Source organism: Lotus japonicus, chromosome 3 (genome assembly GCF_012489685.1).
Source record: "Lotus japonicus ecotype B-129 chromosome 3, LjGifu_v1.2".
Taxonomy (NCBI): domain Eukaryota; kingdom Viridiplantae; phylum Streptophyta; class Magnoliopsida; order Fabales; family Fabaceae; genus Lotus; species Lotus japonicus.
Genome location: NC_080043.1, coordinates 2772060 through 2987027, shown reverse-complemented (window position 1 = coordinate 2987027; position 214968 = coordinate 2772060). Strand labels below are relative to the sequence as shown.

At 36.7% G+C, this 214968-nt stretch overlaps 28 protein-coding genes and 2 pseudogenes across 38 annotated transcripts; 14 read left to right on the top strand and 16 right to left on the bottom strand.

Annotated features, from left to right (window-relative positions):
* Window positions 1–957: 957 nt before the first annotated feature.
* LOC130742352 (MYB-like transcription factor EOBII) lies at window positions 958–3179 on the bottom strand. Its single transcript, XM_057594458.1, has 3 exons — window positions 2819–3179; window positions 2565–2694; window positions 958–2289 (listed from the first exon to the last, which is right to left on the bottom strand). Exons 1-3 carry the CDS (start codon window positions 2949–2951, stop codon window positions 1497–1499), a joined length of 1056 nt encoding a protein of 351 aa, XP_057450441.1. The 5' UTR covers window positions 2952–3179; the 3' UTR covers window positions 958–1496.
* An 11787-nt stretch (window positions 3180–14966) lies between these two features.
* Window positions 14967–18134, bottom strand: LOC130749630 (protein IQ-DOMAIN 6-like). The gene is made up of 5 exons (XM_057603004.1): window positions 17749–18134; window positions 17419–17646; window positions 16571–16798; window positions 16375–16488; window positions 14967–16013 (listed from the first exon to the last, which is right to left on the bottom strand). Exons 1-5 carry the CDS (start codon window positions 17812–17814, stop codon window positions 15414–15416), a joined length of 1236 nt encoding a protein of 411 aa, XP_057458987.1. The 5' UTR covers window positions 17815–18134; the 3' UTR covers window positions 14967–15413.
* A 3732-nt stretch (window positions 18135–21866) lies between these two features.
* On the bottom strand, window positions 21867–27446 carry LOC130742522 (IQ domain-containing protein IQM5-like). 3 transcript variants are annotated; one of them, XM_057594619.1, is made up of 10 exons: window positions 27052–27146; window positions 25290–25374; window positions 24619–24979; window positions 24452–24530; window positions 24007–24090; window positions 23781–23869; window positions 23579–23666; window positions 23121–23357; window positions 22854–22955; window positions 21867–22741 (listed from the first exon to the last, which is right to left on the bottom strand). In XM_057594619.1, the coding sequence occupies exons 3-10, from the start codon at window positions 24975–24977 to the stop codon at window positions 22325–22327; spliced, it is 1455 nt and encodes a 484-aa protein (XP_057450602.1). In that variant the 5' UTR covers window positions 24978–24979; window positions 25290–25374; window positions 27052–27146; the 3' UTR covers window positions 21867–22324. The 3 variants fall into 3 exon arrangements, with proteins under 3 accessions (XP_057450602.1, XP_057450601.1, XP_057450603.1); XM_057594618.1 differs by lacking the exon at window positions 25290–25374 and having other exon boundaries at window positions 27052–27446; XM_057594620.1 differs by lacking the exon at window positions 25290–25374 and having other exon boundaries at window positions 24619–24873; window positions 27052–27149.
* Window positions 27447–30320: 2874 nt separating this feature from the next.
* LOC130748170 (EPIDERMAL PATTERNING FACTOR-like protein 6) lies at window positions 30321–32345 on the top strand. The gene is made up of 3 exons (XM_057601334.1): window positions 30321–31221; window positions 31440–31498; window positions 31926–32345. Exons 1-3 carry the CDS (start codon window positions 31110–31112, stop codon window positions 32172–32174), a joined length of 420 nt encoding a protein of 139 aa, XP_057457317.1. The 5' UTR covers window positions 30321–31109; the 3' UTR covers window positions 32175–32345.
* Window positions 32346–35023: 2678 nt separating this feature from the next.
* On the top strand, window positions 35024–44829 carry LOC130745212 (disease resistance protein RUN1-like; annotated as a pseudogene).
* Window positions 44830–45242: 413 nt separating this feature from the next.
* LOC130749854 (double-strand break repair protein mus-23) lies at window positions 45243–47057 on the bottom strand. The gene is made up of 2 exons (XM_057603218.1): window positions 46594–47057; window positions 45243–45997 (listed from the first exon to the last, which is right to left on the bottom strand). The coding sequence occupies exons 1-2, from the start codon at window positions 46991–46993 to the stop codon at window positions 45504–45506; spliced, it is 894 nt and encodes a 297-aa protein (XP_057459201.1). The 5' UTR covers window positions 46994–47057; the 3' UTR covers window positions 45243–45503.
* A 2218-nt stretch (window positions 47058–49275) lies between these two features.
* Window positions 49276–53734, top strand: LOC130749143 (glyoxylate/succinic semialdehyde reductase 2, chloroplastic). The gene is made up of 12 exons (XM_057602439.1): window positions 49276–49531; window positions 49997–50078; window positions 50357–50422; window positions 50644–50719; window positions 50798–50853; window positions 50957–51041; window positions 51196–51256; window positions 51729–51781; window positions 51881–51951; window positions 52053–52125; window positions 53008–53112; window positions 53192–53734. Exons 1-12 carry the CDS (start codon window positions 49402–49404, stop codon window positions 53360–53362), a joined length of 1029 nt encoding a protein of 342 aa, XP_057458422.1. The 5' UTR covers window positions 49276–49401; the 3' UTR covers window positions 53363–53734.
* Window positions 53735–55109: 1375 nt separating this feature from the next.
* Window positions 55110–62151, bottom strand: LOC130745869 (disease resistance-like protein DSC1). Its single transcript, XM_057598275.1, has 5 exons — window positions 61185–62151; window positions 59085–60192; window positions 58553–58849; window positions 56371–57958; window positions 55110–55641 (listed from the first exon to the last, which is right to left on the bottom strand). Exons 1-4 carry the CDS (start codon window positions 61664–61666, stop codon window positions 56381–56383), a joined length of 3465 nt encoding a protein of 1154 aa, XP_057454258.1. The 5' UTR covers window positions 61667–62151; the 3' UTR covers window positions 55110–55641; window positions 56371–56380.
* A 1549-nt stretch (window positions 62152–63700) lies between these two features.
* LOC130745870 (nucleosome assembly protein 1;4-like) lies at window positions 63701–67025 on the top strand. The gene is made up of 11 exons (XM_057598276.1): window positions 63701–63824; window positions 64029–64072; window positions 64227–64322; window positions 64780–64872; window positions 65086–65167; window positions 65251–65312; window positions 65401–65585; window positions 65665–65842; window positions 65926–65969; window positions 66362–66566; window positions 66718–67025. The coding sequence occupies exons 1-11, from the start codon at window positions 63782–63784 to the stop codon at window positions 66784–66786; spliced, it is 1101 nt and encodes a 366-aa protein (XP_057454259.1). The 5' UTR covers window positions 63701–63781; the 3' UTR covers window positions 66787–67025.
* A 793-nt stretch (window positions 67026–67818) lies between these two features.
* On the bottom strand, window positions 67819–72713 carry LOC130749665 (beta-fructofuranosidase, cell wall isozyme-like). Its single transcript, XM_057603038.1, has 7 exons — window positions 72515–72713; window positions 72353–72361; window positions 70945–71813; window positions 70192–70350; window positions 69461–69696; window positions 69254–69344; window positions 67819–68183 (listed from the first exon to the last, which is right to left on the bottom strand). Exons 1-7 carry the CDS (start codon window positions 72687–72689, stop codon window positions 68004–68006), a joined length of 1719 nt encoding a protein of 572 aa, XP_057459021.1. The 5' UTR covers window positions 72690–72713; the 3' UTR covers window positions 67819–68003.
* An 8070-nt stretch (window positions 72714–80783) lies between these two features.
* LOC130748886 (F-box/FBD/LRR-repeat protein At1g51370-like) lies at window positions 80784–83822 on the top strand. 3 transcript variants are annotated; one of them, XM_057602137.1, is made up of 5 exons: window positions 80784–81059; window positions 81494–81557; window positions 81656–82808; window positions 82943–83125; window positions 83542–83822. In XM_057602137.1, exons 3-4 carry the CDS (start codon window positions 81660–81662, stop codon window positions 83120–83122), a joined length of 1329 nt encoding a protein of 442 aa, XP_057458120.1. In that variant the 5' UTR covers window positions 80784–81059; window positions 81494–81557; window positions 81656–81659; the 3' UTR covers window positions 83123–83125; window positions 83542–83822. The 3 variants fall into 3 exon arrangements, with proteins under 3 accessions (XP_057458120.1, XP_057458119.1, XP_057458118.1); XM_057602136.1 differs by lacking the exon at window positions 81494–81557 and having other exon boundaries at window positions 81660–82808; XM_057602135.1 differs by lacking the exon at window positions 81494–81557.
* A 2754-nt stretch (window positions 83823–86576) lies between these two features.
* On the bottom strand, window positions 86577–87014 carry LOC130742570 (uncharacterized). The gene has a single exon (XM_057594661.1). The coding sequence runs from the start codon at window positions 87012–87014 to the stop codon at window positions 86577–86579; it is 438 nt and encodes a 145-aa protein (XP_057450644.1).
* Window positions 87015–95263: 8249 nt separating this feature from the next.
* Window positions 95264–96019, top strand: LOC130742564 (glutathione S-transferase T3-like). Its single transcript, XM_057594656.1, has one exon. It carries the CDS (start codon window positions 95264–95266, stop codon window positions 96017–96019), a length of 756 nt encoding a protein of 251 aa, XP_057450639.1.
* Window positions 96020–96931: 912 nt separating this feature from the next.
* On the top strand, window positions 96932–98248 carry LOC130742552 (uncharacterized). The gene is made up of 3 exons (XM_057594647.1): window positions 96932–97514; window positions 97677–97948; window positions 98078–98248. Exons 1-3 carry the CDS (start codon window positions 96932–96934, stop codon window positions 98246–98248), a joined length of 1026 nt encoding a protein of 341 aa, XP_057450630.1.
* A 1156-nt stretch (window positions 98249–99404) lies between these two features.
* Window positions 99405–102305, top strand: LOC130743203 (protein indeterminate-domain 11-like). 2 transcript variants are annotated; one of them, XM_057595339.1, is made up of 3 exons: window positions 99408–100057; window positions 100157–100553; window positions 101212–102305. In XM_057595339.1, exons 1-3 carry the CDS (start codon window positions 99898–99900, stop codon window positions 102104–102106), a joined length of 1452 nt encoding a protein of 483 aa, XP_057451322.1. In that variant the 5' UTR covers window positions 99408–99897; the 3' UTR covers window positions 102107–102305. The 2 variants fall into 2 exon arrangements, with proteins under 2 accessions (XP_057451321.1, XP_057451322.1); XM_057595338.1 differs by having other exon boundaries at window positions 99405–100553.
* Window positions 102306–104780: 2475 nt separating this feature from the next.
* LOC130748614 (beta-galactosidase 17) lies at window positions 104781–115427 on the top strand. 2 transcript variants are annotated; one of them, XM_057601846.1, is made up of 20 exons: window positions 104781–104834; window positions 106841–107050; window positions 107160–107261; window positions 108211–108406; window positions 109442–109530; window positions 110062–110142; window positions 111025–111119; window positions 111359–111429; window positions 111865–111955; window positions 112027–112144; window positions 112229–112327; window positions 112418–112466; window positions 113441–113628; window positions 113703–113774; window positions 113932–114087; window positions 114312–114362; window positions 114440–114611; window positions 114733–114878; window positions 115011–115076; window positions 115234–115427. In XM_057601846.1, the coding sequence occupies exons 1-20, from the start codon at window positions 104796–104798 to the stop codon at window positions 115330–115332; spliced, it is 2190 nt and encodes a 729-aa protein (XP_057457829.1). In that variant the 5' UTR covers window positions 104781–104795; the 3' UTR covers window positions 115333–115427. The 2 variants fall into 2 exon arrangements, with proteins under 2 accessions (XP_057457829.1, XP_057457830.1); XM_057601847.1 differs by lacking the exon at window positions 104781–104834 and having other exon boundaries at window positions 106911–107050; window positions 108204–108406.
* A 1458-nt stretch (window positions 115428–116885) lies between these two features.
* Window positions 116886–119387, top strand: LOC130748204 (LOB domain-containing protein 7-like). Its single transcript, XM_057601371.1, has 2 exons — window positions 116886–118169; window positions 119037–119387. The coding sequence occupies exon 1, from the start codon at window positions 117316–117318 to the stop codon at window positions 118156–118158; it is 843 nt and encodes a 280-aa protein (XP_057457354.1). The 5' UTR covers window positions 116886–117315; the 3' UTR covers window positions 118159–118169; window positions 119037–119387.
* Window positions 119388–119784: 397 nt separating this feature from the next.
* Window positions 119785–122938, bottom strand: LOC130742546 (serine/threonine-protein kinase BLUS1-like; annotated as a pseudogene).
* A 951-nt stretch (window positions 122939–123889) lies between these two features.
* On the top strand, window positions 123890–125804 carry LOC130748960 (LOB domain-containing protein 7-like). Its single transcript, XM_057602215.1, has 2 exons — window positions 123890–124830; window positions 125475–125804. Exon 1 carries the CDS (start codon window positions 124110–124112, stop codon window positions 124812–124814), a length of 705 nt encoding a protein of 234 aa, XP_057458198.1. The 5' UTR covers window positions 123890–124109; the 3' UTR covers window positions 124815–124830; window positions 125475–125804.
* A 203-nt stretch (window positions 125805–126007) lies between these two features.
* Window positions 126008–129116, bottom strand: LOC130748313 (serine/threonine-protein kinase BLUS1). Its single transcript, XM_057601492.1, has 2 exons — window positions 128388–129116; window positions 126008–127365 (listed from the first exon to the last, which is right to left on the bottom strand). Exons 1-2 carry the CDS (start codon window positions 128833–128835, stop codon window positions 126287–126289), a joined length of 1527 nt encoding a protein of 508 aa, XP_057457475.1. The 5' UTR covers window positions 128836–129116; the 3' UTR covers window positions 126008–126286.
* A 156-nt stretch (window positions 129117–129272) lies between these two features.
* Window positions 129273–133695, bottom strand: LOC130748312 (putative pentatricopeptide repeat-containing protein At1g17630). 2 transcript variants are annotated; one of them, XM_057601490.1, is made up of 5 exons: window positions 131424–133695; window positions 131151–131346; window positions 130963–131024; window positions 130432–130517; window positions 129273–129986 (listed from the first exon to the last, which is right to left on the bottom strand). In XM_057601490.1, exon 1 carries the CDS (start codon window positions 133602–133604, stop codon window positions 131427–131429), a length of 2178 nt encoding a protein of 725 aa, XP_057457473.1. In that variant the 5' UTR covers window positions 133605–133695; the 3' UTR covers window positions 129273–129986; window positions 130432–130517; window positions 130963–131024; window positions 131151–131346; window positions 131424–131426. The 2 variants fall into 2 exon arrangements, with proteins under 2 accessions (XP_057457473.1, XP_057457474.1); XM_057601491.1 differs by lacking the exon at window positions 130432–130517.
* A 17064-nt stretch (window positions 133696–150759) lies between these two features.
* Window positions 150760–151888, bottom strand: LOC130748773 (NDR1/HIN1-like protein 6). Its single transcript, XM_057602018.1, has one exon. The coding sequence runs from the start codon at window positions 151768–151770 to the stop codon at window positions 151000–151002; it is 771 nt and encodes a 256-aa protein (XP_057458001.1). The 5' UTR covers window positions 151771–151888; the 3' UTR covers window positions 150760–150999.
* Window positions 151889–159560: 7672 nt separating this feature from the next.
* Window positions 159561–165310, top strand: LOC130749744 (receptor-like serine/threonine-protein kinase ALE2). Of its 2 annotated transcripts, XM_057603117.1 has the most exons (10): window positions 159561–159775; window positions 159914–160108; window positions 161372–161662; window positions 161770–161877; window positions 161997–162110; window positions 162284–162655; window positions 162764–163063; window positions 163407–163802; window positions 163903–164146; window positions 164608–165310. In XM_057603117.1, exons 2-10 carry the CDS (start codon window positions 160030–160032, stop codon window positions 165053–165055), a joined length of 2352 nt encoding a protein of 783 aa, XP_057459100.1. In that variant the 5' UTR covers window positions 159561–159775; window positions 159914–160029; the 3' UTR covers window positions 165056–165310. The 2 variants fall into 2 exon arrangements, with proteins under 2 accessions (XP_057459100.1, XP_057459099.1); XM_057603116.1 differs by having other exon boundaries at window positions 159561–160108.
* Window positions 165311–167787: 2477 nt separating this feature from the next.
* On the top strand, window positions 167788–170223 carry LOC130749745 (EID1-like F-box protein 2). 2 transcript variants are annotated; one of them, XM_057603119.1, is made up of 3 exons: window positions 167788–168011; window positions 168120–168181; window positions 169357–170223. In XM_057603119.1, exon 3 carries the CDS (start codon window positions 169375–169377, stop codon window positions 170128–170130), a length of 756 nt encoding a protein of 251 aa, XP_057459102.1. In that variant the 5' UTR covers window positions 167788–168011; window positions 168120–168181; window positions 169357–169374; the 3' UTR covers window positions 170131–170223. The 2 variants fall into 2 exon arrangements, with proteins under 2 accessions (XP_057459102.1, XP_057459101.1); XM_057603118.1 differs by having other exon boundaries at window positions 167790–168011; window positions 168110–168181.
* Window positions 170224–170333: 110 nt separating this feature from the next.
* Window positions 170334–178919, bottom strand: LOC130749743 (protein ROOT HAIR DEFECTIVE 3-like). The gene is made up of 23 exons (XM_057603115.1): window positions 178785–178919; window positions 178229–178378; window positions 177615–177681; window positions 177429–177531; window positions 176902–176972; window positions 176693–176756; window positions 176537–176602; window positions 176377–176424; window positions 176236–176298; window positions 176067–176123; window positions 175656–175814; window positions 175496–175564; window positions 175315–175406; window positions 174575–174653; window positions 174182–174347; window positions 173807–173931; window positions 173042–173304; window positions 172869–172965; window positions 172619–172786; window positions 171954–172058; window positions 171430–171524; window positions 171080–171176; window positions 170334–170819 (listed from the first exon to the last, which is right to left on the bottom strand). Exons 1-23 carry the CDS (start codon window positions 178786–178788, stop codon window positions 170586–170588), a joined length of 2442 nt encoding a protein of 813 aa, XP_057459098.1. The 5' UTR covers window positions 178789–178919; the 3' UTR covers window positions 170334–170585.
* Window positions 178920–179389: 470 nt separating this feature from the next.
* On the top strand, window positions 179390–185609 carry LOC130742536 (WD-40 repeat-containing protein MSI4-like; the record flags this gene model as incomplete). Its single annotated transcript, XM_057594632.1, has 13 exons — window positions 179390–179776; window positions 179874–179936; window positions 181195–181260; window positions 181406–181480; window positions 181779–181854; window positions 182195–182402; window positions 183191–183272; window positions 183709–183782; window positions 183990–184101; window positions 184211–184285; window positions 184910–184989; window positions 185113–185212; window positions 185340–185609. Coding segments are annotated over 13 exons (1491 nt in total), but the record flags the coding sequence as incomplete, so codon positions are not given.
* Window positions 185610–187493: 1884 nt separating this feature from the next.
* LOC130749337 (uncharacterized) lies at window positions 187494–190560 on the bottom strand. 2 transcript variants are annotated; one of them, XM_057602675.1, is made up of 6 exons: window positions 189974–190557; window positions 188833–188885; window positions 188358–188445; window positions 188166–188264; window positions 187848–187972; window positions 187494–187704 (listed from the first exon to the last, which is right to left on the bottom strand). In XM_057602675.1, the coding sequence occupies exons 1-6, from the start codon at window positions 190478–190480 to the stop codon at window positions 187668–187670; spliced, it is 909 nt and encodes a 302-aa protein (XP_057458658.1). In that variant the 5' UTR covers window positions 190481–190557; the 3' UTR covers window positions 187494–187667. The 2 variants fall into 2 exon arrangements, with proteins under 2 accessions (XP_057458658.1, XP_057458656.1); XM_057602673.1 differs by having other exon boundaries at window positions 187494–187972; window positions 189974–190560.
* A 2352-nt stretch (window positions 190561–192912) lies between these two features.
* Window positions 192913–199577, bottom strand: LOC130745740 (beta-galactosidase 1-like). The gene is made up of 19 exons (XM_057598108.1): window positions 199149–199577; window positions 198844–198939; window positions 198629–198741; window positions 198464–198530; window positions 198252–198344; window positions 197995–198138; window positions 197546–197634; window positions 197335–197440; window positions 197155–197242; window positions 196683–196801; window positions 196424–196588; window positions 195953–196131; window positions 195749–195858; window positions 195369–195478; window positions 195094–195204; window positions 194903–195013; window positions 194425–194630; window positions 194001–194337; window positions 192913–193463 (listed from the first exon to the last, which is right to left on the bottom strand). The coding sequence occupies exons 1-19, from the start codon at window positions 199335–199337 to the stop codon at window positions 193353–193355; spliced, it is 2544 nt and encodes an 847-aa protein (XP_057454091.1). The 5' UTR covers window positions 199338–199577; the 3' UTR covers window positions 192913–193352.
* A 5102-nt stretch (window positions 199578–204679) lies between these two features.
* On the bottom strand, window positions 204680–207031 carry LOC130742528 (uncharacterized). The gene has a single exon (XM_057594625.1). It carries the CDS (start codon window positions 207029–207031, stop codon window positions 204680–204682), a length of 2352 nt encoding a protein of 783 aa, XP_057450608.1.
* Window positions 207032–209003: 1972 nt separating this feature from the next.
* LOC130742519 (uncharacterized) lies at window positions 209004–209735 on the bottom strand. The gene has a single exon (XM_057594616.1). It carries the CDS (start codon window positions 209733–209735, stop codon window positions 209004–209006), a length of 732 nt encoding a protein of 243 aa, XP_057450599.1.
* Window positions 209736–214968: the final 5233 nt, after the last annotated feature.

Genomic DNA, 214968 nt, shown 5'->3' with positions numbered 1-214968 from the left:
TACGGAAAGGGAGTTGAGAGGAAAAGAGTACCTGAGAGGAGACTCTAAAGTTATGGATCGAAAAAGGCTAAGTAGATAAGTATTTTCATGAAAAGAAGAGAGTACGATTGCAGGAATTTAAGTATAAATTTTCTTATTTAAAGTATGTCTAATACGTACTATTGATTATAATTTTTTATTATTTAGTTTCAGTCCCTCCACAAAATAATATTGGATACGCATCTACTCATTTGTTGTTGTATAGATGAGGATTAATGAATTGGTCGTAAATAGGAAAAGTTTCATATATCCAAGCCTTTGATGCAAATCCTTTGTGTGTGTATTCCCACTGTAAATTAATTTAATCTCATATTTTTCTTGCCTCTCTTTTCCCATCAATAAAAAGCTTGAAACCGACATTTTGTTCCTCATTCTTTTTCTTAATTAAAAGTTTAACCATTTTATAAGCCAGATGATCCCCGCTAAAGCAAATGTCAAGACTCATGGACCCTTAAATATGCTGCCAAACTGGAGAAATAAACAGTATGATATATATATGTCTTGGACTTTGTTTCTATTTGAGAAAAGCAAATTTGGAGCAATTGAAGATGCCAAATAAGTATCACGATGGTGCAATATTTAATCAGTTTAATCTAAAGTCAAAATTAATTTTGTAACATAATTATGTGAATAGTTTGTGATTGTTTTATCTAATTTTATTTTTCAAGTCCATGATTGTTTAATTCTTATGAATCAAATGAAGTGTAAGAAGTAAGAACATCCCTAGCTAGCTAGCCTCCAAGCTAGTTCAAATTTAAGGGCAATTTGGCGGTTTAATTTGGCCTCTCATGTACCCACATGGTTGACCATGGTGTGTCTGTAAGGCCATTTGTCTCTTTGTTTGACGTAGTCATCCACAAATGATAAATGGTAAATGTCAGAGAGAGATCAAAGATAGCAACAAAACAATGTGTCAACGTAAAGTACAGAAACTAGGTATATAATTGTTATACAATATACGGTGCTTCACAAAAGATCAAAGAAATCATACACAAACTGATACTTTTAGTCAACAAACATGTGAAAGAACCAAACCATATTAATGGAACTGCAGCAAGCATGGATTAATGAAACAGCCTGAACTAGCAAGGCTCAGGTTTGCCAATAGGAATCTACACACCCTCTTATTGGAAAAGTTCAAGAGATAATTAAATGCAAGGAATCAATATTGATCTCATCAGATATATAGGTACTCCCCCCACTGCTCAATTATATACACATAGAATATTAATTAACCTACTATAAATGCAGTACTAATGTTCAAGACTCGGTACATGTTTGATTGATTTCCCTCAGATGAGGTTTCAAATATGAGTTTTGTGTATGAATTTCAGATTTGAGTCTTGTGTTTGAAAAATAACTGCATTTGGAGAACTAGTCTCACCAAAATATAGATACTTCAGCTTGAACAGAATTGACTCTGAGGAGGATGCCTGTATTAAACAAAAAGAAAAAGTTCAAGACTCCCAAGTTGAAGGAATGGTAGGTTTTGTGAGTACTTTGTCTGCTTGATAGAATGATGCTGCTGGTGATGAAGATGTTGTTGAGGATGGCAACGATGGCATAAGGGCACCAATGTCCTCCACTTGATTGACTGCTACAATTTGATCTTGTGCACAATTGGCAGGTGTAAAACACTGAACTTTTGCAAGAGCCTCATATTCTTGTGAAGCAGAAGAAAATGATTGGCTAAAAACTTTATCCTTAATTTCCTCACAGATGTTTGGCAGAATTGGTTCCACCAACTGACTTTCATAGTGCTGCCATGTACTTGGATTGATGTAGTTCTCAATAATGTAATGTGGGGTGGTGTCACTTTTGGCAATTTGGTTTTCTTGAGTTGGGTTAAGATGAACCAATGACCATGTATCTTCAAAAGAAGATGGAATATTGGATATTGGTACTGATTGTGGCATTGGATTCTGAATATGTAGGAAATTGGCATTGTAATTGTTAATGTCTATCTTGATATTCTCATTCTGATCAAAACTTGGTAGGATTGGCGGTGGAAAGGGAAGGTATAGCTGGTCAAGGTGATTATGGTGGGGGTTTAGGATCATAGGGTTGTGATCAGTTAAAGGGAAGAAACTTTCCAAGGAGCCATTGCCTGGTCCATGAAAATCAGAAAATGTGGAGGATATAGAAGGAACAACATCATGAGAAAGTAGCTTCTTCTTTATGCTGGAATTCCAAAAGTTCTTCACCTCATTATCTGTTCTTCCTGGTAGGTGCTTGGCAATTTGAGCCCACCTGTCCAATCAAACTCTCTTGTTCAGAAAAGTAAATAAAGAAAAGAAAAACCTTTTGATGTATAATGTTGAGATGTTGATCATGTATAGCATATGTTTTGATGAAGTTCTCTTTTCTCAGAAAATAATTTTGGAATTCGTAAGTGACTTAGATGCATTTTTCCCAAAATTGATTTTGTTTTCAGATTGTAGGAGAATTTTCAAACATTCATGTAAACATCAAGGAAGAAAATTAAGAAGGAAAAAAAACACTTAGCTACCACTACCAATATGTACCTGTTGCCTAGAATACTATGAAGTTCTATGATGAGGGCTGCTTCTTGAGGAGAGAAGCTTCCACGTTTCAAATCAGGTCTTAGATAATTTATCCATCTTAATCTGCAACTCTTTCCACACCTTTGAAGTCCTGCACTTACATTACATAGGAAGAAGCTCATGAGAATAAGGCTTAATTTGAGAAGAACCAAAGAATGAAGAAATTAAATGAAAACAAAGAGAGAATATATAAAGGGTTATAATGTAATGATTGCCTGCAAGTTTTGGGACAGAACTCCAACAACCATGTCCATAGGTAGTGATGTAGTTGATGAGCTTTTCATCTTCTTCAGGTGACCAAAGCCCTCTTTTGACCTTCTGCTTGTTGCAGCAAGAGTGATGCCCCATGATTGTGTCAAGGCACTAGCTAGTACAAACCAATGGGAAAACACAAAGAACAGTTTTGGTATTATATCAAAAATCAAAAAAGAAACAAAGATGAAAGGGATCACAAAGCTATAGGCTCTAGCTAGCTATAGCCCTAGGTTTGAAGAGGTTATATAAAAGTGTGAAAAGAATGGTGTGTGTGAGCAGAAAATGGTGAAGTAGGACTACACTGAGGTGGTGAATTTAATGTGGGAGATGCAGTGATGTACCCTCTGTGGTGTGGTGGCCCAGTTGTTAGGGTTTGTGGAAAAGGGCTAAAAGCTGTAGTGGGACTGCAAGAGTTGTAGGCCTTATAATGGATCCTCCTTTGCTCATTCTGGGGTGGGCTAGCTTGTACACGTGTCATGCATGCAGAGTGGTGGGACCTGCATTTGTGTTAAGAGATGTGCATGTTGGAGGACATGAGCAGATGAAGAAAGTTTTTTCAACAAGTTGGTGAAACTTGAACATGATTTGTTGCTGGCTTGCCAAATTTACCACGGTTTTGTCTTTTGAGAGTGGTAAGTAATTACATGTGTATTTAATTTGGAGATGAATTAGTGTTTGTTTAGATAACATTTGATTGCAAAGTAAATGGAATTTTATCTGGATTTATAAAAAAATTACTCACTTTTAATCTAAGTATCAACATTCGTTTATATCGTTAAGAATATGTATCTAAACATGATGTGGATCATGTTTTCAATGAGTCAAAAATGACAAAATGGGTTACACCTGCCAAGTCAACGGGCTAGGTCAGATTGAATTTCCAAACACACCAACTTGCTTTGACTCGTGCTACCTAACCTACCAAGAAGCACATTGATGGCTGAGCGGGTTGTTCTGACACACTTTTAAGCCCAAAGGCCCAATAACATCGCATCCGATGCAAAGGACCGACTCTTAAGCATGTGCCATAAGGATGGACTAGATGATTTAGTGAAGGAACATCTCGTTCAAGCTGGTGTTCGAGCGACCGTGAAAAGGCTGATCATATACAATGAGCAAATTAAAGCAAGGTGGTAAGAGGCCAACCATGCGCTTGGAAGCTCCCTCAACAGGACTTCCCTTAAACTTACAATCGTAATGACGAAGTGCATTGAGCCTATAAATACAGGTGTGATGTTTTTTTTTTGATAGACAAATGTTAGTTGTCTGTAATGTTAGTAAATTAGTCCCTCCTCATGGTTCGAACCCTTCACCCTTCCCCTTCATTCACCCCAACCTTTATGTCACATAGCTCTTATCACTTGAGCTAACCCTCATGGAGTTACTTAACAAGCTACTACTCATTCCATCATATCTTTGAGTTCCACTTAGATTCATGGATTCTCTCCCTACTCTCACACTAACTTGAGCGTCAAAGAGTGTCTTTAGGGTATCTCATGTTATGGTACAAGAAGCTCTACCATGCACTCACCACCAACCCAGGTCGTGCTCTACCGCTAATACTAGGAGAACCTCCTAGTCTGATTCCAACTAGAAGAACATGCACGAGGCTGGTTAGCCCGTCGGGTTGGTTAATTTATTTACTTTTTGAAGTTTAATATTTTTACATTATTTTTTGTAATATTTTCCTATTGTTAAGCTATTTTAGATGGGTCTTTGTCAATCTGTCGGCTTTAAGTGGATCAACCCACCACTTTTAAATGTAATTACTCACAATTCATATTTTTATTTTTGGCGGGCTAATTTTCCAGCCCGTTTCAAAACGAAGCCGAGTATATTATCAAACCCACTTCTTAAATGCGAGCCGGAGCAGATTGACCTATTTTAGACGAGTTGTTAGTGGGTCTAGCCCGTTTGGCCACCCTTGTTTCAGTTGTAATATAAAATTAATTTTATATTAATTTAGTATGGAATAATGTTTAATTGACAAACCAATTCCACCTCCACCTTATGAGATAAGGTAGAAATGAGAGAAAAATGAGTGATATGATTTGTGGTGTGACAGGAAATGCAGAGAAGAATAGAAAGAAAAATATGTGAAAATAAGATGGAAGACAAAGTGAGGTGTACATTCATATATAATACTAGAATCGTTTGAAATGTGTGATTTAGGGTGCTAGCCTTTTTTATTTGATGAGCTCTAACAACTAGGAAATGTGTCTGTTTTATTGGATATGTTTCATGCATCAATAAAGTTAAATCTTGAATCAAAAGTATCTTATTAAAGGTACGTAGACTTAAGGGGAAGACAAGGGTGGCCATGGCGGGAAGACAAGGATGGCCATGATATTGTGACATATGATCACATCATTATTGTAAATATTATTATCTTCAATGCAAAGGTGTGTGTTCTTCCAGCAACTTGGCACTCAACAATAACATCGTTTAATTTAATTACAGACTGTACATTCCTTAAACTATGCATAATTAATTTGCTCTTGTTCATGTGAGGTTTAATTTTCCGGCCCCATGCACCCACTCTTGGTAAAGAATTTTATACCCCCCGTAATAAAAGTACAAGCTGCAGCTAGCTAACAGATAGCATGTTTGTATCACCATTTTTTATTTTCAAAATCAATTATCATACTCAAAAACTGTTTTAGGAGCTTCACATCAAACGTGATTTATACTCTTAAAAGAAATTATGGGACCACAAACATACACTAGGTAATTTATTAACTAGTTGTCTTATAAAATTTTCGATCATTCAAAGTTTGTAAGTTGTCTTTTAGATCCTTAATGCATTGTTCTTAGAATGTTTCTAGTACTAAGTTTAATTTAATTAGGAATCAAAATATAAATTTAATAGTATTAATTCATTCGGCTGCATTATGCATGCATTTCGTTGTAGGAACATTGCGGATATTAATTAAGCGCTTATGACAATAAGCCTTTATCATATATGCATTTATTCAAAAGTTAATTTGAGATACTTATGTGCTTTGAAGCATGAGAACTTTGGAGCATATGTTTTTGGTTGCATTCATGCGAGGCAACTGTGGTTTGTGTCACTATTGTTCATGATCTTCTGGAGGCTTTGGATAGGGTGAGTGTCCAACATTAATTTGCCATTATTTTGTTCCTTATATGGGAGTCTTGAAATCGAGTGTTGTTTCAGCTTGATGGGTGGTCAATCCTGTGAGTGTTGAACATGGTGGATTCTCTGAGACATTTGCCTTGTGTTTTATAGCGAGTCATCGTCACCCTCTTCATGGGAGTTGGTCGCGCACTCCAGAAGGCGTTATCAAGTGATCTTTGATGCTTCAATTTTGGGTTCTGGCTTGGCTATTTTTGGTTGTGTTAGAGATCATGATGGTGTTGGTTTAGCTGCGGTTACTTGTGCTCCTACCTATGTGCTCTCTCAGACGGTAGCATAGGCGCTGACTTGTCATTGGGCGATGTTGCTCTCTTGGACTTTTGTTTTTGTCATGTCTATTTTGAGATTGATTGCTTATAGCTAGGTTATTGAGTTATGACCTTGTCTTTCTTGGTCTCACATATTTAGGATCATTTGTTAGAGATTGTGTGAAGCTTTCCATGTGTTTTGAGTTTATTGATTTTTCTTTTGTTTGCAGCCATAATAATTTCATTTTTCCTCTAGCTCTGTTTGGGTTGAGGAGATTTGTCCTAACTTTGGTTTATTGATCGATCGTAATGTAATGATTGCCTTCAAAATTTTCCTTTAATAAAAAAAGTTATCAAAATAAGCTAGTACTGATTTAAAAGCAGTTTTTTCCTTAATATTATTTATGATGTGTCCAAAAGAGAGGTACATATGAACTTTAGAAAATTGCCACCAGACGCGGTCAAAGGTAGTGATTAATGGCTGGATTACTTAATTATCACGTGTTCCCCTTTTTAGGGGAATATCAACTTCTGGACACAGATTCCACAAATCTTATAGATCAGAGTTGGAAGCTCTTGTTTTTAATTTGTGCAGTATACATGGAAAGGGAAATATTATTATTGTTAAAACATTATTATTATTATTGTTATTTATTATCTTTAAAATATATTGTGGATATATAACCACATCTCATATATAGTACAAACGAAAATCATGCTCTCATTTTTTTTATGCGCAAGAGTCAGGGGATCGGAAGAGGGATAGTGAAAAAAATAGGAAAAGTGAGACACAATATTCAAATATAACATATGACAAGTTATTTGGTGGGAAAGGAGATAAAAAGAAAGAGGAAATTGAAGTAAACGTGGTTGTAAGGGAAAAAAATCATGAAAAAAATGCAATAACTCTTAGTACAAATTAAGGAATAATACATTCCTCATGTACCAAAAAAAATTAAGGAATAATATTGTGTTAACATCACATTTCCACTTCCACATTAGGCAAATAGGAAGAGAAATGAGAAAAATATGTGATACGATTTGTGATTTGACGTAAAATGCATAGAATTATGAAGAAAAATATGTGGAAATGAGATAAGAAAGAAAGTAAGATGTGAATGTATCATTACTCATTTGAAGTGGTCATATTCTGATGTACCCTTCAAGGCTCAAGCTAAAAAAAGAAGCAGACAAGTTAAAGTGGATTTTGTTATGAGAACCTTTTTATTTGCTACATGGGAAAATTTTCGAGAACCTTTTAAGCATGCTAAATATTAAATAGTTCATGAACTATAATCAATATATTATGGAAAAAGTAAAAACAATTAATGATACTTCAAAGGAGTTGTATAAATGCATTGGTTTCTAATTGAGAACTTCAGAATCAATTTTCATAGAGTAAAATTAAATTTTGAATGATACTCCCTCCGTTTCACAAAGTTTGTTGTTTTGGACTTCTTTCAATATCTCAAAATGTTTGTTGTTTTAGAAAACCAATGCATTTTTTTACTAATTTTTTCCAACTATACCCTCATTTAATAAATTTTCTCTCACTTATCACCTCTCATATATCAACCAACTACACATCTTCTCTATTAACTACATTCTTCTCTATTCAAGTAAAATTTAAGGGCCCGTTTGGTGACCAGGACAGGATAGGATAAGACAGGATAATAATCATATCCTGTTGTTATCTGTTGTTTGTTGCGCCAGCAGAATATGATAACACTATCCTGTCTCCTATCCTATCATGTCAGTCATGTGTAAAAGTTATCCTGAGGGGGAGCTAGGATAGAGCAGGATAGGATACCAGTTATATATTTTCTTTCAGTATCCTAACTCCAAATTAATTTATTTTATTATTATATAATTTATAACTTATAATAATATTAATTAATAAATATAAAAATATTAATTTAACTAAAATAAAAAATAAATAAAATTATTATTCATAAATAGTAAAATAGACTACTCACTTACAAATATTGATTTATTAATAATAATAGACTAATTTAATATTTTCATCTCCTATTATTTAAAAATTATTTATCTACTTATATAAAAATTTAAATATAAAGTTTTTTTAAAATAATAATATTTTTAATTTAGTTAATTTTTATTGTTTATCACGTGTCACAACTAAGTGAAAAACATTGATTATAAATATTGATTTTTTTAATAGTAAAAGATTAATTTTTTATTTTCATCTCCTATTATTTAAAGCTACTTATCTACTTATATAATAATTTATAATTCAAATATAAAGTACTTTTGAAATAATAATATTCTTAATTAAGTTAACTTTTATTGTTAATTATCACGTCTCACAACTAAGTGAAAACCAATCGGTTAACTGCATAATTTTATTTGAAATATAGGGTATCTTCAAAACAATAAAATAGGCTAATTATTAAAATTTAAATTAATTTAATTTATAATAAAATATACTCATTCATGAAAATGTAAAGAAATTAAATTTAATAGAATGATCAATTTTAAATGTATTTTTTATTCAAATATAAATCTGATACATTTTTCCTTATCATATCCTGTCCTTATCATGTGCACCTCAAACACAGGATATGATAAGAGTCTATCCTGCTCTTATCCTATCCTGTTGATATCATGTTCACATATCATATCCTATCCTGACCACCAAACGGGCCCTAATTGTTGTACATAGTACTAGTAAAATTAAATAAGGGTACTATTGTAATATTATATTATTAATAATTATCATCTTAGTCTTTGTGTCACAACCTTAAACAATAAATTATGTGGAACAGAGTGAGTATATAATATGATGAATGTTAGACGGTGAAAACTATTTTCAGTCTAAAATTAAATTCTGCATAGGAAGTAGAGAGAATGAATGAATCAATTTGAGATTTTTCAACATTGACTTAAAAAATTCACTTTTACATAAACATATCAAATATAAACCATCACGATGGGAGGATACCTTAAGAAAAGAAAGAAAAAAAAAAGTTTACATTTTTTTTTTGATAAAAACAAGAAAAGTTTACATATACTGCATAATACAATCTCTACTTCGTTTTTTTATAGACAAATGTTAGTTGTTAATAATGTTAGTTAATTAGTCATCCTCAGGATTCGAATCTTGGACCCTTCATCCTTCATCCAACCCAACCCTCATATCCCTACTTCGTGTTTTCTTGATGGCTTGGGCCTTGGTGTACGCGCCTGTTTGAAGCCATATAAAACATGCTTGTTCACTTAGGTGAATAAATGCTTAAGTAATGATGATTAATCATTCTTGTTCTTATAGAAACTAACCAATTTTGTTTGACTAGTGACATGATAATGTACTATCGTTCTAAGTTTATGATAAAACTTAGAGTGTCATATCTTTGAAAAGAAGAAACAATGTAGTATATAGTTTTACTCAATTTTGAAAGTAGTTAATCAAGATATTAATTAGTATCAGAAAGAGGAACAACAATGAAGTGATTTTAATTAAGAGAACTCATCACAAGTATATGAAAAAAAAAACGGTTAGTCAATGACTTGAACAATATGCAACTACAGAAAGCAAAGGATCAATGTTTATAAGTTTTTGTTAGTGAAAATTCCTAAAACTCGGTTCAACCATTAATCATGTTTTTACATGTTATAAAGGGTAATATTTAGTGTTTTTTTAAAAGCCAAATAACATATAAGGAAATGGAAGAGGTGCTTCAACACATAAATACATTAGTAATATTTAGTATATATTAATTTCAAAATACGTTTTAGATGTTAAAATAATTTTACAAGAAAAATATTTTAATTTATGAACCAAATTTTTTTTAATCCAAGTTTGGGGAAATAGGTTGGGATTGACTTTTCATCAATAAGTTTTGCCAACATAAAAATTTTAAGGTCTGAGCCTGACTTGTTACTTATCGTTAAATTTTTCTAAGTGTAGTTTGATCTTCAGTAGCAATTGATGCACACCAAAAATCCAAGACATATACAACACCTACGGTTTGCAATGGTTTCTCACCACACCACAACAAATTGCAAAGTTTGTCAGCTCTGCAGTTTGTGGTGATTTTTAACGATCACAAACTGCAGGTGTTGCAAATGTCACTAAATTTCTTATTCAAATAAGTAATTTTTCTTTGATTTTCTTAAAAGTCCAATCTGGCTTGCTGGTCAATCAGAAGACATATTTTTCATAATAAGAAAACTAAATAGAACAATAGACTTGTGTAAATAGGCCAACAAACTTATATGTTAATGAAGTAAAATGCATTAAAACAAAACTATTTAAAAATAGGCCAACATGATTATGTGTGTTAAAACTTAAAAGATAGCGCAATAATAAGCGAGGTTGTGTTTTACTTCTTAGCCTATAAAAACTTATTTGAAATAATTTGTTTAAGAACAAAAGACTCAATTATTAATCAAAGTGTTGAATACAACCAGTACACCTCATGAGGGATCAATGAGAGCCCATAAATCACCCACTTCATCCTGTTTAGGGATTCCATCTAAAGTAGTACTAAAAATAATTGAGTTATATAACCTTTTCTGGTTGGATGATGTGAAATTGTGAATTTTCAAATTGAGCTGCTGATCTTGATTTTTCACCCACCCCTTTCTCCTTCTTTCCTTTCCTTTTAAAATTTTTGTTCTCTGGCATATGAAATGTGGGTAATGTTGTGTAAAGCAGGTCTCATTTAACAATTGGAATCATGTCGGAGACCATGTTCATATGACTGTTTGGCTACTATTGTTGTATATCATCCTGTTTGACCATTCAATGTCCTTCACGAGTTTTATTATTCTTACCTGCATATAAAATTCACATGAGTAATTCTTCTGCATAATTTCTAACTAGGTATTGTACTATGGTTGGATATTAGTTAATTTTAAGTACAAACATTACTCAACAAAAAGTGAGCATAAAGATAATCAAACCGGAATCAAACACCAAAACGACTAAAGAGAAGATATTAAAGTGGGGAATTTGGAGAGCAAATATTTCATGTGACAAAAATACCTCTCTTCTTATGTTTTAAAACTCAAGACTGTAAGAACAATTAAGGTAAATTTTGATTTAAAATCTCTCATCTCCCCTTGTAAATCAAACATAAAAGGAGTTATTTCTCCTCATATTCCAACTTCTTAACCAAACATGATAAAAATTACAATCTTTCCCCTCTCCTCCCATGCATCCATTAAAATCCCTCATTTCCCCTCTTCTCTGTTGAACTAAACACACCGTCAAGTGATTTCATGAGCTTCAAAAATAGATTAAAAAATGTTAATCACACTGGGCATGTAGCCATTTGGGGAGTGCCATATCTAGCTATTAAAATAAGATAAAAACAAAGTTCTATCTTGGAACGAAACAGGATACCAAGAAACATGGAGTTTTTGTTGCTTCTGAGAGAAAAAGTGGTAGCTTGGCAAGCTTATGATAGAAGAAACAGCAAGTAAGAATAAGATTCCTAATTAATTGTTGCACATGTAACATTTAATACTACTGGCCTCTTTTGCTTTATTTGTTGAGCTATCAAGGACTCTCGCTGTCAGAGTAGTTTGTTTTTTCCTCACTATATAGAGATATCAAAACAAGTACATGAAAGAATGCTATGTAATTCTTTGTCCTCTCCTGGTTCCACATTGGTTTTGGTATGGATCATTTTCAATCAAATGCTAGTTTTCTCCCCTTTTTTTTCTTTATTTCCCCCCCTCTTGAGAGAGTGTGGGGAATTTAATTCCTGATTGAAGGAAAGAAATCAAGAGGCATCATCCCTTGAGATACAACAAGAACATAAATAAAGAAAAAAGGTAGCATCTCGCTCACCTAAAACTTATATTCAAATGTCATGTATGCTACCGTATAGATTTTAATAATTCAGATGACTAAACTATGATTTGTGTTAATTATAAATGATTATGAGCTAAAACCGATATTGACCTCTTAAATGAGCTCATATATCATTTCTTAATAGGCTTGAAAGAAATTAAAGACTTGAGGTTTTGTAACAATGCTTAATAGACATCACATATGATATTTCACGAAATCTTTTTTACATACTATTTAGCCGAGTTTTAGGCCTCCACAATATTTAGCATGAGTCGGAAAGCCCTGCTAGATAATAGTTAATTTCATAAGTAAATAAGCATAATTAATTAAGATTATAAAAGATAGATTTAAATTAAATTCTAAATGAAGCCAAATGTTCAACAAGAGATATTACAAACTACACGATAAATGACAATTTTCTCTTTATTTCATTCTTTTCCCTCACAATTTTTGTTTCCCCGGCCCTCTTCTCACATGTATTTTCTCCCTTAACTCATTGGTACCATTCCTACATCTCCTATCAAATAGCAAAAGTGAATTTGAAGTTTTCAAATTGCCTCCACTTGTGTCTAATTTAAGGACCACATTGGTCTTTATATCATTAAGGCGGTATGACCAGTGCAAATAATTAATGGAAAGTAAAGGAAAATGAAAACAGAGCTTATATTCTTTATAAAGCAAGGAAACAAGCCTACAATTGCCCCACAGAAAAAGGGATATCCAAGAAATTAGTAGCCTTCCTATGAGGCCCACTTTTTCTTCCTTGAGATTCTTGGCAATCCTCCATGAAAGGAAGTTTGCACACTTACTCCAATTTGAAGAAATCTCCCCACACATTTTTTCCCTTCACTTCAGAATCTCATCAAGGGGTTCTGTAACTTATCGAATCCGAGTATAACTTATAATTTCATTCTAGATGAACTAATAGCATTTTTTTTTATAAAAAATCAAATGAAATATGAGTGTTTTGGTAGTCAAAAAGACTGCCTAATAGGTCGATTACCAACTCCCTCTAACGAAGGAGTGAGCATGGCAGTCAAAGCCCTTGCTATAATACGCTAATCCCCTCATCCGTCCAATTGAGCGGTGTGCCAGAAGATCTAACGGCTCCTCTCGCGAGCATACCTAGTACTTATTTTGACGCTCCATATACTTGTAGCCCTCAAAACCCATCCTTATAAAAGATGAACCACAAATAAATTTAAGACACACTTTTCGTTCCCTCATTCTCCTACCTGTCTCTCTACTACTCTGACTTGGGCATTAGTGTTTGTTCGCAAGTGGCCCATTTGAGCGGACTCGTCCGATCAATGGGTTAAATTACTACCTCACTTATCTCAAATACTATTAATTTATTAATTTGACCACTTCAAAATATGATTGTTAAATTTTATGGAATAAGTTAACAAATCATCAAGCAACATTCAATTTTGTTTTTGCAACTTTTGGCCGTATCCTGATTTCTTACCTTTGTTAGCGCATAATCTGACGTGAGAAGCTTGTGAACAGAGTAACAGAATCCTCTTGAGCACAAATAGGCCATGCAGTATACAGAAGTCAAACTTTGATGCATTAGAGATACTGTCTATATATGTCATGGTTCTGAAATTGACATATGAACCATTATCCTTTGGAACTGAAAATGTTTTATTTGTATTATTACATGTGTCTATCAAATAATCAATCTTCTTTGTTTGATATTTGCCAGTTAATGTCTTAATGATCCACAAATACTTCAAAGGTGCTGGTCCTGGTCCTCTCAGCAAAAGCACGAGTGACTGCAATTGGACCATACTACATGTTGCATCATTACATAATATCATTAAACTGGACCACTTTGAATTTTATTTTCCTTTTAAAATTATTGTTGTTGCTTAAATGGGGATAAGACATGTCTTTTTTCATCATGCAAAATAAGAGTTAAGGTTATGAGGAACCTCCTCATTTCAAATCAGATAATTGGCAACATCATTACCACTCTTATGGATAAAAGTAAAATCAAAATAATCAAAGGCTAATACAAAGTCCCTACCTCTAGGAAGACATGTCTTTTTTTTATTCAATGTAGTGTAATAAAATTATAAAAGGCAAAGACATGTCGTCTAGTAAAGCTTACACGTTTCTATTCTAATCTTGAATTGAATTTTCCTTTTCATCCTTCTCTTGTTTTTTGGTCAATTTTTTTTCATGTTTTCTTTTCTTCATCCTTCTCGTTGTTGTGATGCAGTTATGGGCTGTACTTTACATAATGGACAAACAAGTTGGGCATAGAGGCTTCAGGGTCAATGAGATTATCATTATTTATCTAGATCAATGGTGCATAAACACATGCTTTCATGTGACCAAAAAAAAGAAACACATACTTTCACTACGCTCAAAAGCAAATCTCTCTCTTTGAAACTACTTTTAAAATGTGTTTGGATTCATATTTGTAAATACTATAATTGATTCTTAATTGTCAAAATACTTTTTTTTTAACTCCGAAATCAATTTAGAGACGAAATTACAAATCTTAGCTTTTGTCGTGGACATTTAGATATCCGTTAACGTAAGTGTTAACTGATGTTAGCACCCACTTTAAGGTAAAAAGTGAAGGAGACCATTCTTATGAATTGAGATGAAAGTGTTTTCACATTAACTTAACTGATATTCAAATACACACAATGAATGTAGAGGCAGATTGAATGGTGAAACTACAAAGGAAAACTTCTAAACTAAGTGATTCAGGTCTCAGACCTGAGATTTTAAGTTTGCAACATATTTCAAAAAAAAAGAGTTTACAACATATAGTCCAATCAATATTTACTTGAACAAAAACACTCAAAATTATGAAACGAAGAATACTCTATTTTATCACCACTATGTGAACAAAAGCTTCAATGTTAATGTTTAACAATAAGTTACTCAGTAATGCAATTTTCTGCCCAATAGAGTCAATATTTCCTAGGTGAATAATTTGCTAATCAAGCACAAGTTTGAGCTAAGCTTTTCCAATTGGATTCTCAGCTAATTTTTCCAATTATGACCGAATGCCACTAGAAATGTCTATTTTTAAAAGACTGGCTTATCCCAAAAGACTCATTCTTACATTGAGATTCTATTAGATAGTTCAAACATAGATCTACCATGTGTATATATAATATACTAATGTATAAAACACCATCCAAATTGAACTACTGTACTAGTTTGCTATTTCATTCTTCACACAAAACAACTAGCTTGAAGTTTGAACTACTGTACTAGTTTGGTATTTCATTCTTCACACAAAACAACTATGTCAAGGTGACAATGGACAACAAGCTGTTGAACTCATTGAAAGTTGAAGCTCTTCATCTTCCTGGCCCAGCATATCGCTTTTGATACCTTGCCCTTAGAGGTGTAGAACAAAGATCCTTCCACAAATTCACTGAAGGATCAGAACCAGAACTGCTTCTGTTATCTCCATTTGTTACTGTTGTTGTACTATGAGACAGACAATCCTCCATTCCAAGCTTCTTTGAATTCTGTGAAGAACACTTCAATTTAGCCTTAGTTGATTGAGTCCAATTCATGTAGCTAGGTTGATGAACATCTCTTTCCTCTGTTGCTTCCACCATAGCAGTGTTGGTGGATGGCAAAGATGCAGATGTGCATGTAGTTGATACAGCAGGGCTATCATCATACTCAGAGCTTATGGTTGATGATGATGAAGTTGGTTGACATGTTGCAAGGGGTTTAACTGAAATCCTAGTCGTCACACCATTCCTTCTTGATTGAAAGTGAGGAACAAGGTCTTCACTCTTCCTTGAGATTGGACTCTCCCAGGGCTTGGTCACCATCCATTTTTCTAACAAGCTGCTTCCTAAGCTCTTGTTGTCTATGCTGTGATGCTTGAGAAGAGTCACTGATTTTGTGGCTTTGGAGTTTGGACTAGCACTCAGTCTTGAATGCTACAAGCAAACACAGTCATTGGAATCAAATGAATTTGCCAATAATTCTAACTTATCTAATAACATGTCTGGTTACACAGTGAAACGCTCTAAAATCACTTCTGGTTAGAGGCTATAAGTCTGAGGTTTAAAGTAAATTTGACTTAGATTCTTTGAAAATTGTGCAACCAAACAACTATTAAGGGCATGCTTGGATATTATTCCACAGTTGAATATGAAGCCAAAATCAATTATAGGAAGAAACTACAATAGCTTCTGAGTGCCGAAATTGATTTTGTGAAAAGAGAAGTGGATCCAAACATGCTATAAATCTTACCGAAGGAACAGAATTATATACATTAGATCTTCTCTACAACATTACCTGTGCAGAGAGAGAGTATGCCATAGCTCTATCCCTCTTGATGGCTCCTTCTTGCCTCATCTTTAGCTTTGTTTTAACTTCATCCACAGTTCCAGGAATTTCACACCATCCATGCTGATAATAACATGTCAAAATATGCAATATGTTAGCATCTCCTTAAAACTGAGAAACATTAGAGAATTTAACATTATGATACCTCAGCCAGCTTAACAGGATCAGCTTGGTTGCGATACTCATCGAGTAATTTCTGCACCGCTTTCCCTTCCTCAGACTTCCTCACATTCCTAGCCCTTACATGTGCCTGAACTCGAACAAGAGCTTGCATGCACCTTAGAGTAACAGCTGCTTGCTTTCTCACTTGCCGGCCGCGAAATATAGCTTGCAGCCTCACCACTCCCCTCAAGGCCCTCAAAGCTCGTCTAGCCTGCAATGTGTATAAATACAAGTAAGATCAATTTGAAAGAAAGAAAGAAAAATTGAAAGCAAAAACATCAGCAATTAAGCCTAGAATAAGCAATGAAGTGATGAACAGATATTTTCTGTCATAAACAAAGTGCTAGATTTGGAAAATCAAAAGAAACCAAAATCAGTTCTGAATAATGTTCCCAATTTCCCATAGTCCAGTAGCACCAAAACCATCCAAATCAAACCTGAGACATTTATCTTTCCATAAAACAAAGAAGAGGTCATAATACTCTAGAAAGTTGAAAACATAGGCATCATATTGTAATTTCAATCTATTAGTGGATTTTGCACAAAATTTATGGGGGCCTTGGGGGGGGGGGGGGGATTCTAATTTTGGAGGTAATGTTCATGCTAATGTTCCTAACTCCTGATCCTAAATTGGAATTGGAATTGGAATTGGAATTTCATGCCCAATTATGTATTTGCTGGACAGGAAACATAGATCTAGTGCAATGAAAATACAATTGAAGAAATTAGAAAGCAAAAACTCATACATAGCATACAACAAGCTCAAAGCTAACAATGTTATGCAACTGCAAAGGCTTGAAGTTAGAGGAGAAGGGGAGGAGAGGAAGTTACCAAGAAGGCTCGAAACACAGACTGAATCCGAATTGCAGCCCATTCCTGCTTGATAAGCATGAAATCCTTGGGTGGAGCTCGAACCACCACAGCCACCGCAGCAGTAAGTGGAGAGGAATGAGAAACACCAGCACCACCACAACCCTTCTTCATGGAGGACCCTTCTGAAGAGGTCCTCCATAGCTTCTTCCACTTGTTCTTACTCTTGGTATCACCACCGCACTTTTCCTGAACAACAACACATCATACAATTCTAAGTAGAGAGTAAATAACACCATAATTGAGGATCATAGCTTAAAAATCAAAGCAAAACAAAAAAAAAGTTATTACTTGATCAGTGGTTGAGGGTTTTCTAAGAGAAAGAAGAGATTTAAACCATCTTCCTGAGGCACCCATTGGAGAAAAGATTCCGTTTTTGCAGAGGTGAATGAGTAGAGTGCAGATCAGAGGTAGCTTCTGCTGTGTTGCAGCAAGTAGTTGATAATAGAAACAGAGAGAGAGAGAGAGTGAGTTTTGATGATTTTGTCTTGTGTGTACGAGATTTTGTGGTCACTGTTGTTTGGGTTAATTAAGGAAGAGTGAGAGTGAGAGGGAGACAGAATGAAAATTTGAAATTTGAAAATGAATGGTGGGGTGAAAGAGAAAGAGAAAGAGAAAGAGGAATGGTGATAACGGTAACCAAACTGGATGCTCAAATTTCAAAATCTCGCGCCCCACAGGCTCTGAGTTGACTTTACTCCAAAGCCTGCTCCAGAAAACAGGGCACTTTATTGGTGAATGGTTTTGTTTTCTGTGGATGATCCTTCCATATATATCAAAGCCAACAGATACAAAGCCCATTATGGCAGAGCCCAAACACTCCACATGTATATTCACATCACAACTTCATTACTATTTTGTGTGGTTTAGGAGCCGGCCCAAATGATTGTTATGCTCAGTGTCATCATGGAGGGCCTAGAGGACTCACAGCTAAGTAAGTGAGAAGTCGTGTTGGCCGGGTGGAATAACCAAAGCGAGATTTATCTCATTCAACAGATGCTTTAGCTAAATTAACCTGACACGATCATTGAGTGATTTAAGGCTGCCCAAGTGTAGCCAACTATCCCAGTAGTCTTCCATAAAGGCTTCACTAAGGTTCAGTGTGACACAACTCAAGTGGTAAGAGTTAGGGACATAAGGGTTGGGTGAGATGAAGGGTGAATAGTTCATGATTCGAACCCTGAGGAGGACTAATTTACTAACATTACTAACAACTAACATTTACCAATAAATAAATAAAAACCCGAGGCCGGGGAGTGATCGCTAGTGCAGTGAGAATACACAAACATGGTGCGGTTCGTGGCAGGCTTTTAAAGGAAAACATGAATGAATCGATCTCACACCCAAATGAGAGGTATTACAAGGTTGTATAGGTATGAGACTATATAACTGATGATAGCATGAAAGATTTAATTGGTACTACTCATGATAACAAGATACACCTTTTTTTAGAATCCCTACTCATAAAATTTGCAAGGTTAATGAGGATTTCCTTAGAGCAATACTTGGATGAGTGGCCTCATGAGAAGTTTTCTCAAGAGGCACATGAAGCAATATTGGGCGTAGACCTCACTTTCGTCGATATGGTCGGTTTAATTGGACTCGACCATTACATGGATGGTGGTGGCATGCTTGATGTCCTTTGATGATGTTGTGTGTAGCATGAAGGCATCAATTTAGCTAGCAGTTGAGGCCACAAAAAAATCAGAGGCGATTGTTGAGCAACTCGTTGGCGCGATCGATGTTGTTTCATCGAGCCAATAATAACCTTTGATTTGAGTTTTATCATTGTTATTGACACTCATGTTCATTTGGGTGATGAAGTCGTCCACGATTGGATGGTGATGACAAGCACATGTTGATCTATGAATATATATATATATATATATATATATATATATATGGGGAATGCTAACTTACTCCCACTTGATTTTGTGAAGGAGTAAGTTAGCACTTAACACCTTTTCATTTTGGACAAAAAACTCTAACTCTCTTTCTTCTTTAAGACAATAAAGTGGGGCTACCAATGTAATTTTGGTTACCAAACTTATTTAATTTTAAATCTCAATTTTTCTCTCTCCTCATTTATCACCTTCTTCCACCTTTCTTTGTCTTCAATCGGTTCCCATTTCTCTGCAACTGCTACCTCCAAGAACCAAAAGGCTCCTTCCAGTACTCATTCTTGTTTCTACAATTCAATTTTGGGTTTTAGGAGCCCCTTTGCCATTCACGTCATTTAGGAGCCCCTCCCAATTCTCTCTCTTCAAGCCATATCTGCAGTTCCATTCGGTCTTCTCCATCATTTCATTTAAAAAGAAATCCAGCTTATTTTCCTTCTTCAAAATGAATCTAATTGAAAAAGAGGACCAAGAAAGAGAAAGGAAAAGAAGCAGGAGAACGAGAGGAAAAGGAAAAAGAAAGAGAAGGGTATTAAATGATGAGAGAGAATTTTAAGTTTTAAAATTAAATAAAAAAATTTGGATAATCAAAATTACCAAAAACCCAGAACTTAAGTTTTTTTAAATGTGAGAAGAGGAGGGTAGTTTTTGTCCAAAATGAAAAGGTGTTAAGTGCTAACTTACTTCTTCACAAAATCAAGTGGGAGTAAGTTAGCATTCCCCTATATATATATATATGTGTGTGTGTGTGTTTACTTAGGTTATTAGCATAGTGAAGTCAATAATGTGTACTCCCCTGTTCCTATTTAACTATCCATTTTCAAGAATTTTTTTTGTTCCTACTTAACTGTCTACTAGCCATTTCAAGAGAGCATTAAATGATGTTTTTACAACAAATGTCTTTGTCAGTACAATAAATGAAGAGAGATAACACATACTTTAAAGGGTAAAATAGAAAAATAATCCTCACTTTTTCTAAAAATCAACAAAATTAATAACACTCTTCTTAATATGTGTGGCTCCACTCAAAGTGGACAGTTAAATAGGAACGGAGATAGTATCATTTTAGCATTTTTAATTGTATTATAAAGATAATTAAATTTGCATCTTAAAGGAAAGAACTTCTCCTTAGGCTCATGTTACAAAACTTACCAAGACACCCTTAACCAACTTTCGCAATGTGGGAAACTCTGTTTTCCTCTTTTCATCGCTAATCAGTTATGCCAATTCTAAATTACAATTCGTCAACACCTCGATTTTCTCTTATGCAAATTCTGAATTTCAGTTCGTCACATCGATGACTCTGTTCAGTATTCACCTATTTGATTATTGTTACAATTATGTAGATATTTTTCTAGTGATTAGATTTCAGTTAGAGTAGCTATTAGTTTTACCCTAATGCTGCATGCTTGTCATAAGGTATGAGTGTGCGATTCCGAACTTCTGCGAACGAAAAAAATTCCTTGGTCGGCTGCTACTTAGTGCGCTAATAGTGGGGCAAGAGATTAAACTCATGGCTATATATAGGCGGTGGATACCTTGGTTAACACCCGAAAAATGTATGTCTCGTTGTCGGAGTGCTGGTGGGTAATTTGTGATGGCACGTGCCTTGACTCAGTGCTCCTTGTTTGAATTTTGATGTCATGTTTTTATGGTTTGGTTTTTGGGCTATCTCAATGTCAAAATTGAGACTCTGTCTCTATGCTCTAATTAGTAGATAGTTAGAGTTAGTTCATTTAGTGTTGAGAGTTTGTTTTACCTCTTTCTACACAAGGCTGTTAGTTAGTTAGTTAGAGCCATTGTAACTAACCAAACACTTCTCTTTCTCTCAAAATTGCTCTTAGGGTCTTTTCACACTCAAAGTCAACAAATTTGAAAGTTCTCTGAATTTATATAATTCATGTTAAAAATAAATTCATGTGTGTTATTGTTTGAGTGGAGAACATGATGAAAAGTCTACAAGAAACTTGTTCTAAGTTTTTCCCTTTATTTTTTAGCAGTTGGATTCTAACAGGTTTGATTAAGGGCCTTCAACATTTTCTCTGCTTTTTTTACTGTGTAATTTTTTACTTGTGCCGTGAAGGCATTCCCCAAGGGTGATCCTTCCAAGTCACCTAAGCTTACTGCGTTATTCGGTTGCAAGGCTGGTATGACTCACATTGTTAGAGAGGTCGAGATACCAGGATCAAGTGAGTCACATTCTTATCAAACTTTATTTATTTACTGATTGTTCTCAGTTCTCACTTAAATATTTCCTGTGGAAGTCACATTCCTGTGGATTATGAAATCTGTTTTCACAACTACTCAATATGAAATGATATATAGATAGTTGAAATTTTCATTATAAATCTATACTTTAACCAGTTTAACGTATAAAATGCACCAAGAAGCACATTCAAAAGCGTGAGTTCTGTCATGATATCCATGTTATATGTATGTGCAATAAAATATTACTTAGCATGGGCGCAAATGCATACTATCTAAACCACTCCAATAAGAACTAGTGAGGAAGAAGGGGGTAAAAGAATATTTGTATTTATAAATATTATTTAACTTACATGACAAATTGATAACACAAGAATGGATGATTGCCCCAACCCCCTCTGAAAAACTATTGGACAAGCAACTAACCATCTGAGGGGACAGGGAAAAAAGGCCTCAGCAGAAACTAACTGATGCAAAGAATTGGCCATGAAAAACCCAAATGAAAAAATAACTGTTGGGTTAACTGACCTTTATGTTCCTATATATTTTACTAGTGGCTCAACTGTAAGTAATTTGTAAAGCTAAACCAGTGCATAAGCACATACTATCCAAAGGGGTGAGGATCTTCTCCGGTGATATGATTACTAGAGAGATGTCAACCATCTAAAATATATTTTATTTTTTACCCAACCTATTTTGAATGGTTGTGATTTCTCTCCGGTGGTCATGTCAGCGGAGAGAATCCAAACCCAATTCCAGAGGTCCTAAAAAGGAAAAGCATATATTCTTGGGCTAGGAAGTCCCAAGTTGGCAAGCCTAGGTGACAAGTAGAATTTTGGACTAGGCCTTGGAGAGGGAATGGGTGTTTTTCCTGCAAATGATGTTTCATGATTGTCCATTGGTGGTAGATTGAGTTGTTCAAGTGCTTGAAGCTGGATTTCTTTTGGATACTCTCCCACATAACCAATCCTAGGACCAACACCAGTAGTCCATTTGCATGTCAATGGCTTGTTCTGTTGAAGTGAAGCTTCCACATTGGTAGCAACCTGACCCACATTTTCTTGACCGTGATTATTGGGAGTGTCTGAGTCACTTGAAACCCCATTACCTTCTATGTTTTCAAATGGCAGCTCTTCATCAACTGGTCTAGGAGGTGGGACATCATCATCAACAGGATGCTTCTGCATGAGGCAACAGTAAAATCACAAAAATGTTCAAGAAAAGTCCAACAAGTTTATGCTTGGTGATTTTAAATTGGGGGCTGAAATTTGGTATATCATTAAAAAGATTCACCTTTACATCTGTCATATCAACATTGTGCTCCTCCAAGAAGCAGATGAACTCCCTGAAATTCTTCACTGTTGGACGGTAATGACCACTATAGGGCCATATAACCTGAATAAGATGCAAATGAATATCAACTTACTAATAGAGTAAATGAAATGTATTTCAGTCTATTTCCATCCTTGCTCTCCTATAGCTGAGAAATTCCTACAAATTTCTAATAGAATGGAATTCCACTGAGAACTCCATTGGCATATGTATAAACATTTAACATACATTAAGTACTCCATTGTTGACCACCATTCTTCCAGATGCAATTGTAGAACCCCCAGCCAGAAAGCTAGAGTGCTGAAATTGGCCTTTTTCCTTCTCCGCAACATACAGAATTCGGGATGGGCTGAGAACAAAAATCCATTTAGATCCCTCAGAAGTGTTGGTGTGTACAGGGTTCTTGCTTTGTCTGTAAACAAGCCTACCTCCCTTTACAATCACTTCATATGGTTGCCTCTCCTCCTGCACATTGCAAGCAACATAATTGAAACTCTAAATACAAAGAAACTTTTGGTGATTTGTTGGAGAAAGAAAAAACAGAGAGATAAGTAATTGTGTGATATATGATGGAATATGATAAGAGATCGTGCTACTTTTGGTGATATATGTGGCAATGCCATAAGATATGCTATATTATTGATGCATCAATTGCATTCTCAATGCAATGTGGTGAAACAACTTACAGGGCCAAGGTACTTTATGCGCTGCTTCTGCAATTGCTCTCTTTCGCATATCTCGAGATTTACTTTTTTGCCATCCCCAAGATCCAGCCTTCAAGTCAGAGAAATACAATTAAGAGGACAATATAGAAAGAAAAAGTCTCTTAGGCTCAAGCATTAGCATCTACATGAACACATGCTAGTATTTTTCCTATTATTAGTTTACCAGTAGAAAAAAGGCTGAGAACTCTGGCTACCAAACCAGACTTCATAGTAGAAATGCAGGTTGTGCCCATATCGATGGCGGGGATCAATCTGCAAAATATAAGGAAATGATAGCCTCGATCAGTTGAATTACTTGGATTCTAAGAAAACATGTGACCAAACAAAAATTGGTGTCTCTAAAAAAATGAAGTTAAAACACAAAAACTTGTCAATATGTAAACACTTACAGCTTCAAGCCAGTGTCTCAGAGCTAATTTCTGCCTCAGGGCTAGTTTCTGTGTCTTATCATCTTTGGACACACCTCTAGCCACCTACCAACAGTGAAGAAAGAAAAGTAACATTCAACAAAATCCCCACAGATAATTGTTGGAAAAAGAGATTGAAAACTTTGAATTCCTCTCTATGGTCCTAGTCAAAGTATGTTAAGTCATTGTCTTTTAGTCAACAAATATGGTTCAAAGGAAGACTCACATGGGCCCAAACATTGAACCAAAAGTATTCCTTAATCAAATTCAAATAGTGCATAATTGATAATCCTTCTATAATTGATTTTAAATTCAAAACCATTTCTGGGGAAAAACTTATTAGTGGCTTCTGATGTAAGAATTGATTTTGAGAAAAGAGAAGCTGATCCAAACATGTTATTATCTAACTTCTAATATTAAAGGGTACCTCAGTTGATTTTGATTTATCAGAGTCAACATGTGTTGTAAGGCACTCATTAGAAGCAGTGAAGTCTTTAGCCTTCCACCTGAACCATAGAAGAAACTTAAGACCACTCATAAACTTTCACAGCCATTAAAAGAAAAACAACTCATAAACTTGGATATTGAACAAACCATAGCTCCTCGCAAATAACTGCACAATCTGCCAGCTTTCTTCTAATCCTGTAACTCCTGTAAACTTTTTGCATCTTTATTGCAGCAGCAACAACCCTCTTATGGGAAAACATTTGTCTGTCAATCAAGTCTTTCACCTCCTCTTTTGATATAGAATCTTCTGAAATCAGATATTTGAAAGAGAAAGTGGTTTGAAGCTTCAGATTTCTCACTTTCCTTTTCTTCAAGCTGGTAGGTTCTTCAGCAGCTACATGACTAACATAACGAAACTGATCAGGCTTGTAGAAATCACTAAAATTTATTTCTTTCTTGAAGCTCACTTTGATGTCTCCTTCGTTGCTTATGGCTAGCATTTTCATTCCTATGCAAAAATTAGAAACACTGCTTTAAATTTTCCAGCAATGATGGTAACTTAAGGGGATATTGATCCTAATTATTTTTCATTCCTCTGCCTTAGAGAACCACTAGACTAATTGATATGTATGAAAACCTTGAAATCAATTTTTTTTTTTAATTCTTAAGTTGAAGCCAATATTCGTGAACCAGAAGGGACATATTGAACATTTCAAGACTGAAAAATGAGATACCTACAAATAGCCATGGCTAAAAACATACAAAAACAAACTAATAGAAAAATTGAAGAGAATTTAGATGGGTGAGACAGAGCTCACCTGGAGTACAAAATTAGCTTGTTTATGTTTCATGTAGACACCTCAGTTTAGTGCTTTAGGGTGACACATTCTCATCTCTTTTATACTGCACAAGTTTGGAAGAGAAGAGGCATTATTAAGTTATTTTGAATGGTGAGAAAAATTGAAAACCACTTTGCGACTTGGAGAAGCCACACGAGGGGTTTGAATTCAAGGTTTCAAATAGTTGACACATGATTATTTGCATGGCTTTGTAACTTTTCTGGAAGCAAAAAGTGTAAGGAGGATGTGAAAGCTGAAAAGCTAGATTAGGCTGCACGAGCACGAGGACATTAGAAAGATAGTGATTCAGTCCAAAGTTATAAAGTGCAAACTTTAGACCATTATTAATGTCATTGATGCATGCATGCATGCATGATTTTAACAAATTAGGATTTGAATATAGATAGAAGGATCTAAAGGAACAGGGGAAGGCCAATCCACTACCAATTAGATTTTATTTTGTTCTGCTTTTTTGTTAGTTGGATGGCAAATGGTTTTTAGTAGGATATCGATATATTTGACCCCCAAATGTGGAATTTTCTTTTAAAATGTTCTTTTTATTCTTTCCACTACGTGCAAAGATTGTGTTACCGTACAAATAGCAACTAAAATTTAGTATCATGTTAATATATTAGTTACAATATGGAGCTTCTTTACTAACATGCATGCTTTGGAGCGTCAGTTGATATTTGGAATTGGAAAACCAAACATTGCCTGCCGAACAATAATTAATTAAAAGTTTAGCATAATATTAACACTTAATTTTTTTATACACCCTTATTTTGAAAATAATATGGAGGGATAAGTTTCTGCTGTTACCTTTACCTAGCAGACACTGACATGACATATTTTACAGGGAGTTAAACCAAGGAACCATGATTTTAGAGGACCTAAACCAAAGAGCCATGATTTTAGAGACTTAAAACTCAATTTATCATGTCTTAGGTCCCTCTGAAACCATGGTTCGCTGGTTTAAGTTCCTCTAAACGACATAAGGTGACGACAGGGGCTAAAACCTCAGTACTATTTTGCATTTAGGGGTTTATATAAAAAAAATTTGGAAGGGCCTAAACCAAGAGACCCTAATTTTAGAGGGACCATAAACATATTTAAGCCTAATATTAAAATAGTTTAACATAAATTTTAATATCATTTAATTTATTAATATTAATCTACATTCTAAACTTTTGATTGGTTATATATAATAAACCCCTTTGCATAATCTTATTTTAGATTTTTAATCATCCAAAGTCAATTCCCACCGTATTATAGTTGCCCTAATATAAGGGTTCATTTTGTTCGGATTTTTTTTTTAATTTTCTCTAATAATTACACAAGTCTTAAGTTTCAGACAACTATTCAAAATAAAAGTTTCAAGAAAAAGAGTTTATCTTATATAACATAAATGTTTATGTAAATAGCTTATGACCTACCCTTAAGCTATTTTGAGCTTATTCTTATAAGCGGTTGAGATTAAGTTATGAATAAGTATCTACACCTACCTATAACCTATTGTGAGGTTATTTCAATGAGCTTATCAAATTAAATTGACCTATTGTCATAAGTGCTTAATTAAATTGTTTACTCCAACACACCTATAATATTTTTGAAAAATAGAAAACAATCTAAAAATGATTTTAGTATTTTATCTAATTCAGAATAAATAATTTTATAATATTTATCCAAATTAAGGCACAGTAAAATATGGAAACAGGAGGCAAATGTGAGAGTTTCGATTTACCTCTAATAACCCTGAAATGACGTGGAGGAGAAAACCTCAGAAGCACGAATGTAGTCCATACATGGGATCTGGCAGCACTCATGAATGACATGGGGAATTCACCAACCAATCAATTATTGGATTGCTAACTAATTCTTGATTTTCCTTCTATCAGTAGAAGATTAAAACTGCATGTTTGGTTTCACAATTTGTATAAAATTCAAGACACTTTTATACAGAAGAAGCTAAGAATTCTAGAGCGTGAAACCAAACATGCTATATGAAAAACCAAACTAAAATCTGTGCAGTGCTAAAGGAGTCTAATATAATGGGTTGTGTTTAAGGATGAATGGTGAGAACTGAGAAGTACTACTGTGACAGCAGAGGACTGGTTCTATGAATGTCACTAAATCAGGCACTCTGGCTGTGGCTGATTCTGCAGAAATACAGGTATATTTAAAAGCAAATTTGGAAGGTGTCTTTTTTCATTGATTCGATATCTGAGTCTTACTAATTAAGCTAATGTTAACAAGGAATTAATTAACACATCATTATCATTTGATAAGTTGACCAAAATGGCTCTTTAATTTATCTACTGGCCAAATAATATGACATGAAAAAGGTGACCCCCTGCATGCTGGAATATTTGTGATTGTGATTAAGATTAAGCAAAATGACTTTTGATTTCTAGAAATGGCCAACAGTGACTCCTCCATGCTTACATGTTGGAATATTTGTGATTTAACTAATATTCTAACACGCAATGCACAAATGTAATTGGATTATTAGCTCAAGTTATCTGTCACAATGGTTGATGCAGAGAAGGTTAGCGTGCTCTGCCTTGAGATCTGATCTGACATGTATGCATACATACATGATACATGGGGTAGCGTTTATAGTACTCATAAAAACATTGGGAGCATTCATGCTCTGTAAAACCTGAGCCACTGATTTGGGGGAGTTTAACATCAATGGCTTAAAACATTTAAGTCATTAATGGAAATGGAAAGAGAGAATATGAATGTAACCTGATTTCTTGGCTAGGTAATTTTGGTAAAGTTCATATGAATCACATTATCTATGTGTGTTCTTGATAATGTTACTTAACCCTTTTTCTGTTGAGTGCTTTGGGGAGCAGCAAAAGTTTATTTACAAAGTTGACATTTGTCAATAGACGTGTGATCAACTCAATATTTTAACAAAACCTGTAGAATTAAAAACACATTCAATCATGCTAATTGTTATTTTCTGAAACAAATAAAAACTACAAAGCTTTGCATTATATATTTCGAAATATCTTAATAAAATACTTACCTATCCACTATTTTAATAATGTGATTATTTTCTTAATTTTCCCTTTACAGCCCACGTCTCATGATATAACATAGATTAATTTCTTTTAAATTCCTTTTAGATGTTAATGTGTTTCAATTCCTTATTTGATTATAATAAAAGAAATCTCGCTTTGATTAATATTAGTATCAATGAGAATCAGTATTTTATCCTTTGAAACATCATGATCAATAAAATTTAACTATTTTCTCATTCTCTTTGCTTTTAATACCTTTACAATTAAACCTACCTTAAATTTATTGTAGTATCATGGCGGTTTCATTCTCCATCGCTTGTCCATTGTTCCATCAATATGATGTTGAGGTCTATAAGCTCTAGAACTCTATTTTAATAATAATTTCTTTAAGATTAAACTTTTTAACTTAGGGTGTATTTTTCATTTGATTTCATTTTAATTATGAAAATATAAATTTCTAATTACACAATGAAATTTTCTCATTTGATTACATATAGTATTTACTAGTATATTTTTCCTAACAAAAAAAAATAGTATCTATTATACATTTCAATTGAATTATCAATTATGTTCCGATGGTTGGTATCGTCCTACTGAAATTGATCACGCGCACTGAAGCAAAAGATCACGGTACACCTCTAGACCATTGCACTGATCAGAGGCTCTTGTTCTGATGGTCGATATCGTTCTACTAACGTTTATCAGGCACCTAGGGGAAAAGACCACGACATGCCAATCGCCCATCACTCTTCTAATACTGCATTGAGCTAAGAGTGACTCATGTTCCGGTGGTTGAACCTCACCTCTCTCCCTTGACTATACTTAGCGACTGGAATGTTATGGTGAAGCCTTTTTGAGCATATTATTTGATCGATCATGGAGTCTCCGAACATATAAAATTTTCGTTTGTGTCAAACATGTACAAGCCAACAACCTCAACCGACCATAGCCAATAGTCGTCCATAAACCTACCATTGACCATAAGTGGGCACGGGCGTCCACAAAACCACCACTAACGACGCTCAGAGTTGACGTCAAACGCAAAGCTCATGCATTTCGTTCGATCAACAACACTAAGTTTCCTATGCCAAAACATTGTGTAAGAGGAAACATTAGCAAGATATGGTATCATTTGAGCTAAATAAGATGCCTTTTTATTGAAATTTTCATGATTTTATCATGTTAAATTTTGTAATGTATCTTACCAAATTAGAATTTTCTTATCGCATTAGTGTCACATGAAATCTTGTATTTATCTCACTTCTTAAAAATACATGATTTATTTTCCAACAAGTTCTTTACAATTTTTTTTTTATACATCGGAAAATAAGTTCTTTACAAAGTAGGGGAATTGTTAAATGAAAATTTAATGCATATATTATCTTAAAATTAAATAGCATTTATTCTTTCTTCATTTAATATATAATTAAAGTAATAGATGCATAAATATTCAGAGCATCTCCAATGGTAGTATCTAATGTTAAATACATACTCATATGAGTATTTATTACCATTGGAGTACATATTCAATTCCAACATGACAAAGATGAGTATGTAGGAATAGATACTCATCACTTCATCACTAGACTTTAAAGGTGAGCTTGTATTTATTACAAGCACTTACAATTAATTAAAATGGAGATAAATAATAAAATATACAAATGTGATGTTGATGATGAGATCCAAACAACTTTTAAGAGTTGTTGGGTTGGAGTAAAAAGTTAATAAAATAGGGTAGATGATGTGGCATTATTGAAAATTAAAAAAATGATGTGTAGATATTTTAGTGAGTATGATAGATGTAGATGGGTCCAACCTAACCAAAGTTTACACACTAGAGGATCCTCATCTAAATCAATCTGCATTAAATACTCACAACTTGGACCAATAATAAATAAAATAACTAGAATCTGGCAGTCATTGATTGTGAAGAAATATGCAGCAGAAGATGAAGGACACCCAAATTCAATGCCATCCAAATGAATGGCTAAGATTGGACATGACTCATCTGTTCCCCAACAACCAAATTGCATAAAGTTGAGCCTAGTACCTCATTTAATCCCTTAACAAACTCATTAAATTTTCAGTTTTCTTTATCGTACAAAGAGAGAGAGAGAGCTGCATGTATCAGAAGCTGATGCTCTTTTTTTTCTCCACTTCATATAACTGGCACTGTGCCATATCGATCAATGAAAGAAAGCAGCATCAGTAAAAGACAACAAAGGCTGGCTCTGCAGTCTAGGTGTCAAAGCTATCAGATAATTATAGGCTTTGAAGGTGTTTTCAGACCCAAAATGGGTGCTGTTATTCTGCACTTTACACCACCATATATAGTACTACCCTTTTATATTAATTATATTGATGAGTGTGTATGTGTGTGTGTGTGTGTGTGAGAGAGAGAGAGAGAGAGGGGTTTGGCTTGTATTGAAAGGTAAGCAATCTGCAATCCAAGGTTAGAGGCAGAAGGACAGTGGAAAATAGGCTATAGTCTTAGGAGGAAGGTGAACCTTGTTGGATCACTTGTTTACTGTTCACAAGAAACCAGAATCACTTGCTTGCAAAGCAAAATCTCTTTGGGAATTGCAAGCTCCTGTGGTAGTAGTAGTTGTAGCCTTTTCTCTCCTCCCCTTTTTATATGCCAGAATGAATTCAAATTCAACCATCATCATCATGTCTTGCTTCTTCTTGTGAATTAGGGAAGATTGTTCATATCATTCTCATAATCATTACATTCATCATTTTGTGCTTGCTTTTGAAGAAGGAAAAAAAAATGAAAGGAGGAAGATTGTTCTGTTTTATGGTTGCTCTGCAAATAATGAGTTGTTGTGTCTCTGTAACAAGCAGACCCTTTTCTCCAACTGATGATCTGTCCCATCCTGCAGGTTAGTTAGTTAACCATTTTGAAGACATGACTTGTTTCTATAACTGTTAAACTCCTTACACTTTAATTATCTTTGTAATTATGACTTTATCATATTCAATTATTCATATTCAAACATCTTATCCTTTAAAATTGCATGACTTTTTGAAAGATTTTCATCACATTGCTCTGAGGCTATTTTAACCATTTTCCCCTTATTTTATCTCTGCTTCTCATCAGGCCCAAAACAGGTACCAGCTCCAGAGTCTTCACCACCTTATACTATAGAGTCAGAAAAGGTGTGTGTGTACTCTCCAATCCTGTTAATTTTGTAGCTGGGTGGGTTGTTCTGATCGAATTTTCACATATTCACACAAAGTTTCTTTTCTATTAGGATATTTGAAAATCTCTCTACTATTAGAATTGATTCATTTAAAATTAATTTTAAGGAAAAAATTGTGTGAGTAGCTTCATAGTATAAGAATTGAGAAACTCAGAAAGTTACTCTAAAAAACTTCTTTCTAGAATTGATTCCGACTTTAAAATCAATTATAGAAAAAATTTCAAATATGCACTATCTTTCACTTCACTTCTTATCTCTCTCATGGTTGAGGTGAATTTTGGGTGTCAATCAATGTTTTCCCTTTCTGCTATCATAGTTAATTAACAAATTAAATTAACTGAGTATTGACTACTACCTTGTCTATTATTTTCTTTTTGTTAAAGGGGTTAATGGTTAGAGAGAAGATGACAGAGAGAATGAAAGAAGAAGCATATTATGATAGAAGAATAGGGTCTAGTCCACCAAGCTGTGAGCACAAGTGTTATGGTTGCACTCCTTGTGAAGCCATTCAAGTACCAAGCACAAGCAGAAGCAGCAGTAGAAGGAGGCACAGTCATTTGGGGATCCAGTATGCAAACTATGAGCCTGAGAGCTGGAAATGCAAGTGTGGTCCTTCCTTTTACAGCCCCTGAATGTTAATTGTCCATACCCATTTAATACATTATATATTATATAAGTCCAATCTATCTTCTATCTGATTAATTCTCAGGTTCGATCATATATATTAATATTATTGTATTGTATCTGTCCCCTTGTCGTACAAAACCTCAAAATTCAAAGGAATTTAATTATTTACTAGATAATGATCAAGTGATATAGTTGGATAGGAATGACTTAGTTGTGTTTATTACTAATGGAACTTCGATGGTGCCTACAAAAGTTGATGATGATGAAGAAGAAAGTGATCATGAGAATTTTGATTTAATTCGAAGACAAATAAAGTAATGATATAGTGAGAAAAATACTAATAATGACAATTAACTAATATTGTAATTTTAAAAAAATGATAAACTTTGATATGTGTACTATTTCTGGTATTTCTAAATCACATGTTATTAGTAATTTGTTTTGTCATTAGTACGTATTTGTTTGGGATGTCGTGGTCGTCATTGTGAACTCTCGCAGCTTTTGCTTCCGTTCCAGTCTTCGCCTCCTTCCGATCGGCTTTTGCAATAACTTGGCCACTTCCAACCCTCTGCTAGCCGAGCTTCATGGTATCCTGAAGAGTATCTAGATTATCCTTGAGAGGAGCTTCCCTCAAGTAATAATAAAGAGTGACTCTTTAGAAGCAAATTTGGATTCTTCTCGGCAGAGTCATGATTACCCATAGTTTGATAATTACTACACTAGTATTCAATTAAAATATATTGAAGCCTAGCTTTATATTTTTTTAGTATTATCTTAAAATAATAGTGATAAATTGTGGTTTTATTAAAGAATTACTTTATAGTAGTTATTTTTAATTATAGACTTACCTTTATAATATAATATAATATAATCTAATCTTATTTGGTCTTATCTATAATTCATTCTCATCTTATTCAATTAAGATCTCATTCAATTAACAAATTGACAGAATTAACAAATATTATTATTAATGAAGTTAATAATAAAATAATACGTTCATTCATAGCAGAAGCATCTGCCCTTCACGATGGACTCCTAATGGCATGGAACCATGGCACGCATAACCTTGTATGTGAAACTGATTGTAAAGCCCTAGTGGAGATTTTATTAAAGCGAGATGGGATCAGCTCTCATGGACAAGCTACTCTCCTCCAAGAGATCTGCAATATTCTAGACCGAGGGTGGCGAGTGGAGCTTTGTTGGATCCCCCGGGAAGTTAACTTCATTGTTGATTGGCTGGCAAAGCAAGGATACAGAGATAGAATGCTAAAATTTCAGCAGTTGATCAATCCTTCTCAAGAGCTTCAAGTGATGTTGCTCCAAGATTCCTTAGGAGCCCCTTAGTTTTGTTTTTTGGTTTTTCACTTTTCCGATGTAACAAAAAAAAATAATAAAATAATAAAAATAATAAATAATAAATTTATTTTTTTGACAGAAAATAAACATTTAAATTGGATACAAAATTGGTTATTTATTTTTAAATTGTAAATTTTAATAAATTGAATTTATTTGAGAGTATAACATATTTATATAATTATATTTATCCTGAAATTTGAATTTGAATAAATATCTCTTAAATATGTTAATATAGTGTAGTATTAGAAGTAAATTTGATTTATTTTTCAACTGAAGTAAATTTGAATTCGGATCAGAGAAAATAGGTATTAAATTTTTTAACATAAGTGGATAAATATTTTTTATTTTAAATGATTTAAATATCAAATTTGAATGATTTATGACATCATCTTTCTAATTGGGGTAAGAGAGAGAGAGAGAAATAGTGTGAAAGTAAGGTGATTTTGCAGCCTAACTCATGAGATGGAGCAGTGGTAGCCGCCTTGAGTGATGATTTTGCTCTTGGTGTGGTCTTTGGTTCTTGGGTTTAACTTCCGTTGGTTCTTTCTCTTTTGTTCATGGAGTTCTTTGGATCTATACTTTTTAGGGTGGTTAAGTGATTGTGTATCTCTGTGGATGTTTGGAGATTTTTTGTTTTTGTTATCCTCATTATCTTATTCTCGAGCTTAACCTCTTTCTTTCTTTTATATATATATATATATATATATTACTAATTTTTTATTTATATTAGGGAAATCCTAACTTACGGGTGGAAGAAATTCAGAAGGAGTATTTTATCACCTTGCACCTTTTCATATGGACTACAAAGCCAGCTAAATAACTTTTCCCATAACTCCAATGTTACTTTTCATATGGGTAAAAATGTCAATTACAGTTTATTATTTTAATTAAAAAATTCAAATTTCTCTCCTCCCACGTTGCTTTCTCCCACACAATGTCTGATGGTCTATGAATGCTTTCTTACTACTGTGTTCTATCTTCTATGTTGAAAAACCAGTCACAAAAACTAAGAATGCAATAGGAATTCAAACTCTTTCACAGAAATTAATTTCTTCTTCAAAGATCTCCCACACGAGCTGCTCTGGTGTTGTCGCCATCATCATCTTCTTCTTAGAATGCAATAGGATTTGGTTGTGTAAAGAAAGAACGGAAAAAGACAAAAGGAAAAGTTGTCAGAGGAGAGAGATAATGAATTTCTTAGATTAAAATACTAAAGCCAATTGACAGTTTTGCCCAATGCGTGGAGTTATGTGAAAAATTATTTAGTTGGCTTTTTGGTCCATATGAAAAGGTGTAAGGTGATAAAATACTCCTTCTGAATTTCTTCCACCCGTAAGATAGGATTACCCTTTATATTATATTCTTGTTTGAAATATTAGTTAACTATATCAATTATTGTTGAATTGACAATTATTATTAACATATTTCAAACTTTTGACCACATTCAATATGGCATAACATATAAGTTAATGATGGTTTGACTGAAAACATAGTAGGAATCAAATAATGGCATCTTCATCTTCATCTTCTTCTTCCCATGTTCCTAGAATCAAATATGATGTCTTTGTTAGCTTCAGAGGCACAGACATACGCTATGGTTTTCTCAGCCATTTGAAGAAGGAGCTTCGCCAGAAGCAAGTGGATGCCTTTGTAGATGACAGGCTTGAAGGGGGAGATGAAATATCACATGCACTTGTCAGAGCAATTGAAGGGTCACTCATGTCTTTGGTCATATTCTCCAAGGACTATGCTTCTTCTAAATGGTGCTTGGAGGAGCTTGTGAAAATAGTTGAGTGCATGGACACAAGTAAACAGGTTGTGATTCCTGTTTTCTATAATGTTGATCCATCTCATGTGCGGCACCAGATAGGGTCTTATGGAGAAGCCTTAGATAAACATGAAAAGAGTAAAAGAAACTTAGCCAAGGTGCAAAATTGGAGATCTGCTTTGAGTGTGGCTGCTAATCTTTCTGGATTTCATTCATCAAAATTTGGGTAAATCATGTTGTTTGTTTCTCCCCATGCATGTTTAGTTATTTGTTGATTTTATAATATTGCATACTTTGGCAGGCTATGCAACTTCCAATGAGGACCTTAACAACTTGACTATTTTATCCTGGTTGATTTTCATTGTAGCATTTGTTATTTCCTTAAACCATGTGGCACCAATGATTTGTCATTACTAGTTGCTATTAGAATTTGGGTTAAACTTAACTGTACCACAAAAGTTAGCTCTATAGTGAGAAGTGTCTATTAAGGTAATTGAGACAAGACTAAAATAATGCCTATAAAAGGTAGAGCAACTCATTTTTGAACTTTAAATATCTACTGGTGGCCTAATAAATGGATTGAGGATAGGCTCTCATACCATGCTAAAATTTAGATTTTGTTTAGGCTTAAATCTACTTAAAACTAGCTTGACGGTGATGGTTGTTCTACCCTTCATAAGAATTATTTTGATCATATCTCTAATTGATATGATGCGAGACATTAGCAGTTATTTCATTTAAGTGGCATCATATAACTTATGCGATGGTGATTAATAGTGGTTCCATTATAATTTGTTGTATTATGTTTGACTAAAGTTTTGAGTAAACCCTCATTTTCATCTTCAACCATGGAAAAGTTTTTCAATTCATACTAGCAATTAGCAAATATAAGTCCCTCACGTATGCTTAGTTTATATTTCGATATATGTTGGCACCTGTGCAAATGAACGTTAACACTCACTTCAAGACATTAAGTCAATGGAACACTTCTCGTGCGCTCAATTGGTATCCAAACACATAATATGTTGGTTACATTAGTCCATCTATACTTTCATCGGGTGATCACATTTCATGCTTAGTTTGGACTAATATGAAAAACCTTCCATCCTAAGTTTTACTTATTGTGCTTTCACCTGTTAAAATTAACAATAGTGGCACTAAACTTGATATACTTTTTCTTTCTCTTGTTTTATAGGGATGAAGTTGAGCTTATAGAAGCAATTGTCAAGTCTTTGTCATCCAAGTTGAATCTTATGTACCAAAGTGAGTTAACAGACCTTGTTGGAATTGAAGAACGGATTGCAGAGTTGGAGTCACAATTGCGCCTAGGGTCGACAATGGATGTTCTTGCCATTGGAATTTGGGGCATGGGAGGAATTGGTAAGACAACTATTGCAGCTGCAGTATATAACCGTCTTTGTTTTGAATTTGAAGGGTGTTGCTTTATGGCAAACATAAGGGAAGAATCAGAGAAACAAGGAATGATTTATCTGAAGAATAAAATTCTCTCTATATTACTAAAGGAAAATGATCTACATATTGGCACACCTAATGGAGTTCCCCCTTATGTTAAGAGAAGGCTCGTTCGTAAAAAGGTTCTTCTTGTTCTTGATGATATCAGTGATTCAGAGCACCTAGAAAATTTAGTTGGAGCACTTGATTGGTTTGGATCTGGTAGCAGAATTATTGTAACAACTAGAGATAAGCAAGTGCTTGGTAAAATAGTTGACAGTATATATGAGGCAAAGGCATTAAACTCTGATGAAGCTATTAAGCTTTTCATTATGAATGCCTTCGAGCAACAAAGTTGTGTTGATATGGAGTGGAATGAGTTATCAAGAAGGGTGATTCAGTATGCTAATGGAAACCCATTAGCTTTGAAAGTTTTGGGCTCTTTTCTTTATGGTAAAAGCAAGATAGAATGGTTAAGCCAATTGCAGAAACTTAAGAAAATGCCTCACTCCAAAATCCAAAATGTGTTGAGATTGACTTATGATAGACTTGATCGAGAAGAGAAAAACATCTTTCTATACATTGCATGTTTTTTGAAAGGATATGAATTGCACCGAGTAATAGTTCTGCTTGATGCCTGTGGTTTCTCGACAATTATTGGGTTAAGAGTCCTTAAAGACAAAGCTCTCATCATTGAAGCCAAGGGCTCTGGAAGACCAATTGTATTGATGCATGACTTGATACAAGAAATGGGTTGGGAGATTGTTCGAGAAGAATGTATTGAAGACCCTGGGAAACGCAGTAGGTTATGGGATCCTAACGACATTCATCAAGTATTGGAAAATAACACAGTAAGAGCCATAATTGTGTGAAATGTCTTTATAAAATAATTTTGTGCAAACTTCTGGTTTTGAATAATATTTACATTGTATGTTACTTTATCTTGCTAGGGAACTAAAGCCATTGAAAGCATAACTCTGGATGTCTCAAAAATTGATGAGCTGTGCTTAAGTCCTCGAGTCTTGAAGAAAATTGACCTGAGTGATTCCAAGCATTTGCTAGAGCTCCCAGATTTTTCAAAGGCTTCAAATCTTGAAGAAGTAGAACTCTATGCTTGCAGAAATTTGCTGAGTGTTCATCCGTCTATTTTGTCTCTCCACAAGCTTGTGCGTTTAAACCTATTTTACTGTGAAGCGCTTACCAGTCTTCAAAGTGAAACCCATTTAAGATCCCTTCGTGAACTTCTCCTCACTGGCTGCTCAAGACTTGTAGTGTTTTCAGTGACTTCAGAGAGTATGAAAGACCTAGCCTTAACTTCAACTGCTATCAATGAATTGCCCTCATCAATTGGGAGTCTCAGAAATCTGGAAACATTGACTCTTGATTACTGCGAAAGTCTAAGCAATCTTCCTGACAAGGTTGCGGACCTGAGATCACTCCGGGAACTTTATGTTCATGGTTGCATACAACTTGATGCATCAAATCTTCATGTCCTTTTTAATGGCTTGAGGTCTTTGGAAATTTTAAAGCTGCAACAATGTCTGAACTTGTCTGCAATTCCAGACAATATTAGCCTCCTATCTTCATTGCGCGAGTTGTTACTAGCAGGAACAGATATTGAGAGATTTCCTGCAAGCATCAAGCATCTTTGTAAGCTGGAAAAGATTGATTTGAGGGATTGCAAGAGGCTTTGCTATCTTCCAAAGCTTCCACCATCATTAAAAGAGTTATTTTGATAAGATAGGGGAATAGAATAATGGATAATTATTATTGATACTGCAGAGATGAAGAATCTCTACTGGAAATAATACAATACAGCAGGAGTTCGAGAGCATGTTCTCTCCATACTACCACACACTTATAATTTCCTGGACAACCATCTAATAGGCTACATCTATTATTTATACAACTGCATAGTGCAGTTTCTATTTTGAATTCAAACTGACATACACACATAATAACTGCTAACTCCTAATAACTACAGACTGGTAACTGCCCCTATCCATCTGTCAAATTCGTATTTCCCCTCTCTCCTTGCTGTTTTGGCTGTCAGCAGTCTCCATGGCCACAGTAGAGGCTGCGCCACCCCCCATGGTGGTTCCAGACCTGAAATTCTTCTTTTTCGGGCGATAAACTTGGATCAAAGGAGGTTTAATCTTATCAATACCCCCCCTTGAAGATTCACCTTGTCCTCAAGGTGAAAGTCTGGAAAGGCTTCATGAATGCGGGCCACCGATTCCCAACTATTCTCACAAGAAGGAAGATTCTGCCAGGAAATCAGAACCTCAACATTACCAGGAGAATCTTCACGAACATTGAGAACCGATTCGGGATAAACTTGCAACTCGTGATCTTCAGATAGCATTGGAGGCAAGGGCTGAGATTGAAACGAATCACCAATGGCTTTCTTAAGAAGAGAGACATGGAACACCGGATGAATTCTGCTATGGGAAGGAAGGTCTAATTTATAAGCTACAGCTCCAACTTTGGTTAACACTTGGAATGGCCCATAGAATCGTGGACTGAGTTTCTGATTAACTCGTTGAGCCAAAGATCGCCTTCTATAAGGCTGCAACTTCAAGAAGACCCAATCGCCAGCTTCAAATTCCACTTGTCTTCTATGTTTGTTGGCATATGTACGCATGATATCCTGAGACTTAAGCAAGTTGTCCCGCAAATCTGCCAACAATTCGTCCCGGTCCTTAGAAAGTTTATTAACCTCATCTAACTTGGAAGGAATGGTCGAACCTTTGAAAAGAAGAGGAGGATCCTGCCCATACAAGGCTTGAAAAGGTGACATTTTGCTGGAAGCATTATAATTAGTATTAAACCAGAATTCAGCCCATGGAAGACAAGAAACCCATTTTTTGGGTTTGGAACCGGTAAGACAGCGCAAGTACACCTCCAAGCACCGATTGACAACTTCGGTTTGGCCATCAGTTTGGGGATGATAAGCAGAACTAAATTTCAATTGAGTACCTGCTGCTCGGAAAAGTGCCTTCCAAAAATTGCTCAAGAAAAGGGGATCTCGATCAGATACAATGGAGGAAGGAAAACCATGTAGCCTGACAATTTCTTGAAGGAATACAGCAGCAACCTCAGTAGCTGTATAGGGATGACCCAAGGCCAAGAAATGTGCATATTTTGTAAGACGATCAACTACTACCAGAATGGTGTCTTTCCCCATGGATTTAGGTAAACCAGTGACAAAATCCATGGAAATATCTGTCCAAACTTGAGTAGGAACGGGTAAAGGTTGCAATAAGCCTGCCGGAGTTAAATTATCACTTTTGTTCCTTTGGCAAACATCGCAAGCAGCCACATAGTTCTTGATGTCAGATTTCATGCCGTCCCAATAAACCAAGTTGGCTACCCTTTTGTATGTTCTGAAGATTCCGGAATGCCCTCCCATCAATGAAGAATGAAACTCTTTCAAGATGACTGGTATACGGGAGGAAGTCTTGGATAAAACCAATCTACCTTTAAAGAATAGTTTCTGATCACGCAAGACATAACCGGAATGAGAAGTAGGGTCCAGAATCAAGTCTTGAATAATTTTCTGCAACTTGTCATCTTTATTGACTTCTTCCACCCATTCTTCAAAATCATGAATTTGTAAGATAGAAATGGCGCAATAAGAACTCCGCCGGGATAAGGCATCAGCAGCAGAATTGTCTTTACCCGGTTTGTACTGAATATCAAAGTCAAACCCAGCCAACTTAGAAACCCACTTGAATTGTTCTTCACCTAACATGCGTTGATCTGCCAAAAACTTCAAACTTTTCTGATCAGTTCGGATTATAAAATGATGACCCAACAAGTAATGGCGCCATTTCTGGACAGCTTTGACAACCGCCATCAGTTCGCGATCATAGACTGATTTCCTTTGATTCCGATCAGATAAAGTTGTACTCCAAAAAGCCAAAGGGCGACCTTCCTGCAGTAAAACAGCACCCAAACCTGTACCTGAAGCGTCAGTCTCTAAAACAAAAGGCTTGGTAAAATCAGGAACAGCCAGCATAGGAAGAGTAGTCATGGCATTCTTTAATTGTTCAAAAGCAGCATGAGCATCAGAACTCCATTGAAAAGCATCTTTCTTCAATAAATTAGTCAAAGGTTTCGCAATCTTCCCATAATTCTGTACAAAACGGCGGTAATAACCTGTTAGTCCAAGAAAACCCCTTAAACTTTTGATGTCCTTGGGAGTAGGCCACAACCACATAGCCTCTAATTTCTTTGGATCAGCAGAAACTCCACCTGCAGAAATGATGTGACCTAAATACTCCAAAGTCTCTTGGCCAAAAGTGCATTTCTTCCCATTGACTTTCAAATCATGTTGTTGTAATAGAGATAAAACAGTGTGCAAATGTTGGATATGATCTTCCATGGAGAGGCTATAGATCAAAATATCATTGAAGAAAACTAATACAAACTTGCGGAGAAGGGGCCTCAAAACTTCATTCATTAAAGATTGAAAAGAAGAGGGTGCATTAGTGAGACCAAAAGGAAGTACCAGAAATTCGTAATGACCTTCATGAGTTCTGAATGCAGTTTTTTCAATGTCACCTTCCTTCATTCTGATTTGGTGATAACCGGAACGCAAATCCAGCTTTGAAAAGATCCGTGCCCCTCCTATTTCATCCAACAATTCATCAATGACTGGAATTGGAAATTTGTCTGGCACGGTGATCTTGTTTAAAGCCCGATAATCAACACAAAACCGCCAACTACCATCTTTCTTTTGAACCAGAATTATGGGGCTGGAGAAGGGACTTGTAGATGGACGAATAATGCCGGCATCTAACATTTCAGCAACCAATTTCTCAATTTCGTTTTTCTGGTAATGAGGATATCTATAAGGTCTTAAGTTAGGAATTTGCGCCCCTTCCTTGAGATGAATCGCATGATCTTGCCGACGGTGAGGTGGTAATCCTTCCGGCGGTTCAAAGATGGAAGGAAATTGGTGGAGAATGGAAACTAAATCTGCTGGAACATTAGCCCTCCAATCTGTTTCTGCTTGAATTTGTTGAAAATCAATGAGAAATCCCTCACCATGTTGCAAAGCCTTGAGTAAGGAATTTAAAGAAGCATCCTTCTTGCATAATTCAGGATCCCCTTGGAGTGACAACTTCTGGCCATTCATAGTAAACCGCAAAGTCAACTGTTCAAAGTTAGCTCTAATGTCACCAAGACTTGCTAACCATTCTAGGCCCAATACAATGTCCACTCCGCCAAGGCCAAACAAATAAAATTGTTGATTGACCGGCACATTATGTAACAGCAAAGACACGTCCTTACAAACACCCTTGCATGGTATCTTATGACCATCCCCTACTTCAACTACATAAGATGGAGTATCCTCAACCTTCAAGTGCAATTCCTGTACTAACGCCTTGGAAATGAAATTATGAGTTGCTCCACAATCAACTAACACCACAACTTTGTGATCTTCAATAGTTCCCCAAACCTTGAAAGACCTTCTAGAACTGAATCCAACAATACTATTCAGGGATAAATGTGGGACAGGTTCCGTTTCGGGGTGACAATCTGGATCATCTTCTGGTTCAGAATCGCCAGTCTCTTCCATCAGCATAACTCGAAATTGTTTGTTCTTGCACACATGGTTAGGCCCAAATTTTTCATCACAGCGAAAACATTCTCCTTTCCGGATCTTCTCCTGGTAATCAGCATCAGAAAGTCTACGGTAATTACCCGGTCGATTTCTTTGAAATGGTTTTTCCACAGAGACACTACCAGAATAAGATGAAGATGGTGTGTAACTTTTGCCTCCACTCTTCTGTGTAGTATCAACTGTGACAGTTCGAGAAATTGATGGTGACTTATAAGAATTACTGAACCTTGAACCAGAAGTTGAATTTGGATGAACCTTACTAACTGCAAGATTTTTCTGCTCAATCATTAAAACCTTTTGGACCATGATGGATAAGGTTGTTGGTTCATAAAGTTTAATTTCTGCACCTATGTCCTCCTTCAAACCATTCACAAAGATATCCATTAAGTGTGTTTCATCAATGTCTTTCAACATGCCGGCAAATTTCTCAAATTGTTCCACAAATTCCGCCACCGAATCTTCTTGCTTAAGGGCTAGTAAAGCAGCAAAGGGATTGAGAGTACTTGAAACTTGGAACCTCTTCAGAATTGCCAACTTAAAAGTGTCCCAGTCTGCGTGAGGATGACAACCTTCCCACCATTGAAACCATGACAGAGCTTTTCCATCCAGTGCCACCAGAACCGCCTGCAATCTCCCCTCCTCTGGAACTCCACGAATTTGGAAGAACCTTTCCAACTTATGAACCCAACCATAGGCATCAGCAACACCATCAAAAACTGGAACCTCCAACTTCCGCCAACGTGCAGAAGTGTTATCACAGTTAGACTCTTCTTCCTGTCCTGGGCGCTTAATGCTCTGTTCATGATTGTCTCTTTGAGAGCCAAGGTCGTCCCGATGCATGAACGTCTCCATCATATTTTCCAAACGTTGAATTCGTTGATCAGTTTGTTGACGGTCAATCTGTGCTTGTTGACGATCAGCCTGTGCTTGTTGACGATCAATCTGCAACATTTCCATAATTTCTTGCATCCGCTCCATTGGATCTTGACTGGCTTCAGAACGAGTTTTTCCCATTTATAAAGTGAACCACTTAAGTACCACAGCACCTGGATGGTGCTCTGATACCAAAATGATAAGATAGGGGAATAGAATAATGGATAATTATTATTGATACTGCAGAGATAAAGAATCTCTACTGGAAATAATACAATACAGCAGGAGTTTGAGAGCCTGTTCTCTCCATACTACCACACACTTATAATTTCCTGGACAACCATCTAATAGGCTACATCTATTATTTATACAACTGCATAGTGCAGTTTCTATTTTGAATTCAAACTGACATACACACATAATAACTGCTAACTCCTAATAACTACAGACTGGTAACTGCCCCTATCCATCTGTCAAATTCGTATTTCCCCTCTCTCCTTGCTGTTTTGGCTGCTCAGCAGTCTCCATGGCCACAGTAGAGGCTGCGCCACCCCCCATGGTGGTTCCAGACCTGAAATTCTTCTTTTTCCGGCGATAAACTTGGATCAAAGGAGGTTTAATCTTATCATATTTGCAGCTAACTGTTCATCCTTGGAGACAGTAATGCTCACTCCGGCAGCTGCTGAACTACTACAAGCAAACATGATGAAATAGAATTCCAGAATTGTGTAAAGTTGGATGAACTTTCTCTCAGTGCTATTGAAGTAAATTCTCATGTGAGCATGAAGAAATTGGCACATCGTAGTCTCTTATCAATAAGAAGCAAGTTTCTTGATGATCCAGTTGATTTTATCTACCCTGAAGGTAAAGTTCCAGAGTGGTTCGTGTACAGATCAACACAGGCTTCAGTAACGATTGATCTGCATAGACTGTATGATGCTCCACGTTTCAAGCGTATAGGCTTCATATTATGTGTCATTGTTGGTCCGTTCCCATCTGATGGCAACACTTTGATCAGTTGTGACTATTACCTGGAAACTGGTAATGGCGAAAGGGACAAAATGAACAGATGGACTAGTATACTTGCTATTGAATTTGTTTCTGATCATGTGTGTCTGTGGTACGATAAAAATTGTTGTCTGCAAAGCAGTGAATATGAAAATGATATCATGGAAGAATATGTGTCTGGTTGCACTCCAAAGGTTTCATTTGAATTCTTTGCTCAAAATGGAGTTACATGGAAAAGAAGGGAGGATATTATGATAAAAGGATGTGGAGTGTGTCCGATACACGACACTTCATATGACAATTTCATAAAGCGAATGGGAACTCACCTTCGAATTGGAACATGGAAGAGTGCAGCACAGGGCTTGAAAGATATATTGTTTCTCTGATATTTTTGGAAGGTTGCTCGCCTTTCACTATTTTCAGACATCCTTTTTAAGCACATCTTCGTATTTGTAAAACAAATGAAGAGTATTGGATTGACTTTGAATTTTTGACAGTGACAACGATGCATTTCGATAGCTATATATATATTTGCAAGTGCGATCAGAATGATAAAGCAAGAAGAGATATATTTATATAAAAAGTTAAGGAACAAGGATATGCTTTGGTTTCTATAGATGTAAGAGATTTTAAGACTTCATGTAAAAGAATTACCAATCAATGTAAAACAATAATTTAAATCGAAAGAAAAACCATCAAATATAAGTATATAACACAAATTGTTGTACCCTTGTGTGCTACATTGTCTAGAATCATATTTAGGCTTAAATATGTTTTTACACCCTCTAATTAGGTTTTGTCTGCCATTTTGAAACGTCCCTCTTTTTACAACTTTTTGGATGGATTTTTTTGAAGATCAAGTAGTTATTTGCTGACCCTTCCATTGTAGATCAAAGTTCTAATCCACTTTAGATATATCGAACGTACCATCCCGCCATAATCCTCAATTAGTCAAGCCCTACAACCTCCATCAGTAAATAGAAAAAACATAAAAATTAAACAACTTCATGAAGCAACTCGTATCTACAAAACTCGTCATCCCATTAGCTGATTTTTCACTAAGCTAAAACATTGCCAATTTCTCGCATTGAGCAGAAACTATACTACTAGACATACAACAATTCAATAAAAAAAAACAAATGAAAATGATATCATTATGATGAAAAGTAAAAACTATGTACTAACATTAAAAACATCCAGAACCCGTATCCAGGAGCACAAGTTTGTTGTTTCCCTTGACATTAGTTACTCCTCCACTACATCATCATCATCATCTTCTTCAAACTCTTCCTCCTCTTCATCTCCATCATTTTCCTCTTCTTCATCTTCTTCTTCATCAGTAACAATGAAGCCTCCTAGTGTTTCATCATCATCTTCTTCATCCTTTTCAACAGTTTCATTGACACTAACTGCTTTTTTTCTTTTAGAATTGCTACTACCTATGGCCTCTTTGTTAGGTCCTTTCCTATCTTTAGATCTTGTTGTGTACTTGGGTATCTTACCTTTCCCTGTCTTAGCAACAACTACCCTGTCATCTTCACTGTCACCAGTCCACTTGTCATCTTCATTATCTTTAAATGATTTTCGCTTTCTCCTCATTTTCCTCCTCTCCTCAAAATCCTCGTCATCCTCACTATCTTTGCTAGGTTCCTCCAGGAACCACTCCCAATCCTTCGCATTCCGGATCACGCCCTTGGGATACTGATCAAACTCGTGTCCGATCACTAGAAAACCAAACTCTGCATTTTCAAAACCACAATGTGAGAATATCTTCAAAAGGATTAGCTATCACTCTGAATTCAAAGAACCAACTCATGTTCAATATTGGACACAAGAAATAAGTACAAGATAATGTTTTATGTGTGTTACAAAATCTTGCTCTGTTAGAGTACCATCCTTGATGTAAAATAAACAAAGTTGAACATTTATCAATGCAAATTCATAATAATGCAATTTCATGCTCCTTAACTCTAAGTGTAACTGCATGCAACCAAATTTACATTAGAAATTGAAAGACAGCCAAATTTGGTTCCACCCACAATACTGGTAATCAATGAAAGAGGATATTAATATTAGTATTATAGAGAAAGGCAACACCTTAAATTGAATTGAATCATACTAGACTTACAATTTGAAAGGCTATGATGCTATCAAATTGACAGTTGCTAGAATTGATTCTCCAGTGTGTTATACAGTCAATTTTAAGGTGTTTGAATTTTTCATTTGACAATTGATCTAGCTCCAAAATCAATTCTATGATGAAATTAGTTCCAAATCCTAAATTCAGCTATGGACACAATCAATTATTGAAAATTGAAAGGAAGGCAATAAATACCTTTAACAGGATCAATTCCTGAAACATCAACAACTTGGTCAGAGTTAAGCTCAGGTTCAGCAATTGGACCCTTTTCCTTGAAATGGAACCAGAAGGGTGCTTTCCCGGACAAGGAGAAACGGTCCCCGAGTTCCAAGTGGCCTTCATCGAACTTCCTGAAGAGCTTAAGCGTTGCTCCGCCGTGGTTGGTGGTGGTGGACACCCAAATGGGGTTGTTTCCGATGACTTGGAATGAAACCCTAGGAGGAGAAGTCTCTGGGTTGTTGAGTTGGAATGAAACGTGACGGCGAGAAACGGTGCGGTCGTGGGTGTTGAAACCGGAGTCTCTTCCGAACAAAGCTGTAGCGGCGGTTGTCAGTGTGAAATTCGAACCATCTTCAGCTTGCAGTTCAAACTCCATTGATTTTCCAGGACACAACTACCCATTGTTTGATTTCGGTAGAGGCAGTAAAAAGTAAAACACCTATTTCCGGCACTCATTCTAAAGTTACCTTTTCTTTTCTTTGTTGCTTTGTTGGGATTTTTAACTATATTATACATATTTTCTTTTTTAAGTTATTGTATTTTAGTAAACTTCTTTAATCATAAAGTAATCAAAATAACGAGTCAATAAAAGTGTAATGTAACATTTACCGAAAAAAAATTAAGAGCATCTCTAACTCTGGTTCTTAGAGAAAAGTTCTTAAGTTAAGAACTAAGAATCATGTTCTTAAGCATCGGAGATAACTAACATGAAGTGCTTACTTCTTAAAAATAAGAACCAGTACCTTGTTCAAGAGGCGTTAGTGTTGTAGTCTTTTTTCTTTTTCTTTTAAGTAGTATTTACAAAAAAAAAAAAATAAGAACTAGTTCTTATACAAACAACTTTGTTTTATAAATTCTTAGCATAAAAAAACATTTATGAATTTTGTTTTATTCTTTTATAAAAATAAAAAGTATAAATAATATGGTGTGGCGGGACCAAATGAGTAGTGCTAAGAACTCAAAGTAAAAAATTTGGAATTGAAGTAAAATATGCAAAAGTTATTTGAGAGTTGCTTAGAGCACATGTGGCAATACCCATGTAAATAGTTCTAAGAACTAAAAAGGCTTAATAGCACTTTTGGTCCCCCACGTTTCAAAAATGTGCAATATTAATCCCCCACGTTTGAAAATAGCATAATGGTACCTCAACGTTTATCTCCGTTAGCAGTTTTGGTCCCTCAGCTATTTTGCCGTTAGAAACTTAACGTTTTTGTGTGATATGGCATTTTTTTTTTCTGAGGGTACCACCCACCCACCCCAGTGAACCCCCCCCCCCCCACACCCACCCACCCCATGAAGGTGAAAATGGTGGGTACTCCACTACGCCATCTACCCACAATCAGATCCGCCGTAATCTTTCCCTGTCGTCGATCCACCACCGTCGCGTGATGGATCAGCTTGATCTGTCGTCCTCTTGTGCTGGTCAAGTGTATCAACACCACTTCTAAGAGAGAATGGAAGAGAGGGAACTGAGTGAGTGAGAGAGAGAAAGTCTTGTGGTTTGAAATTGGGCGGTGAAAGGTGATGGTGGTGGGTGGGATCGCCATTATCAGAGAGAAGAGGGGTGGGTTGAAATTGGGGTTGGGAAGGTCGACGAAGAAGAGCTGCAAGATCCATCGAAACCCGAACCCCACGTAGCACATCTGGGTTTTCAACCTGAACTTGTTCTTCAACTTAATTTCTCCAATTCCTATATGTTCTTTTCTTTTTTGTTAACAGAGATGGGTGTGGGTTAATTTGTTTTGGTTTGGGTCGGGGTAAGGAGAAGGAGATTGGGATGAATTTCTGGGTTGCAACAGGGGAGGAGGGAAAATGGATCAACGAAGAAGAAGTCAAGGATGAATTGGGGATTTGGAGGAGAAGAACACGATGGGGAGAAGAAAATCAGAGGGTTAATATTGTGATAAGGCTCACGTGATTCTCACGTGTTTAGTCTTAATGCCACATCAGAAAAAAAATGCCATGTCACACAAAAACGTTAAGTTTCTAACGGCAAAATAGCTGAGGGACCAAAACTGCTAACAGAGATAAACGTTGAGGTACCATTATGCTATTTTCAAACGTGGGGGATTAATATTGCACATTTTTGAAACGTGGGGGACCAAAAGTGCTATTAAGCCAACTAAAAATTAAGAACCTAGGGATAGAGATGCTCAAATATAACAATGATGAATTGATGATGGTTAATGTGCACTTCATTCTCTATGCTTATGTAAGTGGTTGAGTGTTAGATTCTAAAAACAAAAATTTGGGAATCAGTCAAAGTCTCAAAGACCTTCTCAACCTACTCAAATGTAACACTAAATAAGTTGAAAATAAATCTATAAAATTTTAGTATCCCACGTCCGGCCGCTATGAAAATAATCTTCTAAAACTTCAAGATCACATTAAATAGGTAAACATCTCACAACAAATACTTCTTCATACATTGAACTAAATAGATGCTTACAGAACACAATTATCTTTCAATTGTCCTACACCTTCTTAGTTTTAATCACTCTTTATAGAATGCTTAATTTTTGTTGAGAACTAATTTTACATGTAAAGTAAATTCTAAAAACAAAGGTGAAAACCAATTTGACTCACTAAAAGGATTAATTTTACCACCCATGTTTGTAGAGTGAAGTTTGTGGACTCGCTATGGATGTTGTATTTATCTACTTATCAATCTTAGTTTATCCAACACAAGCAGGAACACGCACCTCACCTAGGAGAATCCAATAAGGAAGAAAAGCAATCTTCCTGGTTCTGGTGTTGAGACGAAACAGTAGGAAGGAAGTGACGATGAGAAGCATGGTGAATTGCCATCCCTTTGTCCTTCACCGTCTTCCCCATCACCACTTGTTCAACCACTTTCGACCATTTCGCTTCTCTATGTCTGCTCAGCTTTCCAATGTTTCGCCTCAGTCTCAAGGTACCTTATCTTCATTCACTGTTTTATGGTGTGGCACTCATGGATTATATTATAACATTGACTATTTATTGTGTTTGAGAGTAGCTAGAAATTGGCATAAATATTTGCTCACCTTATGTTAAGGAAATTCATCAGAAGAAACATTTAGTTAGTTAGTTAGTTAGTTGGAATTTGGACATTTAGAGACACTGTTAGTTAGTTAGTTAGCTAGTTAGTTAAGTAGTTGGAATTGGGAAATGAGAACTCTACTACCTGCAATGCAAGAAAGCAAAAAAACTTTATAACATGTTTGGATCCGTTTCTCTTTTCTCAGAATCAATTCTGACACTCAGATGCTACTCACGGAAACTGCTCCCCATAATGATTGATTTTGGCTTTAGAATCAAATATAGAAGGATTTCTAAACATGCACATACTTGTTCTCTATCCCACTCAACTGCCTTGTTCTTTTTTCTCTGCTTTCAGTGATTGAGGCACCCGCACGGGTTGGTTTTTTGGGCATTGGAATCATGGGCTCCCCCATGGCACAAAATCTCTTAAAAGCTGGGTATGTATGTATCTATGCCTTCCTCATCATATCGCCCTTACCTTGATTTGTATCTATTTGTAAGGAGATAACTTAAAATGTTACTGAATTGAGAGAGCAATGTTAATTCATGTCACACATTTTTCATGCTTGTCTTAGTAGTAAGCGCTTTAAATTCAAGTTTTTTTGTCCATAGATTCCACTCTTGTTTCGGCTGAGTTGTAATTAATTACTATGCCTTTACCTGTAACTGTAGTTCTCCATGTCCTGATTGATTCTCCTAACTTTTCTTGTTGTAGAATTGATCTGACTGTTTGGAATAGGACCAAGAGCAAGTGTGATCCTTTAATCAGCTTGGGAGCAAAGTAAGTTTTTGATATTCAGGTTTCCATATTTTTGTGTTTTGAGGACCATGATGGATCTTCACAGGGCGCAGCATTATTATTAAGTAGTTGTGCTTGTGCATCTGCGCACGATGCATACACTTGAAAACATGGAAGTGTGATACCTACATTTTATAAGACACATCAAGAGAAGAAATAATCTGTAAGTTTTGAAGTGTGTTTGAAATTCTATGATTCTGCAGATATAAATCATCTCCTGAGGAAGTAGCAGCATCTTGTGATGTCACATTTTCCATGCTTGCAGATCCTCAAAGTGCAGTGAGTATATTTCAGTATAGGTTGAAAAGCTAATAAATTAGTTCTGACTCTGAGCTAGTTATGCTTGTACTGTATCAGATGGATGTTGCTTGTGGGAAGCATGGAGCGGCAAATGGAATGGGTCCAGGAAAAGGGTTCTATATTCAAATTCAAATTTTCAAATTGCTTCCAGGATATTGCTGCAATTTTGACAAGTAACACTATTTGAAATGGATATTTGACACTTTTGTATGTCAGATATGTGGATGTTTCAACTGTTGATGGGGACACTTCTAAATTGATTAGTGAGCACATAAAATCCACTGGAGCATTATTTTTGGAGGTGAAGTTCTTTATAACTTCCCTATCTATTCTATGTGGCATGTACAGAGTGCTCTGTAGTTAGGATATGCATCAATCATTGCTTGCTTTAGTCAGATGATTAGATGAATATTGTAAGTTGTGACACCTATGAAGCCATTTCTGTTTACCCACAGGCTCCAGTTTCAGGTTCCAAAAAACCAGCTGAAGATGGCACGTTGATATTTCTTACAGCAGGTGAATATTATTCTTCCAAGTACTTATTCACATTAGCAATGGAAAAGAGTTGGTGAAGGATTATTTTCCTTTTTTTACAAGAAGGAAATTTAGCTGGGATGTATCAGAATTGGAATTCCCTTCAATCAGATAAATCTTAAATTCACACACAGGGAATTTGAGCCGTTCGAAGGTCGGACGACTCAGATTTTAAGCTTATCTCTTCCGTCCGTTCTTGATGAAACATGAGATCGGACGGCTCAGATTTCTTAACTGTGTTAGTTTAGGAAGCCCTGGTCCCAATAGTTGCTGAAGATTGTAATTATGAACTGATGAAGACTTTTATACATGTTATACTGTAAAGAATTTTTTTCTATATATCCTCCATTTGTATAATTGGCAGCACATAGCATTGTGAATATATTCAGACTTTTCTGTGACAAAAGAGTATTGGGCACTAACAGAAACTGAGACAATGTATATGATTTTTCAGGAGACAGAAATCTTTATGAAACAGTTGCTCCTCACTTGGACATCATGGGAAAGGTATATATGTAATGTAGTATTTCATTAAAAAAATCTGATATTTCTTGCAAAGCAAATAATTAGTTCAGACTTCATACCATGTGTTTTGCTTCTATGCAGTCTAAATTTTTCTTGGGTGATGTTGGAAATGGAGCTGCAATGAAACTCGTTGTCAATATGATTATGGGCAGGTCTTTTAAAATTTGCTTCCTGCTTTTTTGCTGTTATTTGTCATTGTGTGCCGATGATTAAGGTGATATTATTTCTTTCTATATTTCCCGTTCGTTCATAGTATGATGGCATCCTTTTCCGAAGGCTTACTTCTCAGCGAAAAAGTTGGGCTGGATCCAAAAGTACTTGTGGAGGTATTCAGTTATCATCTAGTTCATCAGTTATCATCTAGTACTTGTCTTATGAAACATTTCCCTGGATTGCTCATTGATTTCATGGATTATTAAACATTCCATATTTCATTTGTTTCTAATTGAGATCTAGGTGATCATCCACGATTGAAAAAAATTCAACATAATTTGTGACTTTTGTAGGTGAAATTTGCTACACAAATTTACATGGATTTTCTGGCTGTTCCATAATTAAAGCCCTATAGGCCTTTTATCTTTCACTTTGGGCTGCTGTAGATTTGGTAGTTGAGAAACATCATTGACTTTTTTCGCTAATGTGATTCATTAGTCTGCAGAAAATTATTAACTGCATGAGAATGGTGTTAAGTGATACCTTGTCAAAGAGAAATCATAATGCAAATAAATTTGCAAGAATGCTGGATAGTATGAAGGATATTCACTCAAATTCTTATATTGTTACTTCGGCCTCATTAGTTAAAATAAATTCCTTACAATTTCGCCCAAAATTTTGGCACAATATAAGGGTACTGACTGCACTTCTGTTTGTTTCCACCCCCACCCTTGTGTGATATCATCTAGTAGAATGTCAACCTTGGATCCCAGGGCTAAGTAGAAGCAACCTCATTTAAAAACACTTGCTTCTGGTAACATACAAGATATTGTGACTTTCTTGAATTTTTTCTTCTTACAAGTTCAAAATGTTTCTAATTTGCTTATAGCTGTCATTATTCACTTTATTTCTATTCCTGGGAGAACTAATTTCCCATAACATGTCTTTCTTTGATATTAGGATTCATATTGTGTTGCTTATAAGGAAGAATGTGTCATGGCTGATGGCTCTCATGAGAAATGAATTAAATATTCTGCAAAATTGAAATTTTGCAGGTAATTTCACAGGGTGCCATTAGTGCTCCAATGTACTCAATGAAAGGCCCATCCATGATACAGTCACTTTACCCAACTGCATTTCCCTTAAAGCATCAGCAGAAGGTTTGTAAATGAATGAAAATTCCTCTTTGGTAACTCTCATAAGTCAGAATTAATTCTCACAAAGAATTAATGTTGACAGGATCTAAGACTTGCCCTGGGGTTAGCAGAATCTGTTTCCCAACCTATTCCAATTGCAGCAGCAGCTAATGAGCTATATAAAGTTGCAAAATCCCATGGCCTTAGTGATCAGGACTTCTCAGCTGTCATTGAAGCATTGAAGTCCAAGTTTCAGCACTCAGAAAACCAGTGACCTTCTTATGAGAGGCAGGTTCACTTGGAAAATAGTAGTGAGCTAGTTTTGAATGCATTTCAGAAATGCAGAACATGCTCCCATGGGTGCAAAAATTTTTGTGAAAATTTATTTTCAACTCATATTTCGTTGAGATGGTCCATCTTTTAGTACATGTTTGATTTCACTATTTGCAGAGATCAAGACACGTTGATTCAGAAACTAAGACTTGTAGCTTCTAACTAGAAGTGATTCTAAAACATTTCACCGTTAAACCAAACACGTTACCTAAGATCTTCTTGAATAGGATACCTACTTCAAGCAACCTCATATAGACACTCCAAGATTGATTTTCCAAGATTTCTTGTTTTATATACCTATTTTCATTTGTTAGATTTATCTCTTCATTTTCAGCCTTCTCTTGTCTTTGACAATTTATGGTCTTAATTCTCAGATTCTCAGTAGGATTACGTTCAACCCAAATTCCTTCTGGGTGTGTTGCTTATAAACCAAATGTCATGGTCATAAACTAATGTTAGATGAGCTTAAGCACGAGCTGCTTAGCTAAGTTATCTACCTTGGTATCTATATTCTTGTGCATGATCTTTCATTTTGATAGCCAAAATCTATCAGATGAAACAAATCTACGTCATTGGACTAGATGTTAACTCTCGATATTATTTTATTAACACTAAACAATGTCAATATAATATTAGTATTAAGCTCTAGATAACAAAAAAAATATATTTTAGTTTAATTGGTATGTGCACTCATGAACATTACCTTCCCACCTTTATCATTGCACGTGAATCATATTGAAATTACAAACATCTATTGTCTTTTGACCTCTATGAAATTCATTTCTTAGTAGAAACCTATGCACTTGTGTACCATCGATTCGATTGTACTTGACAATGCTATAACAAAATTCGAATAAAATGAATTGAATTAGTTTTTAAAAAAGATATAAATATATCATAAATTTCAATTTTGCTTGCCTTGATCAACAATGATATTTAAGTTTTGTTGGGCAATTTTATCAATTCTCGTTATATCAACTCTTTTCCTAATCCATTTCAAAAAAAAAAACTATTTTCCTAATCACTTTCACAAAAAAACTCTTTTCCTAATCGACGTACTACTCTTATTATTTGAAATATTTTTTTGAGGGTCATTATTATTTGAAATAACTAGAAATTGTTTCTGTAAAATACTGACAGCAATTTGAAATAATTTTATGGTGAAGATTATGGCCAATTATGAAGAATAACAAATTAACAACTCATTTCCCTTGACTCACTTAAATAGTTCTTCCCCCTCATTTCATTACAAAAATTAGCAAGGATGCCTGCTTTATTCAAAGTAAATCAAAGGTTCTAAATCCATTTAATACTTCAATAACAAAGTTACGACCAGTTCAAACTTCAAACCATATATTTGAACCTTTGTTTTATTCCAGACACTTCTGGTGACTATGATAAACCATATCGATTATCAATAACTTAACTAATTCATCCTCACACCAATTTGAAGATTCACCAAAGCTTTAAGCACCATCTCCTGGTGTACTGTTATAACATTCACTGTAGCTCTTACCTTCATACAATTCCACAACAATACGTTGAGAAAGAGCAATTTTCAAACAAAATTACATGATAACAATTAACATACCCAACCATAAAGTTCAATATATATGTTCATAAAGAGCACACACATAAATGTCTCCCAGAAGCTCAAAAGAACATAAAAATACGTGTATATATAACAATCTGCAAATATACATAGCTACATCGTTTACATAGCACCAAAGAAGTTTACAATATCTGATGATTCGTGTATATATAACAATTTGCAAATATACATATAGCTACAGACATATATCATTGTCAAAGCTCCAAATTCAATTAAATGCTAGCTCTTCATTTGTTTAAGAAAATACAAAGATGTGCTTAAAATGTATGTCCGGAATAGTGCAGTTCATTGATAATGTTTGAAGTCAAGGTTAAGTCTTTCACACTTTCTGAAGTCATTGAAAACTCCAGAAGTCTTAATGAGTACCCACCAAGAAAGTGGTCACGGAGGGATCTTAAGTGGGTTTCGCTTCGAAGACTGGTAATCGCTTTGCAGTAATACAGGTTCAATCGAGAGATAAGAAAGGCAGATGAACACTCAGCGCATTTCTGCAAGCATAGAGTTCTATTTCTTCAAGTTCTGAGGCCTTTGAAAATCTGGGAGCTCAACAGATACTTGAAATAGCTCAGGTCAATTTTCTTTAAATGCAACAGTAATGTTGTTTGATTCTGTGACAATCCAAAGAGAGACATCACATGAGCTAAAGTAGTACAACAGTAAATGTTGTTTGATAAGATGTTGTAAGAAAGTCATAACAAAAGTGGGAATGCATACCAATAAATGCCGCGCAGTGTATATGTAAATCAGTAATTATATGTAAAAGTTTTTTTAAAAAAATAACAGTACCTATACTTCACTTTTATTCTCTCAACCAGCCATTTTCATTAGTGAAAATTGCATAAAAGAATCTCACTAATAAAGAGCATTTTAAAACGATAAATATATAATCTCATAACTCTAGAATTTAATAAACAAGCTCTAATAAGTCCATTTTGGTTTGCATCCAAATAATGGGTTGAAAAAAAATCTTCATCCTCAAGGTTCGTGAAAAATGCAAAATCATATGGTGACGCCGGTGCGAGCGCGGCCCTATTTTATAATCCATATCATATGTATAGCAATTGCAAAATCTCCTTTTGTATACACATCACCCCAATTTTTAACTCAGATATGGACAAAGTATATATGAAGTACAAAAGAAGCTTAATTTAAAAATTGAGTCACACATGCTACATCGTTGTCATATAGCACCAAGTTCACAATATTTTATGATACTTAAGTTATATATATAACAATTTGCAAATAAAGTATGCATGGCTACAAACATATATCATTGTCAAAGTTCAAAAGCCATTAAATGCTCTTCATTTGTTTAAAATAATAAAAGGTGAGTTTACCTTCCAAAAATCAGAAGAACAATATGTCTTTCAATCCCTGTGTTGCACTCTTCCATGTCCCAATCTGAAGGGGGGGAAAGAATTTCTTACATTGTGTTTCTTTCTTAACAGAGCATGCAACTGAAATTTTTGCTATAGACTGCAAAGTGGTTTCCAACTCCAATTCCATTTGCTTTATGAAATTGTCATATTCTGTGTCGTATAAAGGACACACTCCACACCCTTTTACAATGATATCATCATGCTTTTTCCAAGTGCTTCCACTTTGAGCAAAGAATTCAAATGAAACCTTTGGAATATTGCAACCAGCCACATGTTCTTCCATTTCCATACTATCATTTTCACATTCACTGCTTTGCAGACAGCATCGTTGATCATACCACATACAGACATGATCAGAAACAAATTTACCGGCGTGGATACTAGTCCATGCATCCATTTTGACCCTTTCGCTGTTACCGGTTTCCAGGTAACAGTCACACCCTATGAAGTTGTTGTCATCTGATGGGAACTTACCGACAATGACGCAGAATATGAAACCCATAAATTTGGAACGCGGAGCAGAACACAGATCAAGAGTTACTGAAGCCTGTGTTGACCTGTACATGAACCACTCTGGAACTTTTTTTCCAGGGTACATAAAATCAACTGGACCATCAAGAAACTTGCTTCCTAATGATGAGAGATTATCATATGCCAATTTCTTCATGCTTACATGAGCATTAACTCCAATAGCACTGAGTGAATACTTATCCAAATTTACACAATTTTGGAATTGTGTGTGCATCTTATTTGCTTGTTGATGTAGTAGTTCAATAGCTCTTGAAGTAAGCATTACAGTCTCCAAGGATGAACAGTTATTGGCATGTAACTCTTTCAAGGATAGTGGAAGTTCTGGCAGATAACAAAGCCTCTTGCAATCCCTTAAGTCAATCTTTTCAAGGTTAGAAAGTTGCTTTATTGTTGCAGGAAATCTCTCAATATCTGTTCCGGTTAGTAACAATTGGCGCAATGAAGATAGGAGGCTGATGTTGTCTGGAATCTCGAACAAGTTTCGACATTCTTGCAGCTTTAATGTTTCCAAAGACCTCAAACCATTAACCAGGACATGCAGATTTGATGCATCAAGCTGTGTGCAACCATGAACATGAAGCTCCCGAAGTGATCTTAGCTCAGCAACCTTGTTTGAAAGATTGCTTAGACTTTTGCAGTTATCAAGAGTCAGCATTTCCAGGTTTCTGAGACTCCCAATTGATGAGGGCAATTCATTGATAGCAGTTGAAGTTAAAGTCAAGTCTTTCATGCTCTCTGAAGTCACTGAAAACTCTTGGAGTTTTGAGCAGCCACCGAGGAAGAGGTCACGGAGGGATCTTAAATGGGTTTCGCTTCGAAGACTGGTAAGCGCTTTGCAGTAAAAAAGGTTCAACCGCACAAGCTTGTTAAGAGATAAGATAGAGGGATGAACACTCAGCAAATTTCTGCAAGCGTAGAGTTCTACTTCTTCAAGATTTGAGGCCTTTGAAAAATCTGGGAGCTCTATCAGATACTTGGAATAACTCAGGTCAATTTTCTTTAAATGTTCAAGATTCTGTGACAATCAAAAGGGAGACATCACATGAGCTAGGTAGTACAAAAGTAATGTTGTTTATTAAGATATTGTAAGAAAGTCATAACAAAAAGTGGGAATGCATAACAAGTTAACAACAAATGGCAGTGTATATGTAGAAGTTGTTTTGAAAATAACAGTACCTATACTTACTTTTATTCTCTTAACCTATCATATTCATTCATGGAATTTGGGTGTTTGAGTAAGCAACTTAATTAGGCGCTTATTGCCAAAATTTGAGAAGCTTATTAAAATAACCTCAATATATGCTATAGGTGGATATGGATGCTTATTAATAAGCTAATCTGAACACCTTAAAAGTAAGATCAAAACAGCTTATATTTAAGTCATAAACTATTTACCACAGTTTACCTGAACACTTTCATGAACGTATTATACTATAAAATAAGCTCAAGTAAGCTCTTCTAAATGCAGCCTTTGTATAAAAGATTCTTTACACTAGAGCAGTTTGCAGTTTATGACCTTATGTAGTATAAAACTATAAATACATAATCTCATAACTCTAGAATTTTAATCAAAACAAAAACTATATCATACATATGTATACATCCATACCTGAATCCCATCCCAGAGTTTTTCCGCTCGGCTCCAAGTCATTTTGAGCTCAACAAGATTTTCTGCACAAAAAAACTGAGGCAAGGATTTCAAAGGATAACTAACCCAATTTAGAAGTCGTAGCTTAGTTGGAAAAGATTCAAGGCCCTGAGGAAAATACAGGATTTGATCATCAGCATAAGGTTGGGTAAAATTAAGAAACTTCAATCTTGGCATCCCAGCAAAGACTTGAGGACTTAAGCACAGCTCATCAATTTTTGAGACGTTCAGAGTTATGCTTTTAATGGCTTTAGTTCCCTGCCAAGATAAAGTAACATACAATGTAAACATTAATCAAAACCAGAAGTTTCTGCAAAATTTATTGATAAAATATGTTTTAGACAATTATGTGCATGTTTAGAAATCTTTTTACAATTCATTCTACAGCCGAAATCAATTCTATGGAGAAGCTTTTATATAAAAGTAGCTTCTGGGTTTCAAAATTGATTATAGAAAAAGAGAAACTGATCTAAACATGCTATATGAATCTCACCGTGTTATTTTCCAACACTTGATGAATATCATTAGGATCCCATAACCTACTGCGTTTCCCAGGGTCTTCAATACATTCTTCTCGAACAATCTCCCAACCCATTTCTTGTATCAAGTCATGCATCCACACAATTGATCTTCCAGAGCCCTTGGCTTCAATGATAAGGGCTTTATCTTTAAGGACTCTTAACCCAATAATTGTTGACAAACCACAAGCATCAAGCAGAACTATTACTCGGTGTAATTCATATCCTTTCAAAAAACATGCAATGTATAGAAAGATGTTTTTCTCCTCTCGATCAAGTCTATCATAAGTCAATCTCAACACATTTTGGATTTTGGAGTGAGGCATTTTCTTAAGTTTCTGCAATTGGCTTAACCATTCTATCTTGCTTTTACCATAAAGAAAAGAGCCCAAAACTTTCAAAGCTAATGGGTTTCCATTAGCATACTGAATCACCCTTCTTGATAACTCATTCCACTCCATATCAACACAACTTTGTTGCTCGAAGGCATTCATAATGAAAAGCTTAATAGCTTCATCAGAGTTTAATGCCTTTGCCTCATATATACTGTCAACTATTTTACCAAGCACTTGCTTATCTCTAGTTGTTACAATAATTCTGCTACCAGATCCAAACCAATCAAGTGCTCCAACTAAAATTTCTAGGTGCTCTGAATCACTGATATCATCAAGAACAAGAAGAACCTTTTTACGAACGAGCCTTCTCTTAACATAAGGGGGAACTCCATTAGGTGTGCCAATATGTAGATCATTTTCCTTTAGTAATATAGAGAGAATTTTATTCTTCAGATAAATCATTCCATGTTTCTCTGATTCTTCCCTTATGTTTGCCATAAAGCAACACCCTTCAAATTCAAAACAAAGACGGTTATATACTGCAGCTGCAATAGTTGTCTTACCAATTCCCCCCATGCCCCAAATTCCAAGGGCAAGAACATCCATTGTCGACCCTAGGCGCAATTGTGACTCCAACTCTGCAATCCGTTCTTCAATTCCAACAAGGTCTGTTAACTCACTTTGGTACATAAGATTCAACTTGGATGACAAAGATTTGACAATTGCTTCTATAAGCTCAACTTCATCCCTATAAAACAAGAGAAAGAAAAAGTATAACAAGTTTAGTGCCACTATTGTTAATTTTAACAGGTGAATGCACAATAAGTAAAACTTAGGATGGAAGGTTTTTCATATTAGTCCACACTAAGCATGAAATGTGATCGCCCAATGAAAGTATAGATGGACTAATGTAACCACAGATTATGTGTTTGGATACCAGTTGAGTGCAACATGAATTAACTTCTATTTAAATCCGTAACAAGTGTTTCATTCAGTGTATGTCTTGAAGTGGGTGTTAACGTCCATTTGCACAAGAGCCAACGGATATCCAAATTTAGCCTAAGCATAAGTGACGGACTTATATTTGCTAATTGCTAGTATGAAAAACTTTTCCACGGTTGAAGATGAAAATGAGGGTTTACTCAAAACTTTAGTCAAACATAATAAAACAAATTATAATGGAACCATTATTAACCATCATTCGTACAAGTTATACGATGCCACTTAAATGAAATAACTGCTAAGGTCTCACATCAATTAGAGATATGACCAAAATGATTCTTATGAAGGGTAGAACAACCATCACTGTCAAGCTAGTTTTAAGTAGGTTTAAGCCTAAACATAATCCAAATTTTAGCATGGTATGAGAGTCTATCCTCAATCCATTTATTAGGCCACCAGTAGATATTTGAAATTCAAAAATGAGTTGCTCTACTTTTTATAGGCATTATTTTAGTCTTGTCTCCATTACCTTAATAGAAACCTCTCACTATAGAGCTAGCTTTTGTGGTACAGTTAAGTTTAACCCAAATTCTAATAGCAACTAGTAATAACAAATCATTGGTGCCACATGGTTTAAGGAAATAACAAATGCTACAATGAAAATCAACCAGGATAAAATAGTCTAGTTGTTAAGGTCCTCATTGGAAGTTGCATAACCTGCCAAAGTATGCAATATTATAAAATCAACAAATAAAAAATACTAAACATGCATGGGGAGAAACAAACAACATGATTTACCCAAATTTTGATGAATGAAATCCAGAAAGATTAGCAGCTACACTCAAAGCAGATCTCCAATTTTGCACCTTGGCTAAGTTTCTTTTACTCTTTTCATGTTTATCCAAGGCATCTCCATAAGCTCCTTTCTGGTGCCGCACATGAGATGGATCAACATTGTAGAAAACAGGAATCACAACCTGTTTACTTGTGTCCATGCACTCAACTATTTTCACAAGCTCCTCCAAGCACCATTTAGAAGAAGCATAGTCCTTGGAGAATATGACCAAAGACATGAGTGACCCTTCAATTGCTCTGACAAGTGCATGTGATATTTCATCTCCCCCTTCAAGCCTGTCATCTACAAAGGCATCCACTTGCTTCTGGCGAAGCTCCTTCTTCAAATGGCTGAGAAAACCATAGCGTATGTCTGTGCCTCTGAAGCTAACAAAGACATCATATTTGATTCTAGGAACATGGGAAGAAGAAGATGAAGATGCCATTATTTAATTATACAGCAACAAAAACAAAAGTTTCTATCCACAAATCTCTGAAATATGATAGTATGTTCTGCACTACAAAACAAGTTAGGAGATATGCTAGACAAGACAAAAAGAAGATAAAGGGTGAAATTAAATAATATAGCTTCGATTAAACCATATAATAAAGATGTTACTCATTCCATTTTCAATATTCTTTGAACCTGCAACCAGTTTACGAAATTAATAATAATGCAACAACATCAAGTTTTTCTGCACTGTAATGGTGTGATGCTTTGATGTAACTACTAGTTTAAGAGCTACAAAAATGAAGTATAGAGAAGAAAACCAGAAAACTGAACAAGTCTAGTAGGTTTGTGATGATTGAAACGCAACTTCTGGGAAGTTTCAATCTGTGGAGGTCTGTGAGGATTGGACTACTTTTGGTTTGCAGGGTTGAGGACTTGAGGCTAGTGAGTCTTCTCTGCTGTCACTTCAAGTCTTCAACCGACACGTAAGCCTTTGTACGCGTAAATATTATATTGGCAAGAAAGTATAATTATATAGCAACAGAGAGATTGCAAGAAACGGTAGAGAAAATAAAGATGTGATAGTGATGGTAGTTGAATCGCGTATCGTATCGTGTATTGGAAGACCTATTTTTTGTCTCGTGTATCGTATCGTATTATGTGTCGTACGATACAAACACACAAAAATAAGTTATAAATGAAAAATATATGATATATATAATATAATCAATCAAAGGATGACAAAATGCAAGTCTTCATCTCCTTCAAAGTCATCAATAACATGACAAATGCAAAGCACTTTCATACTTATTAAACTATGCTTTGATCATACAACTTAATAACAGAGGTGAACGGCCTTGAAGACTTGAAGCTGAACTTGTTGGTTTTGATTCTGATAGAAGATGCGTTAAAATTGAGGGTTTTAGGGTGATTTCAATCTCTAACTTGATTGGGTCAGTTGGGTTAACCCACTTTAGCCCACATTTAAAAAAATGACGCAAAAAAAGGCTTAATATAACAAATATGTGAATCGGTGCGATACATCTTCGTATCGCGATACAACGATACCTGATACGATACAGCTGATACATGTGCGATACAGGGACAGTTCGATACACAGGTACGATACGTATCATTAGGCTAAAAAAACGTATCGTATCGCATATCGTATCGGCGTATCGTACGATACTTACTATCATGGTGATAGGTGATTTGATTGATAGAGAAAAAAGAAATACATAGAAATGAAGGTGGAAAAGAAGTTGAGAGATGTGTATATATCATAATCAGGCAAGAAACAAGCTCTACCCTACCCTGCTGAATGAAGAAATATTAAAGAGATTGCTACTTAGTAGTTAGTAAGTTTGGTGACGAAATAGAATATGATAAAATAGAATGAAAAGGGTTAGACAATAACATTTGGTAACTTCAAGTTACTATAGTATAACTATAACTATGTATGTTTAATATTTGATTGGGTATAAAAAAATATAACTCGATTAAGAGGTTGAGCAACTAGTTTAAATTTAGAGGTTGAGCAACTTGATGTGAATACCGCTTTTCTTCATGGTAATTTGGAGGAAGAAATTTATATGAAGTAGCCTGAGCAGATATTACTCATGCAGTTGGCGTGGTTAGTCGTTTCCTCTCGAATCTTGGTAAAGAGCATTGAGAAGTTGATACTCAAGTATGTTAGAGTGACTTTCGAAGTTTGTTTGTTCTTTGGATGTAGTAAGTCTATGTTAGATGGTTTCACAGATGCATACATGGTTGATAATGTGGATTCAAGGAAGACTACCTATGGAGAAGTTCTCTACTTACATAAAGAAAGCAGGTTTAATTGCTTATGGCCTCACTTGATTGGTGGGGAGAGAATTATTTTATAGATCACAAAAAAGTGAGCCCACATATTAACAAAAAAAAGAGAGTTAAAGAATACATTTAAAAAAAAGGCCCAAGCCCAAGCCCACCTCATAACCTCGTATTTCCCACTCTCTACTCGAACTATAAATTGAGAGAAAGAGAAAGAAGGTTTACTTTGCTTTTCGTGCTGTGCTGTGCTGTGCTGTGCTGTACCTATCTCTTCATTGAGTTTCCCTCCTCCGTCAACATGTCCGATCATCTTTCCGACGATCTCCCCGCCGCCGCCGCCGGTAATTTCAAAACCCTAATTCACGCTTTTCCGATTCCTCAACAACGTTAACCTATTCCCACTCCTCCCAATAGATAGATAAATTCACCCTAGCAGTAACTCTCTGAACTCCTAGTACATACACATAGTGACGATAATCCAAAAATTATTGTTATTCTCCATTGATTGAACTCTGAATTTGTGTGTTTTGTTTTGCTCTGTGTAGCTCTTAGTGCTGAGGATCGTGCTGGTCTGGTCAATGCACTCAAGGTAATTTCTGTTTGCCCTAATTACAAGAATTTAACGAAATTGTGATTTAGGGCTTTTTCACTCTCGTGATCATATTGCAAAAAGGAATCAATTATTGAGAGTTAGCACTTTAATTTTTGTTAAATTTTCCTGGGGTTGTTTAATATTTATGCAGGATAAGCTTCAGCTCTTGGCTGGGAAGCATGTGGATGTTTTGGAGACACTGTCGCCTGAAGTCAGGAAACGCGTTGAGGTTCTCAGAGATATTCAGGTTTGTTCTCATTTTTTCATGTTTGTGGCTGCTTGCTTCTGGGTGCTAATTGTAATTATGTGTTTTCATTGATGTGGATTGTAACTAGTTTCGACTTTTGTGTTCTGCCTACATAGTTTTTATCTTTGTGTTGGAATGGTGTGGTTGTGTCTGCTGGAACTCCACTTGAAATAGTTCGCAATCATTTCATGTATGTTGTAGTTTTATCTTGAAGAAGAAGAAGCAGGGGATATTGCTTTGGTGTAGCGAGTATTTGTTTAGATAATAGAACATGTCTTTGAACTGCTCATACAAAATATAGTATATTTGCTTGCTCGTGTTCAATAATAGTCTGTAGAACTTATGTTTATTTTCAATTTGAAGTAGAAAGACTACTCCCAGTAGCTACAAACAAGAAGTTTTGATTTATATTTGTGAGTGGAAAAAATGAAACTATGATTTGATTTTAACCTTGCAGGGTGAGCATGATGAGTTGGAGGCTAAGTTTTTAGAGGAGCGAGCGCAATTGGAAGCTAAGTACCAAAAGCTTTACGAACCACTTTACAAAAAGGTGTGTATGTTATTCCTTGGTAATTGGTAATGAGCTTTGGACCTTCTTTATTAGTGTGATAGCACTTTTGATTTCTGAAATTACTTGCTCAAAAAGTATTAGTGATTACATTATTATGATCTAGTATCTTGCTTTGCTAGAATCACTTGCTGCTACACAACGCTGACAAATCATTTTTATCCTTCAAATTGTTTTCTTTTTATGGTTATATAGAGGTATGAGATTGTCAATGGAATTGTTGAGGTTGAAGGAGTTACAAATGAAGCAGCATCGGAAGAAGACAAAGCTGCAGAAGGTAGGTCATTTTACTTTTGTTCACCAATGTAGCCATGCACATTCTCTTTTGATACTACTCTGAATTTTTTCCTTTCAATTCAGAGAAAGGTGTGCCTAACTTCTGGCTAAATGCAATGAAGACAAATGAAACCCTGGCTGAAGAGGTAGTGGGGTTTATGTAATATATATTGTATAGTTTCCATATGTTAAAATGATTTTAGAATAATTATGTTTTTTCGTTTTCCTTACTAGATCACTGAACGTGATGAGGGGGCCCTCAAGTATCTTCAAGATATCAAGTGGTGTAAAGTTGACGAACCTAAGGGCTTCAAGCTGGATTTTTACTTTGATTCTAATCCTTATTTCAAAAATTCTGTGCTAACAAAAACATATCACATGATTGACGAGGAAGACCCTATATTAGAGAAAGCAATAGGGTAAGTAATATATTTGTCAGGGGTTACATATGTGTTTTCATTTGCTATGTATGTTCATTTCTTTTTTGAAACATTGTAGAACGGAAATTGAGTGGCATCCAGGAAAGTGCTTGACACAAAAGATTCTTAAGAAGAAGCCGAAGAAAGGATCAAAGAATACCAAACCCATCACAAAAACAGAAAAGTGTGAAAGTTTCTTCAACTTTTTCAACCCTCCCCAGGTCCCTGAGGATGATGATGATATTGATGATGACGCTGTAAGTCCCTAATTTATATCTATCTATTAGAAACTTGTAAAGTGATTGTTATTAATCGTTGCCTTTAATCCTTGCATGGATAGGTTGAAGAGCTCCAGAATCTGATGGAACATGATTATGACATTGGGTAAGTCACTAGTGAGTGAATACTTGAGTAGAATATCTTATTCCTTTTGTGTGAGTGGTGAAGCCTCTTGGTCTACCTGTTGGTCTTGATGGCATTAAATTTTAGTGAATTTATATCTGGTATATTCAGAAGAAGCTTTTGTCAGTGTATTATTTGTTTGTTGGTTTTGCACCTTGTTTTTAAAAACATAGTTTCCACTCAAAACCAGTTGTTGAAAGGTGGTTTGACTTGTTGAGAGGAAGGCTGTTTATACTGCATGGCATCATGAATAAGTCATTAAAACTATAACTGCTTTGCTAGCTATTCATGGGATCTGCTAATGAAGAAAAAGAAGGAATGAACATATATTAACCTGTGGAATAAAATTTCGGAATTTGTGGTTGCATGTGCAGTTCTACAATCCGGGACAAAATTATTCCTCATGCTGTGTCATGGTTCACGGGGGAGGCTGAGCAGAGTGATTTTGAGGATATTGAAGAAGATGATGAAGATGGTGATGAAGATGAAGATGAAGATGATGATGATGATGAAGAGGAAGAGGATGACGATGACGATGATGAGGATGACGAGGAAGGGGAAGGGAAGAGCAAGAGTAAGGTATGGATATAAACTTTATACATTGCATTATTTTGTTCCATTTTCCAATCAGATTGCTGCTTGTTGATACTGTATCTGTAACTATTTCCTGAAATATATTTGGTGACTAGTATTCTTACTGTAAACAATGTGTTGTTGGTCTAAATTACAGAGCGGTAGCAAGGCCCGACCTGGTAAAGATCAGCCAACGGAACGCCCTCCTGAATGCAAGCAGCAGTAGTGTTTAGTTGCATGCTACATACCTGCATATATTTAGTGTTAGCGGAGCAAGTACTATATAGGGTCTGTGTGTTATTTCAGTCATAACTGCAATTCAAAATCATCGTTGTCTGGTATTTTTCTTTTGTGGGTTAATTTTTGGGTCTCTGCATGGGTTTTCTTGGGGTTTGCCTTGTGATGTGGATTTCATCCCTCTCTATGGTTTTTTTCATTTCTTTTTTATTGAAAGTTACTTCTCCATGCTTATTCTACCAAATTTTGTGAAGTAACCTGTTTGGCGAAAACTTGGATGATGGAGAAATCATGCAATTTGTCGAAATTGATTAGAGTTTAGCTAGATAAACAAGTTCGTGCAAGCAACTTTATGGAACTGTTACTTGTGATACGTGCATCATGATATTTGAATGAATGCTTTAGAGATATCAGGCACATGATCATCATTTCGCACACACGAAGCAACTATGTATACTAATTCAATATACTAATTCATATATATGAACATGGAATATTTAAATTAAAATATATTTCCTTGAAACCATGCACACACGAGGCAACTATGTATACTAATTCAATATACTAATTCATATATATGAACATGGATTATCCATTCTCTGTTCATGGACCTCCAATGAGTCCTGCAACTATGTATTGCGTCAAGATCCTTCGCTTCTTTTATAGTGATGACCACATGATCAAATCTTGATGATAAAGACGTATCTCATTAATGATTGTCAGCAATTTGGTGAAGTAGGTTGAAGCAGAATCAAAACTTTGCATTTGAAGTAACTCACATTTTTAGCTTGTTTGGACATCAAACATAAGCATCTTAGCTTTGATAGGGGAAGCATGTGTGAAACCCTCAAATTGCACTTATTAGAAATTAGTCATAAATTATCATATCATAAGCTTCTACTATAAAACTTCTAAAAAGAAATATATCTTAATTTATATTTTAAAATATTATTTTGGCTCTCTTAAATTTCTCCATACTCTGCCATTTTTATAGCTAAAAGTTGATACTACTATATACGAATTGTGGACAAAAATAATTTTCTTCTATTTCTTATCATACATTACATTGTATGAGATGAATAACACACAAAACCTGTTTTAATAGTACAATAATGAAATATGAGGCACCAATAAAAGAACATAAACATTTATTATCATGAACACTAAATCAATTTCTTCTTCTGGTCTTTATTGTTTTGATTCGTTTCAGTTGTCTTTTGCTTTCTTCATGCTCCAAGCACTCAATCTTGTGATCTTCACAGCGGTAGTTCCATAATTGAATGCATATAGCTTTGCCTTATCATTGATTGCTAATGTGGGGTAAACTCTGGCTGTGATGCATGCCTTTCCTTCTCCACCAAAACTCTCTACTACTGAGTGATCAATCTATGAATAGGAGAAACTCAGAATTAGCAGGTCAAAATATTAAATGATTGAACAATGTAAACGAATTTTCATATTAATTTATATAATAAAATTATCTACATATTTTATTTTGAAGTGAGTGTTTACTATAGTTTAGCATCACATAACCAAAATGGTTAAATGGATTAGGGAAAGAGAAGCCAATCACTGTTGACCTGTTCATGTTTTGTCACTATTACCGTATTCCGTATCCAAAAAGTTTAGAATATCCGTGGAAGTTTTATTAATAAAATTTATAAGAAATTTATTCAATTATAGGATATATATTAACATTTCTACAGAAAACTTCATGTAAAGAAACAAAAGTGTTGGCTGGGTAGGACTTGAGGAGAATAATCGACAGTGTATATGATGTCATTTGATCACAAATTATACGCATATGTTTTACAATTAAAAAAAAACACGTGAATGTAGATAAAAAAAATTGAAAGAGAATGTAGATAATTTAAACAAATGGCTATATATTATTATTGATAGTTTGGTAGTATACCATAATACAAATTTAAACAAAATACTAGAAGTATAATAATGACAAACACCTTTTAAAAAAAAATAATGACAAACACACATGTATCATGTATGTGAATGTGAGTAATAGTGATTACTATTTTTTCTTAAAAAAGTTTAATTAGTAGTGCACGTCTCCTTTATAAATTCCGAATTTGAAATGATCAATTTGTTTTTCATAATTTTTTTACATAAACTAAATGACAATAATGTGTGCATATATATATATATATATATATATATATATATATATATATATATATATATATATATATATATATATATATATATATAAACTTGTCACATCATTATTTAAACTTGTACAATAATTTACTAAAATTATGTTAGCAAAACTTGCTCTTAAATTTTTAAAACTGATTGGTGAACCATGTACGTATATATATGTAAACTAAATAATTTTTTCTGTCGTATACATCTAATACCTTTAACATTAGCAACTTTTGGTGGATCACTAAATTGATCCAATGAAATGGAATTTTCATTTTCCTTGTTATATAACTTACCAAAGTTCTTAGTGACAACTTCTCATGAAGCGGGTCAACATCTAGAAAAGTTCCATAAGTGGTCATATCGTTATCTTTATTCAAAGAAGACCTGTCATTACATTTGCATCCATATCAGAGAAAGAATAGTCCAAACCAAACATCATCTATCTCAAATTTTGGTGAAAATTGGCACAAATTAAATGGATATAGTTAAAGAGGACAAACCTGCTTTGGTCACTACACATGAGAACCAAATTTTGATGTTGGTATTTGAATATTCTGAAAAACACTGCTGTGTATTCTTTCAAGCCTTGTGAAGCAAACACCAGCAGACCAAATGGTCCCACAGCTCCTTTTACGGCTGCACCCTTTCTACTACACAGAATTTGGGGATCAATCCAATGGTCCAATACTTCGGCCTTCCCAATCTCATTTACTTCAAATGAAATTTCAACATCAGACTGCCAAAATAATAAATTAAATAATTCATTAATATGAAAAGAGGAAGAAAAAAAAAGCATATACCAACCCTATTTTATATATATAAGGGACATTTTGTGGATGATTGAAAATCTTTTTGAATTCATTCTAAAATTAAAATCAATTTTTGAGAGAAGCTAGAAGCTAAAACTAGCTTCTGCGCTTAAGAATTAATTCGGATTAAAACAGGAGTCGAATGCAAAGGCAGAGTATGGATAAAAAAATTTGGAGAAGGTAAGAAAAGCGCATTTAAAGTGATGTGAGAAATGTCGATATTGTGAGAAATGCTCAAATCAATTTCTTGGTTTTGTTTTTACTCTGACTTCAATGTGATTTTGCATTTTAAAGTAAGAATTGAATTTCACCTAAACATGAGCTAAACTCTGATGATGAAAACATGCTTCTGTGGATTAGCATTTAGCAATGTGAACCAAAAGATTCAAACAATCTATTAATAATAATATTACTACTCTTACCTGTACTGCATTAACACCAGCAACTTGAAGCAGTTCACCTCCCTTGACCTTTTTGGCTGGCCAATAGACTGGGTTCATACGTAGTTTCTCAATTTCCACAACCGGCCATTGCACCAACTGTTTTCCTGATTTATGAAGCCAGATAGCCCTTGGAATAGTCTGAAAAATACAGGTGAATTATTCAAGAAAGTTACCCCACTTTTTTATATTAAAAAAATTGGGTCAACATGAATTTATGTGGAGCCTAACCTAGCTCCTGCATGTCTCACTTCATGGCTTTATGTTATGCCGACTTATGTAAATATTAAACCATACATATCACAAGTCATGCTCAATAAACTAACTTTCTTGAATTATTGAGTGCCTTAGCATTTATAGTATGTGTGGAGTTACTCACAATTCAAAACACAGTAAGTACGGAAGCTATAGCTATACTTTGTAGCTTCTCTCTAGAATTGATTATAGAGGGTTTCTCACCACAAAATGAAACGTGCTATATATAAATGTGACTTTTCTATAGTCAGATTTTTCTAATTTCACTGCTATTAACCATACAATTAAAACTAGATTTTAAAGTCTAGTTTCAAGTGTATAAACATCTCTTTTAATCTGAACAATTATGAAAGACTACAGTGGAAGTTAGGAAATTCAATTGCAAGAAATCTAAATCCGATATCTATCAAATATTATGTTGCATTTGAAAAATGAACAAATAGATATATCAAATATAACATATGTATAGGTCCAACTTACGTGGATTCCAGACCATCCTTTCTTGATATCATCTGCAACACTTGAGGATTCATTAACCCAACCCAACAAGATCCTTCTGTTCTTTCCATCATCAAAAAAAGTTTTTGAGGCATAGTATTTCCCATAATCATATCTCAAGACAGATTTGTTATCCTCAAACCCCTTATCAGGAATGAAGTTATCCTTGGCAGTGTCATAACTCCCAATCAAATAGTGATCATGTTTTGTATCATCCAAACTAACCTTGAGCACATGTCTAACATCATTACCATTCACAGAAGTATCAAGACCAAAGGCAAATGGGATCTTATTCAGCACTGGATAGAAATCAGGGCACTCCCACATTCCAGTGCCTTCAGCTGAATGAAGAGGGTATTTGGCTTGAACCCAATTAACAAAGTTTTTGCTCTTGTACATAATTGCCTCACCCCTTGTGTTAGTTTTGCTTCCAATCAGCACCCTCCAGTACCCATCTTTTCCTAGCCAAGCAGTGGTAGGGTCTCTAAATGAGCTTGAATTTATCTTGTTAGCAATGGTAGGTGCCATTAAGGGATTTTTTGGTGACTTAACCCATTCCCTAAGTAATGGGTCAGACATGTTTTTGGGGATGGCTAAGTTTTGAACTTGGTGTTTGTTGGGGTCAATTCCTGTGTATAACATGGCTGGTTTGCCTCCAGGAAGAATTGTTGCTGAACCTGACCAACATCCATTGATATCTGCTGGCTGAGAAGGGGAGATGGCATGATCTAATGGCCTCCAATTCACAAGATCCTCTGATACAGAGTGGGCCCAGACAATATTTCCCCAAACTGCTCCTTTAGGATTGTATTGATAAAACATATGGTATAGTCCTCCATACCACAATGGTCCTGCAGAAAAAGACACATATACGATCATTTTTAGCCAATAAAAAGTCTGACTTTAGATTTTAGTAAAATTTGTTAAAGTAAAAGTGAGTTTAAAGTGAAGTGGTTTATGTTTGGATAAGCTTATAAAAACATTAATTTCTATTAGGTAATGTTCTTAAATCTAGTCATGAAATTTCATAATGGATTATATCCACTGCATAACTACCCTCTCTAGCTTCTTTGCAAAATTGATTTTGGGACTAAGATCAACTCTTTAACTCGATTGCCAAATATCTAAATATGATTCTGGTGAATGAAAATTGATTCTAAAACTCACAAACGTGGAATCAAACATACATTCATGTATGGAAAAGTACAAAACACAACGGTATAAACTTCTAAATAGTACCATGCATGCTTTATCCCTGCTAAAAAGAATTTGGACCTTTTTTACTACACTCAAGGTAAAAGAAGTGATGGGATGCAAAATAGGGAGTGTTTGAAGGAAACTTAAAAGAAATATAGAGCATAATTGGAGTGCAACAGAGAATTTAACTCACCATTTGGGTCTGTAAGTTGTCCATTTCAGCATAACATGTCAAGTGACAAGAACAAGCAAAGTAGAAAATAGTTAGAGGTATAAAACATTTCCCAACTGTTGTTGAAAGTAAGGAAAAGAAGGGTAAGAAAGAAGATTTAAGACAAGTTTGTAGAAAACATACCATTTATCCAATTCTTGAGAGGTTGAAAGTGATAAGCAGTTCTATAAGGTTGTTTAGAGGAATAAGTAGATAAACTCTGAAGATTATAAACATGGTGGGTAGCTTCAATAGGAAGAACAGCATTGCCATAAATGAGAGAGAATAGAGCTACCAAGAAAATTGAAGAGATAGTCATGGTGGAGTTTAAGAGAATGAGGTGAGGTGTGTGAAACTTATGCTCTCCCATACTGTATTTATAGATTCGGATCATATACCATTTGGTTAAAATTTAATTCAATTTCAACCTTTGACTTTATTTTCAGTAACAAAAATTATAAACGCAACTAGAAAATTGTAAATCACTTCATTTTCATGCAGCTTTTGTGAACAAGACTTTCCCAGTTTGGAAATTTGTTGATGGGAAAGGACAAGAATGATTTGTCAATTGGTTAAAAAAATTAATTTCAAAGAAAACTTAAACACCACGTGAAAGAAGCATCAAGGAAAATAAATACTCCATGGCTCTTGCATGTCAAATTAATAGTTCCATAAGTCAAATATTGAAGAGAGTTATTTCTCTGCCTTCTGATGCAGAGTCAATAAAATACAGCAATGCTTATTTTTCATTTTTTCTTTCATCCTGGTTCCCGTGGTGGTTTGCAAATGGCTCACGTGTATTTGAATATTACATAAATGATAAATCCACTTTATATATATATATATATATATATAACTTGACCAGTGATTAATTGAGTCTTTCTTTTAAGATATACACCTTGTCACGGAATCAAAAGATTCAAATACTAGATATTGTAGCACATCATGCCAGAGGGGTAACAAGAGATTGACAAATCAAATATCCAACAGTTTTGTGATATTTGACTTAGCAACTAGCTAGTGCGGTTGAAATCGTGTGCGGTTAGTGTCCAAGAAACACAAAAGAATGAATTTGGACTTATCCAGAAAATGTGGTAGCTCAAAAGTTTAAAAGTTTGGTGAATTGGTGTCGGTCAATACCACGAGTTAAGACATTCATTCGAGATCATAAGTTGTTTATCAAAGTACTTACATATTTCTCACCAACACAACGTGACATTTATTATAGGATCGAACACATAATTTTCTAAGAGAAAGTAGTCTGTCATCAATTACCAACTGAACCAATATGTACTTGTAGGTTCATATTTAATTTACTTTAATATTGTATCGAGTTCAAATTTTGCGTATGGAAAAATAAACTTCCGCCTAGGAATGGCAATGGATACGGTAGGCATGAATATTATATATTCACCACCCCTCCCGTGGAAAAAAATATGTATTACTCAATTGGAGTATATATCTCTATAGTTAGTAACCATGAGACTTAAGTCTTTTTATACTCTCAAATAAATGAAGTCCAACTACTAGACACATCATGCATGAATCAATCCACTGTCTATACGTTGAATAATGTTTGTTGTTTTAGCATTTTTAAAATGCTTATTTTAAAATTTCAAGACATTTTATCTCACAATTTTTATTTGTATACCTTCATTTATAATAAATTTTGTCCCGTGCTTCACCTTTTATATTGAAGAACTATTATTCTTCTATCTATTTACTAATGAGTGGGTTTTAATATATATGGATTAAATGATGGTATTTCAGTTAAATTTTACACCAATAAATGACTTCATACTCTGTGTACATAACTTTAAAACAAAAAGTATGGAACCGAGTCAACCGACATATTGCATTTATCATTTATGTATCATCATAGGATTAAGGGAGTATGAACACATATAGCCGCGTAGAAATCTTCTTTTTGAATAAGGCCCAGTTTGGAAGAGCTTATTTGAGCTTATCTGACAGCATAAGCTCTTATGTCAGTGTTTGGGAGAGCTTATGGAAACAGCTTATGGTCTGCCATAAGCTATTTTCAGCTTATTTTCATAAGCTACTCAGGATAGCTTATGAAAAACAGCTTATGCTTATACACAGCTTATTTTTAATTTATTTCAATAAATTTTTAAAAATAGCTTATGAATAAGTGCTTATGTCATAAGCGCTTATGACTATAAGCGCTTAATTAAGCTGTTTATCCAAACGGGGCCTAAATGCTTGTGCCTAATCACTTGTTAGACATTTCCCAAAACTATGGTGATGAATCTGACAAGTAGCCAACGCAGAAGTCAGAACATATGTTGAGCTTATCTACAATTAATATGCCCCTACAAATGTGGACTTTTTTACCTTGGTAGTGTAAATTTGGAGTTTATTTACCAATCTGTTGCAACTTTTAAAATATTTACAGAACTAGTGTAAATCGCCACTAGCATTGGCGATATATATTTTTTTTTATTTTACGTTCTAGAGAAATCGCCAGGGCCGTTGGCGACATATATATTTTTCTAGTATCGCCATTACGATTGACGTTAACGAAATATTATATATATTTTCTTTTAGTGTCGCCATTAGGATTGGCGACACCATATTTTTTTTTTTTGTGACTCTACTCATTAGTGACGGAAATACGTCCGTCACAAAATCCTAGTATATATAATATGAAAGGTATTAGTGACGGAAAGTGAAGAGAGAAGATATCCGTCGCAAAATATTTAGCGACGAAGATATTCGTCACAAAATCCAAGTGAATAATAAAAACAAAATTAGCGACGGATAGTAGAGTAGAAATTATTCCGTCGCAAAAGTATTAGCGACGGAATATTGTATGTGACTTCTTTACATATTATATACAAGGATTTTGTGACGGACGTTTTTCCGTCACTAACGAACAGAGTCAAAAAAAAAATTATGGTATCGCCACAGCAAGTGGCGATTTTATTAAAAAAGAAATGAGGTATCTCCAATGTCAATGACGATTTCATAAGAACAAAAAAAATATTAATGAAATCATTAATGCTAGTGACGATATATACTAAATCCGTAAATAATTTAAAACTTACACTAAATTGGTAAATAAGTTTGAAAATTACACTACTAATGCATTTTTTCCACAAATGTGCTGGTTTTGTGACTCAAGTTCTTGGTTCTTCCATTAGGTAAGCGATGAATATCCCATTTAATTAAAAGCAGGGATGAAGTTTGAGATTTTCTCGTAAGTGTGTAGTGTAGTATGTTAGAAGTCCCACATTGGCTAGAGATAAGGCCAATCAAGTGTTTATAAGGGTTGTGCAAACCTCAACTCTTGAGCTAGCTTTTGTGGTTAAGTTAGGCCTACCTAATTCTAATATGGTATCAGAGCCTATCCTAGATCCATTTGTTGTTTGTTGTGGAGACCTCTCATGTTTGGGGCACCCGTTGTTGTTGTTCTCACGTTCCAGGTTGTTCGGTCCTGGACGTGAGGGGGTGTGTTAGTAGTCCCACATTGGCTAGAGATAGAGCATAGATAGCCTTTATAAGGATAGTGCAAACCTCAACTCTTGAGCTAGCTTTTGTGGTTGAGTATAGGCCTCCCAATTTCTAATATGGTATCAGAGCCTATCCTAGATCCATTTGTTGTGTGGAGACCTCCCATATTTGCGCCACCCGTTATTGTTCCCACGTTCCAGTCTGTTCAATCCTGGACGTGAGGGGGTGTGTTAGAAGTCCCACATTGGCTAGAGATAAGGCCAATCAAGTGTTTATAAGGGTTGTGCAAACCTCAACTCTTGAGCTAGCTTTTGTGGTTGAGTATAGGCCTCCCAATTTCTAATATAGTATTCGTGAGTGGAACTTTAAATTAAAGAGTTCTTTCCAAGATTAAAAAGTTGTTTGATAGCATATATAAGACTCATTTTGTCATGATGGAAAATAATGGTTTTTTTCTAAATAATGCTAAAAAAATAAAAATAAAATTACTAAAAAGGGGAAAAAATTATTTACCTCAATGGGGTGATTTTTAACCGCATGATGGAGGTGATGTTTTGTGCTGACTTGATGGAGGGCGGGGACAGAAACTGAATTCATGTTGGCCGAAGCGAACCAAACATAATTCAACTCAAATGAGACGAATTCTATAGAATTCAAGTCAAATGAAGTGAATCCAGCAAAATTCAAGTCAGGTGAGGTGAATTCGCCTCCATGCAAAAATTACCCCATTGGGGAAAATGAATTTTTTTTGCCCCCCTTTTTGCCTTTTTTTTCACATTATTCAAAAAATAATAGGAAAATGCAATTTTGAGTTATTTGGCATAGGCATAAATACGAAAGGGGCTGTATGTGACGAGAAATTGAAAGAAGCAATGCAACTTGTGATGATAAAAAGACATCTAAATTCTAAGGCCTTCCCAAATTATTTTGCACTTGTTTTTTTTTTTTTTTTGCTTTTGAATGATAAAAAGACATGTAAGGCCCCGTGTTCGTATTTCTGAAAAATAGAATTGGGCTTTATCTATGAAGTAAGAATAAAAGTAATGGATCTGACCAAACAAATAATTTGTACAGGTCTGGCCCTATCTTTGTTTATTTGAGCCTCATGGCACTATGCCATCTCTTCAAAAAAGAATTACATTTCTTTATTTGATGTTGTATGAAAGGAAGCTTCCGCCATGGGAGCAAAGCTTCATTGGCTTTTAAAATTCGATAGTTTGAGGGTAGTGTGATAGTGGTTGAAGATAATCATGTACAGGATTTTAGATGCAATTCATTTGAGGTAATACTAGGTTATAATCCTCGGTAGCAGGGGTGGTTGAAGCTTTACCCGTGTTCATAATCTGGCATGTATTATAATATTATCGGGGTGAATGGTCACTTTCGTCTCTAAAGTTACAGACGTCGGGCATTTTAGTCCCTATTCTATGAAAATGTCATCTGTAGTCCCTGATGTTGCAAAACGTCAGTCACATTAGTCTCTGGGTTCAATTCCGTCCGTGAACGTTAACGGGAAGGCTGATTTGGCACGTTAAGTGCTCCTTTAGAATTTCCACGTGGATTTAAATATTGAGATTTTTTTTTTGAAAAAGTTATAAAACTTCAATTCAGTCCCTAGCGAAAATCCCCAAAATAAAACTTAATTTACTTAACTTTAATCTTAATTCTAAAAAAAAAGCTTTAATCCAAATTGAACTAGTAATCTCTAATCTGCCTTCACCTTCATCTTCACATCTTCATCATTAAGAACCCAGAAGAAACTATCCATACCCACAAAAATCAACCACCCACGACCCAGATTAACATCAGATCCATAATAAAAAACCCGAAAACCCAGAAATCCACCAAATCCAACCACCCTCATCTGCTTGTTTCCCAAAATTAAAGCTTCTCAATATTCCATCGGCAATTATGTGTGTATTTGTTCCCCTTCTTCATGACCCAGAAACATTAAACAAGAATACACTTAGCAAGAATCTGCAGCATGATGATTGTTCTCCTTCTTCATACATAAAACCCATACCAAAAACATACACTTACCAGTTCTTGTCTGCAGCATGGTGATTGTTCCCCTTCTTCATCAGACCAACCCATAATCGCAAGCACCACACCCAGAGCAAGAAACCCATAATCGCAAGCACCAAACCCATAGCAAGAAACCCAGAATCACATCTTCCCAAACCCAGAATCTGAATGTTCAAAGACCGAAACCTAGAATCTCATGTTCCCAATTTAATCATGGTAGAACCAGAAGACAACCTTCAAGCCTCACGGATCGGAGAAGCCGAGAACCATGCGAGAGAAACCCAGATCGAGAGAGAAAGCCAAATTTCGAGCCCTTCTTCGCCTCTGAAGCAACCACCGCCAGCTATCTTCAACCCAGATCGAGAGTGGACGAAGGAATCGAGAGCGAGAACCAGCCATCGAAAAGGTGTCAGCGATCCAGATGAGAAGTGTGGTGGCACGACCTGTTGTGATGAAGAGAAAGAAGAAGAAGAATAATGGTTTGGATTCTTGAAGAAGAAGGGTTGAAGAACAAGAGGAACATAAAGATGAAGAAGAAGGGCTGGGTGGTACGATGTTTTATGTTTTTTGTTTTTTCAGTAATTTGTTTAGATTAATTAGGGTTATTTTGTTATTTTGTTTTTTTTTATTATTTTACTTTTTAATGATTTGTTTTTAATTATTTTGCTTTTTGTTTAAGTATTTGTTTTAAATTATTTTGGGGATTTTCGCTAGGGATTGAATTGAAGTTTTATAACTTTTTCAAAAATAATTCCCAATATTTAAATCCACATGGAAATTCCATAGGAGCACTAACGTGCCAAATCAGCCTTCCCGTTAACTTTCACTGACGGAATTGAACCCAGAGACTAACGTGACCGACGTTTTGCAACATCAGGGACTACGAGCGACATTTCCATAGAATAGGGACTAAAATGCCCGACGTTTGTAACTTTAGGGACGAACGTGACCATTCACCCAATATTATCGTATTCTAAATCATGGTAGCTTAAAAGTATCTATGTTTGGTAAATTACCGATATCTAAAATTCGGTAGTGTTATAATACATACCTAGTTCTAAAATTTGGTAGCTATGTGAGTTTTGTTTGGTTATATATTGTTCACAATTGTCCTTTAACTACATCCTATTTATTTTGTTGCAGTTATATTTTGGCTAGAACTAGAGGAGCCTCATCGTCCGCAAGGGGTTGTGAAACATGTGGGTGTAGAGAACTCATGCCACCGAATGCATCTACGTGCAAAGCGCAGATCACTACGTAGCTTGAGGATTCAACACCAGAAGAGCAGTGGCCAATACCAATGTATAAGAGGGTGCTCAAACAGTTTGAGCATAGACATCGAACCCCCATGCCCATAAGTACTAGCACACCACTTATGATCGAAGAGACTGGTGAGGGTTGGGAAAGATTCGCCACTTGATTCATTGACCAAGGGGTTTAGGTTGCGATTACGGGAGAGTGCCTAGCCGAGTACATGGCATGATATTGTCGGATCTCACATTCCTTGCGCTACCTTTAAGTTTATGAAGCTTTTAACTATAAATATTTTCAAGTTTAAACATGGCAAATTATGAGTTCTAATTGAATGATTTTTTTGACCTTCAACCGGAGAAATACATTAAGTAGTTCTCGACATAATTTTCGAAAGAACCAATATTTAGAAAATAGGACCGATCACTTAACTGGTTGAGATACCGGTTCGACGTGCAACAACCCGGGTCGAACCGTTGTTGAACTAATAGTAATTAAATATTATTATTTATTATTATAATATGAAATATATTTGCATAAGATATTAAGAATATTAGATTAATTTAATTTAATTTATTATAGATTGTTCATCTTATATAATTTATATGATAAAAATAAATAATAAATGGTTGAATTTTTTTTAATTAAAAAGTGAAAAAAATGGTGGCTAGTTCAACCCGTTTTCAACACATCTTGATTATCGGTTTTGGACCGGTTCAATCCAGTGTTAGAATCATCTGATTTTTTCACATAAGTAAATAGTTCACCTTAATGGTTGGACTAGTCAAACCGGTCAGTCCTATCCGATTTTCAAAACGCTGGAAAGAAGAAAAGACTGAATACAAGGAGGAGTATCATCAAGCCACGTCAGAATGAGTTGATGAATGCTTAGCCATAAAATGTGCTACCTTATCAGCTTCGCTAAAAAGTAAAAAACGAGAATGACTCTACAAAAATAATTTAAAATTAAACTCATTTATTTATACCTAAAATTACATTACAAAAATGAGGCAAAGACAAAAATAATTTTACAAAAAAAGAAGAACAATGAAATAAATGTTGTACCAAACATTATTATATATATTGACAATATTATCCTCATTAATATAATTTTTGCTTTTGATTAAAAAGATTAATTAAAATTTAATAAATAGCAATTTTCAATAAAAACCAAATTATTGGTTATTCATTGCATTCCCAATAGTAAATATTGTATAAAAAATAATATTAAATATTATAGTTTAATTACTATGTAGTATGTACTGACAATGAAAAACATTTTACATAGTTATCAAATTGAAATTCTTCAATTTTACATGTCATAATTAAATTTAAATTTTTTAATATACAAAATTGAAAATTAAGAGATATGATTGAATGTATATGTAAAACTCTTTACACCGTAAATATGTAGATAAATTCAATAATAAATATTAACAATATTAAATACTAGATTTCAATAAAAAAGTAAATAAATAAAAATAATATTAAATACTAAAATATATGTATTAAATGCTATCCTTCTTTATAAAAAGTTTTTCCTTTTATTCCAAAGTGTAAAAAAATAAAAATCCCACCTTTATTTTTGTAACCATTTGCCTAAATAATAATTCAAGTTTTTGTTGTTTGTGAAAAGGGGAAAATAAAAGACAAGCAATAGGTGAATGATGCCAATGCTTGGAAACATTTTTCTTTCCCCTCCTGGTTGAATCAAGCATGGAGGAGAGAAGAAGAAAAAAGCTTTAAAAACCAGAGAGAGAGAGAGAAAACCCAATTTCAAAGAAACACTTTAATCGCCGCCATTGCTTGCTTCCAACCACTGAGCAATTGGACTCTTGGAAGCTGAAAAGAGAGTCTCTCCACTCTCTTCCCACAATTCCCACCACAGGGAATCTGAAAAGGGTGTCTCAAAGCTGCTGAAACCTTTCAATTTTCCCAGGTGTGTTTTCTAGCTTTCAATTTTGTTTTTCAACTACCCATTTTTGTTTTCATTGTTATTTCATCGTTTTGATTGCGTTTGGGTATACCCTTTTGTGGATTTTGATTATTGGATAGGGAAAGTTGTCAACTTGATTGTTTGATATTGGTTTGGGGGTGAAATTTTGGGGACAAGGTTTAGTTTTTTATGTGAATTTGGAGTCAAGTTTGGGGCTTTGTGTGTTTTGATTTCTGGGGTTCTGTTTGTTCATCTAGAATTCCAGTATCAACATAGGGTGAGGAAAATTGGGATTGAGCTGAAATTTTCAATCCTAAAGTTTAGAGGTGGATTGGAACCTGTGTAGGGAGATGCTTGATGAGCTTTTCTACGAGTAGGACGATAATCAATGAATAGTGGTGATTGGAGTTACAGTTTTCATGTTTTTGATATCACAGGCTGTTTTCAAAGAGATACATTAGAGCTTATATTGATTTCCAGTTCCTCTATTTGAGTGTTCTGGTATGAAATTTCAATTGTTTCTTACATGGATAAGTATAGCATTTTTTACCTTTGCATACTGATTTGTTTGTTAATGTATTTTGTGTTTTCATATTTAGTCAGATGGTGGGAATGAGTGACACCTTCAACTCCACCGATTCAATTGAATGCGGTGAAACTGGGATGCTGAAAACTGGTTTTGAGGGATCTGGTCCTCCGATGAAGAAGTCTAAGTTACAAGCTTCGACACCTCAAAATATAGAGAATAGTGAAGCAGCAGAAAGCCAGGACAGATTTGATAATCTACCTGAGAGTGTTGTCCTTCATATTTTGTCGCTTATGGAGACAAAGGATGCAATTCGAACATGTGTTTTATCCAAACGGTGGAGGTATCTTTGGATGTCAGTTCCATGTCTAAACTTCAACAGCAAGTCTTTCCCCCGGTTGGTTGAATTCAAGAGATTTGTGTTGTGGGTACTATCCCACCGAGATTCTTCGTGCGTCAAAGTTCTTATTTACTACCGCTTTGGGGTAGATTATGCTACAGATCAATATCTATTGGATAAGGTTATTGAATATGTAGCATTACATGGTGTTGAAGAAATCAGAATCAACCTTAAGGCAAAAACCTCTGGCAGCCCACCTGTTAAACTCCCATTGTCTTTATTTAATTGCAAATCCTTGAACAAGCTTGAGTTAAAAGGTTGTCATCCTACAAATGTCTCATCACCTCATGGTTGCAGATCAGTGGAAATGCCGCATTCGGAACAACTCTCGATGCATCCTGCAACTGCAGATAATGCAAATTCACTTGCCAGTTTACCAGAGCTTTTTGGTTTTACAACATTGACAACTTTGCATCTCAACAGCTTGACTCTTTGTTATACAGGAAATGAAGTTCTGGACCCATTTGTTAACTGTGTCAATTTAAAGGATCTACACTTGAGTGAAATGAGCTTTAAGTCGCAGCTGATCCCTAGGGATTTTGTGATATCCGCACCCCGACTCAGCAACTTGACCCTAATGTGCAACCGTTTTAAATGCAAACTAGTAGTTAATGCACCACAGCTGATCAATTTCAGCTACTTATATTCTACTCCTCGTGCCTTCTTTGAGTTTAGTATTCCTTCTCTGGATGGCTTGATCATTGATATCTATGAACTACAAGATCGATGGGGAAATTCTCTCCAGAATATAGTGAAGACTTCACATGGTTTGATCAATATGTGCCGGGGACATCATGATATTGGACTATCCTTCCGTACAATTGAGGTATAAAGAAATTCTTTGTCGTTGTGTGTGTTTATCTATATGCGCATTGTCTGTGTGTGTATCGGAGAGACCGTGTCTGTGTGTGTAGTTTGGTTGGCTTAATGCTAAAAGGTTTCTAATGTCTTTGTTTACAGGATACCTGTGTACATGCTGCCATTCTAAAGCAAGAACGTTTGTCTCTTAGTAAGTTGAAGTCACTGAACTTAGGAGTGGGTTTAACATATAAAATCTTCATTAACAACCTTGAACATATAACTGCATACTTCCGTCGTTGCTCTCAGCATGCTGCAGACTTTGAGATTGTCACAGTTTAGAAGGTATTGATAGATCCATGTCATCTGTTTACCTTTTATTGCAATAATGATAAGTTTGTGGTGCTTATTTTTTATAATTATTTTATTTACTTCGTAGTAGTTAATCATATATCACTCTGAAATAAAAATTGGTTGAATGATTGATCGAGTCTGGAATCAGTTGCTAATTCTCAGCTTAATGATACGATAGTACATACACTTTGAAGCATTGTGACAGATGATAACTAAAAGGATTTAAACCTGTGCAAATCAGTTAAACCTTTATTTATTATTGCTTTTAGGGTGTAGGCCAATATCATTATTGAATGTCTATGTTCTATTTCTGTTCTGGTTGTTTTGAATGAGCATCTATGGTATTATATTTTCTTCTGCATTATCAGTAATCATTAAACCTAATATAGTTTTCCCCTTTTGTTTAGATGTTGAAGAATACTACTCTACACAGGAGGAGGTTTTGGCTTATGCTTGCTTGGAAGTTTAATCCAACACTGAGTCCTTTCATGCTGAACAAGGATGAGTACTTTGTTATTTTGAACAGGAAACTATAGGGATATACACCAATCTTTGGCCAGTTATAGAAATTAGGCCACAATGAAATAGAGATTTTATTACTTTTTGAGGAAAAAATCCTGTTTATCTTGGTGCAAATTTTCAGTAAAATTAATTTGAAGTTATAGATGTTTAAGTATTTCTTTTTGAATTTTTTTTTGTGGTCTAAGTTTTTCTTAAATTGAATGGTGGCAAGAAGATGGCTACCATTTACTTGGACTGTTAGCTACATACCAGGAAGTAGAAGGATGAACAACCGTTCCAAGTGGTTTAACTGATTTCTTCCATGGGGTGTTTTCTGTTTGCACCTCCGTTTTACTCATTGCACCACCAAAGATAATTTTCTGAAATTAATTTCCAGAAATGATTGGCTTTTAGAAAATAATTTGGAAGCATGTGATTGGTGCAGTGAGAGAAAACAGTGGTACGAATAGTAATACCCTGAGACGATTATGTTGGCCCATGCTATGGCTTGAATGACTTTTATTATGTTTCCATATGGCCACCGATCATCACCTCCATTGACATCCTACTAGCAATTTGTTTCATAACATCTCATCTCTTTAGCCACTTGATTTTTTTTATAGGTAAATGTTAGTTGTTAGTCATGTTTGACTAGCTCTTTCTCCAGGATTTGAACTCTGACTCATTCACCCTTCATTCTTCCAAGTCGTATATCTCATAATTCTTACAATTTGAGCTAACTCTCGGAACTCTGAACCTAATAAGGTCACAAGGATTTCTTTGAAGAAGGTTTGGCATACATAGATACATTTTAAGGTATCAAAAACCAAACTTGCACATTACCTATGCCTCGTTCTGTCTAGTTCCATTATGCCTCTTTCTGTCTAGTTCCAACCATGGAACAAAGCCCTTATGTCTTGTTCTATCTCGTTTCAATCTGTTTACCAAACAGGCAAACATTGCATTTAAGAATCACCCGTGTTTTGATAATTTTCTACTTAACTTTCAAACTAATGGATACTAAATTATTTTCTCAAAATATTTCCTTAGAATTAATTAATTTCATTAAACTTAAAAAAAAATCATTGCAATGTATAACTCAATTGGTAAATAATTGAACTTCTTAAACATCTAGTTTAGAGTTTGATCTCTAGGTTGTGCGGATGGAGAATATATGTCGTGAGCGGTCTACCCACTCAAAGTAATATCAGAGTATCGAAAGATTAATCTCTTAACTGCCGGTCGCGGGATATCTTAAAAAAATACCGACACTTTTGAAATAAAGGAAGTAAGGAACCCTTATTTCTGGTTTCTTAACATAAATATATTGCAACTTTTCAAAAAAAAAATTAATTAATTCATAAAAGTTTTTGAGCTGGTTGTGTGGGATAACGAGTCATCTTTTGCCACGTCGACACGTCGCTTTCGTTTGTATGGGATCCAGCGTGTGAAAGCCTGTAATCATGTCTACAAGTGTGCGACGGAGGGATTGTTATTGTGGTCGTGAGCGTATTGAGGTGGCGGAACAGTAACATCGTGTCCGTACACGTGGTCATCATCGTGTGCACTGTGTTTATCTTCACGGTAGAGTGGGTACCACCTCAGTCATTCATAACACGGTTGGGTCAGGGTGTCACTCGTAGTACACTACAGATTTGCTTGTCTCCCTTGACTGCAATGTTACACTAACACACACACGATTTGACAATAACATGTGTACAAGCCATGTGATAAATAACTATCTAAGAAATTATTTCAGGATTAATACATTTTTTTATAAGCAAGACTTATATATTGAAAAGAAGTATAAGAGTACTTCAACCCAATAAAGACGAAGAAAAGAAGGAAGAAGTAGAAATTACAATACATTACATCATTTGAGGGATCATTCTTGGTGGAGAGATAATAGAATTTTGCGTATACATGCACTGTGGAAAGATTATTTCAAAAAAATTCTAAACATAAAAGTATAAGTTGATTTATCACGAAATTAATTATATGATAAAATTCAAGTTTTAATTTTTCTTTAAACAACAAGAATGATAGATAATGGTTTAGACAATATGAGGACATAGATTTTGGTATCATAATATTTTATTTTTGTACATAAAAAAATAAATTACAATATATGCAGATTGATCCATGGACTAACTCTCCTTAACCAATAATGTTAGTTATACACCTCTTTTTGAGGTGGAATGAGGAGAGATATGAAGAAAATAAAAAGTAAGAGAGAGAAAGTATGAGATGTGATAGATGATAAATGGAAAGATATATAAACAAAAATAGGTGGACATGAAGTGTTTAAAAAATAAGGTGTATATATCATTGTTGTATCTTTCAAAAGTTAATTTTTTTTTTCAAAGTCATACCATATCTCTTTCATATTAAGCATAAAAGAAAGAAATAAACAAGACTAATAACAAATATTTATTATTTTTTTTTCCTATTTTATGTATTTTTTATTTTTTTTATAGGTAGATGTTAGTTGTTAGTAAATTAGTCATTCTCAGGGTTCGAACCTTGAACTCTTTACCATTCATCTCACCCAACTCTTATGTCCCTAACTTTTACCACTTAAGTTATCCTTCGGGGACATGTATTTTTTTATGATGTAGTCAAAAGATTATTTTCTTACTTCAATTTTTTTGGAAACGAGCACTTTTTAAAAGGCAATGGCCTATGTATAGCTCAATGGGTTAGCAGTCTATAAAGGCCTAACCCAGTAAATTAGTAGTCCGAAACAATTTTGACCAAGCCCAACTGACCAGAAAATGTGGTGTATGTTGACCCTAAACTATATATTGTATTCACTCTATTGACCAAAAAAAAAATAGTACCAAAAAAAGGTTCATTTTTCAGTAAATACTAGTATTTTTTTTTTGATAATGCAGTAAATACTATTTTTTTTTGTTGGTACATTCCATAAAGAAAAAGACAGCTAAGGCCTCACAGAGGAGACTCTCAAGGCATCAGCCAAAACCAAAAACCTCAAACCCTCCAAGGGTTGCTCTATAACCACTAAAGGCATATCCTGCTCCGCTCCATGCTTCGCTAAGAAGTCTGCACAAGCATTTCCTTTCCTCAGCGTATGATACACCACCACCTGCCAAGAGCGACTAAGAAGATCCTTAATATCCCATATAAGGGATGCATAGGAATGTCTTAAAGGAGGAACAGAGGAGACCAATTTGACAGCATCAAGGGAGTCAGATTGGCACTCCACAGCACGCACACCACGGTTCCAGGCCAAGGATAAACCATGAAAGATGGCTAACAGCTTAAGGTGCAGGATATTGGGGTCATTACAGTGCCCATAGAACCCCAATACTATTAATGACACAGATGAGCTGGAGACTTGGGTTGGGCAGGATCCCATTGTCAGAACCTTAATTATTGAAGAATAAAACAAGACAATGACAAAAGAAAATTGTTTTTCTATTGACCATTTTTTTAAAGGAAAAACAGGTGCAGACAGTCCAACCTAATTGAAAGCTGAACACAGAAAAAAGAAATTGTGTTCTGCTATCCACATTATATACTGCAATGGTAGAAATTAAAATATTCATATAAATCAAATTGTGATATATTTAAAAACATTCATATATTTTACATACAATATAATCAAGCATAATAACCTGACCCGACATATGTCAAATGCAGTCTGAAGCCTGATGACATGCATTTGAAACTTAATTTTTCAATTCTATAAGCTTTCACCAGATCTATTTGTGATTTCCAGTAAAAACAGGCTACTACAAACTAACTTTGCTTAATCATGAGACACCAAGCAGAAAAAGCCTATATTTATATTTAGTGATAACAAATTCTCATCTCAGGCTCACTTGGTTCTGCTTGTGTTTTCACTTGAACATCTTCAATGTGCATTAACACGAATTACAAGACAAAAACCCACGGAATTAAATAGATAAATTGAGTGAAAATGCTTTCAATTTTTTACAATTTTTAAATTAAACAAATACACTTTTGGTCTAATACTACTCTTAACTATTAGCCTTTATATATGTTTTACTTAAAACTTTTAATTTGATATTATTGAAATCGATAAAATTAGTAGTTTTTCGAAATTGATAATGACCTTTAAGAAATGAAAATGACAAGGTCGACAATATTTGTGCTCGTTTAAAATAAGGTGGTAATACTAGTAAGAAAGATGGGCGGGGTGAGAGATAGAGACTTTTTATTATTTTATTTCTCTAACACGTTTTTTACCCGCGCGTTGCACGGGGAATACATCTATTATATTTGATAGGTCAATTAATACCTTGATCATTAAAAATATAATAAACAACTGATGAAATAGAAGAGTATGAAATGATGAGCAAAGTGGACAAAAAGTCTTAAATTAAAACCCTTGTTGCATAGATTGAACTTCGTACAATTGAATAACTAATAAAAAAATTGGTTAACCAAATCTCAAATTATGCAAAACATATTAGGGGATGTGGTTTAATGATGACTAATAAACAATAGCTGATTTAATCTACAATGAAAAAAAGAGAAAAGATTCTTTATGTACGTGATTATGCGAGTTCATTTTTTACACAATAAAATAAACTAAGTTTGACCCACATCAACATGAAGTCATTTCACATTCTTCATGAGCCTAAAGACAATAACACAAATTATAGATATGAAGAATCACCAATAAAGCATTCAGAACACATTTTAATCTTAGAAAAAAAAGAATGTACCGCGAAATTTGTTATTGTATTTGATACATTAATTAATACTTAATGAAGGTACTTTCTTTTTAAAATATATTTCTTCCCGTAGGAGAATTTAACTCCTATAATAATTTGTACAAAAAAATTAAAGTGGACTATATTATTATGTAGTAAAAAATTAACATCAAACTATATTATATTATGTTTTTCTTATAACAAAAAAAAATTCCGATGAAATCTTATTAACATTTATTTTTATGTAGAAGTATTTTCATGTAAAATATTCTTCCTATATATAAAAGCTTTTAGGCTCTTTCTAATACATTTAGATCCAGCTTCTCCTTACTCTCAGGATGCCTGAAAGTCTTTTCTCAAGTCTATCTGGTGGGTAATATCGATGAATATGATGACACCCACCATACCTTGCTTGCTTCAAGATCGATCTCTTGTATCCTTCTCCTGCCGAAGACTTTAAGAGTAAACCTTGCCATTCCAACTTTCATCGATCGAGTTTTAGTTGCTTTTTCTGTTGATCCAGGTGAGAAAGCTTACTAAGGCAACCTCTGCTTTTGTCTATCTCCCAATATAAGAAGCATGTTGCTTTGCTCTTATAGTAGTACTAATGGGCGTACTTTAGAACAAATTTCTAGCGAAGGTCTTGACAGTTTGGAACTGAAAGGTTTGGTTCATTAATAATATCTAGTAGTTTCATCATGCTATTCTGCTTTTGAGTTTGTTGTACTTACCGGAGCATTTCTGCGATAAAAAAATTCAGAATAGTAAAGCAGTCGTAGTATGCTCCCTTTACTTGCTCTAGTACTCAAGTGATAGCTGAGTGCATACTGTTTGCATCTGAATTATATATAAAAGACTCTTAAAAACAACTACTTAATTCTCCATTACAAAGAATATACATTACATCATAACCTAATTATTATTTGTCAGTGACATAAGTGTCAAAAATAATAGTAATGGAAATTTCGAATGGTGTGGATAAGGGTTAAAAGTTGAATCTCATAAGAAAGAAAAATCTCCATTTACATCAAAATCTCTCTCAGATTTCTCTACCTCACCATCACCACCGTTTTTCTTATAAATTATCCACAAACACACTCACAAATTCCACACAGTACCTAACATCATATGCAAATTTTGTTTTCACTGCAACCAGAGTCTGTTCTCTGGCATAAAAAAGCACTTCATAAAGTAAGAAGGCATCACATTTTGAATTTAAATCATTAAAATATTTATTTCTAATTAAAAAATCAAATGAAACTTGCTTCCAAATCAGCAACAATCCTAGGTGCTATTCCTGATTGTTGTCCAACTTTAACATGAATTAATATGAACTCATGCTAATTCAAATGAAACTTGCTTCCAAATCAGCAGCTTTCAGCCGTATCTGCATTCTAAGTAACAGAAAATCAAGAACTCATGAAGTGAGATTGATAGACATGTTAGAGTAGGATAGACTAAAGACCACCAAACATAATAGCAATATGTGCAACATCAATCTAGCTATGATAGTGCAAAGTTAGCAATCAAATTTGCAGACAGATATGAAAGCCAAAGAATGAATTGAAGCCACTTTTTGGCTATGACCTTCCAGTGGTTTCCATAACCAATCAGATCTATTTGTAAGGGGAAACTAATCACATGCTACTAAAGAAGATGAATGGAAGAAAACCCCTCTAAAAATTTTAGACCCATTATATTTGTTGAACGGCTAAAACAACTATTTGCTTTATGTAGCACTGTTGTTGAAAGTACAATAACCAAATCAAAAACATATGCTGATACTAAATCGTAATGTGATAATTACACACTCATGCAAGCAAGACTTCCAATCACACTAAAGTTTGATTAATTGAACCATAGTAGAACAATGATTAATTATAAAATCTAATATTGCCTTCAAAAATTGACTTTTAATATATGTAATGATGATAGATAAATGTAGAATTGATGAACTAAGTCAGTAAAACTATATATGCATTACAGTAGTGCAACACCAAATACACATCTCTATCTCTTATCTGGTGAATATATACATATGCATCACAGTAGTACAACACCAAACACACATCTCTATCTCTTATCTGGTGAATATATACATATAATGGACTGAGAAAAACCTTCATGAGTACTGGTCTCACATGTTTCGTGGCTTACTTGAAATGAGAGCAAGATAAGATCTTGAGTCATCAATCATGTTTCATCTTCAGCTAGCAGAGAATCAGAGAGTGTAGTCAGAAAGAGGTATGCACCTCATTGTCGTTCTGTACCTACGGATAAATTCATGTCAAATGTTTCCAGGGAAGCCAAGGAAATCAATTTATTGTTAGAACATTGGTTTAGGCGTTTAGCATATTAGAAAGGATAGCACCAGTTTTAAAAGTCTAACCTCAATAGTATAGCTTGAGCGAACAAAGATAAGCAGTAAAATCTCATCCATGATATGTAGTTCTGTAGTTGTAACGGCAAGCACCAACAATAATAATTAATTTCCTCGGTGCAAGAAGCAGGCAAAAAGAAAAAATTACCAAATAAAAAAGTTGCAAGGAAAAAATCTACAACTTCTCCTTTCTCTCCCCTCAATTCTTTCACTCCCTCAATCCACTTCACTGACAATGATTAGGTTAATCAAAACATACACAGATCAATGTTTCACCTCCTATAACATAGGACACAAATTTTAGATGCAAATTAAGAAAAAGGAATAAAATAGAATCACATACAAAGGAGAATCATAAAACATAAAAAACAAATCAAAATATTGCAAAATTCCATATAGAATATAAAATGGACTCACCATCAATGGCTTCCAAAGAATCTCTTTTGGTGGAATATCTATAAAAAAAACCTGAAGAAAAGAATTTGAAATTAGCATGACAAGTGATGAACGAAATTGACCTTGAAGTCAAACATGAGTGAATGAAAGTTAAAGGTAAAGTAAAATAAAATTGAAAAAAACCATAACATATTATGCAAGCAAAGGAAGAAAATAATTTGAAACCTCCATCTGCAACCTTCCCAATCAGTCTAAGGCAGCAAATCGGAGGGATGCGATTGCAAGTCGATGGCAAAGTGGTTCCGTTGAGAGATGAGACGATTTTGTGGGGGTGGTTCCGTTCAGTAGAGAGATGAGATGAAAATTGCATGGAGGAGATGAATTCCATGGAGGAGATAGTGGAGGTAGGCAGAGTTTTAAGAGGGTTTTTGCTGATGTGATGTATTATTGATTTAAATCACTTATTAGAGATTTTATATTAAGATAAAATCATGAAATAAACAACATAAATCCTAATCAAATCTAAAATTTAAAAATGTACTAAATAAAAATAGATAAAAACTATCAAAATCTAGCAAATCACAATAAAAACTCATAAAATCCGGAATTAATTAAAAATCCAAAAATTCAATAAAAATACCATAAAAATTAATTAATACTCTAAAAATAAATCAAAAATAAATTAAGATAAAATCAAGAAATAAAAAACTTAAATCCTAATCAAATCTAAAATTTTAAAATGTATTTTTTTCTTAAGGAGAAATAAGGTAAGGAAAAATCAGGGCACATGTGGCAAGTGGGGCCAAGGAGAAAGAGCTTACATGTAAAATATTAGGTGAGAATTAATCTGGGAGCGACACGTCACTAACTTGACCTGTGAGAGCGACACGTCATGCTATAAGTTGTTCTTTTCTAATATATATTGATTGATGTGTCTCCACATCTAGATGTTTAAGAAATTGTAGTTGTTTCTTCCAATAAATATTTTTTTTAGGGATCGAACTTGTAGAGGTTTAACTTGTTTACCATTAAACTAACATATGAGAGATAAGGGTTAAGTACAAGTCTGTATGCATTGAAATTAAAATTATGTTGAACAAACCTAAAAATTAAGGAGAGTTGCTTTGGTTCACCGTAATTTTGTCTCACTGTAATATTTCACGATGTATCCAAACATGTATTAAGTTGTGTTAAAATCAACGCTAACATAATTGATTATGGATGTAATTGATTTTACTAAAATGATGTATGGTTAAATGGAGAAAAAATAATGTGATTTATATTTGTATGTAATATTATGAAATTCAGTTGGAAAATCTCAAAATTGATTATGTTGATGTAAAAGCCACTACAAGCCTGTCTATATGAGACTACACATGACCTTTAGAGGTGGGCTGGTCAGATACTTCTCCAATATAGGCCCGCCTAGGATGTACCCGAGAGAGGCGATTCCCCTCAAGATGACATTCTTATATACATGGCGAGTGAGGAATCCCCCAAGGGCGAGTCACTTAGCTTGGGCAAGCCCTTAGCCACGACTTCTTCTTTAGATAGGCAATTTCTTTAGGCGTAGGCGATTCAGCGTCATTTATGTACATTAGCCACCTCTTTCGACGAGTTATATGTGTATTACACTATATTGACGACTTATATGCTATATTTAGTTAGGTGACCCCATCCTCTTCTGTGCGGGTTATGTTTATATGAGTCATTTAGAGAACCAAGACCCATATCCATGTACTTCCATATGAAAGGAGATATGACCTCTTGTAATCTTTAGGTTCAACAACAAGGTCATTTTGGGATCTTCACTTTTAGATCTAGCTTTCTCCCTTGTTAGCGTCATTTATGTGCATTAGCTGCCTCTTTCCGAGAGTTGTATGCTTGTTACACTATATTAACAATTTATATGCTTTATTTATTTAGGCAACCCTACCCTCTCTTGGGCAGATTATGTTTACATAACCCATTCAGAGAGCCAAAGGAAAATGTTACTTACACACCTCAAAAAGAGGTGGAAGAGGTGGAATGAGGTGAGAGATAGGAAGAAAAGAAAAAGTAAGAGAGAGAAAGTATGAGATGTGATAGATGATAAGAGAAGAGAGGTAGAAACAAAAATAGGTGGAAATGAAGTGTTTAAAAAATGAGGTGTGTATATATTGTTGGAGAACCAAAACTCAAATCCATGTACTCCATCCATGTACTCCCCTAGCCCCTAGGTCACTTTGGGATCTTCCCTTTTATATCTAACTTTTCTCCCTTATTCTTCTGAGACAAGAACAAGACACACGGTTTTTTGAATTGGCCCTATACAAACATGCACTATTATATTGCAACAATTTTGCTAGTGCACTCATTTTACTGATTATAATTGATTTTAACATGTAAATATGATTCTGTAGAATAAATTTTGTTATACAAACATGCACTAACGATTTGGTGTTTAGGCAGTTTAGCAGCATGCTGCATGTATGTAGATCCATAAACTTCATTAAGGAATTGGTTAAGAATTTAATTAATATACCCCATGCAAAAACTGTCAGAAATATCAGTTGTTTTTTCATAGGCAATAGTTACCATGCTAACCCAAAAAAAACGATAGAAATAAAAAAGAATTAAGGGCAGGCAGAAGCTTTTAGACATGGCAGGTTAGAGCAACTCCAACGCTGGGCTCTTAGCCCAGCTGGAGTTGCTAAGAGCCGGCTCTTATTTTTTTCCTGCATTGGAGAGAGCCTTCAAGCTCTTAGCTACAGTGCAGAGGCTCTTCTGCAAGAGCTCTTGCTTTATGGGCTCTTACATTAAAAAATTATTATCTTCTCTCACATGCTCCTCATCAACTACTTTCAGAGGGAAGAAACGGTGAAGGGAAGAAGAAGAAGAAGAACAGATTTGAAATAAACTAACACAAGAACAAGACCAAAATCAATTTTTTAAAAAAAAAATCCAAACTTTACAACCAAAATCAAACTTTTACACTGCAACTGATATTTACATAGGAAAAAAAAAAAATTCTGAGCCTTGCATGTCCGATCTTGTTGAAAGGGAGACTTGAATGTGCGAAAAGGGGCTTCCTTTCCCCTGATCTGATCTGGTGGCTCCGATTTGGGTGGTGGTAAGTCGATTTGGGGGCGGTGAGGTGGATTTTGGCTGTGGTGGTGGGTGTTTGAGGCGGTGATGTGGGTTGGATTTCGGTGGGGGTGAGGTGGGTTTTGGGTTTCAGTGGTGGTGAGGTGGGTTTTGGGTTTCAGTGGTGAGGTTGGGTTTCGGTGGGTTGGGTTTCAGTGGTGGTGGTGGGGTTGCAGAGGTGGGTTGGGTTTCAGAGGGGAGAAGAAGAAGAAGAGAAGAGGGGAGAAGAAGGGAAGGGGGTTTCGAGGAGGCAGGGGAGAAGAAGAGAAGAGGGGAGGAGAAGAAGAAGAAGAGGCTTTCGGTGGGTTGGGTTTCAGTGGTGGTGGTGGGGTTGCAGAGGTGGGTTGGGTTTCAGAGGGGAGAAGAAGAAGAAGAGAAGAGAAGAGGGGAGGAGAAGAAGAAGAAGAGAAGAGGGGAGGAGAAGAGGGTTTCGAGGGGGGGGGGAGGGGGAGAGGCGGCTAGGGTTCACAAATGGGCTCTTGATGGGTTTATATATAGGGTGACCTGCCCAGCAGGTCACCCTCCCGTTGTGGACCGGTTTCAGACCGGTTTTGACCGGCTGGAGCCGGTTTTTTAACCGTTTTAGGTAGTCTGACTGGTTTGGCCGGTTATCAGACCGTTTCTCTCCCATTTTCAGCTTTTATACATTATATATAGTGTGCACTTCATCATTTTACACATCAATTCAAAATGGATCACCAACATTATCAACAATACTATGATTTGTTGGACGATCAAACACTTCCCACCAATGAAAGTTCTCAACCTCCGCCGGTGTTACAACAAGGAAACCAACCTTCACAGGTGTTTCGACCTACGCCGTCATTTCCTCCTCACAACCAAGCGCGTCACACCCGAGGCAATTTTCAAATTTCTCAACACCAAATGTCTCCATATCCACCTCAAAACCAATCGCATCACCCCGGTGGCAATTTTCAAAATTATCAACACCAAATGTCTCCATATCCACCTCAAAACCAACCGCATCACCCCGGTGGCAATTTTCAAAATTCTCAATACCAAATGTCTTCATATCCACCTCAAAACCAATCGCCTCACACCGGTGGCAATGTTCATAATTCTCAGTACCAAATGTTTCCATATACATCTCAAAACCAACCACTTCACCCTGATGAAAATTTCACAAATCCACAATACCCCATGTATCCACCACAATACCAATTTCAAAGCCAAGCCCCTCCTACTGGTAGCACTGGTTCAAAAGTCTCTGATACACAATGTGAGGCTACGCCTGATGATACACAACACGAGGGTCTAGATGATATTGATCTTGAAGATGAGGATCAATCTTCTGGAAAGAAACGCACCAGATGGAGGGTTAAAGACGATTTACTTCTTGTTCAATCATGGCTCAACATTTCTAAGGATCCGACGGTGGGAACTGATCAAACGGCAGCAAAGTTTTGGGATAGGATCCGCGACCAATTTGATGAGTACCGTGACTTTGACACTCCTCCGAGGACAGGGAAGATGCTGAAATGTCGTTTTGGAAAATTGAGTAAAGATATTCAATTCTTTACCGGTTGCTACAACAAAGTTACCACTCCTTGGAAAAGTGGACACTCAGAGAAGGATATCATGGCTGAGGCGCATGCCCTATTTCAGGTAGACCATAAAAAAGATTTCACACATGAGAATGTATGGCGGATGGTGAAAGATGAACCAAAGTGGAAGGGACAATCAATGAAAACCAATTCAAGGGGACAAAAGAAGTCAGGAGCTGGCGCCGACGGAACATCGACTGACCCAAGTGCATAAATTGATTGCGACGAATATGAGGCAACACCACCAACAACTCGCCCGAAGGGCAAGAAGGCAGAGAAGAGAAAGGCCAAAACAACAGATACTGCGTCAAGTACTCTATCTTTTGTTCCTCACCCTGATGTGTTAGCCATGGGGAAGGCTAAAATGGAAATGATGGCAAATTTTAGGGAGATAAGGAATAGAGAACTAGATTTGCAACAAGCTGACCAACAACTGAAACAAAGTGAACTGCAATTGAGACAGGAAGAACTCAAATTTAAGAAGGCGGAGAACTTTCGGGCATATATGGATATCCTTAACAAGAACACATCTGGAATGAACGATGAGGAGTTGCGTACGCATAACGCACTACGTGCTTTCGCCTTAAGTGAACTAGGAATGTCTTAAATCTTCTTGTGTTTCTTAATGTGTATTAGTCATGTAATTTTATTCTTCCAATTTCTTAATGTGTATTGCATCAATGTTGTAACTTTATTATTCTAGCTTCTTCATGTGTACTGAATCAATGTTGTAATTTCGTTATTCTAATTTCTTAATTAGTATATTGTCAATGTCGTAATTTTATCATTCAAATTTCGTAATAAGTACTATGTCAATGTTGGGGAATATAGCCGTTGGGGAATATAGCGGTTGGGGAATATAGCCGTTGGGGATATAGCCGTTGGGAAATATAGCCGTTGGGAAATATAGCCGTTGGGAATATAGCGGTTGGGTAATATAGCCGTTGGGAATATAGCCGTTGGGAATATAGTCGTTGGGGAATATAGCCGTTGGGAATATAACCGTTGTTACTCTTATTTATTCATGCCATATTTCATTCATTTCAACATTCAACAGTTCTTTCGTTCTCTCATCTTGTATTCCTCCTATCAAATTACACCAATATTTTGTCATTTGTGCCATATAATGGATCCAAACAATTTACCCGACTGGAACACATTTTACAACGAATGTGTGGAGGATTTTATGAATGACACGTTCGTTGAAGATATGATGCAGCAGGAGATGGAGTTCTATCAACAACAACAACAACATGCCAACACCGTTAGGCCCAAGAAAACAAGAAGAGTAATAAAGAGAGATCGTGAAGCTGGGAACGAGCGGTTGATGAAGGACTACTTCTCTGAAAATCCTGTATACACGGAAGAGCTTTTCCGACGAAGGTTTCGAATGCGAAAGCATGTGTTCCTCAGAATTGTAGAGGCCCTTGGGTCTTATAACCCGTACTTTTTAATGTCCGTTGATGCAGTTGGAAGACAAGGTCTATCACCATTACAAAAGTGCACCGCCGCTATTCGTATGTTAGCGTATGGATCACCTGCTGACAGTGTTGATGAATACGTTAGAATTGGTGAAAGTACTGCAATTGAGTGCTTAAAGAATTTTGTAGAAGGTGTGTGTGAAGTATTTGGTGGGCAATACTTGAGGCGTCCAAACGAGGAAGACATGACACGCCTACTTCAATGGGGGGAGTCTCGTGGATTTCCAGGTATGTTAGGTTCCATTGATTGTATGCATTGGGAATGGAAGAATTGTCCAGTTGCGTGGAAAGGTCAATACACCCGAGGTGATCATGGAAGACCCACAATCATGCTTGAAGCAGTGGCATCACAAGACTTGTGGATTTGGCATGCATTTTTTGGCATTGCAGGCTCAAATAATGACATTACTGTGCTAAACCAATCTCCGGTGTTTAATGAGGTTTTGCGTGGAGCTGCTCCCATGGTGAAATTTAGAGTGAATGAAACAATGTATCACATGGGATACTATCTAGCAGACGGTATCTATCCCGAGTGGGGTACATTTGTGAAGACCATCCCAATGCCACAAGGAGAAAAAAAGCAAAAGTTTGCCAAAAGACAAGAAGCAGCAAGAAAGGACGTGGAACGTGCATTCGGAGTGCTCCAATCTCGGTTTGCGATTGTCCGTGGTCCATCACGCTGGTGGCATCCGAATGACATGAAGTCAATCATCTATGCTTGCATCATATTGCATAACATGATTGTTGAAGATGAGCGCAACACGTACAAAGGTAATTTTGTTTATGAGCAGGTCAATAATGACATATCGGATGCTGAAGTATTAAGCGGTCCTATTCCCGCTTTTAGAAATATGTTGGAAAGGAGAGCACATCAAATTGAAAAGTCAATCCATCGCCAACTTCAAGCAGACTTGGTGGAGCATATCTGGGACCTTCCTGAAATCGATAATAATGAAACTTAATCTTCACGCCTTGATGTGTATTTCGTTTCAAATGTATTGTTGTTTATTTTTCATTCTCATGTATTTCCTTTCGTATTTATTTTGTTAATGTAATGTATTAAGGTCTCTCTTAGGGATTGTTGTACTCTTTTTCCTTCACTAGGCTTGTATCCCAATTGGGCTTTTCCTAGTAAGGTTTTAATGAGGCTCTCTCTCTCAAGTTTGGCTCTCTTTTATTTCTATAATTCAATACAATGTACTTTTTTTAAAATTTTAGGAAAATTAATTTTAAATTAAATTAGTATAAGTAATAATTAAATTAATTTCTAGTTGAAGTATTGATATACTATTAAATTTTAAATCTAAATTAGGTGAAAATAAATATCATTATTTAATGTTGTATGGTGGGACACAGTGGGACCCTTGTAATAGTAATTTAAGAGCCCATGCATTGGAGCAAAATCTGCTTCAGGCTCTTAGCAGACTCTTAAGTCTGACGTGGCACATGAATAGTGTAGAATAGTGCTGAATAGTGTATAAAAGCCCAAATAAGAGCCTAAGCATTGGAGTTGCTCTTAGAATTTAATCAATGATCAATCATGTCAGTGTAAATTGTATAAAGCAGGGTGGGACTATTCTACATTTCTACTATACTACCCATGACATGTTAAATAATATAAGTGGACTTCTTCATCTCTCTTTTCCCCCCTCTCTTTCTCTAGTCTCTATACATGCCTATGTGTCTAGAATCTCTAGATATCTATTTGCATATACAAATGATACTGTCTTTTTACATGGTTGCTTTTCCACCCCTTTTTTCTGCTTACTTTACAACACAAAGGAAAGGCAAGGAGAGTGAGGGAGTGTTCATGAACAAATATTGAACTTGGTTAAAAGCAACACAAATATAATGTGTGTGTTTGAATTTCTATTAAACTTAATATAAATTGATATTGACTTCAACTTGAATTTATCATACTTTAACGACCCACATTAATATGACAAATTCTAATTTTTCTGCTAATAATACATTGAGATATGTAAAATTACATTTGCGTTTATTCCTATATTATATTATGTCTAATATACACTGTATACAACCAAAAGAAATGATTTTCTTTTCTTGCATTGAGAAAGAGAACAGAGGAAAAGACAGAAAGTGCAACGTCAGAGTTAGCCGTAGGGTTGGGTTTGTGGGTTCTGGTATTGTTTTGCACTGCACAGGGAATCTCTCTTCTCTCTTCTCAATTCTCATCCACTCCTTTCTCTCTCTATCTCTATCTCTCTCAGCTTCAACTTTCAACAAAACTAGCTCTAGAATTTTGTTCATATTAGAGTTAGAGTTAGTACCACTTGATTACCTTGCTATATCACAAAAAAACAGAACAATTAATTGTGTCTTGGTTTGGTGTCAAACACTGTTCCTTCCTGAGTTTTGCATCTTTGTTCTGTTCTTTCCTTTCAGTTCAGCTTTTTCCTTTTTCTGTTTCTAGTAAGTTTTGTTCACAGATCCCAGAAGCAAAAACAAGACTTGTAACACACGAAAATATCCAGATCTATGGCCTATTATGACACACACCTAGGATTCAAAACACTCATCCAAACATAAAAAAGCAAGAAAGAGTGTATCAAAGTTTTTTGATTTTGATAGCAGCTACTCCCAAAAAAACATGTCTAATTTGACTTGTGCATCTGGTGAAGCTAGTGCTAATTCCTCAGGCAACAAAACTGAAATCACTGGAACTGATTACCCTCAACAATGTTTTGCTCCACCACCATCTCAAACTCAACCACCACTCAAGAGAAAGAGAAACCTCCCTGGCAACCCAGGTTTTTGTTTTTTCACATCAATGAAAATTTCTAAGCATCTTTTGTTTTGTGAAGTTTTGTTTGATAAGAGTCTTTTTGTCTCTTGTTTTTTGTTTTTAGACCCAGAAGCTGAAGTTGTGGCCATGTCTCCAAAGTCTCTTATGGCAACAAACAGGTTCTTATGTGAGATCTGCAACAAAGGATTCCAAAGAGATCAGAATCTTCAGCTTCATAGAAGAGGGCACAATTTACCATGGAAGTTGAAGCAGAGAACTAGCAAGGAGATTAGGAGGAAAGTTTATGTGTGTCCAGAACCAACATGTGTTCACCATGACCCATCAAGAGCCTTAGGGGACTTAACAGGCATCAAGAAGCACTTTTCCAGAAAGCATGGTGAGAAGAAGTGGAAATGTGAAAAGTGCTCCAAGAAGTATGCAGTTCAATCAGACTGGAAAGCTCACTCCAAAACCTGTGGTACAAGAGAATACAGATGTGACTGTGGAACCCTCTTCTCAAGGTAAAAAAGAAAAAAACCTTAAACCATTATGAACCATGATTCATGACATGTGAATTTTGCAGGTGATTTAATTTAGTTCATTCAAGTCAGAGACATCATTCATTTATTGATTTGAATCCGAGGTTGACATAAATTCACATCATTCATTCAGTACATCATGCACTCTTTTTTTCAGTAGTTCTCAATTTGAGTGATAATAAATCCACATTCTTTATCCCTTCCAACATTGGAAGAAGATGATACACTGACTGAGAGCAAGAAGAGTTTAATGCATTTATTGAAACATTGATATAGCATCCCATTCTTGAGAGTGTGGAAATTTCTAGCTTTGGGAAATGAACAATTTTTAATTAATCACTACCAAGGATAGACACTAGAAGAAAATAGAGGAACAAATACTTAGGCACACACACATATTCAATTTTTTTCTTTACCTCTCATTAATATCGCATATATTATTTATCCATTTTTTCTTCATTTCTCACTCTAAGTGCATGTTGTATGTATGTTGTAGTTGTATTATGTTGATGTATACTACTAATGATTTCCCTAAAAAAATGAATGGGAAGCAGAAGGAGAGAGAGGGTGAATATTTTGTGGACTGTGTTATGGCACTTTAGTAACTTTTGTTTGTTTGTGTTTGTTTATGAATTTTCAGGAGGGACAGTTTCATAACCCACAGAGCCTTCTGTGATGCATTAGCAGAGGAGAGTGCAAGAGTAGTGGCAATACCCAACAACAACAACTCACTTCTTCCCTCTCCAACAACACCATCTCATCAAATGAATCTCCAAGCTCATCAAGATATCATCCATGGTGGTAATTTCTCATTGAAGAAAGAGCATCAAAGTTTAATACCCCCTTGGCTTGCCCCACCACACTCCAACATTGATCTTTCCTCCTCCTCTTCCTCATCAATCTTCTCCCAAACCCAAAATTTGAATCATCATCATCACCATGAAAACCCTAACCCTAGACTTGGTCCCACTCTTCCAGGCTACCAACCACCTGCACCACCAGCTCACATGTCAGCTACAGCATTGCTGCAGAAAGCAGCTCAGATGGGAGCAACCATGACCAAAACTGGCTCCTCTTCACAACCCATGATCAGGACCCACCACATGTCACCTTCTGCTGACTCTGCAACCAATGCCAACAATATCAACAACAACATTTCAAGTGGTAATTTTGGTAATTTGAATTTGTCCACATGTGAAGACCAGATGGTGACTATGACAACAACTACTGCTGCTGCTGCTACCACAGGTGTTTCAACATCCTTCCTTCATCATGTTATGGACTCATTCCCTTCTGGGTTTGAAGGAACTTCTTTTGAGGACACTTTTGGTCCTGGTGGGATTCTCAACTCAAACAACAAAGATATTGATTCCATCACAACAAGTGTTGTTAAAGGAGGAAATAATGAAGGATTGACAAGAGATTTCTTAGGTCTTAGACCTCTCTCTCATAGTGATATTCTCACCATTGCTAGCATGGGAAATTGCATGAACCATGATCAGCAAAACCAATCCCAAAAGCAGTGGCAAGGTTAGTTTATTTTTTTTTTTTTTTTTGAAAGTGGCAAGGTTAGCTTGATCCCCATATATATTTTTTGTTTTGTATAAATATAATTTTATTCTATCTACTTCCTTTTGTTTACGATATTGTTGATCTTCTTTCCAAAGGGAAAGGACTTTTCAGAATCTGAAAATTTTCATTCCTCTTTATATGTAGTAGTTTTTTTTAGAAAAATTACACTTTGTGATGTGTTAAGTTTTAATGCGATTAAGGTAATTTTCATGGATGCTAAACACCTACTACGGTAGGTATACTACTATTCTATTCACCAAATATTATTATTGGTGATTTTATTAATACAGTTGATAGCGAAATGCAGACAACTAGCTACTAATTAAACCCAGCAAGGCAGCAATTAAATCAAACCAATCTTAATCATATATATGTGATGTAGATATATATGACATCACATTCACCTCCAATATATTAAAAAATGAGTACTAATTTTGTACACTCATAATATTATTATCATAAATTATTTTGATCACATGTTTTTCTTATATTTTAACTTCTAAGTATTCATACTACTTTAACATGTCAATTTATTGTTATAATTAAAATGTATTTTATCCATAAATTATTTTGAGTTTAATGGTTGTGCACTGTCAATGTAAAAATGTTTTACACACACATCTAATAATTGAGTGTCACGTATTTAAAAACATTTATGTTTCTTTTTATTTTAATTAAATTAAAAACATATTTTCTAATTTGACAACCCATCATTGGATGTCTGTATAAAAAATGTTTAAACTGACGGTGCATTTCAATTATTTTTACTTAAATTATACTTTTGAAAAAGTAACCTTGCATATATGCAACGGGATGCTTTGCTAGTTGATATGTAGACATGATAAAATTTAATTATTTATAAAATATGATATAATTAAATAATAGCACTGGAAATTGATCTTAATATTAATATAAAACCATAATGCAACTAAAATATTGCATATCAAAGTTTCATGAATTCAATTATTATGAAAATGATGAAATTATGAGCTGATATGGACCTGTAATTAGATACAAGACTGATAACTCTATTTTAATATATATGGGTGATGTAAGCCACTTGTATTGGCAGACACCTGTCAAATATTTCTTATTTCATGAAATGGGATAAATAGTTGTTAATGTGTGTGTAATTAGTTTTTAAAATTAAAAGAAATTTTGAGTGGTATTGGATCGATTTGAATTGGGGTTTAGCTCACTCACTATTCTTTTTCTCTGACAAGTGACAAGATTTTGTCTTTTATAACTTGTTGCCTTTGGATTCAAGTTGAAGTATATTCGTTGTGATAGGAATATATAACATGATCAGTCCATATCAAACTTTGTTTGCCTTTTTCATTTTATAGTATACTCAGCTTTACAGAGGGATTAAGGAAAGTCGATCAACATACATTAAGTACAATGATAAACTCAATGGATGAGATGTATTGATCCTTGTAAAATTTCAGATCCCTTTTCTTTTTTGCAAAACCCTCTTTTATATATATGTTCAAGCAAAAAAAGTTCTTTTTTTAGATGTATTTTAACCTTAGAGTGGCAATGAATTAAATGGAGTAAGACTTAATGTTCTTCTTAGAGACTCCATCTTATTACCCCTTTTGGGTAAATCTACTATGTCCCGTTGACTCAGCATGTTGTGTTAATGTTAATCCCATAATATATGTGGACTCAAGAATCAATATGGAGAATCTTTTCAACTATGATCATTGATTATTTAGTGCTAGTAATTATTATAAACTCATGAGTTGATGTTGTCAAGATACACCCTCCGGTCACATATATAAGCAAAAAATATCTTTTAGGTTTATTCATTTAATGAATGTATCTAGTCATTAAAACAACTAGATACATTCATTAAATGAATAAATCTAAAAAATGTTTTTTGCTTATATATGTGACCGGAGGGTGTATACTAGTAATACCTTTTGTATCCTCATATTGATAAGGTCGACGTCTACGTGTAAATGTCATATACCACTTTAGTCAAATCATTGACTCTTACTCTCTATCATGATCATTTTGGATCAAACTTAATGGTAAAAGTTCATCTTGTTCACTTCATGCCTAATGGTTTTTGTGTTTGATTTTCATTATAAATATTTTAATTTCAGTCAAGTTATTTATCATCTTAAAAATATAATATTATTTGTATTTTTAAAAAAAAATTATATTATTTTTTACTTATTTAATTTTCTATATTTTTATTAAATTAAATAGAAAAAAATAAATAATTAGTAATTTGTAATATAAAATTATTTGTTTTATTTCAAAGTACTAGTAATTATTTGTGTGCGGGAACGGTGTGCATATGAGACAAGTGTGATAACGAATAAGTAAATAGGTTTAATATAAGACTAAAGGTGGAAATTTAATAAAATAATAAGTATAAAAATGAGAATATATTTAATAAGTTTTAAGTTTTAAGCTTTAAGGTACCTGAGATAGCTTATAACTTTAGACTTTAAGCTACTGAAATAAACTTTCACCAAACACTTTTATACAACTTTTAAGATAGTCAAATAAGTTACAAAACATATCCTATACATATGAAAAAAAATGTGACTTCGAGTTGTGAGGTAGAAACTAGAAACACATCCCTGCCTAAGATTTGCTAGTGTATGCAGATATTCATAGAATAAGCAAGTTTTGAAAATGGCGTTGGCACCACTCTTTTTCATTGGCTTTGTAAAGGTAAAACATCTCTGCTGCTAAAGATTCCTCTGGATCCCATTGCTCTAGTTGTGTCCTTAGCGTACACATGAAAAGGATAGGATGACCTCATGAAAGAAACGGGTCTATTGCATATATACACCATGATATATTATGCATAACTGATTAATTAGTCATAAAAGATGTGGTAAAAATCGGAATGCATTTCATTATCTGCCATTTATTGTTTAATTTGAAACATTCACGACAAAAAGATTAGTCATGACTATTGGCGGTAAATACTCTGCTAATATTTTTTCCAAAGACTAATAGAAAATGGGGCAACCTCTTCCCCCAAAGAGAAATGTTATTTATGTTCGGGTTAATGGTCAAATTAGTCTCTTATTTTGTAACGAGTTTGATTTTAGCTATTCGACGGAAAAATAACATTTAATGACAGTAAAAAACTTTCAGTGATTATAAAAATGATCGCGCACTAAACATCATTTTTCCACTAAGAGACTAAAATCAGATTCATTTATAAAATCAATGACTAATTTGACAATGAACTCTTTTTTTTTCCTCGTACTAATATTTTTTCCATCCCTATAAATACATGTAAGGAGGTTCTCCATTATCTTCAAACCCACTAAATTTTGTTAATGAAAGAACTGAATCAATATTCATTATTAGAATATAATTTTGATAACATCTTTCTCAAGTAATAGCAACAAGGCATATTTATACGTTATCCACCGCTCCCAAAACCCACTAAATTTGTTAGGCTTTATCTATATGAAAAACATGATTGATAAGTTAAAAGAGTATATTGTAAATTAATTTTAGCACATAAGAAACAGATCGTAAATAATATATGGTAAATGTTAATTGTAAAAACATAATTCATGAATGAATTAAATTTTAATATGATTGACCATAGAAATGCCCAACTTTTAAACACACTAATAAAGGATAAGAGTACATAGTTAAGAAGAAAACATGTTTAAAGTGCATCTGGGTAAATTACTTAATTAAACATCTATTCACAAGATAATTTAAAAAATTTATTAAATTAAACTCAAATAAATTATAAGTAAGAATAAGTGTTTAATCATAATCTAGTTCAAATAACTTATGGAAATTAACTCAAAACATTTTATATGTTAAATTACTAAACTCGTCCAAATACTAACATAAGCATTTATGATTTAAGATAAGTAAAAGTAAACTCAAATGGTTTAAAAAGTAGGGTATCATCATATTCACTTTCAAGTATTACTTCAAACCAAACCATCGTGCGTATTTGGTTTGACATTGAAGTAAACACAAATATGATTGAACATCTTGATTCATCAAATGAAAATATTCAAATTTGTCACGTTGAGTTTAATATGCATCAAATAATCCAAAATTTACCAGGTTGAGTTCTAATAGAATTCTAAATATACCCATATAGAAATCTCTCGTGACATGCATATATAATTGTTCTAGCTTTAGATGAAGAGAAACTTGTAATTCTTTTGTAATAATAGACAATAGCCTTTTAGTGTTTACGCCTCTTTTCCAATATTAGTCTTTGCCAACCCTATAAAGAATTATTATAGATAAAATTTTAAAATTCAAATCATGTAGCATTACCTTAAAAAAATTAATTTCTCTCTCTTTATCTATAATTGATTTTCTCAAAAAGTTACTATACATAAGTGATTATTTTACAAAATAAGTCAAGACAAAGAAACCATATATCTTACTCCATAAATTTAATTTCCACATTAACTAACTTGATACATTACACTAAGTCACTAACTCACTTTCATCTCATTTCCACATTTTTTTTCCAATTGACAAGCTACCTTCCACTAAATCTAAACAAATCACACAATCCATCTCTTCTATTTCCATCTATATGAAAGTTGGAGGTGAAGTTGATGTGTGAGTTTATTATTTTTTTCTTGGTGAAGAATTTATTATTTTCCTTTCCTTAACAAATGCTAATATTTATTTATTTAACCAAATAAATAAATATAGTCATCTCTCTGAATTGGTAGTGTGGAATGAACATTCGACCAAAGAAGACCAACGCTTCTGCTTCTGCTTCAGCTTCCAAATTGCTGGCGATGGCGAAGAAGCGAAGTTCCAAAGCCACCCTTCTCTTGATCTTCATCTCTTCCATCATTTTCTTCGCCTTCGTTCCTGTTTTCGCTCCTCTTCCTTCTCTCCCTTCACACCACCATACCCATCATTCTCATCGCAACAGAGTATGCGCCTTTTCCCTTTTCACTTCTCATGATTTTCTGCAACTTCTTGCATTGCATTGTAGTTTGTTCTTTGTTTCTCACTTCACTGTGATTGTTTTGTTTTAATCAGGTCAACGGAAAGTTTGAGATTGCCAGTGATATGTTCTGGAAAGATGGTGAACCTTTTCGGATCATTGGTGGTGATTTGCATTATTTTCGTGTGCATCCAGAGGTACGCACTATACATTTTGCTCATAAATTTACTCTAGTGGGATGAATTTTTAGCATTGTGCATTGTGTATAGTGCTATTGGTTTTTCCATTTTAAGCTTGTTAGGGTTCATTTATCTTGGTATTCTGTAGATATACTAACAGCCAACATATTTTGAAGAAATGGGTCACTAGTGAAATTTATGTTGAGCTCGTTTGGATACGAGCTTATTGGAGCTTATCTACTAGAAAATGCACTAAGAGCCGTTTGGATGCAAACAAAAAAGCACTTATTGGAGCTTATTTAGTGATTTTTTTTGGTAGATAAGCTCCAATAAGCTCTAATAAATTGGTATCCAAACGGTGCCTAAATAAGCTTCAATGTCAGTTATTTGGTTTGTATCCAAACAGGTACATAAACTGAAAAGGAAAAATTTTAATCTTTTTTTTAAGAAGAACATTTATTTCTAAATTAGTAGGTGAAGCCAACTTGCTAATTTGTAAGTTGGTAGGAGCCAATATGCTTTGAAGTTTTTTCCGCATCAAGCATTTTGGGCACTATAGCTCTCTTGCTTCAACCATGTTCTGCCCTGGAAGTCTTCAAACAGATCCTTGCCTCTATTCTTTTTCTTAATGAGGCAAGGTATTAATTGTTAGTTAAAAGATCATGCAATGGAGATCTGCATATTCTTTGCAACTTCCGTACTAAGTTCACCAATTTTGATCACTTTGATTGAAAGAAAGACTATTTGGCATGGAAGAAAGTTTCTAGAAAAGTTTTTTTATGAAGTCAAATTCTTTCTCTGGTCTCATCAGAATTCAGACATAGTAACTGTTAGTGTTAGAAACAGAAGCAGAATAAGAAAGTGAAATGACCTATCACCACCTCAGTCTTTGAGACGTCCTAAGCAATTTATTTTGTTCAAATTAAATGCTTGCATATGGTGATGCCATTTTTCTTCTAGTTTGCAGTACTGGGAAGATAGACTATTAAAAGCTAAGGCATTGGGCTTGAACACAATTCAAGTATATGTTCCTTGGAATCTGCATGAACCAACACAAGGAAAGCTTGTTTTTGATGGTGTAGCAAACATTGAGTCGTTCCTTAACCTTTGTCACAAACTTGGTCTCCTTGTGATGGTTAGACCCGGACCGTACATATGTGCAGGTTAGCAATCCTATAATTTAAGTACCTAATTGCTCATTTATTACTGAGCTTTGAGTTTGACTACTAAAATACAGTCTGTTGACTTTCATGTATACCTTATAGTATTGGATAATTTATTTTTTGGTATGACCTCCCATAGACGTATATTTCTTATAACTTTAAAACAAAATTATAAAACCCTTATCCTATGAAGTTCCATGAAGTGGGATCTCCTAGGTTTTATTTGGTTGAATGTATACAAAGCATGATATTTTTAAATCTTCTCACTAAATTTTTCTATTCAGGCGCATCTTACAAGATTTTATGGAGTATTATAATTACACTGGATTCACTTGTTAAATTTATAGTAATATTTAACAAATCTTAAATTGAAGTTCTAAACCAAGCTTCTCGAATCTCAAACAATCCTTTACTTTGCCTTTCAATTTGAGGTGATTGAGCTAAATAATAAAAAGTAAACATGTTTTACTAATTGTTATTCTCTGATATATGTTTCTGTTTACATTGCATTTCAGTATGGTAAACATCTTGAATGACTGATTGAAATTCATTTACAGTGCTTTGCCTTTATCCTTCTTATATGCAGATTTATTTGTCAAAAGATATAACTATTGATTTTACGGCAATCACTTTCAGAACTGATAGACTTGTCTAATTTATTATCCTGATCTGTGATGGCAATAGCCATGTATCTCTGCATAATATGTCTAAACAAGAGAATGCGGCATGTGTTTCCCATAGCCAATCCAAAGTCTATATTTGTGCCCATTATCATCTTCTGGCACAATATTTGCAATTTTTATTCTTTGTAGATGTTATAGAGAAGCAAAAGAGCATTTGGCTTGCATATGATTTGCACTAACTTTGAAATTGTTCTAGGATACCATCTTGTATTTTTTTATATTTTATTTTTATAATTTTTACAGTTTATTTAATTTCCCCCTTTACAGTTTACATCTGTATTGGTAATAATATTTTGTTGAAAGTTATGATCAAGAATTCAAGCTGATTACTGTAACTGGTGATTTATTTCAGAGTGGGATTGGGGCGGTTTCCCAGCTTGGTTCCTTTCCATGAACCCATCCCCCAAACCAAGATCATCTGATCCTAATTTTCTTCAACTGGTATGTTTTCCTTATTATTTTTTATTGTAAGGCTGATCTACCTAGCAACCAATTTCATTGTATTCAGAAATCTTGTGGTTGGAATTGTATTTTTATCGTTTCTTCTTCGACATTTCTATCTCTTATATACCACTTCGTTTTTCTGCTTTTCCCTTTGATGTTTTATAATTTTGGAAAGACATCCCAATATGCATTTTGTGTTTTATAATTATCCATCTCTCATTTTCCATCTTCTTAGTTTAATTAAAGTTATCTTATTTTCCCATTAGAACATTTAAATCCATTTTTGAATCTTCAATAGTTTCTGTATCAAAAGATGATAGTGCATGTTTGATTAAAATTGCATCACATAATAATTGCATATAAACAGAAGCTACTGTGAGTTGATAACATTTTCTAAACAAATTCTCGATTGTGTACCTAAAATCTTGATTTGCATTAAAACATTTAGGTGCTTGAAAGCACTTGGTGCATGTCTTTCTATACATTATTACCATTGAAGTTTTGACTTATTATAGCTTGGTATTCAAGGTTGAAAGATGGTGGGGTAACCTGCTTCCAAAATTTGTTCCTCTCCTGTACCAAAATGGAGGCCCTATAATAATGGTTCAGGTATGTTGTATTTTGGTAGAATTTACTGATTTCATTTGCCTGATTGGCATTATTTCACATGATTTTAACGAAGCATAATGCGGAAGTATTTTCTGATTTCAGAAACAGTAAGAACCCATTCCTTACAGCTTATTTCATTGGGAAAAGAAGCTCTTTTATTCTGGAAAAAACTGCTTTTAATTTTTTTTAAGTAGAATTTGAAAATTGATCTGACTTCTGATCTACTTTGAGTAGCTTTCTGAAAATATAGCAGAAATTATAACTACCTTCCAAAATACAAAGTCCTTTTTATAATTGTAACCATACAAAAACGATTTCTACTTTGCATAAAACCTCTAAAAAAATAAATCACCCTTTTTACACAATTATAATATGACCTTTTTAAAAGCTTAAACAATCGGGACCAAAGTCTATGTTTTTAAGTTGGAAAATAGAAGAATTCCTGTGTTGAAATTATAGGGATTTGAAATAATTAATATGATGTGTTATAGACAAACCACTTATACTAATAATCTAGGTCAAGTACTAATGTTGTATGCAGAACTAGAATGGTTAAAGCCCTGCCCAGTATGCCTGCTAACATCATAAGACACCAAGAACAATAAGAGTTCTAATATTCTAACATATCTTGTCATATTTGTTTCCCATAAACTTAAATTGTGTGATTTGTTTAGATGTAGTGGAAGATAGTTTGTCCAAACACGAAGATATTCCCCTATTGTAGTGAATTCCTGAATGATGGTGTTTCTGTATTGGTATAGGACTTAAAGTTGCCATGTTTAAATATTTATAAGATTTATGTTTTTCTTCTCTTTTGAATTTTAGCTTTTTATCTTATGAAAGAAGAAATAGGTTGGCTTATATGACATTGTTTTGACACAGATTGAAAATGAGTTTGGTTCTTATGGAGATGACCAAGCATATCTCCATCACCTGGTCACACTGGCTAGAGGTCATCTTGGGCATGACATAATTTTGTATGAGTTTTTATGTTTTTAAACTCTATCTCTTCATTGTTCTTAAACTTAAGTGTTCTATTGTATAATGAAGTAGATGTTATAAAAGACGATGGTGGCACAAAGTTATCGATACATTTCAATACACATGCTCAATCTTTCAGCCAATTACTTGGTGTAATTCAGAAAGTGCAAGATCTAAGTTAGTCTGAGGAAGGTCTCCTTTTTAATGATTCTTTCTCATTGTTCTCTGTTTTCAGATACACTACAGATGGAGGGTCCAGAGAAAATCTTGAGAAAGGAACTATTCGTGGGGACACTGTTTTTTCAGGTGAGTTTTAAGACTATGTATGATGTTAATTACAAGGTTTAACGAACATCTATCTTTCTGTTAATAATGAAAATACTCAATATGTGATACAATGTAGCCAGGACATCAATTCTTGAAAAAAATAACTTTTGCAGTTTGTGCATGCTAAAATATCACAGATGTGAACTGCACCCTTGTTTTCTTATCCTTATTATTAACTGACATTTCTTCCTCGTATAGCAGGGCATGGATACATAAATAAGTGAATCAACCCATTAACTGAATAAGTGATTCAACCCGTTTGTATCTCTATCATCTCATCTCTTAACATATTTTTCACATATAAGTGAATCAACCCATTTTAACTGTAACTTTATATTATTCATATCAGTATGCCACATCCATTGCATTGACCATATTTGATCATATAACCTAATGCATATTCTCTTTTTGTAGCTGTTGATTTCACTACGGGTGATAACCCTTGGCCTATATTCAAGTTACAAAAGGAGTTCAATGCCCCAGGAAAATCACCACCATTGTCAGCGTAAGTGTATTCCTATGAACTATTATTTCTGTTTATCAAATGCCAAATACTAACGGTGATCATTATGTCAGCGAATTTTACACTGGTTGGCTTACACATTGGGGAGAGAAAATTGCTCAGACTGATGCTGATTCTACGGCAGCTGCTCTTGAAGAAATTTTGCGAAAAAATGGTTCTGCAGTCCTATATGTATGTCACAACCTCTGCTTTTTTTTGTTGTTTGAAAATTTCAGTCTGAATAATCTCTTTTGGCTTGGGTCTTCTAATTTTCAGATGGTCCATGGTGGGACAAACTTTGGATTTTATAATGGAGCAAATACTGGTGGTGTAGACGAGGATGACTACCAGCCTGATCTCACTTCATATGATTATGTTAGGAACTTTAACCCTCATGTTGCACCTTCCATTGTCAATTGGGGTGGTATGCATATAGCAAAACTGGACTAACTATCTCAAATCCAGGATGCACCGATCAGGGAATCTGGTGATGTTGACGATTCAAAATTCAATGGTATGGATGATGTGTTTTCTCTCACTTTCAAGCTTTCGATACTGTATGTTTTAGTCTGTTAATATTTACATTGTTATTAAGCTTCTTTTCAGTGACTGTTTGCAAATCCTTAGTGTAGACTCTAAAGCACATTTTCATGCTATGTAAGAAATAGTAATAAATCAAATAGAAACTCAAGGCCTAAGTAGCACTTGCTGGATTTCCATTTGAGTTTTTCTGAGCTGACTGCATTCTTTGAACATGGATATCGTCTTCTAAGAATAAGGCTTTCCCCCAAGTGAAATCTATCATAGTAGTCATGCACTACTCCATTGTTACAAGAGTCCATGAACCACACTAAGCGCTATTGATACCATAGGTGCAAAATTTTGAAAAAAACTACGTTCATATGAGCTTGCAATGAGTCTAGAACCTGCAGGTGCTGCATATACAATGTATTGAGATAAAATAAAATGTCATCACGGTTACAGAGAAGTTTAGTGACTTAAGTTGAGACTTACAATATTAGAGTTGTATGCTTTTCTATATTTATCTTATGTTATTTGCTTGACATAGTTAAGGTTTCAAAGCCACTCCCTTTTTAAATTAGGCTTTTGGAATTATGATTTCCTATTATCTTCTATGGAGAAGAAAATGGCATTTGTTACATTTTGGGTGTTCATGTGGAGATAATAGAAAGCATTCCTCATAAAACACACTGGACAAGCCAATTTCAACTGAGTTATGTTTTCCCCTTATATGATTTTTGAATCTGATTTATGTGGAACTTCTGAATTTATAATGTTTAATATTTTAACCCCTTCTTTACTGGCATATAATATGATAAGTTCAGCTATAAGTTAGTTACTGCCGAATATCTTTTCATTTACCACACTGATATTTTCTCTTTTCTGGGCTTTTTAATTATTTGTTAAATTTATAATTTTAACATAATCATCCAAGCAAATTTTCAGATTCGTTTTTGTATGTTTCAGCTATTCGGAAGGTTATAGCCCGATACAGCTCAGCAGCTCTGCCATCTCTTCCTGCTAGTAATGAGAAGACAAGTTATGGACCAATTCACTTACAAAGAAAATTGTTCTTATTTGATATGTTCGATTTCACCAATTCCACCAGTGCATTTGAATCTGAAAATCCAATGTCAATGGAGGATGTGGGCCAGGTATGTGATTTCTGTTCATATTGATGGGAATTCCTAAATGGCATATTATTGACTCTTAATGCGTTTGTTGTCAGTTGTTTGGCTTCTTATTGTATGCCACTAAATATAGAGCAAAGAGGGGTGGAAGAATTTTGTTCATACCAAAGGTACTATTTGAATTCATTCATTAATTCTCATTTTGTTTTCTAGCTATTTTCTTTAGATGCCATCATCCTATTTCTATTACCCCATTAAATTTACAGAATGTATCATTTGTCTAGAAGAATATAGCTTCTCTAAATATTATTAATTGTGAATTTGCAGTTGCATGACAGAGCTCAAGTATTTATCTCTTGCCCATCCAAAGAAAGTGGTTCACGGCCAACTTATGTTGGATCTGTTGAAAGAAAAAGATATTCAAATTACAAACTTAGCCTTCCTGAACTTAAATGCCATTCTAAAATCAACTTATTTATTCTGGTATGTTCCTGCTTATTTTATGTATTCTCATTCACTTTTTGTGAGAGGAAAAACATGTTGAGGTTTTTAGTTAATCTGGCATGGCAAAGCAATTTTTTATTTTGATTGTTTCACTGGGTGGAGAGAGTTCATGATCTGTCCCCGTGTTCCATTGTGGGGAAAAGGGACTACCAAGGATTTTAACATTTTTTGGGACCTTGAATGTTTTCTTTCCCCTTGTGTAGGTTGAAAACATGGGTCGTGTAAATTACGGGCCTTTCATCTTTGATAGGAAGGTAAAGATCATATGAATATGAAGATGCCTCTGCATACATTGATTGTAGTTTGTTGATCTTTGTCAAAACTTCTACAGGGCATTTTGTCTTCTGTCTATCTGGACGGGGAAATAGTACAAGGGTGGAAAATGTTCCCTGTTCCTTTGCACAACCTAAATGAAGTGCCTTCTTACAACCCCATCATCCAATCTTCATATTCTGCATTGAAGGAAATATCAGCATCCAGAAAAAGGTTGATATATAAATCTGGTATGTACTAAAATACATTTGGAAAGTAAAGCATGATATCATATTATGCTCAATCATCACTTCATTATGGTAACAATCTGTGACCAAGGTGTTTTTTTTCTTTTTCTTTTTTCCTTTGCAGAGAATACTTCAAGAGAACCTGCTTTTTATTCTGGCCGGTTCTTTATTGATAAATCAAGCCAAGTCAAGGATACATTCATATCATTCAACAATTGGGGGAAAGGCATTGCTTTTGTTAATGACTTCAATATAGGGAGATACTGGCCGGTAAAACAGTCTTTTGTCCTCTTGAATGAATTAAATTTGTTAATTATGATGCATCATTTTATTAGTTACAATAGTTCTCCATGTCTATATGATTGTTTTTACTTTCAAATATTGATTATGGTTCTTTAATAGGTGAGAGGACCACAGTGCAATCTCTACGTTCCTGCTCCAATCCTTAAGCAAGGAGATAATTTTTTGGTATGACTTGCCAATAGCTATTATTTTATCTCTAGCATTTATTATTGTGTATATTAAAGCCATAATCAGTTATGGGGAGAAGCTTCTGTGAGTAATAGCTTCTGGTGTCAGAATTGATTCTGGAGAAAAATAAGCTGATTCAAACATCAATATATAGGTAATACTCGAGTTGGAATCTCCAGACCCCAAACTTGTGGTGCAGACAGTTGATGAGCCAAACTTCACATGTGGCTCTAGTGAGGTAAATGTTCATTAGATGTAATATATTGTCATAAAAATATGGTTAACCTTTGCAAATGTATTGAGAGAAGCTGGAGGTTTGGTTGATATGTATGGCAATTGTTTCGAACACTGATCATCATTGGTTATGTTTTTTTTTTCTTTTTTCGAACACTCTTATCATCATTGTTGTTATGCTTGTAAACATAAAAGTATATGAACAAAAATTAATCTTAGTTATGTTTGGGAAAACATTAGAATCGTCTTATCATAAGTTCCCAAAAAAAAATTTAATGGAGAAATTACATTTTTTGAGAGAAAACACGAATGGAGCACATTTTAGAAAACACAACACAAACACTCCCTAAAAGAAAGAGTAACATAATTTTTTCTCTATTTTTTAAAAAGTAAATTTATTGTTTTCCGAAGAAGAAAAAAAAAACTTTTACTTTAAATCTGAAAACCCATTCCCTCATATCTTATTTGAATAAGTTTTTTTTTCTTAGAACTATACTTATCATCCACTTCTTAAAATTTCAAATAAAAGAAAAATCTCATTAACCTTATATTTATTATGTTCAAAAAACCTTATATTTATTTCAAAATTATTTGAATAAAATTTTATCTTTATTAAGATAAATTTATCCATCATTTTTTGAAATTTAAAATAAAATATAAACCTCATTACCATTTCAAATTTTCACTTGACTTTTTAGTTAAAAATCTGATTTTAGTTATTATATAGTGTAAAAAGTTTTACATAGTCATGAATATGTTGTCATTCAATTGTTGGACGTTTGTGTAAAAATATTTTATACTGACCATGCACAACCATTAAACTCATTTAAAAAAAAATCCAAATTTGATAAATATTTTATTGTTTGATTGATATACTCCTTTCATTTTAAAATAACTCTTAATAAAAAGAAGAAATACACATATTAACAAATGCAAATAATATTATTAAAATTTTAAATCATTATTTATTTTCTTACCTATGTATTTTTATTCCTCCTCATTTATTCTTCTCCTTGGAGCATTCTATGAAAAATAAAACATTAATTAATACACTCTTAAAATTTTAGTGCACTGCACAATTATTATTTAATCTTTCATAAAACACTAGTTAGCTTCAAAAAAAAAATTCATTTCACCTCTCTCAAACAGAACCCATTAAGATCTCTGTTATCCTTTTGTTCCTCTCCTCTATATTTTCTCCCCCAATTTATTACTCCCTCCGGTCCTATTTATAAGCATGAAAGAGAAAAAAAATCTTGGTCCTTTTTATAAGAACCAAATGAAAGTTTGAGCTATATTAATTTTTTTTTCCAATGATGCCCTTATTAATTCTAACTTGTAGAATGTGTCTCATTAATTATTCTCTCTCTTTCCCACTTTCCAACATGAATAACAAAGGGTAATTTTGAAAGTTTATTTTGATTCAAGACAAATTTAATGCATTTTATCTAGTTTTACTACATTTCTTAAACTATGTGAATTTTTTTTTTGTTACTTATAAATAGGACCGGAGGGAATATCCATATTAGTACTCCCTCCGGTCCTATTTATAAGTAACAAAAAAAAAATTCACATAGTTTAAGAAATGTAGTAAAACTAGATAAAATGCATTAAATTTGTCTTGAATCAAAATAAACTTTCAAAATTACCATTTGTTATTAGTGTTGGAAAGTGAGAAAGAGAAAGCATAATTAATAAGATACATTTTACAAGTTAGAATTAATAAGGGCATCATTGGAAAAAAATAATTAATATAGCTCTAACTTTCATTTGGTTATTATAAAAATAACTAAGATTTTTCTTCTCTTTCATGCTTATAAATAGGACCGAAGGTAGTACACTCTCCAACAAAAAGGGAAAAAGAGAAAGAACTGCCAGAAAAATCAGCAATTACATCCCTTCCAAATTTGCAGCAGGTTTCTAGCCGCCATAGCCGCCGCAAACGGTGCCTCTCTCACGCACCAACCACCCAATAAAAAAGAATATAACACAAGTGCCACAAATGGAAAACGACAAGGACAAAACCGCCACTACTTCAGGAACTGTCAACACCCCCGCCAACAACGACAACACCGCCACTACTTCAAGAACTCTCAGCACCGCTGCCAACAACGACAACACCGCCACTACTTCAAGAACTGCCAGCACCCCTGCCAACAACGACAACACCGCCACTACTTCAAGAACTCCCAGCACCCCTGCCAACAACGACAACACCGCCACTACTTCAAGAACTCCCAGCACCGCCGCCAACAACGACAACACTACCACTACTTCAAGAACTGCCACCAACGCACGCTCTTGCGCTGCTTGCACACACCGCCGCAGAAAATGCTCCGCCGATTGCATTCTCGCACCGTATTTCCCTCAAGACCGCCGCCAACAGTTCGCCAACGCGCACAGACTCTTCGGCGTCGCCACCATTATCAAAATCATCCAGGACTTGGATCCCATAACCCGAGACGACGCCATGACAGCAATTCTGTACGAATCTGATGCTCGAGCCAGGGACCCAGTTGGGGGCTGTTCCAGGTTGATAATGATACTTCTATCTAAGATTGCGCAACACCAGCAGGAGCTGAATGTGATTCGTCAACAGCTCGCTTTACGACAAATGATGATGCCACAGCCACAACAAAATCACCCTGGTTTTCAAGAAGAAGGGAATGGTGATGATGAGAGGAATATTCCTGACCTGAATAAAGAAGATGAGAATGATGATGATGATGATGATGATGATGATGATGATGGTGAGAAGCATCTTCCAGACCTGAATGAAAAAGATGAGAATGATGATGATCATGATGAGAAGCATCTTCCTGACCTGAATAAAGAACCGAAATAACCTTAGTGCAGGTTTGTATTTGAGTTCTTGCATTACATTTTCTATAGAATTTTTGTTGGGACCTTATTTGAAACCATGGTTTTTGGAATGAAATTTGCAATTTGAAGCTGGAAAATAGTACTATATCTCTTCTTTTTTTCTTCAGAATTTCTGTCAAATTTACTTGTTTGTTTTGGATATATGGTTGCATTGAATGTATGGATGGCTGCATTGAATGTAGCGAATTGAATTGAATACATGTTAGTGTTGGTACAAGCCAGAACCTAAATAACCTTGGTGCAGGTTTGTATTTGAGTGAGATTTGCAATTTAAAGCCGTGATTTTTGGAATGAAATTTGCAATTTGAAGATGGAAAATACTAATATATTTAGTTGTTTAGTTTTTTTCTTCAAAATTTCTGTTAAATTTAGTTGTTTGTTTTGGATGTATGGTTGGTTGCATTGAATGTAGTGAATTGAATTGAATTCATGTTAGTGTTGTACAAACTAGCATTAGCATTCACTTTGAGACAAAAAATGAATAAAACTCCTTTGATGTGATGGATTGGGATAATGCTTTCACGTTAATTCAATTTGTATCCAAATATAGAATTAGTACCAAATATTGCAATCTTGCATGTTGTGTCGAGTTTGAATTTTATAATTAAAAGGAACTCAATCTTAGCTTTAATGTCTTGATGATGGAAGTTGCAATCAAAGAGTTCTGGTCTATTTGATTTGATAATCTATGCTTGGATCTTCAATGATGGATTCTTACTTGAGAGGGTTGTTTTGGAGAGTATGAAAAATGCAGATAATGATGATTTATATATTTTGTCTTTGTTTCAATCAATTCATGATAGTTTCTAACATGATGTATTATTTTACTCAACTCTGCAGTGATGATGAAGTGGTTTAATTTAAGATTGACAAGGTAGAGTGATAAAAGGTTTTGCTGACTACATTCAACAAACTCAACCCTGATCAGAAAGGTGCAACAATTTTTTTCATTTGTTCCTATAAATCAAACTAGCTAAGGTGTTATCAACTTGGCAGAGATTGTAGAAATTCCATGCTCGTTTTTGCAGAAACTCTTAAGAGTGCTTCCTCCACATTGTGTCCAACTTTAGTGACACGGTTTTCTTTTTGTACTCCTAAGAGTTGTTTGTGTATATATGCATTGCCCCAACATTTTGTACTGATTTTCTATCCCCTGCTCTCAGAGTAAAAGAACAGATTTGTTTACCATAACTTTCTCTTCCTATCAGCAATTTTATTTTCCTATATCTCACACTCTTATCTTTCTCTAAAGGGGAGTTGAAATAAGTGATGAAAAAAATTGACTGTGAATATATATAATGAGTTGTGTATAACTATATATATATATATGGGGAGCTTTCTCCTGCCTTCTCTAGTATCTCTGAGTATTGTGTTGAGCTCTCCATGCTAATTAGTAAAATGTAAAATTCAAAACTCATTATCATATGTCATCATATTGACAATTATCTGTTTGTCAATTATAAGAGTTCATCAATCACTCATAAGGAGGCATTGCTAAAGCAAGTAGTAAGTACTCAAAAGCTACAATCTAAGCAATTATTTATACAAATACAACTTGTCAGGTTCAGATACCTTCAATAATTAGATTTTAGAATTAAGCAGAAGAAAGCTGAAGCTTGAAATTCTCTACCTGCAACTCCAACTCCAAATTCTTCTTCCTCTCATCTTCCAACTCATTCTTCAGCCTAGAAATCTCTTTTCCCTCGCCATCACCATCTTGAATCTCCTCTCCACCTCCTCTTATCAGATTCATCAGAAACTTGACCTGTCCCAGCTCCTGTTCCAAGCTCCCTTTCAACACATTCAAAGTAGCCAACATAGCTTCACCATTGTTCACAACCTCAACACCACCAACTAATTTTTTCACCAATGTCTCATCCACTTCAACAGCATCACTCACAGTTCCTGATGCAGCAACAGCATGCTCTTCTAATTTTCCACCCATTTCTTGGATCACTGGTTCAACTTCAAATTGAACTTGTTTAGATGAATCATCCTTAGGGGAATTCAAATGATCACAATTGGGGAAAACTGGCTCCAGCTCCAACCCATCTTCATTGAAATTCCAACCACTGATCCTCCTCTGTTTCTCCTCTGTTTCACTTAGTTCATCATCATCTTTCAAAACCTTACTCTCTCTAGTCTCTATACCTCTTCTCAACACTCGGCAACCCCTGCAACACATTCTTCACCAGAAACTCTGTAGTCTTACAATTCTTAAAGAAAGTGTGCTTAAGCAATTTCTCTGCAGTTGGCCTCTTAGAAGGGTCCTGATCAAGACAGGAAGCAACCATGTCCCTGAAAGCTTTTGAAAACTTGTTTTTTCCATTTTCCTTTATGTGCTTGTCAAGATCAGAAAACTTGAACCTTTTGGTGATTTTGAGCATCATGGACTTGGAAGGTGGGAGGCGAGAGAGTGGAGGTCTTCCATGAGCGAGCTCAAGAGCTGTTATGCCGAATGACCAGATGTCTGTCAGCCTTGAAACTGTAGCCTGTGTGGGAGTGAATGACCTCAGGGGCCATCCAGTATGGTGTTCCGGCTGAGACACCAAAATCTGCTAGATTCACTGATCCGTTTGAGTCTACCAGGATGTTACCTGATCAAATTATAAGATACCAGCCCTTCTCTCCCACTCTTAGCCAAGAAATCCACTACCTCGTTACACTCCCTTAACACATGACAAACTGAGCTACGCTATAAGGGCACTCCCGCCACCATGCAAAACTCTTTATTGTTGAAAACCACACCATTCCGTTCCATCCATACCGTCCAAACCAATGCATAAGGAACCATATCCCACACTATACGATCCAAATAGCCTTGCAATGAAGAAACAAGTGAGCTGTTGTCTCTATATCTGTCATTCATAGCACACACCACCCCTCATCTGGTTACAAATTTTTTAAAAATCTAAAAGCGAAAGAGTCATGATAATGTATTTTAAATATCTTTTAATCTTGTTTAACTCAAATACTCCTTTCGTTTTAAATAACTCTTAAGAGTTCAAGTAGTAAGAGCTAGGGGACACAAGGGTTTGGGAGGGTGAATGGTCCAAGTTCGAACTCTGAAGAGGATTAATTTACTAACATTACTAAGAACTAACATTTTCCTATAAAAAAATAGTTGTTAAGAAAAAAGAAGAAATACATATATTAAGACATGCAAATAATATTGTTAAAATTTTAAAATAGGATTTATTTTCCTACCTTGCCCATTGAAATGTATTTTTATTCATCCTCACTTATTCTTCTCATATGAGTATTTTATGGAAAAATATCAATTAATATTTTCTTAAAACTTTAAGCAGAGAGTTATTATGAATTAATTTTTTCAAATTAAACAATTATTTAAATAGAGATAGAGTAATTAATTAACCCCTCAACCCATACCATTTTTTGGCTGTAACCAAAAGAAATGTTAACAAAAAAAAAACCATTTTTTGGCCTTTTAAACTTCAAGCCAACTTATCAGCTGTGAGCAATCTTAAATCTCAATATTTTTTTTTGGTATATATAGTAAAAAATCATTTGAACTCAGTAGATATAGTAACTAGTAAGTTAGTTTTATTTTTTTACATAGGAAAATTAAAAACAGACAAAAAAACTAAACAAGCACATCTTGGCATAGAAGAGGCACGATGTTAGAGGGTGGGTTCCTCCAAATCTGTCTTCTATACCCAACCCGGGTTGCATACTTTGCTAACTCGTCCGCTACCATGTTCCTTTCGCGCGGTATGTGACTCACAGTAATCTCCCATCCTGATCACCATTCACAACAACAACAACCAATTCTGAACAGCCAAAGAAGCAGCGAACCTTGCGGAATCCCAAATCCCAAGCATGTTCAAGTCCTTCCCTCAACGCGCATAACTCTGCCAGAAAAGCATCCCCGGACCCATATGAGCTTGCAAAACCTGAAAGCCACCTCCCCACTGTATCGCACAGGACAGCACATGATTCGAGTGATGAATCTGAGCAACCAACCACGGACGGAAGCTCAATCCCTGCGGCTGCAATAGCAGAAGCATCGGTGTAAAAAAAATTTACACCGTCGGTGCATCATTCTTTTTCTCAAATTAAAATCCATCAAGTTATCATGTGATATTTAAATTTGAATTTAAAAGTAATTATAAGCAATTTGGAGAGATATGATTTAGTGCATGTGTACCCATTCTTTACACATTAAATCCTAAAAATAAACCTTTAGACAAATTTTTTTAAAGCTAAAAGTGAAAGAGTCATGATAATGCATCTCAAATTAAAAAAAAGAGATTAATAGGTTATTCAAATATTTATTGTTTGACTCATGTACTTCTTTTGTTTTAAAATAACTGTTAAGAAAAAGAAGAAATACATATATTAAGAAATACAAATAATATTGTTAAAATTTTAATATATGTACTTTCCCTTTAAAATATATTTTTATTCCTCCTATTATTTTTCTTATATGGGCCTTATAACACTCTCTTAAAATTTTAAGTGACAGTTACTATGAAACTTTTTTTTTTGAGAGATAGAGTAATTAATTAACCCCTCCACCCATGCCATTCTTTTGGCCTTTTAAATTTCAAGCAAACTTATCATAAGTGAGCTATCTTAAGGTGCCCACTAGGGGGACACATTTGTTATTTGTCCATTGATGGACCAAGGGTTATATCAACAGATGACGAATTGGAGCCACTCTGTGCTCCGCCTTGCCTCACGGAGGGAATAGGACCAGGAACAAAGGCATCAAAGAACATCGTGGGAGGGAAACTAATAGCATCATCAACAGCGACACAGAGAGAGAGAAGTGTAGCGGCGGCGGCTGAGAGAGAGAGAGAGAGAAGTGTAGGTTGGAAGCCACCAACCTTATCTAGAAGATAGAGAAGAAGAGGGACCAGGGGTTATTAATTTACATTTGTACCCTTTTATTATTCACTTAATCTTAACCATTCAATTAAAATATATTCTAAAATACTTGAATTCAATGGTGTTTAAACCTAGAACACCGGTGGACAAAAAAAATTGTCCACCCGAGTGAGCACTATCTTTTTTTTTTTTGAAAGTAAACTGCAATTCTATTAAATGTCAATTGGCTCCAGAAGAGTTACATCAGAAATAATGAAAGGAAGAGCGGCATCAGGAACCTCTTCAACCCATACAAAACCAGCATAGGTTGCAGCGTTCCTAGCCAAAAAGTCCGCAACAGTGTTACTCGTGCGTCTAACAAAACTAAGACTAACATAATCAAAAGCAGAAACTAATAAACGACAATCTGAAATAATAGAACTAAGATATGATCTGCCGGCCTCCTTCGCTTTTCAAGCCTTGAAAAGTTGTAGACAATCAGTTTCCAGTAAGATCCGGCGAAATCCTAAATCAATAGTTTTTTTTAGTAGATATCTTAAATCTCGTTAGTTTTTTTTTAGTAGATATATTAAATCTTAATAGTAAGTTAGTTTTTACATTCAATAGTTTTTTTTTTAAATAGAATTCAATAGTAAGTTTCATTTAATTTACTGTAAAAAAAATTAATTTAATTTAATAGTAAGTTTTATTTATTTATTAGTAAGTTAGCAAGCTACTTTTTTTTTTGACGGGAGTTTAAAAGCTACTTTTCAACTTAATAATTATCTAATCTTTCATAAATCACTAGTTAGCTTAAAAAAAAATCCATTTCACCTCTCTCAAACAGAACCCATTAAGATCTCTGCTATCCTTTTGTTCCTCTGCTCTATATTTTCTCCCCAAATTTATTACTAGTTTACTACACTCTCCAACAAAGAAGGAAAAGAGAGAGAACCGCCAGAAAAATCAGCAATTACATCCCTTCCAAATTTGCAGCAGGTTTCTAGCCGCCATAGCCGCCGCAAACGGTGCCTCTCTCACGCACCAACCAACCAATGAAAAAATGTAAGACAAGTGCCACAAATGGAAAACGACAACGACAACACCTCCCCTTCAAGAACTGTCAGCCCCGCCGCCAACAACGACAACACCGCCACCAACATTGACAACACCGCCACTAATTCAAGAATTGCCAGCACCATCGCCAACAATGACAACACCGCCGCCACTACTTCAAGAACTCCCAGCATCGCCGCCAACAACGACAACACCGCCACTATTATAAGAACTGCCAGCGGCGCCTACAACAAAAACGCTTGCGCTGCTTGCAGTTACTTGCGCAAAAAATGCACCGCCGATTGTATTCTAGCACCGTATTTCCCTCAAAGCCGCCGGGGACAGTTCGCCAACGCGCTTCGACTCTTCACCGTCAGCAAAATGATCAGCATCATCAAGAATATGGACCCCCGAACCCGAGACGACGCCATGACCGCAATTCGGTACCAGTCTGATGTTCGAGCCAGGGACCTTGTTGGGGGCTGTTACAGATACATACAGCACCTGGATTCTGAGATTGCGCAGCGCCAGAACGAGCTGAATGAGTTTCGAACACTGCTCGAATATTACAGAAGGCCATTCATTCAAGAAATGATGCCACAGCCACAACAAAATCACCCTGGTTTTCAAGATGAGATACCATTGATGTTTCAGGATGATAACAAAGAACAAGAAGGAGACGAGAATGATGATCAGAAGAATGTTCTTGAACTGAATAAAAAAATGAAATAACCTTGGTGTGGTGCAGGTTTGTATTTGAGTTCTTGCATTACTTTTTTTATAGAGTTTTTGTTGGGACCTTATTGAAAACCATGATTTTTGGAATGAAATTTGCAATTTGAAGCTGGAAAATAGTACTATTTTTCTTCTTCAGAATTTCTGTTAAACTTAGTTGTTTTTTGGATGTGTGGCGGCTGCATTGAATGTATGGGATGGGTGCATTGAATGTAGTGAGTTCAATTGAATGCATGTTAGTGTTGGTGCTAATTAGCATTAGCACTCATTTTGAGACAAAAAAAATGAACGAAACTTCTTTGATGGGTTGGAATAAATGCTTTTGCGTTAATTCAACTCATATTCAAACATAGAATTAGTACCAAATATTGCATGTTGTGTTGAGTTTGAATTTTTGAAATTTATAATTAGAAGGGACTCATTCTTAGCTTTATTGTGTACTATTGGCTAAATTAGGAAGTTGTGATCAATGAGTTCTAGTCTATTTGATAATATATGCTTGGATGCTTCATTGATGAATTCTTACTTGAGAGGGTTGTTTTGGAGAGTATGAAAAATGCAGATAATGATGGTTTATTGCTATTTATATATTCTGTTCTGTTTCAATCAATTCATGACAGTTTCTAACATGATGTATTATTTTACTCAACTATGCAGTGATGATGAAGTGGTTTTATTTAAGATTGACAAGGTAGAAGGTTTTGCTGATTGCATTCAACAAACTCAACCCTGATCAGAAAGGTGAAACAATTTTGTTCATTTGTTCCTACAAATCAAACTAGCTAGGGTGTTAGAGATTGTAGAAATTATATGCTCGTTTTTACAGGAACTCTTAAGAGTACTTCCTCCACATTGTGTCCAACTTTAGTGACACGGTTTTCTTTTTGTACTCCTAAGAGTTGTTTGTTTATATAAGCATTACCTCAACATTTTGTACTGATGTTCTATCCCCTGCTCTCAGAGTAAAAGCACAGATTTGTTTACCATAACTTTCTCTTCCTATCAGCAATTTTATTTTCCTATATCTCACACTCTCATCTTTCTCTAAAGGGGAGGTGAAATGAGTGATGAAAAAAATTGACTGTGAATATATATAATGAGTTGTATATAACTATATATATATGTGGGGAACTTTCTCCTGCCCTCTCTAGTATCTCTGAGTATTGTGTTGAACTCTCCATGCTAATTAATAAAATGTAAAATTCAAAACGTGCTCATTATCATATGTCATCATATTGACAATTATTACACTAAGCAATTATGTATTTTTCAATTATAAGAGTTCATCAATCACTCATAAGGAGGCATTGCTAAAGCAAGTAGTAAGTACTCAAAAGCTACAACCTAAGCAATTATTTATACAAATACAACTTGTCAGGTTCAGAGACATAGTCTTATACACAGAATCACATGTTCTGGTTTAATTAGATGTTAACTGTTTTGAGACCTTCAATAATTAGATTTTAGAATTAAGCAGAAGAAAGCTGAAGCTTGAAATCCTCTAGCTGCAACTCCAACTCCAAGTTCTTCTTCCTCTCATTTTCCAACTCATTCCTCAGCCTAGAAATCTCTTTCCCCTCACCATCACCATCTTGAATCTCCTCTCCACCTTCTCTTATCAGATTCATCAGAAACTTGACCTGTCCCAGCTCCTGTTCCAAGCTCCCTTTCAACACATTCAAAGTAGCCAACATGGATTCACCATTGTTCACAACCTCAACACCACCAACTACTTTTTCCACCAATGTAGTCTTTTCCACTTCAACCTCACCAGGATCAGTTGGGTTTTCAGCATGCTCTTCTAATTTTCCACCCATGTCTTGGATCACGGGCTCAACTTCAAATTGAACTTGTTTAGATGGATCATCCTTAGGGGAATTCAAATAATCACAATTGGGGAAAACTGGCTCCAACTCCAATCCAACTTCATTGAAGTTCCAACCACTGATCCTCCTCTGTTTCGCACTCTGTTTCATCTCTGCTTCATTCTCTTCATCATCATCATCATTCATAGCCTTACTCTCTCTATACCTCTTCTCAACACTCGGCAACCCCTGCAACACATTCTTCACGAGAAACTCTGGAGTCTTACAGTTCTTGAAGAACGCATGCTTCAGCAATTTCTCTGCAGTTGGTCTCTTAGAAGGATCCTGATCAAGACAAGAAGCAACCATGTCTCTGAAAGCCTTTGAAAACTTGTTTTTACCACTTTCCTTTCTGTGCTTGTCAAGATCAGAAAACTTGAACCTTTTGGTGATTTTGAGCATCATGGACTTGGAAGGTGGAAGGTGAGAGAGTGGTGGTCTTCCATGTGCAAGCTCAAGAGCTGTTATGCCGAATGACCAGATGTCTGCTTTGAAACTGTAGCCTTTGTGGGAGTGAATGACCTCAGGGGCCATCCAATATGGTGTTCCGGCGAGATCGGTTAACATGAGAGATGAAGAAGATGATGAACTGGGTCCGCAGCCACTCATGGATTCGTAAATGGAGGCTGAGACACCAAAATCTGCTAGCTTCACTGATCCGTTTGAGTCTACCAGGATGTTACCTGATCAAAGGAAAGTAGATTGGAAATAAGAAATGGACTGATAATGGAGTTGTCTGACTTGGTTCATGGTATTGCCACATTCAAGGTAGATCAATGATATTATTAACAACAATTCAAGTTGAAAATAAGTGTAATTCAATCCATTTTTCAATTGTTTTAACACAATTGATCAAAGAAAGATCAACATATGACAGGCACTTCTGGTCTCACTACTATAGTTTTTGTTTATGTGTAATTTTGGTTCACTTTCATTTCTTTTAGCAACTTCCATATTCAGGCTCAACTTCTCATGCATCTCATTTATACTCAATTTTTTTCATATCTCTTTTGTTCCAATCACATCCCAAATCATATATTGCATTTATTTCTCTTCTTTTCCTATCTCTCTAAATGGTGGAGATGGAATAGTTGTGAAGGACACATTTTCCTTTTCTTAGCTTAGTCCCTCAATTTTGAAAATGTTAGCGGGTTTGTAATCTCCACTAACATGTATGTCTATTGGATCTTTGGAGTTTTCTATAGGTTTTATGTATCATTACTCTTAAGCTTATTCGTGATATGTAGCAAAAAATTTAGTACTCTAAGATGAGTAGTAATGCATTTTTAATACTCTATCTTTACAAAAGCAATGTTTTTTTTTAGTATTGTCAAGGTATCCCCACATCCAATCTAATAGTTATGAGACTAATCCTCTCGATTCTCGGAACCCTCAAGTCAGTTGTACTAAAAACTTGTTGGTTACACTAGGCAGAATTAAATCTTAAAATACAAAATTGAATTATACAAATTCAAACTATTTGCTGACTACACCAACAAAGTGAACATTTTTTTTTAAGTTCAATGAATATAAATAACTAACCTTACGACCAGTGACATCATTTTAATCGATCAAGAAAAGCATATATGTATCTTAGTTTTTTTTTCTATAAGTTGAAATATAATCATAATTACGTTCACATAATAACTTCTAATTATATAGTTCTGAATTCCAGTTTTAGAATAAAATAAAATAAAAGAATTACCAGCTTTGATGTCTCTGTGAAGGTGGCCCTGGCCATGAAGGTAAGAGAGAGCGTTGAGGGTCTCTTTGAGAACCACCGCAATGCACGGTTCCGCCAAGCCATCCGGGAACGAGTGAGAGATGATGGACTGCAAGGACCCTCCAGCCATGAATGGCATCACCACCCAGAGACGGCGGTCTACGGCAAATGAGCAATGAGCTCTCAGGACGTTAGGGTGAGAGAGCAGAGACAGCGCCTTGGCTTCGCGACGAACGTCATCAAAGTTCAGGCGCGACCGGTCGAGATCAATCGACTTGATCGCGACCGGTGCAGAGTTCATGGGGAGGCAGATGGCCTTGTAGACAATGGCGCTGGTGCCAGCACCTATCTCATCAAGGAGCTTGTAGGAGGAAGAGTCAAGTGGGTATTGGACCCTTGGTGATGCTAATTCTCCATTGGTTGTTGCCATATTGTGGGAAGTTGAATAAAGAAGTGAAGATATTTGGAAGCTTATGAAGAAGAAGCATGGTGATTATGGATGGAGGAATTAATGGAGAAGTTGAAGAAAGTGTAGGAAGGTTTAAGCGGTTTTCTTGTGATGGTTTGAGAGAAAGAAAAGTGTATGTCGTAGTCACACAACGGTGATATTTCTCGGTGGCTGTGAAACCATGCATGTGAATCACAAGAATGTTGTATGGTTATCACCAACATCTCTAGTACTGTCACCTTAAAATGAAAAAAAGGAAATTCACCCTTTAATACCAATAAAACTTCATTCATACCAAAATTTCTCTCATGCTGACCGTGGGCGATAGAGATATGTGAGGATAAGTTAGTTAAGACAAAAAAAATTCACACCACTCAGAAAAAAAATGAGAGAAATGATGTTAAGGTGATATGAAAAAGGAGAGATAAAAAAGAAGTTGATAAGCTAGCATTATTAGCTTGTCATCTAGTAAAAAGTAGGTACATCTGTGGTCAGGTAAGGCAACAAATCTACAAGAGTCGCCACCGCGTTACATTGACGCTTAACATAAACAAAACTACAAGAGTTAAAACCGAAAGACAAGAACCAATAGTCTTGCACAATGAAGGAGAGGTACGGAGGGCTATTCAGCTTTGAAATCCACGCACAATGAAGCACCTAGCAATCGTTCTCGAAGATTACTCCGCTAAAGCCTAAATCCATTGTTAGTTCAATAGCCCACCGAAAGCAGCATATGCCTGAGCCACCACAGGAGAGGAGACATCGACTATGAGATTTGTCGCAATAGCCAAAACTTGGCCCGACCCATTGCGTGCTATCAACCCAAACCCTGCTCCTACTCCCGCCTTAAAGGAGGCGCCAAAGTTTACATTGATTGAGCCTTGAGCCGGTGGTTTCCACCCTTCCTCTCCAGCCTCATCCCCTTGTCAAGTGACCCCTGTGGAAGATAGTAAAGGGGGGACAGCTATGGCAAAGCCTTGGGCAACCCGTTTCGTTGAGCTTCCTCTACCACTCTATCTGGTGGGATCAGCACATCATTGAAAACAACTTTCTTCTTTCCCATACATAGACACCAGCTTCATCCCACGAAAGCAAAGCAAACGATCGGTGCCAGCAAAAGAGTTCACAGGCCACTGAAAAACAAATCAGGGTGGGATATTCTTAAAATTGGGCAAAGGGAATAGCCAACCAACATTGATATAAAATGGGGCAAACGATTGGTCCTCGCATAAATAGAGGGACTAAAAATATAAGGGACATAAACCATACAAAAATGGGAGGGATTAAAATACTCACAAATGTAATGACTAAAAACATATTTAAGCCTAATTTTTTAGTGAAGTTAAGAATGCTGTAATCTTTTAGTACACAACAAAATCTACTATTTCCTTCCGAATTTGTATCATTTTTTCATTATAAACACCCTTCACTTTGGCAACCTTATCTTTCACCAATTGTATGCTGATGAATATGAATATATATCCAAGAGAATGGTGATTTTATTGTAAAGTGCTTCATAACAAATTTTCTTTCCATTATTAGATTTTATAAAACTGCTATAGATGAGAAGATTATGACCTCATTATAGCCAGTCCACCTGATTTGAGCATCCAGCAGACCTTCTTGAAAATATCTAGAAGCTTTGTCAGGTAATCAACAGTGAACTGCAGGGCATATTCAAAGTTCACGTTTTAAATGGTTAAGATACATCCTAAATAAGAACTTGGATAAAATTTTAACCTCAAGAGCTTTAAGCTTATAGTTCTTAAACCAAAGCAATAAATAAATATGCATGAAGAACAGCTTGCACACATGAACTGTGGTTAAGATATATGGAGAAGAATTTGTACCACATTAGTGATAAATCGAACTCGTTCCATTTATAAGTCTATAATTTAATCAACAATTCGATTATCTAAACAGCTCAGAAACTTATCAACGTGACTAGAGAACTTCAACAACCTTATAGCAATATGATCGTGTAATGTTACAGTAATTAAAACAAATTTTTAAAACAAAAACATAATTGTAGCAGTTGAAAGTAAACTTGCATTAAATGTGAATATATATACATTTAAAGACTGGAGTATAATAACTACTAGGTCTAACCTCAATGACCAGAGTATCAAGAACCCTCTCGAGGCCATAATTCTCCAGCAGCCCTTGGATATCTAAAATGAAACAAGAAAGAAAGTTAGCAGGTAATATTAAATCAAGTTCTTGAATCCTACCAATACATAGAAATAGAAATATGTATCACAACAAAAAACATGATAACTTAAGAAGCTATTGACTACCTTGTGTTTAAAACACAACCACATTACGCAAAGTCACGTCATGTAGTAATTGGAGAAGGACTTTGAATGTCAAGAGTTATAAAATCGACAGTGAGGGGGATGGTCAGAGGAATCAGTGGTTGACCCTGGAGAGCGCAGGGCATATTCGAAAATCAGGACAGTGCACAATTTTGAGACCCACTTTTCTCGAACCAATCTATGAGCAACATTTACAACATTGTGAGTTAAGAAGTGTTACTAAAAATGCTAAAAGTAGAAGTGATAATATCTAACCTTTCAGTTTGCAACAAGTACGAGCTCTGATTGGTCGTAAATACATTCTTGATTAAAGCAACTATTGAGTTCATAATTTTCATTCGCCATTTGAAGTGCCAATTCCTCAAGGATCACATAAACTTCATCCAGTCCTAAATGGACTATGTTCCCTGCTGAGAATGTATAAACTTTCTTTCTGACCTCTATCCAACTCTGACCAGGTGTTTTTTTCAAACCCTTTTTCTTTGCCGAGATCCTAACCCTGGCGGAATCCTCCCATCTTCCATTTGCTGCGTATATATTGGACAGCAGCATGAAGCTCCCAGTTATTTGTGAGTTCAGGGTCAAAATTTGTGATGCTGTTTCTTCTACAATTTTTGTATCTTTGTGCGTTCTACATGAGTTTAGCAGAGCTCCCCAAATATACTCATTAGGTTCAATTGGCATGTTTCGCACAATATCATTTGCTTCCTGCAAAAGTCCAGCACGACCAAGGAGATCAACCAAGCATGCATAGTGCTCTACAGTAGGCTCAATTCTAAACTCTCTAACCATCTGATAAAAAAGGTTGCGACCTGCAGCCACAAGTCCAGCATGACTGCAAGCAGATAGAGCAGTAACAAATGTGACGTGGTCCGGCTTCATTCCCGCCTTAATCATCTCATCAAAAGTAGTTAAAGCATTGTCACCAAGCCCATGCATTCCATAACCGCTTATTAAAGAGTTCCATGAGATTAGATCTCTACCCTCAATGTTATCAAACACTAAATGTCCTTTCTTGAAATCCCCACACTTCATGTACATGTTAATCAGACCATTTCCGACCAAAATATTGTCATCCATTAGATTCCTAACGGCATAACCATGGAGCTCCCTGCCAAGGTTTAGTGCTGCTAATTCAGCACAAACTGACAAAACAGTGGAAAATGTCACACAGTTGGGCTTTACTTTGGCAAGCTGCATTCTCCTGAAAAGTTCCAGTGACTCCTCACCACACCCCTTAGAAGCAAAACCACTAATCACAGCACTCCAACTTATGACATTGGGCCTTAGTGGCTGATGACCATCAAGTGATTTCTCCAGCTGCAAGAGTACTGCATGAGCCTCTTCACATAATCCGGATTCAGCATATGACGATATCAAAGCATTCCAACTTTCTAGGTTCTTGTTCTTTATGTCAAAAAATACATTATGTGCATCCCCCAAATGTTTATGCTTTCTGTAAGTGTCTATCAGTGCATTTTTCACAAACAAATAATCTTCATATCCACCTTTAATAACATAACCATGGATTTCTCTGCTCCGGTCAACTTCAACCACATCAGCACACACAGATATCACCACAGCTAGCGCTTCAGCACTGATTTCACATCCCCTAGTCCTCATCAACTTAAACAACTCAAGAGTTTCATCATAAAGCCCACATCTCTTATGGCTCGACAACAGCGAGGTCCACGTTACCGAATTCGGCCGCAAATCTTCCAACTCCATCCGCTTAAAAATCCTAGAAGCACCAACACAATCATGGTTGAACGCATAACCCGAAACCATAGTATTCCACGACAAAATAGTTCTCACAGGCATTCCATCAAACAACTGGCAGGCATCCTCCATTCGCCCAAGCTTCCCATACATCCCCACCAATTTATTCACCACATGGAGATGATTCCGAAAACCCAGTTCCAAAGCATGACAATGAACAATCCTGCAGAGACTAGAGCTACCCAGATGCGAACAAGCCTCAATTATCAACGGGAGAGTGAACCCATCAGGGAAAAATCCAAATTTTCGCATTCCAACATAAATTTCAATAGCAAATTCGAAGTACCCATGAGAGACATTAGCTCTGATAATCGAATTCCACAGAGGAATGTGATCAAGACGCTCAAATGGGACAGCATTGAAGACTTTCTGAGCATGAGAGACAGACCCAAAGCGCGCATAGAGAGCTATGAGCTTGGCTGCTAAGAAGGGTTTGCGATACGCGGCGGTGAGGATGGTTTGGGAGTGGAGTTGGCGAGCTTGTTGGAGAGTGGAGCATTGTTGAAGAAGGGTGATGAAGAAATCTTCGGTGGTGGGGTGTGGTGGTGCGGTGGGGGAGTGGGTTGCGGTGGAGAGGGAGAATGAACGAGTGAGAAAATGGGGTCGGAAACGTAGAGAGGAAGAACAGAGGAAGCGCACAGGGGCTGCATTGAGCATGAAGCTTGAGGGTTGAGGACTGAGGTTCTATTGAGATTAGAACAAGAAATAACACTATTTGGAGAGTGGAAGCTGTTATTACCTCATCTAGGGGTGTTCGCAGTTTGAATTGGTTCCGTTTTGAGGGAAAAATTCATCCGATGCAATTTCTTCGGTTTTGTCACTACATCATCCAATTGGTTTTTTTCTTTTTGTAAATCCGAACCAATCCAATCCGAAGCTATAAATATCAAATATATGTTCACTCTAACGCATATTTTTCAAATTATTACTTGAAATTTTATTTACTCAAATCTATCTATCTATCTTCTATACTATATATAAAGGGAAAGTTTTTGCAGCCTGAAGGACAACTTTGTCATTCAATATTTCATTGTACACCACTTTCAAATTAAGCATGAGTATTTATGTAAAAATGCTACATATTTCCGTTAGATTGGATCAGGACCGTTCATTGCATCTGTAATGTTGTTGGCATTCATCATATGTTAATGCCTCTTCCATTTCCTCATTCATCGGTTACACTTTCTCATAAACCTCTTGGGCTTCAACAATCTTCCCACCATTCAATGAATTTAATTCATCCTCACATGGACACTCCTAAGATCAAACAAGGTTGCATCGTCTCTTCCTCTTCCACCTTCTCAAGTTCCACCTTATCATCCACCTCTTTAGCTTCAACTATCTCCCTATAAAATGTCTTCAACAAGCTTTCCCCACATAGGCACTCTCAAATCAAAGCACGCACGCAACAGAGAAACACGATTCTACCAACCCTCCGCATCACCTGTGCCAATTTCCATATCAAGGTATAACTCAATCACTTATGTTTAATTCCTTTGATTATATTCAGTTTCATATCTCAATAATCTTTTATTTTATCTCACATCTTCCCTTCCTGTTTCTTTAACAGACAAGTCCTACTTATCATCCTCTACATTACTGTAAGAACTCTCTTTTGAACACTTTTTTTTTGCTTTTCATGTTGGCATTTTCTCTGAGAAATAATTTCTGATTTATAATTCAGGCATATTTTGCTATATATGTTAGTGCAGTTGTTGTTAACTTGACAATAACAATTTTAAATTTTTTTGCTATTGTTAACTTCATTGTATGAATGTGTATTTTCATGACCATCATTTACCATGATTTTAGAAGTCATTGCTGATCCATCTACAGCAAGTTTGCAACGATAGAATGTCACTCAAATCATTTTAACTCTTCTTCTCCCAATTTTCAATTTTTCACTGGTATCTTCTTCTCCCCCCAAACCACTTATGAGTTGCATTCGTCTCTTATTTATTTTTATTTTTTTAATTCACCTACCCAAGATAGACAATCTAAGGACTTCATCACATTTTTTGTAACACATACCTCAAAGGTTTACTGCATTATTTTTTTCATTTTGTAATACATAATTTGGTCTCTTCATTTCTCATAAATGCATATTGTTGTGATTCTCAGATTTCTATTCTATTTGTTCTGTTATGTTACAGTGCCTTTAAACTTAGTTTTTTCATGGTGCCTTATGTCATAAGCTCACATATTCTTAGTTCTTTTGTCATCTCCATTTCATTTGGAGCATACTTCTATTCGTGGCTTAATCAATTGAGGTCCACTGAATGAAAAGATTTCATCAATTGGCAAAAACAAGTATCACCTTTGTTCCTACCATCTGGATAAGGTTAGATAAATGGGAAACCTTGCAGAAATTTAGGCAGGTTAAAACAGTATTATGTTTTTTTATTCAACATTATTCCTCTTATCATATTGGTGGAGACTCTGCAAGAGAGTTGGACTGATTTTTTAATAGAACAATTTTAACTTATTTTGTAATAGCTTTCAAGTAATTTGTGAATTCATAGTTTCGTGGTCAATTGATCAATAATTAGGTTTTTTATTTTGTTGTTAAACTTTAATTGATTTTATGTTGAGCTTTGATTTAATTTGCAATTGAACTTGATTTTTTTTTATCTTACTTTTCAAGATACTAGAGTATTTTTAATCTTCTCTACTGACATTGGTGTGTTATTTTTTTTTGTTCATCAGAATGTCTCTTTGTATCATTTTATTTAATTTTAATGTTTTTCGGCACACTTAAGTACTTTATGTGATAAGGATAATTGTGGTGGTTATATATGGTCAAGTGGTATTAAAATTTTAGAATAGGAACCTCCAATTTGCACTTTCCTGCTCACTCTTATTTGTTAACTACTTTATGTCTTACTTGAAATTGATTGCTTATAGTTATAAGGAATGTGGTTATATATAGTGGGGTGGTGTTAAAAATTGAGAATAAGAACAAGCACTTTGCACAAATGCAGTACTTCCCTTCTGAATACGTTTCATGACCACAAAAGAATGAAGCTTATTGACAGATTTGGAAACACAAAGATTGAGAAAGCTTTGTTGGATTGTAAGAGAACAAATATGAATTATACTTGGGGAGCGAATGGTATGTGGACTGGGCGGGACATAAAGAAGATTATGTCCCGCCCAAAATGAACAATAAGCCTTTGAAGCTAGCCATGGCGGGAAGTGCGACACAACGAGCTTCATTGCCCTCCCTTAGATGATGGGTCCACAAGCCAGCTGGAAGATTCCTTTGGATTTGTCTTATATGTACAGGGATTTGGGCCCTGATTGTCAGGCCCAAATATAGTAAAGGTCCATGTCATGACCACCCCCTCTATAAAAGGGGAGGTCATCCACTTGTACGAAACCAACTTTTCAGCATTAATGAGAATATTCCTTTTATGGTAGTTTTGCTATTTTAGTGCTCTGCTAGGGTTTACTTTTTGTCTTTCTCTTACGTAAGCTTGCCCTAGTACAGAACATTGGCGCCGTCTGTGGCTCTGACTTAGCTCTTCCGGTGACAGAAGGAGGAATTGCGAGCCATGGAGACTCGTTCATGCGGCGTGGGTCGACGCGATCATCGCCGGCGCGGTGGTGGTCGACACGGCGGTCGCGGCGGCGGACGAAACAACAACCGTCCCGTACTGGACGAGCAAGAGCAGGAAGCTTCCTCGGAGGGGGTCCACTCAGTGGCGCCGTCGCCAGCGTCATTGGTGAATGCAGCTCCGGAAAGACCTTCAGATCTGATCGCTAAATCAGATCCAGGTGTTCGGCGGCGTTCAACGCCGCCTGAATATGTAAACTTGGAAGATCTTAAAACCACTGCTCCACGGAGAGCGCAAGAGGCAGTGACAGGTATCACGCCTGCGGCTTTGCAACAAATGTTAGATACCTTACAGAAGGTGCAGTCCCAAAACGAGCAGTTGCAAGCCCAAGTTGAGTATCTCACTCAGCGGCAGGATTTTAAGCAAGAACAACGCCTGGAGGCGGAGGATGTAGTTGAATTCCAACCTTTTGTTCCAGCCATCACTAGGGTGGACATTCCAAAGCACCTGCAAACCATGGCATTAGACGCCTTTTCGGGCGAATCTGATCCTATGGAGCATCTTAGATATTTCAATACCAAAATGGTGATCGGCGGGGCGACGGTTGCGGTAAAATGTCGATTATTGCCTTCCACGTTCAAGGGCATGGCGATGCAGTGGTTCATACGACAACCGCCCTTCTCCATTGATAATTTCACTGATATGTCCACTAAGTTTCTGACTCAATTTTCCGCCAATAAAACCACAAAAGCAACAATGTTTGATCTTATCAGCATACATCAGCAACCAGGAGAGAAATTAAAAACCTACATGGCACGCTTCAGCAAGATGGCGGTGCAGTTGGAGGATGAAAATCCAGATGTCTGTTTGGCATCATTCAAAAATGGCCTTCGGGCGGGAGATTTGAATAGAGACTTAACAAGGCGACCGGCGAAGGATATGATGGATCTTCGCGCTCGTGTTCAAGAGTTCATATTGATCGAGCAAGATGATCAGAAGAAACAAGAAAGAGAGGAAGGACGCAAGCAGTCTCAATCTGGCGGTGTTTCACAGGACAAATCCAAGGCGGGGAAGGAAACCAGGATAGCGCAAACCCCCCGTGTACCAAGACCGGGACCATACCAAAACTCTAAACCTGGCTTTCAAAATACATGGCACAGAAATTCACAAGGTCCCACTGCTGCCACAGCTGGTCAGCCTGGTGCTTCGCCAACGCCAGTCCCACTTACTAAGTTGAATGCACCCTTAAGTACCATTTTAAGGGCGGTTGGGCAGACCAACGTTGTGCAGTACCCACCACCCCCACGGCGGCCGCCAGCTAACGTGGACACCAATAGGTGGTGCGAGTACCACAAGGCGTTGGGGCATACGACAGATAATTGCTGGAATTTAAGGCGGGAAATTGATCGCTTGATTAAAGCTGGCCATTTGGCAAACTTTGTTAAAGACACAGCAGCGCCGGAGGTAGCTAAAATCACTCAAGGGGACAAAGGCAAAGGTAAAGAGATAGTTGAAGAGTTGGGCGATCCTGTTGGGGAATGCTCATCTATTGCAGGAGGATTTGGCGGGGGTGCAATTTCAAGTAAGGCTAGAAAACGCTACGTGGCGGCAGTACACTCAGTACAGGAGTCGAACGAAGGCGAGTGTTGGGTGAATCATTCCCCTATTATATTTACCCCTCAGGATTTCGCGCATGTAATTCCCCATGACAACGATCCAATTGTGGTAACAATTAGGGTTAACAATTATGTGACAAAGAAAGTATTCTTAGACCAGGGATCTTCGGCGGATATCATCTATGGAGACGCCTTTGATCGCCTGGGACTAAAGGAATCAGATTTGAAACCATACAGGGGAACTTTGGTGGGATTCACAGGGGACCGTGTCAGTGTGCGGGGATACGTCGAAATTCCGACTGCCTTTGGAGAAGGAGAGTTTGTCAAGAAGTTTCAAGTAAAGTACTTAGTATTGGCGTGTAGAGCCAATTACAACGTACTCTTGGGGTGAGACACCCTCAACAAGGTCTGCGCGGTCATCTCAACCGCTCATTTAACTGTTAAATATCCCGCCTGCAACGGGAAGGTCGGGATATTGCGTGTAGACCAGAATGCAGCAAGGGAATGCTATTTGAGAAGCGTGGCGCTCTATGGGCGAAAGGCCGCCAAGGAGAGCCATCGAATTACAGAAATCTTCCCACAAGAAGGATTTAGCTTGGACCCAAGAGATGATGCTGATGATTTTCGCCCACAACCTCTGGAAGAAACCAAGCAGGTGCAAGTCAAGGACAAGTTTCTAAAGATTGGCAGTGGTTTGACAACAGAACAAGAGGACAGACTAATCACCCTTCTGGGTGATAATCTAGATCTCTTTGCATGGACCATCAATGATGTACCAGGGATTGATCCCAAGGTGATCACTCACAAACTAGCCATACGACCAGGGGCGACCCCAGTCATCCAACCAAGGCGAAGAATGAGTGAAGAAAAGAACAAGGCTGTACAATTAGAAACTGAAAAATTGATCAAGGCCCGCTTCATCCGTGAGGTACAGTACCCAACGTGGCTCGCCAATGTTGTAATGGTCAAGAAGGCCAATGGGAAATGGCGAATGTGCACGGACTACACAAGCCTGAACAAAGTGTGTCCCAAAGATTCGTACCCACTTCCCAATGTTGACAAACTTGTGGATGGAGCTTCAGGGAATGAACTTTTAAGTCTCATGGACGCTTATTCAGGCTATAATCAGATTATGATGCACCCCTCGGATGAAGAAAGTACAGCATTTATGACCAATCAGGCGAACTATTGTTACAAAACAATGCCTTTTGGTTTGAAGAATGCAGGAGCTACGTACCAACGGCTTATGGATAAAAAATTTTCAAAACAAGTAGGCAGGAATATGGAGGTGTATGTGGACGACATGATCGTAAAGTCCGCCAGGGCTAGTGATCATGGGGGCGATCTCAAAGAAGCGTTTACTCAGTTAAGAACATATCAAATGAAGTTGAATCCTGAGAAGTGTTCTTTTGGGATCCAGGGAGGAAAGTTCTTGGGATTTATGTTAACATCAAGGGGAATAGAAGTGAACCCTGATAAGGGAAGGGCGATCTTGGAGATGAAAAGCCCAACAAGTGTAAAGGAGGTTCAGCGTTTGACAGGGCGAATGGCCGCCTTGTCACGTTTCTTGCCAATGGCGGGTGACAAAGCGGCCCCGTTCTTCACATGTTTAAAAAAGAATTCAAAGTTTCAGTGGACAGAGGAATGCGAACAAGCTTTTACCAAATTGAAAGAAACATTGGCCACATTACCAGTACTCTCCAAGCCAACACCAGGCGTTCCATTAGTGCTCTATTTAGCGGTTACTGACAAGGCGGTAAGTACGGTGTTGCTCCAGGAAGAAGGAAAAAAGCAGAAAGTTATATATTTCGTGAGCCATACTTTACAGGGGGCAGAATTGCGGTACCAAAAAATTGAAAAGGCGGCTTTGGCGATTCTGAAAACTGCAAGGCGCCTCAGACCTTACTTCCAAAGTTTCCAAGTCAAAGTTAAAACTGATGTTCCCTTAAGGCAAGTACTTCAGAAGCCTGATTTATCAGGGCGATTGGTTAGCTGGTCAGTTGAGCTATCAGAATATGACATACAATATGAGCCAAGGGGCCAAGTCACAGTCCAGAGTTTAATTGACTTTGTGGCGGAATTAACACCCACTGAAGGAGAGAAGACTCAAGGAGAATGGGTCCTGTCTGTGGATGGATCCTCTAATAACACTGGAAGTGGGGCGGGAATAACAATTGAAAGTCCAGATAAAATGATCATTGAACAGTCTCTCAAGTTCGAGTTCAAGGCGAGCAATAATCAATCTGAGTACGAGGCTCTGATTGCCGGCTTAAGGTTGGCCATTGAGCTGGGAGTCCAGAAGTTATTTATCAAAGGAGATTCGCAGTTAGTGGTTAAACAAGTGAAAGGCGAGTACCAGGTGAAGGATCCGCAACTGTCCAAATATTTGGAAGTGGTGCGCAGATTGATGATGGAGGTCAAAGAAATCAAAATAGAACATGTCCCGAGGGGACAAAATGAGAGGGCTGATGTGTTGGCGAAGTTGGCAAGCACAGGGAGATTGGGCAACTACCAAACAGTCATTCAAGAAACCCTGCCTCGCCCGAGCATTGATTTGGTAGAAATAAAGTTCAAAGCTGTAAAGTCAGTCAGTGAGGGCGAGCTACCTTGGATGGAATCGATTAAGACCTTCTTAGAGAATCCACCAAAGGAGGATGATTTGAACACGAGAACAAAACGCAGGGAAGCCAGTTTCTACACACTGGTGGATGGTGAGTTGTATCGGCGGGGAATCATGTCTCCTATGCTCAAATGTGTCGATACCAAGGACGCCCTCGGAATAATGGCGGAAGTCCACGAAGGTGTGTGTTCTAGTCATATCGGCGGGCGATCCTTGGCAATAAAAGTGATAAGAGCAGGATTCTATTGGCCAACCATGAAGAAGGATTGTTTGGAGTATGTTAAGAAGTGTGAAAAATGTCAAGTCTTTTCTGATTTGCACAAGGCTCCACCAGAAGAATTAACAACCATGATGGCGCCTTGGCCGTTCGCCATGTGGGGGACTGATATCTTAGGACCATTCCCTGTAGCGAAGGCACAAATGAAGTACATCATCGTGGCGGTTGATTACTTCACTAAGTGGATAGAAGCCGAGGCTGTGGCGACTATCACAGCCGCCAAGGTCAGGAACTTCCTGTGGCGAAGGATTGTTTGTAGATTTGGGGTCCCCATGGCGTTAGTAATGGATAATGGAACCCAATTCACAAGTAGTGTTACCCAGGAATTTTGTGCAGAAATGGGAATCGAGATGCGATTTGCCTCTGTAGAACATCCACAAACCAATGGGCAGGCTGAGTCGGCTAACAAGGTTATCCTGAAAGGTTTAAAAAAGAAACTGGATGAAGCAAAAGGGCTTTGGGCGGAGGAACTACCAGGCGTTCTTTGGGCATACAACACCACGGAACAGTCAAGCACAAAGGAAACCCCGTATCGTCTAACTTATGGAACTGACGCCATGCTCCCAGTGGAAATTGAAAACCAAAGTTGGCGAGTGGCTCGGTTTAATGAGAATGACAACGGAGAAAACTTAATAGCAAATCTAATCATGCTGCCCGAGGAACAACGAGAGGCTCACATAAGAAATGAGGCGGGAAAAGTGAAGGTGGCAAGAAAGTTCTCAACGAAAGTAGTGCCAAGAAAAATGAGGGTAGGAGACTTAGTGCTCCGAAAAAATACAATACCCGATAAACACAACAAACTTTCACCCAACTGGGGCGGGCCTTACAGGATTATTGGCGATGTTGGAGGAGGAGCTTATAAGTTGGAACAACTAAATGGTCAAAAGGTTCCACGAACATGGAACGTCTCTCATCTAAAGCAGTATTTTAGTTAATAGAAACAACAAATGTAAATGAAGTCGCACTCTTTTTCCCTTTCTTTGGAAAGGTTTTTAATGAGGCGACAGTTGTAATGAAGGGACAATTGTTCCCATACGAAAGAAAATTAATGAAAAGATCATTTCAACAGAATCGCATATATTTTTTAATTTATATTACGAGTTCATGCAATGCAAATCGTATCAAGGTATGCAATACCGCGAGTAAACCTTTCGGAATAAGAGAGTATCGCCTTCAAAAGTTAAAAGCCTTGGCAATTCTGGTGGCCACTAGAAACCAAGCCTCGTCGAAAAATCGGCTAAGGTATGTAAACCAAAGTAACAACGAAAGTTGGAAACAACTAAAACAACGAATGAACTTAAAATGATATCCATTTAAAGTAGGGAAAAGGGGGCGATGCCCATACATGATTTGGAATGAAAATAAAAGACAGGGCAATGCCCAAAGAAAAATTTCAACTTCATAAAATAAAAACAAATTCAAGCCAGGTTCTCGTTGTTGGCGTTGTTGCCCTGGCTTGTCCCAGCTTGAGGATCTTCCTTCTCTTGATCCTCATTCCTGTGCTGCTCATTCCCATCCTCGCCATCTTCTTCAGGCTCACTCTCATCATCGAATTGGGGAAGGAGGTCGAGGCTAATGTCATCATCACCAACTACTTGACCATCCTTGATCTCCTTCAGCCACCCAATGCGGGAAAGATCAAAGCCCGGCTCAACTACACTGATCTGCTCTTTGGCCGCCAGAAAGCCTTGAGCATATTGGAGAGAAGCACGCCCTATGATGGAAGCATTCAGGCGATCATATTTCTATTCCAACTTCTGATATTTGGCTTGAATGGCAGTGTGCTTGTCATTTATGGCTTCTTGAAGAGACTTGGTCTTTTGAAGAAGCAGGTCCGAAGCAGCCAAGTCTTCAGTTAACTTAGCACACTTCTCCTCAGCAGATTTCAGCTTTTTGTTGGCAGTCTCAGCATCAGTTTTAGCCCGCTCATAGGCTGTCTTGTAATCAGCTGCCTTCTTCTCAAAACGGTTCTTGGCTGAGATCAACTCCTTCACGCACTGAGCCATTCCCGCCACAGTACTGGCGGCAGAAAGCGCGTGATGGATCGCCATGGAAGCAATGTTGGGGGGGCCTTGACCGGAAATGTCCTTGTGAATCCGGTTGTCAAAAGTACGGGTCATGAATTCCAGACCATTGAAGTGAGGATCCGACAAGTTCAGCAAGGGGGGAGGAGCCTCGCCACCAATGGCTGAACTAGGGCCAGCTTGGTTAAATGGAGTTGGTGGGCGGTTGGTCAGCGCGCTTGAATCTTGTTGAGGGGGCGGGACATTGTCATGTCCCTTCTTTTTCTCAGCTGGATGACTTTTTGGATCGAGAGTCGATTGGTGGAGAGGCTTACCACCAGCAGCACCTGAAGTTTTTTGACGTTTAGGGTCCCTGACGTTGTCAGAACCCGAAGTACCTTCATTCTTCTTCTTCTGCTCAGTTTCGGCGGCCCTCTTCTTCGCCGCCGCGGCAGACTGGGCTAGGTATTCCTTCATCTTGATTGGGTTCGCGTCAACCTTGCCTTTTCCCATCGTAGCTGTATGGAAAACACCAATTAGACGAGATACATGAACAAAAAGAAAAAGAAGTTACGTACAAAGATTATAAACTTACTAAAAAATTGATTTAAAGTGCCAGATTTCGACGCCTCAATCAAGTCGTGACCAGAAATTACTGGTAGTGTGCGGAGGTAATCGGCGACGCCTTGTTCAGATTCATCCAAGGCGTCGTATGAAACGGATATTTTTCGGCGAGGGTTCTTTGTCCAGTAAAAAGGGAAGAGAGGGTTATTGTCGGAATCTCGGAACAAGTTCTTTATTTCGGGCGACTCCATAACTTTAAAGTATTTCTTCTGCCATACTTTGTAATGGCTTTTAAGGGCGGTGAATCGACTCATGTTCTTACGGGCTAATAGTGGAACCCATTTCACAGAAGTAGGTTTAGTGGTGACTGATTTATAGAAAAGGAAGAACAAAGGATAGGTTGGAGTGAAACTCAAGTGTTCACAAAGAATTTCAAAGCAGCGGAGAAAACCCCAGGCGTTGGGCTGGAGTTGGCAAGGCGCCACATTCAGAAAAGAAAGAACGTGACATATAAACGGCGAGAAAGGAAGTTTGATGTTCAAGTCTAAGAAGAAATAGCCATAAACAAAGAAAAAATCGGGCGATTCATCGGCTGGTTCTTTACGCAACAGAACACAGTCATCTTCGCCACATGGGAGGACATTCAACAGATGATCTTCATTATTCGAGGTGGCGGGATTTATCTTCGTGAACCCTTGAGCAGATATTCGAAGCGAACTAATGCTCCCAACGCTGCTCCAGATAGAATGCAACAGACATTTATCTTCAACTAAATGCACGTCAGAGCGCCATTCAGGTGAAGACAAATCTCCATTAGAGGAGAGAATTGAGTCTACAGAGCCGGCGGGACCGGAATCATCATGGGTAGAAGGCGAGGAGTGAATTTCGATTATAGAGGGGGCGACAACTTCCTCCTCCGTGGAGGGTGAAGAAAGTTCTAGGGAAGAAAGGCTAGCGTTTGGTAAAGACATGCGAGGCAGTTTCATAAAAAGAAGAAAGAAGATGAACAAACTAAAAGTAAAAAGAAGATGAACAGAGTCAAAAGAAGAAAGAAGATGAACAGAGTCAGAGAAAAAAGAAGTAAACGAAGAATCTCAAGAAAGAGAAAAACTAACCAGGGGAAGAACTGTGGATTTGAGAAAGGAGAACGTCGGCGATAGGGGAGCACCGCGCAATGACGACGGCCGGAGGAAAAAAAAAGGTTCACCGGAGTTCAAAGAAGAGAATGAAAGCTGCGGTGAAAAGGGTTTTCAGAACAAAAGTTTTAAGAAAGTGAAAAATGAAAAGTGAAAAGGGGTTTTTATAGAAGGAGGAAAGAGAATGAGTGGGGGAAGATCGTGGGATTGTGGGATTTGAAATTCGAAAAGGTAGGAAGCGAAAAGACATTACTCCTCGAGACGCACAACTGAAAATTGCATTTGTAACAAATGATGACGAAATCCCGGAAAACAAGGATACGTGCGTCAGTTGAAAAGACGTGATTGACGGTTATGATTAATGGCGACATATCTTTGAAACGGCAACAAAGGTGGCGAAGCGTGAAAATGGCGATGCAACAACGAAAGTAAAATGGCGATGAACGAATAAACAATAGAGGCGAACTACTAGGTAACATGATGAAGACATTTCGACTCATTACTCGAGTCTCATGTCTTGGGGGCATGTGGACTGGGCGGGACATAAAGAAGATTATGTCCCGCCCAAAATGAACAATAAGCCTTTGAAGCTAGCCATGGCGGGAAGTGCGACACAACGAGCTTCATTGCCCTCCCTTAGATGATGGGTCCACAAGCCAGCTGGAAGATTCCTTTGGATTTGTCTTATATGTACAGGGATTTGGGCCCTGATTGTCAGGCCCAAATATAGTAAAGGTCCATGTCATGACCACCCCCTCTATAAAAGGGGAGGTCATCCACTTGTACGAAACCAACTTTTCAGCATTAATGAGAATATTCCTTTTATGGTAGTTTTGCTATTTTAGTGCTCTGCTAGGGTTTACTTTTTGTCTTTCTCTTACGTAAGCTTGCCCTAGTACAGAACAGTATGAATTCTGGAAAATTGCTGAATTTGGGAGGAGAGTATTGGCTTTTGGTGTAATGCACAAGATTTTTATGTGAGGGTCATTAAGGCCCCTTGAGTTAGTGTTTGCCTAAAAAAATATTATTTGGTTTTCCTTTTGTTCTTCTGAATTTCTAATAGTTTTTTAAAGCATAGAAAATGAGAATTAAAATGCTATGGAAACTGCTTTAGGGGAAACTCAAACATATTGAAACTGAAATATAAAAAATTAAAATCCTAATTTAATTTTTTATTTGAGTAACAGAAAATTTTGTGGGATATTTTTATAGTTTATTTATTAGGAAATTATATAGTCAAAAAATTAATATGTAATTTGAGTTAATTTTGTTGATTAATTAAAGGTTAATGAAGAATCATAACAAAGAAAGAATTGAATAGTTACACGTAGTATATGATAATATATAACGCAAAACTATTCAGAATTTCAAATTCAAAAAATGTAACGGCTGAAATTGGGCACATGTCTTTGAAAAATTATTTAAACCTCACAAAAAACAATAATTTTTAATTAATTACTTATAAACTTTTTTTGGAAAAAAAAACTTGAAGGAGGCACTTCTACAATAATGGGTATGTAACAAAATGCATTATTATTTCACTTTAAAATGTTGACTATCACTATATTCCAAAAATTAATTTACATTGATTATTTATAATTCTAAAACTAAATTATAATCTTTTTTTTATTACAAGAGGAAAACAAACTAAATTCTAATCTAATTTAATTTAAATTCTAAACTAATCAGAAATAATTAATTAAATCCTTTAATTTTTATTCAGTTACTATATTAAAATTAAATTACACTTAAAAATGTTCTTATTTTTTATTCTACCGTTAAGGTTTTAATGGAATTTGGAATAAGTATACCCTTACTTGTACTAATATTTAGGACATCAGTTTTCTCTATCTTTTTCTCACATGCCTTGAGTTCTATTCTCTATTCCCTTATGTAAAGCTGGCACTTTCTTTTGCGACCTTTGCTATTGAGCACGACAAATGTGTCGTTAAATCATTCACTATAATGTGTTAGGAAAAAACAAAAAACAAAAAACAAAAAACAAACATTCATTAATAAACTTACAAATTTATGATTTCTTATATCTAAAATAAATTTATTCTTTTAATCCATAAAATACCTTTTAAGAAATAACACATTTAAAAAAACACAAAAAAAACAAAAATGGATGCACGGGTAAAAAATACTAGTCTTCATATAAATAAGAATGTGTTATATAATAATTATATAAACATATAAAGACATAAATATGTAAGTACGAATGATATGATATATGTACAAATAAAATTATATGTATTTGTAAGTATTCGGTTTGGATTGGATTGGTTCGGTTTTAAAAATCAAATCCGAAATCCGATCCAATCCAATAAAAAAATTCGGTTTTCTCAATTTTTGATCCGTTCGGTTTTCGGTTTGATTGAATTTCGGCTTTTTTGGATCGGTTTTTCGGTTTGCATTGGATTGGTTCGGTTATGAACATCCCTAACCTCATCCACTAGGGTTTAGAGAAGTGGTTTTTCATGACAATCTATAAACTGCACCGCCGACAGTAGTGACTAATCTCATAATTGTGAGTGAGCTCACCGCTCTTTAATTGGGGTTTCACATCCTTAAAAATAGAAAATGTCAAGAAATTGTATTTTGGTTACATATAAATAAGTGTTGTTTGATATATGTTACTATAAAAATTATTCAAGAAAATAAGTTTTATTCTCAATTTTTAAAATAAAATCCCAAAACATGTCAAAAATTATTTCATATTCTTAATTTGAAGGTTTCCAACTCAAACAGTTAAAAAGAAGAAAAAAAAAGTGCCTCATTCGATCCTCATTATTAAAAAAAATTAGAGGTATAACACTGACATTTTTATAAAAACAAACTTAGAGTTTGTGCTGCGGGTTTTTTTTTTACAAAGATATCATTATTTGATTGAATTTATCTTTCTTTCCCCTTACAATGCATTATGATAGAAGGAAAATAAAAAGGTGAATTAAAGGTAATTATAAAAAAATATTAAGTCAAATATTCATTAGAAACACATATAAGTCACTATATGTATATCAATATCAACCAACAACACTACCTGGTTGGGAAAGAAGATGTATTCTTAGGAAGGAAGTCGGTTACGTTATTTTACCGAACGACGTACAAAAGAAAGAGAAACAAACTTATAAAAGAACAACACTGAGCAACAACATCCACCAAATAAGAAGACCTCGTAGAAGGGTTCTTCCACCAACGATACAGTTGTAGACACTCAGTCCCAAAAAAAAAACATTGTGGATAGGGATGGCAATGGGTCGGGTAGGGTGCGGGTTTTGCCAAACCCAAACCCAAACCCGAAATCAAAAACCCACACCCGCACCCGCACCCGAACCCGAAATGGGTGGTGAACTTAAACCCACACCCGAACCCATTGGGTTTCGGGTTCACCCGACCCGTACCCACACCCGCACACAACCTCAAACAAACAGTTGAACTCGGAAACCCGACCTGAAAAAGACTGTGAAGAGAGCTATATTATGTAATGTAACATTGTAATTGCCATGTTACTGTTAAATTAATATGTAAGATGCTGCATATATTGTATTGCACAAGCAGAATACTTAGGTTTCACTTATACAGATCCGGGTTCGGGTAGGGTTCGGGTGCGGGTTTGGCCAAACCCAAACCCGAACCCGAAAGTGATCGGGTAAAACCCGAACCCGAACCCGAACCCATTTAACTCGGGTTTTCACCCAAGAAATCGGGTCGGGTCGGGTCGGGTGCCCATGGGTTGCCCACACCATTTGGGTATAGGCTCCAATATTTTCAAGTCGCAGAGAAAGCTGGGTGTGGTCCCTGTTGGAGATACGTTAGGAAGAGAAGCGTAAACAACAAATTTTCGCTGAAATTTATGAAGTGGATGGAAATCAGCGCATTTGCCATCCATTGGCTTTTTCTTCCGCGGAGATAATGATCATTGGATAGCGATTCCATCATTGGTGGCACTAACAAAAACGACACCCCAAGTCAATCCACTTCGCTTCCTTTTCATTTTTCAACATCAAACATGCCCTTTCCAATATTAGGTTCCTTTTTAAAAAACGAGCCTTGTATATTAAAATTTGATAAGCTTTGTAGTTGATATTTGATAAATTTGATTATGACTTTTTTACATAGAGATTATGGTTCCTCATTAGGTGAGGGTTCAAATTACCCTAGAGTCAGTAAAATTCCAGTTTTTTTTTTTTTGAAGGCAGTAAATTTCCAGTTGATAGACAACTCTTATTAAGGAGATCTTCGACGCTCCTACCAGGAGTGAGTCTCTGCTGACCTCTTCAGCATGTCACTAGCGCCCTACCTAATAGTCTGGATGTGTTTTCTCTCCATTCTACCATTCTTATGTAAAAAAAGAAAGAAAAGTGAAAGTTTCAACTTTAAGTTGACATGTTATATTTTGATTGAGGAAATTTAAGGAAAGATGTGTCCAAAGAAATTAACTATATTCAATTTGGGGAAATTTTTATTAAATAAATAAATAAAAAATCAGGAGTTTTAAGTAAAATAAAAATGGAAGAGAAACTTAGTCTACTCAAACAATATTATATATATTTTCCTGTTAACCAAAAAAAAAACAATATTATATGACCAAAATTACACATCAGCAATATTAGACGACCAAAGGTGCTCTAAATAATTTAACAAAACATATGGTTAATCAGTCCTTTTCTTTATGTGTCATCATCCCTGTTATTTCTCACCTAACCCTTAGTTTGCTCTAATAAACTCATTTTTGAAACAATATAATTTCTTTATGATCAACTAGTTAGAATTGCTTAGTTGGGCTTGGGTTCCTTTAGGTTTCGTTTGGAAACACAGCTTAATTAAGCGTTTATGGTCATAAATGCTTATAACATTAGCGCTTATTCATAAGCTATTTTAAATTTTTTATTAAAATAAATCGAAAATAAGTTATATATAAGTATAAACTATTTTTCGTAAACAATCCTGGATAACTTATGAAAATAAGCTCAAAACGGCTTATGATAAGTCATAAATTGTTTGCATAAGTTCTCACAAACACTGACATAAGAGTTTATGCTATCAGATAAGCTCAAATAAACTCTTTTAAATGAGGCCTAGTTCCCTCTCCTTAAGTGCTTACATTAGATTAAAGGAGTGTAGATTTTTTTAGAAGAGGAAAACGAGAGGAGTGTAATTTAATTTTTTTTTGTTGGTTGGTTTTAATTTCGGGTACTACATCTTTGGCCTCCTAAATTCACATAGTACAAAATAATTACTATCATAAGTCAAAGATTAAAGGGCCCCCGTGTACTAGTGCTGTAGCACTACACCATCAAAATTAATTGACTTGGAATTTTGACTTGGAAGTTGAAACTACTCCCTATGATCAATTCTCTCTGTCGGCACAAGCCATAAAATGCAAACATTATTTACTGTTCTTCTTCAACAATATGTTTGAGAGATAAATTAATTAGAAATTAAGCAAATAATTAAAGGAGAGGGGATATTTTATTGAGTTTATAAGTTTTTATAGGAAAGATAATAATTTTTTTACTAATTTATAAAAACTAACTATTTTTCTTAATCATAGAAAATTTGGTAAAAATGACTTATAATTTCATTATTTGATCCATCATCCAACTACACTTTCTACTCATATTAGAACACATTTCAATACAAAGAAAATACATTTTTGAAGTAACAAAAGATCAAATTAAAGAATTTTCACATCCAATTAAACTGTAATTTAAAGGACCAAACTCTAATATAAAGGGAGCACTTCCCTTGTGTGCAAAGAGCCAAAGACACACTCCCTTGTCCTTTTAACATCAGCAATGTCAAAGAGACGCCATCACATCACTAATAGGAGCCAATAATTTCACATCACACAACACAACAAATCAAAATCAATAATGCTCCCAAGTAACGCAATGGAATAAACAATCAAAAAATAATACAGAAAATAAACTAATGCTATGTTTGGTTGGAGGGAGAGGAATCGATTTCCGTATTTTCCTTCCCTTTCCTTTCCTCTCCCTCAAACCAAACAAAGCCTAAGAGAATACAAGATCCTTCTAAAAAGAGAAAGAAAATAACTAGTATATAATACAATGAATGTGCTAACAACTGTCACCGACTTAAAATTCAAAAAGTCTTCATCGCAATTTACACGCGTTTATGTAATAATGGATCATATAATATAATTTTGAACAAAAATCCCAAAAAATAAAATTAAAATCCAGAAATAAATTAAGCAAAAAATAAAAATAACACAGTGTTCACACCTCTATTGCAGCATCATGATCATCTTCTTCATCCAACCGTCCATTTCCAGATCTTGAATCTGACATCAACATTGCATTTCGCGTTCGAGGTCGACGCCGTCGCAGGTTTCTTCCCTGTCGGAAGAGTGACTCTGATTCCATCACATGAGACTCTGATTCCAACTCGAGGAGTCTTCAATTTCCCCATTGTAGCCTTCACCTTCGTGTCGAGCTTCACCTTCAATGGCAACCCGTTCTTGCTCTTCATGCTCGCCTTCAACTTCTTCGCAGCGTCAGCATCCAACTCATGCCCACTGCTCGAAATCGAAGATTTCAGCAGTGTTGTGTTTTTCTTGCCGTGATGGAAAGTGGGTATGGTTCCGTCGCCGACGTCGACGTCGCCGGAGAGTATGGTGATGGAAGTGGGTAGGTAGGAGAATGCGATGTTTTTCTTGTTGGGGTTTGTGGCGGCGACGGTGAGGTCGAATTTGGAGGAGAGGGTTGAGGAGGAGGTGAGGTTGAGGTAGGAGAGTTTGAGGGAGGTGACGGAGAAGGTGGGGTGGTGGGGGCGGTAGAGGAGGTAGAAGGCGACGCCAGCACCGCCGATGATGAGGAGGAGGATGAGGATGATGAGGATTAGCCAGAAGCAGAAGGTGCAGAAGCAGCGGCGGCGGGTGCGGCGGTGGAGGGGTTGAGGGCGGTAAGCAGGGCGGTTGGCGCCGTAGAGTTGGGCCTTTGTGGCGGGGAAAGTTGGGTTGGTGGTGGCGGTGCCGTTTGTGGCGGCGGTGGTTTTGGCGGAAGGGTAGACCCTGTCTGTCATGTTGTCGGTGAATGAAGAGAAGAGGGAATTGTGTTACTAGTAGTATTAGGATTAGGGATTAGTACTTTATAATGAGTAATAATATGATGACAGAGAATAATAAGAAGAGAAAAGTGATTCTTTTTTGGATGTTTGGGAATGGAGAGTGGACAAAGTAAAAGGAGAACGTGCTGCACAGCACTGGGAAGTGGGAAGGGTTTGAAATTTAGGGTTTCTAGAGTCGGCAGTCATGAAATTGATCTCCTGAGATTATGAGATTATGTTAAATGGATAAAATCTTCTAACAAAAATATTTCTCCGTAGGTATTGCATAGAAATATTAATATTAGATATTTAAGGAAATTAATTATCTATCGATTGTGTTACGTCTTGTAGGTGGAGGGATGGATTTGTGGGTGAGAAAGAGAGGATAATTACTTTTAATGATTAGCATATTGTTTTAAGTTGACCATGGATTAATCATCGGGGAAAAAAGTTAACCATGGATTAGAATAAATTTATTTTCACCCACTTTGGTCCAACAAAACATGTTAATTAGGAAAAAGGAAAATGTTTTTGTTAACATCAATTCTATCCTCACCTTCAAGAGATAGAAAGAGAAGAGCGTAGTGAAATATGAGTGATATAGAAATATAGACTAAGTAAGTGAAAATAAGATAAAATAGAAATTTAGAGATATGAGTATATCAAATTGTTATGAAAAAAAGAAAGAACTAAAACAAGAAAACAGTGAAAAATAATATGAAAGAAAAACTATGGTGCAAATGTATCCAAGTTGGGATTCCTAGTTTGGATTTATAATTTGCAACAATGCACAATAGACTTGGAGTTTATTTATTTATTTATGGAAATTGCAGCATTCATAAGGATAACAAAAAATACATCAGCTAAAAGCACAGCTTGAATTTGAAAAGGGAAATTAACCCAACAATATTGATTCGGGTACTATGCTGCAATGGAAGCTAGAATATGGGTCACTTTATTAGCTTCCCTCTGCACATGTTACAGTCTGAATGAAGAAATATGAGCTGCAAGCATTCTGCAATCCTGCACCAGGGGCTCCAACTCTGTATGACCTCTCCCACTGTTGAATTGGTTCACCACATTTAGAGCATTAGATTCTACTACCACCATATCCAACTCCAGAATTTGAATTCTTGCAATTGCCCACTGTAATGTTGTCGTTTCTTCCATTGCAGGTCCCAACTGGTGCTCAAGAAGGGGTGTCTCTGCATACAGGCAATTCCCATCATGATCACGAATCACTATAGCCATACCCAAGCTATCAATTCCTATCTATCCAGCATCGACATTGATCTTCATCGTTTCATTGTTAGAGTTGTTATTATTATATTTTTCAGAAATTTCATAATAATTATGGTAGCTCATATATTCATTTTAAATTTATTTTTTTGCATTAATTAGAATCATGATTTTGCTTTATTCCTTGATTTTTAGGAATTTTAATTATATAGGGGTATCAAATTTTTTTGGTGCTTCGAAAGATTGGTATACATTTATTTTGAGAGTATATTAAATTTAAGAAATTTGAACTTTTTAAGAATATAATGTATCCATTCATGTTTTATTTAAAGAATTACTTTATTTAAGATTTATTATCTTTATGTTATTATTTTTTTAACATTATCCTTATGTTATAAATTTTAAGTTGAACTTTGAAAAATAATTAGATTTAGAGAAAAAAAAAAATTAACTTTGAAGATTGAATAAAATACTCCCTTGAACATTTCAAACAATGTGAAACAAAAAATAGAAAATCTGAAAAAAAAATGGGAATTATAGTTTGGATAAAAATAAGTGAGGGAGGTCCAAGGATCAATCCATTATTGGTACAATTTATCTTTCTAATGTACCAAAAATAGATATTTAAAAATTCCACTATTGTGGAGAGAGAAATTAGTGGGATGTTAAAAATAAAACTCAAGGGAGACATAAAATGGAATATTTCAAAAAATAGTAATTAAGGGTAGTTCTAGAAAAATTAATACTCTCTAATGTTACTCTCTAATAATGCTATATATGTCACTACTTTAATTTATTTTTTTGTTTATCTTTCATGGGGTTTTTCGATTTTTTATATGGTTCTGCGTTTACAAAACAAAAAAACAATTTAAGTACAATAATTGCACCTAACCCGTCTCGCGCTTAGTCACTCGCGGGATTCGGATAGGGGAACTCTTGCCAAAAGTGTTCGCAATTGCTCTTTCATTTGGTTGAAAAGTGAGATCCTTGAGTGCGGGCAATTCATGGTGCCCATGGGGCTTTCTATTTGATTGTATCGAAAGGCCCAATGAATTGGACTTGTACACTTTTAAGAGAACATTAATTATATTTTAGCAATGCACGTTAATTTAATTGAGATAGAAAAATTGAAGAGTAAGAATTAATAAAACGGATAATGGGTGCATTAGGAAGTTATGTAGTAATTTAATAGAAACAATAACATGAATACCAATTCTTAATTAATATATTGTCAAAACCCTATGCTTAAAGTGACAGATATTAAGAAACATAAGTATAACATTCTTTTTGTTGCTTCGAAACAAAAAACCAGAAACCTAAGGTGTAAGATCAAGTTTTGATCGAGTAGTACAACTCTATGTTTTAATGATTACAAGTTAACATTTTAGTATGAACAATTATGGTACTCTAACGTGTTTTTCTGAGTATGCTATTTACAGGCTCTGACCTCAATTCAATCTCACACAAATCAGAAGCACTTTGCATAAAGAGTGACCCAAGCAACGCTTTCGCAACATCTATGCTCACTCTGAACAGTAGAAATGCTTCAGAAGATCTGAAGTCATACAAGTTCTGATATGGACTCAGTCACTTGAAGTTCTGAAGATCCAGACGGTCTGACAACCAAGAAACTCTGAAGGTTCAGATGTTCTGACGGTGTAGAAGACTCTGAAGATCCAGAAGCTGAAAAGTGGAAACTCTTATGTCCAGAAGCAAGATGACTCTGAAGACCATGTACTTCCCTCTGAGTTTAGAATCAGAAGATACAACGGTCAGAGGATCTGTGCTTCCCTCTGACTCTGATCAACTAGCTTCACAAGTTCCAACATGAAGCATTCCCCTGATCAGAAGTCTACTAGGTTTAAAGGTCAAGTCACTATCCAAGTACAAAAGCAAATGTACTATCCTGACGACCTACCTAACATTCTCAGCCACAGCAGAAGCTGGAATTTCCAGAACTGCCCTCCAACGGTAGCATTTCCATGCAGCGTTCAAACCCTAATCCTTGGAGTATAAATAGAGGCTGAAGATTGAAACATGCGGTTGGAAGAATCTCACACGCGCAAGCTATATTCAAAACCTTCTAAGCATTCTTTAATCTGAATTCATTGTGTTTACTCTTAGCTTTTCAGAAGCAAATTCTTTGTAAACATTCTTTCTTAAACAGTTGTTTAGTTACCTTTAGGAGATCAAGTTTGATCGGATCCTAGAGAAGACTAAGAGAGTGAATCTCAGTGTGAGCTAAGTCAGTGTAATTGTTAGTCACTTGTAGGTTTCAAGTGCAGTTGTAACATTTACCTGATCAGTGGATTGCCTTCATTCTAAGAAGGAAGAAATCACCTTAACGGGTGGATTGGATTAGCTTGAGGGATTTATCAAGTGAACCAGGATAAAATTCTTGTGTGCTTTTCTATCTCTTATCTTAAGCACTTTGTTCTCGAAAGATTTATCAAAATCCTTAAGGTGGAAGATTTATTCTGAAAACTTTATTCAAACCCCCCTTTCTACCGTTTTTCATACCTTCATAAGGAACCGTGAGAAAGTCATTCAATAGGATGGTTTCGAGCTCTGTAGCAGACCTATCAATAATCAGAAGAAGAGGAGTGAGCACGCCTTTTGGCAAGCCAATCCACAGACTCATTCTCATCTCGATGTACCCATGAAAAACTGATCCTCCAGTTATGATCAAGCAAGTCCCTATTGTCTCGACATCTCCAAGAAGAGAAGCCAAATCAGCACCATCCACCTCGCAGAGAATTTTCTTGAAGCCACGAGACCATGCAAGCCCCAAACTATGAAGCAACGCTAAAGTATCTGCTAAGAACAAATTTCCCCCACCCTCATGACTCTTGAAACCCACTAACCAAGATTTATACATGTTGCGTATCAAACCACCGCCACCCATACAATTAACTCTATCTTGATAGCTTTCGTCTGTATTCAATTTGACAAATTCCCTCGGCGGAGGCAGTCATCAATGACTTAACATATGATCACCACCATCCTGGTATCCTTGCAATTGAAAGAACTGTAGGAAACCGTCGACATCATGGGAGATGTTGTGCTACACTGTCTGCAAGGACGAAAGTTGCTCATCGAATATCATGTTGCGTCCGTCGCAATATAATTTTGATAAAATGTAATCTATTAAAAATATTTTTAATGAATAAAATAAATGTAAGAGAAAATAACTAGTTTTTTTATTTTAAGAGCATTTAATTTTGAATATTTTAGAATAATTACTTCACATATAAAATGATGCTGTTTAAATTTTTAAAAGATATTCGGCTCTAGATTAGGTGATGGGGTTATGGAAAATGGGTTAGGAAAAGGCAGATGGCAACATTCTGACTAGAGTCTTTAGCTGTATCCAGCTCTTTGCTTTTACATTTTTTCTAGCCTAGATTTCCAACACCGATAACATGTGATTAATTTTTTCTTTGCGAGTTTTTCACTATACGATAAATAATTGACTATGAAATGAACTCCATCCTTAAAATAAAGAAGGATTGAATCTTAGCCTCATGATTAAGGGATAATATAAGCTAACTGCTATTTCACACCTTATAATTTTTGCTCTCACATTGAGCACGTAAAGAATGCTCACGCTTATCTTATTATATACTTAAGATTAAGACTGAGTCAACTTTCTACTCTTATATCAAATTAAAAATTTGGTAGTAGTGTTTTATAGTAAGGTGGAGACTATCATGAAACATTAAACAAATCTTTCAACTACATGTATTTTTTAACCAATATTAATGGATAATTTAACTTATTCAGCCTCAACTTATTTCTAAAAAGAACATTTTATTACCTTTTACAATAACCACATGTTAATAACATAATCAAGTTTTTTTTAACCAATAACATAATGAAGTTATTTTAGAATAATCTATTTTCAATTTTCATTACTCAACAACTTATTTTTACCCCAATTTTATTTTTTACCCATTACTAGTGGATTTTAAATATTTCATGAAGGTTGTCTTGTACGAGGACATGAGTTGTATTCTTGTATTTATAATTGAAAGTGTGAATAATTAACTGGTGAGTACAGCTACGTGATTAATGCTCTTACATTAATGTTTATAAACTCACTTTGACTAGTCTCTCAATTCTTAATTGATGACTAATTAAATAAAAATAAAAATAATTACCCATTTACATTGTTTAATAATTGCAATTTGCAACTGCAATGAAAAAAGCAATTAAAAATTACGGAAGACATTAACACCAACAAAAAAGGCCAAAATTGCTAATATGTCAAGAAGCAAAACTTCAGACGAACAAGTTACGAATTTGGTAATTAATAGCAATGAGTTCAAGTGTTTGGTGAACATTTGCTAGCATCCCCTGTACATACACATACACATACACATACACATACACATACACAAGCCTATCAAAAAAAAAAAACATACACAATAGCACCTAATTAGGGTATAATTATGTACCTTAACATTAACTCATTATTAGGAGTGCTTTCAATTCAACCAAACTTTTTATTAATTTACAATATGAACTCTATATAGTTTTACTAGAACTTTACAAAGTATACTTTCAAAAAAAAACTTTATAAAGTATCAATTTGATTCAAATTTGCTCCGGTCTCAAACTCATCAAAAGAGTCTAATTCAATTATTTTCTCAAATCAAACATGCCTTAATAAACCAAAAAGCCAAACCTGCCATTTAAATAATAAAATTAAAACTCTAACTCGTAGTCCAAATAGACTCGCCCGCGCGGCCCAAGTTCGATTGGTTTCCTGGACCCCCGCCCCCTCTGCCTCAAACTGGTATTGCGATTAACTGTGATGGCAACTTGAGTGTGGATTCGGTAAAGGCTGGTTTTGGTGGTTGTCATGATTGTTCATACGCTCAGGAAAGATAATGCGTGTGCAGATTTTCTGGCTAAGGCGGGTGCGAGTCAGCATAGCGTGTTTGGGTTGTCGGATCCCGCGGTCAATATCATTCCTTTGCTCTTTGAGATGCTGTAGTTTTCCCAGTACCTACGGATCTGTGTTTCTGTTTTTCACTTTTTCTTTTTGGCTTTCTTTCGACATTGTACCAAAAAGTCTAAACTGATTCATGGTCAAACCATCATGTGTATCGAATCCTAATGGATGATTATGAAGTAGTGGGCTCATAAAATTCGAATTTTAGAAGCATACGCTACAAGTAGCAATAATATAAACGGAAAAAAAGGACTTCAAATAGTATGTCCTGCAACAATCAAATAAAAGTGTAAGTAATACAGCCAATAATATCAAGAGGATAACATCACAATAATGTTGAATTGAATTGATTTGAGAATGAAAATTTTAGCTATCCTTACTCTTTGTCGCAATAATGTCCGACATATACATGGTTGGTCACCGTTAATATTATTGAAGGCTATCTTTATATTATTGCAGTATGGGTGGGTTTATCATCATCATATGTTTCATCATCGTGGATCTGATTTCAATTCGGTCATAAACAAAAAGGGAACATTAATCTTCAGCTAACATGATGTCATGTTCGTTTTTGTATTGAGAACAGAGAACAGAAGCTGAACAAATCAAATTGATAGGGGGGAGGGGGAATCATGGAACAAGGGTCTATATAATATTAGCCAACCAAGCCATAGAAGCTTGGATTTAACTAAATAATTAAAGAAAGTCTCACTAATTGATTCCAAGTGATACTTCTAAATGATACGTAAAATTTCAAGTTTAGTTTTGTACATAAGTAGAACTCTCCCTAAATTAAGTCTAATGTGGGTTTGAATACAAATTAAGTATAACATGAATAGATTTTCCTTTCATTTTATAAAGAAATTTGCATTCACATTTTTATCTTGAATTTCAATATTTGTGTCTATTGTATGCCTAAAAAAAGTGTACATACAGTTAACATTTTCCATGCTATCATTTATTTGCTCCTCCAATAACAAATAAGCAATTGCATAAGTATGTAAATTAGGATGAGAGTTGGTTGACATTGCACTCAAGTGTATATAAACACACAAAAACATTTAATCCACATGGTATTAATTCAAGAGTCTCCCCAAAACACACAAATCCATAACGCTAATTGTATTAATGTCGAGAACTCGAGTGTGAATTGAAGTATTATGTTAGTTAAGAATGGATGTGATAAAAACAATATAAGAGATATAGGGTGTGTTTGAGTTAACAAATTAAACAAATGCTTATTCATAAACTTATTTGAGAAACATTTTAAAATTAGCTAAAAATAAGTCATAGATAAGCATAAATTATTATTCGCAAATATTCTAAACAACTTATAAATGAGTCATTAACGGTTTTATAGGCTCTCTCAAATAATTGCATAAAGCTTATGTTATAAGATAAATTAAGATAAACTTTTGTACACATATAAATTCAATATCTTAAAATTTTGAATAAATCTGCTATATCTAAATCTCTTGATGATTTTCAATATTAGCATTCTTGAATCTTTGGACTCCCCCCCTCAATTAATTCAACTAGTCCTTTTCTTTCCATCAATTTTAAGTCATTCACAGTACTTTTTGCCTCTCTCTCTTAACGAGTCAGGCACACACTCACACACACTTCCAACCCCACCAACCCTCTTACACAGAAGTAACTCTGCTTTGCTGTTAGGAGCGTACTGGCCTCTCCACTTTGGTTTCTATGTTTTGCTGAACAACAATGAAACTGCCATTACCATGTCTGCAAATTCCAGAGCTTATGTTCTAAAAAGGAGAAAACTAAGTGTTTCTCCCACCTAAACCATTCTTATGTCATTACAATACTATCTATCTTATTAGTGTTAGTTTGGTTAGCATTGTTGGTATGCTTTAATTGTAGACCACAGCCACTTGGTAACTGTTACCACATTTTGTGTTTCAGCACATGCTGCTGTTTCCACCACCAAACTCCTTTCAATTTTCTTCATCATTTTGGGTTGTCGGTGAGTTCTAAGTAAGAGATCTTCAGACATTGATCTACAATTCCATTACAAGGAAATGGGTCTGCACCTTATTTTCCTACTGATTCAGCTACATTTAGTTACCAGTTCTCCTCCACAGCTTCATGAACATGCAGGTATGGGCATAACTTACATGTTCCTTTGTTACTTTCTACTATGGACATGCATGATCCATTTGAGTAGCTCATTATTACTTTCTAGTTTCTACTTTCTTGTTTGTTTGGGTAACAGTACCCTCCAAGGAAATTAATTCCAATTGAGAGAGGTGCTTCTATTATAGATAGCTCATAGCTCAGAAATAGTTAAGTTGATCTATTCTACAGATTTGGATGTTCCTGGTGTATGCTATTTTGGGTTTGTTCTTATGTTGATTGGCTCCATGAGATTGTAAATTTATGAATAAGTTTTGTGTATGATCCAACCTATTTATCTAAAAAATTATATCTGTAATCTTGTGACATAAGTCTGTCTGGTATGGTATATTTCAATGCAATAGCTTTGAGCTGTCATTATTTGCTTAGATAGGTTTTCAAATCGCGCTAAAGAAGCAACTTTTTGCATATAATCATTGCAGAGATTTAGGATGATCTCTGCTGCTGACTAACATGATATACTTAATAGGAATACCAGTAAGAAATGATTTACTGTTAGAAAGTATGAATAGGGAAAAATAACACATCCCGAGACATTTTTTTGTTGAAGTAGATAATGATAGGGCTATTTCATCAAAAAGTTTTACTTCAACAATAAAGTGCATCAGAATGTGTTATTTTTCCATTTTCATATACTTTCTTACCGTAAACCACATGGGTTTAATGTTGTTGGTCATATATTTCAGACTCTTAGTTGAGTTCCTTTGCCATTCTAGGCACAGCCAATGGTATATATGAATATGAGAGTGCAATCATTAATAGGAGATCATGCTCTGGGTTGTAAAGACAATAGGGCACTCATTTTCTTGGGCACAAAGTCAACATCCAGTAATTTTGGCAATCGAAGCAAGTAGTATGCAGAAAACTAGTTCTTTTGCTATGGTTTAGAAAGAGAGGATGGGAAGTTTTAGACAAATGAATTGGAGTAGTTAGTCTGAGTAACTTGCCATAGCATCAGATTTATATGATGTTGTTCAGTCATGTGGAACCAGGTATGCAATGAGTGAACTTTAGCATGATCATCACGACTGCTCTGCTTTGAGAGGCCAAAACAAACAAGAAAGTTGAATTACCTTCTCAAACTAACTACCTATGAATCTCTAAAAAATTAGAGCAACCTAAGAAGTTTTATATTAACTTATTTTGTAGTTTATAGATTGCTTTCTATGATGTTCAAACTCAAAATTATAAAAAATTTAATTTTTTCTTGATGTCTATACTCTATAGCCCCAAATCTGCACAATTCGAGAACCAGAAGCCATTCAAGTAGTGCATTCCCACCATCAAAGCCATCTTCTGCGGTTCCTGCAAGTATTGCCCTTCCACCTTCCAAGGCACCTTCTAGAGTTCCCGGAAGTACTGAGTCATTCCCAAAAGTTCCTACAAAGAAGTGGAGGCATAGTCCTGTTGGTTCTACCTCTCCAATATCGCACCACAAGCATCACCATTCCAGAACAAAGTCTAAAAATCAAACTCCTGGCCCAATCTATTCAAACCATCCTCATACTCATCATCAAGGTTTGATTCCCTGAAAGATTTAGTTCTCGCACAATTTTACATTTCTTGATGTTAACAAGCATAAATCAGTCACATTTTTTTTTGGTAAACTTCTCTTCAAAATGTAGGTTCTCCAGTCTTCGAATCAAAACCTCCTTCCTCTTCACCTATGAGAATGAGAAGCGGTTTTCATGCACCTGCACCATCACCAGCAGCTCTATCAGACAACTTAAATAGTATAGCACACTCATTTTGATCATTTCTTTTACTTCTGTTTCTTATAATTTCTCTATCCTGATTGCTTACTAGATTTAGCACCTCATTATTTGTCACATGCTTTGTTCAACACCATCAGTGCCCTCTCCTTCACCTAGAATTTCACCTCAAGGTTCACCATTGAAAAAGACAAAGACAAAGACTCCGCCGCCAGCATATGCTTTGGCTCTGCCACCTTCACCACCTAATAAAGGTATTGTTCCAAACATATCATGCTACTGTAATAATTTAGAGGATTATTTGTATTACACATTTACACTGGTTCCTTCTCTCAATTACCTCCAACTCTCATCCTTTTTCAATAATCTGAACAAAATTATGTGACTGTGATATTATATAATTTATTGATCCTATTCTTACCTGTAGATTGCATGTCGGTGACTTGCTCAGAGCCCTTGACATATACACCTCCTGGATCACCTTGTGGTTGTGTATGGCCACTTCAAGTCAAACTCCGAATCAGCATTGCAATATACAAGTTTTTTCCTTTGGTTTCCGAGCTAGCCGATGAAATTGCAGCCAACGTTTTCTTGAACCGTGATCAAGTACGCATTGTGGGGGCTGATGCAGCAAGGCACCACTTAGAGAAAACAACTGTTCTCTTAAACTTGGTACCCCAAGGAGTAAAATTTGACGATACAACAGCATTTATAATATATAAAAAATTCTGGCACAGGGAGATTCTCGCTGATGCTTCGCTTTTTGGTGCCTATGAAGTACTCTATGTTCATTATCCAGGTTACACATACATGGATTCCTAGTTTCCCATGACCTTGTTTGTTTATGTAAATTTAAATCAATAATTCAATAATTTGGTTTCATTTATACTTTCTGTAACACATGCAGGGCTTCCACCATCTCCACCTTCAACTCATTCAAATGTTTCTGGTATAGATATTGAATCATACCCTGGGGGTGGCAACAATGGAACAATTGTGAAGCCTTTAGGAGTAGATATCTCGAGGAAGAAAAAAGAAGGGACTGGTGAAAGAATGGTTATCATAATCGTGCTCGCATCTTTTACTGCGTTTGTTCTAGTTATTGGAATTGCTTGGCTTTGTCTGTTGAAATGCTGTTCCTGCGCTCTTGAACCTGAACAAATTCCAGATGTTATATTTTCATGCTCTTCAAAGCGAACAGCCTCAGGTAACAAAACATACTATTGTTTACAAATCAAAATAGAACATTTTATATGTGATGTTGATATTATGTATTTGTTTCATAATTCAACTGTTTACAAATCAAAATAGAACATTTTATATGTGATATTTCATGATTTGTAAATCCTATCACTCGATAGATTTTAAAATATTTCATCTTGAATTTATGTGTTACTGGTAATGATGCTAAATTTGTCTTTATTATTTGTGTCTGGTCTTGATATTTTTCTTTGCAACTCTATATATTAGCTATATATTTATGTTGTTATTCAATTTTTGGTTGCAATTATAACTAATTGTATATATAAAACTGAATATGCTCAAAGCAGGGGCTGCTAGGTCTTTTAGTTATTATGGAAGCATCCCAGGTTCTAGATCAATGTCCTTCAGTTCTGGAACTATGACATATACAGGATCAGCTAAGATCTTTACTTTGAATGAAATAGAGAAAGCAACAAATAATTTCAATCCATCAAGAATATTAGGAGAAGGTGGCTTTGGTCTTGTCTACAGAGGTAGCCTATATGATGGGAGGGACGTGGCAGTAAAGATTCTCAAAAGAGATGATCACCATGGCGGCCGTGAATTCTTGGCAGAAGTTGAGATGCTTAGCCGCTTGCACCATAGAAATTTGGTTAAGTTGATAGGTATATGCATAGAGAGACAGACACGATGCCTAGTCTATGAGCTTGTCCCTAATGGAAGTGTGGAATCTCACTTACATGGTTAGCAAAGTTAAATTCCATTTGAATATCATCAACTTTTAGAAGTCAATTCATAATTTCTCTTCAAAGTTTGATTTTTGAATGATCTACTTGTTCCCAGGTGCTGACAAGGAAACGGATCCACTTGATTGGGATGCCCGGATGAAGATTGCACTTGGTGCTGCTCGAGGATTGGCTTATCTGCATGAAGATTCAAATCCATGTGTGATACATAGGGACTTCAAGTCCAGCAACATCTTGTTGGAATTTGACTTAACAGCCAAGGTTTCAGACTTTGGATTGGCTAGATCAGCATTGGAAGAGGGAAACAAGCACATTTCCACACATGTTATGGGCACATTTGGGTAATAATCCCTTACTAACCTTTTCATCTTGATGCTTTACAATACAGATAACTCATTTTATTTCTGTTAGAATCATTCAAGTGTCTTCGTCCAATAGCTTAAGCTTTTAGGATACTTGGTTCATGACATGGTATGAGAGCCTCTATGACCAAGTGCAAAATCAATTCTAGAGAGAAGCTTATGTGATTAGCTTCTAGGTTTCAGAATTGATTCTCATGAAATAGAAGTTAATCCAAACATGCTATAAGTGGTCAAGTGTTCATTCATTGTTGTCCAATTATTTTATAAAAAGCTGAATTTCAACGCAAGATATGAGTTTGTGCATTATTCACGCTTCAAGCCCAATGAGCTCTCGCGAGAAAGGGCGCATTAGAAGTATAACATAAAACCATGTATCTTTACCCAACAACTTAAAGTTTTGGGATAGTTAATTAATGACGATTTTCGTTTCTGTTTTTCAGCTACCTAGCACCTGAATATGCAATGACTGGCCATCTTCTTGTGAAAAGTGATGTTTACAGCTATGGGGTTGTACTCCTTGAGCTCCTAACGGGAAGAAAGCCTGTGGATTTGTCACAGCCATCAGGTCAGGAAAACCTTGTTGCGTGGGCTCGTCCGCTTCTTACTAGCGAGGAGGGTCTGCAGAAGATCATAGATCCAGTCATAAAGAACAACATTGCTCTTGATACTGTGGTAAAAATTGCAGCAATTGCATCCATGTGTGTGCAACCAGAAGTTACTCAACGCCCTTTCATGGGTGAAGTTGTTCAGGCCTTGAAGCTGGTATGCAGTGAGCTTGAGGAAGCAAGTCATGTAAGATCAGTGAGTTTGAGAGAAGATGGTCTTGTCACTGATGTGGAAGCAAAATTTTCCAGTGTTCAAGGTGAGAGAGTGGACTGTGGAGTTTAAAGTGTAACAAACCCCTGCCTCACTATGAACTGGTCTGGAACTAAATTAGCAATGAGCCGGATTCAATGCGAATTAAAGATTGCTTATTAGAGCTTATTTAGTGTTTTTTCTAGTACATAAGCTATAATAAGTGCTTTTTTAGTCCGCATCCGACCGGGACCAGGATCAATGTTGGTGTAAGAGATACTGTATTGGTCTTAATGAATGTAACCAAACAAGTTGCTAGCATTATCACCAATAACTTTCATTGACCAAGAGTTGGAGTCATTCAGGAGGCATTCTAGTCTAGGACTTAAGTGTGGGGAGAAAAGGTCGTTCTGGACCTTTTGTTGATAAAAAAGGAATTTTGATAAACTAGTAGCAAGGAAAATATTTGATGTGGGCTCACACCTCTCTTTTCTATTCCCTCACTTTTTGAGGTGAATCCAACCTGGAAAAAAAGAGTCTGGAGTAAACAGCCATTTTGGTCCTTGATTGTGTTCACTTGTGATGAAGTGGTCCTCAGCCGTTGAAAATGGTCTTTTTTCATCCCTGTATGTGTTGTCGTCGGTCAAGTTAGTCCTTGGACCAGTTTTCCGTTAGTCCCTCAGACGGAAAACACCACATGTCACGTTTTTTTACACGTTGGCGTCCTAGTTGGCTCTCCAACGGTCAGAATGAAAGTTTTAACCTGTCAATTTAGTCCTCATCCCTGAATCTACATAATCACCCCCAATTCTTAACCCTGGAGCCCCAAATCAGAAACCCTAGTTCTTCAAACCTACAATTGCCTTCTTCAATTCTCTCAATCGTGAAATCCCTATCTCTCGTTGTCGATTCTCATCCATTAACATGGCAGTGGGCTCTAATTCTCGTGGTGAATATTAACATTAACGGAGAAAGAACCAGCCCAAGGAGCACTGGGAATTTTGTGGGGAAATTTGTGAACCTTAATTTCAAGACTTACCTTACTTTCCTCAGAATCTACACTCCGGGGTAGCTCTCTTTTAGCCCTTGTATTGTTCTTTGCATAAAGTTTCAATTTTTCTCCATGCTTCTCTGTCTGTGTGCCTCAATTCTGGTTATTTTCAGGAAACTCAAAATGGGTTCTGAAAATTCACCATTTTCTTTTAAATTTTATGATAAAGGTTTCATTTTTATGCCCATTGTTTAGTTTATCTCTCTCTACTCAATTGATTGAGAATTAAAATTTAGCTACTGTCTTGTTTCTGGGAATTGTGATTTTGTTTGTTGTATAATTGATGTGATTAATTGTTTTGGGGCTAATCATGTTTGGAAAATTGTTCAGTACAGGAACAATGTGTAGTTATCCTTCTTAAGATATTAAGCATTTGGTTGTTGAGTGCATTTGATTATAAAAGAGTAACAGAATCATGCCGTGTGGTTTTCAACTTTCTTTTTGCTACTGCTAGCTTTTCTTAAAAGCCCCAACAACCTTCTTGGCTTTTTTCTTGAATTCAGATACCAAAGTTTGAGTCTTTTTCATTTTCTTTCAGTCTCTAGAGCTTCCTTCTTGAACGCTGTATAAGTTTTCACATCTGGGTACCCTTGTTGCATGTGGGTTTTGGTCAAAGTTTGAAGTTTTTTTTTGTTGGGACTTGGGACCCCCCAATTGATGGGACTCTAAAGTCTAAATGAGTTATTTGGAATCCGGGATCCCATTGAAGAAGGAGAGCTTGTTTGGTCCTCAATCCGGTTGAAAAGAGGAGCACCAATTTTCTCAGAGGTTCAGATCGAGCTTCTCACGGTTGCTCTTCAAGAAGGTCTGGATTTTGAGTAGATCAAGATTTGGGTATTTTGAATCAGATCTTAATTTCTGTATTTTGGGTTAGAATTTGGGGTTTTTTTAGATTTGAGGTTTTGTTTGGAAAAAAGATTAAGATGAAAAAGATGATGTTTGGGTTTTTTTTATGGGTAACATGATGAAGAAGATGAAGATTGATAGTGATGATGGAGTCTGGAGAAAGAAGATATATAATTTGATGATGAATTGATGATGATGAAGCCAGGGACGAAATTGACATTATCTTTTAAGAGGGAAAAAGAGAAGGCGCCACGTAGGACGCTTGCGTGGAAAAATATTACCATTTGGCATTTTCCGTCTTAAGGACTAACGGAAAACTGGTCCAAGGACTAACTTGACCGACGGCAACACATACAGGGATGAAAAAAGACCATTTTCAACAGCTGAGGACCACTTCATCACAAGTGAACACAATCAAGGACCAAAATGGCTATTTACTCTGGAAAAAAATAAAACATTTCCATTATGTTTGAATACAGTTGGCATCACCGCTAATGAAGTTATGACTAATGTCAAGGAAAATTCATGTCAGTGCTGACGGTGACGGTTTACCATTAACTTTGAGACAAAAAGTAACGTAACTCTACTGATAGATGAGATGAATGTACTAACTCAATTAATATTCAACCAGACACGTTTTCTCTTATTTCTTTTCTTTATTTTAAATAGAATCAACAATTTTTAAGGAGTTTTTTGTTTTGTTTACTCCTCTGGTTACTTTCATTAGTTTTTGAGTAAGTAAATGATAACTTCATTTTAATAGTCATGCAACCATTACATATAATACAAAACATTAAATGTTAAAATCATTACTTTAGATTTTTCTAATGAAACTAATTTCCTTTAAATTTAAGTAACTTATAACCGCAAAGAGCGTAGATCAACTAACCTGAAATCTAAATCAACTAACCTGAAACTAAAATTATTTTAGCTTAAGTAGAAAGTTGGAATTTGGATTCGAGTCACTATCACTGCACTTTCATTAAATAGATAGGAAAAAAATAGTAATATAAGCATAAACTAAAATTGATGAAAGCTGCACATTCTGCAGAAAACTCAATTCTTCTTCTTACTATCATCTCCTTTCCCATTTCTTGCATTTGCTACCAGTGACTGCTGATTTCAGAGAACCCTTCCCTGCTTAGATTACAGGTAAATCAAACTTCAGAAGCACTTGCTTCTCTCTCTCTCTCTCTCTCTCTCTGATTTTGTTGACTATTTGCGGAACCCTAATCTGTGTTTTCCATTAGCAAAATGCAGAATTGGGCTTATCTAGGGTTTGGTGGCTATGCTGGAAGCGGGTTAAACAAGCTGGGGCTAAGGTCAGTGAATAATTGAATTTGTATTTTATTGATTTCTGTAAGTTTCAATTTTCAAGTTCCTATGAATGATCCATTTCCACGCCCAATTTCGTTACATGCGATTTTGATCTCATTTGAGTCGAGGGTTTTCTTAAAGTTATCATTTTGGATGTGGGTTCTGTTGAATATTCAACTGGGTGTCGATTCGGAACTTGTTTGTGTTGACTTGCTCTGCATTTTATGGGTGTGTCTGAGAATTTCTGTCTATTTGAAATTTTGGGAGTGGGTGGTTACAGGCAATTAGGAAAATGCATTGCAAGTTTTTTTTTCTTGTTTTTGGTGTTTCTGCAATGTGGTTGGAGATTTTGTCATTGAAGATTGCAGTGTTATCAAATATCCGCCAAGGCGGTTTCTCATGGCGGTTTTTTTGCTTTCTGCCATGGCCGGTATCCCGCGGGCTTTCCGCCATGACCTGCCATCTGCAATTAGCAACACTTGAAGTTTGTGATTCGCCTCTCATGGCTGAGTGATGTGCTTTTTAATAGTTCATTTAGTTATCCTCTTTGTGTTTGTGGCATATTGGTATGACCCATATATGGCTTCTTTATTGATGAGTTCTGGTTTATATTACTGGAGAAAGCTGGAAGTGAATCGTTATGAATTCAACACCGCTGGAATTTGTGACATTGTTGTAGCTTCCCACTTCTAAGGCTCTTTCCCTTTATCTGGAACTTGTCTAGCATATGAGTTCTCTTATAAGCATAATTTCAATATGTTTTGCTGTGATGTCTTGTTGTCTGTGTACATTGTTCCAACTCACCAACTGTGTTAGGTTCCTCTACCCTTCATTTTTGGTTTGGGGAGAGTAGGAGAGAGAGATGATATTGTATGAATTGTAAGACTAGATAGTAAATATGAAGTAACAGTACGCTGGAAGTCAATGACATGCCTGTTCACCAGAAGGAGAAGAAAGAATCTTATTTTCTTTTCTTGAACTAACATATGAGTACTTTAGAAATCAACTTGATCTTATGAATTATTCTGCATAGTATAGGTTTCATCAGTTGTCTTATGTTTCATGTTCACCATGTGGTAATATTTAATTAAGAAATCTGGTGTTTAGGTTTTGTCAAGTTTATTAATACTGTGAAATATTCCAGCTAAGGGTTGTCATGCACTTGTGATTTTTCTTTCAGGTTTACCAGGTGAAGAAAATGATTATCACAAAGCAGTACCGATGCATTCACTCATCTAGCTGTCAATGCACTAAAGGGCATTTAAGTGAAGAAGTAATATTCTTAGTATTTCATCATTTGAAATGGAACCCCAAGCTAATTGCTGCTCTGTCATGTGTGTGCAAATGGTTTGATGATTTCGCCAAGCGAGTTCTATGGAAAGAGTTTTGTCGAACAAGAGCTCCAAAAATGATGCTTGATCTGCAATCTAGTGGTAGTCACAGCGTTGATGGGAACTGGAGAGCCCTAGGGAAGCTTCTCATATACTGTTCGGGATGCACGAAAGGCGGCTTGTTCAATAGGATTCATATCCCTGGTCACTTTGTTTATCAGACTCGATTTTCCAGAACATCAGGAAGGAGTTTTCTTCTGCCACAGTGTAGAACCGATGTTTTATATGTGTGTGATCCTTGTGAGCATCTTGACCAAGGTGAAGAAGGAGATGTAGGGTTCTTCCGTGGCGTGTTTAAGTCATTTGCAACTTCAAAGGTGAGGAAGATGCTTATTAACAGAAGGGCCAAGCTCCATCAAACAGAAGTTTGCCCTTATTGTAAGGCAAAGTTGTGGAGCATGCTGCAAGCTAAAATGATCCCTGAAAGTGCTAGTTGCAGGTTGGGTTCCTATGAAGATTGTCTTGAGTATTATGTATGCCTAAATGGTCACTTGCTTGGGATCTGTACACTGTTACCATTGTCTGATTCTGAAGATGCATCTGAGTTGGAGAAATGTAAATGATTCTCTTGTATCTGGAAAACCATAGCTCTATCCTGTTTCTTTATTTATTTTTCCTTTTTCATTTCAAGACGAAATGAAAATTTATGCTGGATATCTGTTTGTGCATTATAATTTTGATGTCACCTTTTATAATTGAGAAGCTAAATTGATGGTAATTAATATTTTAGTGATTAATAGTGAGAGGACAACATAAACCTCTAAATTAGAGAGATTTCTCAAAATGCAAGGCCAGGGTAATCATTAGAAATTATGTAGCTTCTCCAACTAACTGAAAAAACTTAAATTGGAAAAAAGAGATATCATATCTATTTCAAGGGGTACCTCGGAACAAAACACAGCCCCTTGTATGTGGCACTTGCACAAAAAATCAATGCCTTTGAATGTATTATAAATCTATCAAAAGTCACATGCCCCTAGTAGACACCATCACCATCCTCCAACAGAAGAGTTTTCACCTACTCATATTTTGATGGACTAGCAGTATACTCAGTTCCTTTGTTGGATGAAAATGCATCAGATGAAGTACTAGATGATATAGCACTACCAGCAGTAGTAACATTGCTATTGCTTTGTGATGGATTTCTCCGAGGATTGTTAGTTGCAGGGCTCTGTCCCGCCTCTGATAGTTTTCTGATAAGGTTCATGATAGTTGGAAAAAACTTGCTAGACAAGGATAAGATTCCCGGAAGCTGCAAGAAAACATTAAAAAGTAAGGATTCTAAAGACAGGAAAATAATATACCTTCACACCCTCAGAGAAGTAGGAATAGAAAAGAGATGAGAGATATGATGAGTGATGTGATAGGAAAAGAGGAGATAAGAAGAAAAAGTGAGTGGAAATATGATGGAAGAAAAATTGGGAGTGAATGTATGAAAACTGCTAAAGATGTTCTGCAAAACAGAGAAACTGTTGACAAGGCCCTATATAACTTGCTCATAAAGATACTCACAGCTCCATGGCGAAATTCACCCGCAACGTCAAGCTGCACCCATAGGGCCTTAATGAGAAGATAACCACCAAAGATGAGACCTAAGTACAAGGGATTTCTGCAATAAAGAATATCAAACTAGGGTAAGACTAGTTAACTAGTTGCACAAAAGTAAAATGGTTAATTAATAGTAGATGATGTTAAACATCACTGGTTATTTTAGAGGATTTCAAAGGAACACGTGCAAAAACTTCTTTATGAATAAAAACTGAGCAGGTAGATAGAGAGATATGAGCAAATAAAAGAAAGAGCCTTTACTTCTTTTAAAGGAAAAATTTAGAAAGATATCAAATGATTTAATTGACATGCACCTTAAAAGTGTCATAAATTCATTAAATCCCAGAATAATCAAAGCAACAATCGCCCATGGTGGAGGTAACCAGTTGTTACTACGCTTGTTAGCCTCCTGCAAATTAAGAAGAAATTACATCATCAATAAGTAAACATTAGAAATGCTTTATCAAAGCAACAAAATCCAAATGCCTAATCTGCATCTTTGATGTTTATCAAACTAACAATATCCACCAGTCAACTAGTCATTGTACAATATATACACTCACGGACCGAAACAAGACCGGAAAAGAGCTGTATTTTGGATTAACTCATCAATTTTATATATCTGAGCAACATATGAAATGAGAACAATGAATATATTATAGCCCCATTTCTTTGATACAATAAAACTGGATTATTCAGCTAAAGCTTAAAAATATATAGTGGTGCACAGAAATTCATAGGATTTATATTACTTATGATTTAGTCATAACTCATAATATACTTTCCTATAAATAGTGGAACCTTGAAAATCATAAAAAGAAAAGGAAAAACAACATGCCTGAGCAGAAATGGCCTGAGTGACAACACATTCTGTCTCCATCTTGAATTGCCTCCACAAAGATTTGCACTGGACAGGTGTAATCAATGTTTTTGAGGATGGTACCTGCAAAGAAAAATTACTCAGAATAATGTGTCAAAGGCAAGGATAAAAGGTTCTCTAATGAGAACATGGAAGAAATCAAAACACAACATTTTTTAGTCTAACACACACACACACACACACACACACACACATCTATATATATATATATATATATATATATATATATATCAGTTCACAAGACAACACCAAGTAACATTTTCTGCATTTTATTCATGGACATAAGCATACTCAGGAGTTAAGGATGATACTATACTTATAAAAATTTAGCAAAGATTTAATATTCCTGATGGAATTAGTTTTCTGGCTATGGATATCAGTTAATATGCAATCAGAACACCCATCTGTAAAAATGAGATCATTATTTTTAATGCAGTTATTTTTAGGAAGCTCACTAAGATGTACCACTGGAAGAGAAGAAGGGAATGCAGGGGATTAGATATGCGAATACTGAGGGAAATAGTGACCTACTTGCATGGCAGGGGGTGAAGAATGTAATGGAAAAAGACCTGTTAGAGGAAGAGGGAATAAAAAGAAAAATTAAGGATAGTAAAAAAACTCACCTGTTCCCAAGTGCTGGAAGCCAGTGGATCAACTGCACTGATGCTTCTATCTTTACCCGAACTGCTTGATGAATCCGCCAGTGCAACTGCCAACGTTTTCTCAACAATATCATTATCGTCATCATCTTCCAAACGAATTACAGCCATTACAGATAGCAACTTCATGGACTGCAGAATGGTTAAATTTGGTTAAAAAGGTATTGCAAATGTAAGACAGATTCAGGTAACATAACTGAATCCCATATCTTACAGCTGCGCGGGCACTCTTGGTAATGGCTCGAACATTTTCGTCTCCCGTCCAAATACGAGGCATTGAATCAGAATCATGACTAAACAATGTCATAAACCTGCTTTGAAATTTTAAGTGAGTGCCTCTAAATTAAAACTCAACAAATCAACTTAGATGTCACAAAAGGTTCATACCGATCCTTCATACGGATTAGAACTCTGCTAGCTTCTTCCCTAGCCTTTGTTTCAATAACACCCTTTGCATAATCCTCTAAACTCACAATCATGTTCTTTCTTGTTTGTTCATCCATATCAAATCTGGTAAGTGCAGCAGAGAACCCAGAAACAGCTGATTCACTCTCACGATTAAGAAGCTTCCTTATTGATGGCCAAGTATCACTGTTAGCTCCATCCAGAAGAGTTTCAACAGGTCCAGACAAGGCCTCTTTCAGTTTTTCCTGCAAGGATACCACAGTTAGAAAACCAATGTTGTTAATCGCGAATCGCGGAAAGCCCAAAATCCGCTATGCCAAGCCCTAGAGTAATAGCACTAAAGCGCCACAATATCCACATTTGACAACACTGCAGAAAGCTTCGCAGGAAGTTAGCCTGTCAACTATGCAAAAGTAGCAATTGACACAACTAAAACAAATGTTATATTCCCTTAATATTTTGAGGCACAAAGCATGATATGTTTTCAATAAATTTTGACTTGCCATTATTAATAGGAAAAATATTGACAAAAATACATTGCACCAAAATATCAATTAACCCCTTTTTCTCCTTGATAACTGAGTTATCAGTGGAAAATCTTGCTTCTTTCTAATCTTATATCATTCAACATGACAACATTGATATATTTGGCACAAAAATATATAAACTGCAAATATGACCAATCTAGTTGAGCTTGAAGATAATCCAGATCTTGTAAGACATGAATGATCAATGTCAGACACGTACCTCATATGATGAAGTAAGTTCTGAAAGCTTAGCTGCACGTACAGACGCAACATGTACATCAATATCATGCCGCAGTTTCTCCCTTACTTTAGATGTATCCCATTTTGTCATTTCAACAACAACATCTGCAGAATAATATATCAGTATCACATTGTAATTCTCTCATTCAAGTTAGATGCATACTCTCAATAATAAGTTTAACTCTCTGAAAGCAGAAGAAGACTGGGATGATCAAAGAGCTAGAAATTGTTCTCTCAACACAATTAATAAGTATAAACAATCAACTTCATGTATATCCATCTTTTCCAGGCACTCTTCCTTTCCAAGATATTATTACATTTTCTAATGAAATTTTGTAGACAATTTTCTGAATACCTGCACATCCTTCATCAAACTGAGCCATATGAGCCCCTATGCAATTATTAGCAGCAGCAGAAAACTCATCCCCTCCATTCAAAGCCTTTTCAAATGCTTCCTTGAACTTATCCAAAGTCCCAGACCTTACATGTCCTAGTGCAATTTGGAATGTTGGTTGGACAAGCTAAAAAGTTGAAAAGACATTAAGGGAAATTCATTAGCAATCTAAATCTTACAAGTTGCACAAAGATCCGAGCATTGAAAGGGGGAAGATAGTCATGACCAATAATCCAATATCTTAATTCAGGCCAATTTTTTTTTCTTTTTCAATAATGACTAATTCATTTATGTTAGCAGAAAAAAATGTCAAACAACCAAAGATTGCACAAGAATGAAGTGAAGAAGAATTACTTGCAGCAATTTTTCTTGAAGCTGCTTTTGTTTTGCAGTTCTCACGCCCTCATCAAAATAAGTGGCTTCAACATCATACCTAGATAAGAAATAGATAGCTAAATAAAACTTCAGTCTAAATCAAGTCATTTATATATTAATTTTTCCTAGCATGCAACATAAATACAACAAGCTTTTCAGCTTGATCTTCAACTATACTTTTAATGTTTACATACAACATCACAGATATTGAACTGCCCTTGACTTTTCAAAACCATGAGGTAAGAAACCATGATGACGCCATTTTCGGTAATTCATCTAGGAATGGAAAAGAGAAACCACAAAAACATTGAATGGTGTGTTGTTATATTATGCAGGAAACCACAAAAACATAGATAAAATAACTAGCAAAAAACTGAATATGAGATTCCATTAAAATTCCATCCATGCAAAGAATCCCCATTCTCTTTCAACCACCTTCTCTCACAGCATTATTCCTCTTATACTCCTCACTCTTTGTAATCAACTTCTTTTTGTTTTGATGAATTACTTTCTTGCAAAATAATAATAAAAATTATGGTGTTTTATGAAATTAAAAATATGAGAAGATCTAATCAACAGGGTTATACCAAATATTGCCTAGAAAAGTTTCTAAAGCTAGCACATAGTGGGGAAGCTTATAATATAGCATTTGCATGGTATCAATAACTGAGCCTTAGTCACAAACAATATAGATCCCATATAAAACTAGGCACACTCACTCTGAAAGATAAGAACCAAGGAGTGAATTGAGTTTTTTCCCAAATCCAGAGACAGGGCCAGATTTCACAGCTTCTTCCAACTGACACCAGTCCTGAGTGGTCATTATAAAAGTAAATTCCATAGCGTCAGTAATTAAGACGATCAAGTATTGGACAACTATACAAAAGTAAATATAAGTACCTCATTTGCAGAGAAAAGGGCATATTTTTCATTGGCAATTTCTTCACATCTTACAGTAGCAACCATTACCTACAAGGGGGTGGAATGATTATCATTAATAATCAATAAAATAATATACATGAGAAATAAAAGCAGGAACACCATAGTACCTAAATATTACCTTGTGTGCAGGAAGGTCAAGATCCTTGTTCTCCTTAATAACTTTCCAGATTTGTTGAGCACTAAATGAAAAGCCTGAAGCAGGAACTACTCCCCTTCGATCCCCCGCAAGCCCACCAGGAGCAATAGAATGATAGAATCGCTGCCTCAAGTTGGCAACCTACATTAAAAATCAATCAGAAGAAAGAAAGAAAGAAAGATACATGCAAACTAGAGGTATTTATTATTAGCATACGAATGGCTAGCTATGTTTTCCACTACGAAAGTCAAACTAATACAACACTGTATAAAAAGACTGATGCACATGGATACATTTACATATGCAGATATGGTATGCACATACCCAGTCAGATAATAAGTCATTCAATACCATTAGCAAGTAAACCAGAAGGAAGCTAGTGCACATTCATACCTGCTCCCTAAATTGCTCCTCCTTTTCTTCAAAACTAGAAAGAGCAACAACTTGAACCTGGTCATTTGTAGCCAAGAGAGAACAATCACTATGTAAGTCCAATAGAATTCTACTATGCATGAGTGAACTTTAATAAGTTCAGTGAATAAAAAATGAATGATGATCTTACATTGAAAAATTCACTTAGTGGGGTTTCCTTATGAGCCTGTGGTTTAGGAACGGAGTCCCATATCTGCCGAAGAAAAAGTAGAGAGATCTAAATTCCATAACTATTTTAATAACATCATACAAAATGAAAGCAGTGCATTACCTTCTGAATATCTTCTCGCAGAACAGGATCTAAATTTTCAAGTGGTGTCTACAAAAGTAAAAGGTAAGGTACATGGTAACTAGATATGTGAACTCTATTAAATGAAAATCAGGAAATATTTAGAATTACAGAATTAACCAGCAGTATTTCGCTCACGAACCTTTGTTTTATCACGTATCACAAACAACAATGTTGTTTTGCGTGGACTAAACAATCTCATCATGACCTGAAAGCAAATACTAGGATGCAATTAGATAAATAACAAGTTTTAAGATTGGAGAATGTTGTTTGTAGTCAATAGGCAGTTCAATGATACCTCAAACACAGTTTTCAAAAGCGGCTTATTTGCAGCTTGCTCACGGCCAATGTCATGACACCACCTTTACAAACGGGGGATCAGATGCACAAAGAAAGAAGATTTTACTTGAAAAACATTAAAAGAAGTAAAAAAGCGACCCATACTTACAATTTCTAGCATAAGTGTGTATTAAAAATGTCTAGAGAAAGAAGCGAAAAATAACTTACATGTTTATTAGCACTATATCAGAAAACGCCAAAGCAAATAGTGCACTCTGCTTTTCAAATGTAGTATCATCCTGCAAGAAAGATGATTTCGGTATAATGAGGAAACAATCAAAAGTATAAGCATCATTTCTCTTTGTTCTAACTTTTCCAAATGGCACGTTTGAATAACCAAAATTCCCAATAATTAACTATTATTAACTCATCATAGTGTAAATGCAGGATTTCAAGCATTCTTGTAACAACTTAAAAATGCATATAATAAATTTGAGAGTTTCCTCTCATTTAACATTTTCAAGAGAAAAATTTAATGAACATTACTTCACAAGAAAAAGAGCTAATCATTAGCAGTAAAATCATGAGAAAATAAGAACACCGAATATTATCATATAAAATGTACAATGTATGGGGATACAGCCACATTGGCATCTATGCCTTGTCAGGATAAAACACAAATGCAAATGGCAACTGGAAATAGACTCAGGATCATGGCCATAATGATCAAAGTAAGTTAAGGTTTAAAAAAACACCTCTCCACGTTCTCTTCCATCTGTGCCCTCCAAATCCATCACAAGTGTACAAGGCTCTATGCCAATACATTTAGCCATCCAAATTCCTTTGGTTGTTTGAGACCTGAAAACAAGCATATTCCTTCAGTTTACCACCTTTCTAATCATGTAACCTTGTAGTGATATGTTGGAATTGCAAGAACATGCCTTCCCTTAAATGCATCCATCTCCCTGAAGTTGGTATTGAACAAATGATTTACTAGCGTGCTCTTGCCTGCGCAGACCAAAGAAGACAACAATTAAATAACATAAACATCGCTTTACTAGACACTAGTAAGTGCATCTGTCACGCCATGATAAATAACAAGAGAATAGAGGGGAAAATGGATCTTAAATAACATTCTTCTGAGATGAATTAAGAAACTGAGCAAATAGACCAAACATAATCACTAGTAAAGATAGATAATTGAGTCATAAATATACACCAAATATCAACTTTAAGTTAATATCATTAGCCAGTAACACATTAGGCTAAACATGTAACATCAATTTGATATTTTCATCCATCTTAACTTATAATCACCTTCAGCATTCAGTATCAATTACAAAAACTAGTGAAAGCAATCACAAAACTAACTGGGTAGTGAAGAGTAGAAGAAACAATTGAGGGTGTGTTTGCATTTCTGTCAGCACATTCCAACGCAGTTTGAATGAGCTTTTGGTCAATTCAGGTCTCTTGTGTCACTAGAGTGAATGTATTTTTGGCCGACTTGAACGTAAATACAAACACACACTGAGACTAAGAGAGTGAGAAGGCATACCACTACTTTGTGGTCCCATAATGGAAACTACTGCATAGGAAAGTCCACATTCGCGTAAGTTAACCTCTTTCATGAAGTTTTCAATACCGGTAACATTGAATACGCCATCTCCATCAATAAGCTGAGTGGAACAACAACTCTCACTCTTCGCTGGACAAACAGATATTCAATGATAGTTTAGAGTTAGGGACAAACATTAGAAGCATCAAACTTGCAATTTTCAATGATAACACTAACTGAGTAAAATATGAACATTGTTGTACATTCACATAATCACATATAGACAATAATGATCAAACAGACAATATTCACAATTACGATTTGAAACATGTTATGGATCAAACGGGTTCAAAATTAATCAAATCAAAGAAGCAACTTATGAATACAAAATTAATTTTCACTAGAAAAATGAAATACCATTAATGTTTGGTGGAAATTGTAAAAAATGGAAACCAGAATAAGAAAAGAAACGACAAAAATCTAAAAGTGAAGTGATTGATCTTTGATGATGCATGTGCATGGAAAATGCATGAAGGAGAGAATTGAAAGAGGTTACCCATTTTTGCGAGGTGGTTGAACTCCGAATGAGATCACGGATGGATTACGGTTAAGGAAAGCGATCTCTCATTTCATTCACAGAAAGCTTATTCATTCCCTTGTTTTTGTAATGTTGCCTTCTATGTCTTTTCTTCATGTCGTCCAATCCAACATGCAAATTTTATTTTAATACAAGCCACTTCAAACATTTTTCCTTTTCTCTCCTTTTTTTATTTAAAAAAAGCATAGAACACTACAAGCCTCTAAAGAAATGCACATTTTATTCAAATTTTCTTCCATATTCGTCCGGAAAACAGTAGTATCATTTGAGTAAATACATCGATTACTTTGCCATAATGGATAGATAGCTCAAGTGGTAAGAGTTATGTGTCATATGAATTAAGTTGGGGTCCAGAGATCAATCCCTAAAAAGTACAATTTATCTTTTCCGATTTATAAAAAAATACACCAATTATTTTAAATAAATAAAAAATTGAGTCTATCGTTGGAATTTTTTTTTTAGTAAAATGTCTTCTAATTTGTAAAATGTTTGGAGCAAGTCCTCACCGGAGTTCGGAGCTCGATATGACTTGCTAGTTGTGTTATGAGTGATATTATTTGTGAAATGTGCGGGAAATACAAATACTAGTTCCAATCTCTCTCTCTCTTCACAAGAACAACACAGTTCAGTTCACCAGAGAGAGAGAGAGAGAGAGAGAAATGGAGGAGGAGAAAGTGAAAGAGAAAGAGCAAGAGAGGAACGCGGTGGAACAACGCTACACACAGTGGAAATCTCTCGTTCCCGTTCTCTACGACTGGCTCGCTAACCACAACCTCGTCTGGCCTTCACTCTCATGCCGATGGGGTCCTCAACTCGAACACGCTACCTACAAGAACCGCCACCGTCTCTATCTCTCTGAACAGACTGACGGCACTGTTCCCAACACTCTCGTCATCGCTAATTGCGAGGTTGTTAAACCTAGGGTTGCTGCTGCTGAACACATTTCACAGGTAGGTAGGTCAATTTCATTCTGCATTTGCTACTTTCTTCTTCATTGAAATTGAAATTGAAATTGAAGTGGGTTTTGTTTTGTGTGAATGGTTTCAGTTCAATGAAGAAGCTCGCTCTCCCTTTGTCAAGAAGTTCAAAACTATTCTGCATCCTGGTGAGGTAGCTTTCTGTGCTTACAATTTGTAATTTTTTAGTCTGTGGAAGTGAATGATGTTAATCACTTTTTGATTGAAAATCACTTTTTTATTCCTGAAAGACCAAAATCACTTTTGTTTTATGGGAATGATCATTTTAGTTCATGAAAAATAATTACCCTTTTGCATTTTCGGATCTTTCAATGACAAAAGATGTGAAATTTCATGTTTTAGGGCTAAAGTGACCCGATATTTTTCGGAGTCAACATGATAGTCTAGTCGATAAGAATAGCTTTTTCATTCCTGAAAGATCAAAATCACTTTTTTTATGGGATTGATCATTTTAGTACATGAAAAAGGATTACCCTTTTGCGTTTAGGATCTTTCAATGATAAAATGTTAAATTTCATGTTTTAGGGCTAAAGTGACCTGATATCTTTAGGAATCAAGATGATAGTTTACTCATTTTCAGAGGCAGGGCCTAGGTACACTTAAAGGGGCAGCCCCCTCCCCTCTAAGGGTGTGTTTGGGAGTTTAGTTTTCGAGGGGAGGGAAGGGAGAGGCTTCCAAGAAGTCTTCCCCTTGTTTGTGAGTTTTTAAGAAGGGGGTCCATTTTAGTCCCTAAAGATATTGGTCACTTTTTGATCAGGTGGATCATTTTAGTCCTGAAAAGATTGAAAATTTATATTTTTTTCAGATGTAAATCACTTTCTATAGGATCGATTATTTTAGGGTGGGTTTGTTTAAACAGTTTAATTAAGCACTTATTATCGCGTAACTGCCTATTCATAAGCTAATTTGATAAAATTATTGAAATAAGCTAAAAATAGGTTATGTGTAAGCATAAGCTCTTATTCATTAGCTAATCTGAACAACTTACGAAAATAAGCTCAAAACAGGTTATAGTTAGGTTGTGAGCTATATACATAAGTTCTTTAAGCGTTTATACTATAAGATAAACTCAAATATGCATTTTTAAAAGGAGGACTTAGTCCCGTAAATATAAAAATCTATTTCCTTCATTCCACAACGATGAAAAAGACTTCATTTTGCGTTTTCTGTCTTCCAATGACAAAAAAAATGAAATGTTTGAGGACTAATAGCATGTTTGAATACTTATTTTTTCTTGGAAATCAATTCCGGTACCTAAAATCTACTCATAAAAGTGACTGACCACATACCTTTAGAGGATCAAAATGATAGTTTACTCATTTTATTATTTTTTCATCTTTGCCTGCTACACATTGGTGGTTACTAATAATACATGCTATATTCTCTATCAGGTGAACAGAATCAGGGAACTCCCGCAAGATGGTAAGATAGTAGCCACACACACAGATAGTCCCAATGTAAGGAAAAGTTTTCTATACTTCATTTTCCCTTTCAAACTAGACTGTGAAGAATGAGATTTTAAATATTTTATTTTCACCCCCCATTTTGCTATTAGTCTAGTCAAAAGTCAATGGAATTGTGATTTTTCATATTGTATAACAGGTACTGATTTGGGATGTTGAATCTCAACCTAATCGTCAGGCTGTTCTAGGGGCTCCCACTTCCCGCCCTGACCTGGTTTGTATTCATACATTTTTTTTTTTCATCACCCCTTTCTTTACAGTGGTGTATTATATTACTTGAAAAAAATATGATGTGACTATTTGCTAGTTTGTTACTGTCTGAAGAATAAAAATCTGATAATAATCGACAGGACAAGATAACTAGTAAAGAACTTGAAGTACTTGTAACTCGTGTTTGTTGCGATGGAAATTTTAATTAAAAGTTTGAATTCAGCATTTTTTGCCTAATAAGCTTTTGACATATCTTTATTCACAAGTCGTGCACCTGAAATTTCAGCCATACCTTTTTGCAGGTATTGACTGGGCATAAGGATGATGCTGAATTTGCACTGGATATGTGTCCTACTGAGCCCTTTGTTCTTTCCGGAGGTTGGACTACTTTTTATTGCATTTTCATTGTAAAAGATGTCAAAATTCAGTTCGTATTGGTTTAGATTTCATAATCAAGCATGGACATTTTGGGATCTGCTGTGGGCATTATCTTAAAGTTTGCAGGTTATCAAGATCAAAACACAAACACATTAGTGTTTAAAATTGTCCTTATCAACAACACAAATACGGTTATAGAGTCTTTGTTAGATGTGTTAAACTTTACCTATTAATTACCACTGAAAGAAAAAGCAAACTGTTGATATTCTTTATCTTTCTAGATTTGCTTGCATATGCTATCAATTCTATTTTGTTGACCATGTAAAATTCATTATTGCAGGGAAGGACAAGTGTGTGGTCCTATGGAGTATTCATGATCATATTTCAACTTTAGGGGTAGAAGCAGGATCCACCACTCCTAAACAGGGATCGGGATCTAAAGTTACGGGCAATAGTGAGAAAACTACAGAAAGCCCTTCAGTTGCTCCTCGGGGCATCTACAAGGGTCATACAGACACTGTTGAGGATGTGCAATTTTGCCCATCAAGGTAGCTGTTTGCTTTAGTCATGCTTGTGTCAAGTTATATGTCAAAATTATTACTCCCTCTGTTTCCTATTATAAGTCATAAATAACTAATTCTCTTAGATTAAGAAAAGTAGTTACTAGTAATAAATTTGTAAAAAAAATGATTTACTTTCCTAGATTACCCTTATTTACTTTCCTATAATTTTCTCTCTCCAAGTTAATACTTCTAAAGTTTATCATCTCTTTCATATTAAATATGAGGGTGAACTTGGAAAAAATTATTTAATGCTTCCTAGATATTAGAAAGTGACTTATATTTTGTAACAAATTTTTTTCAAAAAATGTGACTTATAATAGGGAACAGAGGGAGTATTATTTATGGTTTTTAAGTTTGTTGAGATACCTTATCATGTGTTATATCATATATGTACTTGGAGTTCATTGATACCTCACTCTCGTTTCATTTGCTATATTATATATCATGTGTTACCGGACTAGTCATTTTGGTCACTTCTTTGAATTTTATTATTTGATTTAGTATTTTAGTTATGATAGAATTTATTCTGTTAAACAAGTCTGTTTTATTTTATCAAAATAGAAACATGGGCTGAGTTCAACATGAAAAGTTGAATTTTAAAATATCAATTCTAAATTCTCATTTGGGTGTCAGTCAAATACTAATGGATTAACTCATTAACGTGCTGATTTTCGGATTTATTTTTTCCTTTATCGTTGTTGTTATTATTAATGGGCCCATTCTATCATTTTCTGATTTACTTCCTGCTTTTCTTTTGTCACCATGAATTGAAGTGCACCGGAGTTCTGTAGTGTTGGTGATGATTCTCGTCTCATACTCTGGGATGCACGAGTTGGATCAACTCCAGTTGCCAAGGTATGAATGCATCAGTTCATCTACGTTGCCTGTTTTGTCATAATTTAAACACCAAAACAATTAGTTCAAATTGACGAGAGAAACATTCTGTTTGGTATCATTATTATATTCATTACAAGTATATGACTTGTGGAATTTGAATTTCACAGTAAGGCTTTTGGTGGCCTGAGAATAATGGACCTAATCCTTGATGGTACAATGTACAAAAAATTTATGTCATTACTATTTCTTCTAAGAGGAAAATAACTTGAGTACAACTTGTGTGTAATTGGGGCTTTCCTAATGTGTGGATTTTTGCCATATAAATTCAATTTAGCAGAAATCTTGTCCTTTATGTTTGTTTAGTTTTTTTACTCAACTTCTATTGTGAAACATTTCTAGTTAAATATGTATGTTACTTATATTTTTCTTTTTTTCACGGTCATCCTTTATCCAGGTTGAGAAGGCGCATGATGGAGATCTTCATTGTGTTGATTGGAATCCTCATGATATAAATTTTATTCTGACTGGGTATCCTGTGGCCCTCACTTTTTGATGAACTTGGATTATGATTTATATGTCTTTCAGTCTTTCTTATGTGTATTTTTTGTTTTGGGTTATCTTTTTTGGTTCTTAATTCCGTTAACGGGTTTAACTTAAAATTTGGATCCTTTTCCTAAGCTACGAATGAAAACAGTTTATTGGACTTCATTCTAATTTTCGTTGCTTTGACTTCAGTTCTGCTGATAATACGGTTCACATGTTTGATCGCCGGAAATTTAACAATCGCGGACTTGGGTCTCCTGTTCATAAATTTAAAGGTCATGATGCTGCAGTCCTCTGTGTACAGGTGGCTGGGAGATCCTGCCTTCTTCAATTGCAGTTTAAAACTTCAAATGTACATCAGTTAGGGTCATTTTAGTTCAGTGATTGTTAACCACACTTTTTATCTGCTTCAGTGGTGTCCTGACAAATCATCTGTATTTGGAAGTGCTGCTGAAGATGGCATTTTGAACATCTGGGACTATGAGAAGGTTTGAACTCTTAAAAATTTCAAGTCATATACCTTTTTGAAATATAGCAGTTAGAAATACCCTAATCTTATATTATCAATGAATTGTATGAGCCTATCTAGGACATGTCAAAAGAGATCCATGTGCCACATTAAATATTTAGAAGAGGCTTTCTTATTGTTTATCTGTTATTTATTGCTAGGGTTAGTCCTGTCATGACAGTTTCCTAAAACATCTCAATGCTTAGTAAGGCCAAAAACCCTGTTGACATAGGATCTTCCCCTTGCCTAAAAGCAGTGCTGTTACTTGCGGATTGCGGAAAATAGGGGAAAGCAAAAAATCCGCTATGCATCAGAGTAGAAAATAGTAAAAAATAGCGAGCCCTCAGAGCGCTATGCTATAGCGATATCCGCTATTTGACAACACTGTCAATAAGGGTTTTCTACTTTTCTTTGTAAAACTAGTCAATATCATGTTTGAAGGGCTAGCTTATAGCTATTCTATAATCCTACTTATTATATAGTGTTTTATCTTATACTGATCTGGACACCAGAAGTATTTTATTACTCCTACATTAAATGTCATGTTCTTGCTTTTGTTATCTGTATATTTTTCCGGTCTAATGTAAAATTTGCTACTTTTTAGGTGGATACAACAGGTTCGGCGGCTGATCCAAAAGGATCAGATAACCCCCCTGGTTTATTCTTTCGACATGCTGGGCATAGGTATGACGATCGCAAATGGTTTCACACATTTTCATTTCTCTTTATTCAGTTCTTTGGAGTTAAACTTGATGGACTCTTTCAACAATGTTTCAATACCAAAAAAATGTGTACTTGTGCATCCAGGGACAAGATTGTTGACTTCCATTGGAATGCTTCTGAGCCATGGACGATTGTTAGTGTCTCTGATGATTGTGGAAGTACTGGTGGAGGTGGCACCCTACAGGTAAAGCATATGTTTTTTGTTATCTTTTGTCAAAAGATTTCTCATCCATACATACATTTTGCTGCATAAGGGAGTTGAATTTTGCCAAACCTTATTATGATACTTACTATGTTTGATTTATTTGCAGATATGGCGGATGATTGATCTGATTTATCGACCTGAGGAGGAGGTGCTGGATGAACTTGATAAGCTCCAATCTCAAATTACTGGAAGTAATTGATGACATGTTTGAAAAAAATTTGTCTTTCGGCCAATGCGGGATACAGTGTAGAATGTTAATAGATCCTTTTATTTTTAAGGGGGGAAAAATCAGTGTTAAAAAAGTAAAAGATGACTCCATGGTTCAGTAGAGAAAAACTCGAAATATTTGGATTTCCTGCTTATTCTTTCTTTGATATATTTTCAGTTTTGACAAAACTAAATGAACCTTCCCCACTCATCTTCACCATCTACATTTTTTCAAAAAGATTAAAATACTCACCATCTCCTTGCTTATCTAAAAAAAAAACTCACCATCTCCTTCTCTTCACAACTACCACATTTAATTGACTATACTTTTTAAAATTAAATGACGGGTAAAAACCAAATTTAGGTTTCAGGTTTTAAAATACGAAATCTTTGAAAACTTGAGGGTATTTTTGGCACTTGAGCTATATGGTGAAATCAAAATCGTGATGGCCAGACACAAGCTAAGAAAAGTTTCTTATGTTCATCGTGATTTTAATTCACTATGATTTTTCACTGTGTATCTCAATTTTCTCTATGAAAGCAAAGTAGGAAGCCCGTTTTGCACTTTTTGAACATGCAAAGCTGTTGCTAAAAATCTCCTTGCTTATCTAAAAAAAAACTCACCATCTCCTTCTCTTCACAACTACCACATTTAATTGACTATACTTTTTAAAATTAAATGACGGGTAAAAACCAAATTTAGGTTTCAGGTTTTAAAATACGAAATCTTTGAAAACTTGAGGGTATTTTTGGCACTTGAGCTATATGGTGAAATCAAAATCGTGATGGCCAGACACAAGCTAAGAAAAGTTTCTTATGTTCATCGTGATTTTAATTCACTATGATTTTTCACTGTGTATCTCAATTTTCTCTATGAAAGCAAAGTAGGAAGCCCGTTTTGCACTTTTTGAACATGCAAAGCTGTTGCTAAAAATCTCCTTGCTTATCTAAAAAAAAACTCACCATCTCCTTCTCTTCACAACTACCACATTTAATTGACTATACTTTTTAAAATTAAATGACGGGTAAAAACCAAATTTAGGTTTCAGGTTTTAAAATACGAAATCTTTGAAAACTTGAGGGTATTTTTGGCACTTGAGCTATATGGTGAAATCAAAATCGTGATGGCCAGACACAAGCTAAGAAAAGTTTCTTATGTTCATCGTGATTTTAATTCACTATGAGTTTTCACTGTGTATCTCAATTTTCTCTATGAAAGCAAAGTAGGAAGCCCGTTTTGCACTTTTTGAACATGCAAAGCTGTTGCTAAAAATTGAACCAAGCAATGACTAACCATATCTTTAGGCCTAGTTTATGCTTAGCTATGGTTGAGCTCAGAAACAACATGGTGGTATGGTACACATACACAATATACCCGCATAAATTCTTATTAAAGTTATTTAATAATTTTCTGTGAAAACCATTCCAATTGTTGAATTTTTTTTTATTCTTATAAAAGTAAATTTCAATTCAATAAAAGTTATTCCACTTGTATTAATACCTTTTAACAGACCATAATTGAATTGATTTTGTTTGATTCATACTACAATTTAATTCAAAAAAAAAACCATTCATTTCACACCTAAAATGATTAGACATTGGATAGTACTATCGTTTGATTTAGGAGCCAGAGAACCCGAGACAGTAGCAATGTGCCAATGTGAGGAATGGGAGTTGATAGTGAAAGGTAAAGTTTCTAGCCTCTCTCATTCATACTGAGATACCCTTTTTGTATTAATACTTTATCTGACTGTTTTCAAATCAATTTTTTAAAATTTGAACCAAGCAAGACTCATATTTCTGCAATTAAATTAAGCTCCACAGGATCATTGAGCAAAATAAGAACAAAATCGCCGGTAGTCACCCCTATGGCCCTCAAACATGGTAATATCGTAAGAGATTTCTGTCTATCTCTCTTCATAAATATTCAGAGAGTACCACCTATTTAATAGGTTATCAAGAGAGGGATAGATCAACATTTTGACATGACTGTCATGTAAAGTTTCTACATCAGAGAATTTTGATCCATATCCTAGGTTGTATTAGATTTCTATTTTACTGGCTTCAAAAAACTCGAAGTTTTTGTATCATCTATATTCAAAAAAACAACCAAAGATGGCACAGGCAAAAACCAAAAAGAACATTCCTGTGACAGTACACTACTATAGATATTGGATGTACATACACTAAACTAACTCAGTTTACAGTTAGCAAAACTAGTATGTTATTAACTTGAGCATAGTCTTGATTTCCCATTTTTTTGCCTGTGCAAATACAGAAAAAAGTGGTTATTGGCGAGTTGTAAGACAACCTTTCCTCTCCAAGATGAGAAAACAAAAGTGAAAAGAGGCTCCATGAAGTTACAAACTTAAGAAAAAACGGAGCGAAAGAACAACATAAAACTAACCAAAATGAATCCTTCTTCTCTTGTGCTAATAATTCTTCAAAGGAGATTTCAGCAAATTCATCGTCTCTGTTATCTCCATGTCCACACGATTTTTCCTTCTCCATGCAAGCCCCAAGTTCAAGCATCTTACAGGAGAGGTTAACATAATTAGTATATCATATAGCAAAATGTCAGTTAATAAAAGGGATTCGTCATGAACAATCCTACACTCCTTTGGGCAAGTAGTGTATGGTGTATAATTTAAATAACCTTTACAAGTTTTTGCAACAAATTGAAGGGACCACCATACTATGAAGCGACCTCAAATTAAGAGTCTACCTTCTGGTATGCCGGTGAGAGTTTGAGTTGTTGTTGAAGCGAGTTATAAACAAAAGCATCTTCCTCTAATCGTTTTTGCTCTAATTCCAGCTTGTATATCTGAAATATAAAATAATTAGATATTCATTCGAGGTGTCAGCAAGGGTGATGACAAAAGGTTCCCTCCTTGTGACAGATTACTATCTAACCAACCTGTTGATGAAGGCGGTCAAAAGAAGATCTGTTTGCCTTGCATAGTAAAGCCTTTGTTATTATAAACTTACGTTGGATCGCATCAGCCCTGTTGCAATAAGAGGATGTAAAAGCAATCAGAACAATAAACAACATAAAATTTTCGCAACTTAACAAGTGACATAAAAATCACAGAATCTAAATTCACACATGAAGGCCAAGTAAATTGAATTGTTTAAATATAAATGTCACAGGAATTTGGTGTCATGTAAATCAGATATTTCATCCAAATAACCAGGGCAAGTAAAACCCCAGAAATCTCCAATATCAACAAATAGATAGCAAAAATCCGGCTAGCCATTTATGTGTATATCAAAGTAGAACAAATCTTCAATGTCATGTTAAAAAAGTTTCCTAGATTACAAAGGCAGAGGGGAAAACAATAAAAAGGCACCACTATCAAAAGTAACAGCTTTAGCATAAGTTTTGAACATACTTGTGTTGTAGCTCATCCCTAGCATCAACCAAACTATTAGCAAACTGTACAACCTGCATTATAAAGGATAAGAGAATTAACTTCTAAGGACCTGGCGTTTAATTATCATTTTGAAAGAGAATATTATAAAATATTAATAAGTTGCAACTTGCAATTGCCATGAAAAGGAAAGGACCTCATACCATGATTCTTAAGATAATAACAACCTGTGAATGTGAAATAAATAATGAAAACTATATATAAAGAACACTTTTGCTGTCAACATAGGAGTTGAGAGAGCTCTGTGCTCGTAGCAAATGTAGGAGGTAATTTGGCAAGGTATGTAGAGATAGATTTACATTTAAGTGGTTTGTAACTAAGTCATGATTTATATTTAAGACATTAGGTGCTGCTTGATCCATGTAGTTAACTCCATCTAGTGGAACAAAGATTTTGATGTTGTTGTTGTGTGTTGAAAGCAACAGACAATGTTGCCAACCATATGCACATAAATACCACTCCCTGGTGTCAAATGGAAACCCCTGTTTCCATACTTGGTGATTCATCTCAAATTTTTTTATAGACTACAAGACATTATATTGTTCAGCAGGTCTTATTTCCATCCTGATGTAACTGACTCAAATATTTCCATACTGATGTCATAGGCACATAAATATCATTCAAAAAGAACAAATCTCCATCTCCTCCCTTTCTGTAAAAAAACACATCCAATCTAATTTGCAAACTCAGTAAACAAGCAGGTCTTATTGTTTTGATGAATGCTACACAACAGATGTCCTAACTTCAACAAACTAACAATCTCAAAAAGCAATAAGCCTAATGGAAGCTTGTGATCAATGTCAAATATTTTTTATCTTCATTTCCCTTTCTCCATGTTATCTCAGTAACATTATCTTGATCACTAAATCACTAAAAACTTGCACTGCATTCATATACAAAGAGAAAGTACAAAGCTAAGAAACATAATTGCTCATTTCCTTATTTGAACTTGCACAGAAAACATCATGTATCACATAATTCAACATGGCAAGGAAATGGTAGTAGACAAACTCAGAATCATGAAACTTCAACAACAAAAAAACATCATACACCAACCAAACAAAAATTCAAACAAAATAGAGGGATGAAAACTGAGAAACACCTGTGCCAGTGTCAATTTCTTCGAATCATTGCTTTTGACAAGCTCATCGTACTGCTGTTTGATCTTCCTCTGCATAGCGCTACTAGAAGACGTAAACGGGTACAAGCAAGCGGTTTCAAACCGAACACCCGAATCCGAACCCGGATCCGCACTCTCATTCTTCTCTTCAGCTCCGGAATTCACTCTCTTCTTCTTCGCCTTCCTCTTCTTCTTCTTCCCTCGCGGACTCGAATCCGGGTCATCGGAATCAGAGGGCAGAGCACCACCCATCAGAACCGATCGGACCGGGTCGGAATTTTCGGGTCGGGTTAAACCATCTTTGTGGCGGTTTTGTTTGTTTTCTTCAGTTGGGTGTTTTGAGAAGCGTTTGTAGAGAGAGAAGGAGAGGAAAAAGGTGAGAGAGAGGGATGCAAAGAGGAGGAAGAAAATGGGGTCGTGCATTTGAGGAGTGAAGAAGTTAGAATGAGAAGAAGGTGGTGGTGGTGGTGGTGGTGGTGGAAGTTCCATGGAAGAAGAAATGGAAGCGCGTCATGTTGAGAGAGAAAGAGAAGAAGAAGAAGAAGAAGAAGAAGCAAAGTGACAACAACTCAAATTGCATTAAAGAGGTAAAAGATATTGAATAATTATACATACACACCTCTTTTTGAGGTGTAAGAGGTGGAATGAGGAGAGAGATAGGAAGAAAGAAAAAAGTAAGAAAGAGAAAGTATGAGATGTGATAGATGATAAGAGGAGAGAGATAGAAACAAAAAGAGGTGGAAATGAAGTGTTTTAAAAATGAGGTGTGTATATATCATTACTCAAAAGATATTCTATTCCTAGTTAGTTGCTTTTTAAGGTTCTCTTCACTTTATTAAAGTGTGTGTTTGCGTACACGGTAGATTTTCACGATGAATGTCATTCAGATTCTCAAAGAAGCTACTTTTAATAGCTTATGTAGGAAACGTGAATCCAAACATGCTTCTAAAAATAACATCTAGAGATTGAAAAACACGTTGAATCATAAGCTATGATCGTTACTTTTGTACTAACATGCTTCTAAAAATTAAAGTGCGTGTTTACGTACACCGTAGATTTTCACGATGAATGGCAATGAGATTCTTGCAGAAGCTACTTCGAATAACTTATATAAGAGTTGGATCTAAACGCGCATCTAAACATACTTCTAAAAACAACATTTAGAAACTGAAAAACACATTGAAACATAAGCGATAATAATCGTAACTTTTGAAATAACATGCTTTGAAGTGCATATAAGGTGTACATCCAAATACACTTGGCAACGAGTGGTGCACATACTCGAATGTGCGTTTACTTGGAAGCTACAAAATGATCTACATTTACAACCTTTTAGATGTGGTTCCAAACAAGCGTTTAGTTTTACTCACTTGTACAATATATTTTCTTTCATTTTTTTATCATATTATTTGTTTTATATGACAACATGTTGAACACTTTTTATGGTTCTCTTCACTTTATTAAAGTGTGTGTTTACATACACCGTAGATTTTCACGATGAAAGACATGCAGATTCTCAAAGAAGCTACTTTTAATAGCTTATGTAGGAAACATGAATCCAAACATGCTTCTAAAAATAACATCTAGAGATTGAAAAACACGTTGAATCATAAGCTATGATCGTTACTTTTGTACTAACATGTTTTGAAATGTGTATGAGATGTACATTCAAACACACTTGGCAACGAGTTATGCACATACTACAATTGACATTTACGTGAAAGCAGAAAGCCACAACAGAATCTACATTTATAGCCTTTCAGATGTGGTTCCAAACAAGCGTTTAGCTTATTTATCTTAACGTTTTTTTTACCACATATCAAACTCACTCTAGCCCATCACAATTATCTCAAGAAAGAATTTTTTGGGTCCATGCTTATAAATAAGCTATAAGTTGTTTCGTATACTCTCAAGCACTTGCGTAAGGGCTTATATTATAAAATAAGTTCAAATAAATAAATTCTTTCAAACGGGGTCTAAGTGTGAGTTTGGGTAAACAATTTAATTAAGCATTTATCATATAAATGTTTATTGATAAGTTAATTTGAGAAACTTATTGAAATAACTAAGGTGAAAACATGTATGTAAGATAATCTGAACAACTTAAGAAAATAAGTAAGTAGGTCATAAGCTATTTACATAAGCAATTTCAAACAACTGCATATCACTTATATTATAAGATAAGCTAAATAAGTTCTTCCTACCGGAATCAAAGGAAAATGAATGCAAGTACAACTCACATCCAATTGCTTCTTTACAACGCAGCACCTCCTTTTTAGCTTTTATGGGTTGTGTGATCACCGTCGTCGCCGACTTTTGTATCCTACAGCTGCAACCGTGTCCGCTCAAAGTCGTGATACTCGTCCTGACCATCTTTGTAAGGGAAACATAGACGCTGGAATGTGGCAAATTGAGAGAAGAAAAATAGAAATGAAGGCTCATTATTACTACTAGCGACGGATATGAATCCCTCTCCAAGTTAACTTGTGAGCATGCGTTGTGGAGCGGTGATTCGTGATAGTCATGGCATTTGGGTGTCCGATGTTTCTCTCAATTTTGGCAATGTAGTGCAAACCTTGCTAAGATTTTGCCATGGAGCTTGGGTTGCAACATGCGTGAAACTTGGGCTATCAGGATGCTGCTTGTGTTTTAGATTGCGCCAATGTAGCTCTAGTCTCAGAGCTCCATGGATACATCCACTTATTGGGCACGTGGTACAATCAATCGTGTTCGAGCCATGCTTACCTAGTATATGCAATCCATACTGATTATGCAAAAGATCTCTTGAGTTCAATCCACCTACAATACACCCCACCTAGGGAAGGATGAAGGGGCTTAAGTGTGACTAAATCCCAAATCCAAAATAACCAGCATCCGAAGAGTGATCAGATACTAGATGGTTTATTCTAAAGAAACAAACATGACGGAAATTAATATATTAGATCTGATTATCTAGGGAAGTTTCTTACAAGAAAGCTACTAAATCACTATCAATGCAGCTTACAAGGGAAAAATAATATTACAAGAAGCGAGAAGCTTCCACATTAAAAAAAAAATTGCACATGGACTCAGTAGAATCATCTCACTGTGCATCAAGAAAATCTTCACCTTTCACCTCAGTATAACAATCAGAACACAACTATGTACACATATCCACAATCATCTCAGCAATCTGACGGCTTTCAACCAGATGGTGTGTTGTGTTTTCTGCAACTTCACCTTTGGTAAAGCCATATTAATGCATGTGCGGTGACCCAGAAGTGTAGACTTTGATTGACCCAAAAGCTATGTTGTATTGAATTGCAGAAAAAAAATTCAATTTTGGGAACTTTGTTCCATTTATTTCCTGAGGTTGAAATGATCAGGAACAAATGGCCTCCACTGAGAGTTTCTTCATGACATTTGGACATGGATCTCCTCCGAAATTATCAGGCGACACTGTTACTTTGCAAAAGTTCTGTCCAACACAATTCTGCAACAATAAAGTCACTAGTCAAGAATGAACCAAGTAAAAGTGACCACAAGCATAAAATGGATAATTTGACTAGCAGAATTGAACCTAACATTTTGTTTAGTAAAGGGCTTTAGAACTAAAACAGATCATGTTTTACTAACAACTGTATTTAGCTATAGCTCCCTCTTAGAAATATAACAAAACTATTCAAGTGTCTACACTCAATAGCTTTGAGCTTTTGGGATAGTTGGTTCATGACATGGTATCAAAGAGCCTAAGTGACCAAGTGGTCAAGAGTTCGATCCTTGTTACTTCTAATATTCACATAGAAAAGATTAATTTCAGCACAAAGTAGGTAAGTCTATATATTGTCCATACTTCAAGCCCAATTGGCTCTTGTGTGAGGTGTGTTAGAAATATAATACAAACCTATTCACGTGTCTTCACCCTAAAGCTTTTGGGATAGTTGGTTCGTGACACTCAAGGGTAACCATCCAATTAGAGAGAGAGAGAGAGAGAGAGAGAGAGAGAGAGAGAGAGTGCAGAAGGCAATACCCTTTTTAAGGCATCATAAGACTTGTGAGCATGGCAGCTTCCTTCTTGGAAGTTTCCACAAGACCCAACCGGAGTACCAAAACTAGCAAATTTGATTGATGAGATTTTTTGTCCAGGGCCACATGATAAATGTGCTTTTGGTCTCACTGGTTTGCTAGATTTGCCAGAAGCTTGCACCTGATAACTAATAACATTTGGCTGCCATTCATAAATATCAGCATACACACTATCTATATCGCGTCTAACCAAAACGATCCCATTGGGATCTCCACCCAATTCTTCAAACACAACCAATAAATTCCCAGTTGGCTTCAGCCATGAATGAGGAACATGATACCTGAAATTACCAACCAGTAGTTAGTTTGTCAAAGGTTTATCATCAGCATTAGACAACTTCAGGTTAAGCTATATATTTCTCACTCACCATCTTTGGGAAGCCTCGCCGCAGTTACTTCTGCATTTATTCTCATTGTACGTTCCAGCATAGTCACAGTTATTACAGGTACCAGATGCTTTATAAGCAGGCCAGTAGCGGCCAAGACTCTGTCCATTTAACCACACTTGACCCTTGCCCATGCTACCCATGTCTAAAGCCAATGGTGCAACTCCATCCGGGGCATCGAAAGTAGTCTGAAATGATATTAAAACAGACATTGAAGTGTGTTTAAGTTATAGGGTATACATTGGAGAAAGAAAGAGAATATAGAGACTGAACAATCTGATACTAATATCAATATGAAGTGATCTAATGAGGTACACAAAGACAAAGCACTAAAACTTATTTATAGCAAATGAACAATAGTAATGAAAGAGTACTATCTTGAACAGTCCAGAAAAATTAGCAAAGTCTGCATAGGTTTCTCTAATTTTAGAAGATTATAGAGGCTTTGTGATATACTCACTTTGAACCAAGTCAATTGCTGCCTCTGAACAATTAAAGACCCCTGAACCCACTCCACTGACGAACTTCCACCGAGAGAATGAAGACTCAGGGTTTCACCTTTAAGACCAACCTAAATAAAATGTGAATTTGAATTTAGAGAAAAATGAAGCATTAACAAAGAGAAGATATGGGGAATGTTCAAGGAAAAACCTTGTAAGACCATTTCTGCCAAGTCAAGTCCCTTCTCCCCTCATTGAGACCGTTTAATGTAATTGGACCAAGAACACCAGCATTCCATGTCTCAAAATGAGGGCCAACATTCTGAAAAATCAAGTGAGTAATATAGTCATGATCATACTGGAATAGAGTTTGTGATTCTGAAAAATTAGCCATGTGTGAAAATGCAGGTGTGCATCTACAATCTATTTTCAATGTAGTGTGTGTGGTGCGCACGCTTGTGGGTGAGAGAGAGAGAGAGAACAAACCGGGAGTCCAACTGCAACGCTTAAAAGAGAGATTTTGTTAACACCAGGTCTGAGCATCACACTCTCGCTAAATGTCAGTTTGGGAAATTCTAAGCTTCCGTATAGAGTTCCTGATCAAAAGGAGTATAATAGGCTCAATGTATGATGTATCAACCAGAGCTTAGATAATATATTGATTCCATGCAACATTCTAATGTATTGAATCCTCAAAAGCATACATCAACTAGTTTTAGGGATGACCCTTCTTCCTCTTGGATCTTACAATGAAAAAGTACTTATATACAAGTTGAAGATTTGGAATAAAGCCAGCACTGAGATTGTTCTAAAGTAGGTGAGTCAAGTGTTTCTGAAATTATGTAAACCAGCATTATGCTCCTCACCTGATAGCTGGCCATTGATAAAAACATGCATAGCATGCCCAGCAGATAACACTGTAAGAACAGGATTCTTTCCATTCCTCAAAAATTCTTCATTGGGGTCAATCACGACACTAGCAAAAAAGGAGCAACACAACTATAAGACATGAAAAAACAGAATAAAATTGGGAAAAAGGGAAGTGAAGTGCAATGTTTTATGTCACTCACTCCGTGGAGTACCACAAGTAGTCGGATAAATCTCTTGTTGTATTTAACTGCTCTAATAGGCCAGTCACAGTGAAGGAACTGTCATCAGTCGAGGCTGTTTCTTCAGTGAACCCTTGCCAAGAGAGTCCACCATGAATAGGAACATTGGTCATCTTCATCTGGGCTCTCTGGGAACCAACCTGTACAAAGATTTAGGAATTTTAATCTCACTGAAATTCGGCTCACGAAAATTCACAAGAAAAAAACCTTTCTCTTCATTGCAAAAGAAGATTTAGCAATAAGAAAACACTACAATAGTTATCATTCTTTTCTTGTTGTATGTCTATTTTCATGAAAGAAAAAAAGTCAATCTTGCAGATAGAGCTAAAACTGCATGCATAAAAGTTATTAAATCCACTCAACCACATATTTAAGCTCTTGATAACCAACCCAGCAAGTCGTTCGAAATTAAAATTCGCTCAATTTTTTTACCCTTGCAGTGTTATAAACGGTGTTCTTGCAGTCGGGAAGAATGCTTATAGACCAAGGAGGCAAGTTGTAATGCATATTCCCAAATGCCACTGTTGCATAAGATTTTGGGTTATAGTTTGCTAGAAACGCAGCACAGGCTCCCGAGTTTGATTTGAAGACATGAGCCTGAACATTAATGATAAAAGATAGAAACTCAGTTTGGTTATAAAGCATTTTATAAAGGTTAGATAACTTTTCACATAATTGTGTCACATTATACCTCTTGATAGTTTCCAATCCGTGTTACAGTCGGATCTCCTGATACTAATGCAGGTTCAGAAAGTTTTATTGCTCTGTGTAAATCCTTCAGATGACCCCACTTTGGTTGCCTGAGCAATCCTATACAGAAGGAAAAAACAAAAATAAGTGCTCTACTTTTAGTCAGGTGTATAAATGTACATCAAATATGTGAAGTTCTTCATATAAATGAATGCAGCAGATCTAAGGCAAAGGATCCATCATTCACAGGACTCAACATAAAAAACCAGATGCAAATTGCTTTAGATTTTATTTTGTTAACTTATAGGAACAACAGCGATGTTCCAATATAGCATGCCTCACGGAACTAAGGAACATAGAGGCAGCACAATCATATTTTGAGAATTATTCCCAGCAGGTTCTACATAAAAAGTGGGGAAAAAATACATCATAGTATCAGTACTTGTTGGCCATATCAAGTAATGGCATCTTACCATATTCATCAAGAGGTGCATCATAATCATAGCTTGTAGCGATGAAGGGACCACCGGCAGTTCGACCAAAATTTGTTCCCCCATGGTACTGAAATGAACAAAATAAAGGGACACAGTTGAATATTTAGGAAAGGTGAGCCTACACAATTACACATTGAAATCAATAAATAATGAAATTACCATGTAATAATTGACAAATGATCCCCCTTTCTGTATAAACCTTGCAACTGAAAATGCCAAGTCTTCAGCAGGTCGATAAGGAACGGGACCTCCAAACTCAGTATACCTTCAAAGCATAAAAGAGGAATAGAGGCAGTTAGTAGTCAGGTGTTATCTCTTGTTTGCATGTTTAACAATAAATAAATAAAGGAATGAAAGAAAGCATCAATACCAGCCAGTCCAAGCTTCTGTCCACATCTTTGGTTTGTAATCCTTGTTTGGAGAGAAATAATCACAATAGAAGCCATTGCAGGTGTTAATCTGTAAAATGTTTTGAGAAATTAGTAGCTGAAATCCTTGGAGGTATAAACAGTGTCAAGAACAAAATAATTAAGGACTGTTTGGGTAGATGATTTTATTGGGGAAATGTATTTGAGAGGATTTTAAATAATTTAGTGTGAAGGGCATTGTCTAGGAATCAAAAGAAAGAATTTAAAAAATACAAGGTATTTTTCCAGGGTAAGTTTTTAACACAAAATAAAGAATTTCAAATTCTATCATATCATCAAGCTCTTGTCTCATAAAAGCCTCTTTCACAAAAAAAGAAAAAAAAAAGAGCTATAACGTGTTCTACACAAGGTAAAATGTTTCCTTAAAAACACACACTTCAGCTGAACTTACAATAGGATCAGGAGCATCATCTTGCTTGCACATGATCCATGGAACCCCAGTACCAAGTCCTAGAGCCATATCTGCTGCCCACTTAGTATAGGTTTTACCAGCAGCACCAATTTCATACTCCTCAGGTCCATATTCATTTTCAATCTGTACAAGTAGAATACATCTCCATTCTAGTCAATGCATAAACTCCACAAGATAATATAATTATAAAGCAAGTCCCTGGAATTGAGTAGAAAGCTAGCAGCATATTAGTCTACCTGGGAAAGAATTATTGGACCTCCCTGAGACTCATATAACCTCTCTGCTTTCATCATATCGACAATCTTCTCGGTAAATTTTTGCATTTGAAACTTCATCATGGCAATGTAAAAATCAGAAGTAATTAGAGGCTCTCACGTCACATCAATGAAAAAGGAAAAATTGATACTTTTTAACCATTCTTGAGGTATAAGAATAACTCAAATCTTACCTTAAATGGGCCATTGTCTGTTCTGAAGCTAATACCTGGAATGTACTTAAGCCAAACAGGGAAGCCCCTGAAAACAAATCAGGCAAAGCTGTTAAGATATTTCTACTTTTGACATTAACAAAAAAAAAATTGCAAATATCAAGAGGATATGAACACTTTCACTACCCAAAGTTCCACTCAGCACAGACATAAGGACCAATCCTTAGATTAACATAGAGGCCTGCTTGCTGCACCAACTTTATGAACTTCACCAGATCATAGTTCCCTTCAAAATAATACTGCATAAATCAAGAAAACAAGAACATTTGATTATTTCGTACCAATAACTCAAACAGTGAAAACAAGCAAAACTAGATGGCATATTATTTTGTTTTAGTTACTTGGCCAGGTGAAGGTTCATGCCCATTCCAGAAAACATAGGTCTGAATCACATCCAAACCTCCTTCCTTGGCCTTCTGGATAAGATCTGGCCACATCTGAAGAAACAAACAACCACAGAAACCTACAAGTTAGGAGTGCAAGTCACACAAAAACAGAAAAAGGAAGGAACTTCAAGGTACCCATTTGATAAAAACAGAAAAATACAAGTCACCTAAAAACAGATAAACGAAGGAACTTTAAGGTACCCATTTGATAAAAACAAGAAAATATCAAGACCCTGAAGCACATTCCAGAGTAAAAATACCTCAGGGGTGCTTCTTGGATAGTGAATGGATCCAGAAATGAGTATTCTTCTCTGGCCATTAATGGTGATAGCTTTGGAGTCATAGGACACAGAGGCTGTAGCAGAACCTATCAAAGAACATGCCAGAAGGAGTAGCAGCAGAAGTACATTCTGCATTGCCATGAGCTGCTTGAAGAAGCTCATGAACATGATTTGATGCTAAACCTTCTCCCTCAGCTTGGTAAAGCAAAAGCAATGTTGTGAAGAAGAATGAGGGTTATATTCTCTTTACAAAGTGGGAAGTAACAAGGAAATGGCTTTGGTTCTCTACTTTCTCTCACTCTCACTCTTGTTTTTGCTTTCTTTGATGATTGAAGAAGCCTAGACAAAAATAAACAGCTGGGAGTTTCTGAGAAGCAACAATGTAGTACTAGTTTTACTTTTTTTTGGGAAATTAAAAAAAAAAAACTTTTATTTGAAGATTGTTAAGTGGGAAAATGGATGTGGTTTCCAGCTATATTTTATAGACTGAGCTTAGTTATGAGTGAGGGAGTGAACAGGGTGGGGCCCTCACCCTTGTTATTGCTTTCTCAAAGAATCCAATCCAATGAATTTGGTTTTTGCTGTTTTTTATGTCCTTTCATTCCATTATTAATATTAATGAGTTGTCTGAATCAAGGCAGGGTGTTTGAGTTAAATCACTCTAATTTGAGGTAATAAAAATGGTAGAATGGTAAGTGATCTGAGAGAGACCAAACAACCCGTTGACAAGGGGTAGGAGAGGGGGGATCTGGACGCGCTGGAGCACTCCAAGTTGGCAAGGTCCCGGGAGGGGCTCCTGCAAGACACTCCGATGCTAAAGTCAGTGAGTGAAGTTGTGAGAATTGTGAGAATGGAGAGAATACCTTACCTTTAGCTTGAAGGAGTGTTCCCTTTATATAGGAGAGGTAGAATTAGGGTTGGAGCCATGCAACGTCATGCATGGCTCGTACTTGGGGGCATGGATCACCGTTGGATCTCCTGCTGCAGAACAGTGATCCAACGGCCTGGGGGCCCCTACAGATCTGCACCAGCCAACCTACCCCATAGGGTAGTTGACCTAGGTCCACCTCTACATAGTGGGCCCCGGGCTCCTTGTCCTCACCATTGGTGGTGGGGCCTAGGAGTAGAGGGCCTTTAAACTCCCTCAAGGTGTTCCCTAGCCGGGACGTTTCGTGGGGCCCAGCCCCGTCCTGGGTGTCTTGTCCGTTCCCGGTCAGGGTTCCCAGAACAGTAGCCCCCTAGCCCTGGTCGGCTGTTCCAGCGGAGCGAGGGCTATTCGTGTCCTGTGTTCGTGGTGTCATAGACGTTCTCGGGGTCGTTACATAGGGGTCAGAAATTTAAAGCTTTATTCATTAATGGTGGGGGGCCGTTTGGCCGTTACATTCAGTACACCTAGAAAGGGGGTGTTACTCGTGTGGCATTGTATCGGAGGCAAACGGTTCGTAGGTCTCTGTCGAGACTCTATCTCACGGTCAGGAGGGGGTTCAACTCGGCTTTGATTTCGTCCATTGTTCCCTTCCCTTCGCCCTGGTGTTCCGTGGCAGAAACCTCAAGGCCCCAAATCAGCATGCTAACCTCCGAGCAGCGCCGGTGTAATTCCCACATCTCCTCCGTCAGCTCCAAGAAGGTTAGCAGCCCCGCCTTCAGTTGGGGGTCAGGGTCCTCTGCCAGAATTCTGCCAACTAGGGATCTGATCCTACTGGGGGTGGTGGCTTGCGTTTGGTAGAAGTAGTATAGGTTGTCGTCTAGAGCCTCGGCCCTGAGTGCCTTCAGGTAAGCCTCCATGGAGGTCATTCTGGCCTGAGGAAAATGTGGATCCTGCAAAGGGGGTGGTTACCATTTATAATCGAAACGTTCTTGGGTGGTAACGCCCATTAGCCTTTTCCTAGGAGTTTCCCTTGGGAAATAAAACGGGGCATTAAATGTAGAGGTCGGTGGTCAACGCGCGCCATCCCGAGGCTGTGTATACGGAGTCGACCGACCGGAGCCGAGTGTTCTAGGACGCTCGGGTCTCCTACCGAGTGGTCTAGGACGCCCTGGTCTCATACCGGGTGGGTCTAGGACGCTCGGGTCTCATACCGAGTGGGTTGTCGCCGGGTTTGAATTTGAGAAGTCAAAAAGACGCGGGAGAAGGAAACGGTGTGAGGCTTTGGGCCCACTGCATTTAATGTACCTGACTCTTGAGGTGGTACGTGTCGTTTCCGGGTGGGTCGCGTCGCTTCGCGACTCCTCTCCCACGTGCCTCTGGAGGCGTGTGTCGCTTCGCCGTCACTGCCTCTTTTCTGACGTGGTAGGGCCTGATTGGACGAAGCCCTTTGGTTTCCCCAAGCGTCATGATTAGGGAAACTAGGGCTGTCGAAACGTCACGTCTCCCTCCTCATTTTCTATAAAAGAGGGAGGAGGGGATTCATTTGCACTTTCGCATTTCTGAATTTCCCCAAGCCTTCCCCCTTTCTTTTCGTCAGGTACCGGTGTTTCACAGTGGTGTCTTCTTTCGCACGGTGGTCGTTTGGAAGCTTTTCCAGTTTCTTCTTGTAAGTCCTCGCTTCCCTTGACTTTCCTTCTTAAGGCTTTAATTTTTTCTTTCTTCTAGTAGAAAGGGTGGCTTGCTCTTGGGGGAGTTGGGAGCTTCCCCTCCCCTGGTGGCCTCCTCTTGCGGCGGAGGAGATTCTCTCTGAGGGTCTGCGCCGCCGTACGGTCGCGTTGTCCTGCCTAGGGCAAAGATGGATTCCGGGTGGGTCCTTCTTTGAGCCGATTCCAACGACCTAGGTGTTGATACGGCGTTTTCCCTTGTGCAGGTGTCGTTATGGGGAAGCCTACCCAGAAGAAGAAAGGCAAGACCGTAGACGAGGCTTCGGGCGGGGCCTTAACTTCTAGGCCCCGGTCCGGGGCCCCCAAGAATAAGAAGACCGATCGGGAGAAATACCCTCATCTGAAGGGGGACGAGGCCGTGTATGACAAGTGGTGTCGCACCATTCTCGATCTCCCGTCGGAGTACGCGAACGAGAAGGAAGACTATTTCTGGAGTCAGCGTTTTATGTCGCAGACTCAGATCGGCCCCGGTCACATGGTGTATTCGCCGGGCAAGAAGGAGCGGCTACCCCACACCCCGCTGTTTGGGGTGTACATGCACATCTACACCATGAAGAAGGTGAAGGTGAGGATGCCACTCACGGACTTTCAATGTGACGTTCTTCGCCATATGGGGGTCGCGCCGTCGCAGCTCCATCCCGACGCTTGGGGTTTCGTGCGAGCGTACGAGGTTGCTTGCGTCTTATTTGGATAGAAGCCGTCCATTCCGCTCTTTTTCCATTTATTCGAGGTGGCCCACACTCAAGGATATGGCGGGCACAGGATCGTGACCCTGAGGTCGGGTAAAGATCTCCATATCTTTCACCCGTTCGCAGAGTCTTACCGGGACTTTAAAGATCAATTCTTCCGGGTGGCGCCTACTACTCCGCCCCCTGACTGGTGGTTCGAGAGAGCCCCGAACGGCGGCAGTCGCGCCCGGTTCCCGCTGACCTGGAACGCCAAGCACTACGACGTAAAGATCAGCGCTTTTGGTTACGAGGCTGGGGCCTTGTCGGAGGCAGACTTGGCCTTCAAAAACCTCTTGGTGGCCGCCATACGGAAGGAAGTGAGGGGTAACCCACCCAAAGAATTCTGCATTCGGCCGTTGCGCTGTTACGATCTTTGTACTTATAGCGTTCGTAGGAACGCTTGCTTGCTGCGCGAGAGAGGTAGGGTGTTTTTATTACTATGTCCAAAGTGTTGTGTGCCCTTTCGTCCTACTAATTTTCTTCTTGTAATTCCTTTGCAGGGGCTAAGATGGAGATCAATGCTGCCTTGGTCGCTGCTCTACAAGTTCCAGTTGACGAGGTCGAGACTGACAATGAGGAGGAACAGGAAGTTTCTCGAGGCGAAGGGGACGGGCTTGACAACCAGGGGAAACCCCTGGTCGGGGCCAACCCCGCTGGGGCCGGGCAGAACGAGCCGGTCAACGATGAAGTAAACCTGGTTACCGGGTCGGGTCCGGTGAACCCCGAACGTCAGCAAAAGGGTTCCTTTGAGGGGGATAAGGCCGGCTCGGAGCGCCCGGTCAAGAGAAAACGCCGCTCTTCGGGTGGGGAGGTCGGTACCCCTGAACGAGCGACTCCGATTACTCAAGTGGGTCCCACGGAGCCAATTTCTGTGTGGGGTCGAGATGCAGTGGACACGGACGAGCACAACAACTGAATCGATGATTTGGTGTACAATGAGCTCGACCAGTCGTTCCTAAGCACAAAGGAACCCTACAATCTCTTGAACTATGCTCTGAAAGCAGTGCTTCAGACTGCCTCCGTCATTCGTCATGTGCAGCAGGGGCCGGTGCTCGATGTGGAAGAAGTCAAGGAACAGGCGAGTGCAGCTGAGCATAAATTTGCTGAGGCGGAGAAAGAGTTGGTTGATGCCAAGAAGGCGGTTGAGGGGCTGACCGCTGCTAAGGCGAAGTTGCAAGGGGAGGTTCATGAGGTGACGGCCACGGCCAAGAAGTTTACGGAGAAACTGGAGCTGAGCGAGAAGGATAATGATTGGCTGCGCTCCCGGGCAGAGAAAGCTGAGCAGGCACTGAAAGACGAGAAGGCTGCTCGAGAGAGGGAAGTTAAGGAGATGGAGGCCTTGAAAGCAAGCAATGCTGAGCTCAAGAAGAAAGTTGCCGATCTGGGGGCTGAGAGAAAGAAGCTGAGGTCGAATCTGAAGGAGATTCACAAGGCTTCCTTTGACAATGCTTTGGCTCAGCTTGAGGTGGTCCATCCGGGACTGGATGTGGGCCCTCTTCACTACCGGAAGGTTGTATTGGGGGGAAAGATCGGGACCCTGGACGACCAGAAACAGTTTACTCCGACCTTCCCAGCCGAGCCAGCTCCTTGAAGTTCCTGTCTTTTTTATTGTAATTTGATGTGTTTAATGATCGTCCTGTGTTTGTATAAACTTGTTGTTTCTAATTATTGTTCCGTCTTTGTAAAGACTCGTTTTTCCTGCCTTTCACCCGGTGTTTGTAAGGACTTATTATTATATTTTCTTTTTGCGATGTATTCTTCTTTCTTTACTCGTCTTAGAGTTATTTCGTGCCTGAAAGGTCTTTAACGTTTTTGTGCCCGACGGGTCTTAGTGCCCTATGGGTCTTGGTGCCCGAAGGGTCTTTAATAATTTCGTGCCCGGTGGGTCTTGGTGCCCTAAGGGTCTTTGTTAATTTCGTGCCCGGTGGGTCTTAGTGCCCTATGGGTCTTTGTTAATTTCGTGCCCGGTGGGTCTTTACTGCCCTATGGGTCTTTAATAGTTTGTCAATGCGGTCGAATATATTGCCAGTTCGAATAATTCAACATAAAAAACTACTTCATTTCTGCGCTTGGAGCTCGTAGCTCTAGTCGTCTACGAACTTGGACGAGATGGGTGTGTACCCTTAATTACAAAAGACTAAATTAAAAGACCACGCTTAGGCAGATAGCGGGTGCCTGGTCGGTCGCGGCTTAACTATAGTATCTTCTCAGGTTGGTTGCGTTCCATGTACGAGGGATTTCCTTTCCTGCTAGAGTTTCCAGTTTGTATGCTCCCGTGCCGGTTGCTTCGACCACCCTGTAGGGGCCTTCCCAGTTGGCCGCTAGCTTTCCCCGTTCGGTTGATCGTGCTCCGACGCTGGCCTTCCGGAGGACCAAGTCTCCTGCGGTAAAGGAGCGGAGAACTGTTTTCTTGTTGTAGCGAATGGCTGCCTGCTGCTTTGCGATCAGCTCTCTGCAGTTGGCCACCGCTCTCCTTTCAGCCAGTAGGTCGAGGTCTTCCTCTATGAGCTGATCGTTCTGGCTGGGGTCGAAACCCGCTGTTCGAGCGCTCGGTTCCCCTATTTTAGCAGGAATCACCGCTTCTGTGCCAAAGTTGAGGCGGTAAGGGCTTTCCCCCGTAGTCGAGTGCGGAGTGGTACGGTATGCCCACAGGACGTGATCGAGCTGTTCGGCCCAGTCGCCCTTGGCGCTCCCCAATCTCTTCCGGAGGCCTCGGAGAATGACCCTGTTGGCCGACTCTGCCTGCCCGTTTGTCTGGGGGTGCTCGACGGAGGTGAATCGTTGCTTGATGTGCAGCCCGTCCAAGAGGTCCCTAAACCCCTTAGAGGTAAACTGGGTTCCATTGTCTGTGACCAGGACTCCGGGGACTCCGAACCTACTGATGACGTTCTTGTAGAAGAAGCGTTGCACTCGAGCTGTGGTGATCGTTGCTAGTGGCTCGGCCTCGATCCACTTGGTGTAGTAATCCACTGCTACCACCAAGTACTTGAGTTGGCCGGGTGCCGTGTCGAACGGGCCCAATAAATCCATGCCCCACTGGTGGAAAGGCCAAGGACTAACTAGAGAGGAAAGACGGGCAGGATGAGCGTTGTGCAGATCAGCGTGCCTCTGGCAGGGGTCACACTGCTTAACATGCTCCGCAGCGTCTTTCTCTAGGGTTGGCCAGTAATAGCCGGCTCGGAGTACCTTTCGGGCAAGGGAGCGTCCACCCGGATGGTGGCCGCAGCTGCCCTCGTGGATCTCTGCTAAGACATAGGCTGCTCTGTCCTTGGGCAAGCATTTGAGGAGGGGGGTGGAGAACCCCCGCTTGAAGAGGTCATCATTAACCATGGTGTACCAGGAGGCACACCTAACCAGCTTCTTGGCTTCAGTCTTTCCCTCGGGCAGCCACCCAGATCTGAGATATTTGATGATCGGGGTCCTCCAGTCTTCCTCGGAACCGATCGACATCATAACCTGCCCCGTTGGACGATCAGGGTCCGCAACATAGGGGAGGGCCAGGGTCCCTTGGATGACTGTCCCGTTCAGGCCTGGTTTTCCAGTGCTGGCTAGTTTGGCCAAGGTGTCTGCGCGATCATTTTGGGCTCTGGGGACGTAGCGGAACTCTACCTTGGTGAAGGTTGAAGCCAGTCGCTTCAAGTGGGCCAAATACTGCTCCAGGATGGGATCCTTAGCTTGAGCCTCCCCCTTTGCCTGTGAGACGACCAGAAGTGAGTCGCAGCAGACAAGTATCTCCTTAGCTCCCAGGTCTCGAGCTGTGACTAGTCCCGCGATGCAGGCCTCATACTCGGCCTGGTTGTTTGTGGTTGGGAAGTTAAAGCGGAGGGATTGTTCGACCACCATCCCGGTGCTACTTTGCAATACGATCCCAGCCCCGCCGCCTTCCTTGTTGCTCGAGCCATCTACGTTGACCACCCAGGTAGTCTCGGCAGGGGGCTCTTCCTCATCGGTGAGTTCGACCAAGAAGTCTGCTAGGACTTGTGCTTTAATGGCTCTTCTGGGCTCGTAGCGGATGTCATGCTCGGATAGCTCGATGGACCAGCTAACCATCCGACCGGCTAGGTCGGGTTTATGAAGGACTTGTCGGACCGGCTGATCGGTTCGCACCACGATGCGATGAGCTTGAAAGTACCTCCTTAGTCGCCGCGCCGTGGTCAGTAGGGTCAGTGCCACTTTCTCCAGCATCTTATACCTGAGCTCCGCACCCTTCAGTGAACGGCTAACAAAATAGACCGGTAGTTGGACTCCTTCCTCTTCTCTGATTAGGACAGAGCTCACTGCTTTTTCCCGCACGGCCAGGTATAGGTATAGTGTCTCTCCTGGTTTAGGGCTAGCCAGAATAGGTGGGGAAGAGAGGATCTCTTTCAGCTGAGTGAATGCTGCGTCGGCCTCCGCCGACCACTCAAAAGTTGCTCCCTTTTTCAGGAGGGTGTAAAGAGGTAGGGCCCGGAGAGCAACCTTTGGCAAAAATCGGCCGATCGCAGCCATGCGACCAGCCAGCTGTTGGACTTCTTTGACCGTCCGCGGGCTCTTCATATTCATGATCGCCTGACATTTGTCAGGGTTCAACTCAATGCCGCGGCTGGTGAGCATATATCCCAGAAACTTCCCGCTTCGAACGCAAAGGTACACTTGTCAGGGTTGAGGCGCATGTTGTGCTTCTTTAACTGCTCGAAAACGACTGCGAGGTCAGCTGCGTGGTCTCCTCCTTTCGGGGTCTTGACTATGATATCATCGATGTAGACTTCGACCGATTTTCCCATCAGGTCCCCGAAGACTCGGGTCATCATCCTTTGGTAGGTTGCCACTGCGTTCTTGAGGCCGAAGGGCAGCATAGTGTAACAGTAGGTGCCCCGGTCGGTGATGAAGGCAGTTTTCTCCTCATCGTCCCTATGCATGAGAATCTGGTTGTAGCCTGAATAGGCATCCATAAGAGAGAGGTATTCGTAACCCGAGGAGTTGTCTACCAACGCATCAATGCTCGGTAGGGGAAACGGGTCCTTGGGGCAAGCCTTGTTGAGGTCAGTGTAGTCGACGCACATGCGCCACTTCCCGTTTGCCTTCTTGACCAAGACCACATTGGAGAGCCAGGTTGTGTACTTGACCTCCCGAATGATCCCGGCCTGAAGCAACTCTGTGGTCTGTTGCTGGATAACCTGTTGCTTCTCGGCGCTCATTTGCCTTTTCTTCTGAGCGACTGGTTTGAACTTCCGGTCGACGGAAAGTCTGTGGCTGCAGAATGCGGGGTCGATGCCCGGCATATCTGCCGATGACCAGGCAAATAGCTTCCCATTGGAAAGTAGTAACTTTTCCATCCGTTTGGAGAGGTCTCGGGGAAGGCCCCGAGCTATGTTGGTGGTGTTCTCTGGAAGGGGACCGACCTGGATGGGGTGGGACTCCCCGTCGGGTTTGAGGCGTTGATCGTCTCTAGACTGGTCCACGCGGGGGTCGAGGTCGGTCATGAAACTGGTGTGTTGAACGTGAAAGTTGTTCTGCTGGTCGTGCACTTTGGACTTCTTCTTCTTCCTTTCCTCCCTGGCCAGTCTGCAGCTGGAGTTGTAGCAGCTCCTCGCCATTTCTAGGTTGCCGCGTACTGGTACTGCCCTTCCTGCCCAGGGGTACTTAAGCATTAGGTGGTGGGTGGATATGATCGCCCTGAAAGTGTTGAGGCTTGGCCTGCCAAGGATGGCGTTGTACGCCGTTGGACACTCCACCACCAGAAAGCGAGCTTTTATAGTCCTGCAAATTTTGTGATCTCCCAAGGAAAGGCAAGTATCAAAATATCCTAAGGGTAGGACCATGTCCCCTGTGAACCCGACCAAATCATGGTCGTAGGGGAGCAGGTCCTTCACCGATAGCCCTAAGCTCTTGTAAGCATCGTAAAACATAATGTCAGCGGAACTACCTGTATCGATGAGAGTCCTTCGGATCTTACCGTTGCCGATCAGGGCTTCAATGACGATGGGGTCATCTTCCTCGCCGGTGTCCTCGCCGTAATCGTCCTCCGTGAAGGTAATGGCCACCTTTTGCCTCGGGGGGTGGAGGGACCCTGGTCGGGGCCGACCAGCCGCGGACATGATGACGCGGGTACTCCTTTTCCGGCTGTTGTTGGTGGGTCCGCCGGCGGCCCATCCTCCAGCTATTGAACCGACGCTGACCAGATTGCTTCCATGTTGTCGCCTGACTTCATCTCGGTCGGGGCTTCTTCTCCGTTCTCGGCTTCGTCCGCGACGCTCGGGACTCTGGCGACGTGGGGGGGTCCTGTCTCGACGTTCTGCCGATCGGCGTTTGGGAGGAGTCTGCACTCGGTGTCTTGGGGGGGTCGGTGTCCGCCTTGGGGGAGGCGAGCGTGGGCGTTGGAGGGCCCCCGTCGACACAGCTACATACTTGGACAGTCTTCCTGCTCTGATTAGCTCCTCCACCTTGTCCTTGAGGTTCAGGCACTCGTCGGTGTTGTGGCCCGGGCTATCGTGGAACTCACAGAATCTCTTGGAATCCAGCTTGTCCCCTCTCGTCAAGAGCGGGGGGGACGGTCTCTGAGGTCGGTGGAGGCTCTCTCCCTCAGGATACGCGAGAGGGAGGAGTTCAGCGGGGTATAACTATCATACTTCTTCCGCTTCGACTTCCGTTCGTCTTGACCCTTCCGTCGGGACTCCCGGGTCGAAGGCTGGTCCTTATGCTCCTTCATCTTCGGCGGTCCTTTGATCGCGAGTGTTTGACTCGCGGCTCTCAGGGTCGCGGCATCCTCCATGTTTATGAACTTCTCTGCTCGAGCTAGAAATTCCTCTAGAGTGTTGGCTGGCTTGCCGTCCAGCGAGGTCAGGAACGGTCCTGGTGCAAGAGCTGCGGTGGCCAGGACCAACCTGGTGTCGGGGAGGAGGCCGGTGATATCCCCGGCCTCCTTGTTGAACCGATTGAGAAATGCTTTCAGGGACTCCTTCTCTTTCTGCTTAACCAAAGCCAAAGTTTGCGCGGTCTTCGGTATGCTGCGTACCGAGGAGTACTGGGCTAAAAAGCAGGATGCGACCCCGTTCCAGTCGTGTAGTGAGTTGCTCGGTAAGTTCTGGAACCAGTTCATGGGTCCTTTTCCAAGGCTCATGGGGAAGCATCGGCAGTATAAAGGGTCGCTAGCCCCAGCATACTGCATCGCTCCCACGAAGAAGTTCACGTGCTCCTGCGGGTCGGAATCTCCCTCGTAGAGCTTCACTTTGGGCCGTGCCCACCCCTGAGGGAAAGGAAACGCCATGATCTCCGGGGATAGAGGACCTCCGATCGGCGCTGGATAGGTGACAAGCGCGTTGTTGGACCTGGGGCGGTTGTGCGTCCTATCCCGAGTCGGAGATGGGCTCCGGCGCCTGGATGGGCTCCGGCGGGGAGAGTAGCGTCTCCGGGGAGTATGGCTGGCCACCCGCTCGGCCGCGGGTGCCCGGCGACGCGCTTCCTGGTAGTAGGGGGTGGGATCGGGCCCCCGTTCGTCTCCTCTCCCTGGGAAAACGCGGGCAGGGGGCGTGATTGAGTTTCCTGCTCTTCAAGTTGTCACAGGCGTGCTCGGAGCATGTGAATCTCCTCTTGAGCGTCTCAGATTCTCATACTATGGGTCTGCTCTCGCCCCGCCCCATTGTCCTCTTCCATTGCCCGGATGCGAGCCTCCATGCGGCAGAGCGCCTCATGGGCCGCATGCGGGGTAATGGCTGCAGGTTCCGGTGAGCGGGGGGGTTGTGGTTGAGGAGTCGGGGGAGGAGGGTGCTGTGGAGGAGGAGGAGGGGTTCTGCGATCCGTAGTTTCGTTGACAGTCTCCACATGGCCTTCAGGAGTTGGAACAGGACGGCGTGAAGTCTGACGTGTCTCTACCATAGCTTGCTAGTTGATGACTTGAGGTGACGGCACGCGGTGCTGGGGAGAGTTTTACCAGATCCCCACAGACGGCGCCAATTGATCTGAGAGAGACCAAACAACCCGTTGACAATGGGTAGGAGAGGGGGGATCTGGACGCGCTGGAGCACTCCAAGTTGGCAAGGTCCCGGGAGGGGCTCCTGCAAGACACTCCGATGCTAAAGTCAGTGAGTGAAGTTGTGAGAATTGTGAGAATGGAGAGAATACCTTACCTTTAGCTTGAAGGAGTGTTCCCTTTATATAGGAGAGGTAGAATTAGGGTTGGAGCCATGCAACGTCATGCATGGCTCGTACTTGGGGGCATGGATCACCGTTGGATCTCCTGCTGCAGAACAGTGATCCAACGGCCTGGGGGCCCCTACGGATCTGCACCAGCCAACCTACCCCATAGGGTAGTTGGCCTAGGTCCACCTCTACATAGTGGGCCCCGGGCTCCTTGTCCTCACCCTTGGTGGTGGGGCCCAGGAGTAGAGGGCCTTTAAACTCCCTCAAGGTGTTCCCTAGCCGGGACGTTTCGTGGGGCCCAGCCCCGTCCTGGGTGTCCTGTCCGTTCCCGGTCAGGGTTCCCAGAACAGTAAGAAAGCACCTACTTACAGATTATCATCAGATAGAGTGTCAATGACATATTAGGAGGTCAGTCAAGGTTTGCTCGTTTGTAGGAGCACTGGAGGATTTCCTTGAACGTGGTTTGCTCATTAATTGTGATTTTCGTGTAACTGTATAGGATTCAAACTCTCCCTCGATTTATAGAGAGATGAAAATTAAACTCGAAACTTGAGCTCTAATCCAAGTTGGTAATTCAATTATTAATGATTAGTAATTTAATTTGTAAAAAATGGTAAAGGCGTAATTGGATAATAAAGGGTGACAGTGATGAGAAGCAAGTTGGAGGGAAACGAGATTTTGGTAGCGACAGAAATAAATATTCTCCAGCAAATACTAATGTTGTGGTCGGCTCGACGTCGACGGCCATATATCTATGCTGTGCTTTTTTACATACTTGGTGGATTTAATTGTGGGAGACCGATAATTGTAAAGTGTTTTACACTTGTATCATGTATGTATGTAGTATGTGGTTACATCACTAAAATAAATCTTTCACTTTCACTAATAACAAGAAGAAATCTTTATCTTGAAAAAAAATGGTTTACCTACCGATAATAGATTCTTTATGAGTCTCAACCATGTATGGTTGTCAACACCTACCTCACTTGTGTTCATTTCAATGCTTGTCAACAACCCTGCACTGCAGCCTGCAGGAGGAAAAGTAATTAAGAATAGAAAATCAGTCATGGATGTCATGTCATCACTCGTGATCATGATACTGATGATTAAATCTTACATTCCATTCTTTGCAATTACGTGTGAAAATACATCAATTGGTGCTGGAAACTTCTGAGGCAGAATCATAAACTAGATGTTGATTAATTAAAACACCAATTCAATATTGGATTCTGATTAATAAAAACTTTCATTAAGTAACCTAGAGTAGAACACGTGCTGCCTTCATCATGAAGGCAATAAGATGCGAAACATAAACAATGTCAACTACAAGCATTAAACTATTTAGCTTTAATTAACTATGTTCTATTAAAATCTTAATTAAAAATATTTAATAATTATAGTTTTTTTTCAATGGAGTGTATATATAGTAAAATTGACTAGTAGAGTTTTTTTTTAATATAGATAAGTATGGAGTGAAATAATCCAATCTTAAAGTGTCTCCATGCACAATATTTTAAGGAAAATGATTATTGTTACGATACGAAACTAACAAATGAGTTTTCATATGTATATCCAAACATTTTTTACACCCAACACATGTGTTTATTACTATTTAGGTGTCCAAGTATCATTTTTGGACACAAATGGTTAATCAAATAAACTCCATCCATTTAAAAGTGTAATAAATTAAATGGTTAAATATATTTTTAATCATGTAAAATAATGGTAAATTGATACAACAATGATTAACTTTACATGTTTCATTAATCTTAGGACTAAAAAGCTAATATAAATTTTTTTAAGAAACTATTAATCCAATTCATCCTTATTTTACAAGTATTAAAACATATTTAACTCTAATTTAAATAAACCTCTCCGTACCATGTTCATTTTCGGTGTTGTGATTATTGTATAACACATGATGCGCACGTGGTCCACAAATTGATGAGGATTTTTCCTACATGGCCAGCTTGTAATAAAAAATCATTGGATATATTAGCTGAGATTTTTGTTTTTTTCTTAGAAATTTAACAGGGACAAGACCACAGCCTGCAGCTACTGCTAAATGCTAATAAACATAATTGTACAAAACATAAAACATGACCCAGCATTACAATAATGTATGTAACCATGATTGAATAGAATGTAACAATGACCCAACATTACATAAGCTGTGTTTGTTAAGTGCATTGATTTTAAACGAATTTTCAAAGTCATGTTATGACCGCACTACGCTCCAGAATCATAATCCATGATGTATTGCACAGTTTCACTAAGGGCTCGTTTGGCACGCCGTATTAGGCATGATAGTATAAGCTTATACAATACATTATGAGTTTATCCATTGTTTGGTGATGACATTGTATTGTATAAGCTTATCCATCAAAGTCCCCTTATACGTTAAAATGACGTATTATTTAATCCATCATGTGAGTGATGGATAAGACATGATAAGGTTGTGACGTATAAGTCACCATCACTACCACCTCCATTGCTGCCAACTTACACCACCATTGGCACCACCACCGGGTGTTGCCGCCACCACCCGATCACCACCGCCGCCCAACCGTCACCACCACCACCGCCGCCCTACCGCCACCACCGACACCACAACCACCACCACCACCATAATCGCCGCCACCACTCTATTGCCGCCACCGACACCACAACCACCACCCTATCGCCACCACTATCACTATTGCCTCCACCCTCCACTGTTGCCGCCACGCTACTGCAGCCGCCACCGCCACCCTATCGTCGCCAACACCACAACCACCATCGCTGCCACCACCGCCGCCGCCACCACCGGTGTTGCCGCCACCACCACCGACACCACAACCACCACCCTATCGCCACCACCACCATAATGTCGCCACCACCGACACCACAACCGCCACCCTATCGCCACCACCACCACCATTGCCTCCACCCTCCACTGTCGTCGCCGCGCTACTGCAGCCGCCACCGCCACCGCCTTATCACCACCACCACACTATCGTCGCCAACACCACAACCACCATCGCTGCCACCGCCGCCACCACCGCCCTACCGTCACCACCGACACCACCACCACCATAATCGTCGCCACCACCGACACCACAACCACCACCCTATCACCACCACCACCACCATTGCGTCCACCCTCCACCGTAGCCGCCACCTACCGCAGCCGCCACCGTCTTACCACCACCATCACCACCCTATCATCGCCACCACCACAACCACCATCGCTGCCACCACCACCACCAACTTATCTCCACTGTCACCACCACCGCCACCAACACCAATCTACCACCATTGCCACCACCACCACCACCACCAACCTACCACCACTTCCATCACCACCGCCACCACCGTTATAATCACCTCCATATTTGATTTTTATTATATCATTATTCAATATTTCACTAAACATAAAATTGCATTAATTTAAATGATATTGTAAATTATACAGAGTATGGCCAAACGCTGGATAGTATAAGAAAGTTATCAGGGCTTATACTATCAGGCCTAATACTATCAGGTCTTATACTATCAGGCCTTATACTATACGTCGCACCAAACGGGCCATAATTTTCTCTATTTTCACTCCCTTTAGCACAAACCAGTAACAACAATAACCAAGAGCAAAAACTCATGAAAATTGGAGAGTGATACATCCAGATTGCAACAAATTCCAGCCAAAAATGCATCTTTCCAATCCAAAATATAGATATGAACCACCATCAAATTCCACCAAAAAATATATTTAACATGTAACTCTTATAATGTGCTTGACTCGAGAAGCCAAAATACATAATTTTTTTTTAAGCAAACCAGCGTGAGAGACTGAGAGGTTAATTGGGTTTCTTTGGGCTACCATGGAATAGGATACATTGGGCCGGGCCACTCTACCTTCTTACCTCCTCCTTCTTTTTTTCTGAAACTTACCTTCTTCTTGCTAGCAACTAGCAAGGGATTAATACCCAAAAAAAAAAAAACACTATTAAGGTAACAACACCTTTCATTTCATACATCACATATTTATTTTTATATTCTATTTTTATCGCTTTAAACTATATATTATAACAAGAGATTAATTTCTATGCACGACGGTGTAAAAAGTTTTACACCATCATTCAATCACAACCTTCCATTTTCTATTTTTAGATATTCTTAAATTCAAAATTAATTGTAAGCTAATAAAATGGAGGGATGTGATTGAATGATGATCTAAAACTTATTATAACAATTACTTGTCTATTTTCTATTATTTTTCTATCATTTTTATTCTACATGAATGTCTACGATAAAAAGTGAGTATTCATTAAACATTATTTAAATAACTCTTATATTCTTTTTCGTTCAGTCAATATCGGTAA

Coding starts and splice junctions, on each gene's coding strand:
- LOC130742352 (XM_057594458.1), bottom strand. CDS start 2,951: ATGGGGCATCACTCTTGCTGCAACAAGCAGAAGGTCAAAAGAGGGCTT. Junction 2,695..2,818: donor TTCTGTCCCAAAACTTGCAG/GCAATCATTACA, acceptor ATGTAAGTGCAG/GACTTCAAAGGTGTGGAAAG. Junction 2,290..2,564: donor CATAGTATTCTAGGCAACAG/GTACATATTGGT, acceptor TTGATTGGACAG/GTGGGCTCAAATTGCCAAGC.
- LOC130749630 (XM_057603004.1), bottom strand. CDS start 17,814: ATGGGTGCCTCAGGAAGATGGTTTAAATCTCTTCTTTCTCTTAGAAAA. Junction 16,489..16,570: donor ATCCTGTTAAGCTGGCTGAG/GTATCATAATGT, acceptor TGTTATTATCAG/CATGGATGGTGTGAAATTCC. Junction 16,014..16,374: donor CATACTCTCTCTCTGCACAG/GTAATGTTGTAG, acceptor GTTTGCTTGTAG/CATTCAAGACTGAGTGCTAG.
- LOC130742522 (XM_057594618.1), bottom strand. CDS start 27,142: ATGTCATTCATGAGTGCTGCCAGATCCCATGTATGGACTACATTCGTG. Junction 23,358..23,578: donor GCATAAAGTACCTTGGCCCT/GTAAGTTGTTTC, acceptor TGCAATGTGCAG/GAGGAGAGGCAACCATATGA. Junction 22,956..23,120: donor TCAACAATGGAGTACTTAAT/GTATGTTAAATG, acceptor CATCTTATTCAG/GTTATATGGCCCTATAGTGG.
- LOC130748170 (XM_057601334.1), top strand. CDS start 31,110: ATGAAAGGAGGAAGATTGTTCTGTTTTATGGTTGCTCTGCAAATAATG. Junction 31,222..31,439: donor TGATCTGTCCCATCCTGCAG/GTTAGTTAGTTA, acceptor GCTTCTCATCAG/GCCCAAAACAGGTACCAGCT. Junction 31,499..31,925: donor ATACTATAGAGTCAGAAAAG/GTGTGTGTGTAC, acceptor TTTTTGTTAAAG/GGGTTAATGGTTAGAGAGAA.
- LOC130749854 (XM_057603218.1), bottom strand. CDS start 46,993: ATGGAGTTTGAACTGCAAGCTGAAGATGGTTCGAATTTCACACTGACA. Junction 45,998..46,593: donor AGGAATTGATCCTGTTAAAG/GTATTTATTGCC, acceptor TTGAAAATGCAG/AGTTTGGTTTTCTAGTGATC.
- LOC130749143 (XM_057602439.1), top strand. CDS start 49,402: ATGAGAAGCATGGTGAATTGCCATCCCTTTGTCCTTCACCGTCTTCCC. Junction 50,854..50,956: donor GGAATGGGTCCAGGAAAAGG/GTTCTATATTCA, acceptor TTTGTATGTCAG/ATATGTGGATGTTTCAACTG. Junction 51,042..51,195: donor CTGGAGCATTATTTTTGGAG/GTGAAGTTCTTT, acceptor GTTTACCCACAG/GCTCCAGTTTCAGGTTCCAA.
- LOC130745869 (XM_057598275.1), bottom strand. CDS start 61,666: ATGGCATCTTCATCTTCTTCTTCCCATGTTCCTAGAATCAAATATGAT. Junction 58,850..59,084: donor AAGTGTTGGAAAATAACACG/GTGAGATTCATA, acceptor TTATCTTGGCAG/GGAACTAAAGCCATTAAAAG. Junction 57,959..58,552: donor AACTCTGGGATGGGATTCAG/GTATGGATGTAT, acceptor TGATTGTCACAG/AATCTTGAACATTTAAAGAA.
- LOC130745870 (XM_057598276.1), top strand. CDS start 63,782: ATGTCCGATCATCTTTCCGACGATCTCCCCGCCGCCGCCGCCG. Junction 65,586..65,664: donor ATATTAGAGAAAGCAATAGG/GTAAGTAATATA, acceptor GAAACATTGTAG/AACGGAAATTGAGTGGCATC. Junction 65,843..65,925: donor ATGATATTGATGATGACGCT/GTAAGTCCCTAA, acceptor TTGCATGGATAG/GTTGAAGAGCTCCAGAATCT.
- LOC130749665 (XM_057603038.1), bottom strand. CDS start 72,689: ATGACTATCTCTTCAATTTTCTTGGTAGCTCTATTCTCTCTCATTTAT. Junction 69,345..69,460: donor ATGTGTAGTGACCAAAGCAG/GTTTGTCCTCTT, acceptor ATGTAATGACAG/GTCTTCTTTGAATAAAGATA. Junction 68,184..69,253: donor AGTTGTCACTAAGAACTTTG/GTAAGTTATATA, acceptor TCCTATTCATAG/ATTGATCACTCAGTAGTAGA.
- LOC130748886 (XM_057602136.1), top strand. CDS start 81,660: ATGGTGGGAATGAGTGACACCTTCAACTCCACCGATTCAATTGAATGC. Junction 82,809..82,942: donor TATCCTTCCGTACAATTGAG/GTATAAAGAAAT, acceptor CTTTGTTTACAG/GATACCTGTGTACATGCTGC.
- LOC130742570 (XM_057594661.1), bottom strand. CDS start 87,014: ATGGGATCCTGCCCAACCCAAGTCTCCAGCTCATCTGTGTCATTAATA.
- LOC130742564 (XM_057594656.1), top strand. CDS start 95,264: ATGTCTTCATATCCACCTCAAAACCAATCGCCTCACACCGGTGGCAAT.
- LOC130742552 (XM_057594647.1), top strand. CDS start 96,932: ATGGATCCAAACAATTTACCCGACTGGAACACATTTTACAACGAATGT. Junction 97,515..97,676: donor GGAGTCTCGTGGATTTCCAG/GTATGTTAGGTT, acceptor TTGGCATTGCAG/GCTCAAATAATGACATTACT. Junction 97,949..98,077: donor TCCAATCTCGGTTTGCGATT/GTCCGTGGTCCA, acceptor GTTTATGAGCAG/GTCAATAATGACATATCGGA.
- LOC130743203 (XM_057595338.1), top strand. CDS start 99,898: ATGTCTAATTTGACTTGTGCATCTGGTGAAGCTAGTGCTAATTCCTCA. Junction 100,554..101,211: donor TGTGGAACCCTCTTCTCAAG/GTAAAAAAGAAA, acceptor ATGAATTTTCAG/GAGGGACAGTTTCATAACCC.
- LOC130748614 (XM_057601846.1), top strand. CDS start 104,796: ATGGCGTTGGCACCACTCTTTTTCATTGGCTTTGTAAAG. Junction 111,120..111,358: donor CTTGGGCATGACATAATTTT/GTATGAGTTTTT, acceptor CTCTGTTTTCAG/ATACACTACAGATGGAGGGT. Junction 112,145..112,228: donor ATGGTTCTGCAGTCCTATAT/GTATGTCACAAC, acceptor TCTAATTTTCAG/ATGGTCCATGGTGGGACAAA.
- LOC130748204 (XM_057601371.1), top strand. CDS start 117,316: ATGGAAAACGACAAGGACAAAACCGCCACTACTTCAGGAACTGTCAAC.
- LOC130748960 (XM_057602215.1), top strand. CDS start 124,110: ATGGAAAACGACAACGACAACACCTCCCCTTCAAGAACTGTCAGCCCC.
- LOC130748313 (XM_057601492.1), bottom strand. CDS start 128,835: ATGGCAACAACCAATGGAGAATTAGCATCACCAAGGGTCCAATACCCA. Junction 127,366..128,387: donor TCACAGAGACATCAAAGCTG/GTAATTCTTTTA, acceptor TCCTTTGATCAG/GTAACATCCTGGTAGACTCA.
- LOC130748312 (XM_057601490.1), bottom strand. CDS start 133,604: ATGCTCAATGCAGCCCCTGTGCGCTTCCTCTGTTCTTCCTCTCTACGT.
- LOC130748773 (XM_057602018.1), bottom strand. CDS start 151,770: ATGACAGACAGGGTCTACCCTTCCGCCAAAACCACCGCCGCCACAAAC.
- LOC130749744 (XM_057603117.1), top strand. CDS start 160,030: ATGGGTCTGCACCTTATTTTCCTACTGATTCAGCTACATTTAGTTACC. Junction 162,111..162,283: donor ACCTTCACCACCTAATAAAG/GTATTGTTCCAA, acceptor TCTTACCTGTAG/ATTGCATGTCGGTGACTTGC. Junction 163,064..163,406: donor TTCAAAGCGAACAGCCTCAG/GTAACAAAACAT, acceptor TGCTCAAAGCAG/GGGCTGCTAGGTCTTTTAGT.
- LOC130749745 (XM_057603119.1), top strand. CDS start 169,375: ATGATTATCACAAAGCAGTACCGATGCATTCACTCATCTAGCTGTCAA.
- LOC130749743 (XM_057603115.1), bottom strand. Junction 175,407..175,495: donor CCCTTTTCTCTGCAAATGAG/GTACTTATATTT, acceptor ATGACCACTCAG/GACTGGTGTCAGTTGGAAGA. Junction 172,966..173,041: donor CTAATCCGTATGAAGGATCG/GTATGAACCTTT, acceptor ATTTCAAAGCAG/GTTTATGACATTGTTTAGTC.
- LOC130749337 (XM_057602673.1), bottom strand. CDS start 190,480: ATGGAACTTCCACCACCACCACCACCACCACCACCTTCTTCTCATTCT. Junction 188,265..188,357: donor TTGACCGCCTTCATCAACAG/GTTGGTTAGATA, acceptor TTTATATTTCAG/ATATACAAGCTGGAATTAGA. Junction 187,973..188,165: donor TCTCACCGGCATACCAGAAG/GTAGACTCTTAA, acceptor CTCTCCTGTAAG/ATGCTTGAACTTGGGGCTTG.
- LOC130745740 (XM_057598108.1), bottom strand. CDS start 199,337: ATGTTCATGAGCTTCTTCAAGCAGCTCATGGCAATGCAGAATGTACTT. Junction 198,940..199,148: donor ATCCAAGAAGCACCCCTGAG/GTATTTTTACTC, acceptor TTGTTTCTTCAG/ATGTGGCCAGATCTTATCCA. Junction 195,014..195,093: donor GGCAGAAATGGTCTTACAAG/GTTTTTCCTTGA, acceptor CATTTTATTTAG/GTTGGTCTTAAAGGTGAAAC.
- LOC130742528 (XM_057594625.1), bottom strand. CDS start 207,031: ATGAATATGAAGAGCCCGCGGACGGTCAAAGAAGTCCAACAGCTGGCT.
- LOC130742519 (XM_057594616.1), bottom strand. CDS start 209,735: ATGGCGTTTCCTTTCCCTCAGGGGTGGGCACGGCCCAAAGTGAAGCTC.